The 278,202-nt window shown below is 47.9% G+C and overlaps 15 protein-coding genes, 3 long non-coding RNA genes and 3 pseudogenes across 43 annotated transcripts; 10 read left to right on the top strand and 11 right to left on the bottom strand.

The window, feature by feature from the left end:
- Positions 1–2,337: 2,337 nt before the first annotated feature.
- On the bottom strand, positions 2,338–25,373 carry XRCC1 (X-ray repair cross complementing 1). Its single transcript, XM_077849547.1, has 17 exons — positions 25,172–25,373; positions 24,714–24,806; positions 16,764–16,874; positions 8,865–9,023; positions 7,875–7,949; positions 7,674–7,779; positions 7,344–7,453; positions 7,160–7,271; positions 6,754–7,006; positions 6,108–6,224; positions 5,228–5,321; positions 4,963–5,095; positions 4,497–4,551; positions 4,261–4,400; positions 3,099–3,189; positions 2,639–2,714; positions 2,338–2,533 (listed from the first exon to the last, which is right to left on the bottom strand). Exons 1-17 carry the CDS (start codon positions 25,220–25,222, stop codon positions 2,420–2,422), a joined length of 1,890 nt encoding a protein of 629 aa, XP_077705673.1. The 5' UTR covers positions 25,223–25,373; the 3' UTR covers positions 2,338–2,419.
- Positions 25,374–26,452: 1,079 nt separating this feature from the next.
- On the top strand, positions 26,453–30,216 carry PINLYP (phospholipase A2 inhibitor and LY6/PLAUR domain containing). Its single transcript, XM_077849596.1, has 5 exons — positions 26,453–26,595; positions 27,585–27,701; positions 29,237–29,389; positions 29,633–29,776; positions 29,972–30,216. The coding sequence occupies exons 1-5, from the start codon at positions 26,526–26,528 to the stop codon at positions 30,124–30,126; spliced, it is 639 nt and encodes a 212-aa protein (XP_077705722.1). The 5' UTR covers positions 26,453–26,525; the 3' UTR covers positions 30,127–30,216.
- Positions 30,217–33,477: 3,261 nt separating this feature from the next.
- IRGQ (immunity related GTPase Q) lies at positions 33,478–41,779 on the bottom strand. Of its 2 annotated transcripts, none has more exons than XM_077849454.1 (3): positions 40,799–41,779; positions 39,798–40,329; positions 33,478–38,388 (listed from the first exon to the last, which is right to left on the bottom strand). In XM_077849454.1, the coding sequence occupies exons 2-3, from the start codon at positions 40,325–40,327 to the stop codon at positions 37,020–37,022; spliced, it is 1,899 nt and encodes a 632-aa protein (XP_077705580.1). In that variant the 5' UTR covers positions 40,328–40,329; positions 40,799–41,779; the 3' UTR covers positions 33,478–37,019. The 2 variants fall into 2 exon arrangements, with proteins under 2 accessions (XP_077705580.1, XP_077705590.1); XM_077849464.1 differs by lacking the exon at positions 40,799–41,779 and adding an exon at positions 40,649–40,792.
- Positions 41,057–44,427, top strand: ZNF576 (zinc finger protein 576). 4 transcript variants are annotated; one of them, XM_077849504.1, is made up of 4 exons: positions 41,057–41,767; positions 41,937–42,037; positions 43,339–43,592; positions 43,692–44,427. In XM_077849504.1, exons 3-4 carry the CDS (start codon positions 43,427–43,429, stop codon positions 44,117–44,119), a joined length of 594 nt encoding a protein of 197 aa, XP_077705630.1. In that variant the 5' UTR covers positions 41,057–41,767; positions 41,937–42,037; positions 43,339–43,426; the 3' UTR covers positions 44,120–44,427. The 4 variants fall into 4 exon arrangements, with proteins under 4 accessions (XP_077705630.1, XP_077705623.1, XP_077705614.1 ...); XM_077849497.1 differs by having other exon boundaries at positions 41,058–41,767; positions 42,621–43,592; XM_077849488.1 differs by having other exon boundaries at positions 41,058–41,767; positions 42,582–43,592.
- A 6,763-nt stretch (positions 44,428–51,190) lies between these two features.
- ZNF428 (zinc finger protein 428) lies at positions 51,191–59,635 on the bottom strand. 2 transcript variants are annotated; one of them, XM_077849523.1, is made up of 3 exons: positions 59,282–59,635; positions 56,571–56,775; positions 51,191–51,856 (listed from the first exon to the last, which is right to left on the bottom strand). In XM_077849523.1, exons 2-3 carry the CDS (start codon positions 56,644–56,646, stop codon positions 51,354–51,356), a joined length of 579 nt encoding a protein of 192 aa, XP_077705649.1. In that variant the 5' UTR covers positions 56,647–56,775; positions 59,282–59,635; the 3' UTR covers positions 51,191–51,353. The 2 variants fall into 2 exon arrangements, with proteins under 2 accessions (XP_077705649.1, XP_077705659.1); XM_077849533.1 differs by lacking the exon at positions 59,282–59,635 and adding an exon at positions 58,788–58,925.
- LOC144284677 (uncharacterized) lies at positions 58,343–71,435 on the top strand. The gene is made up of 5 exons (XR_013353119.1): positions 58,343–58,969; positions 61,100–63,706; positions 64,080–64,135; positions 64,425–64,686; positions 69,451–71,435. It is a non-coding gene; the product is annotated as an uncharacterized LOC144284677 (long non-coding RNA).
- Positions 61,781–76,394, bottom strand: CADM4 (cell adhesion molecule 4). Its single transcript, XM_077849475.1, has 9 exons — positions 76,293–76,394; positions 66,768–66,914; positions 66,294–66,446; positions 65,898–66,032; positions 65,195–65,359; positions 64,976–65,066; positions 64,447–64,619; positions 63,373–63,501; positions 61,781–62,821 (listed from the first exon to the last, which is right to left on the bottom strand). The coding sequence occupies exons 1-9, from the start codon at positions 76,354–76,356 to the stop codon at positions 62,712–62,714; spliced, it is 1,167 nt and encodes a 388-aa protein (XP_077705601.1). The 5' UTR covers positions 76,357–76,394; the 3' UTR covers positions 61,781–62,711.
- A 6,976-nt stretch (positions 76,395–83,370) lies between these two features.
- PLAUR (plasminogen activator, urokinase receptor) lies at positions 83,371–97,624 on the bottom strand. The gene is made up of 7 exons (XM_077849440.1): positions 97,466–97,624; positions 94,518–94,628; positions 93,228–93,371; positions 87,668–87,826; positions 86,959–87,093; positions 85,234–85,380; positions 83,371–83,925 (listed from the first exon to the last, which is right to left on the bottom strand). The coding sequence occupies exons 1-7, from the start codon at positions 97,521–97,523 to the stop codon at positions 83,672–83,674; spliced, it is 1,008 nt and encodes a 335-aa protein (XP_077705566.1). The 5' UTR covers positions 97,524–97,624; the 3' UTR covers positions 83,371–83,671.
- An 8,589-nt stretch (positions 97,625–106,213) lies between these two features.
- On the top strand, positions 106,214–120,082 carry LOC144284632 (uncharacterized). Its single transcript, XM_077849410.1, has 9 exons — positions 106,214–106,340; positions 107,547–107,648; positions 107,899–108,045; positions 111,316–111,459; positions 113,700–113,840; positions 115,672–115,803; positions 117,024–117,188; positions 117,459–117,605; positions 119,260–120,082. Exons 1-9 carry the CDS (start codon positions 106,286–106,288, stop codon positions 119,487–119,489), a joined length of 1,263 nt encoding a protein of 420 aa, XP_077705536.1. The 5' UTR covers positions 106,214–106,285; the 3' UTR covers positions 119,490–120,082.
- Positions 107,771–115,831, bottom strand: LOC144284637 (uncharacterized). Of its 2 annotated transcripts, none has more exons than XR_013353087.1 (4): positions 115,654–115,831; positions 111,512–111,923; positions 111,125–111,252; positions 107,771–108,494 (listed from the first exon to the last, which is right to left on the bottom strand). It is a non-coding gene; the product is annotated as an uncharacterized LOC144284637 (long non-coding RNA). The 2 variants fall into 2 exon arrangements; XR_013353086.1 differs by lacking the exon at positions 107,771–108,494 and adding an exon at positions 108,879–110,877 and having other exon boundaries at positions 115,654–115,830.
- A 6,547-nt stretch (positions 120,083–126,629) lies between the features above and the next one.
- Positions 126,630–158,308, bottom strand: SMG9 (SMG9 nonsense mediated mRNA decay factor). 10 transcript variants are annotated; one of them, XR_013352985.1, is made up of 16 exons: positions 158,011–158,308; positions 157,185–157,316; positions 155,256–155,411; positions 152,730–152,804; positions 152,374–152,638; positions 152,183–152,280; positions 150,527–150,639; positions 147,277–147,388; positions 145,317–145,412; positions 144,813–144,898; positions 142,156–142,262; positions 141,318–141,425; positions 141,016–141,144; positions 140,632–140,776; positions 135,569–136,925; positions 126,630–133,923 (listed from the first exon to the last, which is right to left on the bottom strand). XR_013352985.1 is itself a non-coding variant. In XM_077849219.1 (15 exons), exons 3-15 carry the CDS (start codon positions 155,403–155,405, stop codon positions 136,784–136,786), a joined length of 1,626 nt encoding a protein of 541 aa, XP_077705345.1. In that variant the 5' UTR covers positions 155,406–155,411; positions 157,185–157,316; positions 158,011–158,308; the 3' UTR covers positions 135,351–136,783. The 10 variants fall into 10 exon arrangements, 3 of the variants coding, with proteins under 3 accessions (XP_077705345.1, XP_077705371.1, XP_077705378.1); XR_013352992.1 differs by having other exon boundaries at positions 135,569–136,922; XR_013352986.1 differs by lacking the exon at positions 158,011–158,308 and adding an exon at positions 157,894–157,918.
- On the top strand, positions 130,844–132,381 carry LOC144284577 (interferon-inducible GTPase 5). Its single transcript, XM_077849275.1, has one exon. It carries the CDS (start codon positions 130,909–130,911, stop codon positions 132,301–132,303), a length of 1,395 nt encoding a protein of 464 aa, XP_077705401.1. The 5' UTR covers positions 130,844–130,908; the 3' UTR covers positions 132,304–132,381.
- LOC144284613 (interferon-inducible GTPase 5-like) lies at positions 132,796–137,648 on the top strand. 3 transcript variants are annotated; one of them, XM_077849353.1, is made up of 4 exons: positions 132,806–132,876; positions 134,222–134,502; positions 135,308–136,227; positions 136,859–137,648. In XM_077849353.1, exons 3-4 carry the CDS (start codon positions 135,625–135,627, stop codon positions 136,868–136,870), a joined length of 615 nt encoding a protein of 204 aa, XP_077705479.1. In that variant the 5' UTR covers positions 132,806–132,876; positions 134,222–134,502; positions 135,308–135,624; the 3' UTR covers positions 136,871–137,648. The 3 variants fall into 3 exon arrangements, with proteins under 3 accessions (XP_077705488.1, XP_077705479.1, XP_077705499.1); XM_077849362.1 differs by lacking the exon at positions 134,222–134,502 and having other exon boundaries at positions 132,796–132,876; XM_077849373.1 differs by lacking the exon at positions 134,222–134,502 and having other exon boundaries at positions 132,829–132,876; positions 135,583–136,227.
- Positions 158,057–169,113, top strand: LOC144284628 (uncharacterized). 2 transcript variants are annotated; one of them, XR_013353084.1, is made up of 4 exons: positions 158,057–158,493; positions 159,123–159,177; positions 160,339–160,480; positions 167,115–169,113. It is a non-coding gene; the product is annotated as an uncharacterized LOC144284628 (long non-coding RNA). The 2 variants fall into 2 exon arrangements; XR_013353083.1 differs by having other exon boundaries at positions 158,062–158,493; positions 167,991–169,113.
- KCNN4 (potassium calcium-activated channel subfamily N member 4) lies at positions 167,076–183,205 on the bottom strand. 6 transcript variants are annotated; one of them, XM_077849293.1, is made up of 10 exons: positions 182,966–183,045; positions 179,515–179,723; positions 176,317–176,412; positions 174,648–175,075; positions 172,290–172,425; positions 170,007–170,117; positions 169,726–169,844; positions 169,336–169,405; positions 168,039–168,206; positions 167,077–167,618 (listed from the first exon to the last, which is right to left on the bottom strand). In XM_077849293.1, exons 2-9 carry the CDS (start codon positions 179,671–179,673, stop codon positions 168,042–168,044), a joined length of 1,284 nt encoding a protein of 427 aa, XP_077705419.1. In that variant the 5' UTR covers positions 179,674–179,723; positions 182,966–183,045; the 3' UTR covers positions 167,077–167,618; positions 168,039–168,041. The 6 variants fall into 6 exon arrangements, 5 of the variants coding, with proteins under 5 accessions (XP_077705413.1, XP_077705429.1, XP_077705419.1 ...); XM_077849292.1 differs by lacking the exon at positions 182,966–183,045 and adding an exon at positions 181,999–182,950; XM_077849287.1 differs by lacking the exon at positions 179,515–179,723 and having other exon boundaries at positions 167,076–167,618; positions 182,966–183,205.
- A 9,016-nt stretch (positions 183,206–192,221) lies between these two features.
- On the bottom strand, positions 192,222–257,141 carry LYPD5 (LY6/PLAUR domain containing 5). 3 transcript variants are annotated; one of them, XM_077849343.1, is made up of 6 exons: positions 257,037–257,141; positions 252,406–253,756; positions 194,093–194,221; positions 193,597–193,773; positions 193,234–193,380; positions 192,222–193,036 (listed from the first exon to the last, which is right to left on the bottom strand). In XM_077849343.1, the coding sequence occupies exons 3-6, from the start codon at positions 194,154–194,156 to the stop codon at positions 192,777–192,779; spliced, it is 648 nt and encodes a 215-aa protein (XP_077705469.1). In that variant the 5' UTR covers positions 194,157–194,221; positions 252,406–253,756; positions 257,037–257,141; the 3' UTR covers positions 192,222–192,776. The 3 variants fall into 3 exon arrangements, with proteins under 3 accessions (XP_077705469.1, XP_077705450.1, XP_077705461.1); XM_077849324.1 differs by lacking the exons at positions 252,406–253,756; positions 257,037–257,141 and adding an exon at positions 204,939–204,977; XM_077849335.1 differs by lacking the exons at positions 252,406–253,756; positions 257,037–257,141 and adding an exon at positions 196,236–196,393.
- Positions 213,795–214,853, bottom strand: LOC144311442 (transcription factor BTF3-like). The gene is made up of 2 exons (XM_077893977.1): positions 214,410–214,853; positions 213,795–213,830 (listed from the first exon to the last, which is right to left on the bottom strand). The coding sequence occupies exons 1-2, from the start codon at positions 214,851–214,853 to the stop codon at positions 213,795–213,797; spliced, it is 480 nt and encodes a 159-aa protein (XP_077750103.1).
- LOC144311396 (vomeronasal type-1 receptor 1-like) lies at positions 229,291–230,249 on the top strand (annotated as a pseudogene).
- On the top strand, positions 233,412–250,206 carry LOC144311346 (centrosomal protein of 19 kDa pseudogene; annotated as a pseudogene).
- LOC144284623 (prothymosin alpha pseudogene) lies at positions 249,362–252,391 on the bottom strand (annotated as a pseudogene).
- Positions 252,937–273,676, top strand: ZNF283 (zinc finger protein 283). Its single transcript, XM_077849186.1, has 5 exons — positions 252,937–253,074; positions 253,677–253,804; positions 259,071–259,158; positions 261,014–261,140; positions 268,844–273,676. Exons 3-5 carry the CDS (start codon positions 259,150–259,152, stop codon positions 270,541–270,543), a joined length of 1,836 nt encoding a protein of 611 aa, XP_077705312.1. The 5' UTR covers positions 252,937–253,074; positions 253,677–253,804; positions 259,071–259,149; the 3' UTR covers positions 270,544–273,676.
- Positions 273,677–278,202: the final 4,526 nt, after the last annotated feature.

The following is a 278,202-nucleotide window of genomic DNA, read 5'->3' as shown; positions in this document are numbered from 1 at the left end:
AACCTCAGGCCAGTGCTGAGTCAGGGTGGATCCTGAGTCTCTGACACCCAACCTCCTGCTGTGCCTTGTCCGGGTCAAGCCAGCTCCTGCATGAAGGCCTTTGCACTTGCTTTTTCTTGGCCTGGAATGGCTTCCCCAGACTCTCCCTTACTTCTCCCAAGTCCTTGCAGAGGAGTCAGTCCTCTGAGATACGTTCCCTGCTGACCCCATCTGAACCATGCCACCCTATCCCATGCTCTGTAAACACTGCCCCTGCGTTACCTGCTCTCACGTGTTTATCAATGCTCAATGCTGCAGGACACACTCGATTTCCCCCCCTTGGGCAGAATGTCTGCCTCATGAGAGTAGGGTGTGTGTTTTCCACACTGCAGTTACACTGTCTCACACATGGTGGGCGCCATAGGCAGAATAACGGCCTCCCAAAGACGTCCACATGCTGATCCCTGGAACCCGTGTACATGCTACGTGGCAAAGAATTATGGTCAAAGGAATCAAAGTTACTAATCTGACTTTAAAACGGGGAGATTGGGCAGCCCAGGTGGCTCGGAGGCTTAGTACCACCTTCAGTCCAGGGCGTGATCCTGGAGACCCTGGATCGAGTCCCGCGTTGGGCTCCCTGCATGGAGCCTGCTTGTCCCTCTGACTGTGTCTCTGCCTCTCTCTCTCTCTCTCCTCTCTGTGTATTCTCATGAATAAATAAAATCTTTAAAAAAATAAATTTTTTTAAAAAACAGGGAGATTATCCTAGATTATCCAGGTGGGCTCAATGTAAACACAAGTATCTTTACAAGTGGAAGGAGAGGACAAGAGAGTCTGTCCGAGTGCTTTGGTATGAGAAAGACTCCACTGGCCACTGCTGGCTTTGAATACAGAAGTATATTCAGAGAATACAGAAGACAGGGGGATTCCTGGGTGGCTCAGCAGTTTGGCGCCTGCCTTCAGCCCAGGGCATAATCCTGGAGACCCAGGATCGAGTCCCATGTCCGGCTCCCTGCATAGAGCCTGCTTCTCCCTCTGCCTGTGTCCCTGCCTCTCTCCCTCTCTCTCTCATGAATAAATGAATAAAGTATTTAAAAAAAAAAAGAGGGGCAGCCCAGGTGGCTCAGCGGTTTAGCACCGCCTTCAGCCCAGGGCGTGATCCTGGAGACCCGGGATCGAGTCCCACATCAGGTTCCCTGCATGGAGTCTGCTTCTCCCTCTGCCTGTGTCTCTGCCTCTCTCTCCTCTCTGTGTATTTAAATAAACAATTAAAAAATCTTTAAAAAAAAAAAAAAAAGAATACAGAAGACAAGGGGAAAAGACAAGAAAGCAGATTTCCCCCAGAGCCTCCAAAGGAACACAGCCCTGCCTACACCCTGAATTTTAGCCCCGTAGACCCATTTTGGATGTGAGACATCCAGACCTGGAAAGTTGTAAGTTTCCGTGGGCTTAAGACACTAAGTTTATGGTCATTTGTTATTGAGGTCTGACTGTTCCAACCCCTTCCTGACCTTCCCAGCTCCAGGATAACATCCACGCTTCTCAACCTGGTGTTCACAGCCCTTCGGGACAGCCCTGTCCTTTTGCTTCTATAGTGAAGCAAATGTACTCTATCTGTGCTCTCTATTACAGCAGCCACAGAACACCTGCAGGGTAGCCAGTGTCATCAACAGAGTAAAATTTCCCCTTCATTTCATTGCAGTTCATTTATAGTTACCCAGGTCCACAGGCTACCATGTTAGCAAAGCTGCAAAGACTATGTCCATCCTTCCAGACAGATCTGCCCCTAAAGCCTCTTAAGCAACTGACCCCAGGGAGCCAGGCCTTTGCCCATGCCCCGGCCCCTGCCTAGAACTCCATCCTACCTTCCGTCCACTTCTCTAACACTTGCCCAGTTCCCAACTTAAATGTGGTGGAGGCTTGAGGGGGCTCAAATGCCCCTTCCCCCTGTTCTACCATGCTGGGGACAGTTCCACAACCACTTCTGAAAGCCCTGAAAAAAAGGGAGATATCCCTGGCCCCGGGGGAGCTGGGAAGCACACCTCACAAGCATCTAGGCCTCCAGCCCAGGACTCAGAAAGGGACAAACAAGACCTAGGAATGGGCTCAATGGGTTAGAATCCCAATTCCCGGCCACCTGCCACTACAGGGGTAAGTTGCCAGGGAGAAGTGACAAAGAGCTCCTTCCCTATCTAACCCCTGAAAGAGAGCCCCTCATTCTTTCTAGGACCCCAGGGCAGGGGTCTTAAGGCAGCCAAGACACCTGACCCTCAGAAGGGAAGCAAAAACCAAACTTATGACAACAATCTGGGGCCCTCTAGGAGGTTCAGGAGATTTCTGAGTAAGAGGGGCAGCTACTCCAAACCAGATCACCTTTATTGAGCTCATCTTGTGTGTGCGCGCGCGCTCAAGCATGTGCAAGTGCATGCAAGCACATACTCTAGGCCTGGGGCACCACCCCATAAAGCTGGTGGGGAAGTAACTTCTGCTTCTCGTTGCAACTGTAGATCCATCGGGGCCGGACAAACACCAAGGAGGGGTTGTCCATCAGGGCCTGCAGGGTGGGGAGGGGTGAATACAGGAACATGTGAGTGAGGTGATGGTGGAGGTGACACAAGGGCGGGCTGGGTGTCCCTTTCCCCACCCCTCTGGAGCTCACCTCCTCAAAACTGGGGTCCCACTCTTGTGCAGTGATCACAAACTGGACCCGGTCACTCATATAGTCCTCAAGTTCCCTGGCAGGAGGCAGAGAGTCAGTGTCTCTTCTCCTGACATCCGACTCCTCAACCATTCTCCAAGGCTGTCTTCCCTTCATCCTCACCTCCATTCCCTACGGGCTACCCTGTGGGCCCCCACTCTCCCCGAGCCAGCCTTGCCACAGCCACAATACCAAGGGCTCCCACTACTGCTAATCCTTTCAGAAGGTGAGCGGGAAGAGGGGGCCTCATTGTAGAGAAGAGGAAGAGAGGGAAAGTTATACATCCCGGGGGGCCCAGCAGAGCAAGCAGAGCCTGTGCCCATCCAGCAGGCTGTACCCCTTCTCCATCTTCCCAATCGCCTTCCTTCCCACAACTTAGCATAATCCCTCTCTGCCCTCGCCCCCACCCCTGGAGACTGACCCATTGAAGGCTGTGACATATCGCCTGAGCTTCCGCCGCTCGTCCCCAGGGAATTCTCCGTACAAGAAGAAGTGTTTGCCCTGGAAGAAGTCTGCAGGAAAGATGGTGGAGGTGCCAAGTGTGAGGCGCCTGGAGTTTCAAAGCACCAGCCAGGAGCCACAGAGCACTTGAAGGCAAGACCCGAAGGAGGCCAGTATAGTGGCTGGGAGGCCTGTTCATTCATGCCCTGGCAGAGACATTTGTCATAAACGGTGATTCTCAGCCAGGCCCATAGAACTTTTCTGGGAACTGGAGTTTTGTTTTGTTTTGCTTTGCTTTCATGGTGAGAGACAAAATGACTATTACTGCTATGTGTTTCTTCCATGAGGTACATCACAGATGGGCTGGTGGCACCTAGCTCATGTGGCCCAGTTCACAGCCTTAGAGCCTGTCACTTGCTCACCCTGGCTGTCACAGTCCTCTACCAGCCAGTGCCTTCCCCGGCTCTGACCTTCAGGACACCTCTGTTCTTTGTTCCATCTTAACATAGTTCTCCAAATCATCAATCTGCGGATGATACTTTTGGGGCTTTGGAGGATCAAAGTACTTTCCTGCCCATCAGACCCACAGGGAACCGTATAGAAATAGCCTCTTCCAGTTGCCACTGACCCTCACCTCTGTGCAGACCCTGGCTGCCTAGCTCCTCCCTCCATTCTCTGTTGGCCAAGGTTCTCACCCCTGCCTGTCCCATGCCCCCTGCACTCATGTTAGGAGGACAAATAGCAATGCCATCACCACTGAGGCCCCAAGAGACCCATGCCCATGTCACCTGTGTGCCTGGGTGACCTCCCATGCTGACAGACCTGAACCCGAGAGGCAGGTGAAGGAGGCACCATTGGCACTTGAGTAGAAAGCCAGAGGGGGTCATGCCCAGCCCTGCGCTGTGATGGAGGCGGTCACAGCAGGAAGTCAGGAGGGGGAACAGAGAGGGAAGTCATAAGAGGGTGTCTGCTTCCTAAGACAACAAAAAGGTAGCAGAGGCAGGGATTATGGGGGAAGGAGGTGGGGAGACAAATCACAAGTCATGGGAAGCAGCCTCAATCCAAGGGTTGGGTGGTGGGAGTCACAGCTGAGAACTGAGAAAGGCAGATCCCATGTAAGGAGGCAGGGAGGGATTTCCTACCTGGGAGCTCGGGAACTGGCAGGTCAGGAGACTCTGGGGGACCCTCGTTGTCTGTGTTCTCGTCTGTGGATCCTGCATACGGGTCCTCACCATTTTCCCCCTGGTCAGGGGGCTGTTTCTGTTCCCTCTGCTCAGCCACCCTGGGAGAGACAACAGGGCGTGGGGGAAGAGCATGCAGACCAGATCCCCCTCCACCCAAGTCTGGGACTACCTCGACACCCCCAGCCCCACCTTACCTTCTCAGCTCATCTTCAGTATCCCCAGAATCTTCTGCCCCATTGCCCTGTTCTTCTGCAAGTGGAAGCTTGGTCAATGAAGGGCACGTGTTTGGTAACCTTCCTTCTTGGTCTCTCGCCCAAGCACAGATGCAGGCATGCCAGGCCTCAACCTCAACTGCCCTCCAGATCCAGTTATCTGGGACTTCAGCCTCCCCTCCCCTAGGTCCACTGTCTGGGATCCAGCCCTACCTCCCTTAGATACAGGAGTCTGGGTTTCCAGCCATCTTCTCCCTCAGATGCAGGAGTCCAGGCCCCAGCCCCTTCTCCTCCCTTCGGATCTGAAGGATCTCATCCCTCTCTTCTCCAAGAACCCAGCAGTCCAGGTCCCCAGCCCCCTCTTCTCTCAGGCTTAAGACCTAAAACCCCTTCCCTCCCTCAGACCCAAGAGTCCAGGCCCCCAACCCCTCCTCCCTTAGGTTCTGACCTGACTGCTCCCCCTCACTGTCCGTATCTTCCTGGGGCCCTGGTGAGGCTGGTTTGGTCTCTTCTGGGGTTTTGGGTCTCTGGGGTGAGCTGGGTCCTGCTGCCTGAGGCAGCTTAGTTTTGGTCTGGGGGCGCTGAGAAGGGAAGGCAGCATGGGTATGAGTATGTGTTCTTGCTGAAGACAAGGATGGAGAGTCTGGGGTTCCACAACAGACCCATGTCTTCCTCCCACTGCACCTTCCCCACCATGGCAGGGGGCATAGGACCTTTTGGGGAAGCTTGGGGGCCTCATCCCCGCTGCTGCCGCTGTGAGAGCCCCCCTCATCCTCACTGCTGGAGCTTGGTCCTGCCATGAGGTACCTAGGAGGAGGAATCAGGCCTCAGACAAACGGCATATCGTGTCCTCCATAGGATATGGGGTGGGCGTGGGGGCCAGTGCTCAGGAAGCCACAGCAAATGGCATTTACTAATCATTCAGGATGCCCTGGCTTCCAGGTTTGGAAGGGCCCCACTGAACCCATCAGTCACCATAGCCACCCACAGCAGAGACATGGGCCTCACTGGCTTGCTTCCCCGCCCTCTTGGGAAAGAAATGCCCCATTTCAGAAAGGAAAAAAACAAAAACAACCCAGAAATAATTTTCCCCTTTGAGAATCAAAAGCAGTTTCTCATTAGGAGAATACCTATCAGTCAAGGGAAAATCCTCAAAAGCAAATATGTTTTTAAAGACCTTGACACTATATTCATGGCATGGGACCTTAAGTGGCTGACACTCCAGGAGAAGGGGTCCCTAGCTCTATCACAACAAGAACAGCTGATGCTTACATGGGATTTCCCACATGCTAGGCACATGCGCCTTTTGCAGCAATTTCTCCAGCCTGCCATGCTTCTCAGTCTCCCCAAGCAGACTTCACAGAGCCCTGAGACCCTGGGAAAGTCCTCCCTCCTCCTCAGCAGCCGTGCAGCCCCTGCCCTGCCTCTCAGAAGCCTGCTGACGCTGGAGGAGCCCGCCTGTGTTCCCCACTGGCAGGCCCTGGTCTAACCACTCTCCAGATCCCCGGCGCTGCCCAGTGTGGGGACAAGGGGCAGGGTCAGCAGGTGCACACACATATCCGTATGAAGTGCATGAATGTGGTGAGGCCTCACCTCCGGGAGGGCAGTCGTCGCCGCATTCGGTGACAGTCCAGCACCCACTCTTTCCGCACAATGCGGCCTCCAAGGCCTAGGACCTGGCTGTACTTGGGGGTGTTGGCAAAGGCACAGCTGGTGGGGCAGCAGAAGGGAGGGTGTGGTCAGTCAGGTGTGGTCTGCGGTGGTGGGTGGGGGAGGGGCGCAAGGGACAAGAGATGAGGATGGGGGAAGAGAGAAGAATGAGAGAGAGAGAGAAAGAGATGGATATGAGAGAAACAGAAAAAGATGTTAGGAGACCAAGGGAAAGATGTAGGAATCAGAATAAGAAGCAGATGATAGGACCAAATTGATAGAGACAGGGCAGCCACGGTGGCTCAGCGGTTTAGCGCCGACTTTGGCCCAGGGCGTGATCCTGGAGACCCGGGATAGAGTCCCACATCAGGCTCCCTGCATGGAGCCTGCTTCTCCCTCTGCCTGTGTCTCTGCCTCTCTCTCTCTCCCCCTCTCTGTGTTTCTCATGAATAAATAAAATCTTAAGAAAAAAAAAAAAAAAGAGACAGACGGTAGACAGGCAGACAGGGAGAGAGAGAGCAAGATGGAGGAGCCAGAGGGAGACAGAGAAGCACCAGGGGGCACAATGGGGAGGAGGGCACAAGCCTACATGAGATGGGTGCTGTCTGGAGTCCAGTCTGGCCGATACTTGGCCCCCAGCTCTAGGGCCTTGTCCCGGAGCTCTGAGCGGAAGGGGTTCTGGAAGCCACTCAGCACCACCACCACACCCTGAAGGATCTTCCCCAGCTCCTGCGGGCCAGCTCGTGGTCCCCTGGGCTCGGCGCCTTCTCGGGTCTTCCCTGGCACTGTGCCTCGTGCTGGGGCAGGGACTGGGGTGGCTGGGGTGCGGGTGGGAGCTGGCGCTGGGGAAGCCAAAGAGTGGATTCACTTAGTGCTAGTGGGACTAAACCCCAGCTCCTCCTCCCTCAGACCCAGGAGTCCAGGCCCCCAGCTGGGCCTCCTCCCCAGGACATAAGAGCACAGACCCCTACAAGAACAAGGAAGCCAGTGCTCACGTTTGGGTCTCTTGATGGCAGGTGGTGAGGGCTGGGCTGATGGTTTGCTGGGCGTCTTCCTTTCTTCTTGGTTCAAATCTAACTTTCTCTTCCTTTTGGGGGACTCTTGAGGCTGAGGGGTTAGGATGAGTTGAGGCCTCTCAACTCTCTCCTCCCTTTCCACCCAACCAGGTGACAATCTCACCTTGGAAGTGCTGCCTACTACCCTGGAGGCTGCAGAGGGTGAAGAGGTGGCACTAGAGGCCTGCAGTGTAGCAGCTGCATAGCTAGGTCCTGCTGGGTCAGTGGCTGCAGCTACAGAGGGAGAAAGCGGATCTGGGTGATCTAGGCCCTGAGACCCTTCGCTCCTACCCATGGGAGACAGTGTTGTTCCCAAAGCCCAGTAGTGAGTGATCCAGGGGTCCAGACCCCCAGCCGCCTCCTCCCTCCCACCCGGGAGTCCCTAGGCTCTTCCTTCCTCAGACCCACGTTGTGGTTCCAACCCTAGACTGACGACCCAAGCTTCCACACTCACCTGGGGAGGTCTTATTGATCCGGCTGAAGAAGAGGGCCCCAGGTCTCAGGGAGTTGGCACCCTCATCCTCCTCCTTCACACGGAACTGGCCAAGCTTGGTCACCTTCTAAGGTCTCACAAGGTCAGCACAGTGAGTGGCTGTTGGCAGGTGGGGGTGAAGTAGTAGGAAGAAGACTCTGGGGGTGGGTGGGTAGAGCTTACCTGGGGTGAGGCCTCTACCTCCTCTTTGTCTAGGGCGCTGTGAAACCGTATAAAACTCAGGCCATAGGGGGAATCCTGGGAAAGAGAGGTGGGGGTCATAAAGCCTGGCTAAGGACAGAGGCCTGGCTCCAAGCCCCTTTCACTTGGGAAGACCCCTTTCTGGCTCTTTCCCTCTAATGGACACACATGTCTAGGGAGGTGCCCGGAGAACACTGATGACAACAATAACATCTAGCCGCTAGCAAGCCCTAACTCTGGGCTGGACTCGGCTGTAAGCCCTTTATGTGCACTAGCTCTGTTAGCCTCATGGCAAATGGCCAAGGCTGCTGGGTGTCCAAAAGAATCCTCTCCTGCATGCCCGAATTCCTGACTACAGAATGGGAGGGAGCACTGTATGCCACTTCTGGAACAGAAATGCTCCAGACTCTTTTCCACTCTTTGGGCTGGACGCAGAGCCATGATCTTGAGGAGCCTGGGTCCCTGGATGACCAGCCAAATACTCCCCAAGACAGGTCTGCTGGTAAGAAGTCTACCTCCACTGTGTGGGAGTATCATGACATACTTGAGTCTTGTCATTACCACAGCTTAGCATTCCTACCTAGCAACCGTGTAAGGATCGGGAAACTGAGGCCAGAAAGGTTAAGGCACTTGCCCAAAGTCACACAGCTAAGAAGTGGGGGACCCAGCGTCTGATTCCAGATCCCATGGTGGTAACTGTTAGACTATTCCTCTGCCAGGTCAGCTGCCCCCTTCTCCCATTCCCCTCTGAGATCCTGCAGTTCACCTTTCCCAGACATCCTCTAGAAAATGAAGTGTCACCTACAGGAAGGATTGCAATCCTACTTCAGAGACCTCTGGAAGCCAGCCTCCTCATAAGCCCCCTGGGGACCAGCTGCCCCGTCCTCCCAGCCCTCTGGGACTCAACACTGGCCCCTCACCTCTCTCCATGCCAACTGAGGACTCTACACCCCCAGCTCCCGCCCCAGATACCTTGCTATAGGGCTGGCTGCAAACGATTTTGACACGGTCCCAGCGCTTCTCAGCTGCTGCCCGGACCAACTTATCTGGCCCGAAAATGCGAACACGGTTGGGGTTGGAGCCACTGCGGCTCTCAGAAGGGGACATAAAAGATGAAGTGACCAGCAGCACCTGGGAAAAGGAACACAGAAGAAGAAGCAGGGCTGGCTGATTGAAATGATACTTGCTAGGTGCCGGGAAAAAAGCAGGGGCCCTATTAGGGTCTAGGGAGTCACCGGATCCAGACTGCACCTCCACCTGCCCCAACGCCTTTTTCTTTCTTTCTTTCTTTTTTTTCTTTTAAAGATTTCATTTATTTATTCATGAGAGACACACACGCACACAGAGAGAGAGAGAGGCAGAGACACAGGCAGAGGGGGAAGCAGGCTCCATGCAGGGAGCTTGACGTGGGACTCGATCCTGGGTCTCCAGGATCACGCCCTGGGCTGAAGACGACACTAAACCGCTGAGCCACCCAGGCTGCCCTGCCCCAACACCTTTTTCTTCCCCTGCTTCTGCACCTCCAGTCAGCTTCTCCCTGACACAGGCCCCAGAAAGATCCTGCAACTTCCGGGTCTAAACAAACAGTCTCTGAATTCTTTCAAAGGGTCTTCTATATCTGGCCATAGAGCCAGCTACACAACCTAAAGAACTCTCCGAGCAGAGAATTGTCACGACGACTGGCATAATACTCAAATACCTTTTGCAAATGCACGGTTGAGCGCATGGAAAGTAGAGGAATTATCAGAGGCCAGAAAGGAGAGAGCAGAATCCAGAGGTCCAGGAGAGCTGCACCTGTTATAAGTGATTCTCTTGGGGCTCAGCGCTGAGACACTGGTTGGGGACATGTCAGCTTCTCCAGCTGCTCCTTTTCAGGCCCTGCCAGTAGGAGGAGCTACAGAGAGGCTGAGAGGCAAAAGGAAGGACTGTTGCCCCACCATCTCCTTGCAGCTCTGGGAGCATCACTCCTGGTGTGTTTGGGCTCCTGCAGAGCCCCACCCCAGGACAGCAGAGGAATCTGGTTTCAGTGTCTTAATATCTGCAGAGCTGGTTTCACCTGGCCCCTCTCAGGGATTCCAGCGCCAGCTTCTCCAGGTTTGAGCTTCAGCTCTGCAGAACCCCGCTTCCAAGCTTCTAAACAACATTTCAATAATTCCATGTCCTTTTGTTCCCCCAGCCCCTGGGGTGGCACCTGTTCCCTGCATTACTTCTTCACCACACCTTAGTCTTCTTGCCTCTTGGGTAATATTAGTTGCTAATTCTTTTTTTTTTTTAAGATTTTATTTATTTGAGAAAGAGTAAACAAAAGAGCAGGAGAGGGATGAGGGGGCAGCCCGGGTGGCTCAGTGGTTTAGCGCCGCCTTCAGCCCAGAGCTGGATCCTGGAGACCCAGGATCAAGTCCCACGTCGGGCTCCTTGCGTGGAGCCTGCTTCTCCCTCTGCCTGTGTCTCTGCCTCTTTCTCTCCCTCTCTGTGTGTCTGTCATGAACAAATAAATAAAATCTTAAAAAAAAAAAAAAAAGGGAGAGGGATGAGGGTCACAAGGAGAAGCAGACTCCCTGCTCAGCAGTGAGCCTGATGTGGGGCTCCATCCTGAGATTCTGAGATCATGACTTGTGCCGAAGGCAGATGCTTCACTGACCAAGCCACTGAGGTGCCCAGAGATATGATAAAACTTTAACTAAAAAGGCACTTACTCAGTTTCCATCGTTATAAATAGAATTTTAATCCAAATCTGTTTGCCAAGAAGAACAGAGAACTTTTTTTAATAGTCTCAAAGACTGCTGACTTTGTTAAAACAGCTAACAAGCAGGGTTTAGACTAGGTGACTCTAGTGCTTAGGGAGCCTCTGTAAATAAACCCAAATCTACACCAGAGTCAGAAAATGAAATGCAAACACAATGAATCATAAACAGCCAACTAAATTTCTCAAGTCTGAGAAAATGAAATTCAAGAACAACTTAACAGCAAAATAACTAGACTTCCCAAATGAGGCAACTGTTTAAACTCCAGCCAATTAAATCATGTCTTTGGCTTCCTTTGGCATCTTCTCTATAAAAAGCTCTGTCCTAGTCTGCCCACAGAGCACCCCTAATCATTTTCAGTGTGGGCCCCCAATATGAATTGTTTGTTCAAATTAACTCTTCAAAATTTCATGTGCTTCAATTTACGTTTTTGCACTTTATATAACCTTTAGAATGTTTGCCAAAGGAAAACTTCATCTGTGAAAATGTGTCTCACAGATCAGAAAAAGCAACTGATAAAGTTCCAAACACATTCACGAAAAAAAGCTCTCCATCAAGTAATCTAGAGAAGAATATCCTCAACCTGACAACACACATCTATAAACAAATCTCCAGCTGACACTGTATTTCATGGTGAAGACTCAATGCTTTGCCAGTAAGATCAGGAACAAGACAAGGATGTCTGCTCTCATCACCTCTGTTTGACACAACACTAGAGATACTAGTCAGTGTGATAAAACCAGAAAAAGAAAAAAAAAAGCATAAAGATTATAAAGAAAAAGAAAACTGTCTTTATTCACATACAATGTAACTGCCCAAGGGGGAATCCCTGGGTGGCTCAGCGGTTTGGCGCCTGCCTTTGGCCCAGGGCGCGATCCTGGAGTCCCGGGATTGAGTCCCGCGTTGGGCTCCCGGCATGGAGCCTGCATCTCTCTCTGCCTGTGTCTCTACCTCTCTCTCTCTATCATGAATAAATAAATAAAGTCTTAAAAAAATATATTCCAAAGGATCTACACAAATCCCATGGCATTTTCCTACAAGAATAACTAAATTTAGCAAGGTCACAAGATACAAGGCAATATACGATTATCACTTGTATTTTTTTTCATGCTATCAACAACTGGGAAATAAAATTTAAAAATTAAAACAAAACAAAACAAAACAAAAAAAAACATCATTCAAGGGCACCTGGGTGCCCGTGCAGTTAGTTAAGCATTTAACTCTTGGTTTTAGTTCAGCTCAAGATCTCAGGGTCCTGAGATCAAGCCCTGTGTCAGGCTCTGCTCGGTGTGGATCTACTTGAGATTCTCTCTCCCTCTTCCTCTGCCCTCCCCTTAAATAAATAAATCTTTAAAAAATATATATATCATTCAAATAGCATCAATAATTTAGGCAAGAATTGGGGCACCTGGGTGGCTCAGTAGTAGAGCATCTGCCTTTGGCTCAGGTCATGATCCTGAGGTCTTGGGATCAAGGCCTACAATGGGCTCCCCATGGGGAACCTGCTTCACCCTCTGCCTAGGTCTCTGCATCTCATGAATAAATAAATAAAATATTTTATTTAAAATTTAGGCAAGAATCAATAACAGATGTTAAAACAAGTTTGTGGATAGATGAGTTATTTATATAGTCTCTAAGTATTTCCCCACAATACTTATTCATTACACGGGGCAAAACAATAATTTTATATTGAACGAATCTGGCCTGCACTGCCTTTACAAAATGAACCAAGTTAACATCATCAGTCATAGAGTCAGTAGCATGTGTTCCATGATCCAATGTACTGAGAAAAATACAACATCGCTTGTGTGGTGTTCTGGCCAAAGGTGTATGGCCTAAATTTAATTATCAGGAAACATGAGACATTTTGTACAATAAGTGATATTTTACAGAGTCACTGACCTCTACTCTTCTAAAATGTCAATGGCATAAAATACCAAGAAAGTCACAAGAATTGTTCCCAGAAAAAGGAAACCAAGCAGACACAACAAATCAACACAATACATTGATTCTGAATTTTCTTTTGCTATTAAGAACATCATTGAAATAATGAAGAAAATCTGAATAATGTCTGAGATCAGATGACACAGTACTACATCAAGGTTAATTTCCTAATTTTGATTAATTGTACTGAGGTTAAGTAAGAGAGTATCTCTCTTTCTAGGAAATATCCACTGTATTTATCAGGAATAGATAACACAAAATCACATATGCAATTTACTTTCAGTTCAGTAAAAAAAAAAAAAAAGTACACCTGTGTTAACATTTGGGGGATGTAAAAACAAACATTTGGGGGATGTACATGAAGATTATAAGGGAATCCTCTGTACTACTTTTGCAACTTTTCCTAAGTCTGGAATAAATGAAGTTATTCATAAGCTGGTTTTAAAATTTACATGGAAATAAATGCTAAGAATCTAGAATAGATTCTCTTGAAGACCAAAGCTGGAAGTCCACCACAATCTGATTTCAATATTTACTATTTTTTTAAAGATATTATTTATTTATTCATGAGAAATACAGAGAGAGAGAGAGGGAGAGGCAGAGACATAGGCAGAGGGAGAAGCAGGCTCCATGGAGGAAGCCTGATGTGGGACTCGATTTCGGGACCTCAGGATCGTGCCCTGAGCCAAAGACGCTCAACCGCTGAGCCACCCAGGTATCCCAATATTTACTATTTTTTTTAATTTTTTATTTATTTATGATAGACACACAGTGAGAGAGAGAGAGGCAGAGACACAGGCAGAGGGAGAAGCAGGCTCCATGCACCGGGAGCCCGACGTGGGATTCGATCCCCGGTCTCCAGGATCGCGCCCTGGGCCAAAGGCAGGCGCCAAACTGCTGCGCCACCCAGGGATCCCAATATTTACTATTTTTAAAAAATATTTTATTTGTCAGAGACAGAAAGAGAGGGAGCATTCACAATCAGGGGGAGTGGCAAGCAGAGAGAGAAGCAGGCTCCCCACTGACCAAAGAGCCCAATGTGGGACTCAATCCTAGGACCCTGGGATCATGAGATGGAGCCACCCAGGCATCCCTCAATATTTCCTATTAAGACAATATGGTATTGGCACAAAGATAAACATACCTGTTGATGAAACAGAATAGAAAGCAAAGAAATAAACCTACACATATATGCTCAATTAATTTGCAATAAAAGAATCAAAACAATTCAGTTGGAAAAAAGAAAAAAAAATTTTTTTAAAGATTTTATTTTTAGGTAATCTCTACACCCAGTGTAAGGCCAAACTCATAACCCTGAGATCAAGAATTGCATGCTCCACCAACAGAGCCAGCCAGGCACCCCCGGGAAATCTTTTTTTAGAGAATTTTCAACAACAACAGCAACAACAAGAACAAAAAAAAAAAAAAAAAAATGACCTTTTCCTCTACTTCACTCAATATACAAAAATTCATTTGAGATGAATCAGATATAAATGTAAAATCTAAAATTATAAAGCTTCTAGAAGAAAACACAGAAGATGGAGGTAGGCAGAATCATGGTGCCCCAAAAAGGTCCATGTGCACCTGTGGACTTTGTAGATGTGATTAGGTATTTTGAGATGAGGATATAACACTGAGTTATCCAGGTGGGCCCAGTGTCATCACAAGGGTCTTTAATAGAAAGAGCGAGGCAGGAGAGAAGAGAAGCGAGGATGGAAGCAGATGTTAGAGTACTGTGATCACTGCCTTCGAAGATGGAAGGGGCCACAGGCCAAGAAATGCAGGCAGCCTCTAGAAGTTGCAGTAGGTAGGGAAATGGATCCTCCCCTTGGGCCTCTAGAAGGAACCTAGCCCTGCTAATACTAAGATTTTAGCCCACTGACACTGATTTTGGACTTCTGACCTCTAGAATTGTAATAAATCAATACAGGGATTATACTATTACTTTGAGACAGGCAAATATACCTCATAGGATGCAAAAGGCACTCAAAAAAAAAAAAAAGAAAAGAAAAGAATGAGAGAGAGGGTGGGGAGGAAGGGAAGGAGAAAGAAAGGAAGAAGCTTAAAACCATGACTGATTGGACTTCATCAATTCATCATGAGGCACTGTTAAGACAATGGAAAGGTAAGTACATTGACCGTGAAGAGCACTGAGTGATGTATGGAAGTGCTGAATCATTACATTGCACACCTGTAACTAGTATAACACTGTATGGTAATTATACTTTAATTTAAAAAAAATTTTTTTTAAAGATAGCCAAAAGGCAAGTCATAGACTAGGGGAAAAATCTGCAACACATGAATCTGGAAAAAAAAAAAACAAAAAAACCCATGATTAACATCCATGACAAAAAGACAAACAATCCAATAAAAAACAAGCAAAATACCTGAAGAGACACTTCATAAAAAAAGATAAAATGAATGGCTAATAAGTATGTGAAAGGTTACACAATGTCATTACTTGTCAGGAAACACAACTTAGTCATAATACCACCACATCTGAATGGCTGAAATTTAACAAATTAAAATGACTGGTAACATCAGGTATAGGTAAGGATACGAAGCAACTAGAACTCTCAGCTTCTGCTGACAGGAACGTAAAATGGCACCGCTTTGGAAAATTTCCAGTGTCTAATGAGATTAAAACGTACATCTACCCTACATGTACTCTTAGGTATTTACCCAAAAGAGATCTCTGTGCAGAGGTCTGTACAAAAATGTTCACAGTAGCTTTATTTGTAATTGTCAAAAAGTGGCAACAGCCTAGATGCCCATCTAGGAGATGAGATGGAGGATGGATAAACAAATTGTGGTCTCTGCCTAAGGTGAATGATACTTGGCTGATATCACACACACACACAAAAAAAAAAACCCACCCAGGACAGTGAATGAGAAAAGCCAGACACAAAAAAGAGTACCTACTGTAAAATTCTACTTATATGAAATTCTAAGATAGGCAAAGCTAGTCTGTAGTGACAGAGAGACTAGAGGCTGCCAGAGCCGGCAAGGGTCGGAGGATGGGGGTGCGAGGGACTTCCTGAGGATGCTGGTAATACTCCATGTCTTGACCTGGGGGGCGGTTACACAGGTGCCTACGGTAGTTAAAAGCCCTTGAGCTGTACATTAGTATCTGTGCATTTTATCGTATGCAAAATATACTTCAATTAAAAACAACTTCTCACAGCAAGGAAAAAAACTCATCTTGTAGAAAACTGGTTTACTATTTAAAATTGTAAACTTGTTTTTTCAAGTAGGTTTACTTCTACCCCAAAACATTTTGTGGATTAGCCAGCTGGCTAACTATGATCTCTCCCAGTTCTAATGAATTCAACTAGTAAGAAAAGGATTGTGCCAACTTTTAAAATATTTGTAACAGAGTGGGGCACCTAGGGCTTGGGTGGCTCAGTCAGTTAAGTGGCTGACTCTTGATTTTGGTTCAGGTCATAGTTTCAGGGTCCTGGGATCGAGCCCAAGTCAGGCTCCACACTTAGCAGGGAATCTGCTGAAGATACTCCCTTTCCCTCTGTTCCCTACCCTTCATGCTCACACTGTTTCTCTCTCCCTTTCTCAAATAAATAAATCTTCAAAAATAAAATAAAATAAAATAGGGGTGCCTGGGGGGCTCAATCAGTTAAGTGTCTACCTTCAGCTCAAGTCATGATCCCAGGGACCCGGGATCAAACCTGAGTCAGGCTCCCTGCTCAGTGGGAAGCCTGCTTCTCCCTCCCTCTCTGCCCTTCCCCCTGCTCTCTCTCTCTCTCAAATAAATAAAACCTTTACAAAAATAAATAAAATGTCTGTAATGGAGCAAAAGGCAATCCTTCTCTTATAAGCATCTGTCACATATGAAGTGACTAGCAGAGGCATCCCAAACAATGCAGAATCTCAATTTGCCAGGACATCTGTGAGAACCCCTGGGACCAGAGACAAGCAGTTTTGCTCTCAAGCAGTGATGGCCTCTTAGACCAAACAAGTGCATCTGGTTATTCATGCCCCTGCCCCTGGCCCCCATGCAAATGTGGGTCTCTGCCCTGGTATGCAGTTTATCACCTGTGTCTGTACCTCTAGAGGGCACAGGGTTGTGTGACTTGCCTCCACCCCAGCCGAGACCCCAGGGAGGAAGCAGTGATGGGGGCACCTGGGGTAGGGATCAGTATGGGGCCCATCACAAAGCCCTGCTTACCTCATAGTCTTGCTCCCCTGCCCCTCCGGCCGAGCTGCCCACCAGCACCTCCACGAAGGCCGAGCCGTCATTGCCGATGTCCACACTGTGGATCTGTTCTTCCTTCTCCAACTGTGGGAGGAGGAAAGCCCACTGTAAGTGCCTGCTCTGTCCCTGGCCTCACTGTGGGACCTCGGGAGAGTGATGACCCCCATCTGGGGTGCCATATCTCCTTGCAATGTCAACTCTGACAGTGGGAGCCAGGGTGAGGGGTGCCACTGTATCTCCTGCATGTAGCACAGGGCATGGCCCAGAATGGAGCTCAGAAATCTTCACCGAATGTATGCCTAAGCTCCCACACTAGCTTATGGAGCCCCAACTCCTTCAGACTCTGCCAGATTGGCACGGTACCTGCCACCATGGAGTGCACCCTGATAGTACCTGCCAGGGTTCTAACTTCATTCAAATAATCATGTGCACAAATGGCACATCTGTCGCCTCTACCCTCTAATCACACAGGACTCTGAGGAAGCTCCCTCAGGATAGGGGCCTGGTGTGGGTTTGCTCATCACTGATTTCTGGGTTTGAATCCCAGCTGCAAAATGCAGTAACTAAATGGCCTTATCAGCCAATCTCTTGGAGCCTCGGTATCCTTATCTGTAAAATGGGGATAATCACCAAGTCCAGGAATATACACATGAATACTATGGCCACACTGTACAGCATGTAGTAGGGCACTGTGCCCCTGTCAGCCAGGAGGCATTGTCAGTCAATGCTCCATAATTACTTTTTGAAGGAAGAAGAGAGCTATCTCTCTGGAGGAAGGCTCCCTGCAAAGGTCCTGCCATTCCCGTCTTGACAGTTGAAGGCACAGAAAGCCTTTAACTGGGGGCAGAAGGCAGTTAGGAACGCTTCTTCATTAAGAATGTTAGTTAACTAATGGCAGTTAGTCCGAGTCTCTTCTCTTTGGTTCCTAGAAGGATAAGTTATTACAACACTCAAAGGTACCTAGTCCACTACTCCCCAGATCATCTGAAGCTCCAGTCTGCCTATCACCCTCCAACGGCAAGAGGTCGCCCAGATTTTGCCTACACACCGCCACAAACAGGGACATCCTTACATGGGAGTTAGGAGCCTGGACTTGGGGTGAGGTTCAAGTCCAGCCTTGCCATTTCCAAGCTGTGCAAGCCTGGGTGGCATGCAACTTCTGAGCGATGGTTCCCTTTTGCGTGGAATGGGTGGGCTGTCTTAATAACCCTCCTCCTGAGAGGCGCTGAGATGACTCAGAATAAAATCACCACAATAACACTTGCAGCAAACATCTAAGTGCTCACGTTGCACCAGACATGTAACACTTGCATCTCCTCTCCTCACAACGGCTCTGCCATGCAGGGGCTATTATTATCTCCACTTAACACATGAGCAAACGGAGGCAGGAAGCGGTTATGTAACTCCCCCAAGGTCGCACAGCTGGTGAGTGGCAGAGTCGGGCCCAGAGCCCAGGCAGGTTGGCTGGAGTCCACGCGTGCTCCTCCACCACATCACACGTACACTAGAGAAATAGGCGGTGCTGAGGGAAGGGGCTTCCCACAGCTCAGGCAAGTTGGCCTCCTGGTGCTTCCCCTGCCTCCACGGCTGAGCCCTGGGGTGGTGTGCGGTGCTGCCCAGGTACACAAGAAATCCTAGCATGACTTCTCAGCCTCCTGCCACACTTGATGGCTCTCCTCCAGCCACTTCAGCCTTCCTTCTGTCCCAGGAACAGGCCAGCTCCTGCCCACCACAGCACCTTTGCACCTGCCATTCCCCTTGCCTAGACCACTCTTATTTTTCTTCAGTATCACCACTTAATGTTATGTAACTACACTTTTTTTTTTTTGTAACTACACTTTTAATTTGCATTTGCCTAGCATCTGTTTCCTCCACCAGACTTTTAAGCTCCATGAGGGCAGAGACAATATCTAAGTCATTTTCCACTGTGTCCCAAACACCAAGCATGGTGTCTGATCCTTCCTAGCTCTGCATACTTAGTCTGTGATGCCGGAGCAAAGAGTTTCATTTCACTCCTGCCTGTTTCCTAATCCATAAAATGGGCACAGTAACAGCTTCTAACTCACTGAGTCGTTGTGAAGATTCAAATAAGGGATACATATGAAGCCCCTTGGATAGTGCCTGCCCCAGAGCAAACACTCCATAAATGTCAGCTGATACTATTCCCACAGAAGGCCTTCAATGCATTCCTGATGAACAGATGGATGGACAGACAGATGGATGGGAAGTGCTTAGTAACCATTTGCTGAAGGAACAAATGTCTCCTAAGTTGTAACTCAAGCTCTGCCCTTCCTGATCAAGTGCCTTTGGTGAGCCACTTGCCTCAGTGTCCCCATATGTCACAAAGGAATCATCAAGGCAAACACTTTCAGATTCTCACTATGTGTCAGGGGCTTGGTATATCTGTTTCCTACTGCTGCTGTAACAGATTACCAGAAACTTCTGCCTCAAAACAATGCCTCTTATAGATAATGGAGGTCAAAAGCCTGAAATCTGGTCTCACAAGGCTTCAATCCAGGGGTTAGCGGGGCTGCATTCCTTCTGGAGGTCCTAGGGGACAATCTGTTTCCTTGCCTCATTTCCAGCTTCTAGAAGCCACATGCATTTCTCAGCCTGTGGCCCCTTCCTCTGCCTCCAAACCCAGTGAGGGTATCACTCTGGCCTCTGTTTCCATCTTCACATCTACTTCTCTGGTTCTCCTGCCCCCCCCCCCTTTCACTTATAAGGACCTTGAGATGACACTGGGCTCCCTCTTGTCCCCCAAATAACCCACAATCTCACCCCTTCGAGAGCCTTAACTTCATCACATCCATAAAGTCCCCTATGCCACTTTACAGTGACATATTCCCAGGTTCTAGGGGTCAGGATGTGGATATCTTTTAGAGGCCATTATTCTGTCTATCACAGTTGGCTAAGCTCTTCATGGGCCGGACATCACTGAATCCTCACCTCACAACCACCTTAGAAGGAAGAGTCTGTCAGTCTCCGGTGTTACAGATGGGGAAACAGGCTCAGACAGGTTAAAGAAATAGTTCATGACACATGCGGCTAATGCCTGGGAGAAAAACCCGACCCAGTTGCCCGCCTATAGCCCAGCACTCCTTTTCAACTCCCTTATTCCAACCCTTGAGGTAAAACTCAACAATCTCTACCTCTCCCACAAGCACAAGGCTCAGCATGTATCCTAAGTGAATGATCTTTTTTTTTTTTTTGCATATATTAACTACTTCTATTTCAAACATGCACATGTATTCCCTTATATTTCTTCTTTTTGATAAAGAATTTCCGACCAAAGTGTTCATACATGGAAATGGCCCAAACGTCCATCAATTTATGAATGGACCCACATTGTATGGCATCCCCACAGGATGGAACAGAAAGTGCCAACACACACAACACGTAGGAACATCGAAAGTATGCTCGGTGAGAGAAACCAGACACAAAGGCCACAGTATATGATCCTGTTTGTGTGAAAGGCCCAGAAGAGACCAATCTACAGGGACAAAAAGTGGATCAGTGGCTGCTAGGGAAGCTTGGGGAGCAGGAGAGAGGGGAATAGGGAGTGACTGTCGAATGGTGATGGGGTTTCTTTTAGGCAATGAAAATGTGCTTGATTAATGGCAGTGACTGCAGAACACCATCAATATGCCAAACCCCACTGGACTGTACACTTTAAGTGGCTGAAATGGTGAATTTCAAGTTCTGTGAGTTTTCTCTCAAAAAAAAAAAAAAAAAATTAGGGGGGGTCCCAACTGGCCTCAGTCAGTGAAGCGTCCAAGTCTTGAGCTTAGGTCTTGAGCTCAAGCTCAGGTCTTGAGCTCAGGGTCGTGAGTTCAAGCCCTCCAATGGGCTCCAGGCTGGACATAGAGCCTACTTTTAAAAAAAAAGAGTGAGTGTTCAGTTTCAGCAGACAGGAGGCAGGCTTGAGCACGAGATGCTGGTCATCTGTGGCCAGGTTCACGTGCACCTTTCTCAGGAAGACCTAACTCATGAAAGAAAAACAGATGGGGCTGGTAAGGCCCACAAAGTTCCTGAGAGACCTTCTGTGTTAAAAAAAAAAAAAAAAAATTTGTTCCACGTCCAGGAAATGCAGGGTTATGCACCATTCAAAGGAATAAGGTCAAACTCTACCCAGTGCCAGTAGATCTCCACCATCTAGCTTAATTTAAAGAAAACAAGCAGAATAGTGCATATGCTGTGTACTTGGTAAAAGAGGTGGACAAACATGGTTATGTGTGTTCAGTGACCCCGGAGGGCCACGTGAGAAACTGCTAACAGTAGCTGCCTATGGAAGCAAGTGGGAAAGGCAGGCATAAATCCTTTAGTGCCTTTTAAACTTTGCACCATATACATGCAATACTCATTCAAAGAACTAATAAAACTGCAATGGTGTTCTTTAGCCGGGGAGTACTCTACAGAAATGAGAACGAACCATCTCCAGCTACACCCACCAACATGGAGCAAAGTAGCCAGACACGGATGTCTATATCGGATGCTTCTGTCTAAGTAAAATTCAAAACCAGGCAAAACGAAATCTGTGCTACTGAAAATCAGAGCGGTGGTTACCTGGTGGGGGGGGCAGTGGCAGGAAGGAGTGCATGGGGTCTGGGGGGCCGCTGTACACCTGCTACACATCAAATAAGGGAAAGACAATTTAAAATGTCATGAGGGCAAACTGAGTGGTTACAGAACTGCTGAGAAACCACCACAAAACGTGCACCACCTTGCTGTTAAGCTTAAGCATTTCTTCTAAAGGGCACACGTCACTCGGCCACCAGAGCTACCTGGATCGTGTCCCAGACACACCCTCCAGCCCGGGAGTGGTTAGCCAAGGGGCTGGAACTCTTCCTGGCACAGCTGATGGGTTATCCATGGAGCCTCCATCAGCTACTGCCAGCAAAAAAAGGTGTGTGTGGCTGTCACGAGAGCAGAGGGATGAACCCTGTGTGGCAATCCAGATGTTGCATAATATACTTGGGAGGAAAACAATGAAGGGTAGGAGAACACCCCCCCAGATTAATCCACATGCACTGGGATCTGGAAATGTCTGCCTTTCTGCTCACTTGACAAGAATCAGAATTAGCATTTGGTGGATCTGGACCAGGAACTGGACCCTGCACACTAGCAATAGCCAAATGCAATCAGACTGCCCCCAGTGTCTCTCACATGGGAGAAATTAACAGCCACCATGAGGTCGCCTTGCCTCTGTGCTTGCTCCCTGCACTTTATTTGCCATAAGGAAAGCAGGATTTTGTGAGAAGCTAAGCCTACACCTGTTCCTCCTTTGCTTGGAGCCCTTCAGGGGCTCCCAGCTCATCCAGAGTAAAAGCGCAAGTCGTCAGAGTGGCTTTCAGGCCTTCAGTGTTTTGGGGGCCTTCCACGCCCCCGTTCCATTAGCTCATCTCCTACCTCTCCCCACCCTGGATAACTCCACTGGACCCAAACCAGCCTCCCTGCTGTTCCTCCAGCATGCAGGCGCCTCACAGTCTGTTTCCTCCCCAGATATTTACAAAGCTCCCTGTGCTCAACATCACCCGCTCAGGGAGGCCTTCCTGGATCAATATTAAAGGCAAATCCTTAGGGCGCCTGGGTGACTCAGTCAGTTGAGCATCTGCCTTTGGCTCAGGTCGTGATCCCGGGGTCCTGCGATCAAGCCTTGTGTCGGGCTCCCTGCTCAGTGGGGAGTCTGCTTCTCCCTCTCTCTGCCTTTCTCCTCCATTAGTGGTCTTAGTCTCTCTCTCTCTCAAATGAATGAATAAAATCTTTAAAAAAAAAAAAAAAAAAAAAAAAAAGCAAAACTTCTTGCTACTGCCTCCTCCCCCAGCCGCAGTATTCCCCTTTCCTCTTAATGGTTTAATTTTCCTCCACAGCACTCACCATCTATCTGGTGCTTTACTTACTGGTTTGTCAGTCTTTCCCTCCTAACATGAAAGCTCCACAGGACTGACGTATTTTTGTCTTGTGCTGTCCACAGGACCTGAAACAGCGCCTGGCCTAGAGAAGGTGCTTCCTAAATAATTACTCAGTGAATGAAGGAACCTAAGAATCCATTCACTCCAGACTCTGTCGGTCCTGCCCTTGTGCTGACAACTTCCACTTGTCTGTCTCCATCCAGGTCAGGTTCTGATTCCTAACTGCCACGTGGACCTCAGATGTCCCAAAGTCACAGCACACCTGGACACCCCAACTGAAGGTGTCAGCTTCTCAAGCTGCCCCTTCTCTGGGTTTCCCATTTCAGTGACAGCTGCAATATCTCCCTCAGTCTCCCCAGCCAAGAGAATCCTGTGCTCGCTCTGGCCCCTCTGGTTCCCTCAACCCCGTGTCATGTCTCTCCTGCCTCGGGTCTCTCTGCTCTCACTGCCACTGGGGTAGAGAATGGAATGTGATCCTCCTGGGGTCACCTGATCCCTAAGAGAGCCCAGCAGAATCATCACCTGGTAATAAACACATGAATCCCTCCCTTTACACAAACATCTACGTGTTGACAGAGCACTTCTGCAGACATTATGTCACCACATTTTCACAATAACCCTTGGCTTAGATCTCATTATTCCCAATGGACAGGTGAAAAAACAGGTTTAAAGAAATGAAAAAATGTGCCTGAGGTCACAGAATGAGTAAGACAGAGAGATGGGGACTTGAATTCAGGTCCCAAGACTAAATCATGAACAACCTGTACCTCCTTCAGTGTGTGTGTGTGTGTGTGTGTGTGTATTTTTTTTTGTACCACCCTCAGTTTAAAACACTGGCTCTTGGACAAGTGGCATAACCTCTCTGGGACTCCGTTTCCTCATCTCTAAAATGGAGGTACTATTAGACTTAGGTCATGGGTTTTTATAGATTCAATGAGTTGATCCACGTGAGGTGTTCCAAACTGTAACTGGCAGTTGTAACGTTAAATCAATGTCAGCTCTCGTTATTATTACTATGTTAGGGACTGAGGAGATGTTCAAATTTCTAAAATCAGAAAGTTTTATAGGTCTGTGTATTTTTCCTGGGGAGAGAATCCTCAGCTTCCAATTCTAAAAGGGCTCTGTGACTCCAAATTTTTTCAGAACCACTGGGCAAGAGAGAGATTGAGAATGTGTTCGACACAATCATGTGAGCCTTGCCCTGCAACATCCCTCCCCAAACACCCCTCCGTTCAGAAGTAAGGAATAGAACCAAGATCAAGAAAGCCAGTGTGTGAACACAAAGCAGTGTGACAAAGTGGTTCACAGCACCAATGTGGGTCTGAGTCCTGCAAGCCATTGACTGACGGTGACAGGGGCCCCTCTGTCACACCACACTTGTGAAGAGAGATCATGAAGATGAAACACCCAGGCCAGTACCCAGCACAGAGCAGATGCTTCAAACGCTTAGCTTAGCTCTCTCCTCCCACCCGTTTCTTATCCCTGACAGCAACAGCCCGTCGAATTCCATACCATATGGGGTCAAACCACCTTCTCCTCCCAGCCTCCCTCCACCTTCACAGTGCTGGGATAAGACTGGGTGAGAGCACTCAGAAGAACCCGGCAAGCATTCCTGAACGGACGGAGACTGGCCACTTCACCCCTGCACTCCACTCTGCTTCAGTCTTCCCATCTTTAAAATGGGATTGATTGGTTTCCATGATCTTCCAAGAGACCCCTTCCAGCCCTGTGCCCACTGACTTCAAAAGCAACCTACCCAGGGGCCATACGTTGATTCCTTTTTTTTTTTTTCATACATTGATTCCTAAAGTCATCCTGGCCTAGTCCTTGGGCCACCCTTGTCCTCTGCTAAGGGGCATAGCCATCACACGGCCCATTCTCCAGGGAAGAAAGCTGAAGCCCAGAAGGGAAAAGTGTCCTAACCCACTGGCAGCTGGCTCAAGAGCAATGTGACTGGACCCTGAGTCTCCAGACTCCCCTTAGGAAGCAGACGGGGGGAGGGCAGGATCACCTGGAGCACCACAGAGATGGTCTTCTCGCCTGCCTTGGCTGCTCGCCATTTTCTGTAAGTGTCCGCCTTGAGAAGGTTTTCGGCACAGTGGGTCTGGAGATAAGAGTGGAAAAGGGAAAGTAAGGGTACAGGGAAGCGAGCTCGGTCCTCGGCTCTCAGGTTATTCCTTTGAGTCCTCCGGAGCCGTCCGCGCTCCCCCAGATTTAAAATTCCCCGTTAGTCCCACCACACCCTGCCTCGAGTCCTCTGGAACACCCGGGATGCTCCCCAGTTCCTCCTTTCCTGTCCAGAAGCTCCCCTATCTCTCCCAGAATTCCCCGATAGCCTCCTGGAACCCCCCCCCCCACGACCCGCCATGGACTTCCGTGAAGTTCCCTTTCACACTCCCAAAGTTCCTGTAGCGCCCCCGCACGGATTCCCTTACGTCTTCCAGCCTCCCCCCCACGCCAGTTCCTCACCGAGTCCTGGCTACTGCAGGACACCACATGGCGGAGACGGATCTCCGGCATGTCAACGTCTCGGGCTTCGCCTGGCGCCAGAGATAAAAGAAGGTCCGAGCTTGGGGGGCGTCGAGGGGGGAGCGCTCCCCGCGCGGGCTGGAGTGCGCAAGCGCACAGGGCTCGGGCCTTTCAAACCGCGGCGCGCCGGCGCTCGCGTCGCCGCCGCGCAAGCCCAGTTCGCGCTTCTCCGGAGCGAGGCGCTTGGTATCCTAGCAACGGGCTTTCCCCTAGGCCCCGCCTCTCCTAGGCCCTCACCGCGCTCTAGCCCCGCCTCCCGGTGACGTTCACTCTCTGCTTTCTCGGCGCCTGGCAACAGGAGCGGGCTCCGGGATTGGCTCCTAAAAGAAATTCGCCCTTCTCATTGGACGACGCAGTCACCGCCCAAATTGAAGCCTTTAGAACACTAGAAGACCCAAACCTGAGTGATTTTTTTTTGCAGGGACCCTGGAGCGTACCGCTACGGGATCCTCTACACGGGATTTCTGAAGTTACGCTCCTCCCCGCTACTCCGCCACCACACACACACACGAACAAAATCTCCGTTCTCTTATGCCTGAGGCCAGGAGAGAGTGGATCAAAGATCTAAAGAAGGCACAAAGCATGCATCCAAACGAGATATACACACCCAAACTAGAATGCTTCCACCCATGCCTCAGTTTCCCAATATGTGACCTGTGGGCATATGTGTCCTACCATGCCTGCCCCTGCCTGTTGACAAGCATCCCTCTGTTCCGTCCCCGTGAGACCCAGAGGTGCAACCCCAGGCAGGGTCGGAGCTGGGGACAGCCCAAATACCGAACAGGGAATATGAGCCAAGCGCATGAAGACAGAAGAGACACAGGGTGCCTAGTACCCCGCAGAACGAGTCTGGACATGCTGGGCACTCCCAGGTGGGGCCCCACCCATGCTGGGCAACTACTGGAAAAAGAGAGAGGGGATCTCAGTCCTACCAGCCACCCTATACCTACAGGGAATCAAGTGACCCAACTCTGACCTTGGGCTTCAGGCCAGCAAAAAGGGGAGAGGAAGGTGGTGGGAATGTGAGAAAACAGGAAAGTGACCTTCTGGGTCTTGATGAAAGAAAGTGCTGAAAGTCAAGAGTCCTGGGGTCCCTGTGGAGCAGGTGCTGAGCATGAGATGCCCATGTCCCTTTTGGATTCTGGTTCCATATCCCCAATGTAGAGCCACAAAGACCTGCCCTGAGATCTTACTTCAGCTATTTCTCACCCCAGGGTGAAGGCGGATCCAGAGGATCCGCCCTTCCTCAGCTTCCTATAAGGGCTGGGGACCTGGGACTTCAGGTTCACTCACCATGAGGACTCCCATGAGACCGGAGACCTTCCTGCTGGCCTTCATGTTGCTCTGCACCCTCCTGGATCTGGGTAAGTGAGAAGGGGTCTGGACCATGAGGACCACGAGAGAGCACTCCACAAGGTCCTTGAGGGGGAAAGAGGTGGTGTCCTGGGAATTCCGATTCATGGTGAAGGCAGAGACTAAAGGAAGAGAAAGCCTGGGCCCCCCAGGAAGAAAAGCTCAAACGCTCATGTGATTGGATCCCTGAGAAAAGAGGGAGCTTGGTGGGCTCTAAATCCTCTCTCTCCCCAGGCAAGGTCTCAAAGTAAGACATGAATTCTAGGAAATTGGATGAGAGCATGACTATAAAGGGAAATTTTAAAAAGGAAGAAGAAAGAAAAAAAAAAAGTGAAGGGGGGTGGCATGGGGGAGAAGAGATCTCCTTTCTCCCTGGACTCTGTTCAGACCCCCCAGCTCCCCTTCCCTTAGATGCTGGAGTTCAGACAAGCTCCACCTTCCCCAGGACCTAGGTGTCCGGGAGCCCCCAGTTGCCTCCTCTCTTAGGACTGAGGAGTCCATGCCCTCTGCCCTCCTGGTCTTGACTCTCCCTTCTTGATCTGGGGTGAAGACCCCAGCCTCAGGTTCCCCTGCCTGAGCTCCTACCATCTCTAAGAGCTATGCCTGGACTCGTGTCCCAGAAACAGTTGGACCTGAAGCTTCACAGAAGCCCATGGAAACCTTCACCAGGATCCCTCCCTGTCCCCAAGCTTTCTCAGAGAACCCTAGCATCCCAAGTCCTCAGCCTTATAATTAGGTAAACAGGCTCCCTGGTGGAGTCGCTTCCCACCCCTGGAAGTAGCTTTGCTGGCTTCACCACCGCGTCCCAGCCAGAGCACTGGACAGTCCCTGGACAGCAGTCCGTGCTCCACCCATGGACAATTAGGGAGACACTTGTCCCTACTCCCTCAGGACTCCAAATCTGGCCTCCTTTGCCCTATCTCCCTCTGGAGTCTGAAGTCGCCCTCCTGGTCCACTGACCACACCCTTCATGACAACAGCCTGGCTCTCTACCCTGCAGGGTGCCCGCTGAGCTGCGAAGTGTGCAGGGGCTCCGGGCCCACGTGCAGCGGAAAAATGAAGGCTTGCGAGGCCGGCAAGGACGCATGCGTGGTCATCGTAGGGGAAGCCAGCACAAGTACGAGGAGGGCCTGGCATCCTAACCTGGGGAGGGGGTTGTGCCTTCAAGGGTAGAAGATCCCGAGGGAAGGAAGGATCCTCGTGGTGAGAGGTCAGGGAAGAGAGAAAAACTATCCTGACGGGGTGGGTGGAAGGAAGGGAATTCAGTGGGATGATAGAAACCATTGTTGCCAGGGATTTCTGAACAGGAGACTCTCCCAAATATTAGACGGGAGGGCTGGGGAGGGCAGACACAGACTTTCTTAGGCAGGAGGGGGCAGGGAAAGGACAGGGGGGAACAGAATGGGTGGGAGGGGTAGAATCTAATAGGCTGAAAGTAATGGGGGGTGGGGAGGAAGGGAGAGGCTGGTGTGGGTTGGGAAGACTGTGATCAGGTGACCCTTTGGGGGAAGAGGGAGGAATCTTCCAAAATAGGAGGAAGAGATAGCCCTAGGGGTGTGGTGCAGGCTGGAAGGAACCTTTTTTTTTTTTTTAATTCAATTAGCCAATTAGTACATCATTAGTTTCAGAGGTAGAGTTCAGTAATTCATCAGTTGCCCAAGGATGCCTGGGTGGCTTAGTGGTTTAGCTCCTGCCTTCCGCCCAGGGTGTGATCCTGGAGACCCCGGGTTGAGTCCCACATCGGGCTCCCTGCATGGAGCCTGCTTCTCCCTCTGCCTTTGTCTCTGCCTCTCTCTCTTTTTGTCTCTCTCCCTCTCTCTCATAAATAAATAAAAATCTTAAAAAAAATACCCAGTGCCCATCACATCACATGCCCTCTTTAATGCCCATCACCCAGTTACCCCATCCCCCCACTCACCTCTGTTCTGAAAGGCACCATTCCTGACTGGAGGTGGAGATGTGACACTGAGGTGGAGGGAGAGACATAAAAGGGACTATGCTAGACAGGAAAGATTAACCCCGAAGTATGGAGCAAACCGTCACAAAGACAAGTAGAGATGGAGATGGGGAGGCAGGTGGGTGATGGGAGAGCAGGGTGTGATTTCAGTGGAAGGGAGGGACCTGACCTGAGAAAAGATGGGGGTTGAGGGGGAGTAATGGACAGACCACAGGGGCAGGGCTTTTCATTCAGAGCTGAAAGAGACTATTCATTAGGCACCGGAGGAAGGTGGACAGGTGTGAATGTGGTGGCAGGAGCTGAGGGCCACCTGGAGTGTAGGAAGAAACCACGTCCCGACCAGAGAGGGTGTGTAAGGAGGGTGGGATAGAGGATTGCATGCTGCGCTACCCACTGAACAGGCATTGGCAGGTGGGCAAGAGGACCAGTAGGGTTTGAAAAGACTACCCCAGGCTTTTAGGAGAGAGATATGAATCCTGGGAATGGAGGAGAGGAGGGGGTGGGGAAGAGCACTGTTTGGGGAGTTAAGAGGGAAAACCCTTGGATTGGGTTGGAAGAGACCACCCTAGGGGATCATGGGGTGTGGGAAGTTCAGGGTTGGGAGAGACCCAACCCCTACCCAAGGCCTGGGTCCATCCTGGAGTGGGATCAGCAGGCACTGCCGGAGCCCTCCCTTCTTGTCCCCCATCCTTCAGAGGGCCGCCACTCACTGAACACCTACAAGGCCTGCATGAAGTTCAGCGACTGCTACACGGGATTCGTGTCCACCACGATGGGCCCCAAGGACTACATGGTGTCCAACACGCGCTGCTGCCAGAGTGATGGCTGCAACCATGGCTCGGTGCCCCGTGAGTGCCACCTCAGCCCTTCATCAGGAGTCGCTTCCAGCCTGCTGTATGTGCTCTGGCCCTCCTCTGACCTGCACTGAAACACTCGGCAACTTGCTTGCTTCGTGCGAGCCTCAGTTTCCTTACCTGAAAATGCAGTGTCCATTAGCAAACCATGTCCCCCACTCCCGCACCCTGGTTGTTGTGAGGTTCGGGAAGGGTTTCGTTGTCCCTTTGCGCCTTACTCTCCACCCTCACCTGCAGCTCCCCAGAACAATCGTACTGAGAACGGCCTTCAGTGTCCAGCCTGCATCGCACCCTTTCAAGAGACATGCCCTGGGACCCAGGCAGCCCGCTGTGTTGGCCAGGAAACCCACTGTGTCTACTTTGCTGGCAACGTGCAGGCTGGTGAGGGGAGCCTGGATCTCTAGAGCGGGGGACAGGAGCCTCAGAACTGGAGGGCCATTCTTCCGAGTTCTAGGGGAGACGGTGGCTCCTGGGAACTGGATACGACAAGAGGAATGGGGCAGGGTGGGGGCGGTAGGACAGGTGGTGAGGAAGGAGGGGTTGGGGGCTGATACCATTCTGAAACCCCTTTCCCAGGTCTCATCAGCCCCAAATTTGCCACTCGGGGCTGTGCTACCGAGAGTGCCTGCTACGCCAAGGCGGGGGCTCAGGTGCCTTCAGCCTCTTATCTCTACTTCCTCCGCCGAGCAGACTGCCTTCCAGCCCCCCAGGCCCCTGGCAGAGCGGAGTGAAGAACTGAAGAATATATGGCTTGAGGTCTCCATTTGTCCTCACCCTACACCTCCCCCTGTGCCTATACATTAAACAGGTTAACAAAGTAAGCCTGAGTTCCTGTGATACAATGCATTTCAGGAAGGCAAGGTGCAGAAAGCGGGGGTCTTAACCCTTGGGAACCCCCTCTTTGCAAGGAAGAGAGAGAAGACCTTACCATTTATTAAAGGATTACTCCCCACTGGGCTGCTATGCAGAGTGTGTTTTTTTTTTTTTAAGATTTTATTTATTTATTCATGAGAGACACAGTGAGAGAGGCAGAGACATATAGGGAGAGGCAAGCTCCTCACAGGGAGCCTGATCCCCAGATATGGGATCACACCCTGAGCTGAAGGCAGATGCTCAATCTCAGAGCCACCCAGGCATCCCTGTGCAGAGTGTTCTCCATGCTGTACCTCATTTCAGAATCTCAACAACTTGGGGATCCCTGGGTGGCTCAGCAGTTTAGCGCCGCCTTCAGCCCAGGGTGTGATCCTAGAGATCCGGGATCGAGTCCCACGTCGGACTCCCTGCATGGAGCCTGCTTCTCCCTCTGCCTGTGTCTCTGTCTCTCATGAATGAATGAATAAATAAAATCTTAAAAAAAAAAAAACCTCAGAATCTCAACAACTCTGTGAAGTTGATCTTATTAGCCCCATTTTACAGATGAACAAACTGAGGCACAGATTGTGGTTCCCCTTGCCTTGGGTCAAACCACTAGGGAAAGGCAGATCCTGGAGTCCACAATCACTTCTCCTGATTAACCTCTCCCTCTTTTTGTCTGTTTTCAATTCTGCAAAATTTGAATATTAATAGTTATAACCTCATTGGGTTATTGTGCCAAATGAAAGAAAATAAAAAAGGATTAGTGCAGTGCCTAGTACCTGTAAGACAATGTGGGTCTTAGGGATAATATGTCTGTAAATAGTAATCATTATAATGGCTGCTACTTAACAAGTGGCCATTACTTGGAAGGTGCTAAACATTGTCATCAAATATATTACGCTACAGTAACAAGCAAATCCCTAATCTCAGTGATTTAAAGCAACAAAGCTTTAAAAAATTTATTTATTTGAGAGAAAGAGAGTAAGCATGTGAGAGAAAGAGAGAACGAGAGAGAGAGAGAGAGGGCATAAGCGAGGTGAGGGGCAGAGGGAGCAGACTCTCTGCTGAGCAGGGAGCCCAAAATGGGGCTTGATCCCAGGACCCTGGAATCACAACCTGAGTCAAAGGCAGACACTTAACCGACTGAGCCACCCAGGTGCCCCTAAAGCAACAAAATTGTATTAGTTTTTTAAAAAAATTGTATTAGTTGACTAACGCTATAGTAATGCTGTGTAACAAACCATCCCCAGACCGAGCCCTAACAGGCATTCTTCTCTCTGAGGGTTTGGGGGTGGCTGGGGTAGTTCTCCTTCTGGCTCTGCATTAGCTGGTTTGGCTCCAGTTTGGGAGGAGGATACAAGTTCTGGGATCAGTGGCTCCCTGGCTAGTGTTCTGATGGCAGATCACAGGAGCACAAAGCCCAAGTGCATTAGGAGCCCCTCTGAGGTCAGGTGTGCTAACATTCCATTGAGTAAAGTAAACCCTGTGGTCAAAACCAACATTAACTGAGCAAGGAAGTGTATTCCCCTTCCAGTGGGAGGAGGAAGAGCAGTATTTGCTGAACCAGTCTCCATTCACGAATAGTTGATTCTTCCTTCACCCTACATGTCTAGCACTGTCTGCTCATCAGGATCCTAGGGTAGCCACCAACTCGAACATTGCTGTGTACGGGAAAGTGCAGGAAAGTCTCGTGTGGGTGATTAAATGCTGTGACCCAGAAGGGACCTGACATAACCCATGGGATGGAGCGAGTTGCATGGTCTGCCAAACCCCACGGAGGCTAAGAAGTGCAATCCTGGTCTGCAACATGGACGTATTTCTTAAACATCATGAATGGGTGCCACGGCCTCTTAGCACATACTTCTCATTTTCTCCTCGCAGCAGCTCCCCGTGATAGGCACTGTTATTCTCAGCCCTGTCTTCAGAAGAATCTGAGGCTCAGAGGAGGGATGTTACAGTGGAGTTCACGTGACTACAAAGTGGCAGGGCTTCAGTTTTTTTTTGTTTTGTTTGTTGTTTTTTTTAGTTTTTTTTAAAAGATTTTATTTATTTACTCATGAGAGACCCAAAGAGAGAGAGACAGACAGACAGAGAGACAGAGAGACAGAGACACAGGCAGAGGGAGAAGCAGGCTCCATGCAAGGAGCCTGACGTGGGACTCGATCTCGGGACTCCAGGATCACGCCCTGGGCCGAAGGCAGGCGCTAAACTGCTGAGCCACCCAGGGATCCCCAAAGGGCTTCAGATTTTAATCACTGGGTCATGACGAGGGGCAGAAAGGACCCCAGCACAGAGAGGGGGAGTAAGACTGTATCTGTTATCTTTGGCTGTTGCCTTTCTGCAGCTACCTCTTCTGTGACTACCTTTCTTCTGAAAGGTAGTCAGTTAGAACAATCACCTTTTATTTAACTCGTGATTTAGTCTGCTGTTTGGTCTGGGATCAGCCGACTGGCTCTTCTGTTGGGTTTGGCTTCTATCAGCCAGGCAGCTCGGTTTCCGACGGTTGGCTGGCTATAGCTTGGGGTGTTAAGACTGACTGGGCCACATGCCTCTACTCACCCAGCAGGTTGGCCTGGACTTCTTGGTGTGAACGTAGTGACAGGGGTGCAGTGAGAAGAAGCCCTAATATGTGAACTTTTTCCAAGCATCTACTTCTCTATTAAAGATTTATTTATGAGAGAGAGAGAGAGAGAGAGGCAGAGACACAGGCAGAGAGAGAAGCAGGCTCCTCACAGGGAGCTCAATGTGGGACTTGATTCCTGGACCTGGGATCACACCGAGCTGAAGGTAGATGCTCAACCGCTAAGCCACCCAGGCATCCCTCAAGCATCTACTTCTATCGTGTTTGCTGTTCCAGGCAAATCATGTGGCCAGGTCTAGAGTCAGAAGGGCCTCTCCAAGAACACAGCTACAGAGAGACATTAATGGGCCAGGCTGCTTCCAGAGCTGGGATGCTTTACTGTTGTAAGCTCTCTAAGGTCTAAATGTCTTGTTTCCACCTGCACCACCCTCCCCTCCCCCAACACACATACTCGCAGAGTCTCTGGATTCCAGCTCAAGGGGTTCTTTCCTTCACCACCCATCTTTCCTCTCCTAGGACCCAGGAGTCCCCACCCTTGGTCTCCTCCTCCTTCAGAGCCAGTACAATCTCCAGCCCTTTCCTTCCCCAGACCTAAGCAAAATCCCAAGCATCTTCCCCTTCAAACCCCAAAAGAAAAGACACATAGTGGTATTTCTACTCATTTTTATTGACCTCTTCAAAAAGCACCACAGGCCTACCACACCCTGGATTAGCCCTCCCTGGTTCCCCACCCCAATGGATACAAGTCTCTTCACCATTATCCAGAAATGTATGAAACTCAGCTAAGGTGATGAGATTGTCTCTTCTACTTCTGCTTCTGGTAATGGATGGCAATGCCAAGATGTAGCATACATTTCCTGGAATTCTTGCCTTCCAGGGTCTTCCAGCCTGGAAGTATGATGTTGAAACACCCCGAGGGCAGCAGCAATCCGTTCTCAAGGGAGTCTTAATCTTTCTGCTTGGATGCTACCAGAGACAGAAGCCTCACTAGCAACGTTTAGGACTCCCTTCAAAAGTCATAATTTAAAAACAACCCTTCCCCCAAATTAGTCATGACACCCAAGAGTGTCCATATACACATATAAACTCACATACACATATAAACACAACCAGCACTCCCCAAAAGAGACATAGGCAAACAAAATTGGGTCTTGCTTTCTCAGATATGATCTCTGGCATGATCCCCTTTGGCATAAGGGCAGAAGGAATTTGAGGGAGGGAAGCACAGGGCAGAGATGTTAGGCCAGACCAAATCAGAGATGGTGTGAAAGTGGCAGAAAAAGACAAGGGCACTCTGTGAGCAAAGGCATGGGCATGAGACAGAGGTGCCCAGACTAGAGTTGTCTGGGTACTGCCTAGGGCCAAGGGCAAAGGCAACAAGACTTATGTTCGAGCTCCTCATATGCGAGGCTTCTCTGGAGGGCTGCAGCATGCTGACATGTGCGTGTGTATGAGAGAGAGAGAGAGAGAGAGAGAGAGGCAGGGGGAAGAATGCATGTACATACACTATTCCTACAATTACCCTGTGAGGTAGATACCATTTGCTGAGTGACTTCCCCAAGGTTGCCCCAATGTCAGGAGGACTGTCTGACCCTAGAGCTATCTCTGTAGAATTTCCTGTGATGATGGGAGTATTCTAGGTCTGTGCTGTCTAGTACTGTGGCCACACATCACATGTGGCTACTGAGCACTTAAAACATGGTTTGGGTGACTGAGAAAATGGTGTTTATTCATTTTTACTTAAAAACTGATATGCACCTCAGTTATTGGGAAACTGTTCAATATAACCGGGACAACTTGGGTGTATGAATCTCTTTCTCTATTAATGAACTTTAGGAAAGCTAAACAGGAGTACTTCTGATGAGAATTTATCATCTGAATGAGACATGTGCTAAGTGCAAAATACACACCCGATTTCAAAGACAGCATGAAGGAATGGAAAATATCTCATTCTTTTCTATATTGATTACATGTTGAAATAATGTTTTGGGTGTACTGGGTTGAGTAAAACATAACTAGTTTTCACTGTTTTCTTTTACATTTTTACTGTGGCTGCTAGGACATTTCAAATTACAGATGTGGCTCACAACCCGTTTCTGTTGGACAGCACGGCTGTGTACCTCTCCCACTTTCCCATGGCTGGCATTCCAGATTGAGAGGTAGACAGTGTTGTACTGGATATTACAGAGATGGGCAAATACCTTTCCCCGAAGCCTCAAAGGCCTTTGAAGACCATGTCTGAAGCCATTCAGTATAAAGCCAAATGCTTTTTTCCACCCTCAGCCGTCTCAACTATGATGGGATAAATTGTGCCAATGGTAGGGGTTCGAGATGGACATGGGAATACCATCTGGCAAAGGACCTGTCTCTCAGATCGGTCACCCTTGTCTCCTGCTGTCAAAGAAAATAGGATCTTGCAAGTATATACGGTTCTCGTCCGGCCCTTTCATTTCTCAGATGGAACATAAGGCACTGGTCCAAGTCACCCAGAGTGACAGTGGCAAAGCCGTGCTTGCTTCCCAGATCCCCTGACCTCAGACAGGAGCTTTCTCTCCCATCAGATGCTTGTTTCTCCCCACCTTGCTCATTTTCCCTGTCTTGTGGCAAGAGGCCGACAATCTAAATTCCAGTCTGCCACTGACTAATGAATGAAAAGAAATAATTACTAAGCACCTACTGTGGGTCAAGCACTCTTCTAGGTGTTGGGGGTAGAGCAGAGAACAAAACAGGTAAAAGGACAATAGCTATTAAATAGGTAAATAAATAAATAAGGTAATTGCCTACAGTAAAAATTGCTGCAAGGGAAATAACTGGCTGAGAAGAGTAATGGGGGCGTGTGAGCTGATTCAGTTACACTGGACAGGGATGGCTTCTCTGAGGGGACGTTTGAGTGGAGATCTGCTTGATAAGAAGGAACCAGTTATGGGAAGATCCGGGGGTAGAGCATTCTAGGCAGAAAGAACAACAAATGCAAAGATCCTGGGGTAGGATCCAAGGTGGCCCACCCAGGCATCGGAAGATCAGGCCGGTTAGGGGATGAGGTTGGGGCCAGACCACATAGGACCCTGCTGTGTGTTGTTGGGCCTAGAGCCTGCCCTCCCTGGGCTTTGCCCTCCCCATCTCTCATAAAAGAGATGCTACTTAATGGCCTTTTGGGTCCCCCTTTCCTGCTTTTTGATACAAGAACTCTGTAACCTGTGGCATCTTTTCTACCTATAGTTGGCAGCCTAGAACATTCCAGGCACTGTGGTTTCTGCCTTTGCTTCACTTACGGCACACTCCCACCGTCTGGAACACTACCTCGCTGTTCTGTGGGTCTCTTGCTCTCCGCAGCCCTGTGTGTACACCAGAGGGCAGAGCCTCTTGGGGACACCTGAGGTAGCCAACACAGAAATATCTGTCAGTGCAGCATTATAGCTGCTTTTCCAAAAAAGGCAGGAGTATAAAATATCAAGGCCAGAAAGGGTTCGGCTTAATGATAGAAGAAATCAAGACCAAAAAGAGATAGAAACCACTAAGGGAAAGAGGGACAAAGGAACAGACACACCAAAGATCCCTTGAATCACTCAGCACTTATAAAAGGGGGGTGGGTAGTCATGTCCCTTTCCAAACTCGCACTGAGAGAGGTGATTGCCAGGGTCCAAATCCATAAGGAATTTGTGGGAGATACCTCTGAGGTATGGGTTCCTGTCCTTCACACCAGAAGGCCTCATTCCTGGTCTCTGGCTACCCCCAGGGCCCACCATGCCCAGACCTCTTGCCTACTTCCCTCGTTTTTCTGGGACCATCCTCCCCACAACAGCTGGGAAAAGAATCTGGCTCACCAGGCCCTCCCCCCCCCCGCCCCCCAGCAGCAAATAACAGACATCTCTCTATTCCTGATCAAAGGTTCTGCAGCTCTTTTGCACAGTCCCCTGTTCCCTCCTGTAGATGGAGACTTCCCACCACCCAGCAACTGGAATCTTAAAGTCCACCCCAATGAATTCAAAGCCCTCATTCCCTTCAAGCACCCAGCATTCTGAGTGGTGGCCCCCAGCTCCGCTACCTCAGAGGCCCAGACATCCCATGCATCTGGACCCCCCCAATCCCTATCCCTCTAACCAGGACGTGGAGTCCTCAGCCCCTGGGGGAGCCAAGCAGGAGGGGCACTGGGCACCCCGGCAGCCCCCCAGACCCGCGTCCCACCCCTCACTGCGCGGGCACATGGGGTGCCAGCACCGCCTCGGCATCGGCCTGCATCTCGCTGAGGGCCTGCAGCAGGACGCCGTGCGCCGCGCGGTAACCCAGGCCGCCGGTGGCCGCCGCGCCGCCCGCGGGCCAGAGGAAGGAAAGGGCCCCCAGCGCCGCGCCCCCCGCAGTGCCCTCGCCCGCCCACGCGCCCAGCCTGGCCTCCACCTCGGCGCGCGTCACCGGGCCCGGGAAGTGCGTCCGCTCCGCCAGCTCCCCCGGGGTCAGGCCGAGCGCGCGCTCGCGTCGAGCCAGCGCGGCGGGTTCGAGCCCCAGCGCCCGCCGCCACTCGGCCAGCTGACCCCGCAGAAGCGCCACGTCGCACGCCCAGCCTAGGCCGGGTACGGGCGCCGCCGCCGCCGCCAGGCTGGCCAGCAGAGCCGGCCGCCACGCCCCGGCCCGCAGCGCCGCCGCCTTCATGCGCGCCCCGTGGGGAGACGCGGGGGGCAGCGCCAGCAGCAGCGCCCCCGCCTGGGCCGGGGGCAGCGCGCGCCGCAGCCACTCGCAGAGCCCCGGGAGGCCGCCAGGCCGCAGCGGGAACACGGGTGGCGGCGCCTCCTCCAGCACCTCCCACGTCTCATCCTCGGGGCTCAGCGCGGCCGCACGCTCCGCGTCCCCACTGCCTGATTTCTTCCCGCCACCGCCAACAGGCGGCACACTCTCGCTGCCCGCTTTCTCCGAGCCTTCCCCGCTGCCTGCTTTCTCGGAATCTTCCTCGCTACCTTTCTGCAATCCCGGGCCACGTTTCTCCCTTCCCTCACTGCGTGCATTCTTCACCCCCTCTCCGCCTGTGTTCTCTAAGCTCTCGCAGCTGGGCTTCTCTTTCTCCGCCTCGTCCTCTTCCTCCAGGTACTCTGGATCTTCGCCCTCACCGTCTGTTCGCACGCCGACCAGCGGCGCATCTGGCAGCACGAAGGGCCGAACCTGAGCCCAGTCCTTCTCAGTGGGGGCCCCCGGGGTGACTAGGATGAGGGCGTCGTAGTGGGTCGGATGGGGGGTGGCGGCAGCAGTGCCCGCGGAGCCCAGAGGTACGTGCCAGAGCACCACATTGGGACGCTCTGGGGCCGGGTGGGGCGTGGGCCCCGCGGGCATGAAAACAGGCTCGGCATCTGGGTCACCGGGATCCAGCCCAAGGAGCACGTTCAGCACAAGGCTCACATCGGCGTTGCCGGCCACGGCCAGGTCCAGCCGCGCGCTGCCCAGTCGCTCCAGGCCAGCGCGAACCCACGACAGCGCCGCCTCCAGGCCACCGGTCTCAAAAGCCTCCCGCACGGCCTCCAGCTCTGCCGCACCCAGTACCTCGAAGCCATCCTGTGCCGGGGGCAGGAGCCTAAGGGGACAGGGAAAGGGAGGGTCAAGAGCAGAAGAGGGTTTAAACGCGGGAGAGCTGCATTATGGGGATGGGACCAGACTAGGATGATATGGGTGGAGTTTTTGAATAACCTCTGAAAGAAGACAGAGGAGCCAGACTCATCATAAAATATATAGGAATTAGGGCTTAAAGCAGGGGGAAGGGGACGCCTGGGTGGCTCAGTGGTTGAGCGTCTGCCTTCAGCTCAGGGCGTGATCCCAGGATGGAGTCCAACATCGGGCTCCCTGCATGGAGCCTGCTTCTCCCTCGGCTTGTGTCTCTGCCTCTCTGTGTATCTCTCATGAATAAATAAATAAAATCTTTTTAAAAAACAAAAAAATAAAATGGGGGGAGGGGGGCAGGTTGGTTGAGGTCAGGTTTCTGACAAAACCTAAAAAGGGAAACCTGCTAAATCTTCTCTGAGATTCAGTCTTTGGGGGAGGGGGCACTTTCCCAAGGGCCTTGCAGGGTTAAGAAAGGCCAAGCAAAACTCCTGGAAGATGGGGCTCCCGCAAAGACTGACTTGCAACTGTATTGTGGGCTAAAGGAAAGGCAAGCACCTTTGGACCGGAGCAAGGTCACCCAGGGCGCTCTTTGCAGAGACTAGGTTTACTGAGGCGAAGAAGGGCCAGTGAGGGGAAAAGCCTCGCTTATTAGTGCTTACCAAGGAGTGGCTAAGGAAAAAAGATGTGCACTGACCCAGTGGGCCTCATTTGGACTTCTATAAAACAGGTGGCCAGGGATGGGGGGGGGGGAGGATTTAGGAGGTAGCCAGCGAGTGGGCATAGAAATGAGATGGGATTGGGATTAAAGAAAGGTAGAGGGGGAGGAAATCCAGAAAGGGCAAGGCTCACTGAGGGTGTGGCTTTACAAGGACTAGTGTAGCTTGAGAACAAAGCTGAAGGTGGAGCAAAGCTGAAGGTGGAGAGGACGAGGAGGGCTCGAAAGTGTGAATCCCTGGGTAACATCTTGGCGGGGATCGCAGGCTTGTGTGCTGAGTAAGCCTTCCTCCAAACTTTTGCCATGGGGGAAGTATTTGGGCATTAGGTCCTCGCCTCTCCTAAAATGCTCAGTGAAGCAGGGCTTGGGACCTGAGAATGCTTGCGGGGGGCAGAACCTGGGAGGACGGGTCAGAACCTCGAGCTGACCTTTTGGTGGGGCGGAGCCCAGAAGACAAGAAAGGCTTCAGCATTGAGTGCTGGCTTGGAGTGGAGCCTCGCTGACCTCAAAACCTGCGCTGAGGGGCAGGACCAGGGCCAGAGAGCAGGGCCCCCAGCAGCTATCCTGTTAAGGCCTGCCCCAAACTCACTGGGGGTGGGGTCTCGCGATCTCAAAGAACATTTTCTGGGTGTGAAATGTAAAGCACTAGGCCTCAAGTCCTCGCTCACCTCTGCAGCACCTCCGCCTGGCTCCGCAGCGCCACCCGCAGGCGCTCCAATTCCTTGCAGCCGTCTCGGCGGCCGCAGTCCGCGGGCAGCACGAAGAGAGCAGCGGCCCCCAACCCCGCGCCGTTCAGCAGGGCCGCGGTCTGATCCCGGGCCTGGGCTTCATCTTGTGACTCCCCAGGGCGGAGATTCCGCACAGCCAGCAGCGGGGTCCCTCGGGCCAGTGCGGCCCGCGCTGCCTCTCCCAGCGCTGGGGCCAGGGGCTCCCCGTTCCCCTCGGGGCCGGGCAGCACCAATACCAGCACGTTGGCCTCCGCCGCCCAGGGCCCTGGCGCTGCGGGCGGACAGCTCAGCTCGCCCAGGAAGAGGCCAGGGCCCAATGCTCGCAGGCTGGGGATCCCGGAGTCCGGCCGGCCCTCGGGAATCTCTATGGTCTCCACATTCCCGTCGCACAGCGCTGCGATCAGCGCGGACTTGCCACAGCCCGGAGGCCCCAGGAACAAGGCGGTCACGTCACCCCGTGGCGGTGGCATACCTGGAAGGCAAGGGGGTGGTGCAGACCCGGGTCAGGGAGCACTCCACCTTTTTCTTTCCTGGTCTGCTCACTCTGTCCCCCCTCCATTCTTGCGTGTCATTCCCAGGGAAACATCCGGCACCCACGCCCTGTCTATTCCCCAAGGACCCGGGTGGCTTGTCCGCCCTCTTTCTGGATACATTTAAAAATATATATTTTATTGATTTTAGAGAGAGAGAGAGAGAGCACAGCCGGGGGGGAGGGGCGGAGGGAGAAGCCCACTCCTCGCTGAGCGGGAGCCTGATGCGGGGCTCCACCCCAGGACCCCGGGGATCATCACCTGAGAGAAGACAGACGCTCAACCGGCTGAGCCGCCCAGGCGCCCCACTCTCTCGGTTTCAAAATCTTAGACATCCGGACCTCCAGGCCCCTCCTCCCTCAGGGACATGGATGTTTTTATTCCCGCACTCCTCCCTTCCAAACCACTAACCGAGCAAAGCGCTGGCAGTCACCGGAGAGCGCGATCCGCGGCGGCGGGTCAGCCGCTGAGAAGCCCCGCCCTTGGGGTCGGGCGGACGGAGGCCGAAGAGGTTAGGGCGCCCCGATTTGGGGCGGGGGGCGGAGGGGGGGCCGTCCAGACCCGTTCCGAGGGCTCTAACCTGACGTCACTCTTTTAAGGAGGGGGTGTGTCTTGGAAGCGTGACCTCGGGGCTACAGCCCTTGGCGGCGGCTGCGCGGAGCAATCGAAGCGCGCCGGCTCCCCCCTGCTGCTGCCGCAGGGCCCCGAACAATGAGGGAGTCAGAGCGCCTGCGCGCCAGCAGCGCCCGGCCACATTTGCGCAAGAAGCGGAGGTCGGTCCGGCACGGGCGGCCGCAACGTCATCATAACGCATCCCGCTGCGGGGAAGGACCCCTCCCGTTTCTCTGAGGACCCGGCTGGCGCGACTGCGTCACTGCCGGATAGTAGCCGGGCTTTCGGCGTCGAGAGGCTCCTCCGGCGAAAGGGCGTGGGAGCCCCTGGGACCTTGAGCCTCGGGGGCCCTACCCCGCTTCCCTCCGGGTGGCGGCGCTGTGACGAGCGGCCGACTGGCGCCACGAGAGCTGCCCGCTGCTGTCCGGAGAAAAGCCGAGGCCTGGGGCTACCCGGCCTCGGGAGGAGGGAACCGAGGCTGAAGGCGCGCGTGGGAGGCGGGGGCCCGGGGTGGAACGAGGGTCACAGGATGTCAGAGAAAGATGCCTCCCGGGAGGAGGCGGGTTAGACCCGGGGCGCCACTACCTGCCTCAAGACACGTGGGAGAGCTGGTGTCAAGAGATCAAGGGTTCCATGCCCGCACTTCAGGGAGTTAGATGTGGGAGGCCAGAGGTCTCACGCAGGTCAGACGGCTCCACGGGGTATCACAGGCCTGGGGAGTCGGATCTTTTGAGAGGGTCGAAGCTTCCCTGAGGAGAGCTCCACCAGGTTAGAGTTCAAGAGGATGGCCTCTTACGGGGTGGGGTGGGGTGGGGGTGGGCGGGAAGCAAGGGGAGCCTGCCGGAGGTCATAGGATTGCGGGCCCCTTCATGCAATGGATACATGAGCGACTTCACTTGATTTACTGTCCTGTCATGCGCGCTGCTCTCTTGACCAGAGGGATCCCAGGCGTTATGGAGGACCCGCATCTCGAAGGGGCCACGGAGCAGCAGGATCCGTCCCAGGAGAGGAGTCCCCGCAGCCCAGGAGGCGACATCTGTGAGTGCTGCTGGCCAGACGGGTGGGGTGCTGGAGCCGATGCTAGCTAGCTAAAAGGATTTCAGTGTCCCAGGCATGTAACAAGCACTCGCCTGCTGCAAAGGGGCTGTAATAAATGGTTTATAAGCTGCCCTACCAGGAACTGCCATTCTCTACCCTTACCTTTATTGTGCTCAGATGTACCCATCCCGCTCTGGCCACGTAAGTTCGAATGGGCTGCAGTTTGGACGGACAGAGTGGCACCCAGAGAGGCTTGGGTGGGAGAAAATGTTGGACACTGAGAGAGGAGACCCGAGGTTCCAGTGCCAACTCTGCCCCAGACTTTGGGTGTGTGACTTGGGCTCGGGTTTCCCTGTCAAAAGAGGTTGCCACTACTCAGGTGACACGGCTGTAAAGGGGATTAGTGGCAGAGATGGGGAAGGTTTGATATCGGGGAGTCTGCTGTTAGCAGAGGTAGCCAGTTTGACATAGGATAGCAACAGCTTCTACTGAATGCTTACTAGGTGTTGGGCGCTTTCTAAGAGTTTAACCTTCATTATCTCAGTCCTCCTGACAGACCCAATGGAATTGGCATTGCTTTCAGATAAGGGAACTGAGGCAAAGAGGTTATCTGGGACAATGAGCTCCAGTGTCAAGGTCCTCCGGCCAAAGACCACCAGGAACACACCTGCATTTGAACAAGTTGGGTTTATCACTCATTGCACTGAGGAAGCACACACACCCTGAAGCACTGTGGGGCATCTCAGTGTTAGAAAGGACTTATCTTAGGTGATTTGGGAGAAGGTTCAAGGAAGGGTTTTGTTCCAATTAAATGCTGCCAGTAAGTAGGGGCAAAAGATAGGTTGGCTGTGTAAATAAATCTTATCCAGGAGGGGGGGTACAAAGGCTCAAGCTGTGATTGATAAAGCAGCAGCAGCCCCTCCTGTGAGCCAGGATAGGGGGATGTTTGGTCATTTTTGTGGCTTGGACAATGTTCATGTTTTGTCTGTGTTCAGACGTTACTCTGGCATGGTCTTGATGTGATTCATCTCAGTCACAGCGTGGCTTTGTCTGACAAGGTTCTGTGAAACTGCTTCTGTTCAACAGGAGAACACCAAGGCCTAGCTGTGAGTGCCAGGCCAGCCCCTGTCAAGCTGCTTTTCTCTTTCTCAATACGAGTAACCGCAAACCACTGTGTAGCACTGTTCTAAGCACTTTATATGAAGTAATAACCCATTTACTCCCTCCAACAACCCCATGAGGTAGTTGTAACTGTACTGATCAGTCAACCATACTGATATGGTTATGACCCCATTTTCCAGATGAGGAAACCGTTGTACTTGCCTAGGAAGTGGCAGATCTGGGATTCAGTGCCAAGTAGTCTGGCTCCAGAGGCTGTGCTCTAATCACATGGCTCTGCTGGGAGAGCACACTCCCTGGGTTCCATTCCTGACTCCACCATTTCATTTCCTAGCAAGTTGCCTAACCTTTCAGAGCCTCAGTCTGCTCATCCATAAAACGTCCTGTAATAGTTTGCCTGTGCCACTGTCCAGCCCTGACGTACAGCTGGCATATAGTAAGCACTGAATGTAAATTGTTGGCAAGACCCTGGGGCTTGGGAGAGGTCCTGGTGACTCTTGCTGGCTTCCCCCCGACCTCTCCCCACGTCCCTCAGGCCACCTGGGGGCCCCGCAGTGCACCCGCTGCCTCATCACCTTCGCCGATTCCAAGTTCCAGGAGCGTCACATGAAGCGGGAGCACCCAGCTGATTTCGTGGCCCAGAAGCTGCAGGGGGCCCTCTTCATCTGCTTCACCTGCGCCCGCTCCTTCCCCTCCTCCAAGGCCCTGCTCGCCCATCAGCGCAGCCACGGTCCAGCAGCCAGGCCCTCCACGCCAGTTGCACCCACCGCTGCCCACCCTACATTCCCCTGCCCTGACTGTGGCAAGACCTTTGGGCAGGCTGCTTCTCTGAGGCGGCACCGCCAGGCGCATGAGACCCGTGTCCCTCCAGGCCCCTTTGCCTGCACTGAGTGTGGTCAGGACTTTGCCCAGGAAGCTGGGCTGCATCAACACTACATCCGGCATGCCCGGGGGGAACTCTGAGTGAGGGTTACACCCTCCCTAGGGCAATGGGTGTGTGTGTGGGGGGGATGGGTTCTGTGGCTACTAGAACCCACCTCTGATAAGGGATGGGCGCCTTGGAAGGATGTGCTTCCCTCCCTGGACAGGCAAAGGACTCCTGATAAATAGGACCCAGAAGATGCTCATCTCCAGATTCAGTCTTTGGAGGACACAAAGGCCTTCAGGGATATAGCGAAATTAGTGAAATCTTTTAAGAGAAATGAACAAGCAAAAGGGAAAATTGTTATTTGTATCTCCCTTGTTTCCAATTAAATAGTTTGAAATCACAACTAGCTGCAGATTGTGTAATCACCTTTAATTCTTCCCAGATGGATGCCATGAGCTGTAGGAGCAAATTCCCCCTGGTTTTGTGCCTGAAGGGGGACAGGGAGGGTGAGGTGTGGCGGGGCTGTAATGTCCCTGGAAGGGTCTCAGATGTGGGGAAACTTGGGCCTTTGGGGTGCGGTAGCAAAGTTGGGGGCTGTCTGAGTCATGTGGGGGTTGCAATTCAAGTCCCTGTCTTCTCCCATTCCCTGTCACAGTCTTTCCCACTCACTGAGGGGCCTTGGTATTTGGATTTGGGCTCCTTCCCCAGTAATCTATTGCCCGCTTAATTTCATGTACCATTCTAGTCATGGAATATTTTCTAGATGTTTAGGTGAGATGACATGAATAAAATAGCAAATAGTATCTAAAAACAGAAAAGATCTGTATTAAAATGTCTAAATCAGAAACTCTGGCTTTTGAGCAGGAATTGCCAGAAAATATAAGAAGGGCATAGTGAGGGGGCTCAGTTGGTTAAATGTGGGACTCTTGATTCTGGTTCAGGTCATGACCTCAGGGTCATGAGATCCAGCCTGGTTTCGGGCTCTGCTGAGCAGGGAGCCTGCTTGATTCTCAATACCCACACCCCCGCCCCCTTTCATCCCCCACACGCATGTGCACACGCACGCTTTCGCAAAATAAATAAAAAGAAGGGCACTGGGAGGGGGGAGCTCAGGTCAGAGCTGGCCTGGCCCTGTGGGGAATCTGGTTTGAAATCAAACAGGGATACCTTCTGTTTCCTGTTGTATTTGGCCAACACTGGGAGAGTTCCCATTAAGATCCTATTTTCAGCTCTTGAAACCCCTAACCCTGGGCTGGGTCCCACCAGGCCAGTACTGAGTGTGGTCAGGACTCTGGATTACCTGCCCTGCCCCCCTTAGAGACCCCGGTTGATGCCCTGCATACAATAATTACAGACACTATCTGAACTGAGGGATGTTTTTAAAGCCCATAGCTGAGGTAAATTTGGTAGAGGATAGCTGTTTCCCAATTTTTACCTAGGTACATGGTAGCTACTAGCACTCCATTTCCCAGGGTTCCTTGCAGCTAGGTGTGGCACGGTGACGGAGTTCTGGCTAAATCCTGGGTAGAGTTCTCAAGCTTCAGAAAGGGACACGCCTTTTCCTCCACCTTCCTGCCTGGAGTGTGGACATGGTATCCAGCCATCTTGGACCATGAGAGCAATATATGGGATGCCAGAGCCGCAAGACAGCAGAAGCCTGGGTCCCTTGTTGACTACATGGAGCAGAGTCGTCATACCAGCCCTAGAATATCCACTTCCATACGATCATATAAGAGAGAAATAAACCTCAATCTTGTTTAAATCACCATTATTTTGGGTCTCTGTCACATGCAGCATAATTTACAGCCTGTCGGTAGCACAGAACGGCAGATTTGAGTAGTTAGTTGCAATGGAGACCGTATGGCCCATAAAGCCTAAAATAGTAAAGGGCCATCTGGTCCTCTATAGTAAGTTTGCTGACCTCTTGCCTGATGGACATACAACCTACTCTGAGCCCGGAAGCCGGGATTCCCACCCTGGGAAATACTACCTCTAGTAGGGGGCTGTGTGTGTGTCCTGTAGGATCTGGACAGGGCCAGCCAGCCTGGAGCTCTGCTGGGGTGACTTTTGGGGAAATTGGTGGTTTGGAGTCAGTCGGCCATTACTCTATCCTAAAATACCGACTTCACCAAAGCCAAACATTTCCTCTGCACCTGGTGATAGCTCAGAAGTCTCCAACCCAGATGTTTCACACCACCCCCACAGCGGTTCCCTCAAACCCAAACCTGAGGCACTAATCACACATGCTCCCCTGAGACAGACAGCAGCCTGCCTGTGTTCTTCCTCTTCTCTCCACTCTCCAGATGTCATAGATTCCCAAGACTTTAAATAGCATCCTGGTGACTTCCAAATCTTTATGTTCAGCTCAAACCCCAGACTTCTCCCCAGGAGAAGAAAGTCACTTGGATGATGAATAAAAGTCCCCAAAACATAAAAAGGGTCAGTGTGACTCCTACAGCCCCCACCTACACCACTACCATCAGATCGGTCAACTGTGTACTCAACTTCTAAATTCTGGAGTCTGACAGGCCCTCCCCACAGGGATCTCCTAAGTGTTCCCCCCACCCCCCACCCCAGACCTGCGACCACAGCTGCCCTCTCCGGTCCACTACAGACCACATCCAGTGTACGTTAAATCAGCACACACAACTCCTCATTTAAAATCCTCCAATGGCATCCTGTAGAAAACATCCAAAGACCTTACCCAGGCCCAGAAAACCCAACAATGATGGAGCCCCACCCCACTAAGCAATCTCAACTACCTCCCTACTTTATCTTCACTATACTCTAGTCACACATGCCAGGCTGGCTTCTACCTCAGGGCCTTTGCACTTGCTCTTCCCCCTGCCTCGAGTGCTCTTACCCAGAACTTGCTACTTAGGAATCAATACATGCTACATCCTCGGAGAGGTTCTCCTTGACCTGCTTGGCTAAAGTAGCACCACCAACCCTTACCCTGACTTTGTTTCTTCCTAGCACTCTTCAATACTTGAGATTATCCCGCTTTTGTCATTATCTCTGTCCTTGCTCTGGAATCCAAACTCTTGGGGGCAAGTGTTTTGTCTTCCTCACTTCCTCAGTACCTAAGATAGTGTTGATCTCAGAGGCTCAAAAAATGCTTGACTATGCCTACTGTCTACCTAGAGGCTCTCGACCTGCAGCCCTCCCTGTGATGCTGTGATGCTGGGCTTTCTGCAATTAGGTTTCCCAGACTCCCTCCAGAACTGGCTTCCTCAAGTTCTGCCTACGAGATGTATGAGCATAAAGAAGATAGGAAGAAGGGGAAGGCAGTCACCTTGCTTTGGGATCCTGCTGGAAGCCCTCCAGCAGCAGCTCAGACTCCAGTGCCTTTCCATATCAGCACCAGTACTGTGCTAAACCTCTTGAGGTTTAAACCTCTGCACATGGCCTGTCCTCCAAAATCCTGCTGGACCTGTACCCTAGTCCTAGAGGTGGGAGCTTTCTGTAGGCACAAATTGCTCAGTTGCCTCATTTTTCCACATTTGTGCTCTCAGACTTCTAACAGCTGCATAATGACTGCCCTGTGTTAAATCCTCTCTTGGAATTCCTAGCTTGGTGTTCATATCCTGTCTGGGCCCTGAGCAACTGAATGACCCCAGGCAGCAGATTAGGTCTCTTGATTCCCAGTCTGACATATCCTTAGGAATTTTTGCTGATAACTGGATGACTCTCTACATCCATGCTTAGAAAGCCCTGTCTTAGGGCAGAAAAGTGCTTAAGTGTGCTGCTCCAGGAAATAAAATCCATCCGTGGTATTTTAATGAGCTGTGATTTTCTGCTTTGACGATTCTGAGATTCATTGATGTTAAGCTATAGTGGTTATGAAAGTCTCAACTTGAAGAGTGGATAAATGTCAGGTTCTCAGATTCTGAGCTTCTAGGATGAAAAGTGTGGGTTTTGACAGATGCTTTGGTATAAGATTCTGTAACAGGCATCAAAACGAAAGTGTTCTTTATGGCCACGCAGGTACCATCATCAGTGAAGCAAGCAGGATATGAGGGTCCAGATGCCAGATAGAGAGGAATGAGCACAGGGGAGGAATGCCCCATTAGCGGGAGGTAACCCTTAGCCAGCTCTAGCAAGCTCCTGCCCCATGAGATTGTGGGTTCAGCACTCTAGACCTCATAGTCTTCAAGAGAAACCCTGAACCTTCATTTTGATGTGAAAGCTGCCTGTTGTTTTTTTTTTTTTTTTTTTTTTTTTTTTTTTTTTATGATAGTCACAGAGAGAGAGAGAGAGAGGCAGAGACACAGGCAGAGGGAGAAGCAGGCTCCATGCACCGGGAGCCCGACGTGGGATTCGATCCCGGGTCTCCAGGATCGCGCCCTGGGCCAAAGGCAGGCGCCAAACCGCTGCGCCACCCAGGGATCCCAAAGCTGCCTGTTTTTAAATGTTGATAACCAACATGATTTAAAAAACCTCAGTAACTCCGAGGAGACCAACACACTCCACACTGTAACTCTGTGTGGAGACCACCACACTCCTGCCAGTCAGACGGTGGCTATGGACAGCCAGGCTGCCATTTCTGGTATGTGGCTTAATGGTTAAGAATGTATGCCCTGCATCCACCCGTCTGTAGTCAAACCCAGGCTCCGCTTCTTAAAAGCTGTAGCTATTAAGTCAACCTCCCTATGCCCTGGCTGAATAGCCGTAAAATGGTTGTGATAATAGCCCCTATACCTCTGAGGGTTATGACAATGACTCAGACGTGGAGACACAACCCAAATTGGTAGAACAGCCTACCAGGCCTGGTCCTCTGCCCCTCCTTGACTTTACCTTCCTACCAGTCTTCCCCTGCCTTCCTTAGCAACAGCTTCATGCTCTAAGTGTTCTTCCATAAATACCTCAGGTTGGGCTTCACCTCAGGGCCTTTGCACTCATGGTCCCTGCAGACAGTGCAGGTGCCCTACTCCTCCCTACTCCTGGTCTTGGCTCTGAAGTCACCTTCTCACTGAAGCCTCCATGACCACCCTACTTGAAACCGCCTCACATACAGGTACAAGCCTCCCCACCCTGTTTTCCTCCACAGCCACTTACTACCTTCTAAAGTCTGTATGTTTTATACATTTCACTTAAAAAGTATCTGTCTTGGGGATCCCTGGGTGGCGCAGCGGTTTGGCGCCTGCCTTTGGCCCGGGGCGCGATCCTGGAGACCCGGGATCGAATCCCATGTCGGGCTCCCGGTGCATGGAGCCTGCTTCTCCCTCTGCCTGTGTCTCTGCCTCTCTCTCTCTCTGTGACTATCATAAATAAATTAAAAAAAAAATTAAAAAAAAAAAAAAAAAAAAGTATCTGTCTTGGGATGCCTGGGTGGCTCAGCGGTTGAGCGTCTGCCTTCAGCTCAAGTCCTGATCCCCAGTCTGGGGATCAAGTCCCACACTGGGCTCCCTGCGAGGAACCCGCTTCTCCCTCTGCCTATGTCTTAGCTTCTCTCTGTGTCTCTCATGAATAAATAAAATCTTAAAAAAAGAAAAAAAGTATCGGTCTTCCCCATTATAATAGGGGTTTCCACAAAGGCAGGGATTCTTATTCTTGTTCTTCATGCTCTCTGCTCTACTCCCAGCTCCCAGGATACTGCCAGTATCTCGCAGGTGCTCAACACATCACTGTTGAATGAATGAATAAATAAATAACAGCCCCTACCTCATAAGGATCCGATGCGGTTGTCCATATAAAGCACTTTAGCCCAGGGCCTGGTCCACCGTGAGCGCTGATTTAATGATGGCCATTACGGTAATTCAGGTTCTATTCTTGAAGATTCTTAGTTGCCAAGCTTCTATGAGTTAACACACGTAAAGTGCCTTAGAACAGGGCTTGGCACACAGTAAATGCTCAGTAAATGGTAGCTATCATTATAATTAGGCTTCTATTTTCAAAGGAGCTCTGGTGCCAAACTTCTATGAATTAGTACTTCCCAACTCAGAGCAAGAGCCAAGTTTCAACAAAGCTATAATGAGCCGGCCCTCTGCTCCTTTCTGCCCTCATCCCTCCAGCTCTGCCCTCTCTGACACTGGGCGGGCTCCTGCCTCCTCCTGCCTGGACTGCATTTCCCGCCCAAGCGCACAGTTCCTGCTCCCTGGGGGAGGGCTACACTGTTTAAAATGGCAACCCCCTTCCAGAACTGTTCTCCCTCCTTGGCTTTATTCTTCTCCACAGCACCTACCACCATCCAGCATACACTACATCTTGTTTACCATCTGTCCCTGTCAGTGGGCCTACCCACCCCCGAGTAAGCTCCATGAGGACAAGGGCTTTATTCACTGGTATATTCACAGTGTGCAGTATTCGTCAGGGACTCAGAAGATATTCCCTAAATGAATTAATGGATCACAGTCCCTACCTCACAGAGTTATTCTAAGGATCTGATGATCTCATGCAAATAAAATGCAGCACTCTGTAAGTGCTGGGGAAATGGCAGCTGTAATTATAATTAAGGTTCTATTTTTGTAAGTTCCTAGATACACAACTTCTATGAGTCAATATATATAAAGCTCTTGGACCGGCACTTGGCACCCAGGAAGCACAGCTCTGATTATAATTAAAGTCCTCTCTGCAAAGGTTCTCAGGCAGCAGAGAGAACATTAGCTGTCCCCTACCACTCCACGAATCATTCTCTGCTTTCTGGACATTGGCTACACCACCTTTCCCAGATTCCCTTGCCCTGAGCTGTGGCCATGTGATTAATTTCTCAGCAAAGGGAAGTAAATGGGAGCAGTATGTGCCACTTTGGGGCTGGAGATCACATGTACCTCTCCACGCTCACCGTCCTCTTCCACCATGGCAGGACCCAGGCCATGGCCACTCAGCCAGGACCATGTGGATGACAGTAGGCTAAGGGATGGCCTGCGTCCTCAAATCACTGTGTGGAGAAGGGTTGCCTACCAACCTGAAACATTATTACGTGAGTGTGAAACTTCGTTGTGTTGAGTTGAGCCCGCACATCATGGGGTCTCTGAGTAAATATATGGAAACCACACAAGCATTCAGTAAATGTTAAAAGTCTTGGTGACAGTGCTCTTACAGTTCCCCCAGGGAGGAGACCCAGGGGATGGGGGAAATAAGTCCCCAGGCCCATGCCTCACACACTCAAGTGTATACACACATGCACACATGCATACACACACACCAAACACGCTGGACCGACACACACAGAATTTGGCTTTTATTCTGGGCTTCACACATCTACTGCTAAGACGACACACATCGGCGGTACCCCCATCCCCCATGACCATTATGACTACCCCAGTTTCCTCAGCCCCCTCCTCCCACCCCACCCCTTCTGCCAAGCTCCCTGGGTGGGATCTCTGCCTAAACCTCACCCCGGGCATGCAGCATGAAGTGCCCATGCAGCTCCCCGAGGTTGTCGAAGGAATCCTCACACTCTGTACAGTGGTAAGTGCCCTCCTCCTCTTCCTCCTCCTCCTCCTCCTCCCTCCCAGCTGGTCGGCCCTCCCCAACCCGAGGTGGCTCCTCCTCTTCCTCCCCGAGGACCCTGCCTTCAGGGGCTGGAGCTTCCTGGGGGGCTGTAGCAGGGCAGCAGAGCCGGCAAGGTGGGGTGCCTGGTGGGGCCTCCCCAAGGGGTGAGCGGCCACAGAGCTGGCAGGGCTGGGCTGGGGGGCCTGGGGGTTGGGCTGCACGGGGGGCCCGACGAGATGGGCCCCCCCGGCCCCCCCCCAGGCGCTGCTTCACCTTGTAGCCAGGGTCATATTCAGGATCATCAGTAGCCTCCTCCTCCTCCTCCTCCTCATCTTCTTCCTCTTCGGAGTCTGGCTCTGAGAGAGTGTACTCAGAGTCAGAGGAATGCTCAGGGCCTGCAGAGGGATGAAGGGGAAAAGACAGAGGCATCTGAGGACAGAGAGCTCTGCCCTTCGCTAAGCCTTATTCAGACTTGCCAAGCATGGAGGGGGCAGCCTGGACACAACCCTGCTCTTCACCCACAGTGAACCCCAGTCGCATGGAGAACACCGCCTGGCACACAGTAGGTACTCAGTGTCTAAGCAAATGAATGTCTTGCAAGAACTGCCTCTCTCAGAGGTTTAATAAGGACAAAGTAGCAGTAACGAACACAGTAACAGTGTTTCTTGCTATTTTAAGAACTCTGTTCTTGAGGCTCCTGGCTGGCTCAGGAGGTTAAGTGTTGGGCTCCTGATTTTGGCTCAGGTCATGATCTCTGGGTGGTAGGATGGAACCCCAAGTTGGGGGGTGCTGTGCTCAATGGGGAGTCTGCTTGAGATTCTCTCTCCTTCCCCCTCTACCTCTGCTCCCTACCCCCATGCCTACATACATGTGCTCTAAAATTAAATTAAATTAAATTAAAAAAAAGAAAGAAACTTGTTCTTATATAGTAATCTATCTAAGCCTTATAACAACCCTTGGAAGGAAGTACTGTTATTAACGCTAAGTGACAAATGGGAAACCGAGGTACAGAGCAGTTAGGTGACTCACTTGCCTCTAGTCACACAGCTCTAACAGGGAAAGCTAAACAGGGACGATGGACTACACTGGTTCATTTTAGGGAGACAAACCCGTCTTCAAGCAACTTAAAACACATACATATATGTACTTTGATATGTGTGGTATACACATTTATACATAGTTAAGTGAGTTAAAATGTTCATTCGTAAAGATTTATTTCCTTTTAGAGAGAGAGAGAGAAAGCGTGTGATCTGACACCCTGAGATCCTGACCCGAGCAGAAACCAAAAGTTGGACGCTCAAGTGACAGCACTACACAGGCACCCCTAAAATATTTGTTAGTCCAGATATATTACCGTGATTTTGTAGGCATGTAGGACATGTCTAGGACAAGTTCAGATTTAAAAAAAGGAAAACAATTTGTAGTCAATGTACAGGAAAGGGTGCCATCAGCAGTCATAATAGGGGGTGCACATGAGAGTGCTGGTCAGGGAGGAGGGGGGCCCCACTGCAGTGGCAGCAGTGTGGGAAATACATCAGGCGCCTGTCAAAAGCATCCCCGAGCCTGTGTCCATCCTGCAATTTCCTCCTTCAATTTCCTCCAGCAGCCCAGAGGGGTCCTCTTACAATTGAGTGAATCACACTGGGCTCCTCCTGCCACCTCAACCCCTCCCTCCAGCATGTGCTGCCCCAGAGCCTTTGCTACCCTTTTTACAGATGGACCAGGTGTTGCTCCTTCCACCGCCAGGTCTCTGTTCCAGTGTCACCTTCTCAGTGATGCCCTCACCACTCTATCTGATTGGCAATCCTTGCCCAGCACTCCCTATGCCCCTAACTCTCCTCAACTTACTATATGCAACATTGACTTGGATGCTTACCGTCTGTCCCCCAGAGCAGGGACTTTGTCTGGTTCATGGATGCATCTCTAACATCTAGAACGCCTTCTTTGTGCCGGCATTCAATTTAGCAAACCTCTTCTGAGGCTTTCACACATACTGTTCCCTCTGCTGGGAATGTCTCACCCTGGTTTTCCCCATCATTCTTTAGGACCCAGTAGGAAGCTTCCCTCCTCCCTGAGGCTGTCCCAGATCTCATTCTAGCAGCCACTCACTGTCTTTTGCCCTCTGGCTGTCCTCACCCCAGCCCTGAGGGCTGAGCCGGTACACAGCCTCTCCCACCAGACAGGGTGGGGTGGGGGTGGGCAGGCGTGCTCTGACTCACTGCCGGGTCCCTGGCATCACCCAGCTCAGAATAGGTGGTAAATGTTGGCAGAATGTCCCTCCCCGCAGCTTTCTCTCTTTCCTTGCCCCTGCCTCCATCCTGCTGTCTCTCTGCCATTTAACACAGTTTCCGGAGTCCTTGGCATGGGCTGGTCCCTCTGCCTGAAAGGCTGTCTCCCACGCTGTCCACCTGGCGACCTCCTGCTCATCCTTCAGGACCCAGCACAGGCTCTGTCCTCTCTGGCGGTGGCTCCCTCCACCCCGGTTCCCACTGGTCCAGTGTCTCCCCTTGTGACTGTCCTAGATGGGGTCCCCAACGCTGCCCAGCCCAGGACATGTGGGTTCGGTGAACATGGGTACCCTGAGGACTTTCCCTCTGCTCTTCTCTCACCTGGTGACCTTTTCTTCTTCTTCTTCTTCTTCTTTTTAAGATATTATTTATTTACTCATGAGACACACACAGAGAGGCAGAGACACAGGCAGAGGGAGAAGCAGGCCTCCATGCAGGGAGCCTGACGTGGGACTCGATCCCGAGTCTCCAGGATCACACCCTGGGCCGAAGGTGGTGCTAAACTGCTCCAGCAGTTCTCCTTTTCTTCTCCATTTGTAAACTCCTGTTCCTCTTTTCAATCCCAGATCACACATCACCTTCTCTGTGAGGTCCTCCCTGACTCCTCAGGTGGTGTCTCTCTCTTATCTGGGAACCTCTGCCCCTGCCCCACCCCCCAGCCTGAACCCCAACACATCCTGACCACCTGGGAAGTGCCCTGGAGATGGGAGATTCCTAGAAGGCAGGGCCTGAGTCTGACCCATCTCCATGTCCTCAGCAATGCAGAGTCCCCAGTTGGCCTCAGAAACACTTGCTGAATGGCTGCCAAACACAGAGGAAACCCCTCTAGTCTTGGGCTGAGGCCCTACCCCTCTTTCTCCTCCCACCTGACTTCACACCACCTGCCCTCCAGGGCCTTCAATGCCCACTATGACTTCATGCGGTTGGCTTGGGAAAGGCAATCAGGTCGTTGTCCATGGCTACCAGGCCTTTCGTGTCCACTGTGATTTGAAGGGCCTGTGGTCCACAGGCCCTTTTGCACCTACCATGCCTTCTCCACCTACGAGATCCTCAAAGCCCGGCATGTCTCCAGAATCCACTGGACCCTCGATGTCCACAGGGCCTCCCAAGCCTCCTGCCTCCTTGAAGACCACCAAGTTGGCAGTGCCCAACAGCTCCTCGGTGCCTACCAAGCCGCCCACAGCCCCCAACTCGGTCACAAGCCCAAGCAGTTCCAAGTCTACCAAGTGGGCAAGTACAAGGACAGCCACTTCTAAGCAGCCCAGCAGCAAGTCCCGAGTCCACAGCAGGGTAAGAACACCCAGCAAGGCCAGCACTGACACCAGGGCCAGCAAAGTCAGCAAGGCCAGTGGTGTACGACGCCACCAGTGGAGGGGCACACACAGCCGGGGCAGGACTCCTGGCAGAAGGGGCAGCCGCAGCTCCAAGAGGTCACCCAGCAGGGCCAGTGCCATGACCAGGGTGAGAGCTCATGGTACACCCGGTGGGCCCAACCGGGCAAGAACTCCTACCTCCCAGAAAAAGCAGAATAGGGGCAAGAGTTACAGCAGGCCTAGAAACAACAACCGGGAAAGAAGTAAGAGCCAGCCCAGAAATACGAACAGAGAGAAGAGTGATAGCTCACCAGGGGCCTCAGGCTTGGGGAAGAGTTCCGGGCTGGCTATAACCCTAAGCAGGGCAAAGAGCTACAGCCCCAGTAGAACTTTCTTTGAGGAGAAAAGTCACAGCCAGTCTCTGTCATCATCGAGGAGGGTGAGAAGTTATAGTCAGATGGTCACCCCTACCATGGAATGGAGTAACAGCCCAATAGAAGTATCTAGCAAGGTCAAGAGTTACAACCAGGATAGTGTACCCAGCAGGACCCAGAGTCATAGCCAGTCTAGCACCCCCAGCAGGACCCGAAGTCACAGCCGGTCTAGAACGCCCAGAAGAGCAAGAAGTCGCAGTCTGAAGAGAACCCACAGCAGGGAGAGAAGTCACAGCTGGAAGAGGAATCATAGTAGGGCAAGAAGTCGTACCCGGAAAGGAACTCCTAGTCAGATGAGAAGACACAGCCGATCTAGAACCCACAGCAAGGGAAAAAATGATAACCAATCTAGAACCCCCAGACAGGAAAGAAGTCACAGCAAGGAGAGAGATCACAGACGATCTAGTACACCCAGCAAGGAGAGGGGTCATAGACCATCTAGAACCCCCAGCAAGGAGAGAGGTCACAGCCGATCTAGAACCCCTAGCAAGGAGAGAAGTTATAGCCTTTCTGAAACCTCCAGCGAAGAAAGAGATTACAGCCGATCTAGAACTTCCAGCAAGGAAAGCTATCACAGCCAATCTGGAACCCACAGAAAAGAGAGAGATCATAGTCCCTTCAGAAAAAAGAGAGCTCACAACCAATCCAGAACCTTCAGAAAAGAAACAGATCACAGCCGATCCAGAACCCCCCAAGAGGAGAGAGACCACAGGCGATCTCGAACCCCCAGCAAGGACAGAGACCACAGCCAATCTCGAACCCCCAGCAAGGACAGAGACCACAGCCAATCCCGAAACCCCAGCAAGGAGAAAGGCCACAGCCGATCTAGAACATACAGCAAGGAGAGACGCCACAGCCGATCTCGATCCCCTGATAAGGAGAACAATCCTAGCCAATCTACAATGCCCAGAAGTCTCAGCCAGAAGGATTCCACTAGCAGAGAACACAGTCCCAGTCAGAATGGAACACCTAGGGAGACAAGGGACCACTCCCCATCTAGATTGCTCAGTGGAGCCCCAATTCCAAGCCAGGATGATAATCAAGGTAATGCCACCATCTCTAAGGCTGCCTCACCTGGAGAGAGGTCCTCATCATCTTCTTCCAAGCTGGCATAGCCCCCAGTCTCAGTGGGCTCACGGGTCTCTGTCATGGCCAGGGGAGGGGACAGGAGACAGGAGCAGTGGAGCAGCTAGGCAGAGTCCCTCCCCGGCCAGCTCTTCACAGCCACACCTTGGTCACAAGTTCTCCAGTGCAGGACGTCGGCAAGTAGAGCGGGATGCTGAGCAGGGGAAGGAAAGGCCTGTGGTGACTCAATAAATTTTTACATTAGCATCTGCCTCCCCAGGCCCAGCTGTGTGCTCAGTGCTGGGGGAAAGGAAAAGACAGACCCTGCTTCTATAGATCTTAATTCCCCCATCTGGGCAACAAAGCTGTCAGTGGAGCGGGGAAGGTAATATTCCAAAAATTTAGCAGCAGGTACCAGTGTGGGTACCAGTCAGAACCGAAGGGAACATGGTCCTATGCCAGGAATTAAAACACTTTAGAAAAAAAAAAAAAAAAACACTTTAGTTGCCGGTTTGTGAGAAAGTCTAGAGCTGGGGGAGGGTCCAAAGTGGCAGATGGAAGGTAGGGAATTACTTGAGGTAGTGGTGACACACCAATCCGTCTAAAATTACTTCAATATTTAAACAAGTGTATGACAGCACTGGTTGGTGTCAGCCCTAGTTCTACACCTTGGCAAGATAGAGTCTAGGTCTGAACCCTAATCTGCCAGTCTAGCTGTGTAGCTTCAAGCAAAGGACTTAACTTCTCTAGCCTGTATCCTTCTCAGTACAAAAAGGCTTCCAGAGCTTAACTCAAGTAGTCCTTATAACTATGTTGAGAGATTATCATCTCCTTTGTACACGAGGAAATTGAGACACAGAGGTGATTAGCAAGTAGTTCAAGTCATACCAACTAGGATTTGATGTTATCCTACCTCTCATAAAACGATCCCCTGACTGAAAAAACTTTTTGAAGATTCATTAGGCTCATTCAGTATAAACTGCTGGTATGTGGCAGGTACTCCAGTAACAGTGGCTGCTAATACTTCCACCTGTAACCATTCCTATAAACCCCCAGCCATTACAGACTTCTCATCTCTCCCTGGGGACACCAGGACTTTTCATATCTGTGGGTCTTAGCAAATCCTGCTATTGCTGTCTAGAATGTCCTTCTTTCCCCTAGTCTGCCTGGTGAACTCCTATGCACTCTCCAAAGCCCACCTCAAAGCCCAAATACCATCTCTACCCCTTCCCAGAAGGGGTTCCTTTCTCTCCTATCCTTCTTCACCAATACATCCATGTGCTGCGCACACACACACACGCACACATACACACATACACACACACACACACACAGTTCTTTTGTCTCCCATTGCACTCACTGGCAGTAGAAAGCCAGGAAGAGTAAGTTAGTGAAAGGGCTGGCAGCCTCAGCTACACTTTTTTTTTTTTTTATTTTAGCTACACCTTTTTATACCAAGACCTGTGCTGGGTACTGGGTATACAATGGTGGAAAATACACAATCTCTTCAAAGCCTGGAAGTCAAGTTTAATGCTGGGGGCTAAAGATAGAGAAAAAGAGAAAAAAAAAAAAGTGAAGCCTGGAGGAGACTGGGGCATGGGAGGGCTGGTAGCAAGCAGGGGAGTTTTCTAAGGACACCTGGATCTGGGCTTTAAGGATGGGAGATTCATAATCTGCAGAGGAGAATTGTCATGATATCATACTACTTGTTGGGTCCCATCTAATTTGGGAATTCTACTTTATGCCAGGATAAATTTGCCAAATTCAGTAAATAAAAACAGACCATGCCTGGTTAAATTCGAATTTCAGATAAGCAGGAAATTACTTAATATACATAGGTCCCATGTAATATTTGGGATACACGTTTCTAAAAGGTTATTTATCTGAAATTCACATTTAACTGGACGTTCTATGTTACCTGGCAACCACACGCTACAATCAGGGTTTCCCAAGAGATTACCAGGAGACATTGCTTACCAGTCCAGCCTACCTTCCCCCCAAACCCACATTACACAAGGGCCTTCCAGAGTTTTCCAGATGTCAAGTGGAGACATTCTTTGGTGCGCTGGTCCCATTCCTACAACTACGGTGGCCATACTGGCTTCCAGAATTCTAAAGGGGCACAAATGAGGCTCCCTCACCATCACAAGGAAAAAAACCCGCCAAGGCCCTACTACATCCTGAACCTACAGCACCGAACTCCCAAGATGCCCTGCGTGAACATACTAGGCACGCGCTCCCACAAGGCTGGGGCAAGGGGGCAGAGCAAACCCTCACACAGGACGATAAGGACCAGTCCCCACAATGCCCTGCGGCAACTCTTCCCAGGATGCCTCGGGCCTATAGCGACCACCTTCCGAGGCGTTCGGCGTCGAAGCACGCCAGGCTTCCGCGATGCTCAGCGGAAGGTGTGTGACAAAAGGGACTCGTTCCCCACAAGGAGCTATAATCCTTCCCAGAATGCACTAGGCCCATAACGACCAGCAGACCGGCTCCCACAATGCCTTAGGGCGGAGCGTCCCGTTCCCCCAGGATGCCCCAGGACGGCACGGAGCCGCGCTGGGGGGAGAAAAGGGAGCCCGGGTCTCGCCCTCCGGCCGTCGCGGGCCAAGACGGCTGCCTGCTCGCCCCGGTGACGGGAGCCGTCATTCCCATCATGCAGCGGTGCCGTAGTGCCCGCTTCCCAGCATGCCCCGCGCACCCCTATCCCGGACACTCACCGGCGCTAGCGGCCCCCGCTCTGGCTCGGCGGCGGCGGCTGCACGCCTGGGCTCTGCGCCTGCGCTGCAAGTCGGGGAGGAGGGAGTGCAAAGCGGCGAGAGGAGCCTAGGGCGCTTGCGCGGCGAGATGGACCATTCCCATCGCTCGGTGGGAAGAGGGGCTCCGTGAGTCGGGCCATCGACGAGGCCCGCGCAGGGGGTTCCGGGCTTTGCCCCTCGCTGTCCGGGTTTACTTGGTACAGTCCGCAGCTAGACGGAACCAGAAACTGCAAGGCTTGCGCGTGCGTGAGCGAGCGGCAACGCGCCTTCTAGAAAACGGAATGAGCTGGGGGCTGGGGGCCGCCGGCTAGGCCGGGATCCTGGACCTGAGGCTTGCTTATTTGCATAATCTTAGTGAGGGACAATAGGAGCCCTACGGCGGTGAAGGGGCAATTTGCATATTCCCCGGAGAGGCCGTACTCCAGAACGCTGTGATTAGCATATGGGGTGGGGGGGCGGCTGGGGGCGCTCCTGAACAAAGCGCATGCGCTCACGGATTGCGGACTAGCGCGGAGTGGGTGGCCTTGTTTTAGTTGGCATCAGTTTGCATCCGGAGAGGGGGCACAAGGGCCAAGACACTTACCAAACCCTCACAAGCCCTCCTCTACCCCCAGCATAAATATTTACTGCTCTCTCCTGTGCCAAGCCCTGTGCAGGTGAGCACTGTGGTTTCCGCAGTATGGAGACAAACCTGGCCCCTCATGGCACCCCAATCAAAGGAAGGGGAGCCATACAAAGTCAGAACCACAACCCAGTGTTCAGACTTGGGATGAGTGGAGTATAGGAAACTGTGGGAGCCAGAGGAGGTGCGTACCCCAGCTTGGAAAGGCTTCCAAGAGGTGGTAATCTTTAAGCCAAGGATGAATAGAAGCCAACCAGGATAGGAGTTTTTCTGGCAGAGGGAACAGCAAGGGTAGAAGCCTCCAGGCAAAAAGTAGTGCATGGTTTGATTGAGAAAGCGATAGTATGTCTGAAACAGAATTGAGAGGGTTCCCCGGGGTGCCTGTGTTGAGTCCCACATTGGGCCCCCTGCATGGAGCCTGCTTCTCCCTCTATGTCTCTGCCTCTTTCTCTGTGTCTCATGAATAAATTTTTAAAAATATTTAAAAAGAGAGGGGAAGGGGCTCCTATAGGTGAGGAGCCAGACTACGCTGATGCTGACGATATAGAAAACTTTTGCAGGGTTCTGGGCTTCCTGGAAATTGACTCAGATTCCAGCACAGAACTCTCCAATGAGCTCTCATTACACTTAGAAAAAAACTCAAACTCTATCATGGCTGTGAAGCTATACACATGATCTCCCCCTTCTTGTCTCTGATTTCACTCATCTCTCTTTATCCACTCTAGTCTAGCTCCACTTCCCCTCAAACTCTGCAATCTCTTTACCACGTCAGGCCTTTGCCCTTGCTGTTCCCTTTGCCTGAAAATGCTTTTCCCGCTGATCTTTGAATAGCTGATCTTATGCTCATCATTCATATCTTGGCACAGGTGTCAATCAGCCAGGTTCTCCTTGATCTTTCAAAGATGGTACCTCCAGATTTGCTGTAGAGAAGTGAGTGTGGTTGTGGATAAAGCAGGACTGGCCACAAATTGATGGTTGTGGAAGCTGGGGTGAAGGGTGCATGGGACTTCATTGTCCTGTTCTGTTTACTTCTGTGTTCAAAGTTTTCCATGATAAGTTAATAATACTCCATATCCCCTTACTCTGCATTTTATCTTAAGGGCACCTATGGCAATCTGAAATTTTTTTTTTTTTTTTTTTTTGCTTCCTTGCTGCAGTCGTTTTCCTCATGGAAGCTCTGCGTGAGGGTAAGAATGGAGTCACCCTCCTTTTTCTTTGGGTCCTCAGTGCCTAGAACAGGATCAAGTTTCAGGTTAGTGCTAAGGCATCTAGAACACCTAATATTTGCCTGTTTTATTCACTATGGCATCTCCAGATCTTGGAGCAGCACCTGGCACAAAGAGGTCAATATACGTTTTAGTCTAAAATTAGAATCACTCACCTAAAATTTAGTTGACTGAATGAGGAGCAGGAAATGCCAGGCTAAGGTGGTTTGACTTGACCTAGAGGTGATGGGGAGCTAGGGAAAGGTTTTGAGCAGAGCAGGGGCAGGTGTTATAAGGGTGCGATGTGAGTTAATTGCAAGATCCTTTGGAGATTGATGTCAGGGATAGGGGTAAACCAGGGGAAGGATTCGGGCCATTGGCTGGGGACGGGGTAGCTCAGTGGGTACTGAAGAGACAAGACTCAGTGACTTTTGGCACCTGAAGTGGCCAGGAAAAAAAGCATATTTCTTAGAAGGGTGGAGGTGCCCTTGAAAAGGGAAGGGCCCTCTCCTGGCTTGTACCATCCACAAGCAGCCATCTTACTCCTCTCCCTCCTCCCTCCTTTGGTTCAGTTCCCCTCCCAACATGGTGCAGCTCTGGGCAGAGGGACAGACACACAGCCACCCCAGACACTTGTTCTCTCCTCAGTTTAATGGTGGTTAGTGGGATTGCCAAACCCCCTCCCCGTTCCCCTCCCTGTACAAAATGTGTTTGTTTAGTTTTGTTTTTTTTTACAAGAAAAAGGGGGCAAAAGCCAGGAAAGAGGGGAGGGGGGTGCAATCTGATATTTTCATACAGATTTTTAATTTTTTTTTAATATATTATATATAAAAACCATAGAGACCAACGCACCCCCCCAAACTCCTTTCCCTCTCCCTGGAGGGCCTGGAGGAGAGATGGGGAAGGCCCCCCAGGAGTGGGTGGACAGGGAGACAAATATGGATAGGACAGATATGAGGGGGGGGAGAGGTGGAGGGATGGGGAGCCCAGGAACCTGGGGATTGGAGAAAATAGTTGGGGCTGTCTCCCTCACCACCCCCATCAAAGTTATGACACAAAGACACAGAATCCCTGTTTCCATGCCCTCCCCCCACCCTTACCCCCACCGTGCAAACATGGCTTTGCAAAGAGGTGCCCAGAGCTCTGTGGAACTCCTACAATGGCTGGCATGGGGTCTAGGACCCCCAAAGAAATCTGTGTTCCCCTTCCCTGCCCACCCCACCCTTCCCAGAATCTGACCCCCTCCCCACAAGACCTGGTTCTGCAGCCTAGGGGCCCTGGCCTTCCCCCAGTTATCTTCCCCCAACCCAATCCCTACCGCCCTCCCTGGACTTGGGGGGTTTGGACCTTCAGCCCCTGCCCCCTGGGGGGCCCAGACCTCTGGGCCCTTGCTTCTGGCCCTTGCAGAGACCCGGGATCCGACACCCCCATCCCTGCCCAAATGTCTGAGGTGTTAGTGGTGGGGGGAGAAGCCCACCATCCCAGACTCTGGTAAATGTCTTTGCAGCTGGCAGTGGGGTAGACCCCAGCCCAGGACCAGGCCCAGGCCTGGGTGGAGGTGGGGTCAGATGAAGAATTCTTCTTTCCTCTTGTGTCCGTCGCTGCCATTAAGAAAGGCTTCTCTTGCTTCTCCCTGCTCATCCAGGCCACTGGCCTCGTGGGTCAGATAGGAGCCTGAGGGGTTACAGACCCCCAGGCAGAGGCGACATGTATGTGGATGCAGGAGTTGGACAGAGATATACGGGAAGAGGGAGACAGACAAGACATACCAGGGGAAGGAAGATGGAGAAACAGAACATACAGGGAGAGGGAATCAAGGCCAGGGCATAGCGAAACAGGGGCAGAGAAAGAGGTAAAAGCAGAATTAGGAAGACTCCACAAGTTCATTGAAAGACCACCCTTATCCGTTCTCTCAGTGGTGTCCCCTTGCTCTGCTCCCAACAAATCCAACAATTAGGAAGATAAATTGTTTTATTCAAACCTAGGGTGAATTAATTCACCTTCAACGATTCATCCCTTTTAGAGTCGCGGCCAAGGTCCGCCCGTTTGGAATCTTGGCCTCTGGTCCCCCCAGGTCTCGAATCCCGGATGTTAGTCTCCCTACCCCCAACCCCTAATCTCCTGGCTGCACGCCTGCCGTATTTCCAACCCAGGCTCTGGGCCCCGCCCCCGTCCGAACCCCCAAACCACACCCCTCGCTGGATTCAGACCCCACCCCCACTCACCCTTCTGCCGTACGGAGCACCAGACCATGCCCACCAGCACACATATGATCAGAAACACCAGTAGCGCCAGGATGCCGCCCACAATGGCGTAGGGCACCGACGTCTGAGCCTCTACCACCGCACCCGGGTCTGCAGAGGGACAGGGCGCAGGACCAGGTCATCAGAGGACGGTCCCAGCCCGGCCCCACCGCTGCTGATCTCATAAACCAATGCACACAACCAGCCGCGCCTGTACGCGTCACGGCCCTCAAATCACTGCCACTTCTGGCCCCTTGTCCTGGCTCCAGACTTTCCTGATGCTCCACTCCCACGAAGAATGCGTGCATGTTGGTTGGTACGCTGCCCGACCCAGGCCCTGAGTCATTTCGCCGATACTATCCCGCTTCTGCCCACCCACCCCCATCCCCAAAGAACAGATACAGCACATCCGTTTTCCCTCCACTCCTTTGACCCACAGAACCTCAGGTCCAAGTCCCTTCCCATCTTGTCTAAAATGCTCCGGGCATCTAAAATGCAGAGCACGCCTGAGTGGCTCAGCGGTTGAGCGTCTTTCCTTTGGCTCAGGTCGCGATCCGGGGGTCCTGATCTAGTCCCGCTTGGGGCTCCTCGCAGGGAGCCTGCCTCTCCCTCTGCGAGGGCCCAACAACTTCTAAAATTCCTGCCCTGCTGTCACAAAGGCTAAACACGTAACACTTATTTTGTGCTAGGGGCCACTCCCACCGCTCTGTATATTTAGCTCGAATGATCTTCACAGCCCTATGAGGTAGGTGCTATTTATTTCCACTTAACCGGCGAGGAAACTAACATGCAAAGTTACCCATATGGGACGCTGCAGAGCCCAGCCTGAACCCAGATGGTCAATCTGGCCGCAGAACTCCAGGAATTCTGTTGGCTGTTGACCCCAAGGAATCACCCTTTGCCCAGGCCCCTCAAACACCCCCGGCGGGCCTGGAACCGTCCAATCCAGCTCGCCCACTCCCAAGGCCCCGCCCCGCCCAGGACTCCCGGAGACCTCGACGAGGCCCCGCCCCCACCTTGAGCCCCGCCCCCAGGCCTGCCGCGGCCCGCCCTCACCGTAGACCACGAGTACATAGAGCGCCCTCGCGTGGCCGTGCTTGTTCGACGCCTCGCAAGTGTAGGTGCCGTTATCCGCTGATACCAAGCCTGGCAGCGTAAGCGTCTCCCCGACCGCCTCGGCCCGCTCTGGCAAAGACTCGTTCCCGCGGTTCCAGCGGATCTGGTTTGGCCTGGGCGTGAGTAAAGCATAGTGAAAGTTGGGGACACGAGTGCCAACATCCAGTTCTGACTTCCTCGGTAATCATCTTCCTAAGTAGCATCTTACTGGCCCCATCCTTCCAATAAAACCTACAGCCCCGGACCCAGCCTCCACCGCACACCAGTCTCAAGAATCCTAGCCTCCCGCCCCGCACAATCCCGGAGTCCAGACTCCTTCCTCTAGATCCACAAGTCCAAGCCCCCAGACTCCTCCTCCCTCGGGACGCACAAGTCAGGGGCCCAGGCCCCTCTGTTCACAGTGTCCCTCTTTCCCGAGACACAGGTGTCCGAGTCCCCAGTCGTCTTCTTGTCGGGACCAGGAGCTCACCTGGGGTTCCCCGTTACAGCACACGTTAGCACCAGCGTGTCTCCCTCCCTCACCACAGCTTGGGAGGCATGGATCCGGGCCGTGGGAGAGTCTGTGGGCGGCAGTGAGATGGGAGAGTGGTGGTGCGGCCCACACGCGGGGCTGGCCACCCTCCCGGGGGGCAAGCAGCTGGCCTTGGGACCCTCGGGTCCCCGGGGTCCCGGCCCGCCGGGCACTTACACTGCACGTCCAGCACGTACTGCGTCTGCTTGCTGTGTCCGGAGGGCAGCGCCTGGTTCTGCGCCTCGCAGATGACGATACCGCCGTCGTCCTTGCGGTCCACGCGAAACCGCACGGTGCTCGCCACGCTCCACACCTTACCATTCTCCTGGCCGCTGCTCACCCCTGCCAGGCCCGGCGGGGACGCCGTCACGCCAGGGTTCCAGCGGCTCCGCGCACCGAGGGGAGCGAGCGCACCCACCCCGCTCCCCGGGCCCAAACCAACGCAGGCCCCTCCCCCGGCTCCGCCCCTTGTCCGCCGGCCTCGCCGCGGGGCCTCCGAGCCGCGCTCCCGGCCGCAGGTGCCTCCTCCCAAAGCGCCTCCCTTCCTTTCTTTCCTTCCTTTCTTTTTTTTTTTTTTTAAAGATTTTATTTATTTATTCATGAGAGACACAGAGAAAGAGGCAGAGACACAGGCAGAGGGAGAAGCAGGCTCCCTGCCTGGCTCCCTCCCAGGACCCCGGGACCACGACCTGAGCCAAAGGCAGACGCTCAACCACTGCGCCACCCGGCGCCCCAGCTCCTCCCTTTTCCACTCCCACGCCCTCTCCTCTAGCAATTCATTCCAAATTGAGGGGCCAGTGTCCGCCTGCGCCCTCTTCCCCAGGCCGCGCCTCCTGTCATCCCACCCCTCCCTCCGCCCCCTCCTCCCCCCAGGTAGTACCTTTGAGCTCCTTGCGGTCGCGGTACCAGCGCAGGACCGCGGCAGGGCGGGACCGCGGAACTAGGCAGCTGAGCTCCACCTCGCCTCCCTCCACCGCCTGCTCCCGGACCTCCACCACGGGGTTCTCTGGGGCCACTGCGTAGGGGGAGAGAGGTAGGGGGGGCGCTCAGCGGAGACACTGAGGTGGACCCAACGTAACAGGGGGCACGAGGGTCCGGGGGTGGGCGCAGAGATCAAACACGGGCTGGGCGGTCTGGAAGGCCGGGCGTGTCTACTGGGGCCGGGTGTCCAGGGGGATAAAAACAACCAGGCTAAAACCAAACCTCAGGTCTCAGGAGAAGGGCTAGGCAGAGCAGAAAGGAGGAGGGGATGAGTGTGAGGAGAGGGAGGCGTTACCCAATACAGTGAGCGTGGCAATCTGGTGGTGGGTATCCTCCGTGTAGAGCTGGCAAAAGTAGCCTCCCTCGTCCTCCAGGCGGGCATCTGAGAGCCGGATCCGCACGCGGCGGGGGGAGAACTCCTCAAGCTGGAAACGCTCGTCCTTCAGGGCTAGACAGGACGTGCAGGAAGGGATGAAGCCGGGGAAATCCTGGCCCCAGGGGTCCGGGCCTTCCGCCTGGAGCTTAGAGACCTGCGCTCTGCATCTGTTCTCCAGCCAGCGGTACCTGTGCATCCAAGGGGCCCACCTAGGAACTCCCTTGGGGACCCAGAATGATTCAGGCCCTCCTGCCCACACACAGGGCCAGGGGTCCGGACCCCTAGCTCCCATGCTCGGTCAGGACGGGAGAGTCCACACTCTCCATCCGTCCTCCTTCAGGACCCACCCCTCCTCCTCCCCCAAGACGTGGGATTCCCTACCCCAGCACTCACCGCGGGTCCCGTTGAAGAAGAGGGTCTGCCGGGCGGGGTTCTGAATGACAACTATGGAACCATCATACTGGTGCAGACGGCAGGTTATCTCAGCCACCCCTCCCTCGGCCACGGTCACGTTCTCTGTCTGTACTTCCTGTCCAGCCCCTGGACCAGTAAACAGAAAGACTCGTTCGGGGCTGCAATTCAGTCTTTTCTCTCTCCATTCCTCTCCCATCCAAATTTCCAATCTCTCTTTCCCCTCTCATTCATTTCGTTGCATCCAACATTTCCTGAGGGCTGGACTCTGGGAGATGGAGAAAACCTGCTCCAGAGGAGCTGCAGTCAGGACCTAGTGGTATGTGCTCTAGTAGGGGCAGCACAGGGCACGCTGGGAGCCCAGAGGAAGGGGAGAGACTAAGGCCGCCTAGGGAGATAGATGGGTGATCAGAGAAGGCTATGGAAGAAAGCTCCCTTGGATCCAGATCTTGAGTGAGCAGTTCACCAGGCGTGGGAAACTGCTATGTGTTCACCAAATCCCATCGTTCACACCTGGGCACACCTTGTTTACCTGCCAAGACGGCCACAATATTCTTCCCATCCTTGTACGTTCCCTTTGTAAGTTGACTCTGGTCCTCCTCTCATTAAGGAGGCACTCCGACCCTGTGAATCTGGGCAGACCCTGTGACATGCCTTGGCCAACAGAATTTCCTAAAAGTGATATTGTATGAGTTCTGGAGCCCAGCCCTTGAGTTTCCATTCACACCCTCTTGCTGCCCTGAGACTATCAGGTGAAGATACCCAGACTAGCTTCCTTGAAGGTAAGGGACCACATGGAGAGAGAAGCCCAGCCAGTAGCCAGCACCAACTGCCAGTCACGTGAGTGAGGCCATCCTGGCCCATCTAGCCTCAGGCGACTGCAGCCACATGAGTGACTCCAGCTGAGACCAAGAGAAGACCTGCCCAACCAATCCAGTCCAAATCTCTGACTTCCAGAGTCATAAGCAGATAATGCAACTGTCGTTTAAAGCTAACACATTTTGGGGACACCTGGGTGGCTCAGCAGTTGAGCGTCTGCCTTTGGCTCAGGTCGTGATCTTGGGGTCCTGGGATAAAGTCCTGCATTGGGCTCTCCGCAGGGAGCCTGCTTCTCCTTCTGCCTGTGTCTCTGCCTCTCTCTGTGTCTCTCATGAATAAAAAATTAAAATCTTGAAAAAAAAACCTACCACATTTTGGAAGGTCTGTCACACCACTAAAGTTAACTGGTACAACACAGGATTGGGCTACATTTCCTAGGATCCCTCGTACTTTAGTTGGGGCCATGTGACTAATCTCTGCCCCATGGGATGTAGGTGGAACAGAGACCCACCCCTTCCAGCCTGGCTCACATCACTCACCATCCTTCTTGCTGGACGAACGGAGAGGACCCCCGAGGAGTCTAAAGGACAGGATCACAAGCTAGAAGGAGCCCGGGGCCCTGACTGACTGCCCCCTGCCGCCTGTGACCTACCTGCCCAGGACTGTAACATGAATGAGAAATTCACCTTTTTGTTAAGCCGTTGCGATTTTCAGGGCTCATGTTATTGCAGTTAACCTACCCTGATTAATCCATCAGAGGAGCAAGGTAGGGGATTAGTAAGGGTGTACTTTTAGCAGAGGCAGTAGCCTAGAGTAAAGCTCAAAGCTGGGGTTAATCAGCATCAGGATCACCAGCATCATTTATCACGGTCATCTTCAAAATAAAGTAACCACATAGTGGTAGCTCTAGCTAGTGTTTATTAGGGACTCGCTGTGCCAAGCTCTGTGCTGAGGGTATCAGCCATACAATTCCCACTTCATCACCGCAATACCTGAATTAAGTTAGGCACTGTTATGAATCCCTGGGTTTTTTTTTTTTAATTCCCATTTTAGAGATAAGAACATTGGTCCAGAGAGAGAAAATGACTCGCTCAAGGCAGTCGTCAGAGAGGCAGTGATAGGGCCAGGATCTGCATCCAGAGCTCCCTAGTTCCGCATTTTGCACCCATATTTTCCACCCTGGCTGTCTGGGTGGGGTTGTGGGATGTGCTTGGGATTTGTGACAGGCCACAAATGCCAAGCTAGGAGATGAGCTTTTATCCTGAAGGCTGGTGGAGGGAGGTTATAAAGCAGGAAAAGTGCCATGATCAGATCTGGTTATTTACCTTTCAATGTGAGATAACTAGAGCTTCGTGTCTCTTACATTCTGTCCCATTGATTTGAGTGTTTCCTGAGCAGTAGGTAGGTGTTTAGGGGCTGGGTGCCCAGAGATGAGTCAGATGAGGTCCCTGCCCTGGAAGGCCTTCCAGATTTATGGGGAGGTACACACAAATCACTGTAATAGCCCATCAGAAGCGTTATGTTCCCTGTAAGAGGACTAGGTAACCTGATTTGGATGCTGAGGGGTAGAAAAGATTAATTCTGGAGGATGGAGGCAGAGACAGCTAGCTTTCTACCCAGCATTCATAATTCCCTTTTTTCCCTTCCATAAAAGAACCTTGATTGTATTCATGGCTGCCCTATGTCCAGCAGAAAAAGATATTTCCCAGACTCCCTTGCAGCTAAGGGAGGTCACGTGACAAAGTTTTGTCCAGTTTGATATAAGGATAAGTACTTTCTCTGGTAATTCATGTGGTAATTTTGGGAGGACTTCCCGAAGAAAGTGGACAAATCCTTTTTCTTCCAGGTCACCTTTATGTTGCCTGGAACTAAGATGTGATGCCTGGAGTTCTGGCAACCATTTTGGCAAGAGGACAAAGGCAGTAGGGATGGTAGAACTAAGAGCTGGAAGATGCCTGAGTCTTATCAGGTGATGATGTGAAGCTGCCTCAAAACCCCTGGATGCCTACTTCTGGACTTCTCTTAGGTTTCAATATAATGCTTTGTAGGGGGGTTATATTTAATATTTAAGACACTATTAGGGGTTAATTTAGCACCTCCTGGAATATGAAGCTTAGCATGTCTAGTCCTGGCACCAAAGATTTTCCTTCCTGTGTTTTTTTTTCAATCTCAGTAAATATCACAACCATCCACCCAGTTGCTCAGGCCAAAAACCTTTCCCTCACTCTGACACCCATCCCATCAGCAAGGTCTACCCATTCACCTCTAAAGCAAATCCCAGATCATTTCATTTTTGTTTACCTCCTCTGCCACCACCCTAGTCCGATGACACCGTCTCTTACCTTAACCTTCTAGAGCTACTCATGGGGGCTCCCTGCTTCCATGCCTGCCTCCCCTCAGGCCATTCTGCACACAGCAGCCAGATGGGTTTTTCAAGAAGGTGAATCAGATCAAGTTGCTAAAAATGCTCTGAAGGCTGCCCATGATGCTTCAAATAAAATCTCAACTCCTTCCCTGGGTGCTATGTGGCCTGGCCCTGCCCTGACCGCAGTTCCAGCCACCACCACCCACCTTCCCACCCCACCCCCCTACTCTCTGCGCTCTAGGCTCACTGGCCTTGACATTCCTCAGACTCCCTGAGCCTGATCCCACCTCAGGGCCCTTGCACTACCCTCTGCCTTGCATGTTCTTCGCCCTTGATCTTCCCACGACTGCCTCCTGCTCTCTCCTTCCGGTCTCTGCTGACATCCACACCTCCTTGATGAGACCTCTACTCACACCCCATCTCTCCTCCTCCAGAACACCTTCTATGTCATCACCATGGGTTTTATTTTATTTTATTTTATTTTAATTCTTTTTTTTTAATTTTTTAAAATTTATTTATGATAGTCATACAGAGAGAGGCAGAGACATAGGCAGAGGGAGAAGCAGGCTCCATGCACCGGGAGCCTGACGTGGGATTCAATCCCAGGTCTCCAGGATCGCGCCCTGGGCCAAAGGCAGGCACCAAACCGCTGCGCCACCCAGGGATCCCGGTTTTATTTTCTTCTACAGGAATGTCACTGAAGTTATTTTGTTAATTTGCTTATTTATTGTGCTTTCCCCCCCATCAGTAAAATCTACACCCCACGAAGGCAGGGATGGCGCCCCTTGATTTGACCACAGTCGCCTTGGTGCCTAGAGGTGGCCTGAGACTTGGTCAGTGTCTGGGAGATGGACGAATGAAGGGTGTGTGTCAGGCAGCATTTCATTTCTGCCTCACAACAACTTTACAACATCGTTATTCTCCCTGTGAATACCTGGGTTGATCTCAGCTGGCCCACAGGCCATCTCTGTGACCTTGGGCAAGTGGCAAGACTTTTCTGAGCCTCAGATGCTCTGGTGTAAAATGGGGATGCCAGTGCCTGTCTTATAGGGATTAGACCAGTGCCTGGAGCTCAGGGAGCCTTTCCTGCAAAGCTGCTGTTATTATAACTCCAGAAACATGCCCATACACATGAAAACTGGCCTGCCTGCACACTCTGATGCTTAAAAAAAAAATCCATGGATCTTGGACCCCAGGGCTAACCCACTGCAAGCCCCCCATTTTACAGATGTGGAGAATGAGGCTCAGGGGTCCCAGGCAGGCCACTGGCAGAAACTCAACACCTCCCAGGAGCCATCAGGACCTCAGCATCTGCCCCCCCACCCCCCGCAATTATTCCTCTGCTCTCTGCTTGAGGGTGCACATGGGGTGAGGGTGGGGGGCTTTTGTCTTGTTCCCTCCCCCTCTCGAGGAGTCAGTAACCAACAGTGTCTGTGCCTAGAATATTAATGTTCCAGGAGCTTTTGTTTCGGGGTTGGGGGGTTGGGGGGTGGTGAAGGCGGGACTTTCTGGTCTAGAGAGGGCTAAGCTTTGGGGACTGGGGCACTGGCCCTTTAAACTGTGTTGACAGCCTAGAGTCGTCATGGGGATGGTGCCTGGAAAAACGGACTGGGGAGAGCTTAGGAAAAAGTGGCTGAGCAGGTGATGTGTAGAGACCCAGAATCCAGCCCTCTCCTCCCTTAGACCCAGGAATCCAGCTCCCAACTGCCTCTTCTCCCTGGGATCCAGGGGCCCAGGCTCCCAGCCCCCTCCTCCAATCAGAATCCAGAAGTCTGGGTTCTTAGCCTCCTCCTCCTTCAACCCCAGAAGTCCTGAGCCCCAGCCTTCTCCCCTTCAAACCCAGGAGTCTGGGCTTCCAGCCCCCTCCTCCGTCAGGACCCAGGAGCCAGGGGTCCAGAGTATACAGCTGGTGGATGTTTCCACGGAGACTAAAGGGGGTGGGGGGAGCACTTCCTGGGTCCTGAGTCAGCGAATACCCAAGGGAGTCTCAAGGTCATGGTTCCGGGAAGGTCACAGCCACCCCCTCTGTATCCGCTCCCCAGGGGGGCTCATGGTTTCATGCCTCCTTCCCCCACTTCCTCCCCTAGGGAGGTGGTACATCCCTGCGTCCTGAATGAACCCCCCCTCAGCCCCCCATCAATGGCGGAGTCCGAACATCCTAGCACAAAGCATCAATTCTTCCCCAGCTCAGCCTTGTGAAGGCGCCTGTATTCGCAGGACCTAGGCATCAGGGTCCCAGCCCCTCCTCCATCGGAAACCTGAAGTGGGACCCCCAGCCCCTTCCTCTCTCAGGACTCAGTAGTCTGTACCTCCATTCCTAGGAGTACAGGCCCTCAGCCCTCTTCTCCCCTCAGACCCAGGAGTCCAAGCCCCCAGCCCCCTCCTCCCCCTGACACATGTGTCTGCCTGGGACCCTTGGCTGTCTCCCTCAGACCCAGGAGTCTAAAACCCCAGCCCCCTCCTCCCTCAGACCCAGGGGTCCAGGCCCCCAGCTCCTCTTCCCTCAGACCCAGGGGTCCAGGCCCCCAGTTCCCTCCTCCCTCAGGCCCAGGAATCCAGGCCCCCAGGCTCTCCTCACTCAGACCCCGGGGTCCAGTCCCCAGCTCCCTACTCCCTCAGGCCCAGGAATCCAGGCCCCCAGGGTCTCCTCCCTCAGACCTAGGGGTCCAGGCCCCCAGCCCCTTCCTCCCTCAGACCCAGGAGTCCTGGCCCCCAGCCCCTCCCCTCCTGGAAACTTGACTCCGGTCCACAGACTCAACCCTTAGAACCACAGTCCTGTCTTTCTGCAGCCCCTGAACCCCCTCCTATCTAGGGACCAAGCATCAGGTGGGGGCGTAGGGGTGAGTCAGCAACCTCACGCACAAAGTACCCCCTGTGGCCCCCACGTTCCTGGGATGTTCGGAACTCCCTAGATTCCAGGCCTCAGGCCCAGCCGGGGGTGGGAGGTTCCCCCTGGGTGTGGGGTCACAGGGGAATTCCTGCTCCCGGAAGGGTGCGAGCCTGCACTGAGCCCTCACTGTCCTATCCTCCACCCCCAGTGCCCTCTATTCACCCCCTCCCAGGAGCACCCAGGCTCTGTCACTGCCCTCTTGCCTCACTGAGTGCCTGCAGAGGAGCCTTGGTGCCTGGTTCCCAGAGGACCTATGGGCCTGGTATGGGCCTGGGGTCTGCACTGGCAGAAACCAGTGGGTGCTTGGGTCTTGATGCCATAGGCCATTGGGTGCTGGCAAGTCTGACTGTCTCCAAGCACCCCCCTCAACTCCCCCACCCAGAGAGAGAAAGCTGCCTTTGTGTTTCCCAAGTCGGGGACAGGCCAGGCTCGCACGACATTAACCCACCCCAGGCCCAAGCCTTGCTGTGTCTAAGGTCTTGGAATCCATTGCAGAACCTGACCTCTGAACGAGTCCTCTGGGGACTCGATGGGTGGGTGGGGGTCAGTGACAGAAACCTCCCAAGACCTGTACCCCGGGGTGACTCATATTGGGGGAAGGTCCCCCTGCCCTCAGAGTGGCCTATTGGAACTTTAGCAGAGAAAAGTGAATCACTTGGGAGGAAAACATTTGGCACTAACAAGCCCCCTCCTTCTACAAAGCCCCCTAACTCTTCACAGTCTCTCTGTCTTGTCTTTGTATCTGGATATCTGTTTCCTCAGCCCCTTTCTGCTCGATCCAATCCCTGGTCTGTGGATCTCTGGTTCTGCCTGCATGCATCTGGGCAAGCAGGGTGTATTTCCCTCTTTCTCACTTCCTCTCGCCTGCCTACCCTGGGCCCTTCTTTCCTTTGGCATAAATCTCATCATCCTTCTCCAGTATTCTTGGCAGATGTGTAAGCCAGGAAAGAGAGAATTCGTTTTTGAAAGGGCACAAATGGACCCCATCTTCCATCTCCATTCCTGCTGGCTGGCCAAGGAGAGAGAGGAAGAGGGTGGACTTAAGAGGAAGATGATGTGGGGACCACAGGCAACCCCTAAAAGCTGGTGGCCAAGGTCATTCAGATATATCCAATGGGAAGGAAAGCAGACAGGGCCCTCTGACACCATGTACTCCAGCTCCCTAGCCCATGCTGTACAGAAGGGGAAAATGAAGATCAGGGAGTGACAAGAGCTGACACAAAATTACCCCAGAGTAGCCGGTGCCTCAGCTCCCAGTCCAGAGTGCTCCCCATGACACCCAGCTCTCTCCCAACTTATAAAGCTCTACACTGTTTAATTTAGAGAAAGTTTACAAAAGGGATTAGGGTGCTAGGAAGCAGTGACTTTACAACGAAAGGAGAAACCAGCCTATCAAGCCACCTCCCAGGAATGCTGGAGAAAAGAGTCTCCAGTCATCTCAGGCCACCTTTTCTGATTCTGAGAATCCATCCAATGATTCTAAGCTGTCAAGATTCTGGATGTCAGAGGTGTCGGGATTCAGGATCTTAAAGATGTCAAGAGGTTAGAATCCTAACGCTATCAAGGTTCTCCAATTTTAAAGGTGTCAAGATTCTAAAGACTTTGGGATTCTAGAATCCTGAAGATGTCAGTGTTTAAAGATACCCTCAGGTTCTTTATTTACTGGACTCGCAGGTTCTAGGATTCTATGAACCTGGTTTTGGGGCCTACAAAAGAAAGAAAAATAAAATTGGATAGCAATGTAGCTAAGGTACCAAAGCACTCATCTGGGAAATTGTGGCATATCTGCTACAAAGAATGGAAGAAATGATGAAAGTTCTGAGCAATGTCAGAAGACTGTAGGAAAAAGCAAGGTGCAGCGTGAGAGGTCAGCTTTGCCCCTAGCCTTGTCCTGATGAGAGGGAGACTCTGCCTCAAACCCTGCAGGGATGGGGTGGGGGGGTGAATTGTAACCGCACTCAACTTGCCAGAAACCCCTTGGGATATCTGAGCTAGAGTTACCTTTCAGGTCACTGAGTTCAACATCCTCACTTTACAGAAAGGGGAACTGAGGCCCAGAGAGAGGAGGGTGCTTGACATTCGCTGCTGGGGCAAATGGCAGGAGGTGGGATTTAAACCCAGGCTCCCAGCCCTGTGCCATCTGGCTACACGCCTCTCCCAAATCGTTCCATGGCTTCCTGCCCTTCCACTGCTGCCCTGCCACTTCCCAGTCATCCGCTCCTCCTAAGAGTGGCCTTCCTCACCGGGGAGGGGGTGACCGCTGGTAGGTTTGAGGCACATGCAGTGTGAGAGTGTGAGTGTGTGGGTGACGTTTCCTGACCTTGTCCCCAGCCTCAGGGTCACCCTATCTTGGAGGTCTCCGGCTTTTCATAGTGTGGGATGAGAACATGTGGATGGCTCCTTGGATGTCCTGGATGGGGGGCTTCTCTGCAAGTTACGGCCTGGCTGTGTGAATGAGTGGGGAGGGGCAGCATTTGCGAGGCATTTGCTGAATCCACGTGTGTGCCCACATGCCAAGGTTCCTCACACACTTCCCCGCACACATACACACACACACATACATACACACACATTTCCCTCCAAGGCCCTTCAGGGTGCCCTGTCTGACTCAATTCCTCTCCAGGGGCACAGAGGGATAAAGGGATGGAGGAATGAAGGATGGAGATGGAAGAGGTTGTAAGGGTAGAGAGGGGAGGCAGGGAGGCCGTGGACAGGGACACCCTGGGACAGAGAGAGGGGGGATGGAATGGGGGGCATGAGGGAGAGAGGTGACAGAGGGGGCTAGAGAAATAGGCAAGAAAAACAGGGGATAGAGACGAGGGGATGGGACAGATGGGGGACAGAGAAACAAGGGTGACAATGAGACAGGGACAGAGAGGGAGGGCAGAAATATAGAGGGACAGAGAAGGGGGAATAGAGAGGATGATGGGGGGACAGAGTGACCCAGTAAAAAGGGACCGAGACCAAGGGACCGAGGTGGGGGACAAAGGAAGGATGGAGAGGTGGGGGACAGGGAGGCAAGGGGGACAGGACTTCCAGACTGAGGGACAGAGGACAAGGGTAGGGAGACAAGGAGAGAGACTGAGAGACCCGGAGACAGGCGGACAGAGGGACGTAGGGACCGGACAGAAGGACAGCGGGACCGGCCCGGAGCAGGCGGGCTTGTGTGTGGGGGGGTGGTCTCGGTCCCTTTGTCCCCGCCAGGATCCGGGCCTGCGGGGTGGGGGGGCTGCGGCACAGCGGCCGGGGCCCGCGCCCCCTCCCCCGCTCGCGGCTCCCGGCTCCCGGCCCGCGCTGCGCTTTGTCCCGGGGAGGGGGCCCGGCCCGGCCCCGCGCGCATTGTTCGGCCTCTGCGGCCCCGCGGCAGCCGGGCTGTCACCGCAGCGCGCCCCCCGCCCCGGCCCGGCCGGCCGACCCCGGCCCCCGACCCTACCTGGCCCCGCCGCGGCCGCCCACAGCAGCAGCAGCGGCCACTGGAAGCGCCGGGCCCGGCCCATGGTGCCGCCGCCGCCACCGCCGCCGCCGCCGCCGCCGCCGCCGCTCGCTCCCGGCCCGGCACCTGCACCGCCCGCGCCGCCCGCCCCGCCCCCGAGCCCCGCCCCCTGCCCGCCCGGGGGCGGGGCGCCGGGGCCGGGGCGGGGCCGGGGCGGGGCCCGGGCCGGGACAGCAGAGGCGGGAGACCCGGGGGCCACGAGACCGGGGGCGGGGGCGGGGGCGGGGGAGGGGGGGCGTCCTGGTGGAGGGGCGACCCCCAAGAGCTGGGGGGATGCGGGGGGGGCGCGTGCAGGGGGCGCGGGAGAGCGGGAGGGTGCTGGGTGAGGGCAGAGGTTGCGGGTGTTGGGCGAAGAGGTGAGTGTGAGGGTGTTGGTGGAAGGGTGTGCGAAGGTGCAGGTGTCGTGGGGGGGTAGGGGTGGGCGGAAGGTAACTGTGAGGGTGTGTGTGTGCGCAGGGTAGTGTTGTGTGAGGGTGTGAGCATTGAGGGAGGAGGAGTGTTTTGTGGGCAAGGTGAGTGTGAGAGGTGTTCCGTGGACAGGTGAGTGGAGGTGCAGGTGTCACATGACAGGCTGTGAACTGAACCCTCTCGAGCTCCGGGAAGGCTGCAGCGGAGGGGTGTCTGGGCAGGTCCAGGATCTCCCAGGGAGGGGCGGGGCTGGGCGGGGCTGGGGTCCCACCCTTCCACACCCGGGAACCAGTGTTTCCACATTATGCATCAGTCTCCCGAAAGGGGCCCCTGCAAGTGAACCAACTGGAAGGAAGCCTGAGTCCGGAGACCTAGAGAGGGAGAGGCTCCTGCGGACGCCTCCCAGGCCCGAGCGACCAGCTTCCCCGCTCAGCTTCCCTGCTCTTCCAGCCCCAATCTCTTGGTGTCCGCCACTCTCGGTGTGCCCTTCCCACTTCTCTCCCATCATTGTTGCTGACTCACCCCTCCAGACGTGGTTCCTTCTCCCTCCCGGGGAGTGGGTCTCCCTGAGCCCACTTCCGTGGGGCCTTGTAGATAGACCTGGTCCAAGTTTATCACTCTTAGGACCCCGGAAGAGTGAGAAACCACAGAAGGAAGAAAATCTCAACCTCTCCCATGCCCTTTTGACAATCATGTAAACTGAGATATGCCAACTATGAAAATTCTTGCTCTTTATCTCTGTCACTACCAAAATATTTGACACCCAGGCCCACCAGGGGACTTCAGCTCTAGATACCCTTTCTGTCCTCAGTGTCCAGCTCCTAGTGTCCTATCTGTCTTTGAGACCCAAACTCCTAACAACCCCAAGTCCTCAGGACCTCTAGGATCCTCACCATCCTGGGGACCAAATCTCCCATCAACCTCTGTGTCCCCAGGACCACAGATCCAAGCAACTGCTTTCCTTTTCCATTCTTAGTTTACTTTTCTGTAAACTAGGGAAAGAGGCCTCACATTCTCTGTCTTAGGATAGGTGGAAGAGAGGGATCTGGGTTAGGGGGTAGGTAGCTAATAGTTGTCTTTCCCCCAAGAATCTGTAGGTCCCCTTGCCCATAGCTTTAACCAATGTCTCCTACTCCAGCTGAAGAGCACCCCAGGAGATACTGGTTGGACTCTCATCTGTATTCTTTGGGACCCACCATTTCTCCCTTCTGCGGACACCAGGAGAGTGGTGGTCCTGTCCCCATCCTATGCCAGGGTACTTTATCCACTAGAGTTTTCATGCAAGTGACAGCAAATCCAAGCGACATGGCTTAAGAGAAAGGGAATTTGGTCACATATTTAAAAAGTGTCAGCATGGACTGTCTCTCTGTCCTAAGGGTAAATGGCTGCCCTCCAAAATGGCTGGCGAGTATGCCTATGGACACACCTTTTCCTTCTCATCTGGAGAGGGGTAGAGAGAGAAAAAGGCAAGACACGTGGCTAGAGCCAGAATGAAAGAGACAGAGGGCAGAAGAGAAAAAGGGGAGGAGAAGATTTAAGAAACTCCTTCAGCAGGATGGGGAAATATCTTCCCCCAGAAGCTCCTAGAAAATCTTTCATTGGATTTCACTGGCCCAGATGATGCCACCTGCCATCACTGAACCAATATCAATGGCCAGGTGATGAGATTATGCTAATGAAATTAGACATGAACTACAGTCTCCCCCCCACCCTCAGTTCAGAGGTGAAATCAGCTTTTTTAAACAGAAATTACATTGGGGAACCCACTGCTATGCCTGCTGGGGCGGGGGGCTGGGATGGGCACACCATGAGTCGACCCTTCTTGAAGTTTTGAAGTATTGTGATAGTGCAGACATTGTTAGTTGTTCACTCAATGTCATCCTGTGAGATAATAGAAATATATATTTGGTCTATGCCCTGGTTCCTGACACGGAGCTCCTGAAATCCTTATAATTTCTTGGATAATCAGAATGTCTTGTTTTAATTTAGTGACTCTGGGTGGGCTTCCAGATGGCTCCTGGATGAGAGCTGGTCACTGGAAAAAACAAGCCATGAGTAGAAGCTTGGAATTTTCAGCCCTGCCCCCCATTCTCTTGAATGAAGGGAGAAGGATGGAAATGGAGTTAGAGAATGATCATGCCTATGGGATGAAGCCTCTGTAAAGTGGCAAATGTATGAGCTTTGGGGGGCTTCTAGGTTGGTGAGCACATGAAGTTGCTGGGGAAGTGGTGCACCTGGGGAAGCTCTGCACCCCTTCCTGTACACCCTGCCTTCTGCCTCACTTCCGTCTGGATGTTCACCTGTGTCCTTTGACATTTCTTTTATAATGAACTGGTAACTAAATAAACTACTTCCCTGAGTTCTGTGAGCCACTCTGGCAACTTAATCCAATCCAAAGAGGGGGTCCTGGGAACCTCTAATTTTTTAACTGGTAGATCAGAAGCACAGGTGAAAATCTGTGCTTGTGGGGCTGAGCCCTTAACATATGGGATCTGACACCATCTCCAGGTAGATCGTGTCAGAGATGAGTTAAATTGTAGGGCACCCAGCCCATGTCACAGAAAATTGCTTGGTGGCCAGAACTGTTGGGAGTGTGGCATGAGGGTAAAGGAGATGCATAGGAGACAGACACAGTAGGAAGGACTGGGTTTTTCCATCTATAGAAGGACGACTGGGTGGATTTTTTTCCCCTAATACACATTCCCTCTCTCATTTTTTTTTTTTTTTAGATTTGTTTATTTTAGAGAGAGCGCAACCAGGAGGGGCAGAGGGACAGGGAGAGAATCTGAAGCAGACTCCACACTGAGTGCTAGCCCAATGCAGGGCTCGATCTCACAACCCTGAGCCAAAACGAAGTCAGACGTTGGGACGCCTGGGTGGCTCAGTGGTTGAACATCTGCCTTTGACTCACGACACCATCTGGAGTTTCGGGATTGAGTCCACATCGGACTCCTGCATGGAGCCTGCTTCTCCTCCCTCTGCCTGTGTCTCTGCCTCTCTCTGTGTCTCTCATGAATAAATAAATAAGATCTTAAAAAAAAAGTAAGACGTTTACCCAACTGCACCACCAAGGCACCTCCCCCCACCACCCCACCTTTTTCCTTTTTAAGAGAATCTTGATTTTGTTCAGGTATCTACCTTTCTTTAGTAGCCAGATGATGTGAGGGAAGCCTCAGGAGTGGGGCCTGAATATATGTGCTCAATATTATGGTTCTATGCCCCCTTCCAGTGATTGTTGTAGGCATAGGTGTATGAAACACGTCAGGCAAATAAAATGTGAGAGCAAGTCAGCTTGGAATTGTTGGCTTAATCTTTCTTTGTTTTAAAAAAAGAGGCCCAAGAAGAGATGGCCTTTTGTTATTGCCTCTGAATGTGGGTGTGATGTCTGGAATTGCAGCGGCCATCTTGGGGCCATGAGGTGGACAAGCCTGAATGGATCTTTTAGTACTTAGCGGAAGACATTGAATTAGTCAACTCAGGAACTGCCCTGACTCATGATCTCTTATCATGTAGGATAATCAATTTCTCCTTTGTTTCAACCATTTTGAGTCGGGTGTCCTGTTACATACATCCTTGGCCTCTGTATTGCCTCTGATTCATATAGAATATGTGGAGGCAGCCCTGCTTGCAGATTAAAGCATCCAAGTGATGTTAACTTTTTTAGTTGGTCCCCCATCCTGTGGTAAGATCTCTCGCACAGAGGCTGCTTTCCCAGCTCCGGCTGAGTGGGCTGTATACCATGAAAACTGCAAGAGCAGTGGATGCTTGCTCACAACCTGAACAACTGTACCAGCTTCCTGACTTAGATGTGAACCTCCCTGGCTGTAGCAGAGAGGGTCAGAGGCAGAGGACTGACCCAAACTAGACCCCATCAGAGTCTGTCTGCTAGCTAAAATTTTAGAGCTGGGACACTAGGGGTTCTTAGTACTTGACATTTCAAGGGCATATTTGGCTACTCTGGGTGAAGCAGAAGGGGGTCTGTGGAGAGACAGAAAAAATGAAGTAGAAGCCCACAAGGGAAGCTACACATTTAGAGAGACAGAGACAGAGAGAGATTCTGAAAAAGGGAGACAACCTTGATTTCACACAGCTTTTCAATTCTGTTTCTTGTCCCTGGTGAGGCCCAGAGAACTAGCTCTTGCTTGGATTCTAAACTTCCAATAACGTTGTCGTTTTGCTTAAGTCAGCTTAAACGGATTTTATTTCTTGCAACCGAAATCCCTGAACAAAATCTTGGGAACCGTTAATGATGAGGTCCTGATCACAAGCTCTGGAGTAGAACATTGTGAGAAAAGTATCCTGAGCCTCGATATCTGCTGTGAGACATCGAGGGGCATGTATTTCAAACCTCTGATCCTTACCGGAGGGCATGCTGGGAGGTGTAATCCCAGTGCCCAATCTCTGCCACAGGGTCTCATGGGAGATGCAGTCCATTCTTGGTGGAAGGCATCATGGGAAATGTATTCCTAGCCTCCAGTCTCTGCTGGAGGGCATCGTGGTGGATGTATGTAATCCTAGCCTCCAACCCCTGTGGGAGGGAATCATAGAAAAGGTGAAACTACCCTCAATTTTAATTGTAGAGCTGCTCAGAAAATGTTATCTTGGCCTCATCTCTGCTGTAGGGCATCATGAGAAATACAGCCCTTGCCTGGTTTTTGTCGTAAGATACCATAGAAGATGTGCTCCTTCCTTCCCTGCCTTCCTCCCTCTCTCCCTCCTTCCCTCCCTCCCTCCCTTCCTTCTTTCTTTCTTAATTACCTGCCATGTTCCAGGCATTATTCATTTAGGTACTGCGAATACAGTAGTAGTAAGCAAATAAAGGTCTTGCCCTTTATGGAGATTATAGTGGGGAGAGTTAGCTAAATACCAAACGAATGGCTACTCCCGTTAACCATTGCTGCATAACAAAATGTCCCCAAACTCAGTGGTGTGAAACCGTAACCTTTTTTAGGACTCTGTGGGTCAGGGATTTGAGCAAGACACAGCAGGATCAGTGCATATCTGCTCTACAATGAACTGGGGCCCAAATGGGCTGGCTGGAACAGCTGGAGGTGAGTGGGATGGTTTACTTGGGGCCATGTATCTGAAACCTTAGTTCTGGCTGCTGGCCCGTGTTGTGGATTGAACTGTGTCCCCTCACCTTGCCCAATACATTGAAATTCTAACCCTTAAGACCTATGAATGTGACCTTATTGGAAATTAAGTCTTTGCAGGTGGGATTAAGATGAGGTCACATTGGATGGGGGCTGGGGCTTTCAATCCAACGATTGGTATCCTTATTAGGAGAGAGAGAGATTTGGAGCCACACAGCCACATTCACTGAGAAGAAGGCCATGTGATGAGAGAAGCAGAGATTGGAGTAGCATGACTGCAAGCCCAGGAACACCAAGAATTGTCAGCAGCCCCCAGAAGCTAGGACGAGGCCAGGAAAGATTCTTCCCTAGCGAATTTAGAAAGAGCATGGCACTGCCAACACCTTGATTTCAGACTTCTAGCATCCAGAACTCTGAGAGAATACATTTCTGTTGCCAGAAGCCACCTAGTTTGAAATTTTGTAGTTATTGCAGCAGTCCCAGGGAACAAAGACAGCTGGGCTTCCTGATTCTCCTGCACATTACACCTGCTGAGGTTGGGATGTCTGGGGTCTCTCCTTGGCCCACTGGTCTGGTGTCTCAGCTGAGATGGCTGGAACATCTGGGGCTCTCTCCACATATGGCATCCATGCATCAGTAGCGTGGGTGTCCCCAGAGCATGGCAGTCTCAGTGCAGGAGGAGTTTTACATGGCAGCTGGTTTCCCCAGAGCCGGTTTCCCAAAGCCTGGACCTAGAACATGGCACAGCATGATTTCCACCACATTCTAATGGTCAAAGCAGTCACAGAGCCACTCGTGTTCAAGAGGTGGAGATACTGGGCTCACCTCTTTAAGCCACCCCAATGACCATGGATGATATGTGATTTGAGGAGGTCCTAAAAAGAAACCCCTGTCCCTTACCTGCCCCGATATACCACGGAAGATGCCTTATCCTTTTCTTCATTAGCCATAGGGTCCTGGGAAATGTAATATTGTCTCTATGGGCTTATCTCAGCAAATCAGAGGAAACATGAAGTCCTCAATACTGTGCCCCAAGAGTGCCATTGAAATGATAGTTCCGGTTTTTTCTTAGTCTGATGGCATCCTAGGAAAAATAGCCTAGCCTTTATCTCTTGCCACCAGGGCACAAGGGAAAATGTAGTCCTGTCCTTCCTTCTTCCTTACTGCAGGGCTTCCAGGGAATTCTGGCCATCAGATTATCCCTCTCATTTATCTCCTGTCTCAGAGACCCCCCAGGAAATGCAGATGCCTCTCCTTAGAACAACAAAGTAGTCTTGACCTTTGGAGCTGGGGAGAAGAGACTGGAAAGTTAGTGCTTGGGTAAGTGAACTGGAGCCCAGAAATAGGAGGGCAATGTGGAGGTGGCTTAGGTGGAGGCGCACCTAGAACTGCTCCCAAGGCTGGGGGCCAAGTGCTTGGGTTCTACAATGTGACCCCTAATTCCAGGAACTGGATGAAAGGTGCCTCCCCATTCATCATTGCAAAGATTGATGCTAGGGAGGAGGGAAGATCGGGCCTTGTTCATTGGTATAAAAATCTTTATTTAAGTATAAAATATTAAATAAAACAAATATTAATTAATAATAACATCAACGGTGCAACACTGCTAACATAATAAACCTCTCTTGCTGGCCTGCGGTCTTTCTTCAGCTTTTCTTTCCTGGTTCTGCAACTCTGTGAGACAGGTGTCCTAATGGCTGGGAAAACAGACCCAGAGAGGGTGGCACACTGGCCTGAGGTCACACAGCAAGTCTGCAGGGCTGGGAGCTGAGGGCAGCTGACATCCCTGGATCCAGCCAGGGTAGGGGGAGTGGGGGATCAGGTCCAGAGGAGAGTGCCTCCCCATAGTCTGGCAGTTAGTAGCAAGGTGACGGTGAGGCTGAGGTGGGCAGGACCAGGCCGGGGGGCACTGCCTATGCGAGGCTGGTGATCCAGGATTGGGTGGTTACAGCTGTTCCCAGTACAGCATGAGACATTGAGATGGGTCATGCTGAAGGCTTCAGCCACGTGGAGACTCTGGCACCATGAGGGGGTCGCACAGCCTCGAACTGTGTAGCTCGGGTTGCCCAGCCCTGAGGAGAGAGAAGACTGCATGAGACTCCCAGCTCCTGGGGCTGGGCCTGCAGTGCTCACTGGGTGACATGCCACCTTGTGGTGGATGCCACCCGAAGAAAGCGGCAGTTTCAAGTGTGGTCCCTCAGACCCTTTCGGGGGAACCAAGAAGTCAAAACTACTCTCATAATAATGCTAAAGCATCATTTGACTTTTCCACTCTTGTAAGTGCACAGTGGGTTTTCCAGAAACCCTGGGACATGTGACTGAATGCAGAGCCCCATATGAGGATTCAGCTGTCTTCTATTGAGCCGGACATTAAAGAGATTTGCAAAATAGTAGAACAATGCTGGTCTTCTTGTTAAATGTTTCCATTTTGGAGACTTTTTTTTTTTTCTAGTAAAAAATATGTTCACATGGAATGAGGTTTTATTTTATATTTATATTTTATTATATTTATGTTTTCTATAACCCACTGGAAAACCCACATGGAGTGGGGTTTTATTTTATATTTTATATTTAAAATAAATTAATAGGGATGCCTGGGTGGGTCAGTAGGTTAAGCGTCCAACTCTTGGTTTTAGCTCAGGTCATGAGATCAAGCTCCGTGTCCGGCTCCACACTGGGTATGAAGCCTGCTTAAAATTCTCTCTTCCTCTCCTTCTGCCCTCTCTCCCTCCCCTACTCACAGGCTCTCTCTCTCTCTCTCAAAATAAAAAATAAAAAATTAATAATTAATAAATACATCTCTTAAGATACCTCAGTTTTAACTCCTGATGCAGTAAATATCTATAGATATAACTGACATAAGTAATAATTTTTGAAAGCACAAAAGAGTTTTGAGATGAAAAGGTGTGACAATCACTGGAGTGGGGAGACATGCCTGGGATGGCCCAGGATGGAAGCCCGGATGTCCATGAAGTCCCATTGCTTGTGGAAAGTCCCATGCCCAGAGAAGTCCACATTTCTGTTGCTGAAACACCTGCTTCTTCTTCTTCTTCTTTTTTTTTTTTTTAATTTTGTTTACTCGTGAGAGAGGCAGACACATAGGCAGAGGGAGAAGCAGGCTCCCTGTGGGGAGCCCGATGTGGGACTCATCCCAGGACTCTGGGATCACGACCTGAGCCAAAGGCAGATGCTCAACCACTGAGCCACCCAGGTGCCCCAAACACCCACTTCTTAATGAAGTCCTAATTCCTGATGACACTTTGCACCCCCGCGAAGGAAGGCCTCTCTTTCCCACAGGAAGACCCACCTCAGCAAAGTCAACCTCTAGCCGACAACCCCTGCCCACAAGTGTCCTCTCCCAGCCTCCTAGAAGGGCTCACCATTAGTGCCCGTGGCGTCCAGACATTGGTTCATGGGGCCTCGGCAGGCAATCAAGGAAGTCTCTTCGGAGGAACAACCATGGGTGCTGTTCCCCTCACAGCCAAAACACTGGAGGCCGTTCAGAGGCAGGTTTTGAAGCTCCAGGACTTGGAAGAAGACAAGCGACACAGAAACCAAGGAAATTAGTCTGGGGGTGTGGGCAGGGGAGGGGTGGAGGGGGGTCCTTCCTTGTATTACCCTCCCCTAGAACTGTCAACTCGCAGCTTGAGATGTCATGGAGCCACCTTGTGGTCAGGCCTTGGAATGGCACTGTCTTCTGGGGGGTTCTTTCTAGAACCTGTGAGAGAAATCCCACCTGCCGGCTCCTCCTCAGGCCCTATCTGACCAGGCGAGCAGCTGTGGAAGATGAAACAGTCCCTGCCCTACAGCACTGACCACTTAGAGCGACATTGTCCAATATGGTGGCCACTGGCCATGTGCGCTTGTTTACATTTACCATGAAATGAATTCATATTAACTAAAACTCAAAATTCAGTTCCCATTGCAAGTGCTCAATAGCCATACGAGTTGGTGGCTACCATATTGGACAGTACAGATGTAGAACATTTCTGTCACCGTGGAAAGTTCTGTTGGACGGTACTGGTTTATAGAGGCAGAATATCACGAAGGAGCGAGATTATAGTGGAGGGGAGGGACAGGGAGTGTTTCCCTGAGGACGAAATTTAAATCCAAGACCTAACAAATGAGAAGGAGCCAGCCAGGTAAACTCATGGGGGAGTCGTGTTCCTGGTGGAGGGTACCTCATGGGCAAAGGCCACGAGGCAGGATGGAGTTTGGCAGTTGCAGAAACTCAATGTAGATCATCAGGCAGACGGGTGCCGGATTACACAGAGCACAGGAGGGTCTTTGGATTTTATTTTGAGAGCAAGAAGTGGCTGCAGTGCTCGAGGATGGAGAGTGACATGCTCTGGCTGACGTTTTTTTAAAAGATTTTTATTTATTTACTTATGAGAGACAGACAGAGAGAGAGAGAGAGAGAGAGAGAGAATGGCAGAGACACAGGCAGAGGGAGAAGCAGGCTCCATGCAGGGAGCCCCACGTGGGACTCGATCCCCGGTCTCCAGGATCAGGCCCTGAGCTGAAGGTGGCGCTAAACTGCTCAGCCACCTGGGCTGCCCTCTGGTTGACATTTTTAAGAAATCACTCTTGCAGGGCACGCCTGGGTGGCTCAGCGGTTGAGTGTCTGCCTTTGGCTCAGGTCGAGATCCCGGGGTCCTGGGATTGAGACCTGCAACAGGCTCCTCGTCAGGAGCCTGCTTCTCCCTCTGCCTGTGTCTCTGCCTTTCTCTCTGAGTCTGAATAAATATATAAAATATTTTTTAAAAATCACTCTTGCTGCTCTGTTGAGCATTGGATTGTAGGAGGCAAGAGTGGAAGCAGAGGGACCAGCAAGAAGGTTATTGCAACAATCTAGGCAAGAGCTCCTGGTGGCATGGACCAGAGCACTGAGCAGTGGAAAAATTCAAGGAAGTATAAAGTTCTTGGCAAAAGTTTGGTGGCCTCATTGAATTCCCACACAAGCCTTCTTTGAGGAGGGGCTTTCAGAAGAGAGAGAGACCTAGAGAGGAAGGGGTGGCCTGTGAGTGAGTGAGAGAGTGGCAGTAGCCCAGGTACACCTCTGTCCCGACCCCAGACCTCACTCCATGTGGTCCCCCGTCCCTCACCTGGGCCCGCATTGCATTTGGTGGTGTTGCAGCACTGCAGGAAGTGGAAGGTGTGGTTGTTGTGGAAGCCGGTGGGGCCTGGGCAGCCCGGGAGGTTGCCACAGCCGCGGGTGTGGTGCTCATCCCTTGGACTGTCTGTCGGGGGCAGAGGAGAGAGGTCAGATTGTTCAGGGGCTGAGACTGGCTTTGTCCACCACTGCACCAGTCATCTGTCCATTTCCTGCCTCACTGTTCACTATAGGAGCCTCGTTTTATTTGGGGCAGCCATATATCGAGCCAAAGAACACATTTTCCAGCCTCCACAGGTATAATCATGTAGCTAAGTCCTGGCCAATATGATATAAATAGAAGACTTCATGAGACTTCCAGAAAGGAGAACCCTCACAAAAGGAGGGGTGCCTACTTCTTGTCCCTCTTCCTCTTTCCCCTTCCTGGAACTTGGACATGAGGCCTGGAGCTCTGGTGCATCTTGGATAATGAGGCAATCTTGAGAATGGAAGCCAATATACAAGCAACATGAAGGTATCTGGGTTCCTGGTGACAGTAGAACTGTCCTGTGGCTCAGGACTTTCTGTCATGGGACTTTTTTGTGTGTGAGAGAACTGACTTTCTACCTTGCTTAAATACTTGTTATTCTGGGGTCATTGTTAAGGGTGGCTTTGGGGTGGAACAAAGCAGGGAGGAGGAGCTGCTGGCAGGAAGAGCTCACCTTCCAGGCCCCTGTGGGTCACCACTTCCACACACTGTTCTGTAGGGCTGCGGCATTGCAGGCTCTGGTCCAAGCCCCTCTCACAGCTCAGATCTGAGGAGCCGCAGGAAACACATTCGAGGTAACGGCTTCGGGTTCGGGGAAAGGTGGAAACCCGACCTGTTTGGGGAGAGGCGGGATGGTAAGACTCCATGAGAGAGTTCAGAAAATCTAGCTCCCTTGAAGCTCACCTTAGCATCAATTCCTCCTAATCTCACCTTTCAGTCAATCATCAAAGCCTTGCCCATCCCACCTCCTGTATCTTTCTAGCATTCATCCCCTCCATCCCCAAGACCAGGTCAGAACGCCTTCAATACCAGCTTCCTCCCTGGCCTCCTGCTTTCCATCCTTGCCCCCGACCCCACCCACTGCATCCCCACATGGCCCTAGAAGGATGTTTCTAATACTCAAATCTGATCCTGCCTCTGCTCTGTTCAAAACCCCTCCATGGCTCCCCAGTGCCCTCGAATAAAATCCAAGCTACTCAGTGTGGCATTCAAGGCCAATCGACATCTGGGTCCGGGCTACCTCTCCTGCCCATCTCCCTCCACTAACCCTTCAGACTACTCCTCATGACTTCCCACATTCTCTGAATGTACATGCTGACTGGCATCCAGCCTTTGCCAGGAACACGCTTCCTTGGCCCCTTACTTTCCCTGTCTCCTCCTACTCATTCTTCAGGCATCATCTCAAATTTCACCTCCTCTGAGAAGCGCTCCCTGACCTCTGAGGCTGGATCAGATGCCCCTCTGGGCTCTCCAATCCCAGCCATGCCCACTTTGGGTCATCCCTGTCTGACTGGACTCTGAGCCCTGGGGGTAGGACCAGGGCTGTCCTGATCATTACTGTGTCCCAACACCACCCAGCACAGGGCCAGGGCCAGTGCCAGGGCCAGAAAAGACATTCAGTAAATATTTGTTAAATGAATGAATGAATAATTGCTTAAAACCCTGCTATTGTTCCCTGTGGTCGTCAATCTCCAAGAAGGCGACCACTGGTAGGCATGCTTCCTGGTAGGCATGCGCAAAGAATAGGGCTGACCTGTGTCATTAATGGGATATTGCGGAAATGACCACGTATGACTCCTGTGCTAGATCATAAAAGGCGTCAAACTTCTTCCTGGCTCTCTCTTGGATTACTTGGTCTGGAGGGAATCCAGCTGTCATGTGGTTAGGACACTTAAACACCCCATGGTGAAGTCTACGTGGCAAGGAACTGAGGCCTTTGTCCAAGCCACAGAGCAGACCATCCATGTGAGTAAAGCTCCCTCGGGAGCCTTCCAATGACTGTAGCTCAGCTGTCCTCTTGACTGCAGCCTCATGAAAGATCTAGAACCACCTACTTAAGCCAATTCCAGATTCTTGAGCTTTCAGAAACTTTGTGAAATAATACATGCTCATTTTTGTTTTAAGTTTTGGGACAATCTATAATGTGGTGATAGATAATTAATACACTATTTGATTATGTCAGGGATCCAAGCCTCACTTGATTGGTTTGTGATAACTCTACCTCTCACACCTGCTGGTCCAGGCCAAGTGGATGAATTATTTTTCCCTGGAAACACTATAGTCATTCCTCTGGCCAGGCCTTGGCTCACACCATTCCAAAGCCTGGCATGCCCTCCTTCCTGACCCCATATATCCAGCTGAGTTGGGGCCAAGTCTTACATAAGGGAGAGGGCAGTCTCAGCTACTGTCTCAACTGGCAGGCCAGCTGCTGGAATTAGGTGAATCATTCAACATCCAAAGCCAAATCTTCCCCAACCCTAAAGAAAATAAGTAAAATGCCAAAACCCATGTCTTCTCACATGAGTTTCCGTGAAAATGAAAACACAAATTGCCATCACTACCATCATACCACCCTTGGGTTGCTTTGTGAACTCTTCTTATGTCACTCTTCTAAATGTGGCTGATCCTCATTATTTTGTCTTAGGCCCTTTTCATTTCTCGTGATGCACACTTTCTCCCATGGGGATGTTATCCATTGACCTGGCTTCATTTCCACATGTCTGCTGGGAACTCACTACAGGCAGGACTTCTCTCTGAGCTCCACACCTGTACACTCATTTGCCTCTTGGTGGCCCTCTGGCCACCTCTCAAACACCTGGAGTCTCTACATGCCCCCAAGGAAGCTTTCCATTTTCTCCATCTTCTCCAAACTTGTCCTTGTCTCCTGAATTCCATATCTCTGAAGTGGTCCCATTCAGTCTCCCAAAGCAGAAACCTGGCAGGTTCCTTGATCCTCCACATCTAGGCATCAATCTGAAGACTTCTACTGACCTGTCTTCTAGTTCTTTAATCCTTTTGCCTCATTGCTTCTGGTCTTCATTAAGTACATCTATTGAGTTCTTAATATCAGTCCGTATTCTGTGTTTCCTGTTTGACTCTTTTAAAAAATGGGACCCACATTTCTGCTAAAACTTGTCCTTTCCTCTATTTTTTTGGACTATATTGATCATGGCTATTTTAAATTTTCCTGTTTAATAACTCCACTATCTGAATCATTATGAGTCTGTTTCTACTATTGGATTTTTCTCTAGGTTTCCAGTTTATTGGTCCTTTTAATTTTATTTGGGATGCTTTGTAAATTTTTATTAGATTCCAGGCATCCAAATGAAAACTTGTAAAGGCTCTAAATAATGTTATTTTCTTCCCAAGAAGGTCAGGTTTTCTTCTCGCTGAAGATCAGGTGTAGGCGTTTTTAGGGCTGGTCTCTTTTAGTTTTGCCCTTATGCCTAGGGTATGGTCTCAGAGGAAAGCTTGGGATGGTTACCAAGGCCTCTCTCTCCAACTTGGCAACTTTGGTTTCCCCAGCATCATATGCCTGCTGGAATCCTCGTTCAATTCTGTCGCTTCCCAGATACTATTTTCTGCTGAGTTTCTTGGAGTCTCACCCTCTGCATATATGGCTTGCCAGGAAATCTGCAGATTTGGGGACTCCCTTTTCTGTGGTTCCATTCGTTCCAGGATTCTACCTTTCATTTTCATTTTCCAGACACTCTGGCAACCCTAGACTCTAACCCCTGTCTTCTCAGTCTAGCAATGATCTCTTTTATTTGGGTTTTATTTCCCCTTCACAGTAGTGAATTGGGAAGTGCACTCAAGGATTAAGCCAGCTTTCCACAGAACTCAGTTTCCGTGCTTCTTTTATTTCAAAGATTGTAGCACTGCAAGTTCCTCTCTTCATCAGCTGCTCTCCACTGACCTCAAGTAATTGTTTATCATGTGTCTAGCTTTTCTTTCATTGGCAGATTAGTTTGATACATGTGACTCCATCATGACCAGAATTGCAAACCCACCCCCATGTCTAATCCACCAAGTCCTGCTCATCTACCTGCTAAATAGCTCTTGAAATCCACTCACTTCTCTCCATGTGCAGGGTTGACATTCTAATGCATTCACGCTCTTCTTCATCTGGACAGCCTTACCCACCTCCAAGTTGGACTGCCCTCATCTACTTTTCCTCCATCATTGCTTTCCTCTGAGGTCAGAATAATTTGTTCAAGAATACAAATCTGATCATGATACTCTCTGCTTAAAACTCTTTTATGGCCGAGGCACCTGGATGACTCAGTCGGTTGAGTGTTAGACTCTTGGTTTCCACTAAAGTCATGATCTCATTATTGTGGGATCAAGCCCCTTCACCCCTGCCCTGCACTCAATGGGGAGTCTGCTTCAGATTCTCTTTTTCCTTCTTCCTCTGCCCCTCCCCCTGATCATGCTCTCTCTCGCTCTCTCTCTCAAATAAATAAAAGAATCTTAAAATAAAAAAAAACCCCACAAAACCCTTGGAGCACCTGGGTGGTTCAATTGGTTAAGCGTCCAACCTCATGATTTCAGCTTAGGTCATGATATCATGGGTCATGATATTGAGCTCTGAGTTGGCCTCTTCATTTAGCCATCTGGATGTCTGCTTGAGATTCTCGCCTTCTGCCCCTCCCCGCCACTCTCATACTTACGGGCTCTCTTGCTCTCTCTTTCTAAAATAAATAAATAAATCTAAAAAGCAAACAACCAAAAAATCCTTTTATGACCTCCTACTGTTGCCTGTATGGTCTATATTCCACACCACAGCCTAGAAGGCCCTGTGTAATATGACCCTGCCAATTTCACCAGCTCCTCTTTCCTTGTTTTATCCCTTTCTCCAGCCACATCACTTTCATCTACCTCTGGGCTCTTGTGTCTGTTGATTTTCCTAAAAAACTCTTTCCATTGTCTTTTTAACAGTCTTACTCCTACTCATCCCTCAAGATGCAGCATAGTCATTGCTTCCTGTAGGAAAACTTCCTTGACCCAAGTACAGTTTCTCCCCTAGGGTCCCACAGCCCCTACTCTTCATCCATCTCAGCCCTGATCACTCTGGCCTCTGTCTCCTTTATCTCAGCCATGAAAATTCTGGACTGTACTTCCCAACTACAGCTCTGACCCCTCTAAGACCAGAGAGCTCATGGTTCTGATCCCTCTGCCTGTGCTTCCCATCCTGGTTCTGACTAATCTGAGAAGTCAATGTCTGGTGATGGGTCTGTCACTCCTATTCCCACCCTACTGGACTGTAAGCCCATGGTAAGGCCCAAAGCTAACTTGGTCACTTCTGTATCCCAGTTTCACATAAATACAGGATGCTGTTTAACCAACTATTCTGGTCACCACAAACAGGGTAAAATGGCCTTAGAAATGGTGGGGGGTAGCTGTGGGGCACCTGGATCGCTCAGTGGTGGAGTGTCTGCCTTTGGCTCAGGTCATGATCCCAGGGTCCTGGGATCAAGTTCTGCATCAGGCTCCCCGTGGGAAGTCTGCTTCTCCCTCTGCCTATGTCTCTACCTCTCTCTGTGTGTCTCTCATGAATAATTAAATAAAATCTTTAAAAAGAGAAAAGAAATGGGGGGCTGATATTGTTTTACCATTTACTACATTACCAAACTGACAGTTGCTTTCTCAAGCTTGCTGTTGGACCCCTGACCACTCCCAACTCTCTCTTTAGAACCCCATGCCTCCAAGATCCATCAGCTACAGCGAGGGCTGTGGGATTCTTCTGATTGGTCAATATCTTCTGCATTGACTGATATTGTTAAATATTTTTAATATTATCTATGATTAGGAGAATCACTTAGACTTGATTATCAGTACTTCCCTTACGCACATCTAACAAAAAGATGAAGCTGTGCCCTCTCTCTTGTCATTTCCTTGATAATAAACATCTGATTCAGTCTCTGCCAGAGAAAGTTTGAGGTCAGGATGGATGAACAAGAAATAGTGCAAACGTAGGTGCTCTGCTTACTGACGTCATTGTGACTGGTCTGGTCTTAACCAATTTCCTTCCTTACCAGGCTCAGAAAGAGGAATCCAAATGCACGACCAAGCAACATGCATCCATGCTTCCCACCCTCTCCTGTGGAAACTGGAGAATTTGAGCTTTTCTAAGTCTTTTTGTTAAACTGACATTTGAGAGTTGGGACTGGTGGGGAGATAGTCAGGAGGATGATGAGTACGGGGTTGGGGATGGTGAGGGCTGCCCAACTCACCAGAGGTGGGTTTGTTGCACAAGTTGGTCCCACATACGGCTTCCGTAAGAGTGATGATCTTCATGCCTGTCCGATAGCTCATGGTCCTGTTGCTCTTCTCTGGGTGGGTACAGCCTCTCTCCACCACCTCCAGCTCATCACCATCTGTGAGGAATGTGTCTTTGTTATCCCAAAGGCTCCCCCAAGCCCAACCAGCCTCTGACACTCCTGACCATAAGGTCACCCACTTCTGGGGCTGATCCTTGCCAGGCCTCTGCTCTTGGGTCCAACTGTCTCCCCTCCTCATCCTCCCATCACAGGGGGCCTACCATCTCTTAGTGGCCACACTATCACTGAGGCTGACTGGATCCATCTACCCCTCTCCCCCAGCTTAAATTTGAAAGATACAGTTAAAGTCTTCTGTTCATCTCCCTAAATCCCATTCCCCTTATGCCCTGTCCAGAAGCAAGCACTGGTGTAGGTAATTCCCACACTAGATATGCATAACAATGTATACTATTATTTATAATATACTATTAATTATTTATTGTATATTGTTATATACTATTTATATGAAAAGGTACCATACCCTGCAACATGTTTTTTTTTTTCTCTCAACCTGATGTTTTTGAGATGTATCCACTTTTTTTTTTTTAATTTTTTAATTTATTTATGATAGTCACAGAGAGAGAGAGAGAGAGAGGCAGAGACATAGTCAGAGGGAGAAGTAGGCTCCATGCACCGGGAGCCCGATGTGGGATTCGATCCCGGGTCTCCAGGATCGCGCCCTGGGCCAAAGGCAGGCGCCAAACCGCTGCGCCACCCAGGGATCCCGATGTATCCACTTTAATATCTACAGCTCAAGTTCCTTCATTTAAACTGCTGTGGAGCATTCCACTGTGTGATTATACCATAATGTTTCTCCTCTGCTGATGACTAATCCATACCACAAACATGATTGCTAAGAACATTTTTATACATGTGTCCCTGGGCATGTATGTCTGAGGTTCTTCGAGGTTTCTATACTCCTAGGAAATTAAACTGCTGTCTCTAGGGTATGCTAATCTTCATCTGCACTAGATATTGCCAAATTGCTCTGTGCAGTGGATGCACCAATTTGTCCCCATTAGCAGGGTCTGCAGCTCCACAACCTCATCCATCCCAGCACTGTCAGATTTTTAAATGCTTGTCAAACTGGTAGGTATGAAATTGGATCTCCTTGTCTTTTTTGTCTGCATTTCTCTGATTACTGGTGAAATAAGGTTTCTTGGTCACTTGAGTTCCCTGTTGCTCTGTAGAGGGGGAGCCCACCTTCCCATATGCGCATGATCGTGGTCCTGCAGAGGTCCTGGCCAGGGGTACACTCTTCCACCTGGCACTTCCCAGTACTCCCACACAGCATGCACTGCAGGCTCCAGGAGACTGGGTGGGGAAGAGGAAAGAGAGGAGAGATTGTTACAGTTCTGTGCCGCGATCTCCCCCTGCCCCCTTCATGCCCCAACACTAGGACCAAGTCTCCAGGCCTTGGGTGCTCAGGTTCGCGCTCCACATTCTTCCCGACCCCCAATTCCAACCCTGGGTTCAGGTCAGCAGTACTTCCGGTCTATCTCTAGCCCAACGTTTTATCTACACCCCCTACCATAAAGCTCTATCCCCTCTCATAATCCTTCCCTAAAGTTCTGTCCTGGCTCATTTTCCCTTGAATTCTGTATCAGCGCGCGGCCTACCCTGAATCCAGTCCCACCCTCTTTGTGGATTGGGACGTTATAGCCCAGCTCCAGTTTAGATCCTTTCCCCCACCCCACTGGCCTACGGTCTATTCTGCTTCGCAAAGTCTCCTAAGGGTGTTCTGCTCTCACTCAACTGCAACTGATCTTTACAGGCTATTCCAGTTCCCAGTGCCTCTCACTGACTGTCACCCCATTAATGCCCTTTCCACAGCCTCTCCCCATCGTTCTCTCCCCGCTCATCAGTCCAGGCCAAAGTTCTAACTCCGCCCATCAGCCCTGGGGAGCATCTTTTTTTTTGTTTGTTTGCTTTTTAAAGATTTTATTTATTTATTCATGAGAGACACAGAGAGCCAGAGACATAGGCAGAGGGAGAAGCAGGTTTCCTGGAGGGAGCCCCATACAGTACTCCATCCCAGGTTCCCGAGGATCACGACCTGAGCCAAAGGCCGGCGCTCAACCACTGACCACCCAGGTGCTGCACTAGAGAGGTTCTAGCCCCAACTGTAGCCTCCTCAAAGTTCTCTACCCCCCAGCTCCTCCCCCAGATTCTCCCCCGACCCATTAGCACTTCCTGAGGTTGTCTCCCAGCCTCCACAGCTCCTCCCCCGAGGGCCTCTCCCCGCCCCCACCCCCTCCCCCGAGGTTATCTCCCCGCCCACTAGCTCTTCCCGAGGTCCTCGCCCCGCCTCCAGCCCCGCCCCAGGTCCTCTCCCCGCCCACTAGCTCTTCCCGAGGTCCTCTCCCCGCCCCAGCCCCTCCCCCGAGGTCCTCTCCCCGCCCCAGCCCCGCCCCCGATGTCCTCGCCCCGCCCCCGGCCCCTCCCCAGGTCCTCTCCCCGCCCACTAGCTCTTCCCAAGGTTCTCTCCCCGCCCCCAGCCCCGCCCCCGAGGTCCTCTGCCCGCCCCCAGCCCCTTCCCAGGTCCTCTCCCCGCCCACTAGCTCTTCCCGAGGTTCCAGCCCCGCCCCCAGCCCCTCCCCTGAGGTCCTCTCCCCGCCCCCGGCCCCTCCCCAGGTCCTCTCCCCGCCCACTAGCTCTTCCCGAGGTTCTCTCCCCTCCCCCAGCCCCGCCCCCGAGGTCCTCTCCCCGCCCCCAGCCCCGCCCCAGGTCCTCTCCCCGCCCACTAGCTCTTCCCGAGGTTCTCTCCCCGCCCCCAGCCCCGCCCCCGAGGTCCTCTGCCCGCCCCCAGCCCCGCCCCAGGTCCTCTCCCCGCCCACTAGCTCTTCCCGAGGTTCCAGCCCCGCCCCCAGCCCCTCCCCCGAGGTCCTCGCCCCGCCCCCGGCCCCTCCCCAGGTCCCCTCCCCGCCCACTAGCTGCTCCCGAGGTTCTCTCCCCTCCCCCAGCCCCGCCCCCGAGGTCCTCTCCCCGCCCCCAGCCCCGCCCCAGGTCCTCTCCCCGCCCACTAGCTCTTCCCGAGGTTCTCTCCCCGCCCCCAGCCCCGCCCCCGAGGTCCTCTCCCCGCCCCCAGCCCCGCCCCAGGTCCTCTCCCCGCCCACTAGCTGCTCCCGAGGTTCCAGCCCTGCCCCCAGCCCCGCCCCCGAGGTCCTCTGCCCGCCCCCAGCCCCGCCCCAGGTCCTCTCCCCGCCCACTAGCTCTTCCCGAGGTTCCAGCCCTGCCCCCAGCCCCGCCCCCGAGGTCCTCTGCCCGCCCCCAGCCCCGCCCCAGGTCCTCTCCCCGCCCACTAGCTGCTCCCGAGGTTCCAGCCCCGCCCAGCAGCACCCCCCGTAGTTATTTCTCGGCCCCCTAGCGCCGCCCCGGCGCCTTTGCCCGCACGCCAGGCCTCCCCTGCTGCGATCCGTTTCCCACTCCACACTCGCAGTCTTCCAGAGTCATTACTCATTCTTGGCCGCGAAAGGTCCGGGGAGCTTTCCGGGTTATTCACTGTTGAGCCGCTCCGCAACCCCCGGCTCTCTCTCGCCCGGCCCTGACTCAGTTCCTTCTCAGTTTCTTCTCGCTTTTCAACCCTGTCCCGTACATTTTCCGAGAAAGGAGTTGGGAGGGTAGCTAGGGGAGAGCGAAAGGGAAGGGTCCTCCGGGACGAGCCCTGGATCCCCGGCCCCCGTCTCTGCGACTTCCGGCTCGGTCCTCGGGGTCTCTCAGGGGGCTGGGTCGGTGCGGCGACCGGGTGGTGCGGGGAGGGCTCCGGCAGAGCGGGGAGAGCCGTGGACGCCCCTGCGGGGCCAGGCTCGCACTCACTCAGGCTGGAGGTAGGTTACCCCTCTACAGGGTTGAAATAGCTTGGGCCGTCCAGTTTGAAAATGCACGGAAGGAGCATGGAATAAAGAGCGCGCTCACTCCACCGTGGCTGCTATTAACCGCCCTTGCTCCGCTCCTATTTTCTGAGCACCTACTGTTTGCCAGGTATACTGCTGTGTGCGGCTGCAGATGGCAGGAGGATTATTATGCGAGTGGGACGGCTGGGGACTGAGCCCTCTTCCAACTCATCAAACTCTGGGCACCCCCCCTCCCGCTCGTCCCCCCTCTACTGCGTCCCAGTTCCCAGCGCAGGCGTTTGGGCACCCAGGCCCTACCTGGAACGCAGGTCTGAAGCAACAGCCCCAGCAGCGGCAGCAGCAGCGGATGGCCCATGTCTGGAAGCAGCTCCTGTCTGTGGCTCCCTGCACCGCTCCGTCTGGCCCAGGGAAGGAGACAGTTTTGTGGCCCCGGGGCTCCTCCCAGAGATTTTACGAAAGAGCGAGTCAGCCCCAGATGCGTGGGTGCTTCCCCCTCCTCCCCCACTCACCCCTCCTCTTCAAACACTTCCTTTGCCAGGGCGCGGCCGGCCAGGAGTAGGGGGCTGGCTCTGCTGTGACTCATGTGGCCATGGTCACAGCTGTCTCCCGGCTGCCAAGGTGCAAATTCCGCTTCTCCTTCCTCCTGCTACGGGACCTCAGCACGGGATTGAAACTTGTCCTGGTGGAATCAGAGAGCGACACAAACCATAAGAGACTCAACTCTAGGAAACAAACAGGGTCGTTGGAGGGGAGGTGGGTGCAGGAATATTAGAGTACTGGGTGTTATATACAACTGATGGATCACTGAACTCTACCTCTGAAGCTAATAATACACTATATGTTCATTGAATCTAAATAAAATAAAATAAAATAAAATAAAATAAAATAAAATAAAATAATAAAATAAAATAAAATAAAATAAAAAACTTGTCCTGATGAGACATTTGTGGCTGATCATTAGTTATTGTTAGGATTTTTGTTAGTTTTGTCAGAAAGGATAATGGTGTTGTGGTTACATGGGGGAAATGTCTTTATCATTAGAGATGCACACTGTAATATTTGGGGGTGAAATAATGTCTCTAATTTGACTTAAAACACTTCAGTCAAGAAGTAGATATTGCTGGTATGAAAATGGTTTTGTGGGAAATTGTTTTCAGTCTTTACAGACATTCACTGAAATATCTGGAGGTGAATGTCACTGATGTCTGCAGTTACTTTAAAATGCTTCAGAAAAAAAGGAAGGCAAAATACATGTATCAGTTCTATCAGAGTAATTTACATGCCATTGTCTTTTCTTCTGTGTGTTTGTAAAGGTCCTCATTAAGTTTTTTAAAAAGTGAAATAAAGGATGCCTGGGTGGCTCAGTCAGTGGTTGAGCATCTGCCTTCAGCTCAGGTCATGATCCCAGGGTCCCGGGATCAAGTCCCACATCAGGCTCCCTGCAGGGAGCCTGCTTCTCCCTCTGCCTGTGTCTCTGCCTCTCTCTCTGTGTCTCTCATGAATAAATAAATATATATATTTTAAAGTGAAATAAAACATAGGGTCGCCTGGGTGGCTCAGTTGGTTAAGCAGCTGCCTTGATTTCCCCTCAGGTCATGGTCTCAGGGTGGTGAGATGGAGCTCTGCATCCTGTTCTGCATGAAGCATGGAGCCTGCTTAAGATTCTCTCTCCCTCTCCTCCCTCTGCCTCCTCACCCCTGGCTCCTACTCACATGCATTCTCTCTCATCTTCCTAAAAAAAAAAAAAAAAAAAAAAGTAAAATAAAATGTAAAAGATAATATCTTCCAGTCTCTTCATCTCTTCGTGCTTCTGACCAATTAGAGCAAATTAATGCAGGTGAAAATGCCTGAAACAGTTGCTGGCCTACTAGGAGGGCTCAACAAATTCCTTCAGCCTTTACCAAGAACCTACTTTGTACCAGGCACTGGTTCAAGGAGGAGCTGGGGACACAGCAGGAAACAAAGCAAAGTCCCTGCCCTTGACGATGAAGAGTAAACATGTGTTATTTAATCTCTGGTTCAGGCAGTGATAAGTAACTTCACAGAGAATGACAAACCAGGATGTCGGAAGTAGAAAGGTATAAGTGAGTGAAGGTTGGTTTTCGGTGAGGTGATGCTACAGGGGTTCCCTGATCAGGTGGCATTTGAGCAGAGGCTAAGTGTGGTGAGGGCAGAAGTTGGGCAGATGGTCCAAGTAGAGCTGCAGGGAGAGGCAACAGCCAGTGCAAAGGTCCTGAGGTGGCAGCGTACTGATGAGATCTAGGAACAGCAGAGCTGCCAGTGTGGCTGGAACAAAATAGGGAAGGGAGAGGGTAGTAGGCAAAGAGTGAGTAGTAGCTACCTCTACACTCTAATAAGGAGTGTAGTATTGTTATTCTTATCAATTAATTGAAGCTTTAAGGTAATAATTTTTTTAAAGATGTTATTTATTTATTCATGAGAGAGAGAGAGAGAGAGAGAGGCAGAGACACAGGCAGAGGGAGAAGCAGGCTCCATGCAGGGAGCCCGAGGTGGGACTTGATCCCGTGTCTCTAGGATTAGGCCCTGGGCTGAGGCAGTGCTAAACCGCTGAGCTACCCGGGCTGCCCTAAGGTAATAGTTTTAAGGTAAAGCAAGAACAATCCCAAAGAAATCCTCTCTTCTAACAGGCAGTAGAGCCTAGTGTTTGAGATGTGGAGGCTGCCACCAGACTGGGAGGGTTCAAATTCCAGCAGCTCACTACTGTGTGGGCTTGGGCAGGTTACTTAACCTCCCTGTGCATTCAGCCCCTTAACAAGTGCGTGTCTCCCAGGGCTGGTGTGCTAGGGACATAAAACAATGCACCCAGGGTGCTTGCCACCCTGCCTGGCATGTGGTACGTGCTCAGTAAAAAAACTCTAACTGCCATTGATTATGGTTGGGCCTGGCTCTCCAGAGCTTCTGGGGACGGGGGTGAGGGGTGGAGAGGTGGCAGTGGGGAGGGAGGTGGGGAGGTGTTATGAGTTTGAGGCAGGGGTTGTCATGCTGCCAGCTAAGGGACTGGACTGCTCCCTAGCTTGGTCACCCTGGGCCAACAGATGCCTTTCCTTGCCAGCCTCGATTGTTCCCTCATGTGGAAAGTGGGGCCCCTCTTGGGGTTGACGCAAAGACTGAGGGGGGAATAGAAAGTTGGGGTGTTGGGCCAGGCGGGCTTATGATCCAGCTTCCTGGCACGATGACCTCACTGCCCCCCCACTCTAGCTTTAAAAAGATTTTATTTACTTATTGGAGAGAGAAGGAGGAGGGGGAAGGGCCAAGGGAGAGAGAAGCAGACTCCCCAATGGGCAGGTAGCTCGATGTGGGGCTCGATGTGGAGCTCTATCCCAGGACCCCGGGATCATGACCTGAGCAGAAGCTTGATGGATAGCCACCCAGGCACCTCTCTCACTGCCCCTTCTATTCGCTCTATTCGCTTCTATTCAGCCACCCATCTCCATCTCAGACTGTGCTAGTCTCTCAAAATCTGTCTGTTGTTCCCCTCCTGTGTCTCTCCATCTCTGTCTTTTTCTGCTTTGTTCTTTGTCTTGGTCTCTGTCTCTGTTTATCTCTCTCAATCCTTGTCTCTCTCTCTCTCTCTCTCTCTCTCTCTGACTTTCTCGCTCTATGTCTTCCTGCCTGCGTCTCTGTGTCTTTTTCTGTCTCTGTCTCTATCTCTGCTTCTCTCTTTTCTGGGTCTCTGTTTTTAGAGTCTCTCCAGGGCTGTCTCTCTGTTTCTGTCTCTGTCTCTGTGTGACTCGTTCCCTCTGTCTCTCCCTTAAGTGACACACACCTGTGAGGTCCAGTGACGTGTCACGGGAGGGAGCAGGCGGGAGGCTAGGCCCGTGCACAATCCCAGAAAAGCGGCAGGAATGTCAACTCTTTCCTCCTCATGACTCACCTGGGCCTCGCCCAGCTCCTACCTGCCTGCTGGGTCCTGAGGGAGGCCCACAGGTTTCGGGGGCTTCCCCGGGGCTGAGGAGGGGAGAATCTCCCGCAGAGTCAGAGACAGAGAGAGATCTAGAGAGACAAAGGGCAAGAGACGTGAGATAGAGGGAGATGGTGAGAGAGGAGGATGGAGACCCCAGGGCAGTGAATGAGGGAGAGAGATCTCTCTCTCCACCTGAAAGAAGGACAGAGATGGTGAGACAGGGAGAGTTGGAGAGAATGACATCTGATTATTCTCAAAGAGAACACGTAGAGACACAGAGAAACTGCGTCCATCTGGGACCTCTTCAGCCTCTTTTTTCTTTTTTTAAGATTTTATTTATTTATTCATGAGAGACACAGAGAAAGGCAGAGACATAGGCAGAGGGAGAAGCGGGCTCCCTTCAGGGACCCTGATGTGGGACTCGATCCCAAGACCCCGGCATCATGACCTGAGCCGAAAGCAGATGCTCAACCACTGAGCCACCCAGGCACCTGAACTGAAGGCGTGAACACCGAACCCCAAAGAGCCCCAGATCACAAGCCCTGGACCCTGTTAAGTGGTACTGTCTGTAGAAAAATGAGTCTTTGCAGATGTGATTATGTCAAGGATCTCAAGATGGGGACATTATCCTGATGATCCACGTGGGCTCTCCATATAATCATAAGTGTCCTTACCGAGGGAGGCGGGTGGACATTTGACTATAGACCAAGGGAAGAGACCAGAGTCAGAGAGGAAAGACGCTTTGAAGGTGGAGGAAGGGACCAGGAACAGAGGGAGGCCAGAGCACCCCTCTAGCTCCTGGAAAAGGGCAAGGTGACCCTGCCCCCTAGAGTCTTCAGAAGAAGCACTACCTTGCTCACACCTTGATTTTGGTCCCTTAAAACCCATTTTTTGATTTCTGGCCTCCAGTGCTGTCAGAGAAAACGTGTCTATTATTTTAAGCTACTAAACTGATGCTAATTTGTTAGGGCGACCACAGGAATCAGATGCCAGAGGCTAAGTCACTTGCCTATGATGGCCTGCAGGCAGAGTCGGGATTTGGACCCAAACAGGCTGGCTCTCGGCCAACAAGCACATAACTATATCACCCTGAGTGTTCCCGCTCTGGGGAGAGAAGAACCGGGAGCTAGAAGCCCCCAGGCTCTTTCCATCCTGTCCTCCAACTGGTCCCCTTGGCCATGGCTCCCTCTGGCTTCATGAGGTTGAGCTGACCTGCAGAGAGGAGGGGATCTGGAGGAGAAAAAATTTGTGCAAAGAAGAAAGGTTTCCTCATCTCTAGCCACCAAAGTTGTACAACCAAGTTGCAGTAGCAGAAATAACTCATTACAATTCAAGAGATAATGATGCTAATAGGCAAAAAGCTCTGGTTAAGGGTGGAAGGTACCTTCCTCCACCTCCCCCATCTCCTCCCCACCTCGACAAAAAAGAAAGAAGAAAGAGACATGTTGAAATCCTAAGTCTTAGTACTGAGAATGTGACCTTACTTGGAAATAGGGCTGTTGCTGATGGTGTTAGGATGATGTCACAGTGGGGTAGGGCGGGCCCTATGAACATGTCTGGCATCTTCATAAGAAGATGGCCATGCTCCCAGCTCAGCGGGCAGTCTGCTTCTTCCTGTCCCTTAGTCTCTCCCTCTGCTTGTGCTCTGTCCCCATCTCTCTCTCTCTCTCCCTCTCTCAAATGAATAAATAAAATCTTAAAAAAAAAAAAAAAGAAGAAGAAGATGGCCATATGCAGACAGGGAGACAGGGAGAGGGCCATGGGATGGTGAGAGCAGAGACTGGAGTCAGGGAGCAACAAGCCAAGGAATGCCGGAGGTCACCAGCAAGCCACTAGAAGCCGGCAAGAGGCAGGAGGGACTCCCCCACGGGTTTCCGAGATGGCAGTTCTGCCCGCATCTTGGGTTTGGATTTCCAGCTCCAGATGTGAGACGACACGTTTCTGTTGTTCTAAGCCTCCGGGGTCTGTGGCACTCTGTTGCGGCAGCCACGGGAAACTAACACGGCTCCTATGAATCAACAGAAACGTTAGCACAGGAAAGAAGAGGAAGCATGAATGACTCTTATAAAAGTGGCACTACAGTGGTATTTACATCACTTAGCTTTGGCTGGGTTACAGCACCCCAAAATGGAGCGGCTTAAAACAACACACGTTGCGAGGGGTCGCAGGGCCCAGCTGGTGGAGGCTGGCTTGGCTGGGCCCGGCTGGTCTCGGATGGCCTCGCTTGGGGGTCCTCACTGGGCTGGCCGGGAGGGCCCGGCTGGTCTCGGATGGCCTTGCTTGGGGGTCCTCACTGGGCTGGTCGGAAGGCCCGGAGCCCCCCTCCGAGGGGCCGTCCCCACCCTGCAGGAGGCAAGCTCATTCACACAGGGGCCGAGGGCTCCCAGCAGCGAAGCAGAGACTTGAAATCTTGCAAACCCTCCTGACCCAAGACGCCAAACTCATGCAACATCGCTTCTGCCTCCTTCTATAGTCAAAGCGAGTTCCAAGACTGGTGCAGAGTTGAGGTGAGGGAAACGGACTCTGTCACCCGATGGCAGGAGCTACTACATAGAGGTAGGTCATGGCTGTTTGCATCGTCCCACGCCCCTTTCACCTACAGACTGGCAAAAATAAAACAGCTGGATGATACACAGAGCTGGTGAATCTGTACGGAAGCAGACACTCCCTTACACAGCTGGTGTGAGTGTAAGTTGGTACAGTCCCAGGAAGGGTGATTCTGCAATTGCTCTCAAAATGACAAATGTAGAAAAGCCTTTTGACATAGTAAAACCACTTACCACTCAGGGGAACTTGGCACATGTGTGAAATGATACTGGCACGAAGCTCTTTGTTGCAACATAGTTTGTAATACGCAACAAATGGGAAAATACAGAAATGCACAAAGGTACATATTTATGCATTCGGGGGAAAAATGAAACTGTGTAACTCGAGTTACTTTATTTTCAAGTGGAGAATTTTAGGGGCAGAACAATGCTTTACTGTACGCTGCGGTTTGTGCCTTGAAGCGGGGCGCGGAGGCCTCTATGCCTGTGTGTGTGTCCCATAACTCCTCCCATGTCCCCTCACTTCCGAGTTTCAAATTAAGGGCAAGAACATGTCCTTTGCCTGCCTCTCTACCCTTCATACACTTTATCTCGTGTTTGTGCGGCTCCCAGCCTGACTTATCGGCTGACCTTTGAGGAGATAGGCTTCGAGTCACAAAGCGCCAAGAGCTGCTGCTCCCTCCTCTCTGATTCCGCACTCCAGACTCCAGGACTGATCCCTCTTCTTCCCACTTCTCCTAGACCAAAGGGCTCCCGGTCCCCCCAGGGAAGGCGGTGGGCCTCCTCCCTAAACTTCTCCCTGCCGCAGCATCCCGGCAGGAAAAGCTACCCCAGGCCCCCACCTCCCATAGGTGCAAGCTCCTTGATGTACCTGCCGATTGAGGGCCACCCCGCCTACCCCCCGCCCCTAGAGTCTGGGAAGCCCAACAGCCCTGCGATTGACCTTGAACAGGTCCTTTCTCTTGTTTGGGATCTTTCCGCTGAGCCAAGGGGAGAAGCCAGCCCCAGCCTTGTGGGGCGCGCTGCTGAATGATGGTGACAATACCTACAGCAGCACCTACATCCTTGGGCGCTCTACATACACTGACTCGTGGAGTCCTCATGGCGGGCCTTTGGCACAGGCCCTCCTATTTTCTTTGTTTGACAAATGAGGACACTGAGGCTTTGGTGGGTGACATGACTTGCCCAAGGCCACCGAGCTTGAAGGGGAAGAACTGGAACTTGAACCCCAGCCATCTGGCTCCGAAGTGCTCATCCTCTTCTGGATGGGTGTGTGGTCTCCTTAGAGCCTGAGCATCACTGGCACAGATCCTCCCAACACTCACGTAGCCACCACGTGCCCAGCATTAGCGGTAGACCCTGGAATATGCCAGCATAGTGGACAGACGCACTGAGGACCAAGACATGGAAGGGATATCCCCAGAGTTATACCTCAAGGGAGAGGCAGGTGGGGAGTCAAAGCAGTGAAGAGGCGACTCTGACGGAGACTAAGCATTGGGGCTGGGAGCCCCTCGGGGGTGCTTGAGATCGACCTCACTCCCATTGAACAGATGTGCGAATCAAAGCTGCCCAGTCAGCGGCAGGGGCAGGAGAGAAATGCAGGCCTCCTCTGGCGAGGGCAGGTCATATTCTAGGTAAGGGTAGGGGACTGCTTTCCCTCTTTCTTTTAGGTGAAGCCCAGCAGTCAAGTCTGAGAGGTCTGGGTTCAAATCCTGATTTTGCCGATGTCCTTACTTCACAGCTCTGGACTAGGGCCTTCGTGACTCTGAGACTTAGTTTCCTTCTCTATAAAATGGGGGACTAAATGTGGGTGGGGACTCCTGGGTGGCTCAGAGGTCAACATCTGCCTTTGGCTCAGAGCATGATCCTCAGTCTGGGGGTCGAGTCCCGCATCAAGCTCCCCACGGGGAGCCTGCTTCTCCCTCTGTCTATGTCTCTGCCTCTGTGTGTGTGTGTGTGTGTGTGTGTGTGTGTGTCTTTCATGAATAAATAAATAAAATCTTTTTTAAAAATGGGGGAAATAAGGACTCATTTCAACTGTACCAGCTGTTAAAATATTGAAATACTTCCAGGTCTGGTCAGTAAAAAATCTGCTATCCCAAGACCCCAAGTGCCCCCCCGTGACATATCTGGGTCCTCCTGGGCACCCTAGTGTTCCAGCAACTAAATGTTTAATGCTGGGTCGATGGAGGCCACTGGGTCACTGCTCCAGCAGTTGTGCAGGGTTGTCCCTGCCACATATAGTGGCCTGTACTGATGAACAGAGAATATTTGGAACGCCGTATCCCTCCTGGGAAGAAGGGTAATGCCTTGTAAGACTATTGTAAGGATCCAGTGGGCTAACATCTCCCTGGAATGACCAGGAGCTTGTTAATAATAGCAATAATAATGCCAGCACACCTATCTGCCTTTCTTTGGCTTCATGAGTAACTCAGGCTTCTCCCATGTGCCTCTCAGAACTCAGTTTCCCCATCTCCGTGCTCCCTAAGCCCCTGTCCCCTGCCAAGTGTTCCAGTGACCAGGATGGCAGGTGGGGCCACCCTCTCCCTAGTCTGTTTGCTCTCCTTCTTCCAGGGCTGCTAGCCAAGGCCCTTGAATAAAAGGCCAGGTCACCTGTGTCCTGCTTCCTCCCCTCCGGCCTGGATCATGCTCCAGCTCCTCACTGCTCTGGCGCTCTTGGGAGCGCTGGCCACCCCAGCAGGTAGGCGCATCATGTGCGGTCCCCAAGAGCAAAAACCAAAAAGGAGGGTGAGAACAAGAGTGAGTGAGCGAGCGAGTGAGACAGTCCATGTTCACAGATGTGACTCCAGCTTCAGAGTCTGAGGCCCAGCCCCTTCTACCTCGACTTTTTGTCTAGCAGAGGCAGCCAAACTGCTGGAGAGCATAGTTCTGAGGCCAGGCCACCAGGGTTCAAATCTTGCCTCCACCACCTCTTTGCTGTGTGATCTTAAGCAAGCCACTGACCCTCTCTGTGCCTCAAAAGGGGAAAAAAAGCTGGTGGGGGCATTCATGGAATGAATATGTTCAAAGAGCTTTTTTTTTTTTAATTTTTATTTATTTATGATAGTCACAGAGAGAGAGAGAGAGAGAGGCAGAGACATAGGCAGAGGGAGAAGCAGGCTCCATGCACCGGGAGCCCGACGTGGGATTCGATCCCGGACCTCCAGGATCACACCCTGCGCCAAAGGCAGGCGCCAAACCGCTGCGCCACCCAGGGATCCCTCAAAGAGCTTTTTAAGAGCTTAAAACAGTCTCAGGCCATAAGTAGCCCTGTCCGAAGGGATCCACACTGAGAGCCAAGAGCAGTTACGATTCCTTACTTTGCCTGTCTCCCCTTTGCTTCTAATTCTGCCCTCATTGGCTCAGGTTGGGGATCGAGTGGCCTGGCCCTTAGCCAGGGTCTCACTGCATGATCTGGAGTGGGACTCTAAGCCCCATCTGCTTTCACTTGCCTCGTGTATTCATCCACGAGCAGCAGGTGTGAGACGAGGTTCGCTGTTTTCCGACCGTGCTCCCTCCAGCCTCACGGTTTCTCGGGAGAGCCCCAGGTGCCTCTCTGCAGGTCGACAAGAAGGCTTCCCAGACGGACGCGGGTCTCCCTAGCCTAGCCCAGGAAGGGGCATTTCACTTGCAAGGGAGATGTTTGGAGAAGGAGTTTCCTGGCGAGAACCAGGTCGATTAGCTGGAGATGGCCAGCAGCTCTAGCTTGGTGATGCTGCTCCCTGCCTCTGAACCTTTGCCGTTTTGCCCACCCAGAGCGCCGGCCACACAGCTCCGGGAAAACATCCCATGATCTCCCAACAGCCCTCCCACCCCAGCCTGTACTCCTATTCTGGAATCCTGTGTGTGTGCGCACCCGTGTTTTTCTCCTCAATTGCAGGGTCTGATCATTCCTCTCTCCCCACAGGGACCTCCAAGACGTGTCCAGCCTGCTCTTTGCTGGGAGATTGTACCGAGAGAACCTGTCCTCCCACCAAGGAAGCCTGCTTGTTTAGCCAGATGCAGCTGGGTGGGGGGACCAGAGGGGGCCTGGGTGGAGGACCCATAAAGTGGGTGGGGAAGGGTTTTGTGTGTCGGGGGTGAAGGCATGAAAAAACCACCCCAGGACTGGACTCATAACTCAGCATAGGGCCGCTGGGGTGGTGGGGGGTTAGGGGACAGGCTTCAATGCCAGCTGGGGGATTGCTACAGACAGGGCCACGGTTGGGGCTGGGGTGTGGGGGAGTCTCTGATCTCTCCTCCACAACCTCTGTCCCCAGAAAATGGGAATCTCATCAAGAACGGGTCATGTGTCGCCCCTGGGGAATGCCGAGAAGGTGTCTACTCCCTGACCTATGGCCCCGACTTGAGTCTCTGGGTCAGCATGGCCTGTTGTGAGGACAACTGCAGCAAGGCCACCCGACAAGGTTTGTTGGCAGGACTTGGGGGTCACAGCCCCAGGTAGGGTGTTGGGGGAACTTGACCTCAATTTCCAGCTCTGCCTGGCTGACCAGAGAAAGGAGAACCTCAGTATTCTCATCTGGAAAATGGGTGTGAACTAAATTTTGCAGGGGGTGCCTTCGAGCACAAGGCTGGCATGTAGCAGGCACTGCAGAAATAGTTGCACTCACTGAGTTATTGAGGGGCTGGAGAGGAGCCTCAAACTTTTATTTCTCCTTAGGAGAAGAGCTCCCTTGAGGGCTACTTGAGCAGAGCAGTGTGGGGCGCTTGGGTGGCTCAGTTGGTTAAGCATCTGCTTTCGGTTCAGGTCATGATCCTGGGGTCCTGGATGAAGCCCCACTTCGTGGTCTCTGCTCAGCAGGGAGCCTGCTTCTCCCTCTGCCTCTGCCTGCCACTCTCCCTGCTTGTGTTCTCTCTGTCAAATAAATAAATAAAATCTTAGAGAAAGAAAAAGAAACATAGGCATGGCGATAGGCCCAGTTTAGAGTGAGGCCAGCAAGTACCCCAGGGTGCAAAATTTAAGGAGGCATTCACTTTCAGGCGCTGACTCTGCGCTTGCATGACCTTGAGAGGGAGTGCCTCCTTGCTGGCTTTACTCCATCCAGACCTGGCTCGGAGCTGCGATAAAGATCACTTTTTGTTGCTTGTTTATTTTTCCAAAGAAGGAATTCGTATTTGGCAGGTAACAGCAATGGGGGGAGACCTGGGACAGCTCCACACTCAGGGATACTAGCCATCTTTTCCTTTTTTTTTTTTTTTTTTTTTAGATTTTTTATTTATTCATGAGAGACACAGGCAGAGGGAGAAGCAGGCTCCAAGCAGGGAGCCTGACGTGGGACTCGATCCCGGGACTTCAGGATCATGCCCTGGGCCGAAGGCAGGCACTAAACCACTGAGGCACCCAGGGATCCCCCAGCCATCCTTTTCAAACAACCAGGATTACCTTCCTTCTAAAAATTGTGCTGCTCCCCAAATAAAACAGCCAGTTCCAAGCTAAACGGTCCGCGTGCCATTCAGTAGATAAAATGCCAGTTATGATTCTAACTGCGTTAGACAAAATTCCTATGTGTAGAGAAAGATCAAAAAGACTATCTTGGAATACTCTTGAGTAAGGTCTTTTGGTGGACAATCTATAGCAGTGCTGCCCAGGAGAAATGCAATGTGAGCCATTGACGTAATGAGAGCTTTTCTAGTAGCCACGTTAAAAAGTGCAAAGAAACAGGTGCAATTAATTTTAGTAATGTATTTTATTTGAGGTAACATATCTAAAATATTCTTCTGACATATATGTAATCAATATAAAATTATTAATGAGATATTTTATTGTTTCAAACTAAGCCTCTGAAACCTAGGATGTGTTTTATACTCACAGCACCCCCAAGGCGATCTACCACATTTCTTTTTTTATTTTCGTCATTGATTTTTAAAGTTGATGTAGAGTCGACACACAATGTTACGCTAGTTTCAGGCGTCCGACAAAGTGATCGGACAACTGTATGTGTCACATATGTTATGTTCACCGCAAGTGTAGCTGTACAAAGCCATTACAACTTCATTGACTATATCCCTTATGCTGTACCTTTCATTCTTGTGACTTATTCATTCTATAACTAGAATCCTATACCTCCCACTCCCCTTCACTGATAGTTTTTTAAAGATTTTATTTATTTGAAAGAGAGAGAGAGAGAGAGAGTAAGTGAGGGAGACAGAGCAGGAGCGGGGAGGAGAGGGATAAGCAGGCTCCTTGGGGCTCCATTCCAGGATCCTGGGATCACAACCCAAGCCGAAGGCAGATGCTTAACCAACTGAGCCACCCAGGTACCCCCTCCCCTTCACAAATGTTGTCCCCCCAATCCACCTCCTCTTTGTTAACCATATGTACACGCCTCATCTTCTTTATCCATTCATCTATGGGTGGATGCTTGGGTTGTCTGCATATTTTGACTGTTGTAAATAATGCTACGATAAACATAGTGCATGTATCTTTTTGACCTAGTGTTTTTGCTTTCTTTGAGTAAATACCCAGTAGTGGAATTACTGGATCCATATGGTATTTCTATTTTTAATTTTTTTGAGGAACTTACATACTTACAACAGTGCAGGAGGGAAATCTGCCACATTTCAAGAGCTCAACAGCCACAGGTGCACAGTGGCCACGTATTAGCACAGTTCTGTGGTCATGTTTTCTTTAGTGGACTTTTTTTTAAAAAAAGATTTTATTTATTTAAGAGGAGAGAGAGAGAGGGAGGGAGGGAGACAGAGATGAGAGAGAGGACCTGGGAGGCGTGCAAGCAGGGACAGGGGCAGAGGGAGAGTGCTGAGTGCAGAGCCTGATGCAGGGCTTGATCCTGCCACCCTGAGGTCATGGCCTGAGGTGAAATCAAGAGTGGGACACTTTGAGCCACCCCAGTGGCCCTCTTCAGTCAACTTTTCTGTTTGCCAATATTGCAATTTAAACCCACATTAAAATGATTGGTGGTTTAGTTCTGACTCAGGAAAAATATGCTTAAGCAGTTTTCTCTTAAATGTTTCAGATCTCTAAGCAAGTTCTGGGATTGATCAGGTCGTGGAAAGCCCAAAAGCCACAGCCCTGCTCTTTGGCAGAACACCACAGTATCTTAAAACCTAAAATAACAGGGGGCACCTGGGTGGCTCAGTGGTTGAGCATCTGCCTTCAGCTCAGGTCATGATCCTGGAGTCCTGGGATCAAGCCTCACATCCAGATCCCTGCTCAGTTGGGAGTTTGCTTCTCTCTCTCCCTCTGCCTGCTGCTCCCCCTGCTTGTGCTCTCTCTCTCTCTGTCAAATAAATAAAAATGAAATCTTAAAAAAGAAAAAAAAAAAACCCTGAAATAACAGGATCACTTTTTAATCACTTTTGGAATTCAGTGTGTTCAAGAGAGGGCTTGGGTTTGGATGGTCAGTGGTGTCTCCAGAACAGGGCCTGGTACACAGTGGGTGCTCAAGAAATGTTTGTGGGATCAATAAAAGAATCCACAGGACCCAGCCTGAAGGTCTGTTTAGGACAAGTGTGGGGCAGCCTCACCTTCGGCTCTGGTTGCTGCTCCTCAGAATGTGTCTTCAGGGGTTGGAAGGAGGTGGCTGAGACCAGGCTGATCCCACTTCACAGGAAAATGCTCTGGGTTGTGGTGGGGGTTGGTCGGGGAAGGAGGGCTGCAGGGAGGGGTGGGTGTTTCTTAGCCTTCATCCCACCCTGACCACATCCACTCCCACCAGAGGCACCACCCAAAGCCCAGCTCAACGGAGTGAAATGTCACTACTGTTTTGGGGATAAGTCAGCCTTGTGTGACTCCCGTTCGGTCATGAACTGCACTGGTGATCAGACCGTGTGTCTCACCCTCAACGGGACATGGAATGGAGGTAAGAGTTTCTGGCCCTCAGGAGCAATTTGGGTGATGGGCCTCCCTCTCACCTGCGCAAACGAGTGCCGAGGTTCATTAGTAGGTGGTGCTCTGGTGCTCTTGCTATTTAGTGAATCACTCACAAAGGCAGTGGCTTAAAATAATGGCCATCATTTTATTAACTCTTTCTCTAGGTTGGGAATTGTGAAAGAGCTCAACTGGATGGTTCTGAGTCTTATGGGATTCCCAGGCAGAGGGTGGCCGGAGCTGGAAATGCAGGTCCCAGAGCAACTCACATGTGTAGACTCTGGGCCTCTCCGATGTGATTTTTCCCCATTGGTTAGACTGGGCTTCTTCACAGCATGGCTGCCTCAGGGCCCTTTATATGCTGGCTGAAGATCTCAGTAGTGAATAGTACAGCAAACAAGGCATCAATGGAGGCCACTTAGGTATCTCTCTCTCTCTTTGCAAGTAATCCTAGGGCTTTTTTAAAAAAGATTTTATTTATTTATGAGAGACCCAGAGAGAGACAGAGAGAGGCAGAGACACAGGCAGAGGGAGAAGCAGGCTCCATGCAGGGAGCCCGACATGAGACCCGATCCTGGGTCTCCAGGATCATGCTCTGGGCCGAAGGTGGCACTAAACCACTGAGCCACCTGCGCTGCTCTCCTAGGGCTTTTCTATGTGATTTCTCCACACTGGGTAGATTGGACTTCCCCCACATCATGGCTGTCACCATCCTTACATGGTGACTGAAGACTTTCAGAGAGAGTATTCCAGGAAACAAAGCGGCAGCTGCATGGTCTTTGATGATCTAGCCTTGGAAGTCACATGTCATTTTACCATATTTTATTGGTTGAAACAGTCACAAAAGTCCATCTGGTTTCAAGAAGACAAAGCATAGACTTTTGATGTTTCAAAGAATTTGTAGATGTATTTTAAAATCACCATGACGTGTTTGCAAATGGTTGAGCCTTTTAGAGTGAAAGTCTTAGAATAGAACTACACTGACCTGAGGATAGACTATTAGGCCAACAAAGTGACAGGAAGAAGTGATCTGGCTTGCTCCTGGCAGACTGGATCCTCTGAAGGGTCTTTTTGCTATAAGCAGTAGCATACAGGGGGGGTGTGAGGTCAGGGGGTGGGGGGCACAGGAGGTGGGAGTAGTCTGCTCTGGGAGGGAGGACTATTTTATCACAGCCATTGTGTAGAAATGCTGGAATATGGTGATAAAAAGAAGCAGATTGATGTTTAGTCATTATTATTAATTTTTTAAATTTATTTTTAAGGTTTTATTTATTCATTTGTGAAAGACACAGAGAGAGGCAGAGACATAGGCAGAGGGAGAAGTAGGTTTCCTGCTGGGAGCCTGATGCGGGGACTCAATTCCAGGACCCCAGGATCATGACCTGAGCTAAAGGCAAATATTCAACCACTGAGCCACTCAGGTGTCCCTATTGTTATTTTTTTAAAGTGAGCTCTACACCCAACGTGGGGCTTGAACTGAGGATCCCAAGATCAAGAGTCCTATGCTCTATGAACTGAGCTAGCCAGGCACCCCTAGTCCATCTTATTATTGTTTTTAAATGCTCTACAGAGAGCACACTCCCTTATAGACTGCTCCCATTACCATCCCCATTGGTATGCCACTGTTTACAGATGAACTGGATATTGTACAAAATATTTTCCATGCTTTTGGGCGCTTATAGGAAGTTAGGGAAATTTCCAGGGGCCCCCAAACAAAGTAAAAATGTGAGCAACATGGTTGAGGAGCTGACTCTGAGGGTCCCACATAAGCCAGGGACCTTAGAAGGGGACTGAAATGATCCCTGGTTGGTACTACCTCTTAGACCTCAGTATAAACAAAGGCAAATCCTCTCTAATGGGAAGCTCCCAAGAGGGCCCCAGATTAACATCAACCAGATATGAGCCCACAGTCAGAGCTCGTGAAATGCACAAGGGAACAAGTCACCATGAGTGAGAGCAGAAGCAAGAAATAAGAGATGTAGATTCAGGAGGAGTTCAGCTATTGTAATTATCAGCTGTAGAACATAGCTGTCTGTGACACATTTGAAGGGATAAAATTAGAATCGCAAAAATGAGCAGGCATCAAGAGGTTGTAAGGAAAGGCCGGGCAGATTTGAAAATGAATCCTATAGAACTATCAAGAGAGATGGGAACTTTGAGACAGAGAAAGTCATCAAGGTGGGAAGGTTCTGACTTTGAGTTTCCTCCTGCAACTTCCTCTTGTTTCTGCAGGAGGTCCCCAAATCTTGAAGGGCTGTGCTACCCCAAATGTCTGCCACCTGCAAGTGAACACCATCCTGGGACCAGAAGCATCTGGATTTCATCTCATCGGCAAGCCTGAATGCGACTACATGGTTACTACCCCCCAGCCAAGTGCGTTGAACTCTGACTTCCTGGGATTCTATCTTTTTCTGCCCTTCCCAGATCCCACATGCCCTTCCCAATCCTATGTGTTTCCAGGGTATCCCCTCCCCCTACCATATGCTCTCAGGGAGTGCAATTACCCACAGAAGAGCACACACATACACACACACACACCATGTAACACACTTAGAAGCAGAAAATCCTGCTGGCACACACCCACACATCCACAAACATCTACATCTATATCCCAGCACCCAAAACTTGCCGACAGAGGAGCACACATTTCTAAACACGAGCATCCTGTCATGTAAGTGAGACTAGAGATACAAACTCTGTTTAAACAAGAAATCTAATGGTCTTTTTTTCTTTCTTTCCTTCACTTCCTTGCTTGTGAAAGAAGACAGATTTGCCAACAGCCTTCTTTTGGCTTAACAAAGAACACAGACAGTAAGTTTTATCTTCCAGAAAAGAGAGTTGCTAATTGAGATAGTATTTACTGGGGCAGCAGCTTTTTAAGTGAGACAACTGAACAGAATCACAGATGTTTCAGAGGTTAGAAAGGCAATTTCCTTTTTTTTTAAGATTTTATTTATTTATTTATTCATGAGAGAGAGAGAGAGGCAGAGAGAGAGAGAGAGAGAGAGAGAGGCAGAGACACAGGCAGAGAGAGAAGCAGGCTCCATGCAGGGAGCCTGATGCGGGACTCGATCCCGGGTCTCCAGGATCACACCCTGGGCTGCAGGCGGTGCTAAACTGCTGAGCCACTCGGGCTGCCGGAGAGGCAATTTCCAAAGCCTCTTTTGTTAGAAACCACCCAGCAAAGACAGTTCTGAGATGCAAAGGACAATCTGTTTGCTCAATCTGCAGGCAAAGAAGGAGCATTCTCACCTTTGGCTTCCTCAGATTACCAGCCATTGGAGTTTTACTTTTAAAAACTAAACAGTGGATTAAATTTTTAAAAAAGATTTTATTTATTCATGAGAGACACAGAGAGAGACAGAGACATAGGCAGATGGAGAGAGGCAGGCTCCCTGCAGGGAGCCTGATGTGGAACTCAATCCCAGATCCCTGGGATCACGACCTGAGCCAAAGGCAGACGCTTGACCACTGAGCTACCCAGGTGCCCCAAACAGTGGATTAAATTAATGACCACAATGAAGAAAACAAAAAAGGGTGCACAAAGGACCTCAAAATTTACAATATGAAAGGAGAAAGGGCAAAACAGGGTAACTAACAACTGGAAGACAAGACGTGGAATTTTTGCATATATGGTCCCTATGGGCACGTAACACAACCGTGCAGGGACTTATCAGTTATCAGGTGCATGCGCATGGACGGATATAAGCACACAAACATACGAAAGTAAGAAATACAGATGTGCTGAAACACTTTACTAACATCCACAGACATTCATGTCTGTTCTCCAACATATATATGCAAGCACCCTCAACTTTGCTGGGAACACAGACAGACCCAGACCCAGAAACACGCTCAGACCCACAGAACCAGCCTTATATGTATCCACATAGACAGGTGCTCTGCTCACACAGAGATGCACCTAGACAGCTTCTCACAGGGGGGCCCATGGAGCCACACGCAAACATCCCCACCCTTCTGCAGACAGTTCCAGAGGACGCAGAGTTCAACATAGGCACTCACAACCACGTGTGCACACAGGGAAACAGGACTGCGTGCTTGTGTATGCAAACTGCATCATTGCAGAAGTGCGCATATGCAGCATATTTACACTGATGTACTCAGAAACGTGTACACACACACACACACACACACACACACAGACGCTGTTCCCCAGCCAATTTACCTTCCTCTCTCTCTCCAGGTTCCTCTGCAACCACAACTCTGACCAAGGATAAACTCACCACCTGTTTCACCTGCTCAGGCCTCAATGATTGTGACACGGTCCTCTGCGCAGCGGATAGGAACTACTGCCTTCAGACACTGGGCATCTTGGGTGAGTGTCCCTGGAGACTGGATTAGGTGGTGGAGGTGAAAAGGGGCCTGAAGCACACCACCCCTTGCCCCGCCCCCCACCACGTTTGCTGCCCTGCCCCCCATGTTTGCTGCCCAGCCCCTTTGTTTGCTGCCTGGCCTCCAGCACCAGCGGAGGCAGGCTTTTCCTGGTGTTGGAGGGCAGAGGCTGGTGGCAGTGGAGCGTGTACATTTAAAATCTGATGCCACCTTGCTACAGTTATTTATTACTGAATAAGTCAGCTCAAGACATAGTGGCTTAACCAGTCACAAGAGAGCAAATACTGCATGACTTCTTTTTTTTTTTTTTTTTGCATGACTTCTTTTATGTGAGATACCTAGAGTAGTCACCTTGGTGGTAGTTTTAGTTTTGCAAAATGAGAAGGTTCTAGAGATCTGTTGCATGACAATGTAAATATAGTTAACACCACAGAAGATATACTTAAAAATGCCTAAGAGGGTACATTTTATATTATATAGGGTGGTTTTGTTTTGGGGTTTTTTGGCCACCATTTAAAAATAAAACTGTGTGGCTTAAAACAATGATTTACTATTTCTCACTATTCTGTGGGTTGATGAAGCTCAGCTTAGGCAGATCTTCTCCTCTAAGAGGTGATGTTCCTCCATGTGGCTGCATTTATCTGAGAACCTGGCTGGGGCTGGAATGTTCGATACAGCCTCTTGCCTTCTGAGATCTCTGTCCATGTGGTCTGTCACCAGTCAGTAGCCTCGCTGAGCTTCCTTACAGTATGGTGCTGGCTTCCGAGAAGGAAGAGGTGGAGACCATGGGCTTCTTAAGAGAGAGAAGCCCAGCCCCAGCCCAGTGTCACTCTTGCCACAGTCTATTGATTAGAGCAAGTCACAAGGCCAGCTCAGATTTAAGGGATGAGGACATGGATTCTATCTCTTGATATGGGAGTGCTGAGGTAAGATACAGAAAAGCCTGGGGGGTGGGAGATAGAGTCACAGCCATCTTGATCTAGGACAACATTCTGGGCAAGGAGGCCTCTGTGGGTCTGCCCCATAAAGGGAAAAACTAGACTTTTCTGTACATGGGAAAAGGAAGTGAGCTGGAAACCAGCTCTTCTCTGCCTTCCAGCAACGTAAGTAAAGATGCCAACAATGACACCCAGAAGGGGCTTCTAGTCAGGGGGTGGTTCACGATCGCCTTTCCTCACAAACCTACCCTCCGCATCTCTCCAGCCTTAGAGGAAGGTAACTCTGTTGTCTGGAGACGTGGTTCCTGTGTGGCCTCCAAGGACTGTGGATTTGGCACCTCCATCTCTGCCTTCACCTACAGCAGTGACTTTAGTTTCTGGATCAATTCCACCTGTTGCCAAGGCAACTGCCAAGAACTCACTCCTCTCGGTATGCTGCCACCAGAAAGCAGTCGCGGGTGGCCAAGGAAGTGGTGGGGTGACTGTGGAGGAGACTTTGTCCGGATTTGAGGAAGGCAGGCAGGTAGAAACATCACTCAGGAGCATCCCTATTCCCCAGCCAGGCTGCCCAAAGGCAGCCTGACCCCAGCTAAGTGGGAAATTCCAGTAAGGTCATCTCACTGTTGGGGAGCTCGTGAGCACAGAGAGCCCTGGAGGTCCTGAGAGCCCTCCTGGCTGACTGTAACCCTTCCCTTTACAGCAATTCTGCCAACTTCACACACCCTGAACGAGTTCCTGTGTCCTGTATGTCCCAGCAGCCAGCCAGGGTCCTGCAATTCCTCCTTCTATATGCAGTGTCGCAGTGGGGAAACTGAGTGTGTCCAGCTGGACCTGGTGCTTGTAGAAGGTAATCTATGTGTCCGTGTGTGTGTGTGTGTGTGTGTGTGCACATGTGCACCCAAGAGTGAGCCTGAGCACGTTGGTTTTTGAATCAGGCATGCCTGAGTTGGGAGTCTCAAAGTCCGTAAGACTTCTGGATGAGTACTGTCCAAAAGGAATATAATGCAAGCCACACATAGAATTTCAAGTGTCTGAGTAGCCACATTAAAAAGTAACAGATGAAATTAATTTAGTATTTTATTTGACCCAATATATCCAACAGTTGTAATTTCAATGCATAATCAATATAAGAAATCACGAGATACCTTACATTCATTTTTTTTCCTACTAAGCCTTTGGAATGTGGTATGGATGCTTTTTAAGATTTTATTTATTTATTCATGAGAGACACAGAGAGAGAGGCAGAGACATAAGCAGAGGGAGAAGCAGGCTCCATGCAGGGAGCCTAATGTGGGACTCGATCCCAGGATCCTGGGATCACACCTTGACGAAGTCAGACACTCAACCACTGAGCTACCCAGGCGTCCCTCTGATGTGGATTTTATACTCACAGCACATTTCACTTCAGACCAGCCGCATCTCTAGTGCTCAATAGCCATGTGTGGCCAGTGGCTACTGTACTGAAAATTCTAGAACATATTAAATGCTGTGTATGGCATTTCAGTGAATCTGAGACCATCATGGCTCTATGAGGAAATGAACCAAGAAAATACAGACTGTGCTGTGAGGTTTCCTTTTTTTTTTTTTTTTTTTAATGGAGAAGTTCAAAGATAAATAAAAGAGTGAATAGTTTAATAAATCTCATGTGCCCTTCACCCAACCCCAATAATTATCCACTCATGGCCAACTGTGTTTCATCTCTACCCTCGCCCCACATTATTTTGAATGCAACCTCAGATATCACATCCTTTGAACTGTAAATATTTCCATACACTTATTTAAAAGATGAGAACTTGGGATGCCTGTGTGGCTCGGCAGTTGAGCATCTACCTTTGGCTCAGGGTGTGATCCTGGGGTCCAGGATCGGGTCCCGCATCAGGCTCCCCTCGAGGACCCTGTTTCTGTCTCTGCCTGTGTCTCTGCCTCTCTCTCTGTATCTTTCAAGAATAAATAAATAAAATCTTTTTAAAAATTAAAAGATGAGGACTTAAAAACAAGCTGCAATCGTGGTGGGGTGTTCTTTGTTGGTAAAATAAGACTAGATCACTTTCATATCCCCCGCCAAATTCTCAATAAACTGATTTCGTTTGTATACTTATATTCATATAAAATGCATCACACTGTACCATAGTCCTTCTGAAATGGCTCTGAGGAAGCCTAGGTAGGAAGAAGGTAAGGAACCTGTGCACTAAATCTGTTGGAAGGGTGTGGGAAATAGAACGGCCTCCGGGCATCACAGTTATTAATGTATTCAGTACTATTAATAATTGAATACAAGTAAAAAGAAAGCCTGCAACATACATGTAAGGTATAAAGAGTAGCAATGAAAGGCACAGCGGTGACCAGGCCCCAGCTGGAGGATCCCAGCTTTTCTGGTGAGTTTTCCCAAAGGACCTGGGTCAGAGGACCTCCCGGGTGGCACACAGTGACAGGTGTGCACGATGGCACCAGGGACACCTGCTGGCATGGCCTCACGTGCGTCCTCCCTCACGTCTCCACAGGTGGCCAGAACATGAGTGTGCGCGGCTGCGGCTCCCCGGACCTGTGCAGTGCCCAGGCTGCCACCGAGGGGCTTCTGGCGCTGCCTGGCCACCGGCTGGCCCGCAGGCCCCAGTGCAGCACCAGCCAGCGCGCCGTCATGAGCTCCAAGTGCCACTCGGGTGCGCCACCTGGCCTCCACCTTGCCCTGTCCATGCTGCTGGTGGCCCTGAGCACTGCGGCCCTCTGCTGAGCAGGCTGGCCTCCACTGCCCTCGCCCTGCAGCCACTCAACCCCGCTTGTGGCCCACGTTGAGAGATGGCACTTTGACTCCCCTTTTCTTCTGGCATTTCTAAGCCTAGAAGCTTCTGGTGAGAGAAGTCAGAAACCAGGGGTGAGCCTCCTCCCTCTGACTAAGAGCTTCCCCAGGGCTAGTCCCCTTTCTTAACACCAGGGTATGAAGCCTATGCCTCCTCCCTCAGACTAAGCTGTACTTCCTCAGGCCTCAGATTAGAGCTGCTTCTGTGGTCACACATTCTTATCAGGGGCCCCAAAGATGAAGCCTCCTTCCTCAGGCGAGGCTGTTCGCAACACCAGGCGCCTCCCTCAAACTAGGGCTGTGTCTGTTTTCCTGAACACTGGGAAGCAGCTCCTCCCCTCTTTAGGGTCTAGCAAAGTCTTGGGCAGCCAAGATGGGTTTGAGGACCAAATACACTCTTTTCCTAGGCTTTTAGAGCACCCCTTCCACCACTAGCACCACCACCACCAGCACACTGGCTCTCTTCTATCTGGGCTCAGTCTCCCCATTGTAACCAAACCCGAATGAATCTCATCCCACAACGCCAAGTGGTTTGGGTTTCCTTCTTCTCACATCGCAACCTCCAATAGGGCCCTGATGTGGTCTGCTCTCTTCTCCCGGGGATTCTGGGACCAGAGGGGACCTGCAGATGACAGCATCTGGGAGCCAGGGCAGGCAGAGAAACGAACGCTCAGTCTGGAGTGAGTGTCATTTTAGAGCAAGCATCGGACCCAAAGGATTGAGCAGAGAAGTAAAGATGGGGAGCTGGACAGGAGGCAGGATGCCAGGAACCATCTGCTTTCAGCTAAAAGTAATACAAAGTCCAACAAAAAGAGCAGAAAGTATTCACTGGGTACTGATTGGACAAAGATTTATTGGTTACATGCTAGGCATGGAGCACAGTTCTAGACACTGAGGACACACAGTAAAGAAAATTTTCTGCTTTGTTTCAGTGGGGGCCACAGATAATAAACACAGAGCAGAGAAGAGGAATGGGGAGGCCTGTAGGAGGGGTGCGCTTTTATATGTGAGGCGTCAGGAAGCTGACATCTGAGTGAAGACCAGGAGGGGAGTGAGGCAGAGGGCCATGCAGCTGTGTGGGGTGCAGAGGGCAGCATTCCAGGCAGAGGGAGCTGTAAAGGCAGAGGCCCTGAGGGAGGAGCAGTAGGAATAGCTAATACACATCTGAACAGGAAGAAAGGAGGGAGGGGTCCCCAGGGGTCCTTAATTCAGCAGTTCAACGGAGTCACTGAGAACCTACCTTGTTCTCTTGCCACCCTGCCATCCTCAGCATGTTGGTATTTGCATGATGGTGGCTGGAGCTCCAGCGTCATGCCCTCCTGCAACCACACCCAAAGCTGGCGGAGGTGGCCCCCCATCTTTGTCTTCCCAGAAACCCTATCCCCTGGCAGACTTTCCTCACGTCCCCTCCAGTTGGCCAAAATGGAGCCAGCCAATCCCTGTCAAGGTGATGGTAATCCTGATTGACTTCAGCTGATCAAGCTTTAGTCCCTGGGGTTGAGAGAGGCCCCAGCCTCTCATAAGGTACATGGCTGCCCCACATTCTGCACCCCCCCCCCAAAAAAATATATATATTTAAGATCTGAGGCTGGGAGTTTGAAAACTACATTTCCCTGGACTCCTTTCCCACCTGACTTCTGCAAAGAGGAAGCACTCCAGATCAGAGGGTAAAATGTGCCTCCTCCACCTCTGCTTCTGGCAGCATCCATGGGACCGGCTGTGGTGCTTCCAGTTTGGCCCCAGCCCCAGCCGCACCACCTGGGTGGCTCAGTCAGGCAAGAGGCCAACTCTTGATTTCAGCTCAGGTCATGATCTTGGGGTGGTGAGATTTTAATGTATATGGAATATATATTTAATATATATGGAACTTTAAATATATATGTTTAAGATCTATTTATTTATTTTAGAGGGAGAGAAAGCCCACAAGCAGGGGGAAGGGCAGAGGAGAGGCAGAGAATCCCCAGCAGACTCCCCGTTGAGTGTGGAGCCAGAACTCGGGGCTCGATCTCACCACCCCAAGACCACGACCTGAGCTGAAATCAAGAGTTGGCCTCTTGACTGACTGAGCCACCCAGGTGGTGCGGCTGGGGCTGGGGCCAAACAGGAAGCACCACAGCCGGTCCCATGGATGCTGCCAGAAGCAGAGGTGGAGGAGGCACATTTTACCCTCTGACCTGGAGTGCTTCCTCTTTGCAGAAGTCAGGTGGGAAAGGAGTCCAGGGAAATGTAGTTTTCAAACTCCCAGCCTCAGCATTTCAGGGCAGAGAGGGGTGGATACGGAACTGAGGGACGACAGGCAATGACATTGGGCAGGACCCCTCCTCTCTCTCATGCCGGGTTTTCTCATCTGCAAACTGGGAGCTGTAATTGTTCCTGAAAAATTGAACGTAGACATACAGTGCTTAGCAGGTGATAAGCATTCAGAGAGTGGCAATTGTTAGGATGCTTCTGGTCTTAGCTCGGGCTGCCATAGCACACACCACGGACTCGGTGACTTACACCACAGACATTTTCTCATAATTCTGGAGGTTGGAAGTGCAGTGCGGTTGGGTTCTGGTGAGGACCCTCCTCCTGGTTTCCAGATGGATCCTTTCTTTCTTTCTTTCTTTCTTTCTTTCTTTCTTTCTTTCTTTCTTTCTTTCTTTCTTTCTTTCTTTTTTAAGATTTTATTTATTTATTCATGAGACACACAGAGAGAGGCAGAGACAGAGGCAGAGGGAGGAGCAGACTCCCTGTGGGGAGACCGATGTGGTACTCGATCCCGGGACCCCAGGATCATGACCTGAGCTGAAAGCAGACGCTCAACCACTGAGCCACCCAGGTGACCCCTGGATGGATGCTTTCTTGCTGTGTCCTCATGTGGCAGAAACGGGGAGCTCCTTCTGGTCCCTCCTCCTTTGGTCTAAGGATGCTAATCCCATCATGAGGCCCCACACTCATGCCCTCTTCTAAATTATTTCTCGGAGGCTCCACTTCCAAATGCCATCACATGGAAGGGCCACGGCTTCAACATATGAATTTTGGGGAGACACAAACATTAGTTCATAACCCTGCTGAGAGGAAAAAGGGAAGGAAGTGGTACTTACTACTAGTGGTAAGCACCATGTTGGGGTTTCAGATTATTCATCTTACTTCATGCCCTGTGACGTAGGCCTTGTAGACTGTCATTTTGCAGATAAGGGACCTCTGAGTCCCCACCTCGGAGTCACCCATCAAGTAGCGGGACTCATCTGTGGCTCATGATTTCTGTAGACCGAAGAGTCACCGGGCCCAGTCCTTTTAGGGACTGTCCACAGACTCTATCAGCCTCACCCACAGGGGACATGCGTGTGAGTGGTTGTTGTAAGCCACCAATACGTTGCGCTATTTGTTCCCGTGGCATCACCTGGCCCATGCTGCCTAGCACAGAGATCACAGAGGAAAGGGAAGGCAGATGTGCGGGGCGGGGTGTGGGGGTAGAGCCACATATCTCAAACCGCTGCTCTAGACAGAGTCTGGTTCAGATCTCTGGACTCAGACCTGGGTTTGTAGTGTGGCTTCACAAGTGATCTGTTGTGTGGCCTTGGAAAAGCCTCGTAACATCTGTGAGAGCCCTGCATTCCCACTTGGAAGATGGAGGCAGTAAGAGTTTGACCTCCCATTACTGTAAGGTGTGTCAAGCATAAGGCTTGGCACGTCCTCAACTTTCAGCAGACGGAAGCAGTCACCTCCTAGGGTGTTACTCATCACGGCAGCTGTACTATTATTTGTCCATGTGTGTGAAAGAGACAACTGAGGCTCATGGGAGAAAGTGCTAGTAAGTAGCAGCCGTGGGATTAGCCTGATTCTAGAAGATAAACTTTTCCTCCTGTTAAACACGGAGGAAAAGCTGCAACACACACAAGAGCAGAGCAAACAGTATAATGATCCTTTAGCTCTCTATGCCCCTTCTACCGCTCCTGCCCCCACATCATAAATTCCCCATATTCTGCAACTTATATCCTTTCCCTTCCTCTTCCCCCGTCCTCCCTCCTCTCCTCCATATCTTCCTTCCTCTTTTCTTCCCCCTGTCTGTTTTCTCTTCCTTCTCCCCTCCACCCTCCCTCCCTTCCTTTCCCACTCCTACCCCCTCCTCCCTTCCTTCCGCTTTGGGCTGAGAAGTTTTAAAACAAATCCCAGACATCACATTTTACCCAGAAATACCTCACTGTGCATCAGAGCCTGCACACATGACCCTGCATTACGTGTCCTTCCTGGGAGGGAGGACAGTCTAAAATAAAGCAGCTGAGAGCTTCCCTGACCTGCCCCCATCCCTGTCCATTAGCAGAAGGCCCTGGAATGTCCTGGCCTTCAGGGGAGAGCTCCCCTCACCCCCAGGGCTGTGGTGTTCTTCTCAAGTCTTCATAGAAAAATCTTATCAGGGGCCCCTGGCTGGCTCAGTGGCTGAGCGTCTGCTTTTGGCTCAGGTCGTGATCCCAGGGTCCTGTGATCAAGTCCCACTTTGGCCTCCCTGCTCAGTGGGGAGTCTGCTTCTCCCTCTACCGCTCCGCCCCTGCTTGCAAGCTCTCTCTCTCATGCTCTCTCTCAAATAAATAAATAAAGTCTTTAAAAAAGAAAACTGCCTACTTTGATATGCAGATGGGAGTCACATCAGAGAGGGATGGTGGTTAAGAGTGTGGACTCTGGGGGTGCCTGGGTGACTCAGTCGGTTAAGCATACGACTTGATTTCTGCTCACATCATGATCTCCAAGTCATGAGATTGAGCCCCCAATGCTCAGCGTGGAGCCTGCTTGAGATTCCCTCTCCCTCTCCCTCTGCCCCTCCCCCTTGCTCGTATGCTCCCCTCCCTCCCTCTCTCTCTAAAATAAAAGAAGAGTGTGGTCTCTGGTACCAGTCTCTGTGGGATCAAATGCCAGCTTTGCCAGTTACTAGTTTTGTGACCTTGGGTGAGGACCATAAGTGCACAGAAATCAGAGTTCAATACAAGTAAAAATAGCCTTTATCTACTATCATTGGGGAAGGGGAGCGCCCTTGGGGCTACACAGCCCAGATGGGTGTGTGACTTCAGAAGCCCCTCTCTGCTCCCCAGGAAGCCCTCCTGTCTGGAGGATGTCTGCTGTAAGGTGGGGTGCAGAGGAGCCTGGGGTGGTGAGGAAGGAAGGAGATGTTTCTGTGAGATTGGAGGCCCAGGGGATGGGGTCAGGACGTGATCCACCTCAGCTGAGCTGGGAGCCCACAGAGGTGCTCAGGAAATGCTTGCAGGCAGCATCAGCCATCTGATGACTGTGACCCTGGAGTCTAGAGAGGGTGGGTCGGGGTGAGTGGGAGGAGGTTAGCCCTGGCAGAGTTCAATTTTGTTTTTTGAGAGTTCAATTTTATTGTACATTCCTGCTTTTCTGTAAGGGCACCAATGTGAGTACATTACTCAAGATTTTAAAATTTATTACAAATTACTTAGGACATACAAAAACAAAGAGTAAGCAGTGTCTCTCACCGCTCAGCTGACAGGAAACATCAAAACAGCTGTAATCCCCAGTGGCCCCTTCACTGACCAAATGCCTTTCCTCTCCTGAGATAAGTGCTACCCTGAACAACACCCTACTTGTACTTTTGCTACAAATGTACCTGCTTTGAATTTTTCCCCCTTTGCTTTTCCCTCCTCTCCCTCTTTTCTCCCTGTAGACTCTGCCCAGAGGCACCCCCCACCCCCCGCCCCAGGATTTCATACTAACAGCCTCCCGTAGGTCTTCCTGTTATTCCCTGAAGTCAAATAATTCCATTTAGACGTTTGATGCATAAATACATATAGGGACACACTTATGCGTGCATTGATATCAGTATCTGTGTAGATACGTACACATATACACATGCATGTTGGTATAAGGGTTTTTTAGTCTTTAATAGGACATTAGCCACAGCTCTCTGCATCTTGCTTTTCGACCTCAACAGCACCTCATGGAAATTCTCTAAGTCTTTTGATCCAGGGGAAGAGAGGCAAAAATAAAACAAGATGGAATCAGAGAGGGAGACAAAGCAGAAGAGACTCTCAACTCTAGGAAACAAACTGAGGGTCGCTGGAGGGGAGAGAATGCGAGGAGGGGGTAACGTGATGTGATGAGCACTGGGTGTTCTATAAGACTGACTAACCACCGACCTCTACCTCTGAAACTAATAATACAGTCTGTTAATTAATTGAATTTAAATAAAAAAAGACTGGGATCCCTGGGTGGCTCAGCAGTTTAACACCGCCTTCAGCCCAGGGCCTGATCCTGGAGTCCCCAGGATCGAGTCCCACGTCGGGCTCCCTGCATGGAGCCTGCTTCTCCCTCTGCCTGTGTCTCTGCCACTCTCTGTCTCTCATGAATAAATAAATAAAATCTTTAAAAATAACTAAATAAATAAGATTAAGAAATAGGAAGAAGAGGAGGTAGAGTGCTTGGAGCTTCGTGAGGGAAGCAGGGCCTGGCACACAGTAGGTGCCCCCAGGAAGTGTGTTTGGTGAATGAACTTTCTCCAAAGAGCCTTCGCTGACTCCACCCGAACCCCCGCTGGGTCAGGCACCCACTTGGCTCTCACACTTGTCTGGAGACTCCATCCCTACTTTACCCCTGTGGGTCGTCACGGTCAGAGGAGGATTCTGTGTCCCTCACCGGACTCTGAGACCTATGGGGTCAGGGCTGGAGCTGCCTGAGGTCACGGCTGGGCTCCAAACATCAACCAACGGGTCCTTGGCACACAGCACGCACATGCCGCAGGAAGGGCCCCCACCCCACTGTCTCTATTGCTGTTCCCAGCCTGGCAGACACACAGTGGACGCTCAGGAATCACCTTCACCGATTCTAAGGTGCACTCCCTCCGCCCGCCCCCACATTTTAGCAATTCTGAAATCGGGAAAGTCACAGCTGATGGCACCTTACAATCACTGTCAGCCAGGCAGCCATTGTGACGTAGCTGTCACTGCCTTGATGTGATAATGGAGCTGCTTTTAACAGCTTCATCAGTGCTCCTGGTGGCGCAGAGGACGAGGACGTGGAGTGTCGGAAAGCATCCTGTGCTCAGAGGAGGAAGTGATTCCACACAGTCAGACTCCGTGGTTAGGAACATCCTCGCCAATTTATTTCCCTTGTATTTTCCCAGTTAGATACACATGCAAGTGATAAATGATATAAAAGAAAAATCTGTATTTTCTAAGTTTACAAAGAGTAAGTGTAAAATAAAAATTTTAGGTGATAAGGGAATGTTGTATCATACGTGTACTGGCAGCAATTTTTGCCCTTGTTAGTGGGACAGAAAATGATGCATTTGACATCCAGTGGCACCATAGATCTGATTATACAGGGAATCTGTGGAAAGAATGAATGAATAAATGTGTTTATCTCATTTGTCTCTGTCTGCCTCCCTATTCCAGTCTCAGCTCCTGGGGTTTGTGTCTGTCTGGGGATGACAGGTGGGGAGAACAGAATTCTAGTCCCAGTTAAATGAGCTACTTCATCTGATGGAATTCACACCGTGCCTGGTACATTGTAAACATCCAGTAAGTGAGCACTCTGCCCTGTGTGTGGTTGTGTCAGCAGCCCCCAGCAGCCTTTGAGGTCTAGAAGGGCAGGGATGAGTGTGATTCACACCTCTGGACCATTACAGGGACTGGCCTAGGGTCAGGTCTAAGCAAATGTTTGGGGAATGACCAAATAACTGTATAAATTACTGGGTGAGTGAGAGCTCTCCGTCAACTCAGTCTTTGCACAGGGTGGTCCCATGGCCTGGGATACAACTCCCCAACACGCCACCAGGCTCACAGATCGCAGCTCAGGTGCCCTCTCTTCCAGGAAGCCCTCCCTGACCCCCCAGGCTGGGTCAGTTGCCCCTTGTGTTCCCACAGCCCTCTGGGGTCCCCTATTCCAGTCCTGGGTCATCACTGTCTGTGGATGGATGTGACTCCCACACAGGACTGGGAGCCCAGGAGGGACAGAGCTCAGGGCTGTCTTGGTCATTGCTGTGTTTCCAGCACCCAGCCCAGGATGGAGCCTGGAGAGGTGCGGAATGTGTGATGAATGACCAGGAAAGAGGAGGCCTGGCAGACAGGCCAGGGAGCAGCCTCTCCTGGGCTGGTAGCTCTCAGGAGCTGGCAGTGTGCCCTCCTGCGTCGGATGCATCTCTGCAGGTGCCCAGCGGCTGTCTCCTGTCTCGGCCCTCAGTCACCCCGGGGGGGCTGTGACCATGTCCCCTCCCTCTAACCTAGAGACCCTGAGGGCAGAGCCTGGGGCTGCCGCACTTCTGGAGCATCGGCTCATAGCTGGCTGGGCACTGGGGATCAGGAGAGGGGGGCTGAATGCATGAGGGCTGGGACTGGTGAGGGGGCCCCAGGGGCCATGACCCGCGTATGTTGCCTGCGTGTGATGGAGTCTCTCGTGGCTGGTCTGCGGGTCTGTGTGTGTCTGGCTGTGTGTGGGCTGCATATCTGCCTGACTTGGGCTTTTCTGTAAATAACCGGAGGGTCTGTGCCTCTACCTTCCCTCTTGGGCCAGGTGTGCACGTCTGTGACTTTAGGGGAGGAGTCCGGGTCTACGTGTTCAGTGTCTGGGAAGGTCTGCAAATGTTTTTAAATCTGTTGACCTTCAGTTCCATGCCTTGGTCCCACATCTCTCAGGCTCTGTACATTTTCATCCTCTCTGTGACCTGTGTCTCTGACCGGTCCCTTCCTGCTTCTGTCAGAGGTGGTTTCTTTTTCTTTTTTAAAGATTTTATTTATTTTTGAGAGACACAGAGATAGGCAGAGACACAGGCAGAGGGAGAAGCAGACTTCCTGTGGGGACTTGATCTCAGGACCCCAGGATCATGAGCCAAAGGCAGATGCTCAACCACTGAGCCACCCAGGCATCCTTCTGAGGTGGTTTCTTGTCCACCCTGTCTTCCGGCGGGACTCTTCCTCTGCTGTCTTCTTGGAGTATTTCTTTCCCCACCCCACCTCAGGCTCTCTTCTCATTCAGATTGCCTCCCAATTTGTCCCAGTGCTGGCACCTGCAGTGGTCGTAAGGCGGCAGAGGCGGGAGAGGGACAGAGGGGACCAAGCTGTCACCCTAGAGTGGGCAGGAGAGGACGTGAAAGCTCTGGGGAGGGAGAGGCCAGAACCTGGGAGCCTAGATACCAGATACTGAATTGGGGTGTGGTGCTGGCACTGGGCTGTGCTGCATGGGTGCCAGTCCTGGCCAAGGCATGGTGGCAGTGACTGTGGGGGTGGTTTCACACCTGGCCTCTCCCCAGCTGGTAGCGCTGGGAAGCCAAACTGGCACCCTCAGAGCACGCATGGGATACCTCGGGGTGGTAGGTGAGTAGATGGTGCCCTAAAGGGAACATGAATGAGTTGTTTGGGAAATAGTCCCCTAGAAGGAGGAGAATTAGAGGGTGGGTGGTGAGCAGCGTCAGGCCCTTGGATGCCAGCTGAGGAGCTGGGACTTTGTCCTGCAGGTGATGGAGACCACAGATAGGTTGTGAACTTCTTGGTGTTACAAAGATCTCTCTGAGTCCCTTGTGGGGGACGGAGGGACCAGTGTGACCAAGCAAGGGTGGGGGGGGGGCAGCAGCAGCTGGGGGATGGGGTCCCTGCCCTGCCATGGGACCCCGCCCCCTGACATCACTGTCACATTATTGCATTAGGGTTGGCTGACCAATAAGCTGCTGCTTGCTATTATAATGGGTCCTAGCAACGGGTCTGACCTTGGGCTAAGGGAGGAGACCCCACCAGCGGGGAAAGTGTGAGGGGAGAGGGAGAGCCTGCAGGGCAGGTAAGTCCCCTGAGGGCAGAGCTGTCTGGATGGGCTTGTGGGTGAAGGGAGGTAGGGACTTCCAGGGCCAATCCTAGCTCCCTCAGCCCTAATCCCACCCCAGGGCCCACTGACCTGTCTGGCCCTGGCTGCTGGGACCTGCTCTATCTAGCACCTGTTCTCCGATCCTTGGGCCATATCCTTACATGGCTTAGAGGGACAGGGTGTAGGGAGAGTGGGCATAGCATGGGAGAAATGCCTCCACCTAGGTTGGGGGAACAGACCTGGTGGGAATAATGTAATGAGGACACATTTCTGTGGGGGGTGAACGAGGACAGCCCAGACAAGGAGGGAGAAGACAAGCAGGGAGGCAAATATATGTAGCTAAAGAGAGGGCAGCTCTTCAGAGGGATGAGGGAGCCCGGGGACCTGAGTTTGAGTCCTGGCTGGGCCTCTGTGCAGGGATATCACTTGTGTAGTCTGAGTCTCAGTCCCTCCTGTCTGATGGGGACAGTGATCCCTAGCATGAGCGGAGTTTAGCAACTAGGGCAGATCTGGGTGTTTAATGAGGACTCCCAGTGTCTGGGCATCCCCTCATGCCAGGCTTCTTCCACCAGCTGAGCCCCAGAATACTGGCCTAGGGTATAGATAGGTGGGCTCACAATCATCACAGGTCTTGCTTGCCTGTGGCGCACTCAGAGACTGCAGGGGATTGCTTGAAGTCACACAGCTAGGAATATTAACAGGGATAAGATAACACAGACCACCTGCCGTGGGCCAGGCACTATTCCAAATGCTTTATCTGTATCAACTCACTTAGTTCTCAACAACTGGAGGTGGTTTGCTATTATCATAGCTACTGGCCTCATCTTACAGATGAGAGGAACAAGGCAGAGAATTTCAAGTCACTTGCCCCAGGTCACTCAGTGTGTATGTAGGGGAGCCGGATTTAACTCTAGGATTGGCTCCAGGGTGTGGGTCCTTTTCATCACCCCTTCCCGCTGCTCCCAACAGCAGCAGCAGGATACAGCGTACTCTGCCTGGGTCCTGGTGCGGGGCTTAAGCCCTTTGCTTTGCAGGGCTGGGTACAAAATTTGTGGAACCTGGTACAAAATGAAAACACAGGGCCCCTGGTTCAAATATCATTAAGAATTTCAGTCAGTGTCAGGAGAGCATTAAGCCAAGAGCTGAGCCTTTTGAGCCTGGGGCCCTGTCACAAGCTGCCATCAAACTGTTGCCCTGAGGACTCCTGAGCACCTCAGGAGGCAGGCCAGTCACCATGCGCTTTACGCAGAGGAACAGGCTCAGAGAGGTACTTCATTCTGCCCCCAGGTCACACAGCAAGTCAGTGGCAAGGATGGGATGGGAGCCTGGGCGTGTGGGACTCTAGAGCCCCCTTCCTTGTGTCAAGATGTACCCAGGTTGTTTTAAGAAGGACTGGGCTGTGAGGTGCCGGACAGACTTCCCTTATATCCTTGGTGTCTCTCTCTCTTCCTACCCTGTGCCAAGGCCCAGAAGAAGTGAACGGCTCCCTTGTGCCCCCGCAGACGCTGAGGACCACGCGTCCTGTGACTCTCCCCCAAACCCTGCGCCCTCTGAACCGTTGGTCACCATGGCTACTTCGAAGTTGCGAGCAGTGCCCGGGGAGGAGGAGACCACCATCCTCATGGCCAAGGAAGAGCTGGAGGCCCTGCGCAGCGCCTTTGAGTCGGGCGACATCCCCCAGGCGGCCTCCCGCCTCCGGGAGCTGCTGGCCTCCTCCCAGAGCATCCGCCTGGAGGTGGGCGTCACAGGCGAGTCGGGCGCTGGCAAGTCCTCCCTCATCAACGCCCTCCGGGGTGTGGGGGCCGAGGACCCCGGCGCGGCCCTCACCGGCGTCGTGGAGACCACAATGCAGCCCTCGCCCTACCCGCACCCACAGTTTCCAGACGTGACCCTGTGGGACCTGCCGGGGGCTGGCTCTCCGGGCTGCCCAGCTGACAAGTACCTGAAGCAGGTGGACTTCGGCCGCTATGACTTCTTCCTGCTGGTCTCTCCCCGCCGCTGCGGGGCTGTGGAGACCCGCCTGGCCTCGGAGATCCTGCGCCAGGGCAAGAAGTTCTACTTTGTGCGCACCAAGGTGGACGAGGACCTGGCAGCCACCCGTACCCAGCGGCCCTCGGGCTTCAGTGAGGCGGCCGTCCTGCAGGAGATCCGTGACCACTGCGCCGAGCGGCTGCGGGTGGCCGGCATGACCGACCCGCGCATCTTCCTCGTGTCCAACCTGTCGCCGGCCCGCTACGACTTTCCGCTGCTCATGTCCACCTGGGAGCACGACCTGCCTGCCCACCGGCGCCACGCTGGCCTGCTTTCGCTGCCCGATATCTCGCTGGAGGCCCTGCAGAAGAAGAAGGACATGCTCCAGGAGCAAGTGCTCAAGACAGCCCTGGTGTCAGGCGTCATCCAGGCCCTGCCCGTGCCAGGGCTGGCGGCCGCCTACGACGACGCTCTGCTCATCCGCTCGCTGCGTGGCTACCACCGCAGCTTCGGCCTGGATGACGACTCGCTGGCCAAGCTGGCTGAGCAGGTGGGCAAGCAGGCAGGTGACCTGCGCTCCGTCATCCGATCCCCGCTGGCCAACGAGGTCTCGCCGGAAACCGTCCTGCGGCTCTACTCACAGTCATCTGACGGTGCCATGCGGGTGGCCCGTGCCTTTGAGAAGGGGATCCCTGTGTTTGGCACGCTGGTGGCCGGGGGCATCAGCTTTGGCACCGTCTATACCATGCTCCAGGGCTGCCTCAATGAAATGGCCGAAGACGCCCAGCGGGTCCGCATCAAGGCCCTGGAGGAGGACGAGCCCCAGTCTGAGGTCAGCCTGGAGGCAGCCGGTGACAATGGTGTGGAAAAGCGGGGATCTGGGGAGGGAGGCTGTGAGGAAGCACCGCTCTCGGCTCGCCGGAAGCTTGGCCTCCTCCTCAAGTATATTCTCGACAGCTGGAAGAAGCGTGACTTGTCAGAAGAGAAGTGACCGTGCAGCCCCACCCCCTGCCTCACCCACAAACCGAGCCTTAGCAAAACCAACTAAACCAAGCCAGTGTATTGAAAATGTGTGCTGCATGCTGAGGGCACCAGAGCTTGCTGTCTTGGTGGGGTTTTGGGGGGGCGTGTGGTGGGGAGGTGTGGAGGGGCTGAAGACGGGACACACTGAACCCCGATGGGACTTGATCTGGGCGGGGAGAGCTTCGAGGTATGGATGGTGCACCAAGGGCCCCTTGGTGGGAATCTCTCTCCCTGGTCCCCTGGTAGTCAAGGGAGATTTGGGGGGCATTAGGATAGCCAGGCCCGGATCCAAGATAGGATCCCACTGTCAACCCGTGCGGGTAACTTGGTGCAGTTCAGGGCTGGGTATGCCGCCATCTGTCTGTTTCTGAGAAGCCCAGGGTCTCAAAGACTTCCTCTAGAAAGGGAGGGGCAGCCAATCAGTGCCCAGGACTGGCACAATGGTGCCTAGCAACCTGGTTAAACAGGGTGGGGGGCCAGCCCCCCTGCCACAGTGAGTGTTGGTCATCCCGGACCAGCCCCGCTGCTGCAGGGAGTGATGGTCAGTGTGGGTGGCAGAGGGGGGAGGCCCCATGGCCTTGGGCTGGTCTCTGTATGGAGAATGGGGTGGCAAGAGGGCTGGTGGGCTCTTTCTCTCTGCATCAAAGGAGAGAGGGTCAGGGGGTGAATCCTGCCACCTCGAACAAGTTGTTTTGGAGAGCTTGCAGGTGTGTGTGTGGGAAGGTGTGTGGTAATGAGATTTCTGGTGTGCCTGTGATTGGGAGGAGTGTTGGTAAGTGTCCTGGATTTTGATGCTGTGGGTCAGAGGTTGTAAGCAGTCTGCTGACTGGGGTTACCTGCTGTCTCTGCATGGCCTGTGGGTGCAGGAATGGTGGGGTTGTGCTAAAGGCATGGGGCTGAGAGATGGTGATGGCAGGGGGATTCCTGAAAGTTCCATGTGGCTGTAGGTATTGATGGGCGTGAACAACACGGGGTGAGGGGATCTGCATCTGCCCAGGCGTCCCTGCAAAACTGAATCCTGGGGTACTCCCTATTGCTCTGTCCTTGGCTCTTCGGTGGGAATGCACAAGTGAACCTGACATCCTCATACCCACCAAAGCCTGACCTCACATGCCAAGTCAAGGGTCACATACGTCTAAAAGTTGAAAAAAGTACCTGAGTAGGGGCTTTGGACAGGACAGGCTGCCCCTAGGGCTTCTGTGGGCTTGGATAAGGTCAGGGAAGGGTCAGATTTAGGTGCGGAGAAAGGCGAGTTCACAGGAAGGCTCTGGAGGCTGTGTACAAGGCTGGTGGTAAAGCAGGGACTCCAGTGCAGGGGAGGTGGCCTCACCCCTAGTTGCTCACACATACTGCCTACAGAGATTCCCAGATCTGGTGATGGTTCTAGCCTCATTTGAAGGCCTCAAATTACCTTGAACCTGTGAACCAGTTCCAGACTAAGAAGGGCCGCTTTCACCTGGCCATTTACAGGGGCTGCCAGTTCTCTTTGCTGAAGAGCTCTGTGCTTTGCAAAGGGATTCTTCTCTTCCTGGAAGGCCTTCCCATTGGATCTGCCGGGACTGCTTTTGGATCTTTTTGCACCAAAGAGCTGGTGGGGAATAAGGGTAGGGAAATCCCAGACCCCCAGATATGAGGACAGATGGTCCACTCCAAATCTTTTCTCAAAAAACAGCTCACATCCCTACCCCTGTGAACCCTCAGACATTGTCTTAAACACAGGACTCGTGGGCCCCGAGGGGCTGGGATGGGAAGGTCAGGCATGAATAGCAATACTCTCCCTACACTGCGCCTAAGGTTAAGATCCACTGATTGCCCTGTCCTGTCCTTTCTGCCTCCATCTGTCCCTTCCTCATCCCCCATCTTCACCCACTCGGCCCCTCTTCTAGGGCAGGCCTCACCCTCTCCAGCAGCTCCTGCCCCTGCTCCTTGCCTCATCTCCCAGGCTCTGGTGTTATTCCCCAAAGTCCACTCAGGGCTCAATGCCCACTGTGCACCTCTCCCTTCCCTGTTGAAAACCCTTCCATGGCAACCCACACAGAAAGATCAAGCTCAGTCTGATGCTCCAAGACCACTTCAAGCTGGCCTTTGAACCTTGTCAACAATAAGACCCTGAGTCTTCTGAAAACAGAGCTGGAGTAACTTGGGGAGTCATCTCTCCATTTCACAGGTGAGGAAGCAGAAGGGGGAACTAAAGGCTGCAGAGGGGACATGACCCACGCAATGTCACCCATGTCCCTGGTATGGCTGGGACTAGTTGGAGTCGTGCTGGTACCCTAGTCCATCACACCAAGGAGGACTCAGAGGCTCAGAGCAGGGCGGGGCTCATGGAAGTATGCACTGTGGGTCCTGAGCAGATGTGGGTCCCTGAAACCAGCAGTCGTGGGGGGCAGTGTCTTCACAGATGCACCAGGCCTATTCCATCGAGTCTCTTGCTGGTGTTGGAACTGTAGCACCCAGAGAGGTCCTGGCACACAGCGGGTGATCAATGGTACAAAGATGGTATGGGGAGGTTGTCTGGCAAAAGGATCAGAGGGAGCTGGCCCATGTCCTGGCTCTGGTGCAGACTAGAAGACATTTAGTGAGGCTTACTCCCTGAGCCTTGGTTTCCTATTCTGTACAATGGGGACTTAATGAAATTATGCATGAGGTTAGAACAGTGGCTGGCCCTGAGTAAACAAGTATAAACTGCCTTCAGCGATGATGATGGTTCTAGCTCTTAATTACTGCCCTACATTGTTGATCACAGTGCCTGGTGCATGGGAAATGCCACAAAAAGTTATTTAGGAATTTTAATTCTAGGGGCCCCTGGCTGGCTTGGTTCATGGAGCCTGCGACTCTTGATCTCAGAGTTGTGAGTTCCAGCCCTATGTTGGATGTAGAGAGTACTTAAAAAAACTAAAAATTTTTTAAAAATCTTAAAAAAATTTGAACTCTAGGATCACAAGACCCAATTTCTATTCCCAATATTCCAGGCACTAGCTGGAGGCCTTCGGCAAATGATTTTTCCTCCTAGCGCCAAACGCAGATAGTAAGGGAATCTCCTCTTCCGGCTGTTATGAGGATTTTATGAGCTACTCCAGGAGGAGAACCTGGCAGTGATGAATAAATGTGAACTGAACTAAAGTATTTAGCACCAGGCCTGGCATATGGTTGCACTCTCAGTACGATTGCTGGTGATGCCTCAAATACCTGAGACATGATGAGGGATGTAGAGAGAGGGAAAATACTCTTACCTGTCCTGTTGAAGGTCATCCATCCTGAAGACAGAAGCCTGTACCTCAGGTAGCCCATGGCGAGCAGAGTTTTCCAGTCAAACTTCACCTGGTCCAAGATACTGGAGCTATGGAGGGACACCAGTGCTCTGAAGGGAGCCTTTGAGGTGGGGGACCTGCCAACAGTAGCCACCAAGCTGCAGGCCACACTTCACTTGCCGGAGAACGCCAGGCTGGACACTGGCATTACTGGGGGCACAGGCTCAGGCAAGTCGACCTTTGTCAATGCCATCAGGGGGCTGGGAGACGAGGACCCCAGATCAGCTTACACGGGCGTGGTGGAAATGTCGGTGGACCCCACACCATATGCACACCCTAAGTACCCCAACGTTGTCATCTGGGACCTGCTGGGCATTGACACGCCCACCTTCCAAGCCAAAAAATACCTCCAGCAGGTGCTGCTGGACCGTTATGACTTCCTCCTCCTCATCACCTTGGAGAGCTTCACTGCCCACCATACCCAGCTAGCCTGTGAGATCCTGCAGCAGGGCAAGCGCTTCTACTTCATCCGCTCCAAGGTGGACGTGGACATGCGGCCTCATGCAGCCGGCGCCCCAGCACCTTTTCAGAGGAAAGAGCACTCAGCCAGACCCGGGAGGACTGTTGGCAACGGCTGGAAGGTGAGCTTAGGCTCTGGCGGTGGAAGCGGGTGGGAGCATTGGGGGTGGTGGATTCTGGAGGGATGGCCCGCCCCTTCCCCTTCCTCTTCCAGCTGAGGCCCACAGTGGGGAAGGGGTCGTCCAAGGTCACACTGCGTGACTGAACTCAGCCCCGCAGTGAAATAATGCTCACAGCTGCCATTCATTTCCTGAGACTTGGCACTGCTCGGTCACAGGTGACAGAGACCCATTACCTGCATAAGGAAATGGGACATGTGCTGGCTTGTGTATTTGCCAAGTTAGAGCAGTGCAAATGCCACATGCCTACGGGATGCTGGCAGCTGTGGCTGAGGGCAGCTAACATTTATTAAGGGATTACCAGAGGCACCATTTTCACACACTCGCTTCACTACCACAGTATCCCTAGGAGGTAGGTACAATGATCCCCTTATTTGATTTGGTAACTTGCCCAAGTCCACACAGGTGGTAGGTAGCAAGGCTGGGATCTGAACTCAGGCGCCCAGTTCCAGGGCCAACACTCTAGAGCAATGTCGTGCTGTGCCGTCCTGGCAAATGCTCATGCCTCAGCAGCTGTCAGAACACGGTGGCCTGCTTCGGTGCCAAAACCCAGTGGTGCTCTTGTCTCCTGCAGTGGGGGGCGTGAAGGCCCCGTCTTCCGGCTTTCCATGTTTGAGCTGGGCAAGTACGATTTCGACCTGCTGGAGGAGTTGATGGTGAAGGAACTCCATAAACAGCCATAAGCGGCATGCGTTTCTGCTGGGCATGCGTTTCTGCTGGCCATGCCCAACATCTCGAAGCCCATCCTAGAGCAGAAGGCAGCCTCGCTACAGCAGCACCTCTGGCTGGTGACCACTGTGGCCTGCGGTGTCAACCCAAGCCCTGTGCCGGTTGTGCAGGATGTGGTGTGTGACCTGTGCATGCTCATCAACTCCCTGGAAGGCTACTGCCACAGCTTCGGCTTAGACAAGGACTCCCTCATAATGCTGGCGGAGCAGACAGGCCAGCCCTGGCACAAGATCCTGGAGGCAGTACAGGGCCTGAAGACCAAAATCACTGAGGCGCTAGTGGTCGAACTACTGGGCCAGGCCTCCAGGGATGCCTCTGCATTCACATAGGAGCTCCTCAACGTGCCTGTCCTAGGCACCTTGGTCACCTGTGGCATCTCCTTTGCTACCATCTACCAGATGCTCCGCACGTCTCTGGATAAGGTGATCAAGGATGCCCAGAAAGTGCTGACTTAGGCCTTCCTCGACAAGCCCAACCACAAGATCCCAGATAAATCCAATCAACAATCCCAGCCCTGACCCTAGGCCAGCTGGAAGTGGTAGTGAAGGGCTGGGAGGCTATAGGTTCTATCTGTCCCCAGGCTGTGTGGTGTTGGGGGATGGAAAGAAATGCAAGCTCTAACTCTCCTGGACTGAGCCCCGTGTGCTGTCTCTGTGCTTTTGGGTCCTGGATCTATGCCCTTGCTGGCCACTGCCCCACCTTTCCTGCTCTGAACCCTCACATCAACCAGCAGTTCCCCAGGGATGGGGAGGGATGGGATGGGGCATGGGGCAGGTGAATTTCAACAAGGTAAGGAGAGGAACTCAGTTGTCTAGCTAGAGAAGGCACTCTATTTTTTAAAAGATTTATTTACTCATGAGAGAGAGGCAGAGACACAGGCAGAAGGAGAAGCAGGCTCCCTGAGGGGAGCCTAATATGGGACCTGATCCCAGGACTCTAGGATCACGACCCGAGCTGAAGGCAGACACTCAACCACTGAGCCACCCAGGTGCCCCTAGAAAGGGCACTTTAGAAGGTGTGCAGGGGGCAAAAGGTGCAGAAGCATTTCCCTAAGAAGGCACTGAATGTCACAGCTCTGAAGGGCCTTGAGGATCATTAGGGGAGGTTCTTGCCTGAGGTCTTCTCAGCCAGCAAATGGTAGGGCCAGAGCCTGCCCTGGGTCTCCTGCCTCCCAAACCTCACCCCTTTGCTTTTTTAGAGATCCGTGCAGATCCAACTCCTGGGCTGAGTGTTTTCTTCATCACACCCAGGATTCCCATGACAAGGATGCGAGAGGGCTGTAGCATATTCCCCAGGGCAGGAGGAAGGCAGGGAGACCAAGGGGGAACGAGGTGGTAGGCGGACAGACTCGGCTGGTGACAGGAACCAACTGCGTTAGCAAAGGGTGGAGTGGCAGGATTGGAAAGTCAGGACTAGCTGGGGATGATGGGTGGGGTGGCCAGATTCATTTGGAGACACACTTTGGGAAACATTAAGCTAAGATGTAGCGTATTTAAACTGAGATGAAGGTAGGTCCCATACTGAAGTGTATGGTGTATTTGAGAGTAGGTTCTGGATTTAAGGGTAGAGACTACTTTTAAGCAAGAACTGATGAGGTCTATGGGGGGAAGGAAGCCAACATATTTAACCAACAGTAGGCACTGTACGTAAGGGTAACATATGAATACCTGCATAAGGGCAGAAGCTGTTTCAATCAGGGGAAGGACTATATTGAACTAGGGTACGCTCTTTTTAACCATGTATTGAATTAGGCGTTGTATTTAGCTAGGCATTTCACCGAAGGCAGAAACTGTCTTCAGCTGAAAGCAGAGGACACGAGGGTAGTAACTGCATTTAGCCAAAGGAAGGGACTGTGTTTTCCTATCAGTAGCACAGAGATGGGAGGCTTAATGTCACCCCAGAAACAGAATACTCCCTTCTAGGGGCTTCCTCCTTAGCAGAGACTGTCTTCATCTGCTCCTGACAGCTCTATGACCTACAGTGGCTGTGTCCCAAATGTGCCCTGCTCCCTAGGATAACATGCTGGGGAGAGCAGAAGAAAAGCACCAGAACAGGCTTGCATGACTGTTTTTATTCAAACCACCAGATCTGCCCCAACAAAGAGCTCCCCAGACCCTGCCGCACCTTACAGGATCAGGCTTAGAGTCAGGGAGGAGGGACCTGTTGCTCCTGTCCCTGCAGAGGGAGGTCGAGATGGAACCTGGGATTCCTGGTGACCATCGAGACGACTCCCACTGCCTGTCCCTGTGGGGAACTGAGGATGGGCCACCCTACCCCAGGGGTGGGGGTGGGATTTCAAAGTTGCCCCCGGAACAATACTCCATTGAGGGTGAGGGGCCTGGCCCTGGACACCTCATGTCTCTGGGCGAGAACGTCGCGGTCCCTCATCCATCAGGCCTGCTGCCACGCTCCACCCCAGCACGGGAGTAGGACACATGATGCTCCCTAACCATTCATGGGGACCCAGAAGGGGGTTCTCTGCATGACGTTCCTTCCCTCGGCCTCAGGCCAGCAGGCGGCTGTACTCTGCCAGGGCAGAGGACTTTTTCACGCCATCCCAGATCCGGGCAGCATAGTGGAACCTGTGGGAGGAGGTCCACAGTCAGTTGCCTGGCTGTGGCCCACCAGCCTCATGCTGACCCTGGCCAGGAGGGAAAACAGGTCCTGTGTACGAGCCATATGACCTGAGACAAGAGCTTCCTCGGTCAAGAAGCAGGGAAGATGGCCATGCTGACGGGAGAGGCCTAGGTTCTCAGACCTCACCCAGGGTGAGCAAAGCTGAGGGTGCCTGGTCTGGGACAAAGGCCTCAAAGCCCCAACTCTGAGACCAAACTTCTTTCCACACTCGGTGTTGGCCTTTGTGGATTGGGGTTCTCCCTCTCTCTCCCTGCAGGGTCTTGTAATGACCCTTGCCTGCCTTGGCCTCTGCTGTAGACAGTGAAAGGAAGAGAGCTCCCAGCCCTTTCTGCCACAGCTGACTGCAGGCCCAGGGGAGCCACGCTAAAGGCTGCACCAGGTGAAGCTATTTCCCTCTCAAATTTGTGTCTTCTAGAAATTAGATGGTACAGACCTGGATCTGGCAGATGTGTTGTGGGCTCCGGACACAGAGAGTCATGTGATGTTGGGGCTGGGGAGGTTCAGGGCTCTGTGACAGCAGGGCGGAGAAAGCCAGTGGCCAGCGAAGGAGGGAAGGTGGAGGGGGACAGTGAAGCTGTGCCATCCAGAGAGAGCTGGAGAATGCAGCTGCCGTGGGGGCATTCCAGGGCCTCAAGGCTTACACTCAGGGCCTCAGAATAAACCCTCCTCGAGCTTGACTGGGCTCACTGGTCCTACTACTCACCATCAAATGACACCTAGCCACAGGTGTGTGATGGTGCTACATGACATTTCCTTTCTCTTAGTCTAGATTTCCCCACTAGTAAAACCGGTAACAGGACTTAAACCCCACTGGCTACTGGGGAGGACTCAAGATCACATGAAACAGCACAATGCCTGGCATGGAAGCAATTACCACCGTTTCAGAAAAGGAAATAGAGATGTGGCGAGACCACTGAGAACTTCCTCTTGTCTGCACCAGGGTGGGGCCCTCACACTGACCCCTCTGCCAAGAGCTCTTACCAGTTCTTCTCCGTGAGGATCGTGTGTGACAGCTGTGGCCGGGCCATTGACATCACTTGACTCCGGAGCTTGCTCACCAAGGACTGGAAACTGGGGTGGCCGCGGTACCCAGGGAGCAGGGAGAAGAGAGGGCTGGAACCGGGTCCTGGACAGTTAAGGTTGGGGGATAAGGAGGTCAGCCTGGCAGGGAGGGCCTTTCCCTTCTCCTAGCCATCTAGAATCCTGGGCTGAAATACCAGGAGTACCTCTACATTCAGACCCAGCCCAGCTCTTCCCGTACTTCCACAACTTGAAAACATGCTCCTAAGAAAGGGTCCAAGCACCTTAGGGACCAGTGTGGGTCTCTATCGTCCCAGACCAGACTCCCCTGAGGAAGAACCATACCTGCTCTTGGTGGGTTTTCACTCTCTGCCTCGCTGTCCATGAAGGGCACAAGGAACAAGTTGACCTCAGAGTCCAGGAAGTCCGGTGGGAGCCCGGGGAAGACATTACACTGTAACATGGACAGAGTACCTGGAGGAGAGAACCCATCAGCCTGCGGGTCCTATGCTGAGGGGCAGGGGAGGCACAGGTCTGATGATTGTCTAACTTGGGTCAGGAGGCCAGTGTAGACATCAGGGCCAGGGGACCAGATCAGGAATCGAGAGACTGTTGGCCAGTTTGGGGGGTGGTTCAGGGACCCTCACCCTTGTAACGCAAGTGGGAGTGAGCCATGAGCTGGTCAATCATCAGGTGCATCTGTCGCAGCTTTCGAGGACAGAAGTCCTCTCGGCGAGCTTTGTTCTGCAGGAAGACTGAGGGGTGGAGAGATGTGGTCCCGTGAGGCCGCTGGGATTTGGCTATGTGGACTTCCCTTCTCATGCCAAAGATCGGCCATCACCCCTGGGTTCAGAGCACTTGTAAATATTTACATGACATGTCACTTTGCTTTAGCACCAGGCCCTGCACGGGGTGATGCTGGGGACCTAGATAGGAGTCACAACTGGCTTCCACCCCCCCAGAGTCCCCAGTCTGGATGGAAAAGACAGAAGAGGATGATAGCCACAGGATCAGGAGTATGACAGGAAGGCCCCCAAGGGCCTGGGAGACAGGAAATAGAAGAGACCCCACCTAGGGTAGCATTAAGTGAACTAGACAGATCTTTGTTGAAAACAGGACATAGGTAGAGCATAGCTGAGCAAGGACAGAACTGGCAAAGGATTGGCATGTGTGCAGCTGAAAGAGGGAAAGAGCAGGGCACCTGGGGCCACTTGGGTTAAATCCACACTCACTCTGGAAATCTGTGGAGACACCAGGGCTAGAAAATTGGGCACATGTGGGTCCTGTCTGCAAAAAAGTGCTCATTCTGATCAAGGAGCCAGACCCAGACCCTTGTACATGCCCTTGGTGGCCATGTGGGAACCTCTGAGGAAGGAGCAGCTATTTGCTCTTTCTTCCTCCCAGCTCTCCACCTCCCCTGTGCCCCTGGTTTTCACCCCTCATTCTTCCCCTGCCCACCCCTCCAGCCCCCAGAAAGTCTCTCACCCAGGTGGGGGTAGTACTCCGTGCCTTCATCGGAGCCTGAGGAGCTGCTGGACTCATGGCTGGGGGACGGGGTGGAGGGCTTCACCATCTCTGCTGTCTGGAGGAACCTGGGGTTTGGGGCCAAGGGTTGGTGCTCTGGCACTGGCTCCCCCTACCTCACAGCCTAGGGTCAGGGCTCCTTTTGTGGGTCTGATGAAAGCGACAACCACACTCAGATAAATGCTGCATCTATATCTATTTCTCACATAATTTTAGGGAATTCAGAGACAACTCTCTCAGACACCAATCTGTGGACCCATGCCAACTGTACGTGCCTTTTAATGAGTTTATGCTATTAAAAAAAACACTTCATTGTTTAAAAGCATTTGTAAGATCACACTAAAACTGAGTGGAAAGTACAGGGATTTCCAGATGCCCTGCCCACCCCCCCACACATAGCGTCCCCTACCATCAACATTCCAACCAACCTATGACACATCGTTATCACCTAAAGTCTGTGGTTTACTTAAGGTTCCCTCTTGATGTTGTGTATTCTATGAGTTTTGGCAAAAGCATTATGTATCCACCACGGGGTTTTACAATGAATAGTTTCACTACCCTAAAAATCCTCTGTGCTCTATCCACTCACTCCTCTCTCCCCTCCTAATCCCTAATCTTTTTACTGTCTCCACAGTTTTGCCTTTTCCAGAATGTCATATAGTCGGAATGGTACAGTAGCCCTTTCAGACTGGCTTCTTTTAGTTAGTAATATGCACTTAAGAATATGTACTTCCTCCATGCCTTTTCATGGTTTGATATAATATTCCAGTGTCTAAATGTACCAGTTTATGTATTTACCTACTAAAAGATATCTTGATTGCTTCCTAGTTTTGTAAATTATGAATAATGCTGTTTTATTTGTTAGAGAGAAAGAAGACAGAGACAGAATGTGTATGTGAGCTTGCAGAAGGGGGTGGGGGGTCCACACTCAGCACAGAGCCTGATGCAGGGCTCGATCTTACAACCCAGAGATCACAACCTGAGCCGAAATCAAGAGTCAGAAGATGCTTTATAAACATCCATGTGCAGGTTTCTGTGTGGACCTAAATTTCAATTTATGCTATTTTATGCTATTTTAAAATAAGTTTTCCAAATATGTAAATAGAATAAATCTGCTATCTGAAATAGGGGATAATGGGACCCAATTAAGCATTATAGATATTCTCCTCATACAGACACAAACTGTATGTCATCCACAGTTTCAAGGAGTTCACCTGCTATGAAGCCCATGGCTAGGCTGTGCCATGTGCTGGCCCGCGTCCATGCCCCAATCAGAATGTAAACTCCACAGGGCAGTCTGTTTTTTTCACACTTGTGTTCCAGTACCCAGAACACTAAATGGCATTTGTAAATGTTCAATATATTTGTCATGTGAATGAATTCAAATACACAATAGTGGAGGTGGTGGTGCGGTGGCTGTCTCAGAAATAAGACCCTTAGATCTGGTCATGACAGCTGGCTCTCCCAGAAGCTCATTTTTACTGTTGGCCAGACCCACAGTTCACCACCACCCCCAGGATTCCTAAAATAAACATTAAGCTTCCATTTATCAATTGCTTACTAGGTATCAGGTACTGTACTGAATGCTTTGAATTCTTTAACTCATTTAATCTGCATAAAATGATCTATGAGGAGCTAAGGAAAAAGAAGACACTCACCTAATAAGAGCTAGGGTTCAAACCCAGGGCTGCCTCACTTTGGAGATACCTGCTTCCCTTGGCTCAGCTCTCCCCTCCCCATGAGCTCCTGTCCCTTCCTTTTGTCTGAGTTCTGTGCCCAAGGCGGCTGGCCTCCACATTGACCCCCTGAGGGCAAGAGGAACCCTTGTGCCTCATGTTCTGAGCCAGTTCTTTCCAGGGCGCATTTCTAGAACCTCCAGCTGCTTCGGGCAGGACTCCTTCCCTCTGCCTACCTGCCAGGGTACCAACAGAATGGTACACATGCCTGGAGGAGATGGATAAGATGGACAAGCCAGTTTCCGATTATGCTACTCACTCAACAAATGTGTATTATCTACCTTGTGCCAGGCACTCTGTGAGGCACTCAGGACTCTGTCCTCCTGGGGCTTACATTCTACTGGGGGAGACAGACGGTAGAGATCTGTGATGTCTTGTCAGGGAGTGATAAATGCAATGAAGGAAAACACAGCAGATAAGAGGCAGGGAAGAAAGGGGGGCGGTACATTGTAAGATAAGGAACAGCCTGAGGTGGTCCAAAAGACATGAGGGAGGGTGTTTGAGGTCTGCAGGAAGACCTCTCTTTCCAGCTGAGGGAGGGACAGAGTGCAGAGATCATAAGCTGCATGAGAAATAGCCATGAGGTCACCAGGCCTTTAATGGAAGGAGTGAGGGAAAGTGGTAGAAGAGAAGGTCAGTGAGGTGACTGGGACTGTCCCGTGTAGGGGATCTTGTATGTAGGAAGACTGAATTTTATTCTGAGTGATGCATAAAGTCAGTGGAGAGCTAGAAGTGTGTGTATACTGGGTGGTAGTGATCCACTCCAACTCACATTTTAAAGAGGTCCCTGTGGCTGCTATGTGGAACGTAGAGACGTGGGCAAGTGGCTGGGTCTCTGGTCCCCATCTCTTGCCTGGCTCCCCCTCCCCACTTGCTCCTCACCTGTATAAACTGAGGTCTGTGAACCAGTCCTGGACAACGATCACCACATGGCAGACCGTGAAGAGGAAAGCAGCAATCTGGAGTGACTGCAAATGGGCAGGAAGGGACAAGAGAGTTGAAGGTCCCTTTTGCCCAGACTGGGGTCCCTGTTCCCAGGACTTAGCTGAGGGGGCAGCAGGACAAGGGCCTCAGAGCCTCTAAGCACCTTCTGTGTGCCCAGACTATCCTAGCACTTCCTTTATGGCCATCCCTGAGTTAGGCAAAGTAGGAATGATTACCCCCACCTTACACAGGCAGATAATGAGGCTGGAGGGGGAGGGGGAAGAAAATGCCTTTTCCAAGGAACACAGCCAGACAGGACTCTCAATACTGTTCTTTCCTACAGTTCTTGGGGCACCCAAGGCTCTTCATGAAGCAGAAACTAGGTCAACTCACCAGCTCTCTGTCACAAATCTTGAGGGGAAGGGTAAGACCTCTCCCCAAGGACTGGTTTGGCCCCCTCACCTGCATCTCAACATAGGTGTGGGGCAGGTTGTACTCTGGAGGCAGCTTGCGGTCATTATTGATAAGGTGGTCCAAGATGGAGGGGCTCAGGATGGGCTGCAAGGAAGAGAAGGTGTCAGGAAAGGGACTGGTGGCCAGGACCCTAAAGGTCACAACCACCTAAGTTGCACACATTGAAGGCAAATACCTCACCTCTCTCGGGACTAAATAAGGTCAGAAACATGGGTGGTTTCTCATAAGTGAGTGCTAGTCAGTGAGAGGAAGTGAGAGAACAATGTTTCAAAGCAGGTACACTTCTGCCAGTTCTTTTACAAAATCACCACTCTCAAGTGCCTCATGCTCAAAGGGAACTCTTCTAGTGCTAATAAATGTAATATTGACTTGAAGGAGTCATGTCCCTTCAAGAGCCTTTTCTTCTCTTAGTTGTTTCAAATGCTTTCAAAACTTTGCTATGATAATTACTTTGGTCAAAAAACAATGAATAGTGTGAAAACTGGTGAAGATTTAAAAATTGCATCAGTGGGTGTAAAAAAAAAAAATCAGTGGTGAGTTCATCACCTTTTCTCAAAGGAACATTCCATTTAAAGACCATAAGAGTTAAATCGGCTTGGCAGTCTTATTGACTTCTTGGTGCAGTGAGTGGAATTCTTTAAGTAAGAGGCTTTTCCAACTGCTGGCCTTCTAAAACTCCCAGCACTCCATGCTCTATTCTGTCCTGTTTTAGCTCCCATTCTGCTCCATGTGGGTCTTGGAACCAGATCACAGCAATTTAGTTTGTTTTTAGGTCCCGGTGGCCCCTGCATAGGCCTGGCTCACAGATCTCACACCACATTTGTAGGTTTTCCACTCTCTGTGCTATCAATGCCTACGGTGACTAGAACTTTGTTCCATCAACATTCAGTGGGTACCAACTATGGGCCAGGCCCTGATCAACAGTGTTCCTCCTGGAAGAGCTCCAGGTAGATCAGGTGTGGGAGCAGTACACAAAAAGCAGACTGTGATAAATCAGTGCTGTGATGGAAGGTGCACATGGCACTGGTGGGTACTCTGAGGGGAAGACTTCTGGGAGAAGGCAATACCCCAGCGGAGTCTTCTGGGCATTAGCCAGGCAACAAGGCAAGGGGACAGTGTTCTTGTGGTCACGGTACTGCCAGCTAAGAGTACGAAGTATGTACTTCTTGTCAGGTACTGTCATTAGGACTTTACTTGTGAAGCCCTGAATGAAGCCTCACAAAACCCTGCAGGTAGGCAATAATATTTTTCCCACTAAAGAAAAATGAGAAATAGGCGGTTTCAGATAAAGGGAACAGGATGAGGACAGCCCAGAGGGAAGAGAGATCATGGTGAGGCCTTATGGTGTGTGTGGTGGAGCTAGAGCTACATCAGAAAGGGGAGACTAGAGTCTGAAGGAGGCAAGCCCTATAAGCCTTGAATGCCACACTAAGGAATAGGGACTCTGCCTGAGGGCAAGGGAGAACACGAGGAAAACTGCCAAATACAGGACGGGTCAGTTCTAATGATAGTGATGGGCCCAAACATTAAATACGTGCCAGGTCTTATGCTAAGCACTTGGTCTGGACTGTTGTACTGAATCCTTGCAATGATCCTGTGAAACTGAGTACAATTACTGTCCCCAATTATAGACAAACTGAGGTCTGGGAGGGTAAAAAAAATTTGCTTCAAGTCACCCAACTGTTAAGAATTAAAGGCAGAATCTGGACATACACAGACCGACTCCAGGGCCCACACATTTGACCACTCTGCTAGAAGATTCTTTAGGCTACTATGTACAGAATGGATGGGAGGGGAGGGTGGCAAAATTTGATAAGAGACTAAAGGCCAAGAAAAGACACAACTTGGCTAAAACCACATGGAATCCAAGCAGGATTCTGGCTTATAAATACCCAGGGGTGGAGCTGAGTGTGGCATGCAGTAGGGTGAGGCACGTGGAGGTTGGCACCTGTGTGTCCAGGAAAACAATCCGCTCTTGGGTAATAAAGAAGTCAATGCCACTGGTCTGGTTGCCCCCTCGTTCCTTCATTTCAGCACTCTGGGCTCGGAAAACATATGCCCTGTGGAGAGGAACAGGTGGAGTACGTTACGAGGTCTGGCTCTCAGCCTCCGACACCTCCGGAGTATGACCCTGTGAAAGGAGCATGTGGGACATGGTTCCTTCCTGCCCACAAAGCCTTCCATCTGTGGCCCCTGCTGTCTGGGGGCTTACATTTTATTCCATATAACTTTACCCCCACTCATAAGTAGGTTTGTTAACTCACTTAATGAAGTCAGCAACCTGAGGTATTTAAGAGTAGGGGTTTTGCTAGACTGCTGGGATTCAAATATCAGCTCTGCCTCTTCCTGGCTATGTGGATTTGGGCAAGTCCTTAATCTTTCTCTTCTGTTGCCTTATCTGTAAATGGGGATAACAACAGTCTCAAAACTTTTAGGGTTACTATGAGGCTACTATATGTAATGCCCTTAGGAACTTGCCTGATATGCAGTGATGTGTAACTGTCAGCTATTAATTACCAAGTGCACTTGTCACAGGCCAGGCGTTGGAGATACAGCACTGAGCTCTCCCCGCCCCCAGAGTGAGAGGCTGTTTGGTTGTAGAACTCAGTTCCTAGTTCTTTTCCTATGAGAAGAGTCTCTCTCAATTCTATCTGTGCTGGATGGGGAGACGAGAGCAAAGCAGGCAGAGCTGAGCCTTGCCTTAACCACTGAGCTCAACTTGGTCACATTCTGTGGCTTGGACAAAGAGATTATTTCCTCTTTCTAACTGCAAAATCAGGGTAAGAGTACCTACTTCTCAAAAGGTAACCCCCACCTCCCTGAAATGCTTAGCATGCTGTCTGACACAGAGCAAATATCCTCCTGCTTAACACTGTACAGAAGACCTCCTATGTACCAGATACCAGGATGTGGCAGTAAGGACAGTCTTGCTTCCATGGAGAGAAGGTCTACCTTCTGGTCTACCTTACAAATTAACAGCTATCAGTTAACTTCAAGTGGCAGGAAGAGGAGATGTGTAGCACTCTGAGTGGGGATAATTCAGATAGTAGAGCCAGGAAGGCATGCCATAAAAGAGGCAAATGACCACACTGAGGGAGAGAGAAGAGAGTTAATTAAGCAAATTTAATTAAGTTACAGAGGGAAGTGCAGGGGGGATGCAGGATGGGAGACTATCCCAGGCAGAAGGCAGGTGGTGTGTATGAGGCAACAAAGACCAGTGTGGTAAAAGCAGAGAACAAGGGACCCTGGGACCAAGAAGTAGGTACATAGGCCTTTGTGGGGCATGGCAAAGAGCTGGGGCTTTGGCCCATGAGCCTGGAGAAGCCCTGAAGACAATTAAGTAGAGAAGTGACAGGACTGGATGTGGGCTTTGAAAAGCTCCCCCTTGTGCTATGCAGTGAGGGCTGTAGGGTGGAAAGAGTGGATGACGACTTATAGGCCCAACACCCCGGGCCTCCCTTATCCTCTCTGACCTGATCACCTAGGACTTCCCGTCTTGCTCCCTCTGCTCCAGCTCAACAGCCTGCACGTCATTTTGCACATACACCAGGCAAGCTCTTGCTGCAGAGGCCAGCTTTTGCCATTCCCTGATTAGAACGCTCTCCCTCCGCCAAGTCTGCTTTTTCTCAGTGTCCCCCTTAGAGAGGCCTTCCCTGACTATTCGATTTAGAACTGTCATCTAGCGCCCATACCGCTTCCCTATAATCCCTTCCTGTGTGGTTATTATCTTCTAACATGTCGAGTAACTTATTTTGTTTGCTACTGCTCCTATTAAAATTAAGCCTCATGACGACAAACGTTCTTGCTAGTTTTGTTTGGCTGTATATCCCCAGCGCCCAGAACAGTGCCTGACACATCGTAAGCACTCAATAAATACTAGTTGAACTAAAGCAGGGAAACCAATAAGCAGGTTCTTGGCATCCTCCAGGGAAGATGTCAGAGGCTTAGACCAGGAGATAGGAATGAAGGGGAGAAGCAGATGAATTCTTAACCTAATCAAGAGACTTGATGGCTAGATTTGGCATCAAAGTCCACCATGCCACAGGATGACGCAGCTCAAAAAGACTAGGTAGGCCAGCAGGAGTCTCTCTAGCTCAGGAATCTGAACTTGGAGCTGAGGGGAAACTTTGCTATTTGGGGGATGCTGAGATGGAGAGTGCCATCTGAGAGAGCTGTTAACTGTTCCCAAGCACAGCCAAGGTGAACTTATGACTGAATAGAGAAAAGAAGAGATGGAGGTGACCTGGGAGGAAGGGAAACCCCCACAGCTCTGGCTCTAGTGGATGTATATTGTCACAATGGTGGTTCTTAACCTGTTCTGGGTCTCCATCAAGCCCCTCTAAGATCTGGTAGAAGCTATACATCCTTTCTCTAGAAGAAAAGCGTGACTGCAGGTATGTGTAAAATTCTGCATATACTGTTAGGAGGTTTGTGGATATGCCCTGGTGCCCATCCACAGAATGCAAGGTTGTAGCATGGTAGTATTTATTATTTTATAAAAAAGATAAACCCCTATATATTTTAAACAATCCCAAGTGGCTACTACCCTTTCTCATTCCTCACTCTGAATCTTCCTTAATCAGACTGTACATGTTCCATCCTCCCTAGCCCCTTTCTTTTTTCTCCTACTCTCAGTTCTGGTTCCTAGTTCTTAAGCTCCTTCTTCCTCCAAATCCTCTCCTGTGATTTCATACTTTACTCTTCACAATCCTCCCCATCCTTCCTCAAGAATGCAGGACAGAACAGCTTCTGTTCTGCTCTAGAACCCATGGCCTACATCCAGGTCTCTTTCCCTGTTCTAGTTACCAGGCCTTATCAACCAATATCCTGCAAGCATTTGCTCTGTGTCAGGTTCTTGTTAACTATTGCCTTCCTGATATTATCCTTCAAAAACCCACTTCACAGATGACAAAGTGAGATATTGACAAGTAAAATGACCTGCCCAAAGTCAACTAGCTAGTGAGTGGCAGGGCTCAGAGTGAAGTCAGCTTAAATCAAAGCTGGGCTCTGTACCATTCCTGGGGCAATGCAGGGAGTGAGGAAAAGGACTGGTTACCTTGGAGCTACACAAAGATTTAGTTCAGTCCCTAATCATCCTCATCTGACAAAGACACTGAGGCTAAGGGAGGTGAAAGTCCTTTGGTAACACCATTTATAATCGCCAGGCCCACCCTCCTCCTGGCTTCCACACCCCTTACCTCTGGTCCTCCTCAGGAGTGTTGGCCGACAACAATGACATGACCATGGACTTGCCTGTCCCCTGGAGGCCAAGGACACCGACCACCAACACATCAGTCTGATCCAACAGGTACTGGGGGAAGATGAAGGCGTGTGACTCTCGTAAATCTGTCAGTGGCTGGAGCAGGAGTGGGGGTGAGGTAGGGGAGGGGGCAGGGGTGGATACTTCTGTGGCTGGCCTGCCTGCCTTGTCAGATATGAAGAAAAACTTGGATGGCTTCAATACCCCAAGTTGAGCAAAGGGCCTGTGTATGAATGTGGTGGCACAAAGAATGATGTTGTGAGAATTCCAAGGTAGAGAAGAGCCTGGCAAGATCAAGAAGCTACTAGGAAATCAGTGCAGCTGGAACACGGTAGGAAAAAGGGAAACCTGACTTTGGTGAGGGGAAGGGCAAAGGCACAGAAATGAAGGGCAGGTGGAGGAAGACAGGACCATTGGAACAGACTCTTGGAGGGCTTTTGGCTTGGGGCAGGTTTGGAAAACAAATGAAAGCGTGAAAAAGGGAAAAGAGTGCAGGAAGGGGAGGTCAGTTCATCCTGGCTCTTGTCTGTGGTATTTAAGAGTCTTGGAAAATCCGGAGACCTTCACCTCTGGCCCACCAGTTCTGATGCCTTCCACCACCAGGGGGTGTGAGAGACACTCCTCAAGAAAAACAAAGAAGTCCTCAACTGGCTCCTTAGAGCCACCTGGAGCTTTTATTAAAAGGAAAAAAAAGCAGCAGCAGCAGCAGCAGCAGCAGCTATTCTTGGGCCTAACCCTAGACACATTAGAGCAGAATACCTAGGGCTAGCCCTGTCCTATAAGAGCAGACACCGACCACATGCGGCCATTTAAGCTTAATTAAACAAAGCTAAAAATTCAGTTCCTTAATTATACTAGTGGATAAGTGCCCAACAGCCATGTAGAAGGAGTGTGTCTATCATACTAGATAGTGCAAATATATTCTCAACACTGCAGAATTCTATTTCAAGTGAAGGGTAGGCCTGCTAAACACCAGCTTTTGTTTTGTTTTAAAGCTCCCCAGTCGGTATCAGTGAGACAGTAGACGTACAAAGGCAGCAGGCCAGGTAATAAAAGATGGGCTTAGCATGTTGTCTTAGTCCAAGCTGCTGGGAGAAGGAAAAGAGACACACGTAGGAGAATCTGGGCAGGGATGTGGTGTGACGGGGCTGGGCGGAGACTGGAGCTAGGTAGGACGGTCCAGGAACGTGAGGCCTGAGCTAGAGAGCAGGGGCCACCGGGGGAGTGCCATTTAAACCAGTTATCACTGGTACAGCATGGCTTCCAACCAATTAGGAAAGGAACAGGAGCAGGGTCCAGGAGGCTGCCCTGCTGTGGGACGGTACCGAGATCCCAGGGCATCTGGGAGGTAGTGGGAGTCCTTTCTTGCCAACCAGTATCAAACTATCTCAGTATTTTAACTACCAGCACAGCTGATCTAGTGGAAGCCACTGCAATTCAGTCCTGGGCAGGTGAGAACTTTGATTCCTTCTCTATCATCGCCTCAAAGCTGTCTAGTCTGGTACTATCTGGCAAGAGGCAAGAGTGGAGGTCGGGAGGTGGGGTGGAGGTGGCGAGATGTGGGACATGGAGACACAACCTCTCATCTCAGTACCTCAATGGCGCTGTCACACCAGTTCATCTGGTCGTCTACCAATTTGATGCTGTGCTTCATGCGTTCTGGGGGCAGTAGTTTGGCCTGGCCCACGACAGCTGGAGACAGGATAAAGAAGGATACAGGATGTGGTAAGGGTCTGTGTGAAGGCATTCCAGCTCCCAACCAGATCCTGCCCGGCCCCAACTCACGGTCCATGGCTGCTGGTGCAGCAGTGCCCATGCCTCGGTTCTGGATCTGATACACAGGCTGTGTGGGTCTCTGCCCCTCCTTTTCTCCCTTGGGTGGTGCTGGGGCTGCAGGGGGTGCAGGGGCAGTGCCCTCGGGGGTTGAGGCATTTGTCACAGTTGCAGGCCCTTTCCCCTCTTCCCGTGGTTTCATGAGGACGATAGGCTTCTCAAGAGGGGCTGGAGCAGGCGGGGCGGCAGGGGCTGTTGGAGGTGGTGGCTGCTTTGACTATGGGACAGAGAAGCTTCCAGTCAATGGGAGAGATCACTGACCTAAATGCTCCCGGCCTCCCCCCTTCAGAAGATTCTTCCCTGCTCACCCGCTCTGCTGGAGGTTTTGAGAGGATGATGGGGGTTTTCTGCATGACCGACGAGCTCGTCTCTTCACTGCCATCCTGTGGTGAGGGAGAGCAGTGACTCAGGAACAGCTCCCCTGGCTCTCCTGGACACTCCCGAAGGCCTTCATGTGCCAGGTACAATTCTAAATACCTTCATGTATTAACTTCTTCAGTTCCACCACCAACCCCGAGATATACATACTGTTATCTCCATTTTACAAATGAAGAGGCTGAGGTCCAGAGAGGTTGAAATGGCTTGCCCGAGGTTATGCAGTCAATAAGCAACAGAGCCAGGATTTGAGCCTTGGCAGCCTAGTTCCAGGACACATTTGGCTGCCTCTGCCAGATAACAAGACCAGGCAGGAGGAGCCAGGGCTCTGGAGCTAGATCTGGGTTCAAACTTGGCCCTGCCTTTTGTTGGCTGTGTGAACTTGAATAAGGAACCACCCTCACTTCGGCTAATTTCCTCACTTGGCCAACAAGGATAGAAGTGCTTCATGGGACTGCCGCAAGGCTGAAAGCAGATGAACTTGTAAACGGTCCACGGTCCATGAGGCAGAGGGGAGACAGGGGCTTGCTATCTCACAGATTCTACCCCGATTTTCCCTCAGCTCCACTCTTGTGCTTGCCAAGCCAGTGGTCTAATTCCCACACCTCACCCTCCTCAGGCTTCTTTTGACTCACCCCCAGGGTCAGCTTAATAAGAAAGGGGAGAGATTTGAGTTTGAGCCTTGTTCTTTCCTGGTTCCCTGAGGAACCTCATGAGAGCCATGAACCTTCACTGGGACTGTTTCTTCCCCATATACTGGAGAGACTGGCCTATGGTGAAGAACAAACAAGAGGGCATGAGAAGTACTCTGCAGGCAACAGTTGAGACAGAACTACAGGAGAGACTGTGGGCTTTCCAAAGGCCAGGGAGGAGGGAGGACAGCCGGGGCCGAGGCTGGGAGGGTAGACAGAAGATGGTGGACAGGAGATGGTATTCAGGAGGCACAATGTATAGCACCGGTGCCTGACAGGCGTGGGGTGGGGGTGTCCAGGATGATATCCGATGGGCCGTCATGGGTATTGGGAGGAAGTTGCTGAGGGCAGCAGGGGACATAGAGGGTGTGAGGAGGCCACTGACCAGTCAGGAGGCTGCCAGGGCTCAATGGCAAAATCAGAGACAGAGACAAGAGACTCTGGAGTTGCTCAACCAGGGACTTAAGCTGACAGTATAGGAAGATGGGAATGTTCCTCAGGCCTGAGTGTGGAAGGAAGAGAGACCCTCTGTTCTCACCTGTGCTACAACCCAAGGGAAGGAACAAGCAAGAGCTGAGCTCACTGTGAACAAATTATTCTTCATGTTTGCACTTTCATGGTTCAGAAACTGGTCCCAATTATTACCGGTCTTCCACCCCAACAAACCTCTCAGAGGTGGGCAGGGCCCTGGATGAAGAACCTGGGGGGGGGCAGGGACAGGTTCTGGCAGAAGTCCCCTAGGCACAGGACAGGAACAAGACAGGATCTGTGCCCTCGTCAAGACTCCGGACTCACCACCCAGGACACTACAGCACACAGAACAGGCTGGACTTGGGCTTAGCTGGATCTGGGTTTGAGTTCTGGCCCCAAAGCTTTCTGACTGTGACTTTGGGGCAGTCCCTTCTCTGAGATTCATTTTCTTTCATTAGTGGAAATCCTATCTATCCTAGGTTCTACTTCATGGGGTAGCTCAAAGGGTTCAGGAAGACCCAAATGATGTTAAAGCACTTTGCACAGTGCCAGCATACCACATGCTGCTCAACAGACAGTAACAGCTGCTGTCGTTATGGGGCCCGAGTGGCTCAGTTGGTTGGGCATCTGACTCTAGATCTCGGCTCAGGTCATGATCTCGGGGTCAGGGGTTCTAGCCCTGTGTCAGGCTCTGAGCTCAGTGCAGAATCTGCTTGTTTCTCTCCCTCCCCTGGCTTGCATGCTGTGCATGCACGTGTTCCCTAACAAATCAATCTTAAAGAAAAAGAAACAGCTGCTATCATATGACTCTTTAAAACATGAGCTTATGGCACCTTTCAGCTCAAACTCTCCAATGCCAATTTCATTCAGTGAAATCCCAAGTCCCTTCCCAGGCCTCTCAGGTCCAACGTGATCTGGCCTGAGTTACCTCTCTGACATTATCTTCTATCACCTTCCTTTCTTGTTCAGCCTCTGCAGCCACATTGGCTTCCTGGCTACTCCCTGAATATACCAGACATAGAGCTCAGTGCCTTCACATCTGCTTCATATCTGTCCAAGAACGCTCTTCACTCAGATTTTGTCGTGGTGTATTTCCTCACCTCTTCAGGGAGGCCTTCTCTGTCCACTTCATCTAAGACAGCTCCCTTTGTCACTCTCTGCCCTTATTCCATGAGGCCAGTTTTGTTCACAGACAGATGCCCAGCATTTAGATTAGTGCCTGGCACATGGCAGGTGCTTAAAAAACATTTGTGGAACAAGTGGATACAGGGATGCTGCCCTTGCCCACTCACTCACCCGTCTCTCTCTCTCCCATGGGGCAATGTAGTCCCTCTCCCGACCACCAGGGCCAGAAAGGTTCTGGGGGCCGCCAGGGCCAGGCTCCTTCCACCGCCGACGCCTCTCTATCCCATAGAGCCCAGGCTGACTATGGCCAGACTCAGACATGATTGCCTACAGAGAGAAAGAGGTTGATTTCAGGGTGAAGAGATGCTCTTAAATCTATCTGGCTTACCCTGGAGTAAGAAGGCACTTATTTTCCAGAGAGTTCTGTGGCTGTGGTAGTGATTGCCAGCTGGCTCAAGATCTATTCTACCTTCACTTCTTCCAAAAAAATTAAAACCCTCAGTTCTAAGCAGGGCACGTGGCTGCCCAGAACACACTTCTCAGCATAATTTGCAGGTAGATGGCCATGTGATTAAGTTCTTTCTGGCCAATGGTAGGACACCAGAAGTGTGTTTTGGCAGCTTTCAGAAACTTCCCTTCAGACACTAGAACATGCCTTTTGCCCTCCTCCTGGCTGGAAGGAATGTGGTGTGCAGGCTGGAGCTCAAGCAGCCACCCTGGACTGGAAGGAAGGAAAGAAGGCGTGGGAGAAAATGATTCAGGGGTCCCCTATTAACCTTATGTTGTCTACTTTTGGATGTATTGAGAAACAAATACATTTTTATCTTACTTGTAGCTAAAACTATTCCCAACTATTAATTACTTTGCCCCCAAAATAAGTATAACTCAGAGGGAGGGGGAGGGTCACATAAAAATGGGACATCTTCTTTCCCAAACTGCAGCAAACCATTTCCTTACAAATCAGTAACATGGTCCTCATTCCAACAACTATTGTTTTGATAACCGAACACTGGCATATGCGGGGCATTTAAGGGCCTATTTTCATCTGGTGTCTCACCCGGTGTCAGTCTGTTTACCTTCCATTTCTGATGGTCTGCCATCCCTCACACTCCAACGTCTCACCAGTGGTTAACCTAAGATGTTATAAAATGTACTGCTACCTATATAATCCACTCCCTATCATTTAACTATCTTTATTGGTCCCTCTAGGGAGTTTCCCCAGCTGTTTACACTTCTAGGGAAGTGTCAGAGTACTTAACAGTCTGTTTGCTATGAGGCCATTTACTATATAGCTCACAGGTCAAGTTAAACTGTAGTCTATGGACCAAATCAGGGCTGCCTTCTGTTTTTGTAAATAAAGTTTTATTGGAACACAACCACATCCATCAATTTACACATTGTCTACAGCTGCCTTCTTGATACAATGGCGGAGTAGTTGAGACAGGCAGTGTGGCCTGCAGAATCTCAAACGATTTGCCTCTTTTTACAGAAAGTCTGCTGACCCTTGGTTAGCTCTTAAGTGCCTGTGAAATTATCCTATGAATCCCCCCCTACCCCATCCAAACAAACAGTGACTAATAGGTCCCTGTGCGAGACCCTTTCTCCAGACTGCAGTTAGGTGTTTACAGGATGTGGGAGTAATTTTGCTAGCCAGGCAGGGGCCTGTCTAGCTCCTCACTGCTCCAAGTGACCTCTCCTCCAGCCACAAACCGAGCTGAAGACTGCCTTCAGAGACAGGAGGGTAAGGCCTGTTTACACATGCTTCTGGAAAATGATCCACTCAGCACTTCAATGACTGTTTATAGTCTCTGAGGGAGATTCCCCCAGAAATTGGGACTCCTCCATTTGCACTTAAGTGTGGGTTTATACATTATTCTGGAGATGGCCCCACCCCCTATTCCAATCCTCGTGTCTCTTTTCTCTCCTCCACCAGGACTCCATCCAGCCTAGGGCTCAAATGTCTGTTTACACACCAAGAGGACCCCCTTCCCACACAGAAAATGTCCCTCTGCAGGTTATTCTGGGCACTTCCACAGTATTTGCCTCTACTTGATAGCTCCATGGGGGAGGGGGAGCTCCTCAGAATCTGAGTCCACCTACATGCAATCTGGGGACCTCCAATGTTTCCAGGCTCCTTTGCCGATTCTCTCAAGACGTTCTGAAGCCAGTCTGTGTTTATTTACAGGACTCTGGTCGGCGACCTCCTCGACGTCAGGAATCTACCTAGGCATTCTGTGGGGGAAGTTTCCTCAGCCCTTGGCGCATCTCTTCCCGTGACCCTTGCAGGCGACGCTCCCAGAACCCAAGTGTCTATTTGCACACTAATTCCTAACTCCGTATTTATGCCCACCCCCCACCCCCAGAACCTAACGGTGGATTCACACGATTTTTCTAAGGACTGACACTTAAACACGTGTATTTACAAGTTTTGTCCATGGGGCGCCCCCCCTACAACTTAGGAGTCTATGGACTGTATTCAGAGGGCATCGCCCAAATTAGGCACCTGCTTAAGAGGCTTCCTGTGGGGAACCCTACAACTTAAGTTTCCTTTTTACACACTATATGGAAAACCTTCCGCGTGTATAGCGTCTGTTTGTAGACCCTCTGCGAGCGTGTTCCCCAAACTTAAAGTTTCCCTTTAAACGCTATCGCTGGGATCTTTGCAATACTTCACGGCCAGTTTACAGGCCCTACTGGGCCCTCCCAGAACCGAAGTCCCTATTTACACATTATTCACCGGCCCCAACCCCCCACGCCCGCCAACCCGGTAATTTAAGGTTCGCTCTTGGCTCCCTACTCAGTAACACACCCGCCGGGGGTCAGAGCCACCGTTTAACGGTCGAAAGGGGGGCGGGGCCCCCAACGCGCCCCCGCGCCCCGCCCCCTGCCGGCGCACGAGCCTCGCGCGGGCTCGCGGGCCCCTTACCTAAGGCGGCTGCTGATTGGCTCTTGGGGCGCAGCGCTACGCGCGCTTTCCGTGACGGGGATGGTCGGGGGAGGTTCCACCACGAGCCACGGGCCTGTAAATGGCGTCTGGGGGACAAAGGGCGTGGGAAGAATACCGAAAAAGCAGGAATTGGCCACTCTGGAACCGGCCTAGGCACCCCGGAAGCTGCACCCAAGAAACGCAGGGCTGAAAGAGGAAGAGGAGGTAGCGCGGGACTGAGCTGAGAGCTGGACCGCCGGGTGCTGGCCTTGCGCATGCGCCGAGGGCTGGGCGCGCGAGAACTGAGCGTCCGCGCCGGGCTGAGCATGCGTGGATGGCGGTGGTTGGCCTCAGCACGCTGGCGGACGACGGAGGGGAGGAGGGAGAACGCTGCGGCTCCGACTTAGTGCGCGTGCGCATCTGGGGCGGGGGCTGTGTGGCAGTCTAACGCAGAGGGAGAGAGGGCAGTTCCGGAGATGGCAGGTTCGAGTCCCGCCCCGTCAGTGGAGTTGGCTGGCTTCGGTGGGGCGGGGGCGGCTGGGAGGGATTTCAGGGTCCTGGGCGGAGTAAGTGCCGAGAACACAGGAATGAAACAGACCCGGCGTGGACGCTGAAAGACATCCCGTTCTGTGGAGGGAGACAGATCAAATCACTTAGGGAAAGGGTCCGGGTCCAGTTGGACCTTGAAGGGCGGCCAAGGGCACTCCAACAGGGAAAGGTCTAGATTGGCTTGGATCCAGTTTCCCAGGGTTGGGAGGTGAGGGCGCACAGAAGGGCAGTTCAGATCCTGAAGGGCTTCCAAGGGGGCAAATTCTATCCCGAAGGCATGGGAGACACGGACTGGGAGGACTAGGACACGTAGTAAGTCCCTCGGCGGCTGCAGGGGCAGAGAAACCTAGGACGAAGGGTCGAAAAGTCAAGCCCTGTGCGCGCCAGAGGGGAATAGCGGGCGGAGAGCGCGGCCCGCGGAGGGCGCATGCGCAGCGCCTGAGCCGAGGCCGGCGGTTACACCTTAGTTGCAGGAGAGTGATTCGTTCATATCTGCGAATGGGGGAATTGACCATTTTTCATTTGAAGTCTTATTTAGTGTTTTAAAATTTCTGTTTGAACAGGGAATACATGTACATTCTGACAAAATTCAAGCAGCCAGTGGGGTACACAATAAAAGTAAGTCTCCTACTCTGGTTCCTATATTGTTTCTTTTTTAAGATTTTATTTTTTATTTTTTTTAAAAGGTTTTATTCATTCATTCATTAGTGGCAGAGAGAGAGAGAGAGAGGCAGAGACACAGGCAGAGGGAGAAGCAGGCTCCATGCAGGGAGCCCGACGTGGGACTCGATCCCATGCCCTGGGCTGAAGGCAGGCGCTAAACCGCGGAGCCACCCAGGGATCCCAGCCATATTGTTTCTAAAGCACTGGCTCCCAGTTTCCTTCTGGAACTCCTGTTAAGCAAAGCATTGGCGGTTAAGAGCTTGATCCTGGGTTCACATAAATGGCAGCCGACCTTAGCCAAGTGCCCTCACCAACCGCCCCCCCCCCCCCGCCCCTGTTTTTAAAATGGAGATGGCAGCACCTTGTGATGTTACTGGCAGGGTTAAATGGGTGAAAGTGTCCAGAACAGTGTCTGGTGCATAGTAACACTATGTGTTGTCGTGTTTTGTGGCTTACGATGGTAGTGATAGCAATTGATTCTGAGCTCCCCTCTCCCCTCTAAGCCTCATCCCTGTTGCCATTTTCTCAGTACCTGTGCCAGGTGGAAGTGTTTCTCCAGGCTACCACAGGCTGGGCGAAATCACTAGTCACACAGACCTAAGTTGAGAGTCCATTTTACAGATGACCAAAGAATGGGTATTTCCCAGAGACATACATGACAGTCAGGCCGTCTGTATTATGTCAGTGTTCCTCTTTAGCATCTTCATCTCAGGTCATATCAGATTTTTTTTTTTAAGATTTTTAAATTTATTCATTTGAGATGGATATGAGAGACACACAAGCAGCGGGGGAGACAGAAGCAGGCTCCCTGCTGAGCAGGAAGTGGCCATGAGGCTGGACATGGGGCCAATTCCAGGACCCTGGAATCATGACCTAAGCCAAAGGCAGATGCTTAACTGACTGAGCCACCCAGGTGTCCTGATATCAGTTTTTCTTAATTAGATTAAATTTCCCAATCCCGGATTACCCTCCATGCCAGTTTCACAAATCTGAGCAACCCTCAGGTGGAAATGACTTAAAAGGGAAAAGAAAGGGCCTAACATTGACATTGGGCTCATTGTGTACCAGGCTGTGTTTTATATACAGCAATAAACCTTTCCCCTCCCCATTTAACAGATGCAGAAAGTGAGCCTGAAGGAGAAGTCCTTACTGAAGTCCCGTAGCCGGGAAGCAGCAGGGCCTGGATTCAAATGCAAGCCTGTCTCACCACAGAGCAAGCCCACATATTTTCCCCTGGCAGTGGGCAGCCTGCCTCGTGGTGAGTCAGTGGTGCAGACAAGCACCCAGAGACCTGCCTTTTCTTATATCGGTGAAATAGTTGTGTGGATGTACCATGCTTTAACCATGTCCTTATTGATAAACTTTTAGTCTGTTTCTGAACTTTAGCTCTCACAAACATTTGCTGCAGTTAATAGCCTTGTATATCTGATTGCATGTATATGGCAGTATTATCAGTGATATCTTGTTTGAAGTAGAATTGGTGGGTCCAGGGTACAAGCCAGGGAGTGTTGAGAGCCATTGCTAAATCCATTTCTTCATTCACGTCTCTATTAATTTTATTCATTCATATATTGAATGAATTATGGAAGTTTAGTCAGCTGCCAAGCATGGCCTGTAAGCTAGAGATCCTACAGTGAATAGGAAAGAGCACCTGCCCTCCACCAGCAGATATTCTAGTAGAGAAGTTGATGTCAGGTAAAAGATGCTTGGAAGGAAAAGTCAGGATAAGGAAATTTTGAGTAACAGAGGTCAGAGTGACAGGTGGTCAGACATTTGAACAGAGGCCTGAAAAAAGGTAAGGGAATGAGCCACATGAAGATGCTGAAAAACAGTCCGTGGAAAGACCTCTGGAAGAAGTGGGAGAGGGGATGGGTATTCAGAGATTGATTGTCAAGGTGACCAGAGTGACTAGAGCAGAGCAAAGGGAAGAGAAGAAGGATTGTTTAGGAATGGAGCTACGGAGAGGGGCCAGGTTCCATAGGGTCTTATAGGCCATGGTAAGGGCTTTGGAAGTCACTTCCCAAGTGTAGCAGAAAGCCATTGAAGGGCCATGAGCAAGGACCAGCATGTTGGAATGTATTTTTTATCAAAATATCTCTAGTGAACACCCCAAATTAATGACCGTGGTTGCTTGTGGGGATGAAGGTCATAGACCTATGGATCAGAGTTGTGAGGATGACTGTTTAAGACTTCTGCAGTTTTGAGCCATCTGACTGTTTATGCACAAAAAAGTTAAAGCGGTGCTAGTTGTAGCAAGGAGAAAGACCTGCAGCTGGGCAGGCGTGGACACGGGCGATGAGGAAGTCCATGTCCCTGCCTGGACAGGAGATGATGGTGACTCAGGAAGAGGGTTGTGTGAGAGGAAGCATGAATCAGGGATGACTTAAAAGTTATCCAAAAGGTTTGAGGTTTGACCAACTGAATAAAGAGTAATGCTTTTTGGCGAAAATGCATGAGAGTCCTCTTGATGGGAAATTGACAAGCTTTGAACTAACTCTGAGATACTCAACTGGACATCAAGTAAGGAGTGGCAGTTAGAGGAGAAGCCAGGGTTTGTAGATAATACAATTTTTATTGACTTTTCTTTATGAAATTTCATGAATTTTTTTTCATTATGAAATGTTAAAAGCATAAACAAAGGTATTATGCTATAAAGAATTCTCACAGGGCAGCCTGGGTGGCTCAGTGGTTTAGCGCCGCTTTCAGCCCAGGGTGTGGTCCTGGAGACCTGGGATCGAGTCCCACGTCGGGCTCCCTGCATGGAATGGAGCCTGCTTCTCCCTCTGCCTGTGTCTGTGCCTCTCTCTCTCTCTCTCTCTCTTTTTCTGTCTCTCATGAATAAATAAATCTTCCAAAAAAAATTCACATACCCATCACTCAGTATTGATAGTCAAATATATTTTAATTCTCTTGTTCTATTCTCCTAACACATAACCACACTTTTTACTTGGAGTTTCTTTACTTTTTTAATATATATATATTTTTAATTTTTATTTATTTATGATAGTCACACAGAGAGAGAGAGAGAGGCAGAGACACAGGCAGAGGGAGAAGCAGGCTCCAGGCACCGGGAGCCTGACGTGGGACTCGATCCCAGGTCCCCAGGATCGCGCCCTGGGCCAAAGGCAGGCGCCAAACTGCTGTGCCACCCGGGGATCCTTCTTTACTTTTTTAAATGCAAATCTCAGATGTCCTGTCATCTTATTAGCAACTGTACAAGTATGCTCCATTTGGAGCTGTTAGTGTATAGATGATAGGAACATGAGCAGAACATGAGCAGGGTGACCTGGAGCCAAGAGAACAAAAGGTTCCAAAGAGACAGTGATGAGCTGGGGACCAGAGGTCCAGGGCACTTGTTAGAGGTGGGTGTGGGGTCTACATGGCTGCTTTATCCCCCAGTCTGTTAGGGAAATGGCTGACTATCGTATCCGTAAGGAAAAGTATAAGTATTTGTCTTCAACTCTTTTGGCGAGTTGGAACTTAAACATGGTAAAAGCACATAAAGGACACAGACATGAAGGGTACGGGTCGGTGAATTTTTAAAATAAATCTATATGCTGCTGTAACCATTAACCAGATCAGGATTGAGGTCATTTCCAGAACGCCGGAAATTTGTTTGGTGCAGTTCTCCTGTCCGTTCCCCCACCCCACATTGATCTGATTCTGCTCATAGATGGGTTGTGGGCTGCTCTTGAACTTCAGATAAATGAAATCTCACAGCAGGTCTCCTGTGTGTCTGGTTTCTTTTGCTCTGTGAAAATCTTCCATGTTGTACGAAAGGGGATTGGTTCTGTAAGAACTGTTAAGGCTTTACAATAGTTAAAATCAGAATTTGAATTCCAGATATTTTGCAATTTGGTTAGTACATGGTGAACTTTAAACGTAATGCAGGATCTAAGGTGCTTAAAGGCCTAGTGGGGTGTGTTTAAGGTGGGAGAAGTTACATCATGTTCATATGCTGATGGGAGTGGTAGAGTCTCCATGGACATAGAGACTTTGGAACCGGGTCCTCAGAGTGGTAAGGGGGTTTGTGGTGCTGACAGATGACAGGTGGAGAGAGGAATTGGACTTGAATCCAAGAGGGGCCCATTCATCCCAGTAAGAGAAAGGAAAGCTGTACCATCTGACCTTCCCTCCAAATTGTGAAAACCACTCTTTTCTGTGTTTCTTGGGTGTCGGCAGCTATTCCACACAGTGTAAAAGTTCCAAATAGGTCTTTGGACTACAGACTGGTGTTGATGTAAAATGGTAGGGCCACCTTTATGAACCATAATGAAAAACTGGGTAAATGCGATATTTGCTCTAAGTGGATGGGACAGTGGTGGGCAGGTACAACAAGCAATGTTGGGTAAGAGGAGTCCCCCGCAGGAGCAGCTGTGATACTATGATTTATAATAATATATTTGAATATATTTGGTATTTGTCCCATTGCTGGCTCATAGCACCTAAAACCTTTGGAATTTTCTGTGGTGAGATCCCTAATCCCTAGCCGTGTCTTTTGTTATGTTAATGGGGCGGCTTTTGGAAAGTACCTAGGTAACCTAGAGCTGAGGGCTTATTGCCAGAGACCCAACCTTGTGATTAGAGGTTAGAATATCCGGTCTGACCCTTGGCCTTTGGGGAAGGGAAAGGGAGGTTGGAGGTTGAATCAATTGACAGTGGCCAGTGATTTAATTAACGATAACCAAGTAATGAAGCCTCGGTCAAAACCCAAAAGGATGAAAAAACCCCGAAAGGACAGGGTTTTGAGAACTTCCAGGTTGGTGGGCACGTGGAAATGTGGGGGAGAGTGTTGCCCCTGGAGAGGGCATGGTAGCTTCTACCCTTCCCCATTCCTTGCCTGTATGTTTCTTCCATCTGGTTGTTCCAGAGTTTTATCCTAGTTTATAATAATTACTGATTTATAGTATACCAGAAATCTAGTAAGTAAAATGTTTCTCTGAGTTCTCTGAGCTACTTTAGCAAATTAATCCAGTTTAAGGGGGCATTTGTTGGAACCTGCAATCTGTAGCTGGTTGGTCAGAAGCACAGGTGTCAACCTTGACCTTGCAACTGGCGTCTGAAGGTTAGGGGGCGGGCGGGGGAGGAGTGCTATCTTGTAGGATTGAGCTCTTAACCTGTGGAATCTGACTCTGTCTCCAGATAGTGCAGAATTGTAGGACACCCAGCTGGTGTCTGAGAATTGCTTGGTGTGGGGGGAAAAACCCTCATACTGGAATTGGGTGCAGAATCATTAGCAGCTGGGATAGGGTCAAGGGAGTCTGGAAGAGGAGTGGGGCCAGAGCCTGAAGAGGCCTCCCCGCTGCCAAGGTGAGATCTGTGGGTATATTAATACAATGGAATACTATTCTGCAGTGAAAAAGAGTGAGTGGCCTAGGTGGATCTTGTGGCTACTGTGCAGAGCCCAAGAAGCCAGTACACACTAGCATGTAGAGCAGGGTTCAGAGTTGGGCAGAAGAAGTCAGGATGGTGGATAATGGGGATGGAAGAGGGTAGGGAGGGACAGGAGAGCTTTTAAGGGGGCTGGAAACTTCTAGCTTGATCTGAGTGGTGGCTGCTCAGGTGAATAAATTCGTAAAAGTTCATTGAGACTGCATTTAAAATGTTTGTGCTTTATGTAAAATGGATCTTAATAAAAGAAAAAAAAAATGACTGAGCTAAGGAGCTAGACTTTGATGGAAGGGCAGGTTGGAGCCACAGAAGGGTTTTGAGCCAGGGGTAGACCCAGTCCTATCTGAGTGTTGGGAGAGTCCTCAGGGTCTGGGGAGGCAAGTGCATGGAAGAAGAATCCGCCTCAGCCTCAGCTCCTGACTGGCTCTTTAACCCTGGTAAGCCCCCACCCACCCCTCTCTGGGCCCTCTTTTCCCTATCCAGTCCTCTCATGAAAGTGGAGGCAAAACTAGTAGGGGAGGGAAGAAGCCCAGAGCACCCTGAGACTGAGCCCTCTGATTCATGCCTACAGCCCTAGCCCCTGGTGCAAGGCCTCTAGGAAGTGCTGACTTTGTGAGGAGAAGTGCGAAACTGCTGAAAGGGGGGCCTCAGGACCCATGCCCCACTTTGGGGAGTGGGTGCAGGTAGATGGGGACAGATCTGAGATACTTCAGAGCAGATCTCTCATGTGTTCTCTTAGTTTTTTAGTGAGGAGCCGCTTCTCACCATTTCCTACCTTGTATCAGCAGAAACCACTGTGGTAGAAGGTGAGAAGTTTGGGCCACACCAGGTATTCATTGTTTTCATTCAGTCACCTTCACTGAGATCCTGCATATGCTAGCCCTTGACATTGAAGACACAGTAGAGAACAAAAATGAAAATACGGTGCAAACATCTCAGCTTCTGAATGGGCCTGTGGGCTAAGTGCTGGGGCTCTGGAGCTAGGCTGCCTGGGGTCAGATCCCAGCTGCCCATCTCTACTGTGGCTATGGGCAGGTTTCTAAATCTCTCTCTGCCTTGGTTACCTCGTATGTAAAATGGGACCACAATGCCCACTTTACCTCCCTTTTAGAGATTTTGTGAGGTCATTTATATAAAGGATTTAGCATGGTGCTGGGCTCAAAAACGATTGTGATAGAGATTCCCCGGGGGCTGTGAGAATTTCAGAAAGGGCTTCCTAGGGAAGGGGACATCCAGGCTGCAGTGGGGTGTGACTAGGAGGAAGGAGTATGGTAGGGGGTCTGGCAGCATTGCACGAGGGCTTCCTGCAGTGGGAGAGTGCTGGAAATGTCTTCAGAGACCCCCTCCAGTTCCCATTTCCTTTCTTGCCAGAGGGGAGTTCCCATTTCCTTTCTTGCCAGAGGGGCTGGCGTCCAGAGGAAGGGCTGTCCATGGCAGTGGGTGGTGCAGCCCCAGTTTAGCTCTCAGGGCGAAGGAATGAGGCTGGCTGTGGATTTGGAGGGAAATCCAAAGATAGCTCAGCAGAAAAGGATGACTCGCAGTCCAGGCTTCCCCGCAAGTCTAAGGAAGCAAGGATGAATCAGCCTCTCAAAGTAGAATGAAGCCATGGTGGGAAGTGAAACTTCTGTTGGAGGTCCAAGGCCACTCTGCCTCTGACTCACCTCAGACAGGGCTTAGCTGCTGGGTATGAACTGGGGCCCTGCAGCCAGATTCTCACCTCTAGACCTGGCTCCTCTTGAAACCTCAGTTTTTGTTTCTTTACAATGGGGTGCAGCAGGGTGGGATGTGGTCATGGTGATTTACAAAAGGAGGCACACAGTAGGATGTCCAGAAGTGCTAGCCCCTTCCATTTTCCCCTCTGAGTCTTAGCAGATGATGGAACGAGTTATGTGGTATGGTTTGGGGTTCCTGTTAGTCTCCTGATGGGTGAGTAGTCATCTAGGTTCTGGTGAGATGAGTGGGAGGGGGGGAGGGCAGCAGAAGGAAGAGCAGCCATCCATTGTGTCTGAACATCAATAGGAATAATAAAAATGATTATCTCTCGTGTACTTGGTTCTTACTAAGTGACCAACTCTCTGTGTCACTCCCTGTTTCCATCTTCACAGCAGTTCTCTGGGAAGGTGGACCCATCTTAGAGGGGAGGTAAAATATTCAGAGAGGTGAAGTCACTTGCCCAAAGTCACACAGCCGATGGATAGCAGAGCTGGGCTTTGGACCCTGAACCAAATCCTGGATTTGACGCCTTTGCTCTTGGCCACAGATCTGTGGGAGTGTGGGCTGTTGAGGACATCATTGCCTACAGAGCTGGGAGGGCACTTGGAGGTGTCTTTTATAGATTGGGAAATGGATAGGACAAGAGCTTTCTGCTGGATGACCTGCCTATTGGGAGTATACATATGTTTGGAAAGAGACAGCAACTTCTGGCTTAGTTGAACATTTATTACAAAGAGCAGAGACTGGTGAACTGTGCCCCCCCACCCCACCCGCCTTCTCCCCACCAGATTCTCTGCAGCTCTGGAAACTGTGTTCTCCTTGCTCTCCCACCAGGGGGCGCTGCCTCCTGCCACCTCTCAGCTTCAGGCCTGGTTCCTTCCACTCCGCTATCCAGTGGTAACTGAAGAACCCCAGGATCCTGGACTCTGGGCCCCCAGTCCCCACCTTCTCTGGGACCCAGGAGTCTCAGCGCCCCAGGCACCTCCACTTCTAACTGAAAGCCAGAGGTCATCCGTAGCAGCACAATGAGGATGGTTTTGTCCAGGGGATGTGGGGTAGTAGTGACCATTTTCCCATTTGGGGCAGGGGTTGGGGCTGTGTGTGTGTGGCCACAGCCTTTCTCCTTGAGCCAGTGTCTCCTCCAGCCATCAGTGAGTGAGCCCACCCTAAGGTGGGGCCTCTTTGGTCCTTGCACCTGAGGTGCTTATTCATAGGGCTGGGTCAGGAGTAGCAGGGACAATGTCCTTGACCTCAATCCTAGGGAAAGTAGCTTGGTTCTTCCTCCATGGATCCTGAGGAGACAAACAGAGATGGATAGATAAGCAGGCCATAAGCCAGAGAGAGAGCAAGAGCAGGGACACTGAAGTAGAGATAGACACCAGTGGACAGAGGAGGAAGGAAGAAATGGGTGTACCTGCCACCAAGAGACTGGGCATTTGGACAGAGGGCACGAACACACCCAGGGACAGGCAGACCAACCATATGAAGAAAGAGGGAAAGGGTATTGACAGCAAAGGGGGGAAGGAATGTTTCCTTCCTTTACTGCCAGTCCAGCCCCAAACTTCAAGTCCTTTCCTCCAGATGGGCAGAGCAGAAGAGCAGTCAGTAGCACTGTCTCCAAGGCCATCCCCTACCCCTTTAACCACATGGGGTGTTATCCACAGGTACCCTTTCACCAGGATCATTGTCTGCCCGAGTCCCAGCCTCCTCACCAGCTACGTGGCCTCCTGGCTTGGTTCTGGAACCTGCCTTGAACCCAGGGCAGTGCTAAGCAGCTCGGTCAGGGTGTCCAGCTTCCCTGCCAGTGCATCCATCCGCTTCTCCAGGGCCTGATGTGAGCTGCTCAGTCCCAGCTGCAAGTCACACAGGATCATGTGCATCTGGGCAGAGAGGGGGTCAGAGATATCAGGCTGAGGTAGATTTCTTCCTTAACCCAGCTCTTGGCTCGGTGTTTTTCACACATGGTTTACATCTTCTTAAAAGCATAGGGAGTGAGGATTCCATTCCCGTTTTTACAGCTTTGGAAACAGGCCTGGAGCAGTTAAATACATGCCCAAGGCAACACCCAGAGTCAGACCCAGTACATAGAAGATAGGTGCTTACTGAGTATTTGTGGAATTGATGAATGACTTCAAAACCCACATAGCCCTTTCATTACCCTCTCAAACTAGGATTCACAGCTTTATCCTTGAGGGTGTGTGACCTTTCTATGAGAATTCTTGAATTCTCAGTTTGGGGCTGGATAATCTTAAGAAATTACGACCTGCCAGTTCTGGCAGATCCAGGCCACCACTCCTTGCTGAGACCTGCCATGAAGTTTAGGGACCTGCATCTGTGACTGTACTTGGCCATGGCATTGGTGCCAAGGGCCACTATTTGAATTGTCTCGGGCTAATGAGAAAAAGCAAAGCCACTTGATAATAAGCAAAAGGCGCTGTGAGCCAAACAAAGGGATGTGATGTCACCATCCCCAAGCACTGGCCGAATCAAGTGGTCCCAGCAGAAGAAGGGCAAGCTGAGTCAGCCTTGGCCAAGCCAGCTTGCCCAGTGCGGAAGCCCCCGTGGCCTGGGGCCCCTCTTTGCAATAGTAACAGAGCCTGGCTTTTACCAAAACCATGTGCCCCGTCTGTGTCAGTGTTGTTAATTTGCATTTTATTGGTTTTACCGTTTGTGTTTGAACTGGTTTGTATATTTGCTTTGGTTTTATTATTGTCTCAGAGTCATAGTTGGAAGGAATTTTATATCCGTCCACATGTAACTCAACAATAAAAATAATGTAAAACCAAACACTGGAGTTCTTTGTGCAATTTCTTTTCTTTTCTTTTCTTTTTTTTAAGTTTAAAAGGGATGGGTCTCCTCCGTGAGTTTAAGAAACTCTTACATCATTCATTCAACCACAAACCTCTATCAAGTGCATGTGTGTGCACCAGACACATGTTCCCTGTGTTGGAGCCAGCTGTCCCCAGCAGCTGTGCCAACCTCCAGACCCTTCCCACAGGCCCCCAGTACCTTGGAAATGTCCACCATGGAGTTCACTTGTTCTCGGAGCTTTCTGTGTTTCAGCCGTACCTGGCGGAACCTGTGGGAAGAAGATGGAGGTCAGAAGTGACCCCAGCTCGGGGGTGGGATAAGGGGAGGAGAGCCTCACACAGACGCAGTACAGTGAGGAAGCATTGCCAGTGCTGAAGCACCCATGAGCCCATCTCCTAGGTAGAGACCCAGGTATCCTGACCCCCAGACACTGAGACGTGCAAGACAAATCATCATAGACAGTTACTGTGAAGTCTAGGTGGACAGCTGTTCAGTAAGCCACAAACACACAGGTGTCTCGACCTGGGCACACATTCATCTTTGCACACCATGCAGAAAGGAGATGTGCACACAGAGAGAGGTCCTCACCTGTTAATGGCAGCCAGCAGCCTGCGCTGGTGCTTGCGGGCAGCTCCACGGTCCTTCCTGCGTGTGTGTTTGTAGAACATCCAGGCCTCTTGCAGCACTCGGGCAGCTGACTCCTTCATCTGGGGGTGGGCACAGTGTCAGCAGAGGCAGACACCTGGGGCTCTGGGAGGAGGGGACGGTGTCTGAGGGAGGAGAGGGAGGGCTGGAGCAGGAGGGGATGGGGTGGGAACTCCTGAATCTGAGGGAGGCATGTGCTGTGGGTGCTATATACCCATCCTCACCTCTTTGGCATACTGGATGTCCATCATGAAGTTGTGCACATGCTTCTCTGCCTTATTAAACTCCAGCTTCCGGGCCACCACGGCCACCAGCAGGGCTGTGCAGCAGACCCCCTGTGGGCACAGCAGACAGGAGGCCTCTGGGGCTCCCGTGCCACCAGACTCCCTCCTTGAACCCTCACAACAGCCACAGAAGGCAGGCATGACCACCGCTGGTTGACAGACAAGCAGGCCCAGAGAGGAGAAGCAGGGTCCCACAGCCCTGAGGGTTAGAGCTGAGATCAGAGGTCATGTGTCTGAGTCCCACTGTGTTTGTAGTGTTTATACCTCCAGATGCCCTCTTTCGTTAAAGTTATGATTGGAGAAGGGGAGAAGGACTGATTCTGGGTGAGAAGTAGGCCTTGGGCTCCTGCGGGAGCCCTTCCTCCCCACTACTCAGGCCCAGTTGGCCATCAGGTCACCAAAGGTGTCCCTCCCCCTCCTCCAGCCCCCTTGGCTTCTGCCCAGTTTTGTCCCCACCACTTCCCTTCTGGACCATCTTCAGCCTTTCCCTCTCCTGACCTGGATCCCAGGGAGATCTAACAATTATGACCTTGCCCCCTTACCCTAATATAGGCTCCCATTGCCCCCAAACTTCTTACCCTCTCTTTCAGAGCCTTCCAAGGTCTAGGCCTCACCTCCAGACAACTCAGTCTGGCTTCATTCTGCCTCAGCTGCCCAAGCATCTTGGTCTAAACACTCCTCCCTTCTCCCAAAGCCTCTGATCCATCAGCTGCTTGGTGGCACCTGCTGCTCTTCCTTGAGTTACAATTTATTTTCTTCTGAAGCCTTCCCCTTCCCCAAGCTTAGCTCATGAAAACTCTGAACAATTTGCTAGTTACAAACACTGGCTCCAGGATTCCTTGTGTTCCAAGCCCTGCTCTGAGCACGTTCCTTAATTTCTCAGTCTCACCTTCTTCCCTGTAAAATGGGCACACCCTCACAGTATTACTCTGTGGATTCCTTATGCTAACACCTGGAAAGTGTTCAGAGCAGAGGCTGGCACAGAGTGTGTACTTGATAAAGTTAGTTATGATTATTCCATTGTGCCGGGGAACCTCTTGGCCAGGAGCTGGGCTGTGAGCTCTAGCACAAATTGCCTGATCTCTCTAAGTCTGTTTCTCTTTGTGTCAAATGAGGGAGGAGGTCCTGGGCAGCCCTGAGGGTCCCTGATCCTTTGGTGTTTCCCTGGCCAAATCTCTGCCCTCTTTCCTGGTCCCAAAGACTCCTGTGGGGGAGGGGATTGAACTTCCCTGTCAACCCATCCAGCACCAGTGGAAATGCAGCATGTCCCAGAAAGGGTTGGGGGTTGGGGACCTGAATCCCTGAGGGTGGGAAGAGCCAGGTCTCATGGGGAAGTGAAGGCCAAGGCCTTGGGTGCTGGGTCCTGGATGGGGATAGGGGCTATGTAGGGGGAACTGGATGTCTAGGTCTATGAAGGGAAGGTGGTAGATGTCTGGATTCAGGAGGAGGCCGACTCTGGGGAGTCTCTGCCTCTTCCTTGAGGACATGAGCTAGGGTGGGGGCAGCTGGATGCTTGGGACCAGTTACAAATAACAGCCTTCCCACCTCCACCCCATGACCCATTTACCGAGCATTTCCTATGTGCTGGGCACTACCTGAAACCCTTTATGTGGTTTGATTAATTTCAGGAACCCCATGAGGACTATACTAGTTATCAATATCCCCATTTTATAGATGAGGAAACTGGGAGATTATAGGCTTGATCTCAGCTTGGCAGTGGCAGTGGCAGGAGCAGGATTTGAAGCCAGGCAGCGTGACACCCCAGGCATGCTTTTCTTTCTTTCTTTCTTTTTTTTTTTTTTTTTTTTTTTTCCAGGCATGCTTTTCATGAATCTGTAGCCTTAATGGAGACTGGAGACTAGGTTCCTGGGTCCGAGAGGAGCCTAGAGCTGAGAAACCAGGGGCCTGTGTCCTAGATGATTGAGAGGGTAGACAGGTGAGGAGCCTTCATAAGGCTCAGGGATGGATTCCTGGATTCTAGAAGGAAATGGAGCTGGGAAGTCATTCCTGAGGACAGTGGGGTCCAGGGTCTTAGGTTCCAAAGAGAGCAAGGACTTAGGGGATGGATTCCTGGATTTTGAAAGTAAATGGGGCTGTGGGCATCCAGACACCCACATCTCTCGGGGGTGTCCTTGAGTGCTTTGGTTGGCTGCATGATTTCCTTGGGCCCAGGGGATGAGCAGTTGGGGACAGGGGTAGGGTCTCTGAGAGGGCTGTACTCACCATTACTCCAGTGCAAAGGCAGACAATCTTGCCCCACATGGTGCCTGGCACCACATCTCCATAGCCAATGGTCAGGAATGTGATGGGGATCAGCCACAGTGTGTCTGAAAGGTGTCCAGTGGCATTAACTGCCTGCCTATGGGGAAGGATGGGTTAGTTCTGATACTCTACCCCAGGGGTTCCCATGATGTTTGATACTCTACAGTCCCCTGAAGCACTCAGAGAAAAAGTTAAGTTCTGGGCTTAAGGAGAGCCTGCCTGACTTCCTCTCTGCTGTGTGAGCTGGGCAAGTTATGCTCAGCCACTCTAGGCTGTGGGTTTTGAACCTAGATCCAGCCAATTGCAAAACCTGTTGGTTTTAGCTAGGCTACCAGGACTGCTGCTTTCAGATTGCATGGTTGAGGGGTTGAGGGGGTCAGAAACCCAGCCCAAGGTCCCCTTGTCACACCCTGGCAGGGATCTGCATCCGTCCAGAGGAAGGGGCACCTTTTTCTTTTCTTAAAGATTTTATTTTTTAAAAAGTAATCTCGGGGATCCCTGGGTGGCTCAGCGGTTTAGCACCTGCCTTCGGCCAAGGGCGTGATCCTGGAGTCCTGGGATCGAGTCCCACATTGGGCTCCCTGCATGGAGCCTGCTTCTCCCTCTGCCTGTGTTTCTGCCTCTCTCTCTCTCTCTCTCTCTCGTGAATAAAAAAAAAAAAAAAAAAAAAAAAAAAACCTCTAAAAAGTAATCTCTACATCCAACATGGGGCACAAACTCACAATCCCAAGATCAAACTCACAATCCCGAGATCAAGTCACACGTTCCACTGACTGAGCCAGCCAGGCGCCCCAGGGGCACTTTTCTCTAATGTTCATAAAGATGCTGTAGGGCCTATACAGGAGGCCCCTGTCAAGACTAAAAAGGCAAGATCCTGCCCTCCCTTCCCCTCACTTCATAAAAAGGGATATTTAGTTCCAGCCATGGAAAGGATTGAAAATCCTGATTTGTCTAAACTTGAGCCCATAGATCCCTTGCATCAGGGTCAGCAGGGAAAGCTTCATTCATGAGGCTCCAGACATATCAGACCCACTACACTAGTGTCTGGAGGTGGGGACTGAATTTGCACTGTTAAGCCCTACTCCCCTCATCCCAAAGTATATTCAAGTTTGAGGACTTCTGCTTTGCAATTTAGAAATTTGACCCACCCCCACCCTCCCATGTTTCAGATGAGAAACATGTGGGAGGAAAACTGAGATCTTGCAAGATGAATGAGTTTTAAATTGTGCAAGATTAGAATTGCCCGGGAGACCTCAAAGTTGGTACAATTTGATACCCATTTTACAATTAGGGTCAGAGAGGATCTAAAGACAGCTCTTATCATTCCCCGCTTCCCCTCTAGAATCCTTTGCCAGATAGATGTACTAAACCAGAGGTTCCCAAACTTGAGCAGGGGTCAGAATCACCTGTTAAAACAGATTGCTTGCCCCCACCTGCCAGAGTTTTGGATTTGGTAGGTGTGGGTAGGGCCTAAGAATTTGGATTTGCAGCAAGTTCCCAGGTGATGCCGCTGGTCCTGGAACCACACTTTAAGAACCACCGGCTAGGGGAATCCCTGGGTGGCTCAGCGGTTTAGCTCCTGCCTTCGGCCCAGGGCGTGATCCTGGAGTCCCGGGATTGAGTCCTACGTCAGGCTCCCTGCATGGAGCCTGCTTCCTCCCTCTGCCCGTGTCTCTGCCTCTCTCTTTCTCTCTCTCTCTCCCCCCTCTGTCTTTCATGAATAAATAAATAAAATATTTAAAAAAAAGAACCACCGGCTAAGATCCCCCCCTCACTTTATCTGCAAGAGAGAGCGCATGAGGGCCCGAAAGGATACAGGCCCAGCATCTAGTCTGTCCAGCAGGCAGCCTGGAATCCTGTATCAATTCAATTCCTTCAGGAATTCCCTTCCAGAGCAGCCCTAAATCACCACCGTCCCAGGATCATGGGCAGCACCTACAATGCATCTGTGCTGATTCAGAACAGGTGTCTCTGACCTCCAAGGAGGCAGCTGCAATCTTTGGGCAGCCCCCAGTACCTGGGTTTAGAGACTGACTAGGTGCTTGGAGACTTGAGGCAGGACAGGTGACGAAGCGGGAAAGGAAGGGCTTGCTAGGGTGTGTGTGTGTCTGGGGAGACTGAGGCTGCCGGGTGGGGGAAGGGCAGGAGCTGGCCCATTGGTTCTTCCCGCGCCCCCGTGGGTGAGTGTGGGCAGACAGCTTCCTCCTCCGCTTTGCCCCAGAGGGGCCCGAGCTGTACCACCGCGCGGGGCAGCCGTGGCCGTTAGCGGCTCCTCCAGATGCTCTGGGTACCCGCACCCCTCACCCCCGGCACCCTCACCTCTCGGCCACCGACAGCACCCAGGCGGTGGTGAGCCAGAGGCCAAGCGTGAGGCAGAGCAGCAGGCGACCCGGGTGCGTGTTCATGTACAGCTTGGCCACGAACCAGTGGCGGAAGCGGACCTGGTTGAGCGCGCCGATGCTGCGGTAGGACGCGTTGAGCAAGACGCCGCTGCGCAGGAGGACGGCGCGGGGCACCAGGTAGAGGCGCAGCAGCATGGCCAGCGACAGCAGCGCCTCCCCCTCATCCAGGAAGCCCGGCCAGGACTGCGTCGCCGTGGGCCGGGACCCCAAACCCTGTGCGCACGGCGGACCCCGCACCGGCGCTGGGTGCAGCCCGCACACCGCCAGCTCCAGCACGATCTGCGCCGCCTGCCGCCCGGTCAGCGCCACGCGCCAGTCCCGGAGCCCGTTGTCGGTCATGAACAACTGCGGGGAGGGGACAGACGGGGAGGGGGTCACATGAAGGTCAGGCGGCCGCCTGCCTGCCGGTGCCAGGAGATAAGGGGGGCGCGCCCCGCGGGGCCAGGGCGGGTGGGGTTGGAGAAGGTGGAGGAGGAGCAGCGGCAGGACCTGGGGAGGACGTCTCTTCACTTTCTTCTTCACCACCACCCACCCCCTCAGCTTCAGCCCACTTCCAGAACTTCCTGTGTACCCCACGTGGCTGTATAGACTGAAGATACAGGGGAACAAAACAGAAATCCCTGCTTCCCTGCAGCTGACATTCCACATGCCCAGAGCCCTCTCCTCCTCCTGTTTCTGGGGACAGGGGTAGTAACTAACTGTAAACCTCATTCCGTTAGCAATGACAACTAACATTTACAGGGCACTTTGAACGTGCCAGGAACTGCTCTATCTCCTTCACATGTATGACTCAGGGAATCGTCACAACACGGTGAAATCGAGAGCATTTTTACCCCCATTTTGCAGATGCAGAGACTGAGGCCCGGGTCCCCTGGGTGTAGCAGCACAGCTGAGCTACAAAACCAGGCCACTGACTTGTTCGAATGACTGTTATTAATGATAACGTGTACTTTTTACTCAGCAGGCCCCACAAGGGGGAATTACTACTCATGACGGGTAAACCCCATTTTATATACAAAGGTTTGGGGGGAGGGGGTAGAGAGGAAAGGGGTGAACGCAACAGGATTTGGGGATGTGAGGGATGGGATGAGGGGAGGAGGGTGGAGAGCTGAGTGTCTGGGTGAGACATGAAATAGAAGGGGGCAATGGGTGGAAAGACCCCACCCCCACCCCAGAGTCTAGGAGGTAATTGGCACAGAGGTGGGGAGCTCAGGAGTCGATAAGGACCCGCAGGTGCATAACCTAGACTTCAGGTTGCTTGGGACTGGAATAGATGGGGCTGCAGGGATGGAGGACAGAAATCTAGGGGGCTGGGCCTGGAGTGAGGCTGCCTGGGGGTGGGAGCTCTCAGCATCACAGGAGTGCAAGGGGAGACGGGGCTGCAGGTGGATCTCCAGGAGGCTCAGTCTGTCTATCTGTGGTTATTCTCAACTTGGTCGGTGAGGGTGTGGACAAATCTCAGGGTGGAGAAACCTCATTACTCAGACCAGGAGGAGGAGAAGGTGGAAAGTGTGAGCTGACAGGGTGTGGTGGGGGCTGGGGGGGGGGAGTAGCAGGAAGGGGCCCAGGGGTGAGGTCTGCCCTACCTGGACCTCTTTGGCGTGAAATGCCACGATAAGACAAAGGAGCAAGAAGGTGGAAATGCTGATCATGCATTTAACCAGGAACAGGTAGAGCGCCCACTGTTGGGAGGGATAGAAAAAGGGGTAAGATCCTAGGTCCCCAACCAGTCCCCTCTACCTTCCTCCCATAATGCCATCCCTTCTCAATTCCTAATTTCCTGGCCTCCTCCGCCCATCCCCCAGCCTGTCCCCCTGGCAGACCTGGTTCTACCTGATGTCTCAGTTTTGGGGAACTCTCAAAACCATCATCTTGTCCCCAAGGAGACCATCATCTGCCCTCATCCTTCCCAGCCTTCTTCCCTTGCCCATCCTTCCCTGGCTCAGATGCCAGTGTCTACGTTCCTCTTCGGCCATTCTCCTAGGACCCACGTGTGAGGGGAGACCTTGCAACTCTAAAGTCTCCTAGGTCTCTTTTTAATTCCCCCATCCCCTCAGTTCCTCAGTTAGGGGGTCGGGGAGTGGGGAGGTTTGGAAACAGACATCTGGCCTCTAGAAAGTTCCTCCCTTCCCTTACCACACGTGGTCATGCCCTAAAAAGCAACCTGCCCTAGAAGTTCTCCCAAGGAGCCTGGAAATTATCACCCATCCAGTATCCAAGCAGTGAATGACACCCTCCCACCCCCCAAACCCTCCCTACCTAGGGAACTGGGTCCCTGAGACCCCAGCCCCAGCTCTGAGGGAGGCCCGGGAGTCCTGGCCCCTGTGTCTCCTTCCCCCTGCCCTCTCTCCTGGCTCTAAGCCCAGGGCAGATCTGGCCGGAAGCACATGGCCTCCAGAAACCACGGAGAGATTTTTTTTCCCCTTTCTTTGTGTGGCAATACCTTGGAGAGATCTAGAATTCTGGAAGGAGGGATTTAGGGGGGACCGGGACTGCTGGAATCCCGTAGGAGGAGTGGGGAGGGGTCCCTGCCTGAGGAGTGTAGTCAGGGAGAGGGGGCCACCTGAGCTCCCGGGCGGAGCTTAGCACCTGTTTCTCCTCAGATGACTGCCAGCTCCCCTTGCTGGGCCAGGGCCCCACCTCTGTGCAGGGGAAGAGGGCCAGCTTCCTGCCCCAGGGGGCCTGCCCCCCCACCCCTCCCTGAACAATGGTACTGTTGTTCCCAGCCCTCCCCTACCCCTTCAGCCTTCTAAGGCTCCCCAGTTCCCTGACTCTTTTTTTTCCCTTGTCCCCAGTCCCACTCCACTAGACACACCCCCTGCCCACACTGCACCCACTTCTCTGATGGGGCCCTCTACTTTGCTAGTTCCTCTTCCCCCAAATCCCTGACTAAGTCTCTGAAATTTCTCTGCCTCTGGGTATGTTTCTGTTTCGATCTCTATTTTCGTTTGAGGGTCTCTGTTTCTGTCAGACTTTCCATCTCTCTGTGCCTACCTCAACTGGGGGAAGCTCTGTCTTTCTCTGTGGCTGTACTTCTGTCTCCTACTATATTGTTGTCTCTTGTCTCACACCACCATTATCTCTCTGTGTCTCGGTCTCTCCATCCAGCCTCTCTCTGCCCCTCCCCCTCCTGATATCTCCATCGTGTTCCCCTGCACTGGCCCAGTTGGGCACCTGCCTCTCCTCCAGCCCCTCCCCCCCAGCAGGTGTCTGGGTCCCTGAAAAATGAGCTCCTAAGAATAGCAATGGAGGTGGGGAGGAGGCATGGGTGTTGTCAAGGCACAAGTAGAAAGGGGGCTGAGGAGGACCCTTAGGGCCATGTATCTCAACCCTCACCCCCAGTTTACAGTTGGGGAAACTGAGGTTCCGAAAGCTGCAGCAGTTTCCCCAGAGTTCAACTGCTGGAGGCAGCAGCCCGGCAAATGGCAGAGGGAAGGAAGAACGGAGAGGTGAGGAGAGAGGGAGGGAAGGACGGGGTAGGAAAGACCCCCTCGTCCCTTCCCATCTGCCCAGAGCTCATGTCCTCACCTCCCCTGCAGGGCGGGGTGCTGAAGCGTGGGAGCGGCGGGTAGTCCCTGGCCATGCTTCCTGTTGGCATGGGCTTCGGTGGCCCCACCCCCTCTGTGCCCGCTGCCCTGGCCTCGGCTGCCCAGCCAGAGGAAGCTGGCCTGCCCTGAAACCTCCATGTGGCTCCTGGTCACTTCCAACTGCCCTCCTCCTCTGCCCCCAAATCCAAATGTGAGCCTCCCTCCTCCAAGAATGCCCCCAACCCAATCCTCAGGCCAGTAACCCCCAGCTAGCCCAATTCCACATCCTTTACTCCAGACAGTTCTCCAACCCCTCCTTTCCGATTAAGCAATTCCGTTCCGTCCTTAAGCCACTGATTCTGACCCCTGTCCTCTATCTGCCCCATCATGGTCCAGACCAGGGCTGGAATGTGCCGAGAGCCTGCTCAGACCTGTTCTGGCCCCACCTGTCCCTTTCCTCCTTGCTCACACTACCCTGGGTCAGGTGCCCCTTCCCCCAGAGACGCTCTAAGACTCGTTCTTCAGACCCAGGAGCCCGGGCTCCCGGCCCCCTCCTCTGGGACCTAGGAGGCCAGACCATTGTGAACCCACTTCTCCCAGACTAAATAGCATGCAGACCCTGGGGAGGTGGGGAATGAGGAACATGGGAGGGGTGGGGGTTGTTTCCATTTCCATTCCACCCCCACCCCAGCCAGTTTCTTCTGGTCCCTGCTCTTGGCCACCCAGGCCCTGGGTAAACCTGAGTTTAGATAAGGACCAAGGAGCCGCCGCCTACTTGGAAGAAATTAGCCTTTCTCCCCACCCTCCTGTCACTGAACCTGAGGCTCCCTCTCCCCTCATCTGTTCTTGGGAGACTGGATGGTCTGATAAGCCCAACCCCTGGCCTCCAGGGCTCCTGGACCTGCAGCTGCCCAATTGCAAACCTTCAAACCCTGTCCTTTCCTTTTGCATAGAGCCCTGAGCATTTTACCTCCTTTGGGCCCCAGGAGTCCAGACCCTCCACCCTCTCCTCCTTCAGACCAGGGAGTCTAGGCTCTCTGCCTCTTCCTCAGACCCAGGAGCACAGAGCCCTAGCTCTTCCTCCCTCAGATTTAGGTTTGCAGACCCCCAGGTCGTCCTCCCTCAGATTTAGGTTTTCAGACGCCCAGGTCCACCCCCCTTAGACTTAGGAGTCCAGACCCCGCAGCCCCCTCCTCCCTCAGACCCAGGAGTCTCAGCCCCCACCTTCCCATGGCCCAAGATAAGAGCTCCACTCACCGGGCACCCTCCGAACCATAGCATCTCCGCGTGTAGTACCATGAGTCCGATGCCAATTCCCGCCAGTGCTAATGCCCAGCCAGCCAGCCACTTCTCCTGCTCCAGCAGCCGCTTTCGCCGCTGTAGGGCCCCCAGGCCTGGCACCAGCTCCCCGCCCATGGCCCCTGCGGTCTTGGGGCTCAGCCAGCTTCCTGCCCAGGGTCCCCCACCTCGCAGCACACAAAGGGCAGCCACTGTGGCTTGCAGGTCCTCGGCCCGCTCTGCTCCTTGCTCTGGGGCTCTTGCTTTGAGGCACAGAAGAAGTCTGTGCCCTCTGGGGGTGGTGACGGCTGGGCAGGGCGGGGAGGGGCTGGCGTGGCCCTTGGGCAGAGGGGAGGCTCCCTAACCTCCCTTCTCAGTCTAAGGAGGGACCGGGGTGTGTCTTGGGGCAGAGCAAGGAAGAGGCGTGCATCCACGTGGATAAAGACACATACTGGCACACAATAGACTGTGTCACACACAACGGTGCACCGTGTAATACACTCCTAAACTCAGCCACACTCAGACACCGCAAGACACCGGTTGATACACCCTCACACACGGCACGGCCGGAGATGGAGCCTAACACACATGGGCACACAACACAACCTACAGTGAGTGACTCACAACTCCCGATGAGCTCGGAAACCCACAGCCACACCCAGACACCACACATATGGTGTGACACACGCCGGCACTCAGCAAGGAAGGCAGTGCTCCTGTGGTGCACATGACCACCCAAACATTGTCCACACACTGGCAAAAACACCGCAGTCAAAACTGGCACAGTGTTCTCTTACACAAACAGCCACTGCCAGACTCCACATTTGAGGCACATCTATAGCTACATTAGCACAACACATACTAATCATTAGACAGACACACAATATGTTGGTGATACCCGAATGCCACACTTCATATACCTGTGTAAACCATGCACTAATAGTGTCCTAAATATTATACACCCATGGAGTGACACCTGACATGTGCAGACCAAAGCTTTGTGTCCACACCATAACAGACCTCAAGCGCCCAGCACACAGAGAAATGCACACTGATACACATCGTGGCACATGGCAACTCAAATATATATGCTCATAGAATGATTCACAGCACATACAGACCCGCCACGACACACAATATACCCCAGCGCACAATGCCATTCAAATGTACAGTTAGGACAGTGGGAATGGATGCATGAAGAGACCCACACAGAAACCCAAACAGCGCATACCCAAAGTAAGATATTCTGATATATTTTGGCGCATCACAGAGGACACAACCCAGAATGGTACCCAGGGGAAGGAGGAGCAGGGCACAGACCACATGGATCCCGAATCCCAAATGCAACAGGCACCAAGTAAAACATGCAACGTCTCCTCTGACAAGCCACATCTGAATTATGCCCACATGCGGCCTGACGCGCGATATAGTCAACATGCATGGCCACACAAACACAACATAGGCAGAGCCATACACAAATACAGAATGACACAACCTTTTTTGGACACCACGTATCACATAAAACACAGAGGGACCCACTGGCACAGCCAACACCTACCCCTGCAATGACACCACACATAACGCCAGGGCATACCCTCCGGTGCAGTATAAGACACAGCCACACAAACACAACACGCTCTGAGGATGGCCACCCAGGTTGTGTTCTTAGCAGGGAAAGGAGAGGCCCGTGAAATGGACATACCCCTGGGCATGACACACAAGGTCATATCTCTGAATGATAGCTCGCCTTTACACAGATAACACACATAAAGAGACACAACACACAGTGACATACAGAAGAACAAATGCAATGCAGAGTGATGCACTGTGACTCCTAGAGTGACACAGTGTGGAATGTCCCTGCGTGCAGCAGCATGGAAGTACTACATGAGATCTGTGTGCTGCCCATCAGGACACAGATCCAAACCCTCCTCAGGCAACACATCGGGAGACGCTGGCCTGGGAACACAGAACACCTTGCACACACCGACCTCTGAGACACTGCTGGTGGCAGCAAGGTCACCACTCTAGCGACAACTCACAGACCTAACTCCACTCTCTCCCACTCCATATGTCATGCAGGAACATGGACCCGCCAGCCGCAGGGAAACGAGACACTCACGCACAGACACGTCTGGCAACACACCAACACAACCCACACAGACACACCCAGAGACACCAAACCGCACACACAGACACGCCCAGTGACAAAAACACAACCCCTGCCGGTGCCCCGCCCGCTCCATGGCACAAATGTGATTCCCACTGTGGGTGAGACACGGCGGGAGAGTGATGGAGACACACCCGGGCACACCCAGATACCACACGTGTGCCCGCTGGGAGAAAACGCTGCCCCGGGCAGTCTTGAGGCTACAGCCGGAGCACCCCTGCTACCTGCCACCCCTGTGGCCTGGCACGGGTCTCTGCACCTCTCCTCCCCCCTCTCCGGTTCTCGGGCCTTACCTCGGACTCCTCCCTTGTCTCTCCTGCTCTGGAAGCTTCTGGGTCTGTGTTAACTTTAGCTCTGGCTCTGCCTTTCCCTGTCTCTCCTGTTTCTCTACCTCTATCTCTTCCAGCTCTGTCTCTCAGTATCTCTGACTCTCTCCATCCTTGTGTCTGTTTCCATTCCTGTCTCTGGCTCTGTGTCTCTCAGACTCTTTGTGTCTCTGTGTCTCTCTTAGCATCATCTCTGTGTCTCCATCTTTGTGTCCCCCTGTTCCTTTAGTTCATTCTCTCCCTGTCACTGTCTCTGTCTCTGTCTCTGTCTCTATGCTCTCTCTCTCTCTCTCTCTCTCTCTCTCTCTCTCTCTCTCTCTCGGCGGAATGCTCTGTGTCCCTGCCTTTTGCTGACCTTAGGTTTCTGTCTTTGTCTGCGACTCAGTTCCTCTGCCTCCGGACTTCCTTTAGGCCTCTCTCTGTCTGGCTGTCTCTGGTTCTGCCTCTCTCTCTGGACCCCTCCATGCTTGTCTCTGCCTCAGTTGCTCTCTCCTGGGGGCAGCCTTGTCCTTTCTAGTTCTCCCACCAGCCTCACTCAGGGGCAAGAGGCCAGACAACAGAGGCTGCAGCGGCCTGAGTCGGAGGCCACGGAACGGAGACCTCCAGCCCTTGCACAGCCCTGCCTCAGTGCGGGGCCCTGGTGAAAACTGATGGGGTGGGGGTGGGAGGACAACCAGAGAGCCCCCGAGTGGTGCAGCTGGAGGGGGAGAGAGGCAGAGACAGGGAGAGAATGTGAGAAAAACAAAGAGGTGGAGAGAAGAGACGTGGAGGTGAAGGGAAAGCAGAAGCTGGGATCGAGACATGGAAGTCAGAGCAGACAGGAGTTTTGTCTCCAAAGAGACCACAATAACTAAGAGAGAAAAACGGAGCAAAGGCTGGCCACGGGAGAGGCCAGGGTGGGCAGCAATGGGGTCACAGTGGGAAAGGCACTTGCCTCCAAACGGAAGTTCTGGGATGTGGGGGTCAGTCGGTAGGACACACCGCTCCAGAGCCAGCTCCCTCCAGCCCAGGGAGGGGCTGAGCCAGGGGGTGGGGGTGACTCAGGGCCCCAGAGCTTCCTGTGACTCAGCCCTTGGTCCCAACCCTGAATCGGGAGTGGAGAGGGAGAGGGGTCTCTGTGAAAGAGAGGGAGGAGGAACACCAGGGGACCTCTCTGCATAGGTTGCTCCTCTCAGAGGAGGGGGTGGGTTGCCGCATGAGACTTTGAGGGGAGGAGGGGGGATGTGGACTGCTAGGTCTGAGGGTGGAGGGGGCTGGGAGCCTGGACCCCTGGGTCTGAGGGAGGAGGGGCTGGAAACCTGGACCCCTGGGTCTGAAGGAGGAGGGGTTGGGGGCCTGGACTCCTGGGTCTGAGGGAGGAGGAGCCTGGGGGGCTGGATCCCTGGGTTTGAGGGAGGAGGGGCCTGGAGGTCTGAGGGAGGGGGTACTGGGGGTGTGAGGGAGGATTGGCTGGAGGCTTGGACTCCTGGGTCTGAGGGAGGAGGGGCTGGGGGCCTGGAACCCCCGGGTCTGAGGGAGGGGCCTGGACGTCTGAGGGAGGGGGTACTGGGGGTGTGAGGGAGGATTGGCTGGAGGCCTGGACTCCTGGGTCTGAGGGAGGAGGAGCCTGGGGGCCTGGACTCCTGGGTCTGAGGGAGGAGGAGCCTGGGGGCCTGGACTCCTGGGTCTGAGGGAGGAGGGGCTGGGGGCCTGGAACCCCCGGGTCTGAGGGAGGAGGGGCCTGGAGGTCTGAGGGAAGGGGTACTGGGGGTGTGAGGGAGGATTGGCTGGAGGCCTGGACTCCTGGGTCTGAGGGGGGAGGGGCTGGGGGCAGGACTCCTGGGTCTGAGGGAGGAGGGACTGGGGGCCTGGACTCCTGGGTCTGAGGGAGGAGGGGCTGGGGGTCGAGGGAGGAGGGGGCTGGATCTCATGCTCCTGGTCCAGGAAGGCTAGAAGAACGGATTCCAAAGTCCCTGGGACTTTTCCTTGGCCTCATCCCAGCTGCCCCACCTTCATCCCAGCCCCATCTCCGGGCCTGGAAAGGTCCCAGGTGCCTTGGGGCCCAGCCGGAAGGGGCTAAGGACAAAGGGTTGTTTAACTGGGCAGGGTGGTGGAGGAGAGTGAAGAGGGTGTCTCAGGCGGAAAGGTCACTCGTCGCCCCGGGCTTGTGCAGGGAAAGGCGGGGCGAGCCAGGAGGAAGACATCCTTCACGAAAGTCAGAGGCTTGTGGAGGCAAATCCACCACGGCTGGGCTTTTTGATTTAAGCATTTGGAGGCTTCAGGGCTCGGGATACTGCCACCTCGTGGTGGCCTTGGGAGCCGCAGGCACCTGCTGGTCTAGTGTCCTGTGAGCATATATTGAGCACCTACTGAGTGCCACGTTCTGCTTCTTGTTGAGAGTGTAGTAAAAACTAAACAAAATCCCTGCCCTCAGAAAGCTTTCAGGCTAAAGGAAGTTTGGTGGTTCCCTCGATCTGCCTCTCATTCTAAGTCTTTGATTCTTTCTGTATCTTATCGGCTTTGTTTCTCCGTTTCTATCTCCAGGTGTTTTTTTTTTTTTTAAGATTTTATTTATTAATGAGAGAGAGAGAGAGAGAGGCAGAGACACAGGTAAAGGGAGAAGCAGGTTCCATGCTGGGAGCCTGACGTGGGACTCGATCCCGGGACTCCAGGATCAGGCCCTGGGCCAAAGGCAGCGCTAAACCACTGAGCCACCCGGGCCGCCAATATCTCCAGGTTTTTGTCTCCAAGTGCATACCTTTTTCTTTCTCTCTGTTTTTTTTTTACTTCGTCCATTATATATCTTTGTTCTCCACCAATTAAAAATGATGTACATTATGTTACATCATATATACATTAAATTATGTTTATAATTTAATATATATACTATTTAGTATAAAACTGAATAATTATATCTCACAGTCTGGGAGTCGTGGCCACTGACTATTTTTGTGTAGACTACAGCCTGAGTCAGGGATGGACCTGTGTTCACGTGTAGCTCTGTGATCCTTAGCTGTGTGTCCTGTAAAAAGGGGATGATACCTATGTCACAGGAATGCTTGAGAATTAGATGAATATCCACAGTCCTCAACACAAGACCAGATATGTGTTTGGTTGTTGTTTTGTTTTTAGAGGGTAGAGTGGCAGAGGGGGAGAGAGAGAATCATATGCAGGCTCCATGCCCAGTGCAGAGGGGACTTGACCTCACAACCCTGAGATCATGACCTCAGCTGGGTCATGATCAAGAGTTGAGTGCTTAACTGACTGAGCCACCCAGGCACCTGGGTGTACGTTAAGCACTTGGGGTAGATTGTCTCTAAAGCTTGCTGCCAATATTTCCTCCTGTCTGTGCTGGCATGTGACTTCAATCTGGCTGGCTTGTGACTTGCTTGTTGGAGAAATGATACTTGGCCTGCTTGAGGTCCAGTTGTTCAGAGAACTAGAAGCCTCTTCTTTGGTTCTCTTACAACTCTAAGACTACCACGCTGTGACGAAGCCCATGGAGAGGCCATGCAGAGGAGAATCAAGCCACCCTGGCCAAAAGCCCAGTCTAGCCCCAACTGAATAAAGCAGCATGAGTAACCTCTAGAGAGGCAAGCAGAAGTGCCCAGTCAACCCTCAGGATCACTAGAAATAATATACTTTTTATTTTGTTTTGGCTGCCTGTGTGGCTCAGGTGGTTAACATCTTTTTTAAAAGACACTAGATTTTGTAGTGATTTGTTACACAATAATAATAAATATCATACTATTTTGTTCTCTTTCATGTTTGAAGTTTTCCATAATAAAAAGATATATGTATACATATGAATATGTATATAGTTGACCCTTGAGGAATGGGGGCATTAGAGGTACGGTCCCCACACAAAGTTGAAAAATCCACACATAACTTTTGACTTCTCCCAAACTTAACTACTAATAGCCTACTGTTGACTGGAAGCCTTACTGACAGCATAAACAGTTGATCAACACATATTTTGTATGTTATACATATTATATACTGTATTCTTAGCTAGAGAAAAGAAAATGTTAAGAAAACCATCAGGAAGAGAAAATACATTTATAGTACTGTATTTATCAAAAAAATCTGTGTATGGGATCCCTGGGTGGCGCAGCGGTTTGGCGCCTGCCTTTGGCCCAGGGCGCGATCCTGGAGACCCGGGATCGAATCCCGCGTCAGGCTCCCGGTGCATGGAGCCTGCTTCTCCCTCTGCCTGTGTCTCTGCCTCTCTCTCTCTCTCTCTCTGTGACTATCATAAATAAATAAAAAAATTAAAAAAAATCTGTGTATAAGTGAATCTGTACTGGTCAAACCCACATTGTTCAAAGATCAATATATATATATATTATATCACATATATCAATATATATATTCCGCATATATAATGGAATAGATAATAGAAATTGTACTTTATAAATTGCAGATGGTATCATTTTGCTTCTCTTTTCGCCTCTGGGTTTTTCTGGACGCTTCCAATCTCTGTGTTTCATACCTTTCCTCTCTCTTTCTCTCTGCATGTCTAGTCCTATCTTACCAAAACTATTCCTGCCACTTTCCCCCTCCATCTGCTTTGTTCTATCACATTGGCCTTCCTGTTGATCCACAAACCTGCCAAGCTCTTTCCTGCCTCAGAGTCTTGGCGCTGGCTTGTCCCTCTGCCCGAGTGCTTTGCTCTCCGATCTCCTCATGAATCATCCTCTTACGTCATCCAGTCCTTTGCTCAGATATAGTCCTCTTTCTTGACCATCTCTTTAAAAATGATCCCCTCCTCTATAAAGAATAATGTATCCTATTTAATTGTTTTGTCTTCATGGCACTTGGGATTATCTAAATAATCCTATTTTCTTATTTGTTTAATTGCTTAGGACAGGGATTTTGTCATCCCCAGTGTTCAGAACAGTGCCTGGCAATAGGAGATCCCCAATGGATATTTGTGAAAGGAATGTTCTTATTCAATGGTACTGATTGGCTGTCCTTTGACTCTACCCTCTTCCTATTCCACACTGTCCTGGAGGTGGGGAGGATGCCATTTCTTCATTTCCCTGTCCTGTGTCCCTCCACCCCAATTCGTTAAGTTGCGGTCTGTGGCTCTGAGACCCAAAGCTACAGATCTGTCCTTGGTGCTGAATAGGGCTCCCACTTCCATTGAGCTGGAGAGGTCAGATGAATCTTGGGAAAGGAGTGATGCGTATATGATCCGTCCAGGCATTGGGACATCTGGATCACTGAGAAAAGGCATACATCTGAGTTCCTAAGGGAAGGAATGCCCAGGTCACTGTGCATTCAGTAGGTATTTGTCTTAACTATTTACATGCTTATCTATTCACATATACATACATTCATACATATAAACTTTTATTTTGGAAAACTTCAAACATACAGAAGTGAAAAGAAGAGTATAATAAACCACCATGTACCCACTTAACAACTACCAACTCATGGCTAATTGCATTTAACCTCCACCCACTTCCTCACTTCCTCTATTATTTTAATGCAAATCCCAGACATGATATCATTTAATTATATGTCGTATTTTGAATTTTGTTTCTTTTCATTAAGTTACAGCTTACACACTGTAAGGTTTGAAAATCTTAAGCGCGCAGATTGATGCAGCTCTCTCTGTGTATGGGCATGTGTGACCAGCACCTGATCAAGCCATAGGGCATCTCTCTTGTCACAACAGGGTTTCTTGTTCTTGCTCCCAACTGACACACCAGGGATGGTCACTATTCTGACTTCTATCACCAAAGATTAAAAGGCCACCATATGGGAGTCCAAAGACCTGGGCTCTGGCCTTAACTTTGCTGTTGGCATTATTTTTTTTTGTATGAAATGTACATACGTGCAGAAAGTACATAACATTCAGAGGTATATTTTGGACAAATAGTCATATTGTGAACCCCCGTGAAATCACCCTGGGCACCCAGAGAGAATATTGTTATATTGTTCCTCCCTAGAACCTTTCTTGGCATTCCTTTGTGACAACAGTCCTTTCCCAATTTCCAGAGGAAACCACTACCTCCACTTATGGGAAGTTTACTCCTCCTAACCCACAGCCCTCACACACTCAGTTTTCTTTTTCCCTCCTTCTCTCTCCAACCCTTCAACACTCAGTGGACTCTGGCCCTGAATGAGAGACCAGTCTCCTCTCTCTTTTCCCTGCCTCCAGTCTTAGTCCCCCTAGTCTGTCCCCTGCATGGTCACAGGGAGAGCTTCCCATCACTGGGCTTCCACCATGCTGTTCCCCTGCTCTAAGTCCTTCCATAGATCCCCATTGGCTGTAGGGACAAGTTCAGGGAACTTTGTCTTCACCTGACACTTTAAGCCCTTGGGGACCCTGCCACTCTCTTCATCCTCATCGTCCTTCCTCACACTGTATATACAAACCAAGCCTTTGTGAGAACTGTCCTTCCTACCTGGAATGCCTTTCCTCTGGCTGCTTTGCCAATTCCTATTAGTTATTTAGATATCTTTTCAGAGATTAGTTCCTGTCAATAGCCTTCCCTGGTCTTCCCCCTTTGGAGCTCCCTTAGCGCCCTCATACCTCATACTTTATGACTTGTGAGACTCAGGGTTTTTCACTGTCTCCTTCCAGACCAGGACAGCAAGGTTGGATCTGACTCATTACTGGGTCCCTGGCATCATCGAGGTCAGAATAGATGATAAATGTTTTCTGACTGTCCCTCCCTGCAGCTCTCTCTGTATCTTACTTGCGCCTGCCTTTGTTCTGCTGTCTTCTTGCAATTTAGCAAACATTTCCTGAGGCCTTGGCATGGGCTTGTCCCTCTGCCTAAATGTTGTTCCACACTCTGTCCACACGATAACCTTCTACTCATCCTTCAGGACCCAACACAGGTTTTGTCCTCTATGTAGCCATCCTGATGCTCCATTGCCTCAACCCTCAATCAGAGGTATCTTCTTTACCTATTAGCTTCTAATCCAACCACTCCCTATTTACCCACCCACCTCCGATCTATTGGAGGTCTATGGCCATCTGGATGCTAGCCTGTGTCCACCATAAGACCAAGAAGTCCTCCAGGGTAGGATTCACCAGGATCTCCCAGCACAGAAGAATGAATTATAAATATTTGTGGACTCTCTCCTGAGATTACTTCTATTTTTGTGTTCTCTCTCTTTGAATTGGCTAGTCCCTCTGCCTGGAATGCTATTCCCTTCGCTGTCCATATGGCATGCTTTAAGACCTGTCCCCAGGTTCTCCTCCCTCTGGCAGCAGCTTCAACATATTCCTCTCCAACTCTGTGTCCTTTTATACATGCATGTCCCTCCACCATAGGCTTGTGGCTGTCTGAGTGTAGATCTGCCTCCCTCACATCAGACTAGGAGCTCCTCCAGGCCTGGGAGTCACCTCCAGGGCCCCAGTGCCTAGTGCATGGCTGGGAACAGAGGATCACATTGAATGATGGATACCTATGTGTATAAATCTAGGTTTGGTAAATTAATTCTGTTCTCTTACCACCTTTCAGCTTCATCTCCAAGATCCACATCTGAAGCGGTAGATGGACAACTAGAGGATTAAGGGCTCTCCTTTCTTCTCCTACTTACATAAATTCCCTCCCCAGGACTGCACAATGTTTTCTTCTCCACTGGGTCTTCCACACAGTGTTGCTTCTGACCAGGGATCTCTTTATACAGTGAATGAAGTGTGGCAATGGACTCATGCCCATGCATTTCACTGGTCCTGTCTAATATATCTTCACCTAAAAGAATCTCACCTGATAAAACAATGGGATGGCTAAGTTATTGTTGCCTGATGGGAGTCAATACCTTGAAAGGATGGGGCTGTGTCTTATAGGGTACAGCATAAGCTTTGGAGTGATGACCATTTTACAGCCTGAGAACATGAGTCTGGGTATCCAGGGGTGGCAGGGGATCCTCTCACTGTTACTCCCACCACTCACTTGCAGAATTTTTGCTTCCTGTTCCCCATAACCTTGAGCTTTGATTGTTTGGAGTCTTATTTCCCAAGGAAAGAATGCTTCCACTAGAGGACACACCAGTGGTTCCACTGAACTGAAGGTGGACTACCCACTCTTGCCACAGGGATCTTTTTTAAAGATTTTATTTTATTTATTTAGGAGAGAGAGAGAGAATGAGCAGAGAGAGGGGCAGAAGGAGAAGGAGAAGCAGGCTCCCCTCTGAGCAGGGAGCCAGATGTGGGGCTTGATCCCAGGACCCTGAGAGCATGACCTGAGCCAAAAACAGATGCCTAACTGACTGAGCCACCCAGGCACCCCAGTCATAAGGATCTTTTTAAAATGTAAAGCATGTACACAAGGGGACATGCTATATGACTCCATTTATGTGATGTTCAATATTAGGCAAAATTGATGTATGATAAGATCCAGAGTAGTGGCTACCTCCAGGGTAGGAAGTGCCTGTAAAGGGGTATGTGGCAGGCTTTGTGGACAGGACCAGAAATATTCTGTATCTTGATCTAGTGGAGGTTCCTCAGGTGTATACATATGGAAAAATGGCACATTGTGCATTTTACTATATGTTATATATTATATGTAATTATATACACATATCATTATATGGATATATTACAATATATAACATTATGTACATACTACATAAGAAATAATAATATACTATACATATAAAATATGACATATTTCATATGAAACATGGTAGCTCCCTGCTATAAATTCTCCAATGAATTCTGTACCGGTGTGGGATCAACCAGAAAAACAGAACTAGCTGGAGATATATATTAAGCTAAGAGATTTATGGCAAGGCTTATGTGATTGTGTGGCCTGGCCAGGTGAGTTCAAAATCCATAGGGCAGGCTGTCAGAAGAGGCAGGCTGGAACTCTTGGGCATGGGCTGAAGATGCTGTCCATAGGCAGATTTCTTTTTCAGGCAGGCCTCAGCTCTGCTTTTAAGGCACTTTCAGCTGGCTGACCCAGGCCCACCTAGATGATTTTGGATAATCTCCCTGATTCACAGTCAACTGACCATGAACTACAATCACATCTACAAAATACCTTTGCATTTATGCTGAGATTAGTGTTTGAGTGACTAACTGAGACTGTATGTAGCCTAGCAAGTGGACCCATCAGATTGGCCATCTCAGCTTCAAACCATATTTGCAATAAAAATCCAAAGTCTGCTTCCACACTAGAAAGATCAGTTCTTTGAAGGTAGGGACTTTTGCCTGTTTCCGTTCACTGATGAATGCCTGGAAACTAGGACGGTGTCTGGCATATGTAGGTGCTCAGTAAATGTGATGAATGCATGGATATTGACTTTCAGCTTTACTTCTATGTCAGAATGTGTAGACATCTAGAAAACTTCTCCCCTTGACCTCACAGGAGGGTAGGAGCATCTCTGAGATGACTTGTCTTCATAAGGCTTCCCATTAAGGAAGTCAGAAGATGCAGGGATCAATCGTTGCTCTGCCACTTACTCTGAAAATCACTGCCTCTCACTGTGTCTTGGGCAACTTGTTTGCCTAATGGCAATGCAACTCCCTTTCTTGTATGCCTTTCTGACTCATTGGGAGGATTAAGTGGGGAACAGGATGTGAAAGGACATTGTAGAGCATGTGCATAAGAGGACATGCTGTGGGATTCCATGTGTGTGAAGTCCATGATTTTATGTACGTATCCGCCTGCCCTGTGTTCCTTCCTACCTCCAGACTTGTGTCCAGGCTGTCTCTTCCACCTAGAAAGTCCTTCCTCCTGTTGCTCTTTGTCAAGACCTCTTTATCCTAGGGGCACCTGAGTGGCTCAGTGGTTGAGTGTCTGCCTTTGAGTCTCACATAGGATTCCCTCCCTCTGCCTATGTCTCTGCCTATCTCTCTGTGTCTCTCATGAATAAATAAAATCTAAAAAAAAGGAGCTCTTTATCCTTTAGGAGTTTGCTTATGATTCACTTCTTCCAGGATATCTTCCCCAGTCTCCACAGGTTGGAGCCTCGCCTCCAGGTTCAGCCTTGCCTCGAGTGCTTTTCTGTCAAATTAATCAAGACTTGTGTGTTTGGAAGGTAGAATTGCCCAATAAATGATGGGGTTGAGAGGCACACTCCTGGCTCTTAATTCACCAGATACATGAGCTTGAGCAAGTGGCTTCACCTCTCATTTGCTCATGGGCATCATAATAGTCCACTCACGCTGGACAGGCTATTGTGTCCCAACCAGTCCCTGTTCATCTCATTAAATTCTGACCATAACCACCTCGAAGTAGGGCTTGTCATTATTGTAGGTTTTATTTTCACCTCTGCCTTATAGGCGAAGAAGCATGTGTAGAGAGATTGAGTTACTAGCCACAGGCTAGATGGTAGAGCTGGGATTCGAACCCATGCAGGCTGGCTCCAGAGTTTTGGTTCCTAGGTTCTAGGATATGCTGCCTCTTGAACTTCTCATGTTGATATGAATAAAGACATTATCAGAGTTCCCCGCTGGCTCCAGAAGCACAGCACAGGAAACCGGGTTGTGGGGTGCCAGGGCCTCACTGGTGCTCAGTAACAGCTATTGTCAGAATTGCTCTTCATGTGGGCAAAGATGTGGCTGTTTCTCCCCACCCTGGGATGACGGGGACCTTTCCTAATTTGTCCCAGGTCTGCTGATCAGGTATGGACAGGATGGGGGTGGGGAAGTGGGGGGTGGGTAGCAGAGAGAGACAGGAGTGCAACTCCTGTTTGACAACATTTCCCAGTGAGCCACATTACAGAGGCTGAAGTTGCGAGAAGCAGGGGCATGCCTACCCCCAGCATCCTGCTCATAAAGAGGCTGGAGGGGCTGTTTAAGGGAGAGGCACAAGGGGTCCTCCCAGAGTGCCAACCAGCAGGGGGACCATGAGGAGCAGGGCCATGATGTGGGGCGCCTGGGAAGGGGTGGTGGCTGAGGCAGAGGTGAAGGGCTGGGTCACCGAGTCCTTGTTGCAGAGGTGCCCCTCACAGCAGGAGCCCTGGAGGTCGATGTTTGTCCAGGGGCTGGAGGTGCCCTTGATGGTACAAGAGGGCCGGTGGCAGGTTCTGATGTACACAGGGACTGAGAAATTGCCTGGAGAGGAGAGGGCAGCGAGGAGAGGGTTAGAATGGAGAGGGGCAGCTGCACTTGAACCTCCACCTCAGAGCCACGCCTCCCCCTTCAGACCAGTGGCCATGTCTCCTTGTCAGGCCAGTCTAGTGAGGCTACCCTCAGGCCTGCCCTGACTTCACATCCTTTGCCCAGGCTCTGCCCTGCTCCCAGCCCCTCACCGACGGTCATTTGGCCATTGCCCTGAAAGCAGACGCTTTGGTCCTGGTGACAGCGGACTTGTCGGGACTTCTCTGGGGTGCAGTCCTCCGGGTGGATCCCCAAGCAGGCGTAGCATTCCGTGCCGCTGAGATTTGGAGGGTTGGGCGCTGGCATGAGAGCGTAGACGCACACTCAGGTAATGATTGCGAGGTACGGTCGTGTGGGTTGCGCACTGCATCGGGGCGCCCGCCTCGCCTCACAGACTGGAAAGCCTGAATCCCAGCCCGCGGGAGGAGGCGCCCAGTGGAGGCCACGCCCCTTCCCCCGCCGGGGTCGGGGCCCCTCCCAGCCCACCCCGTGCCCACCCCCGCCCTCCGGCTCACCCGGGCTCAGATTGGGGATGGAGTCGTGGGTCATGAGCTTGGCGTTGCACAAGTCAGTCGTGCAGCCGCGCACCACCGAGTAGTCGGGCGGCAGCGCGCGGTCGTCGAACAGCGTCTGGCCCGTAGGGGGGCCGGTCCAGCAGCCCTTCTGCACCAGGGTCACTGAGGCGCGGTACCCTGGGGGCGGAAGGGGACGGGGGCCTGGGGCGCTGCTTGGTCCCAGCCTTCCTCCTCCGGGTCTCTAACCTCCTCGTCCTCTATCTCACTCTTCTCTCGGGCACTCACCTCGCCTCTCCCTGCTGCCCTTCCCTCTCCTCCCTCTCTCCCTGCAAACTCCCTTCCCCTACGCCCCCTTCCCCTCCCCTGCCCCCCTCCTCCGGGCTCCCACAGTCTCCTTCTGCCCCACCGCGCCCCCTCTCTCACCCCAGTCTTTCTCTCTCCCCTCTTTCCTCCTCCCTCCGTCCACCTCCGCCCCTTGCCACTTCCTGTCCCTCACCAGTGTCCAGGGACAGGACAGCCTCAGAGCATCCGTGCCGACAGGAGACATTGTGGAATTTCATGCTGCTGAGGTCAAAGGGCCCGAAGTAGATGTGTTGAAAGCTGTAGCATTGCTGGGCCTGGGACGCTGAGGAGAGAAGCGGGGTGGATGGGGTGAGAGGAGCTTGCGGGGAGGAGTACGGACGTGAGCCTGGTCCAGGAACTCCCCCACCCCCATCCTCAGCCCCCTAGCAAACGACAGCCTCGGAGCCAGGGGCTCTGCTCTGAGGGGAGCCAGGCCTTGGTGCCTAGAGAGAACTAGGGTCTGCTGCGGTGCTTGGTCACCACGGCCTCTACCTTCTGGCAGAAAATGACCTCTGTGCATCTGCCAGTCCGGTTTCCCCCCCCAAGCTGTTCTGGATCTCCACCCTCTTCCAGGAAGCCCTCTAAGATTTAAATAAAGGAGGAAGTGATTCACTCCTGCTCTGCCAGCCTCTCTGCCAAATTCAACTCAGGATGTCCAGTAGCACTAAAAGGCTGTGGGTAGAAAACAGACTCCAGCATAGGCAATGGGCTGTGCAATCTTATACTGCAAATATATGCATATAGGCAGCCCCAGTGAGACAGACACACACAAAACACTTAAAACAGTGACATAAACACAAAGTAACTAAGTTGACATGGGCTTATGCAAATCTCACAAACACATAGAGTATCCTGAGCTTCAACAGCAGAGTTCTACAATCACACATAAAAGCAGTGCCACCCAGGCCCTCCAGTGGAAACTCTCCCAACCTAGACATATGCAAGATCATACTAGCAGACAGAAAAATGTGTGGAACAAAACAGAAACAAAAACAACATGCAGAGAGACCCAGGGACATAGGAAGTCATACCCAGAGAGAGACAAATATAGTCTTAAGAATCATAGACATGCAAATAATATGAGAGACCACAACTATGCAAAGTTAGAGATACAGAAAAGAGATCTACAAAAACATAAAAAAGATTTTATTTATTTATTTGAGAGAGAGAGAGAGAACGTGAGCACAGGAGCAGGAGGAGAAACAGAGGGAGAGGGAGATGCAGGCTCCCCATGGAGAACAGAGCCCAGTGCTTGATCCCAGGACCCGGGGATCATGACCTGAACCAAAGGGAGATGCTTAGCCAACTGAGCCACCTAGGCGCCCCCCAGAACATACGATTTTAAACCATAGACAGATAAAGACACAGAGAGACATGGGGCACAGACACACAGAGAGACAGACACACATCAAAATACCCGAACACATGAACACAGAGATAAATACAGGCCTGCCATTCACAGGGATGTACAAACACAAAGAGACATGGATATACAGAATTATACACACATCTCTTTTACAAAGAAAGTGAAACTCAGAGAAAAACAGACCCATAAAGCATTTGTTCAAACTCTTGTTCACATATGAAATCTGGTACGGAGAAACAGGCACATGCACACAGACCCAGCAGGCACACCCATGAAGACACGCACGTAACTCAAAGTGTCTTCCGTGGAAAAGCAGACAGATACACAATGGGCGGGGTGCAGGCTTAGCCTCCTCTCCGGCTCTGCTCCCAACTATGTCCTTGTCCTTATCCAAACTAGGGGAAGGGGTTGCCTGAGGATGAGGCCAAAGTTCTCAGCTAGTTCTGGAAAGAGCCCCCAGGGTTCCCCAGAAGTACCTCTGAAGGGGAAGTGGGCAAGGAGGATGAGAGGCCGCAGGGACGGGGAGAGAGATGGCAGAGAAGATAGATGACTGATGGGAGAACAGAGAAGACGCATGAGAAGGACACAGTCTCCAGGCTGCTCCTCCACCAAGACCCAGGATCCAGCCCCCAGCCCCTTCCTCCCTCAGACCCAGGAGTCCAGACCCCCAGCGCCTCCTCCCTCAGACCCAGGAGTCCAGGCCCCCAGCCCCCTCCTCCCTCAAACCCAGGAGTCCAGGCCCCCAGCCCCCTCCTCCCTCAGACCCAGGAGTCCAGGCCCCCAGCCCCCTCCTCCCTCAGACCCAGGAGTCCAGGCCCCCAGCCCCCTCCTCCCTCAGACCCAGGAGTCCAGGCCCCCAGCCCCCTCCTTCCTCAGACCCAGGAGTCCAGGCCCCCACTGTTCTTAACACCTATCTCAAAAGTCTGGGTACCTGTTAGGTGGAACACAGCCCCAAAGAGACAGAGCAGGATGGTTCTGGGGGCTCCCATTGTCAGCTGTGGAGCTGAGCTGAGACACCCAGGACAGTTCCTCCTGCTCTGATTTCTGTCTGGCTGGTTCTCCCTGCTGAGCCCCAGGCATCCCGGCTCTCCAGCCTGCCCGGGATTCCTCCACCCCCGCCCTTCCTGGTCTCCTCCTAGGTAATCATGATGGGGCCATGATGAGTCCTTGGTGCTGAGGAGGGAGAGGGATTGGGGTCTGGATTTCCCAGTCTGAGGGAAGAGGGAGCTAGAGTCCTATAACCTGTAATTTGGGGAATTTGTTATTTGCAGTATCTCTTTCAACCCTGTTCCCCACATTGTGTTCCAGTCTGAGGTTGGTACATATGGTCTCTTGATTTCTCTTCTCTTTCTATCCTGGAACACACATTATGCATAAACTCACACACACACACCCTCCAATGCTGGGCCCATATCTCCAGACCCAGACCAACACCATCACCTCCTCCTAGAAGCCTCTTATGACCCAGGTCTCCTCCACTCATCCACCCACTCTCAGCCTCAGGCATCTCCCTGTCTCCCAGCCATGGTCACCCTATCTGTCTCCCCTGTCAGGCTGAGAACTCCTCAGAGGCCTCGGGGATGTTTGCAATGTTGTATGAGTGAATGAACCAATGAATATACAAACAGAGAAGCAGAGAGAGACAGACAGATAGGGAGGCAGTGACACACAGGATGCAGAGACAGTCATACCCAGTGTGAACAGATGTAACTGTAGACACCCAGACAAACCCAGACCTGAAGAGAGACACCCTGATGAACAGGACATAATAAATATTTATTTATACATGTTTATTAGATTACTAAATTAATGAATAGGAAAATATTGGAGGAGATAGAGACACAGGCAGAAAACCAGAGGGACACACTGTTCCCCGAGGACACGGACAGACCCGTGGGCGGGGGGACATACAGACGGATGCCCCCGCAGGCAGCTGGAGCTGGGGTTGAGACCCCCAGTCAGCACCTCCTGACCTGTCTCACTTCTGCCTCTTGGTGGAGCTGCCTGCTGGGACCACACCCTTCACTGTGCCATACAGGGTGGGCACCAAGCATGTGCAGAGACCTAGATTCATAGACCCACAGACAATGGGACAGGGCTGACATAATGGCAGTGACCATTAATGGTCCCGGAGCTTCACTAAATTTTCCTTCCTGGCTACAGGTCCTTGACCTCCCTCTCCTTAGGGCATTTATTTTAGAAAACTTGGTGTTGTGAATTCTTTCTCTGTCTCTTTGAAATGTGGGTAAAGCTTCTTCCAGTCTCTTAGCAGCTTTACAACCTGGAAGGCCATTCTCAGGGACCTGGGAGCCCTCCCTTTGAAAAATCATCCTCGAGGGAGATAGCACCCTGTCTCCCAGGCTCTGTGGGAGGGTAGGAGCTGAAATTGAGTAGAAGATAGTTTGCAAACACAGATGGCCTGATCTCAGAGAAAAACACCTGGAAACTCAGAATTAATAGTGTGCTGGACAGATCCCATGGACCGCTCCCCCCCCCCCCCCCCCCCCACTGTTGAGTAGCACTGTTCCACTAGCCCATCCAGGGCTTAAAATCCTTACCATGTTTTGTTTTGGTGGAGTCAAGCTCAGTCTCTCTCCTCTATTGGGTATAGTTTGTTTGTTTTTTAAGTAGGTTCCACACCCAGCATAGAGCCCAACATGAGACTTGAACTCATGACCTGAGCCAAGATCAAGAGTCAGACACTTAACCAACTGAGCCACCCAGGTGCCTCTGCCATCCTCTTGATCCTCTTGAACGAAGTCTCCTGTGCCTGTTTAACTTTGTTTGGTGCAATTTTTCTGTGACATCAGACACCCAGGCATGGTAGACATTCACCAGATTCTGGACTCTCATAGGCATGGTCATCTTCTTGCCAAATCACGGCCCCTCCCATCAAGCATCACTTCCTCAAACCTGTTCTGCATCCAAATTAATCTTCCCACAGCTCCTGTTCCTGCCCTAGGCTCTCTGCTGGGTGCTAGCCACACAGGGGCAGGGTGGAGCTAAAGGCCCCTGGAGAGCAGAGACTGGCCAAGGAAGGAGGCTGGCTTTTCTGAAGCCCCTGTGGATGGTAGAGGCTTTGGAGGTGTTCACAGTAGTTCACAGTTTCAGAGATTGAGGCTTGAAGAATCATCAGACCAGCTAGTTTATTGTGTGAATGTGTGTGTGTGTGTATGTGTGTGTGTATGACAGCGTGTAAGTGACTGTGTGAGTGTGTGGCTGTGTGTATGTGATTTTGATTCTGGGTCTCTGTTAGGTACTTTTGGAGGCTGTGAGATATTAGGTGGGAAGCTCTCCATTGCAGAAGGTAATCAAGCCGAGACCTGGTCTAGGGATTTGGACAAGGCTCTTATACCCACATGGGGCTGGACAACATGAACTCTGAGCTCCCTGTGAACCCAGGGATTTTTTTTTTCAGTAATAAACTTTAGTAACCAAATAATTATTTAAAAGATTGGGTGGAAACTGAGGATGTTTGCTGGTAGACATTAAGGTGCTGTTTTTTAAAAAACTTTTTACCATTAGAGATTTTCAAACCTACACGAACCTGCAAAGAACAGCATGCTCACCACTAAGACTCAAAAATTGTTAACATATCACTTGTGTTATATTTTCTTTCTTTGGTGCTTATAGGGCATTGAATTGGATTCCTGCAGTATTTTACCTTAAATATTAATTTCACTTAAAACACCATTTAAGAGTAAATGATTTTCAAAGTGTGCCTTTGGCTTATGTTCTAAGTTACAAATCTTTATGAATGTCATGAGCAGTTTCTAAAAGGGGGTCATTTGCTACCTCAAATTGAATTCCTGATGCTATGATGCCACCAAATCAGTTTTCTCTTTGCATACTGAACAGTTTCAAATTTATTTTCAATAAATGTATTTTCATAACTACCGTACGATCTACCCACGGACTACCCTACGATCCAGCAACTGCACTACTAGGTATTTACTCAAAGAATACAAAAATACAGATTTGAAGGGGTACATGCATCCTGATATTTATAGCAACATTATCAACAATAGCCAAATCATAGGAAGAGCCCAAGTGTCCAACGACAGATCAATGGGTAAAGAAGAAGTGGTTTATATACACAATGGAATATTATTCAGCCATCAAAAAGAATGAAATCTTGCCGTTTGCAATGACATAGATGGAGCTAGGATATGTTATGCTGAATGAAGTAAGTCAGTCAGAGAAAGACAAATACCATATGATCCTACTCATGTGGAATTTAAGAAAGAAAACAGATGAACATAGGGAGGGGGGGAAAGAAAAAGAAGAGAGGCAAGCAAACCATAAGAGATTCTCAACAATAGAGAACAAACTGAGGGTTGGTGGAGGGGAGGTGAGTGGGGATGGGCTAGATGGGTGATGGGTATTAAAGAGGACACTTGTGATGAGCAATGGTGTTGTACATAAGTGATGAATCACTGAATTCAGAAACCAATATTGCACTGTATGTTAATGAACAAAATTTAAATAAAAATGTATTTTCAGGGGACACTTTGGTGGCTCAGTGGCTGAGCGACTGCCTTTGGCTCAGGGTGTGATCCTGGGGTCCTGAAATCGAGTCCCACATTAGGCTCCCCAGGAGGAGCCTGCTTCTCCCTCTGCCTATCTCTCTGTCTCTCGTGAATAAATAAAATCTTTAAAAAAATGTATTTTCGGTATATTTGACATTTACTAGAAGTTGAAAGGTAATTGTAGAGTGCTTGAATGATATTTAAAAATTCAGCAGTATACGGGTGTCTGCCTGGCTCAGTTGACAGAGCATGCAACTCTTGATCTCAGGGTTGTAAGCTCAAGCCCTATGTTGGGTGTAGAGATTACTTTAAAAATATAATCTTTAAAAAAATTAGTAGTATAGCAGAAATTTTTGCTGCATTATTCATTGACCAGTTGGATTTGTTCCTCCAAGGAGAGAGAAGGGAAGACGAATCAGGAGGTGGTAACTTAGAGTCTCTGCTCCAGCCCCAGCTGCCTACTAGATCATCTGTCTGGATGTCCTCAACTACCTGATGTTTGAGTGTCTGCAGGTTCTGTTTGAATGCCTTAAAGATGTTTTCAAGATCTCCTATTGTATTCCATAAGCTTCCACGAACCTTTCAATTTTCGTGCACATACAAATACTTGACCTCTCAAATGATTTTCCCTTCAGATTTGGTTTGTGCAGCAGTTTAGTAAATGTATCATTGTCTGTCTCCCCAAAGTGAACAAAATTCTCTAACGTGTTTACACATAGGAATAGGTACTGTCCTGAAATCTGCCTATCTAGCAATAATTTTTAACTGATTCGTTAACTACAAGCAGGCTTTGTAGCCAAAATAATGGAGAAATACCCTAGTGTTCTTACTTCATTCAAAATGATTCCATGAATGAAACATGCTATGATTGTAAGATTATTTAAATGCCATCCCCTAGATAATATGTAACACTACATGGGGCCAATCTTTTTTTTAAAAAGATGTATTTATTTATTTATTTATTTGAGAATCAAAGAGAGAGAGAGATAGGACGTGTGCATGTGAGCAGGGCCGGGGGTGGGGGTGCAGTGGGAAAGAATCTCAAGCAGACTTTCCGCTGAGCACAGAACCCAACACGGGGCTGAAAGTGGGGCTCAATCTCATGACTCTGAGATCATGACCTGAGCTGAAATCAAGAGTCAGAAGCCCAACTGACTGAGCCACCCAGGCACCCTTAAGACCAGTCTTTATTTCTGCATAAATATTTTCTCATAAGTTATCAGAATTGTGGAGTTTTGCTCTGGAGCCCTAGTCATTGCCTTGTCAAAAATGGAATTATGTACATTGTGTGCCAATATTTTCTTTTGTTATTTCACACAGATGCTGCCTGCAGCATTGATATATATATATTTTTTGTACCCGATCTTATTTTTTATAGTTCAGCAGTGTCAAGTATAGTATTCACACAGTTGTGCAACCCAGCTCGTGGACTTTTTCATTGTGCAGTCTGAAACTCTAGGCTCTGTTTTTGGGACTACCTTCATCCTGATATGAGTATGTCCCCATTCTTACCTAAATTGGGGGAAGGGGTTGCCTAAGGATTGCCAAATTAAATGTTGGATACAGTATTGTTAATTGTAAGTATCCACCACCCTCTCTACACATTATCTTTTTTTTAGCTTTTTTAAAAAAGAGGGATCCCTGGGTGGCGCAGCGGTTTGGCGCCGGCCTTTGGCCCAGGGCGCGATCCTGGAGACCCGGGATCGAATCCCACGTCGGGCTCCCGGTGCATGGAGCCTGCTTCTCCCTCTGCCTGTGTCTCTGCCTCTCTCTCTCTGTGTGACTATCATAAGTAAATAAAAAAAATAATAAATTAAAAAAAATTTAAAAGATTTATTTATTTATTTATGAGAGAGAGAGAGAGAGGCAGAGACACAGGCAGAGGGAGAAGCAGGCTCCATACAGGGAGCCCGACGTGGGATTCGATCCCGGGACTCCAGGATCGCGTCCTGCGCCAAAGGCAGGCGCCAAACCGCTGAGCCACCCAGGGATCCCCCCATCCTTTTTTTAAACAATAGGCTCCATGCCTAGTGTGGAGCCCAATGGGTGGGTTTCAGCTTACAAAAGATCAATACCTCAGCCAAAATCAACAGTTTTTTTTTGAGTACAAATGATTTTTGCACATTTTACTCTGTCAATATGCTGACAGTATACAAATCAAAAGTAATAAACAATTTGAAATTATCTCTTACATTTACTTAGCATATAGCAGGTATTGGATGAGATGCTGCAAGCATGTTATATTACTTCTTTTTTTAATTTATTTTTTATTGGTGTTCAATTTGCCAACATATAGAATAACACTCAGTGCTCATCCCATCAAGTGCCCCCTCAGTGCCTGTCACCCAATCACGCCCCCCCCCCCCCCCCCCGCCTCCCCTTACACCACCCCTAGTTCGTTTCCCAGAGTTAGGAGTCTCTCATGTTCTGTCTCCCTTTATGGTATTTCCCACTCATTTTCTCCCCTTTCCCCTTTATTCCCTTTCACTATTTTTTATATTCCCCAAATGAATGAGACCATATAATGTTTGTCCTTTTTTAAAGATTTTATTTATTTATTCATGAGACATGCACACACAGAGAGAGGCAACGACATAGGCAGAGGGAGAAACAGGCTCCATGCAGGGAGCCCGATATGGGACTCGATCCCGAGTCCCCAGGATCACACCCTGAGTCAAAGGCAGATGCTCAACCGCTGAGCCTTCCAGGCGTCCCAGAAATCAAGAGTTGGTGCTCAACTGACTGAGCCACCTAGGTGCCCTTACACATTCTCTTTTTCAAGTGTATTTTTTTCCATCTCCAGAGAAACAAAGATTAATTATAGGATACTTTGAGATGAAATAAAGTTACCCGAATCTGATAATTTATTCCCTAGTTGGAAGAATTTGTGTGAAATGATGTTTCTGTCTACCACGACGTCTTTCAAAAGTTAACATTTCTTGGGCAGCCCTGGTGGCTCAGCGGTTTAGCGCTGCCTTCAGTCCAGGGAGTGATCCTGGAGAATTGAGATGGAGTCCCAAGTCAGGCTCCTTTGCATGGAGCCTGCTTCTCCCTCTGCCTGTGTCTCTGCCTCTCACTCTCTCTGTGTCTCTCATGAATAAATAAATGAAATCTAAAAAAAAAAAAAAAAAAGTTAAAATTTCTTGGGGTGCCTGAGTGGCTCAGTCGGTTAAGCGTTAGGTCTTGATCTCAGGTTCCTGAGTTTGAGCCCATTGTTGGAGTCTATGTGGAATGTGGAGCCTGTTTTAAAAAAGAAGTTAAAATTTCATATTTAAAGTGAATAATTCTTGGGCAACCCTCTTGGGCCGCCTCCCTTTTGGGGGGCTTTGTACTATGACTCAATAAACTACTATCACTCAATAGACTTTGCTGCCCACTAGAAAAAAGTGAACAATTTTTAAGATTTTAAGTGCTTAATATTCAAATGCTGACATTTTGAGAACCTAAATTTAGGAGTCTGATATACGAATTAGATCATTGGATTGGCAAAAAGTGTATTAATGAAAGGATTCTTCACTTACCCTTTTCCACTCATTTCTTAAAATTTTTCCTTCACAGTTTACATAGAGTAGAGAGTAAATTCATGTCAATCATTAATGGTTTTGGATTCAGCTATATTCTGCTGAAATAACCACTGTGGAAATTTTTTTCTCCTGCTACCTTATTTTTTGAAAAAAATTATTCAATTATTTAATTAGTTCTATTAGCTATTAAAGCTAAGAGATTTCTATTTTCTTTTCTCTCTCTTTCTTTAAAGATTTTATTTATTCATGAGAAATACAGAGAGAGGCAGAGACATAGGCAGAGGGAGAAGCAGTCTCCACGCAGGAAGCCCGATGTGAGACTTGATCCCGGGACTGCAGGATCACGCTCTGAGCCAAAGGTAGACGTTCAACCATTGAACCACCCAGGCATCCCGAGCTTTCTATGTTCTAATCCTGAATATGTTTCCTTCTTGATAGATGTCAAAGAAGGTTAACATTTTACTCTAGAATCTTAACATCTTAAAATAATATGTAGATGACAAGTCATTAAAATTTAATAATAGTTAATTTCTATGCTGATGAAATTGTTAAAGCAATAATAAACAACTGCTATAATAATATAATCAACAGACTGTTGAGTAATACTCTTCAATTTCCACCCACGTACATTCTTTGTGGATTACTAAGGGTAATTGAGCATTAATTATTATATAGTGATTCATGCCAAGTGAAAGGATTTGTGGACTTAAATTTGGAACTCAATAATTCTATTCTGGTACAGTCAATAATTAGAAAATATGAACTGTAATATGAAATATTAAATGCATCCAAAGCACAGACACCAAGAAGGTTTTTTTTTTTCTCATTAAACTTTTGTTTTAATGAGTCTCAAAATTTTGTGGCAGATTTTTGATCCAGTTGTCTACATTGAAAAGTACTCTTAGGGATCCTTGGGTGGCTCAGTCAGTTGATTGACAGATTCTCGGTTTCAGCTCAGGTGGTGATCTCAGGGTCATGAGATTGAGTTCTGGGTTGGGCTCCGTTCTCAGCGGGGAAATTCTCCTTCTCCCTCTGCCCCTCCCACTCATGGTCTCTCTAAAATAAATAAATAAAATCTTTTTAAAAAAATAAAAATTCCTTTATAAACAATACTGATTTTTAAAAACTAATAACCTAAGAGGCACCTGGATGGCTTAAGTTGGTTAAACCTCTGACTCTTGATTTCCACTCAGATGGTGATCTCAGGTTTGTGGGATCCAGCCCTTCAATGGGCCCCACACTCAGCGAGTGTCTACTTCTTTCTTTCTTTCTCCCTCTCCCTCCACTCCTCTCCACTTTTTAAAATAAATAAAGAAATAAATCTTAAAAAAACTAATAATTTAAAACTGTCATACGCACACACAAAAACCAAATGGCCCACAAAAAATTCTCCTTTCCTTCTGAAGGTCTCAAGATGCAATGTTATCATTAACTAGTCTTTTACCATTAAACTTAAATGGTCACTTGACACAAATAGTTCTGAGATCATTCTTCCACCACTGATTAGGACGGGGGTGGCAAGAATTGGGGATAATATTCATTTAGACTTCTGAGCTTTCTGGGCAGACTTGATGACCTTACCAGCTCCAGCTGTCTTCCTGTCCACTGCTTTGATGACACCCACAGCAACCTTCTGTCTCATGTCATAAACAGCAAATCAGCCCAGAGGAGGATCATCATAGAAGCTCTTAACATGCATAGGCTTGTGAGGAACCATATGAACTATGACAGCATCACTAGATTTCAAGAACTTGGGACAATTTTCTAGCCTTTTTTTCCCCCAGAATAACGATCAATCTTCTTCAACTCAGCAAACTTGCAATCAATGTGACTGTGTGACAATCCAGCACAAGTGCATATCCAGCACAGTTCAGGATAATCACCTGCTGCTTCCATTGGTGGGTCATTTTTTTTTTTTTGGTGGGTCATTTTTGCTGTCACCAGCCACATTGCCACAACCAACATTTTTGACAGATATGTTGCTGGCATTTTAGCCCATGTTGTTCCCAGGAAGAGCCTCACTCAAAGCTTCATGGTGCATTTTAACACATTTGACCTCATTTGTAACATTGACTGGAGCAAAGGTGACCACCATGCTGGATTTAAGAACACCAGTCTCCACTCAGCCCATAGGGAACAGTACCAAAACACCAATTTTGTAGACATCCTGGAGGGGTAGACACAAGGACTTGTCAGTTGGACGAGTTGATGGCAGAATGCAATCCAGAGCTTCAAGCAGTGTGATTCCCCTAGCATTCCCATCTTTACAGGTGACTTTCCATCCTTCAAACCAAGGCGTGTTTGCACTTGGCTCTAGCATGTTGTCACCATTCCAACCAGAAATTGGCACATACGCTACTGTGTTGGGATTGCATCCAATTTTCTTAATATAGGTACTGACTTCCTTAACAATTTCCTCAGATCTATTCTGGCTGTTGGGTGGCTCAGTGGAATCCATTTTGTTAACACCAACAATTAGTTGTGTCACACCCAGCATGTAAGCCAGAAGGGCATGCTCATCGGTCTGTCTGTTGTTGGAGATACCTGCTTCAAATTCATCAACAACAGTAGCAACAATCAGGACAGCACCATCAGCCTGAGATGTATCTATAATCATGTGGTTTTTTTAAAGAGATTTATTTATTTATTTATGAGAGATACAGAGAGAGAGGCAGAGACACAGGCAGAGGGAGAAGCAGGCTCCACACAGGGAGCCCGATGCAGGACTCAATCCTGGGACTCCAGGACCACGCCCTGGGCCAAAGGCAGGCGCCAAACAGCTGGCCACCGAGGGATCCCCTGTAATCATGGTTTTGATAAAGTCTCTGTGTCCTGAGGAATCAATGATGACCACATATTACTTTGCTGGTCTCGAATTTCCACAGGGAGATATCAATGGTTCGAGTTCATGTTCAGCTTTCAGTTTATCCAAGATCCAGGTATACTTGAAGGAGCCCTTTCTCATCCCAGCATCTTCCTTTTCAAAATTTTCAATAGTTTTTCTTTTTTATCAATCCTACCACAATTGTAGATAAGATGACCAATAGCGATAGACTTTCCCAAATCTAAGTGTCCAGTGACAACGATGTTGACATAAGTCATTTCCTTTTCCATTTTGGTTTAGGTTTAGTGGTGTTTTTCATGACACCTGTGTTCTGGGGGCAAACCTATTGTGGAAGAAAGGTGATATTTTTTAAAAGATGTTCTGCACATCAGGTGAAAAGCAAATCCTAGTGCAAAAGCACAGGCTATTTTAGACAATATGAGATCAATGAGGTCTTCCCATTTTCTTTCTTTCTCTTTTGTATTTTTTAAAAAATGTTTTTATTAATTTTTAAATTATTTTTATTGAGGTTTAATTGATATGTATAATATTAATTGCAGTTGTAAATGTAATGACTCGGTATTTGTGTATATTGCTGATGATCACCACAATGATCACCATGATAAGTCCAGTTTATCTGTGTCCCTATAAAAGGTCCTTACATTTTCAAACTGATTTGGAAGAGGAATAGTAGCAATCAACCTTGTTGGATCAAGACACTTTGCTGCCATCTGCTGGTTTATAAATGCTGGCAAATTATTTATAATTTGCTTTGCAGTCAGCAAAAGAGTAAGATAATACACAAATATTTACAATTTTTTTCAAAGTAATAAAGATGTTTGTGATATGAATGGCACCTCCTTAGGTATAGTGCTCTTGTGCATTGTCCAACATGAACAACTGTACATGGTGACTGTGGAAAGCCACACACAGATGGGGCAGTTGTGGGAGGAGGATTGGTTCATAACAAAGTGGAAGACAGAAAGCTTCTAGGAAGTGATCCACAGCCAGGAGGAGCAGGACTTGGGAATTAAATAAAAGAAAATTTTATGGCCATCAAAGGGATGTTTGAGGTCAGGGGTAGGCAATCAAAGTGGAAGGAGTTGTTGGAAGGTGATCAGGTGTGAGAAAGGGACTAGGCTCTACCCTGCATTTACTGTGTGTTCTCAAGAGAAACCTTCTTCTTCCCTGAGTTCTTTTGCTCCCTTCAGATGTGAGGAAGGGCAGGAATTTCTGTACTCTGGGAGCCCTGCCCTCTTTGACCTTCCAGGTTCCTGAGAACTAACGAGACTGAGGTTTCCAGGAATGGGTCAGAATGAGGGGTGGGATCATAGTCTCTAATTGTAGGAGGTGATATGGTTGAACTTCAGGGAGGACTTGGCTATATTTTGGCCACACCAGTGTATACACCCACCCGCAACCTGCACTGGTGTGGGGAGGGACCAGAGGATCTCAGGTGAGTGCTAGGAAGAACACTCAGAAGAGTCTCCCTGGACCCCTGAGTTCCTCCATTTCTATCCACAACTATCTATCTATCTATCTATCTATCATCTATCTATCATCTATTTATGAGAGAGAGGAAGAGAGAGAGAGAGAGTACACAGTGGGGGAGTGAGAGGGAGAAGCAGACTCCCCGCTGAGCAGAGAGCCAATCGAAGGGCTCTATTCCAATACCCTAAGATCATGACCTGAGCCGAAGGCAGATGCCCAACCGAATGAGCCCCCCAGACGCCCCTATCCACAATCTTCTGAATGTGCCAATATCCCTCTGTATTCCAAACTTCTCTACCTTTTCCAAGGATCTCCTTCTCTGCCCTTCCACCTCTCACCCATCATAGATTACCTCACTCCCCCTCCTCCTCCTCCTCCTCAGGCACAACCTTCTTCCTCCTACTTCTCTTTCACTTCTAGAACTATTTCCCCAGCTTTGCTTTTCACTCCCACCCACCTCCTTTCATCTCTTTCTCTTTGCTTCCTTCCAGCTTCCAACTCTCTCCAAGCTGACCTTCCCTTGCCTCTCATTTCCTGGCCTTTCTTTCCTGAGTCCATTCTACTGCCCGTTGCCTGAGGTTGCCAGATAAAATATAGGATGTGAATTTAAATGTGTATTTCTGGTAAGCAGTGGATAATTTTTAGTAGAAGTAGGTCCCAAATATTTTATGGTGCATACTTACCTAATTATCTAAAATTCAAATTTTATTAGGTATCCTTTTTTTTTAAGATTTTATTTTTTTAAAGTAATCCCTACACCCAACGTGGGGCTCAAACTTACAACCCCAAGATTATAAATCACATGCTCTACTGACTGAGCCAGCCAAGTGGCCCAGTGTCCTGTATTTTTATGTGCTCTATCTGGCAAATCTACTCTTGTCTCTCCCTGACTTCTCTGGCCATGTTCACTGCATCCACGGTGGTCTCCCTGGAGACCTTGTAGCTCTCAGGCAGGCAGTCCATTGCTCCCCCACCGCCTCCAACTCCAACCAGCTTAGCTCCTCACCAGCCACTCTGGGCCTCCTCAAAACTTGTCAACAAAACCGAGACAGTGCAGGGGACCTACAGGACATTGCATAACTCTGTAGCCATTATTGGTTCTGTTTGGTTGCTACCAGGGCATATTCATTGTTATATGGTTGATTCCATCAATGTATTTGTTTATCCTTAGGTCTTTACAATGGTAACTAAATTAGTGTAGCTCTAGAATAAATCTTGAAATAAAGAGGTATAAGTCTTCCTCCTTTTTCTTAAAGATCGTCAGGGCTACTCTAAGCCTTTCTATATAAATTTTAGAATTATCTTCTCAATTTATATTTTAAAAAGCTGGCTGGCATTTTTATTAGAATTGTGTTGAATCTATAGATTCATTTAGGGGAGCACTGACAGGCCAACAATACAGAGTCTTCCTATCCATGAATATGATATATCTGTCCATTTATTTATGTCTTCAATTTTTCAAAGCCAGTATTTTATAGTATTTACTGTAGGCCTTGCCTATCTTCCATTAGTTTTAATTTTTTTTTTGGGGGGGGGAGCAGCGCCGCCAGCAGCCCTACCCCTCCTAATGTTTTTAAAATTCAATTATAATTGACATACACTATGATACTAGTTTCAGGTGTGCAAGATAGTGTTCAATGTTTTTATGCATTATGAAATGATCACCGCAATTGGTCTGTTACCCTCTGTCACCAAAGTTATTACAATATTATTGACTATATTTTCTGTGCTGTACATTACATTCCTCTGACTTATTTTATAACTGTAAGTTTGTACCTCTTAATCTCTTTCATCTACTTCAATCCCCTCTTTTCCCTGCCCCGTCCTTTGCCAACTACTAGCTTGCTCTCTGTATTTGAGTCTTTCTGTTTTGTTTGTTTGTTTTATTTTTAGATTCCACATTTAAGTGAAATAAGATAATATTTGTCTTTCTCTGTCTGACTTATTTGACATAGCATACTACCGTGTAGGTCCATTATGTAGTCACAAAGGCAAGATTTCATTTTTAAGGGTTGAGTAATATTCCATTGTATATATATATATATATATATAGAAGTTATATATATAAATTCTTTATCCACTTATCCATCCTAGTCACAAAGGCAAGATTTCATTTTTTTCGTTTTTAAGGGTTGAGTAATATTCCATAATATTTAGAAGTTATATATATAACTTCTTTATCCATTTATCCATCAATGGACACTTAGATGCTTCCATATCTTGGCTATTGTAAATAATGCAGCAATTAACTTAGGGGTACATGTATCTTTCCAACTTAGTGTTTTGTTTTCTTTGGATAAGTACCCAGAAGTGGAATTGCTAGATTGTGTGGTAATTCTTTTTTTTTTTTTTTTTTTTTTGTGATTGCGTGGTAATTAGATTTAAAAGAATTTTTTTTGAGGAAACTTCATACTGTTTTTCATAGTGGCTGCACAAATTTACATTAATTTACTATTATGACCCATTGTGCATGAAGGTTCCCTTTTTTCCACATCCTTGCCAACACTTGCTATTTCTTGTCTTTTTGATACTAGCCATTCTGACAGATGTGAGGTCATATCTTACCACGGTTTTCATTTGCATTCCCCTGATCATGAGTGAGATTGAGCATCTTTTGATATGTCCAGATACTTTCTCTGGAACGATGTCTATTCAGGCCCTCTGCCCAGGTCGTTTGTTTTAGACATTGAGTTGTATGAGTTCTTTATATATTTTGAGTATCAACTTCTTGGATATATCATTTGCAAGTATCTTTCCCATTTAATAGGTTGCTTTTTCTTTTCTTTTTTTTCTAAAGATTTATTTATTTATTCATGAGAGACACAGAGAGAGGCAGAGACACAGACAGAGGGAGAAGCAGGCTCTTCTTGGGGAGCCTGGTGCAGGACTGGACCCCAGAAACCGGGGATCACGCCCTGAGCAGAAGGCAGACACTCAACCACTGAGCCACCCAGGCGTCCCTCTTTTCTTTTTTCTTATCCATTACCTTCCAACCTTCCACCTCCACCTCCACCTCCTCCTGTTCCTTCATCTCAGTCTTCTGTCTTTTCCTCCTGTAATACGGGCTTTGTCTGTTGTTGCCTTTCAGCTCTCTGAAAGAAGTGAAGGAGCAGGCAGTGGGTTGGGCATCGGTTCTGGTGCTTGTGCTTGGGGAGGAGTGGATTTCGGATTTCTGGCATCCACCTGGCCTTCTCTCCCCCTCTTCATGATTTTGACTATTGGGAAGTGGGGGGTCTGGTCAGGTGTGTAAAATTTTTGTCTATCCTCATCTCTCTGGACCAGTAGGTTGCTTTTTCATTTTGTTGATGGTTTCCTTCACTGTGCAAAAGCTTTTTAGTTTGCTGTAGTCCCATTTGTTTATTTTTGCTTTTGTTGCCCTTATATGGGGAAACACCAAAAAAAATATTGCTTAGTGGCACCTGTGTGGCTCAGTGGTTGAGCATCTGCCTTTGGCTCAGGTCATGATCTTGGGGTCTTGGGATCAAGTCCTGCATTGGGCTCCCCACAGGGAGTCTGCTTCTCCTTCTGCCTATGTCTCTGCCTCTCTCTGTGTCTCTCATGAATAAATAAATTCAATATTTTAAAAAATATTGCTTAGACTGATGTCAAAGAGCTTACTGGGTGTGTTTTTTTTCTAGAAGTTTTATGGTTTCAGGTCTTACATTTAAGTCTTTAATCAGTTTTGAGTTTATTTTGGTATATGGTGTAAGAAGGTGGTTTAGTTTCATTCTTTTGGATGTAGTAGTCCAACGCCATTTGTTGAAGAGACCATTCCCCTACACCCCCTGCATTGTATGTCCTTGCCTCATTTGTCATAAATTAATTGATCATGTAAGTGTGGACTTATTTCTGGGCTCTATTCTGATCCATTGATCTCTGTTCCTGTTTTCGTGCCAGTACCAGAATGCTTTAATTACTATAACTTTGTAGTATAGCTTGAAATCAGGGAGTGGGATATCTCCATCTTTGTTTTTTCTCAAGATTTCTTTGGCTATTGAGGGTCTTTTGTGGTTCCATACAAATTTTAGGATTATTTGTTCTAGTTCTGTGAAAAATGCCATTGGTATTTTGATAGGAATTGCATTGAATCTATGGTTGCTTTGAATAGTATGGACATTTTAACAACACTAATTCTTCTAATCAATGAACATGGTATATCTTTTCATTTATTTATGTTGTTTTCAATTTCTTTCATCAATGTCTTATAGTTTTCAGAGTACAGGTCTTCTAACTCCTCGGTTAAATTTATTCCTAGGCATTTATTTTTTTTTTGATACAACTGTAAATGGGATTGTTTTCTTAATTTCTCTTTTTTTTATTATTTTTTTTTATTTTTTTTATTTTTTTTTAATTTCTCTTTTTGATAGTTCATTATTAGTATATAGAAATGCAGCATTTTTCTATATATGAATTTTGTATCTCACAACTTCACTAAATTCATTTATTAGTTCTAATAGGGTTTTCTTTTATAGCATCTTTTGGGTTTTATATATATAGTATCATGTCATCTGCAAATAGTGGCAGTTTTACTTCTTTCTTCTAATTTGGATGACTTTTATGTCTTTTTCTTGCCAAATTGCTGTGGCTAGGACAATTCCAATACTATGTTGAATAAAAGCGGTGAGAGTGGGCATCCTTGTCTTGTTTCTGATCTTAGAGGAAAAGCTTTCAGCTCTTCACTATTGAGTATAATGTTAGTTGTGAGTTTGTCGTATATGGTCTTTATTTTGTTGAGGTACATTCATTCTATATCCACTTTTTTAAATAGAATTTCTGTTATAATGGATGTTGAATTTTGTCACATGCTTTTTCTGTATCTATTGAAATGTTCATATGATTTTTATCTTTCATGTTGTTAACGTTGTGTATCAGATCAATTGATTTGTGGATGTTAAACTATTCTTGCATTCCTGGAATCAAACCTGCTTGGCCATGGTATATGATCCTTTTAATGTATTATTGAATTCAGGTTGCTGATATTTTGTTGAAAATTTTTGCACCTATGTTCATCAGAGATATTGGTCTTTTGGTTTTTTGTAGTGTCTTTGTTTTTGGTATCAGGGTAACATTCACTTAGCAAAATGAGTTTGGATGTGTTTCATCTTCTTCAATTTTGGGGAATAATTTGAGAAGGATAGATATTTTTTTAAAGATTTCATTTATGTATTCATGAGAGACAGATACAGAGAGAGAGAGACATGAATAAATGTCTCTCGTTTGTTTATTCATGAGAGACAGAGAGAGAGGGAAAAGCAGGCTCCATGCAGGGAGCCCCATGTGGTACTCAATATCAGGACTCCACGATCACACCCTAGGCTGAAGGCAGGCACTAAACCGCTGAACCACCCAGGTTTCTCCAAGATATGAGTATTTTAACAAGAAAAAATATTTTTTTAAAATTACAGCAGACATATAGAAGGCTATTAGACCCCAACAGCATGACCAAACCCTTCTTTGGCAGCATTTATGTAGTTCTGATACAGGTCTAAAATATGTTAATAAAGAATTACTAAATATTATCCTTTTTGCTTAACAAAGTTCTTTTTTTTTTTTTTAATTTTTATTTATTTACGATAGTCACAGAGAGAGAGAGAGAGGCAGAGACATAGGCAGAGGGAGAAGCAGGCTCCATGCACCGGGAGCCTGATGTGGGACTCGATCCTGGGTCTCCAGGATCACGCCCTGGGCCAAAGGCAGGCGCCAAACTGCTGCGCCACCCAGGGATCCCGCTTAACAAAGTTCTAAAAGAAAGTCAAGAAGTGAATATTTTGAATTAACATAATATAAGCAATGCTTCATAGGTTAGATTTGAAACAAAGGATTATATGGAATGGTAGAGAATCATGATATCATGAAAATAAAGGCTATTTTCCCAAGTTTTATTGTGAAAAAATTTAAAGGTGCAAAGCTTTTGAAATATTAGTTCAATGATTGTCTATATATCTACCATCTAGATAAAAATTATTAGCATTTGTCGTATTTGTTTATCTATGTTTCTACATCATTTAGCTTTTGATGCATAACAAACTGCAAATAAAACTTAGTGGCTTAAAACAACAAGCATTTTATGTTTTTTTTATTTTAATTTTTTTCCCTAGGCAAAGAACTTTATTAACCTTGTTTCAAACTTTATTCCCAGGCTTCTTCAGCTTAATTAGCTGCAAAGAATGAATTGTGTATAAGCAAAAACTGAAAAGAGCTGCAGTGTCCAAGGGGCTTGGGCTTAAAAATATTAGAGATCTAGATTTTAACAGATCCATGAACAAAATTTTAAAAAGCAGTCATAATATAAAATAGCAGCTCCCAGTAACTTCTTCAAGTTTTATCTTCTTCAGAAGTTGACTCAATTCAGTTTGCCTCATTCTTGGAAGCTTCATCAAAATTCTCCACAAGATATGGAAGTGGAAGGTATTACGCTGAGTGAAATAAGTCAATCAGAGAGGGACAAACATTATATGGTCTCATTCATTTGGGGAATATAACAAATAGTGAAAGGGAATAAAGGGGAAAGGAGAGAAAATGAGTGAAAATATCAGGTTGGATGACAGAACATGAGAGATTCCTAACTCTGGGAAGCGAACAAGGGGTAGTGGAAAGGGAGGTGGGCGGGGGGTTGGGGTGACTGGGTGATGGGCACTGAGGGGGGCACTTGACAGGATGAGCACTGGGTGATATGATATATGTTGGCAAATTGAACTCCAATTAAAAATTTAAAAAAAAGGAAAAAAATTCTCCACAAGATCTGGAACTTCATCATCATCCTCCTCTCCGGTAGCAAGTGGTGCTTCTCCATCCACAGATTGTTTGGGCAGAGCTTCAGCCAATCTTCTTAAACTAGTCAGACTGTCTGCACCAAGCTGGTTTAAGATACTGAATAGCATTTCTGTCAGCTGCTTTGTCTCAGCATGGCCTGTAATGGTGAAAGTGTTCACTGCCAGCGATGCCTGAACTTTAGGGTTGTTAAAGTGGATCACTGTTCCTTGGCTTGTGAACACATTCACTTCTTCAATACCAGAGATATTGTTTACCTCTAACTTCTTTAAGGAGAACTGAAGTTTTTTATCATCTGCTGTAGCTGTTCTATGAACCACCTTCTTTTGGCGAGCAGTTCCTTTTCCACCAATGCGCACTTGTGCTTGCAGTTTGGCGAGTTTCTCCTGGTTCGTGATAGTTTCTTTCATCTTGTTGGAGTGGAAATGGGACCATGCTGGGGAATAGGGTTGGTGCTCAGGGGGTCTCTGGCGGACCAGCTGAGATTAGGTGCACACACGCGGGGATGCAAGATGGCAGCTCCATTTTATGTTTTAGTATGCGTTGACTTGATCCATCTCTCCTACGATCTATCATGTGTCTATGGTCAGCTGGTGGATCCAATGGTGGCTGGATGATCTAAGATGACCTCAGTTACAAGACTAGTACTTGGCTGGCTGTCATCCAGGCCTAGTTCTCCTCTGAATGGTCTTTCAACCTTCAGCAGGCTAGACAGGACTTCTTTCATATGGGAGTGGCAAGGTTCCAAAGGGTAGCAAGAAAGGGCAACTTCCAATAAACAAGTGCTTTTCATGCCTCTGCTCAAGTTATGTTTGCTAACTTGTCCCATTGGCCAGAACGAGTCACAAGGCTAGCAGACAGTCTTTGTGGAAGGGCAGTAACAAAAGTGAATAATTTGTGGTTGTTTTTGCTATCTATCATCTATCTATCTATCATCTATCTATCTATCTATCTATCTATCTATCTATCTATCTATCATCATCTCTAATGAACCATTAAAAGCAAATGGTAGATATCATTTGCTTCACTCCTAAATAAAAATCCTGGAGTTGGTAAGGGGTCTTTTCTCAATGTGACTCTCCTCTTCCCTCTCTGTGGGCTATTTTTGAAAAGCTAAATGATTTCAATGCACACACATACCACTCTGCCCAGCATAGGACATCCTTGGCCTGTCATGTGCAGTCATGCAAATGCAACATCACCTTTCACACAGTGAGACACACTCTTGAGTCCATCACACACAATGTTCACACACAACCTCTACTACCATATTTGTGCCTCACCATAACAGAGACACACTCCAGTCTTGTCTCACACCTGTTGCTCCATCACGTGTGACTAGGGAGACACTCTGACCCTATTTTGCCCTTGTCCCCCTCAAGTCTGCCACACCATCACCTTCTTCAGCTGCTCGTGTTCACTTCCAGCACCTCCTTCCTCCTACTCCCACTGTGGGCCAAGGCCAGTATTCCTACAGCCCTCTGTGCCTGAGTCAATTTCTTCTCAATCTGAGTTGATTTCTGCTCACATGCGAACCCAAGAACCAAGAGAATGCTCTAGGGGACTTCAGAGACCCAAGGTGCGGTGGCTTATGGGAAATGTAGCTCAGTGCCAGAAAAGCAGGATACTAGAAAACCTAAGGGTCATTGAATGGCCTGGCTTGGGGAGTTCCTGGTAGTTGTAGTTGGTGTCCCAATGCACAGGTGTCGGCTTGTGCCAGCCTTGCACTGTGGAGTACTTCAGCGTCAGGTCACTGAGTACACATCCAGGACGAGTGTCAGTAAGGCAGTGGTGGCCGCTGAGGTGCCCCAGCCCTTGGAGTAGCACTGGGAACACCAGAGGCAGTGTGTGGGGGGGTGGGTTGGGGGGAGTGCCTAGGCGCTTGGGTGCCTGATATAATGGAGTGGTGGCAGATGGATGCACGGGTGTGCAGAAGCCAGTTCCTACTGGCAGATTCTCAGAGAATTTGAGACTTGTGTTAAACACAACCATTATTTTTTAATTATGTAAATGTAAATAAATATATTAAAAACTAAGGTAACAGAGTCAAACGAATCACTTTCTTATTAATTATCTGTGCTCTTGAGATTATGTCTATAGTGTCTGTATGACAGAAATACCATATGATTGTGTACTACTGCACATCCCTTTCTAGCTCCACTTTTAGTGATACCACTTTGGTAGCTAGAAATTGGCCATGATGGGACTGTTCACACTGTGGGAATTGACAATCATTACAAATTATTGTTTTTGTATGCTTGATTTATTGTTTTTGTTGATTGTTGGGGATGGGGGGAGTTCTCAAAGTCGGTCCTCTTGCTTCTAAATGTCCCACTGGCGCCCTCTTCTGGTAAAGTGTACTATTATGCTTACTTTGAAGGAGAAATACTGTAATCTTTTCATTTTGTTTTGTTTTAACATCTTCTTTCTTTTTTAAAATTCAAATTCAATTAGCCAACATATATTACATCATTAGTATCAGATGTAGTGTTCAATAGTTTATCAGTTGCATATAACACCCAGTGCTCATCACATCATGTTCCCTCCTTAAGGCCCACCACCCAATTACCCATCCACCCTACTCCCCTTCAGCAATCCTGTTTCCTATAGTTAAGAGTCTCTCATGGTTTTTCTCCCTCCCTGATGACTTCCCATTCAGGTTTCCCTCCCTTCTCCTATGATCCTTTGCACTGTTTCTTATATTGCATATAAGAGGGAAACCATATTATCTTTCTCTGATTGATTTTATTGCTCAGCATAATCCCTCCACTTCCATTCACATTGATGTCAACGGTAAGTGTTCATTCTTTCTGATGGCTGAGTAATATTCCATTATATCTATCTCTATCTCTATCTATCTATCTATCTGGATATTTATCTCACATCTTCTTTATCAATTCTTCTGTTGATAGACGTCTTGGCTCTTTCCACAGTTGGGCTATTGTGGACATTGCTTCTGTGAACATTGGGGTGTAGGTGCCTACTTGGATCACTACATTTGTATCTTTGGGGTAAATATTTAATAGTGCAATTTCTGGGTCATGGGGTAGCTCTATTTTTAACTTCTTGAGGAACCTCAATACTGTTTTCCAGAGTGGCTGTACCAGCTTGTACTCCCAACAACAGTGTACGAGAGTTCCTCTTTCTCTGCATCCTCACCAACATTGTTGTTTCCTGACATTAATTTTAGCCATTCTGATCGGTGTGAGATGGTATCTCTTGGGGTTTTGATTTGTATTTACCTGATGCCAAGTGATGTGGAACATTTTTTTTAAAGATTTTATTTATTTATTTATTTATTTATTTATTTATTTATTTATTTATTTATTCATGAGAGACACACACACACACAGAGGCAGAGACACAGACAGAGGGAGAAGCAGGTTCCACGCAGGGAGCCTGACGCGGGACTCAATCCAGGTCTCCAGGATCAGGCCCTGGGCCGAAGGCGGCGCTAAACCGCTGAGCCACCCGGGGTTGCCCGATGTGGAACATTTTTAAATGTGTCTGTTGGCCATTTGTATGTCTTCTTTGGAGGGATATCTATCCATGTCTTCTGCCCATTTCTTGACTGGATTCTTTGTTTTTTTGTTGAGTTTGATAAGTTCTTTGTAGATTTTATTTGTTTATTTATTTATTATTTATTTATTTATTTATTTACTTTTACTTATTTATTCATGAGAGACACACACAGAGAGAGAGGCAGAGACACAGTCAGAGGGAGAAGCAAGCTCCATGCAGGGAGCCCAATGTGGGACTCGATCCCGGGTCTCTAGGATCAGGCCCTGGGCTGAAGGCAGCGCTAAAACACTGAGCCACGTGGGCTGCCCAGTTCTTTGTAGATTTTGGATACTAGCCCTTTATCTGATATGTCATTTGCAAATATCTTCTCCCTGTAGGTTGCCTTTTAGTTTTGTTGTCTGTTTTTGCTGTGCAGAAGCCTTTTATCTTGATGAAGTCCCAATAGTTCATTTTTGCTTTTACTTCACTTTCCTTTGGAGACATGACGGGCAAGAAGTTGCTGTGGCTGAGGTAGAAGAGGTTGTTGCCTGTGTTCTCCCCTAGGATTTTGATAGATTCTTGTCTCACATTTAGTCTTTCATTCATTTTGAATTTATTTTTGTGTATGGTGTAAGAAAATGTCCAGTTTCATTCTTTTAAATGTGGATGTCCAATTTTCCCAGCACTATTTATTGAATAGACTGTCATTTTTCCATTGGATATTCTTTCCTGCTTGGTCAAAGATTAGTTGACCATAGAGTTGAGGTTCCCTTCTGGATTCTGTTCCTTTGATCTACATGTCTGTTTTTGTACCAGTACCATACTGTCTTGATGATTACAGCTTTGTAACAGAGCTTGACGTCTGGCATTGTGATGCCACCAGCTTTGGTTTTCTTCTTGGCTATTTAGAGTCTTTGCTAGTTCCATACAAATTTTAGGATTATTTGTTTCAGCTCTGTGAAAAATGTTGATGGCATTTTGATAGGGATTCCATTGAATGTGTAGATTGCTCTGGGTAGCATAGGTATTTTCACAATATTTATTCTTCCAATCCATGAGCTTGGAATGTTTTTCCATTTGTTTGTGTCTTCCTCAATTTCTTTCATAAGTGTTCTGTGGTTTTTAGAGTACAGATCCTTTACCTCTTTGATTAGATTTATTCCTAGGTATCGTATGGTTTTTGGTGCAATTGTAAATGAGGTTGATTCCTTAATTTCTGTTTCTTCTGTCTCATTGTTAATCTATAGATATGCAACTGATTTCTGTGCATTGATTTTATATCCTGCCATGTTGGTGAATCCCTGAATGAGTTCTAGCAATTTTGGGGTGGAGTCTTTTGAGTTTTCCACATATAGTATCATGTCATCGGCAAAGAGGGAGAGTTTGACTTCTTTGTCAATTTGAATGTCTTTTATTTCTTTTTGTTGTCTGATTGCTGAGGCTAGGATTTCTAGTACTGTTGTGAACAACAGTGGTGAGAGTGGGCATCCCTGTGGTGTTCCTGACCTTAGGGGAAAAGCTCTCAGTTTTTCTCCATTGAGAATGATATTCACTGTGGGCTTCTAATACATGGCTTTTATGATATTGAGGTATGTTCCCTCCATCCCTACACTGTGGAGAATTTTAATCAAGAAAGTCTTTGTATTTTGTCAAATGCTTTTTCTGCATCAGTTAAGAGCATCATATGGTTCTTGTCCTTTCTTTTATTAATGTAACATATAATATTGATTGATTTGCAAATGTTGGACCATTCTTGCAGCTCAGGAATAAATCCCACTTGGTTATGGTGAATAATCCCTTTAATGTACTGTTGGATTCTATTGGCTAGTATCTTGGTGAGAATTTTGGCATCCATGTTCATCAGGGTTATCAGTCTGTAATTCTCTTGTTTAATGAGGGCTTTGTCTGATTTGGGGATCAAGGTAATGCTGGTCTCACAGAACGAGTTTGGAAGTTTTCCTTCCATTTCTGTATTTTGAAACAGCTTCAGAAGATATGCTCAGTTTGGCAGCACATATACTGAAACAGAAGGATAGATATTAGTTCTTTAAGTGTTTGGTAGAACTCCCCTGGAAAACCATCTGGCCCTAGACTCTTGTTTGTTGGGAGATTTTTGATAACCGTTTCAATTTCCTTGCTGGTTTTTGGTCTGTTCAAGTTTTCTATTTCTTCCTGTTTCAGTTTTGGTAGTTTATAAGTTTACAGGAATGCGTCCAATTCTTCCAGATTGCTTAATTTGTTGGCATTTAGTTGCTCATAATGTGTTCTTAAAATTGTTTGTATTTCCTTGGTGTTGGTCGTGATCTCTCCTCTTTCATTCATGATTTTTTAAATTTGGTCCTTTTTCTTTTCTTTTTTTTTTTTTTAAGATCTATTTATTTATTCATTAGAGACACAGAAGAAAGAGAGGCAGAGACACAGGCAGAGGGAGAAGCAGGCTCCTCACAGGAAGCCTGATGTGGGATTCAATCCTGGATCCCGTGATCATGACCCAAGCCAAAGGCAGGCACCCAACCGCTGAGCCACCCAGGCGTCCCTCTCCTTTCTTTTTGATAAGTCTGGCTAGGGGTTTATCTATCTTATTAATTCTTTCAAAGATCCAGCTTCTAGTTACATTGATCTGTTCTACTGCTTTTCTGGTTTCTATTTCATGGATTTCTGCTCTAATCTTCATTACTTCTCTTCTCCTGCTTGGTTTAGGCTTCATTTGTTGTTCTTTCTCCAGCTCCTTTAGGTGTAATGTCACCTTGTGTATTTGAGATTTTCCTAATTTTTTTGAGAGAGATTTGTATTGTTATGTACTTCCCTCTTAGGACCACCTTTGCTGTGTCCCAAAGGTTTTGAACCATTGTGTTTTCATTTTTATTTGTTTCCATGAATTTTTTAAATTCTTTAATTTCATGGTTGACCCATTCATTATTTACTAGGATGCTCTTTAGCCTCCAAGTGTTTGAGTTCCTTCCAAATTTTCTCTTGTGATTCAGTTCAAGTTTCAAAGCATGTGGTCTGAAAATATACAGGTATTAATCCCAATCTTTTGGTATTGGTTGAGACCTGATTTGTGACCCAGTATGTAATCTATTCTGGAGAATGTCCCATGTGCCACAGACAGGTTTTTTGTTTTTGTTTTTGGCTTGAACGTTACATAATTCATGTGAATCACATGTCAATGGATCTGGCATGTGGTAAGCACTCATGTAATTTTCTTAGACCAGTAATGTCACCACACACCCTCACCAGACCCCTGGAGTTGCTGGATCAAAACTACAATACTGCTTGTCATAACTTATCATCAAGGAAATGCAAATCAAAACCACAATGAGCTATATCACCTCATACCTATCAAAATGGCTTAAATTAGCAACACAGGAAACTGGTGTTGGTGAGGATGTGGAGAAAGGGGAACCCTCTTGCACTGCTGGTGGGAATGCAAACTGGTGCAGCCACTGTGGAACACAGTATGGAGGTTCCTCAAAAAGTTAAAAATAGATCTACTTTATGATCAAGCAATCACACTACTGAGTTTTAACCCAAAGAATTCAATACCATTAATTCAAAGGGATACATGCACGCCAATGTTTATAGCAGCATTATTTACAATATCCAAGTATGGAAGCAGCCCAAGTGTCCCATCAGTTGCTGAATGAGATGTGGTATATATATGTATATATATATATAATGGGATATTATTCAGCCATAAAAAATAATGAAATCTTGCCATTTGCAATGACATGGATCAGGCTAGAGAGTATAAGACTAAGTGAAATAAGTCAGAGAAAGACAAATACCAAATGATTTCAGTCATGTGGAATTTAAGAAACAAAACAAGCCAAGGGAAAAACATAAGAGGGAGACAAACCAAGAAATAGTCTCTTAACTATAGAGTACAAACTGTTGGTTACCCGAGGGGAAGTGGGGATGGGTTAAATAAGTGATGGTGTTAACAAGTGCACTTGTGATGAGCACGGGGTGTTGTATGGAAGCGTTGAATTGCTATATTGTGCACCTGAAACTAATAAAACACTGTATGTTCACTGGGATTAAATAAAAAAACTTTAAAAATATACGGTGATTCTTTCATCAAAGAAGGAGATGGCTGTTGGGTGGGACACCACCAGTGACAGCCACACTAGGAAAATCTCCATCATATACAGGGAACAGAGAAAGACATCTCAGACATGGAGGAACTTAGCAATTATGCCAACCACCTAAACTATCTGAGGGAACTCTTAGGAGAGGGGATCCAGCCAAATGATATTTAAATCATAATTAAGCTTTCAGGGGAGGGGAGAGGAGGTGAACAATGGCCAGTGATACTCCTGCACTTCTGACCTTTCAATGCCTTTCAAAACCTCTAAGCACTCTCTGCTCTCGAGGCCTTTGCAATGCCATTCCTGTCCATCCAGACTTTCCAGGAATCCTTTTCTCCCTGTCTTTGTCTGGGGCACTCATTCTCATCTTTTAAACTGTAGCTTAATTACTAATTTCTCTTACTGGCCTTCTTTACATCCATATATAAGTCATGATCACCCACCAGTGGTTCTCAAAAAACACTCTTCTTTTTGTTCTTGTCATTCCTTATAACATGGATAACTTTACCTTTTTATATTCTAATTATTCTATGTATCCTCTGGTCAAATAAAATGTTCATTAGAATAAGAATTTTGACTCTTTGATTATCCATCTATAGCAGGCATCAAAAAACTATGGTCCCAGGCCAAATCTGGCCCATCACCTGTTTTGTACAGCTAATGAGCTTTAGAATAGTGGTTATTACATTTTTAAATTATTGAAAAAAGAAAGATGAACAATATTTATGGACAGTTGAAAGTGATAAGATTCAAATTTTATGTCCATAAATAAAGTTTTATTGGAATACTGCTACACCGGATTGTTGACATCTTGTCTATGGCTGCTGTCCCACTGCAATGGCAGAGTTGAATAGTTGTGACAGAGACCCTGCCTAAAATTCTTACTGTCTGGCCTTTTACTGGAGAAGTGTGCCAACCCCTGCTCTATACTAAGTAGTGAGAAAAATGCATGGCAGATAGTGGAATCTATTGGTCCAAATTCAGTGTATCACTTAGACATCAGGCATTTAACTCAAGAGCTGGACTTTTACAAGCCATCATTTTTTTTCAGCAGTGCGAAAATAAGAAGTCCCCATAGGGCTAATGGGCAAAAGGAATCCCTGGCTGATGAAAAGTCAAGTTTTCCTCTGATGGTGAGGCAATGAACCTAGACTAGCACAACTGGAGAGATGTGGTGCGTGAATTGTGGAGTCAGATGAGGAGACACTGGTAGATGAAAATATCAGCATGGGGGGATGCTCAGCAGTTAAGCATCTGCCTTTGGCTCAGGGTATGATCCTGGGGTCCTAGGATAGAGTCCTGCATTAGGCTCCCTGTGGGGAGCCTGCTTCTCCCTCTGCCTGTATCTCTGCCTCTCCCTCTGTGTCTCTCATGAATAAATAAAATCTTTTATAAAAAAAAGAAAATGTCAGCTTGGAGACATGGGAGTTTGTCATTAATCCTGTACCTCACAGGCTCTGCATTCAAGCAATGCAAGTCCTCTCTACCCCATCCTCAAGATACGTTTGTTTCCTTATATCACATGAAAGTTTCTCTACAAGGTACATTGGTCCCTCTGGATTTTTCTCACCCAAGTATTGCTCATGTTATTTATTTATCTTTTTACCTGTGCCAACAGTTCTTCAGGGATATTATTGGTTCCCCTTGCAGACACTGTCATTGCTACCAGTGACATTATAATTGCTGCACTGATGGGAAATGAGATCATGGTGTCCCTAACCTATAACTCGAGGTCAGGTGCTTTCTCACACTCTCAGGCACATACCTTGGCAGTGACAGGCTCACCATCCAGGTATCGGATATCTGCTTGGTGAGGTTTTTTTTCTTTTTTTCCCCTTTTAGAAAATGTCAGAAAAAGTGACTTTCAGTGTTAGAGCTTTACCTTGGACTCCTAATATGCTTCCTACCTGGGAAGGCTGGAGTGCTATATTAAATCTGAATACTATAGAGGAACGTATAGATGTTCAGGAGGGTACTAAAATGTCTTATGTTTGTACTGTATTTAGAGTTATCATCTTTCCCTTCCCTTCCTTTTTGTTCTTGGCTTCCTGAGACTTCCTGTCCATCCTTTCTTCCTATCAGACTTGCCAGAATGATTCTCCTTTCCCTTCCAATCTTTTAAATGCTTTCTTTAAAAATGGGGACCACAGAACCTTCATTGTAGGAGTGTTATGAGGAATAAATAAAATAACATACATGCCTGGCTTTAAGCACAGACATAGAAACTGTGGTCAGGGCAGCCCGGGTGGCTCAGCGGTTTAGCGCCGCCTTCAGCCCAGGGCCTGATCCTGGAGACCCGGATCGAGTCCCACGTCGGGCTCCCTGCATGGAGCCTGCTTCTCCCTCTGCCTGTGTCTCTGCCATTCTCAATCTCTCTGTTTTCTCATGAATTTTATTTAAAATCGTAAAAAAGAATCTTTAAAAGAAACTGTGGTCAATTCTTCAGAATATTCACAGAGAGCCATCGCTTTGGGTGGTATGAGGAAAATTCATAGGCCATATTCTTCTCAGATTCTTCTTAGACCCCAGGAAAGGAATGTTAGTTGTTATGTCTAAGTCTTTTAAGGAGAGAGATATTTGTAAATATATTTTCCAGAATCAATAATGGACATACAGCCACCCATTGACTACATTGTCAGTGCTGAGACAGAGTCATAAATAGGCCATGACATTAAGACAGGATATCCTGAGTTTGGGCTCTAATTCAGGATAATTCCCTCCCACATGCTCAGGTCTGACCTTACCCTGTCCTTGGTGTGACAGAGGAAATGAAACAAGAAAACATGCCATACAAGGGGCAGGGCACTGCAAAGGGCCCAGCAAAAAGCCCACTGAATAAAGAGCTATTTTCAACATTAGTTGTTGGTATCTGCAGGAACCATGTGAAGGTTGCCACCTTGCTTCTCCCCACCTGGCTAAAGGCCAATGCCTAAAGAAGGGAGAAATCCTTCCTTACCTTGGGGCTTCCTTTTCTGCCTATCTGACCTCCTGCTGTTTCCTCTCTAATGACCAACTCACTTCTCCTTTCTTGCCCTTATATATGGTGCTTTTTTTTTTTTTTTTTTTTGACAAAGGAAGCCTGGACCCTAAATACTTGGATGTCCGTGTTCCTATTCCATATTAGTTCTCATTATCTCATGCCTAGTCTTCTTTATCCACACTAGGTTTGTTTCCAATAACTTTGCTCATTCATCATAACACACTGGAATCTGGGGACATATCATAGAGTCTGCTTTGGTGTTCATGACTCTGCACCCCTCAAAGGCAGATTGAAGCAGGGGAACCCCTTGAACATGGCTGGTGTACCCATACCCTAGGTTCTGTGAGTGTTGGCTGCTAAAGCCTCATATCTGCATCCCTCTCAGAATTACCCTTAGATGTAATGCAACTCCCCTACAATGTTACCTGAATGTCCAGTGGCCAATGATGACTGAACTAGAGTCTGTAAGCCCAGCTGTTGCCTCAATGAGACACTAACTGTGCTGCAGAGTATACACCAGGGTCCCCTGTGTGACTGGGACAAGACCACACCCTTGCTTAGCCTCCTTCCCTCCTCTTTCCTGAGAGTTCTCTCTCACTAGAATACTTTGGAAGCTTCTCCATCTCAGGCTCTGCTCCAAGGAACTGGGCCTAAAACACCAATAGTTTTATTTTATAGTGGACATGAGGCTCAGCAGAAAAGGCGTAAGACCTCAAATCTGAGCTGTTAAGATCTGATGTTCCTGTCATCAAAGATACCTCTGAGATAGAGTGTGGGGTCCCTTCAACACCATGTACTCGGAGCTGGAAACGGGAGGTGGAGGCTTTCCCAGTGTGCCATTATTCCTGAACATTGGAAATTCATTTATTACTACTGAGAATAATACCAGATTTGCCTGCCTGCCTGCCTCCTTCTCTCACCCTCCCTTTCTTCCCTATTGGTTTTTCTTTTTCTTTTTTCTCTTCTTTTCCTTTCCCTTCTCTTCCCTTCCCTTCCTTATGCTTCTCCTGTTATGAGAATGGATTTTTAAGGTGATGTTGCTAATCTGTGATTCCCCTCTCCCTTAAAATAAATACTTCAGCTCCCTCCTCAGAATCATGTAGTGTACACACCCACAAAGAAAGGTGAGTGTCTCCTGACTTCTGAGATTCTGGGGTGAGAATTTGTAGACAAGATACTGCTTACTTCCTCCTCTTCTGAGAAGACTTCATGGTTAGATATAACATAGGAGCTGAGAGTAGGAGATTTGGAAATACCATGCTTGGATTCCAAGGCTCCTATATTACTGTGGAGTGATTTTAGATGATTTTTATTAAATTTTTCTTATTTGAAAATGGGCAAGGATAGTAACATCTCTATTTTTTAAAAAGAAGGTAATAACTTAAAGTATGTAAAGTGATATACTTAGAACAGTGCTTTTCTCCCTGGGTTCTATATATATGGCACAAATGGAAGAGCCAGTGATGCCTCTCCCAGCCCTCGACTCCCAGAGTTTATGCTTAGCATGAAAAAAATAATCTATTGTCCAAGCCAGGACCATTTAGCATAAAAGAGGATTTAATCAAATTCTGCAGGGCACATTTTTGCCTTTCTCATTCAATATTTCCGTGTTTTGTTCAGTGAGAATGCTGTCTCCCAACATCAACACATTTATTCCTTTGTTTGGTGCAGTGAAACATTTATTTTTTATTTTGTTTATTTAATTAATTTTTTAGTGCAGTAAAACCTTTTTTATGTATATTTTTCTATTGGAGTTCGATGTGCCAACATATGGTATAACACCCAGTGCTCATCCTGTCAAGCGCCCCTCTCAGTGCCTGTCACCCATTCAAACAATTTTTTAAAAGATTTTATTTATTTATTTGAGAGAGAGTGCGTGTGTGTGTGTGGGGGGGGGAGGGGGGGAGCAGCGGGAGAGGGACAAGCAGAAACACTATGGATCACCCTATTTGCTAACACTCTGTGACTGAACTCCAAGTTGGGCTGCCCAGTGGCTTGAGAGTCCAATATTCAACAGTTTTGAATGGAAAGTAATTTGAGCTAATTTGAGCTTTATTCAGGAATCCAGCCACCTGGGGAGAAGGTGGGCACTTGTCCCAAAGCCAACTCCAGTGTTTCTGCTGGCCCAGTGGTTTTTAAAGGAGTTTAGGGCAATTAATTAGTAAAGGGAGTGCAGTGGTCTGGAACTCTTTCTTTCTTTCTTTCTTTCTTTCTTTCTTTCTTTCTTTCTTCTTTCTTTCTTTCTTTCTTTCTTTCTTTCTTTCTTTCTTTCTTTTTCTTTCTTTCTTTCTTTCCTTTCTTTCTTTCTTCTCTTTCTTTCTTTCTTCTTTCTTTTTCTTTCTTTCTTTCTTCTTTCTCTTTCTTTCTTTCTTTCTTTCTTTCTTTCTATTTTTTTTAAGATTTTATTTTTGAGTAATCTCTACACCCAATGTGGGGTTCAAACTCACAACCCTGAGATTGAGAGTCACACGCTCCGCCAACTGAGCCAGCCAGGCACCCATGTGACATTTCTTGATTACGTGCAGACTCTGTAGTGCCAGCTACAAATATTACCTCAGTGCTCAGGGGTTGTATGAAGAAGTCCAGTTCCTGTTTTGTGATGTGCAGGTGTACTCTGTTCTTTCTGCAAAGGAGGGCAAGATCCACAGATATACAAAGGGAGGTCAGTAAAATCATTTGTGTGACCTAAACAAAGAAAAAATTTTTACTAAAAATAAACTGCTAGGCTAATCAGAAAGCTGCGGTGGCTTCAAAAAGACTTGACGGCCTCTGTGGCCCTGGAAGGTTTTGGTCCTTCTCTCCTCAAAGTCAGTGATATGTCTGCTATGGTCAGCAAATAAAGAGTGTGTTAACTTGAAGCTAGTTAACCCTTAAGACCAGCTGGAGTGCTGTTACTTCTTAGAAAACTTCCCTCGCCAAGGACTCTACTTTAAACTCTAAAGAAGGAGCAGAACTTGGTGAGGGAGATTTCTTCCATAAACTGCCATCCTGAGGTTTGATGGAAAAAGAGAGAAGGTGTAAGCATCTGGGGAGAGCTGGTAATCCTATATATGTTGTCATAATTATCCCAATTCAGCAAGGCTTTTAATCTTCCTGGACAACCTGGTCCAATGTCATGCCACCTGGGATATAGTTGTCTAGTGCTATGGCTATGGACCAATACATATCCTTTAACTACAATGTAGAGGAGCAGTAAGTACAGAATATCAAAGCCCTCCAAAATTATTTTCTTTCTTCTTCTTCAAACATTCCTCAAAGTTGTGCACATAATATCTTTTTAGGATATTTAAAGCCAACCTATATCTACTGTAATATTCTTTTACAATTATAAAATTGCTAGTTTTTCCCCTTTTGTCTTGACAATATTTACCAATGTTAGACTCATTTATATATCTATTATATTTTTTGTCAATTATAGAGCTATTTTTATTTCTATTTCATTAATTTGCTATATTGTCTTCAATGATATCTTCCTTCTCCTGTCTTCAATAAAATTTTGCTAAATTCATAGGTTAATTTAAAATTTTTTTCAGTTTAAAATTATTCCATAAAATCTGTTAAGTCAGGCAGACTGTGGTGTTATTTTAATCCTCTATATTTTATTAATTTTTGTGAACTGAGTGGCATTCTCAGATAGAAATCTGTTAAACTCCATCTTATGTCCTTATATTTCCTAAAGCTTTTTATGCATAAAGAGGCAGCTATCCATTCAAAATCCTACAGGGTCTAGCCATTAACATGAATAGAGATAGCTGGTTTCATGAAGGCTATTACAAATTATAGGGTGCCTGCCCCAGTCAATGGAGTTGACATTACCTAGCTTCAACAACCATTCAACATGGAAGAACACTGGACAGGAACATAGCATTTTCTTATTTTGAAAGACAAACAAAAGCTTCCAGATTGTTTAAAATTGACATGTAACCTAAAATATTTAAATTACAGAGTGGGAAAAGGAAGTGAAATATCGGGGCTATTTTCTGGCATTGTGTAGCCTATGTTTAGAAAAATTCATTCATAAATATGCATCCTAAATAAGTATATCCTAAATAAAATGCTAGAAAATCATATATAGGAGGAAGAGAACTAATTTACTCTTTCAGAGTAGTTTGAATCAATATTTGGATATCCAATAACATAAAATAGGATTTTGCAAATATGAATAAAGGTGAAATTTTTTAATATTGAATTTGCTGCACCTTAGTGATATACATATTCTTTCTCTCTAGATCATCTGGCTTTGAATAAAACAAACTCATTCTGAGCATTGACACTATGGCTTCTTGTGAGTTGGTAATGGGGATTCTCTTCCTTTTCCAGACTGCAGTTGGGCTCCTAGGGAATTTCTTACTCCTTTATTTTTATATATTGACTTTGTTCACTAAACATACTCAGAGACCTACAGGTCTAATTCTTAACCAGTTGGCCTTAGCCAACTTTCTAGTTCTTTCTTCTAGGGGAATCTTTGAGGCACTGGCAGCTTTTTGTTTGGACTATTTCCTGGGAGAAGCTCTGTGTAAGATTACCTTTTATACTCATAGGGTGGCCGGAGGGGTTTCTCTCTGCACCACCCACCTTTTGAGCGGCATCCAGGCTATCACTATAAGTCCTAATAATTCCAAATGGGCAGAACTCAAACTGAAAGCTTCTATATTTGTTCAAACCTCCTGTTGTTTCTGTTGGATTCTTCATCTCCTGGTAAATATTGTTGTGCCAGTGAAAGTGACTCACCCAGAGAATACTATAAACATCACACACAGAAAATTTGGACTGTGTTCTGTAGAAGGGTCTGATTCATCCATAGCCTCACTCTATGCATTCATCTCTACCTTCCTTGATATTTTGTGTTTGGGATCAATGGGTTGGGCCAGTGGCTCCATAGTGCTCTTCCTGCAAAGACATAAGTAGAGAGTCCAATACCTTCACCACACCAGTCTCCCTTCCAGAGCTTCCCAGAGACCACTGCCACTCACACTGTCCTGCTTCTGGTGAGCTTATTTGTCTCCTTTTATTTTCTATCCTCCGTCATATTACTGTATATGATTTACGTTGTCAAACCAAGCCAGCAACTGGCGAACATCAGTACATTCTTGGCTGCTTGTTTTCCAGCTTTCAGCCCCTATCTCCTCATCAGTCGTGACATTCAAATCTTAAGAACCTACTTTGTCAGCTGTAAAATAAAAATCTCCAGGAATGCTCATTGGTTGAGCATCTGCCTTCAGTTCAGGGCATGATCCCAGGGTCCTGGGATCGAGTCTCACATCAGCCTCCCCACAGGGAGCCTATTTCTCCCTCTGCCTGTGTCTCTGCCTCTTTCTATGTGTCTATCAAGAATAAATAAACAAAATGTTAAAAAAAAAAAACCACTCCAAATAGTCCCTTTACAAACAGCCACCACTCATTCAATAATTGTTTGAGTGCAAAATAGTCGACATCTGTAGGTCTAACTGTAGACTCACTTAAAAATTCATCCTGGTTATTTTTCAATGTGAGATTTCAGTCCTGTGATTTAATTTTCTAAATGCATTAACATTCTCATTGAATATTGCCTTCCAGTGCAACAAAATACATTTTATTTTCTGCAGAAACTGCATAATCCAAGAAAAAGGGGCTCACTTATGTTAACACTCGGTGTTACCATAATGAGATGCCAGAGCCTATATAATAATTCTAATGAAAGGCCCACTTGATACTCTTCATGCCCTACCAGGCATGATTTGAATGCACTTTTAAAGGTCTCATCCTTTGGGTTGCCTGTGTGGCTCAGTCAATTAAGCGTCTGACTCTTGACTTCAGCTTAGGTCATGATCTCAGGGTTGTGAGACTGATCCCTGTGTTAAGCCTGGCACTGGGCTCTGTGCCTGAGTGTGGAGCTTGCTTGGGATTTTCTTTTCATTGTTTAAATCTTATTTATTTATTTATTTATTTATTTATTTATTTATTTGACAGAGAGCTAAAGAGAGAGCACACACAAGCAGAGGGAGTGGGAGAGGGAGAAGCAGGCTCCCTGCTGAGTAGGGAGCCTGTTGCAGGGCTCGATCCCATGACCCTGGGATCATGACCTGAACTGAAAGCAGCCCCTTAACCAACTGAGCCACCTAGGCGCCCCTGCTTAGAATTTTCTCTCTTCCTCTCTCTCTGTCCCTCACCCCGCTCTCTCTCTAAAAAGGCCTCATCCTTTAATATGGATCAGCCAAAGACCAGCAGGCACTTGAACAAACATTCTATCTGGAAAGAAAAACACAAAGACAAACAGGTGGCGGGGGAGGGGTAGTAACATGGGGGACAAAAGCATATTAAGGAAATAGTTCTACAATTTGTGTAATATTGTTGATGAGATATAAAACTATTGCATGCATAAGGCAAGGGTAGAATGCTATTAAAATGAATGATAGAAGATTAAAAAGACCTTTTGGGAATTAGGACCATGACGGAAGAGATAAAGTACTCAGCAGAGTGGTTGGAAGGTAATATGTCGCCACCTCTAGGAAATTGGAAGAAGGGAAAAGAACTTAGAAACAAAAAAATAGCGAAACATTCCTGGAGGTGAATATCTGAATAATAGATAACCCTAGGAGAAAGAAATATAAACACAGAGAGGAGAATAAAATATCAAAGAAATTATACAAGATGGTTTGTTACATCTATTTACAGACTAAAAGGCCCATTTGTTTAATGGGAAACGAATTTAAATATGCCAATATCCAAATTTTAAAATATCAGAGAGAATAATACTCTTTAGCTCCATCCATGTCATTGCAAACGGCAACTTCTCTTTGTTTTATGGCTGAGGAATATTCCTTTATATATATTTCACTCATATGTGGAATATAAGAAACAAAACAAATGAACATGGTAGGGGGAAAGAAAGAAAGACAAAGCAAGAAACAGACTCTTAACTATAGAGAATTGATGGTTTGTTTGGAGGAGAGATGGGCAGGGAGATGGGTTAAATAGATGATGGATATTAAGGAAGGCACTTGTGATGGCCGCTGGGTGTTATATGTAAGTGATAAATCACTGAATTCTACACCTGAAACTAATATTATAATGTATGTCAACTAACTGGAATTTATTTATTTTTTAAAAGACTATTTATTCGTAGACACACACACACACACACACACACACACACACACAGAGGGAGAGACACAGGCAGAGGGAGAAGCAGACTCCATGCAGGGAGCCCGATATGGGACTTGATCCCGGGTCTCCAGGATCATGCCTTGGGCCAAAGGCAGGTGCCGAACCACTGAGCCATCCCGGCTGCCCACTAACTGAAATTTAAATAAAAACTTGGAAAGACAAAAAAATATTGGAGAGAAATAACAGATTCCTAAGGATTCTGCAAAGCAAGCAGCAGGTCATATCCAAAGGGAGAAAAATCAAAATGGCTCAGATTTCTAAAGAGCAACATTGAAAACTGGAAGGCAACGAGCAATGCTACCAAACTTCTGAAATAATGATTTCTAAACTAAAATTGGGTGTCTGTCACACTAAACTCTATTTAGAATAGAAAGATTTTCAGGAAGCCAAGTTCTCAAAAGGTTCTATTAATGGTTTTCCAGGAATTACTGAAGGCCAAAATATCTAAAGTAAGCGAAAAAGAAGACAATATGAACCCCTGGAAACTGGAGATTCAACCCACCAGAAACGCTAATGAGATCTGTTCAATGGTAGAGGAAGAAAACCTAGGTTGACAGTTATACAGCCAGCCTAGAGATTACGCAGTTGAACTGGTGGCAGAGGAATGTATTGGAGAAGAAAATTAGGGATGCCTGGGTGGCTCAGTGGTTGAGCATCTTCCTTTGGCTCAGGTGGTGATCCCAGGGTCCTGGGATTGAGTCCCGCATCAGGCTCCCCACAGGGAGTCTGCTTCTCCCTTTGCCTATGTCTCTGCCTCTCTCTGTATCTCTCATGAATAAATAAATAAAATCTTTTTTTAAAAAGCAGAAAGTTAAATTGATAGAATTCTTGACATGTTCTGTTGAAAATTTGGGAATGAATAAATAATTTGTACATGGAGAAGCCAAGCATATTAAAATACATTAATTCTAATTTGGGAAAATTAAAATTGGTATGAGAATAGCAATGTAACATGAAACCTCATATAACTCAGCAGTTAACAGTCATAATAGATAAACGCTGATCATTTATTTGACCAAAATACATGTATTTAAGCTAGTGTGGAGGGTTTATTTGCTATTCTGTCAAATGCATCTCTAAATGATACACTGGCAAATATAATTGAAATATATAGTCTATCCCTGACCCCCAGGTGCAGTCTTGTGAGCTGGATCTGGGAGTTCCCTGTCTCCACCTCCGCTTCCAGCAGAAAGTCATTATGTGACTAACACATTTTCATCAGATTTCCTCTGATTTACCCTGAAGTATATGTGAAAATGATGTGCTCTTCCAAGAAATGTGGAATTAGGTTCCAGCCTCCAGCTATTACCTTAATCTTTGAAAATGACATGAAGGGGAAGGTCACCAATGCACCCTGCCAGTCTGAAACTTTTCAAAGTTTTCAGATTGCAGCAGAGCTGCTGAACAATTAAGGAATAATCCACAACACAAAATTTACCTAGAACAGGTATCACTGAGACAGCTAGAGAAGTTATTCATTTTTTTTTATAAGGTTATTTGTTGGAGTAAAATTTGGCAAAAACAGCACAACAAATTCAACTGGAAACAATCATTGATCTGAAGGAAGACCTGAACAAACTAGATGACAAAGAACTTGCTGAAAGAAAGAGCATCATGGATGAACGTTTTGAGAAAAATCAGAAGAAGGATGATCCAAATTTGTTTATGACACTGAAGTTGAGTTCCCACAGGATGAACAACTGCAGTCTTATGGCTGGGACACAGAGTCACCTAAGTTCTTTTTTTTTTTTTATAAATTTTTATTTATTTATGATAGTCACACAGAGAGAGAGAGAGAGAGAGAGAGAGAGGCAGAGACACAGGCGGAGGGAGAAGCAGGCTCCATGCACCGGGAGCCCAACGTGGGATTCCATCCCGGGTCTCCAGGATCGCGCCCTGGGCCAAAGGCAGGTGCCAAACCGCTGTGCCACTCAGGGATCCCCGAGTCACCTAAGTTCTGATATAAAAAACTAAAAACATTAATTGGGCTAGGAGAAAAATCTATGTTTATACAAATAAACATATATAAACATGTATAAAATATATAAACATGGTTCTAGAAAAATGTAACTGTACGTGGTGGGTCATGTTTGGATCAACCATGTTACTTTTCAAAACCAGCATATGTGGAGTATCTACTATGTAGATGCATGAGGAATTCAGGGAAAATAGAATATTGGAATCTGCCTTTAAGGAACTTATAATATAACCGGAAGATAAGTCAAAAACTTGTGAATAGCTAATTAACAGTATTAGGCAGAAAAAAAGATTACAGCCAAATGCTTGATAAAAGTTAAAGAGGGTCAAAGGCTAGATTACCCTAGGGTAGACTAGTCAGGGAAGACTGTCCTTTAGTGGTGAGATGGGACTTTGCCTGGATCTAGAAATGGTAGTGTTTGGGTAGCAGTTTATATAGAATTCCAGATGACGGAACCTGGGATAAAAAAAGGGGGAAGAGAGTAGTGGTAAAGAGATAGGGATTAGAACATTGTGTATGAGGAACAGTAAGCAATTTATAGCTGGATAAGATTGGAGGGCATATATGGTTACCAGATTACCTTGTATGCATTATGTCTTTTTCCCCCCTTCACAATTTTCTTGGCTATCTTATTCTTTCAGGCAAGGTTCAGAATCAAATCATCAGACACTCCTTTCAAAAAAATCTGGAATTTTGAAAAATATTTACATCTTTTACAAATAAAAAATAAAATAAAATAAAAAATAAAAAAACCAAATACGTAGGGGATTATTAGCATCTTTTCAATATGGAATTTTCCCATCTAGTAATATTGTTACATATGATATCCATTTATTGAAGGTTTATATTCCAAAATGATCATAACAATGTTAATTAGCATTTGTTATGTACTATGGACCTGGCACATAAATCCTTGACATTTATTGTCTCATAATCCTCAAACTTATGACATAGGTAGTATTATCATTTTGGTTATATGAACAAAACAGAAACACTCTTAAGCATTTAATATGCATTACGTCTTTATATGTATTTAGCTCTGTTTGTTATGTATATTATTTTGGTCTGTTTGTTATGTATTTAACCCTGGAGTAGAAGAGTAGCCCTGTAGAATGCCCTGCAGCTGCAGGTGGATATCATTTGATGAACAACAGGGGAATTCTGCCCCTCCAGGATCAGGAAAATATATATACTAAAGACATTCTGAAACCCTGAAGTTCTTCCCATAAATAAATAGGTTTGTTTGCAAAATAGGAAATCTACCCATAATATATAACAACAGGCATTGCCAGGTTAGGCCTATTCATGAGTTTGGATCTACAAAGAGATCTTTTTTTTTTAATAACAAATTTATTTTTTATTGGTGTGCAATTTGCCAACATACAGAATAACACCCAGTGCTCATCCTGTCAAGTGCCCCCCTCAGTGCCCGTCACCCATTCACCCCCACCCCCCACCCTCCTCCCCTTCCACCACCCCTAGTTCATTTCCCAGAGTTAGGAGTCTTTATGTTCTGTCTCCCTTTCTGATATTTTTTTTAATTTATTTTTTATTGGTGTTCAATTTACTAACATACAGAATAACCCCCAGTGCCCGTCACCCATTCACTCCCACCCCCCGCCCTCCTCCCCTTCCACCACCCCTAGTTCATTTCCCAGAGTTAGGAGTCTTTACGTTCTGTCTCCCTTTCTGATATTTCCCACACATTTCTTCTCCCTTCCCTTCTATTCCCTTTCACTATTATTTATATTCCCCAAATGAATGAGAACATATAATGTTTGTCCTCCTTGGATGGACTTATTTCACTCAGCATAATACCCTCCAGTTCCATCCACATTGAAGCAAATGGTGGGTATTTGTCATTTCTAATGGCTGAGGAATATTCCATTGTATACATAAACCACATCTTCTTTATCCATTCATCTTACAAAGAGATCGTTGTTGAATCAAGTTATATGTGTACAAATACATCTTTCATCTTATTATACTCTTTAATTGGAAGAAATTCTGTTTTCTTCAAGAAAAATTAGTATTAATTAAATAAAGCTATAAACATTAAAAAAAGGAAATATACTAGGCAATATGAAGAATGGTAAAAGATGGGATCAGAGAAGTGGACAGGGCAGATCACGAAGGAGATTATTGCTATGCAGACCATCTTTAAGAGTTTTTAATTTGGCTCTCATTCTTTTTTTAAAATTGTTATTTATTTATGATAGGCACACAGTGAGAGAGAGAGAGAGAGAGAGAGAGAGAGAGGCAGAGACATAGGCAGAGGGAGAAGCAGGCTCCATGCACAGGGAGCCCAACGTGGGATTTGATCCCGGTCTCCAGGATTGCACCCTGGGCCAAAGGCAGGCACTAAACCGCTGCGCCACCCAGGGATCCCCTGGCTCTCATTCTGTGAAAGCATTTTTTGAATGATTACTTCATTCTGTTAACTGGTATACAGCTGACCTATGGTAACTGAGTTTTTACTTTGTAATGATTATCCGATCCTCACTTCCTTCAAACTCATCCAGCTCTGATTTCCCATCCTAGATGCCTATTCTTGTCATCTACAACACTTTCTGGAAGCAAATGCAAAGTTCACATACTGGAATCTGTATTTACTCTACCAATTTAAAGCATAAAGAAATTTAAGAAAATAGAGGCTTACAAAATCATTGAATGTACTAGAGGAAAGAGTTCTAGACAGAACTTTCAGGAATGACTCCAAGTAAAAGATGACCAAACTGGAGATACTATTTCTGTAATAGATTTCTGTCACAGACAGGAGGATGGGATGTCATGAGGGTACCAGTGGACAGTCATGTTCAAGACCGGACACTATAGCTAAATCTAGGCACCATAATCTTTTGTCACTGACACTCATTTGACTTTTAACATTTAGTAGCTAAAAATTGGAAATATAACCATCTGTAAATCAGATAATTATTTTCACAACTTTGACAGAGCAATCAGCAGGAAAATAACATGTCTACCTTCTATCTTCCAAACATCAGCAAAATTTTAAAAGAACTTTAATTTAGATTTAAAGAGGGATGCCTGGGTGGCTCAGCGGTTGGGCATCTGCCTTCAGCTCCCGGTGCCATCCCACTCTGGGGTGGAGTCTCCAATCGGCTCCCTCTGGGGAGCCTGCTTCTCCCTCTGTCTGTGTCTCTGCCTCTCTCTGCGTGTCTTTTGTGAATGGATGAATAAAATCTTATTAAAAATGTTTTTAAAAATCAGATTTAAAGGAAGTTTTTAAGAGAATTTTAAAAATCTATTTCACTTCTACAAGCTTAGCTAGAAAAGGAACTGGTAAATTTATCTTTTTTAAGCATCCTCCATTTCAGAAAGGAAAAAAAAAGAGAGAGTGGATTGATCCTGAAAGTCAATTTACTGTATCCATTAAAATAATCAAGAAAAGCCTATTCTAGGAACCAAAGTATGAATGTTACAAAGTCTGGTAATATAATTCACCATATAAATCCTGAAAGTAAAAATTCAGGTATATATCTCCATAGAGTATTAAAATTTTTAAAAAATATTTTATTTATTTATTCATGAGAGACAGAGAGAAAGAGAGAGAGGCAGAGACACAGGCAGAAAAAGAAGCAGGCTCCATGCAGGGAGCTCAGTATGGGACTCGATCCCAGGACTCCAGGATCATGCCCTGAGCACAAGGCAGATGCTCAACCGCTGAGCCACTCAGGTGTCCCATCTTTAAAAAAATCTCAGTATAGTTGACATAGTATTCTATTAATTTCATGTGTACAAATCAATTATGGTGATTCAACAATTCTATACAACCCAGGGCTCATCATGGTAAGTGTACTCTTAATCCTTTCACTTACTTCACCCATCTCCCCACTCATCTCCCCTCTGGTAACCATCAGTTTGTTTTCTGTTTTTTGGTTTGTCTTTTTGTTTTTTTTTTTGGTTTGTTTTCTTTTGTTTCTTAAATTCCACACATGAGTAAAATCATATGGTATTTGTCTTTCTCTGACTGGCTTATTTTACTTAGGCTTATACCCTTTAGATCCATCTGTCATTGCAAATGGCAAGATTTCATTCTTTTTTATGGCTGAGAAATATTCCATTTTATATATAGATGCAATCTCTTCTTTATTCACTCATCTGTTGATGAATGCTTGGGCTGCTTCTATAATTTGGCTATTGTAAATAATGCTCTAATAAATATAGTGGTGCATATATCTTTTTTTGTTTGTTTTTTGGTTTAGTCCATCAGTTTACCAATGACTTTATTTATTTTTAAAGTTTTATTTATTTATTTATTTATTTATTTATTTATTTATTTATTATTGGAGTTCAATTTGCCAACATATAGCATAACACCCAGTTCTCATCCCGCCAAGTGTCCCCCTCAGTGCCCATCACCCAGTCACCCCAACCCCCAGACCACCTCCCTTTCCACTACCCCTTCTTCGTTTCCCAGAGTTAGGTGTCTGTCATGTTTTGTCACCCTCACTGATATTTTCACTCATTTTCTCTCCTTTCCCCTTTATTCCCTTTCACCAATTTTTATAATCCCTAAATGAATGAGACCATATAATGTTTGTTCTTCTCTGATTGACTTACTTCACTGAACATAATACCCTCCAGTTCCATCCATGTCTAAACAAATGGTGGGTATTTGTGTTTCTAATGGCTGAGTAATATTCCATTGTATACATAGACCACATCTTCTTTATCCATTCATCTTTCAATGGACAACGAGGCTCCTTCCACAGTTTGGCTATTGTGGACATTGCTGCTATAAGCATTGGGGTGCAGGTGTTCTGCACCTCATCTTTGTGTCTTCACTGCATCTATATCTTTGGGGTAAATCCCCAGCAGTGCAATTGCTGGGTTGTAGGGCAGATCTATTTTTAACTCTTTGAGGAACCACACAGTTTTCCAGAGTGGCTGCACCAGTTCACATTCCCACCAACAGTGCAAGAGGGTTCCCCTTTCTCCAAATCCTCTCCAACATTTGTTGTTTCCTGCCTTGTTAATTTTCCCCATTCTCACTGGTGTGAGGTGGTATCTCATTGTGATTTTGATTAGTATTTCCCTGATAGCATGTGATGCGGAGCATTTTCTCATGTGCCTGTTGGCCATGTCTATGTCTTCCTCCGTGAAATTTCTGTTCATGTCTTTTTCCCATTTCATGATTGGATTGTTTGTTTCTTTTCTGTTGAGGTTAATACGTTCTTTATAGATCTTGGATACTAGCCCTTTATCTGATAGGTCATTTGCAGATATCTTCTCCCATTCTGTAGGTTGTCTTTTAGTTTTGTTGGCTGTTTCTTTTGCTGTGCAGAAGCTTTTTATCTTGATGAAGTCCCAATAATTCATTTTTGCTTTTGTTTCTCTTGCCTTCATGGATGTATCTTGCAAGAAGTTGCTGTTGCCAAGTTCAAAAAGGGTGTTGCCTGTGTTCTCCACTAGGATTTTGATGGAATCTTGTCTCACATTTAGATCTTTCACCCATTTTGAGTTTATCTTTGTGTATGGTGCAAGAGAATGGTCTAGTTTCATTCTTCTGCATGTGGATGTCCAATTTTCCCAGCACCATTTATTGAAGAGACTGTCTTTTTTTCCAATGGATAGTCTTTACTGCTTTGTCGAATATTAGTTGACCATAAAGTTGAGGGTCCACTTCTGGATTCTCTATTCTGTTCCATTGATTTATGTGTCTGTTTTTGTGCCAATACCACACTGTCTTGATGATCACAGCTTTGTAGTACAACCTAAAATCTGGCATTGTGATGCCCCCGGCTCTGGTTTTCCTTTTTAATATTCCCCTGACTATTTGGGGTCTTTTCTGATTCCACACAAATCTTAAGATGATTTGTTCCAACTCTCTGAAGAAAGTCCATGGTTTTTTGATTGCCTTAAATGTGTAAATTGCCCTGGGTAACATTGACATTTTCACAATATTAATTCTGCCAATCCATGAGCATGGAATATTTTTCCATCTCTTTGTGTCTTCCTCAAATTCTTTCAGAAGTGTTTTGTAGTTTTTAGGGTATAGATCCTTTACCTCTTTGGTTAGGTTTATTTTCCTAGGTATCTTATGCTTTTGGGTGCAATTCTAAATGGGATTGACTCCTTAATTTCTTTCTTTAGTCTCATTGTTAGTGTATAGAAATGCCACTGATTTCTGGGCATTGATTTTGTATCCTGCCACACTGCCAAATGGCTATATGAGTTCTAGCAATCTTGGGGTGGACTCTTTTGGGTTTTCTTTCTTTCTTTCTTTCTTTTTTATCTACGATAGTCACACACAAAGAGAGAGAGAGGAAGAGACACAGGCAGAGGGAGAAGCAGGCTCCATGCACCGGGAGCCCGATGTGGGATTTGATCCCGGGTCTCCAGGATCGCGCCCTGGGCCAAAGGCAGGCGCCAAACCGCTGCGCCACTCAGGGATCCCTCTTTTGGGTTTTCTATGTACAGTATCATGTCCTCTGCAAAGAGGGAGAGTTTGACTTCTTCTTTGCCAATTTGAATGCCTTTAATGTCTTTTTGTTGTCTGATTGCTGAGGCTAGGACTTCCAGTACTATGTTGAATAGCAGTGGTGAGTGTGGACATCCCTGTCTTGTTCCTGATCTTAGGGGAAAGGCTCCCAGTGCTTCCCCATTGAGAATGATATTTGCTGTGGGTTTTTAGTAGATGGCTTTTAATATGTTGAGGAATGTTCCCTCTATCCCTACACTCTGAAGAGTTTTGATCAGGAATGGATGCTGTATTTTGTCAAATGCTTTCTCTGCATCTATTAAGAGGCTCATATGGTTCTTGTTTTTTCTCTTGTTGGTATGATTTATCACATTGATTGCTTTACCAGTGTTGAACCAGCCTTGCATCCTGGGGATAAATCCCACTTGGTCATGGTGAATAATCTTCTTAATGTACTGTTGGATCCTATTGGCTAGTATCTTGTTGAGAATTTTTGCATCTGTGTTCATCAGGGATATTGGTCTATAATTCTCTTTTTTGGAGGGGTCTTTGTCTGGTTTTGGAATTAAGGTGATGCTGGCCTCATAAAACGAGTTTGGAAGTACTCCATCCCTTTCTATCTTTCGGAACAGCTTTAGTAGAATAGGTATTGTTTCTTCTTTAAACGTTTGATAGAATTCCCCTGGGAAGCCATCTGGGCCTGGACTTTTGTGTCTTGGGAGGTTTTTGATGACTGTTTCCATTTTTTTCCCTGGTTCTTGGCCTGTTCAGGTTTTCTATTTCTTCCAGTTCCAGTTTTGGTAGTTTGTGGTTTTCTAGAAATGCGTCCATTTCTTCTAGATTGTCTAATTTATTGGCATATAGCTGCTCATAATAAGTTTTTAAAATCATTTGTATTTCCTTGGTATTGGTGGTGATCTCTCCTTTTTCATTCATGATTTTATTTTATTTTTTTACTTACAAATTTATTTTTTATTGGTGTTCAATTTGCCAACATATAGAATAACACCCAGTGCTCATCCCGTCAAGTGCCTACCTCGGTGCCCATCACCCCCACCCCCCGCCCACCTCCCCTTCCACCACCCCTAGTTCATTTCCCAGAGTTAGGATTCTTTCATGTTCTGTCTCCCTTTCTGATATTTCCCACTCATTTTTTCTCCTTTCCCCTTTATTCCCTTTCACTATTTTTTATATTCTCATTCATCTATTAATTTGAGTCTTTTCTCTCTTCTTTTTAATAAGGCTGGCTAATGGTTTATCTATCTTATTAATTCTTTCAAAGAACCAACTCCTGGTTTTGTTGATCTGTTCCACAGTTCTTCTGGTCTCTATTTCATCGAGTTCTGCTTGAATTTTTATTAACTCTCTTCTTCTGCTGGGTGAACTTTTTTTTTTAAATTTTTATTTATTTATGATAGTCACAGAGAGAGAGAGAGAGAGAGAGGCAGAGACACAGGCAGAGGGAGAAGCAGGCTCCATGCACTGGGAGCCCGATGTGGGATTCGATTCCGGGTCTCCAGGATCGCGCCCTGGGCCAAAGGCAGGCGCTAAACCGCTGCGCCACCCAGGGTTCCCGCTGTGTGAACGTTTTATTTGCTGTTCCTTCTCTAGTTCCTTTAGGTGCAAGGTTAGCTTTTGTATTTGAGTTCTTTCCAGTTTTTTGATGGATGCTTGTATTGTGATGTATTTCCCCCCCAGGATTGCTTTTGGTGTATCCCAAAGATTTCGAAAGGTTGTACCTTCATTCTCATTAGTTTCCGTGAATCTTTTTAATTCTTTTCTAGTTTTCTGGTTGACCCTTTCATCTTGTAGCAGGATGGTCTTTAACCTCCACGTGTTTGAAATCCTTCCAAATTTCTTCTTGTTATTTAGTTCTAGTTTCAAAGCATTATGGTCTGAAAATATGCAGGGGACGATCCCAATCTTTTGGTATCGGTTAAGACCTCATTTGTGACCCAGTATGTGGTCTATTCTGGAGAAAGTTCCATGTGCACTTGAGAAGAACGTGTATTCAATTGCATTTGGATGTAAAGTTCTGTAAATATCTGTGAAATCCATCTGGTCCAGCGTATCATTTAAAACTCTTGTTTCTTTGGAGATGTTGTGCTTAGAATATCTATCAATTTCAGAAAGCGCTGTGTCGAAGTCTCCCAGTATTACTGTATTATTATCTAACTATGTCTTAACCTTGTTTATTAATTGATTGATATACTTGGCAGCTCCCACATTAGGGGCATAAATATTCATGATTGTTAGATCTTCTTGTTGGATAGATCCTTTAAGTATGATATAGTGTCCCTCTTCATCTCTTACTACAGCCTTTGGGATAAACTTTATCTGATATGAGGATGGGTACACCTGTTTTCTTTTGAGGATCATTTGAATGGTAAATGGTTCATCAACCTTTTATTTTCAGGTCGTAGGTGTCCTTAGGTCTAAAATGAGTCTTTTGTAGACAGCAAATAGATGGGTCTTGCTTTTTTATACAGTCTGAAACCCTGCGCCTTTTGATGTGATCATTTAGCCCATTCACGTTCAGAGTTACTATTGAAAGATATGAATTTAGTGTCATCATGATACCTATTCAGTCCCTGTTTTTGTGGATTGTTTCCTTGGACTTCCTCTTTCTTTTACAGAGTCCTCCTTAATGTATCTTGCAGAGCTGGTTTGGTAGTCATATATTCTTTCAGTTTCTGCCTGTCTTGGAAGCTCTTTATCTCTCCTTCTATTCTGAATGAGAGCCTTGCTGGATAAAGTATTCTTGACTGCAGGTTCTTCTCATTTATGTCCTAAATGAGAAGAATATGAATGGGTCATATATGAATATATGATATTCATATATTCATATATGAATATGACCCTGAATATATCCTTTCTGGACTGCCAGGTCTCTGTGGAGAGGTCTGCTGTTAACCTAATACTTCTCCCTATAAAGATTAGGGATTTCTTTTTTTTAATTTTTATTTATTTATGATAGTCACACACAGAGAGAGAGAGAGAGAGAGGCAGAGACATAGGCAGAGGGAGAAGCAGGCTCCATGCACTGGGAGCCCAACATGGGACTCGATCCCGGATCCCCAGGATCGCGCCCTGGGCCAAAGGAAGGCGCCAAACTGCTGCACCACCCAGGGATCCCCAGATTAGGGATTTCTTGTCTTTTGCTGCTTTAAGGATCTTCTCTTTATCTTTGGAATTTCCAAGTTTCACTATGAAATATCGGGATGTTGAATGGTTTTTATTGATTTTAGGGGGGATCTATCTCCTGGATCTGAATGCCTGTTTCCCTCCCCAAGTTAGGGAAGTTCTCAGCTATGATTTGTTCAAATACACTCTCTGGTCCTCTGTCCCTTTCAGCGCCCTATGGAACCTCAATTAAACGTAGATTTTTCCTTCTGGCTGTCATTTATTTCCCTTAACCTTTACTCATGATCTTTTTGTTTTTCTCATTTTTCCTCAGCTTCCTTCCTCGCCATCAACTTGTCTTCTATGTAACTCACTCGTTCTTCTACCTCATTAACCCTCATCGTTAGGACCTCCAGTTTGGATTGCATCTCATTTGATTGATTTTTAGTTTCAGCCTGATTAGATCTAAATTCTGCAGTCATGAAGTCTCTTGAATCCTTTATGCTTTTTCCCAGAGCCACCAGTAGCTTTATAATTGTGCTTCTGAATTGGCTTTCTGACATCAAATTGTAATCCAAATTATGTAATTCTGTGGCAGAGTACAGAATTTCTGATTCTTTCTTTTGTGGTGAGTTCTTCCTTCTAGTCATTTTGTTCAGTGCAGAGTGGATAAAAACAAGTTGTACTGGAAAAATGAAGGAAAAAGGGAAGAAATAAAGGAGGAGAACAAACAAAAACAAAAAAACAAGGAGGGGTATCCCCTGATTCTATATACTGTAAGTCCTTCGACTTCCCCTGGAGCTTTCCAGTGCTGCGTGGTCAAGAACTTGCTCTTCCCCTGTCCTTCCAGCTGGTCTTCTGGGGGAGGGGCCTGGTGTGCTGATTCTCAGGTGTGTGCACCTGGGGGAGCTGTCCCACCCCCTGCCAGGTGCATGGTTCAGTGGGAGCTGTTTATCCTGTGTGACCTCTGCTCCCTGGCAGCCCCGCTCCATCCCAGGCACAGGGTGACACCAGGAGGAAAAACAACAGTGGCCGCAGCCAGCTCTCCAGCCCTGGAGTCAGCTCCAGCAGTAACTACCGCAGTCTCCCAGTCTGCAGAGGCCTGGATGCTCAGGTGGGCAGGGGATGCTGATCTGCAGAGCTCGGGGCGCCCAGCGGCAGGAGCATCCTCGCTGTCCTATGTCCTCCCGGCCTCTGCCTGTCCCAGGGGAGTGCCGGATCTTGGGCTGTGTCCCCTGGCGCCTTGGGCTCCAGGGCCTGCGCTGCTGGAATTGCACTCCCGGGGAGCCCCAGCCCTTTACTGAGCTCTCCTGCAGCATGTGGCATGCTCTCCTCCGGGGTGCACTGCCTCTGTTAGTGACCCCGGGGACCTGGGGGCTCCACTGCCCCTCCTGGGATCCTACCCGAGTTCCCTGCAAGCACCTTTCCATTCAGGAAGATTGGTAAAGTTCCTGCTTCTCCGGGACTGGGGTTTCCTGTCCTGGATGCTCTTGCCACCTGGCCTTAGCCCAGCTCCTCGTGGGGACCCCTCCCCCTTGGATGCTTGTTTGTTTATTTATTTCCGTCTTTCTACCTTGATAGAAGCACGAACTCTTCTCACTGTAGCATTCCAGCTGTTCTCTCTTTAAATCTCAGGCCGAATTCATAGGTTTTCAGGATAATTTGAGAGTTATCTAGGTAAGTTGGTGGGGACACATGACTTGGGGACCCTGCTCCTCCATCATTTTGCCCTGCCCTTTGCATATATCTTTTTGAATTAGTGTTTTCATATTCTTTGGGTAAACACCCAGTAGTGGAATTACTGGATCATATGGCAATTCTATTTTTAATTTTTTGAGGAAACTCCTTACTGCTTTCCACAATGGTTGCATCAGTGTGCATTCTCACCAACAGTGTATAAGCGTCCCTTTTCCTCCACATCCTCATCAACATGTGTTGTTTCTTGTATTTTTTATTTTAGCCATCTGACAGGTGTGAAGTGATATCTCATTGTGGTTTTGATTTGCATGGCTCTGATGATGAGTGATGCTGAGCATCTTTTCATGTGTTTGTCGTCCATCTGTATTTCTTCTTTGGAGAAATGTCTGTTCATGTCTTCTGCCCATTTTTAATTGGTTATTTGTTTTTTTGATGTTGAGGTGTATAAATTCCTTATGTACTTTGAATACTAACCCTTTATTGGGTATGTCATTTGCAAACATCTTCTCCCATTCAGTAGATTGTCTCTTAGTTGTTTTTGATGATTTCTTCTGCTGTGCAGAAACTTTTAATTTTGATATAGTCTACTTTTGCTTTTGTGTCCCTTGCTTCAGGAGACATATCTAGAAAAATGTTGCTATGACTGATGTCAGATTATGCTCTCTTCTGGGATTTTAATGGTTTCAGATCTCACAATTATGTATTTAATCCCTTTTGAGGTTTTTTTTTTTGTGTGTGTGTGGGGGGGGGTGTAAAAAAGTGGTCTAGTTTCATTGTTTTGCATGTAGCTGTCTGGTTTTCCCAAGGCTGGTTTTTTTAAAAAAGATTTTATTTATTCATGAGAGACAGAGAGAGAAAGAGAGGCAGAGACACAGGGAGAGAGAGAAACAGGCTCCATACAGGGAGCTCAATGTGGAACTGAATCCCGGGATTCCAGGATCATGCCCTGGGCCAAAGGGAAGCCCTCAACCACTGAGCCACCCAGACATCCCCCAAGGCCATTTGTTGAAGAGACTTTTCCCTATTGCATATTCTCGCCTCCTTTGTCAGAGATTAATTGACCATATAATCATGGGTGTATTATGAGGCTCTCTGGTCTCTTCCTTTAATTTATGTGTCTCTTTTTGTGCCAGTACCACAGTGTTTTTTTTTATTTTTAAAATTTAAATTTAATTTGCCAATGTATAGTATAACACCCAGTGCTTATAGTGTTTTGATTACTACAGCTTTGTAGTATATCTTGATATCTGGGATTTTGATACTTCTTGTTTTGTTCTTTCTCAAGATTGCTTTGGCTAATCAAGATCTTTTGTGGTCCCATATAAATTTAAGGATTATTTGTTCTAGTTCTATGAAAAATGATGTTGGTATTTTGATGGGGAATGCATTAAATCTGTAGACTGCTTTGGGTAGTACGAACATTTTAACAATATTTATTCTTCCAATCCATAAGCATGGAAAATCTTTCCATTTGCTTGTGTCATCTTCATTTTCTTTCATCAATGTTTTACAGCTTTCAGAGTACAGGTCTTTCACCTCTTTTTTTTTTAATTTTTATTTATTTATGATAGTCACAGAGAGAGAGAGAGAGAGAGGCAGAGACACAGGCAGAGGGAGAAGCAGGCTCCATGCACCGGGAGCCCTGACGTGGGATTCGATCCCGGGTCTCCAGGATCGTGCCCTGGGCCAAAGGCAGGCGCTAAACCACTGGGCCACCCAGGGATCCCTCTTTCACTTCTTTGGTTAAGTTTATTCCTAGGTATTTTATTATTTTTGGTACAATTGAAAATGGGATTGTTTTCTTAATTTCTCTTCCCACTAGCAGTGTATTAGTATTATTTAAATTAGAATATAATAATAATAGATTTATTAGAATTATTATTATTAGGGTATAGAAATGCAACAGATTTCTATATATTGATTTTGTATTCTGTGATCTTACTGAATTCATTTATCAGTTCTAATGGAGTTTTTTTGGGCAGTCCATAGGTTTTCTTTAGATTTTTCTATTTATAGTATCATGACATCTGTAAATAGTGAAAGTTTTACTTCTTCCTTACTGATTTGGATGCCCTTTATTTCCTTCTTGTCTAATTGCTGTGGCTAGAACTTCCAGTACAATGCTGAATGAAAGTAGTGAGAGTGGACATCTTTGTCCTGTTCCTGATATTAAGGGAAAAGCTGGCAGTGTTTCGCCATTGAGTATGATGTTACCTGTGGGCTTTGCATATATGGCCTTTATTATGTTGAGGTATGTTACCTCTAAATCCACTTTGTTGAGGGTTTTATCACGAATGGATGCTGTTCTTTGTCAAATGCTTTTCCTGCACCTATTGAAATGATCACATGGATCCTTTCTCTTATTGATGTGTTGTATCATGTTGATTGATTTGTGAATACTGAACCACCCTTGCATCCCAGGAATAAATTCACATGATCGTGGTGAATGATTTTTTTTTAGTTGCTTGATTTGAGTTGCTAATATTTTGTTGAGGATTTTTGCGTCTATGTTCATTAGAGATATTGATCTGTAGTTTTTAATTTTTTTTTATTTTTATTTTTATTTTTTTTTAGTTTTTTTTTTTAGTTTTTTATTTTTATTTATTTTTTTGATCTGTACTTTTTTAAAAAAGATTTTATTTTTAAATAATTTCTAAAAAAAAAAATAATAATTTCTATACCGAAAATGGGTCTCAAACTTATATCCTTGACATCAAAGGTCACACGTTCTATTGACTGAGCCAGCCAGATGCCCCTATAGTTCTCTCTTTCTGTGTCTCTCTCTCTCTCTTTGTAGTATTTTTTCAAATCTAGTTTTGGTATCAGGTGAATGCTAGTCTCATAGAATTAATTTAGAAGTCTTCTCTCCTATTTTTTGAAATAGTTTGAGAAGAATAGTTATTAACTCTACCTAAATGTTTGGTAGAATTCAACTGCAAAGTCATCTGGTCCTGGACTTTTGTTTGTTGGAGTTTTTTGATTACTGATTCATTTCCATTGTTGGTAATCAGTCTGTTAAAATTTCCTATTTCTTCCTGATTCAGTTTTGGGAGATAAAATATTTCTAGGAATTTATCCATTTCTTCTAGGCTACACAATTTGTTGGCATATAATTTTTCATAATTTTCTCTTATAATTGTACCTGTGATGTCAGTTATTATTTCTCCTCTTTCGTTTCTAATTTTGTTTATTTGGATCCTTTCTCTCTCCCCTCACCCCTTTGATGAGTCTGGTTGAAGGTTTATCGATTTTGTTGATCTTTCCAAAGAACCACATATGTTCTACTGCTTTTTCAGTTTCTATTTTGGGTCATGACCTGAGCCGATTATAGATGCTCATCTGCTGAGCCACCCAGGTGTCCCAATTTACAAAGTAATTATCGATATATATGTACTTACTGCCATCTTGTTACTTGTTTTATGGTTGTTTTTGTAGTTCCCTGTTCCTTTCTTTGCTTGCTATCTTCCCTCATAGTTTTCTGGATTTCTTTAGTGATATACCTGGATTCCTTTCTATTTATTTTTTGCCTATTTATCACCAGTTTTTGATTTGTGGTTACCATTAGGTTTATATATAACACCTTATTTTATCTTATTTTTTAAATATTATTTATTTATTTATTCATAGAGACACAGAGAGAGATAGAGAGGCAGAGACACAGGCAGAGGGAGAAACAGGCTCCATGCAGAGAGCCCGATGTGGGACTCGATCCAGGGTCTCCAGGATCACGCCCTAGGCTGCAGGCGGCGCTAAACCGCTGCGCCACCCGGGCTGCCCTATATATAACATCTTATGCATAAAACAGTCTATATTAAGTTGATGGTTGCTTAAGTTTGAACCCACTCCTTACTTCATACCCTCCCCCATTTTAGGTATATGGTGTCGTACCTTATATCCTTTTATTTTGTGAATCCCTTCACTGATATAGATAAACTTAATTTTACTGCTTTTGTGCTTTCTACTTTTCTTACTCCTGCTTATTGTCTTTTCTTTCCACTCAAAAAGTCTCCTTTAGCATTTCTTGTAGGGCTGGTTTAGTTGTCATGAATTCCTTTAACATTTTACTTTTTCTTTCTGAACGATAGCCTTGCTGGATAGAATATTTTTGGTTGAAGGTTTATTTTCTTTCAGTACTTTGAATACGTTACACCACTCTCTTCTAGCCTGCAAAGTTTCTGCTGAAAACCAGCTGACCACCTTCTGGGGTTTCCCTTATATGTAACTATTTTCTTTTCTCTTGCTGCTTTAAAAATTCTCTATTACTACTTTAAAAAAAAGATTTTATTTATTATCATGAAAGGCACACAGAGAGAGTTAGAGACACAGGCAGAGAGAGAAGCAGGCTCCCTGCAGGGAGCCCAATGTGGGACTTGATCCCAGGACCCTGGGATCACGCCCTGAGCTGAAGGCAGATGCTCAACCACTGAACCACCCAGGCATCCCAGCTTTTTTTTTTTTTAAACAAGGTTTTATTTTCTCCTTTGAGATTATAATGAACAAGGTCATACCACAAGTCAGAAGTAGGGCACAGAATGCTCACAAGGCTGGTTTGGTTATCTGAGATCATTAAAGATGAATGACTCCTAACAACATATACAAAAAATAAGAAATATAAATATAAAATACAAATTTCCCTTTAAAAATACTTTTAAGAAAAAAAGCAGGGCCTTGGAAGCTTTGTTTCTTTTCTCCTCCTGTGTTGCAGATTCCTGCTATGGCTTTGGTGGGTGGTGGAGCAAAGGTGTCATCTGTAGCTGGCGCTGCCCATGTGGGGTATGGGCAGATGGAACTCCCCACTTGAAGGAGACTATGTTTAGATTCTGAGATGGGAAGTGCGAGGTAAATAGTTCATGGTAGCCTTTGTTGTTGTTAGATTTAAGTTTTCCTTTTTTGCTGTCCAGTCATCCTCATAGGTCTTCTGTTTCTTGGTGTCCACATTGCCATCCTCATCATCTTCAGCTGCCTGTGTGTTCAAAGCTGCCTAAGCCTCCCCATCTTCCTCTCCATTCTCTTCCTCACCATCACCTTCCTCTTCCTCCTCTTTTTCCCCTCCCATTTTACCTCTTCTTCATCTACCTTGTCGGCCTCCTGCTCTCCATTTTTCTCATGAGCTTTCCTATTAGCAGATGTGTCTCATCCATTCTCTGCCTCCTCCACAACTCCCTTCTCCTGTAAGTCCTTGGTGGTGATCTCAGAGCTGGTGTCCATGGGTCTCTAACATGACCTGGCACACCAGTGATCATCAGATGCAGTGGATTAAAAAGAAAGCAAGAGTTGGAGGACTCTGGTGGTAAGTCTATCATAGTCTGTGGTGGTGGAGGAAGTCCACGGTGGAGGTGGTTAGGGCTGAACACAGAAACAATGCCAAGATCGCTTTTCAGAGCAGCCAGTGGGGTTATGAAATAACCTTGAATCCCTTTGCAAACATCTCTTTCCATCTTTCCTCCTCTCTGAATTTACCACATTCCTGAATTTTATTGGTCGTATCCTTGTTTTCCATTATCTTCCACTTAAGCACAAAATATCACTTATTTTCCTTCTTTTTAAATTTTTGTGAAAGGAACACAGTCTATGTAAATTTCTATGGCTCGCTGCTCATCATATATTAGGCTCAGTAATTTTCACTCCTGTGTTCTATTCTAATGTTAAGGTACTTCACACCTAATTATCCATCCTACTTTTGATAGATATGTTTCATTTCCAGATTTGTTACTGCAATGATATTAGTGAAACTAATGTAACAGTGTTTGATAACATGGAAAACATTTCAAGGATTTTTAGCTGTGATGAAACCAGTTAGGAGGAAGCAAAAGAGAGACTTCTGGAGGAGAAACAACAAAAAGGTCAGAAAAAAAAACCATTTTTCCCCCCAGGAACATTTAGGAGTTTCCTCTGAAATTGTAATAGAAAAGGAATTTTATCTTCTTCCCTAATACTACATCCATTATCTCTTCATCTGTTTTTATCTACCAATTCAGATCTGGAGAAATAGTGTCAGAAATGTCAGAAGAAATACAAATATTTAAGTTCAAATTGGCCACAGAGGAATCAGGCACTGTTCAGGAAATGGTAGTCTGTTTTTTTTTTTTTTTTGTATACTCAGAATATAACAAAATATAAAAAAATTATCACTTTTTGAATAAGACAACTAGTGCTCTGATGGACTAATTATACAGTCTCAAACAGGTTCTCTGCTTGTATGACCTATGAACTAGGACCTCTAAATCCCTAATTCTGGGCTCTGCTCTAATCTACATGCTTCCACCAGTTAGAAATTATTTCCTTAGTCTAGGGTTTTCAAAATTCTCTAAGTTAAGTACTCTTGATATTACAGAAGATTGGAAACCTACAGCAGCCACTCCATGACTGGATGTTACTTGGATTTCTTCTTTCTTCTAAAATATTGATTTGCTTTCTTTCCCATAAAACAGCATTGACTCGTTATAAAATCACGAGGCAGATAAATTGCAAAAATTTTTCTGCATCTTAAATTTGATGCTCCAAGAAGATGTAATAACACTACTCTATTTTATAGATAATGAAACTATGTAAATAATGAAACTCCCTATCCGAACACAGTCACAATTATTCAGGCACATATAGTGCTTGGCAGCCAGATAATCAAACTAACACATACTAAGCCAGATAACACTGCACTGTTTTGTTTTTAGTCCAGGTGGCCGGTGATCCAGTTTTATAATCACCATAGTATGCACACAAAAGAAAAGTATATCAAAAAAATCTCACAAATATTAAGCCATCCTTGGTGACTAATATTGACACAGAATGTCACATATCTCATCTTCCAGTCCAAAGAGGCCTTTGCATACGATCACAGTATCAGTTCACGACCACGTATTGTTGCTTTTCAACAGTGGCATATCATCTCTAACACAAACCGCCTTACGCCTAAGGGAACAAAGATTCACAGTAGCACGAACTGTCCCATGGATATAAACAATTTAAGGTCCCAGTCACCGAATGGGACCCACGAACTCACCCGGAGGAAGACGCACCCATCTATTCAACTGGCAGACCCTGCCAGTCTCTCGTAAACTAGGGAAGCTCAGAGTTATTCCCGTGGACCTTACTTGAGATGTTCCCGTGCACCGAAGCCTAAATCCCCGGTCACACTCCTGTCACCTTTCCCATCTTCACCTTCTCTGGAGTCCAGAATGTGTTCCTCAGCCTTCCTCGAGAACCATTCATCAAAGACCACAACCATTTGTCAAAGATATAAAAGACAACTGAGCCGCGGCGCTCGCTGAGCCGGGACCAGCTCCCTGCAGCAGAGGCTAGAACTCCGGGTTGATTTTGGCAAAAGCGCCTTTGCTACACGTAGCGGAGTCGCACGCCTACTGAGGGTCCAGGATCCCAGCTGCTCGGGGTTTGCCCGCCGTGGACTACATTTCCCAGAAGTCTCCGGGCACAGGTCTTTCTTCCGGGCGGGGCGAGTTTGCCCGCGGAGAGCTCTTTGGAGGGCCAGGTTCCCAGCCTCCGAAGACTTTCCGGCTTTTATTTCCCATAAGTCTGTGGGGCCATTTCCGGCGTCCTGAAGGTGCTTGGGCTCTGCGCGGTGAGTTTCTCGCTTCGGAAGAAGTAATCAGCGCCGGGTTAGAACCCGCAGCGAGCGTAGGGGTGACCCCCCCCCCCCCCGGAGGCGCCCGAGGTGAGGAGGCCCGGGTCGCGGACAGGGCGTGTCGCGTTCGGAGCCTCCAGCCTGTGTGTGCGCGAGCGGCTGAGAAGGATGGTGCGTGACAGATGGCGTGGCAGGGCCGGCGTGTGCCTCCGTGATGGTGTGTGCGACTGGGAATGTGTGACGGGGTGACGGGGTGCTTTGGCTGTGTGCTGGTACCCTCTAGACTTTCTTCGGGCCTGCCAAAGTTTAATGACCGCAGGAGAAGGAGTCCTACACTAAGCGCTAGAGTGAGCGTTTGACACCAGAAGGCATAGGTCCCGTCTTGGGATGAGCAGTGCACATCTGGAAGTGTCCTCGTGACATGCTGCGAGGAAGACGTGATGGGGAGGTCCCAGAGGTAAGATTCCCACAAGGGCGCGTCCAGGAGCTCCTTGGGAGCCAGCTACGTGTTTCATAAGCACTGCAACCAGACCTCTGTCCCCAACAATTGCTGTCAACGCAAAGATAGATTCCAGCCTTCCTTTCAATTCCATTTGGTTTTGTGTGGTTGAAGGCAGACATGGCTCTAGACGGCGTTGTGGTTTTCTTTTTTTTTTTTTTTTTAATTTTTTTTAATTTTTAAATTTTTTTAGTTAGGTCTGTGCTCCAAGAAATGCTGGTGTCTCATGATTCTTCTTTCCCCCCTGCCGCTGCCGGGTTTCTAAGAAGGACCCTGAGGAGAAAGGAAGAATTGTTGTATTATTTTGAAATCAAAGTTAAGGTGAGTTTGTGTTTCTTCTTTATTCACACACTTATATTTGTTTTTAGATCATGAGAATATTTGCTTTCCCTGGCCTGCAGTGTCACTGGTAGTGTCCATCCTGGGTTTTCCTTGTGGTCAGTGACCCCCCACACACACACCCCCAGGCGCTGCTGCGTCCCTTTTCTTAGTGACACCTTATTGTCCTTATTCTCAATAGCTACCTGTTCAAAGGGCAAATCATTTAAATCCTTTGGTGCATTCCTCCTTTCTAAGTATGCTGATGGTGTAGAAATAACACCTCCTAGAGATTAGTGTTAGAGTTTTATTTTAGACTATGATTACTTGAGGAGATTGGTATTTAGATAAGGCTTTTAGGGATTGGGCTTTGAGCATAAGGGTTTGCAGTTTGCACCAACAAGGACAGAGAGTTTCAGATAATCTTTAGGTAGAAATCTGAAACGGACGCCTGGGTGGCTCAGTGGTTAAGCATCTACCTTTGGGATCAAGTCCCTCATCAGGCTCCCTGCAGGGAGCCTCCTGCTCCCTCTGCCTATGTCTTTGCCTCTCTCTGTGTGTCTCTCATGAATAAATAAATAAATAAAATCTTAAAAAATATATATAATCTGAAACATTGCTAAACATGAGTTATTTCAGGTCCAATTTTGTGAGTGTTATAGAAGTGGTACTGTGTTATGGTTAAGGGTAAGGCTCTGGATCAGAGCATCTATATTCAAATCATGGCTCTGTTACTAGTGGTGTGAGCTTAGGTGACTCAGGTTCTCTGTGTCACATCTACAAAATTAAGACAAAATAATGCCTACCTAATGGGGGTTATAGAGATTGTAAAATGAGTCAGAGTATTTAAAGCTCCTTAGAATAGAGTCTGCCCCATGATACAGGCTTAGTGAATATTAAGATTTGCTGTTATGTGGTGATTCTTGATTTTCACATCAGCTTTTTATGATTGAAATTTGAAGAGAAATACAAAGATGATTGTGATGGGTGCTTGCAGGTTTAAAAGTGACCAGATGCTCTAGTGGTCTAGTATAGGGAATCTTAACATGAGGTCTTGTTCCATTTATGAGCTGCCAGGTGATTGCAGACTCCTTGAAATTGAGGCATAATTTATGTAAATATTTGTAAATTTATTTATTTGTTTATTTTAGGATTTTATTTATTTATTCATGAGAGACATAAAGAGGGAGAGGCAGAGATACAGGCAGAGGGAGAAGCAGGCTCCATGCAAGGAGCCCGACGTGGGACTCGATCCTTGGTCTCCAGGATCACACCCTGGGCTGAAGGTGGTGCTAAACCACTGAGCCACCCTGGCTGTCCCTGTAAATTTATTTTTTTAAGTGGGCAAAATGTCTATAATTTCATGAGATTGTCAAGTGTACATGACCCAGAAAACATCTAACTCCATTGGTTTGGAATTAAGATTTAATAGCTGGAAAAAAAAAAAAAAAAGATTTGATAGCTGGGATGGAGCTTTTACAAAATTAGGGTCCAGTGATAGAGAAACAGTTAATTGCAGTATATCCTGTAATGGAATAATGTGTACCTAATAAAAATTGAGTTTATAATGAATCAAAAGAAGGAAAAATGAAAATAGTAAAATATTAAGTAATAGTTGTAGTTATGAACAAAAGTCTTCAAGAATATTATGGGTTATATAAAGAATCCCATTTAGTAGGAGAAGGTTTTGAAAGACATATTTCAAGGATTATATCCAAAAATTTTTTTTAATGGACTATTCAGTGAAGAAGTGGAGAGGTGTAGCTACACTTGTTGAGCATCCTTTCTGTACCAGATATTTTTCTGTTTATGTACATATATTTCCTTTCTCAGACTTTGAAGGTAACTTACATAATTGATGTCCATTACCGAGGAATCTTGATAGTGAAAGTGTCTCAGTGTAGTGTTGAGCCATTAGCTATAGGATGTTCAACAGCTGGTAGCTGTACTTTGTTTCTGACCCACTGATTTTCAGTGTTGGATCTGTTTTTTCAGTTTTCTTCATGATTGAAATATGCTCCTTCCCTATTATTCAATTCTTTACATTTGGAAATATCTTTATATTTCTTATTGAATTAATATTCAATTAATTGTGTGTGGCAGAAAGTTTAACAATCCAGAAAACATATAGAGAAGGAAGTTAAAATTACATTCTCTAGAGTTGGGATCCCTGGGTGGCGCAGCGGTTTGGCAGTGTGGCAGAAAGTTTAACAATCCAGAAAACATATAGAGAAGGAAGTTAAAATTACATTCTCTAGAGTTGGGATCCCTGGGTGGCGCAGCGGTTTGGCACCTGCCTTTGGCCCAGGGCGCGATCCTGGAGACCTGGGATCGAATCCCACGTCGGGCTCCTGGTGCATGGAGCCTGCTTCTCCCTCTGCCTATGTCTCTGCCTCTCTCTCTCTCTCTCTCTCTCTCTCTCTCTGTGACTATCATAAATAAAAATTAAAAAAAAAAATACATTCTCTAGAGTTAATCATTCTTAATATTTTGGTGTGTTTCTGTTTAAATTTTTTTCCCTGTGAGCCTATGTGTCTGGTTTTGTTTCTGCAGAATAAGATAACAGTAATTGGTGATACAATTGAGTTAAAGACTCTCTAGCTCTTATTTTGAAGGAGAAGTCCAATCCAGATGTGGGGTTTATTTTAATCTTGAATATATAGAAAGAAGAGAGAAGTGTCAGTGATTTCTTTTTTAAAAATCTGAAGTATTCACAACTTTTAAGAATATAGAAACACCATTTTAAGAATTATAAGAGCCACAAAGACATTCAGAATTAGATTATTTTAAAGGTTACTTCCATAGAAAATAGTGATAATTTCCAATGTGTATATTCTGTCTTGTGAAAATCTATTTACAAATAAAATTTCCAAGGACAGATACTAATATCAGAAGGTAGAATAAGAAGGTTATAGTTATCAATATTCAGATAAACCACCAATTTGCATAGAACAAGATCAAGCCTCTGGTTAATGTTCTGTTCTTGACACCTAATTGGGTTGTATTTTCTAAGCCATCTTTATGATGCTGAGTCCTATCTGCAGCTACTGGGAGGAGAGGATAACTCCTGTATATCTTTCTGAGAACCTCTTTAAAAAAATTTTTTTAAAGTAATCTCTACATCCAGTGTAGGGCTCAAACACTCACAATCCTGAAATCAAAAGTCACATGCCTCTCCAACTGAGCCAGCCTGGCACCTCTATTGTATACCAATATTTTATGTGGATTTTCTTACATAATCTTCAGTGCAGCCATCTGTCGTAGTTGATGTTCCTATTCTTCTTTTGTGGGCAGGGACATAGAAGTGATGAGAAATTGGTCACCATCATGCCTGGATTCACGTCCTGAAAGTCCAACACAAGAGCTTTATCTTAATTTCAGATACACTTCCCACATTGTGTATCCTTTACAAATCTGCCCACCTCACTAAGAAATTGATTATGTGTGTTTTTCTTCATCAATTAATATGGTCTGATACCATCAGACTAATGAGAACATAGCAGGTTACAATCGAGCAAACCATTTACTTACTGTTATGTAGTTGCTAATTCTTTGTTGTCATAAATGATTTTTGGTTGATTATTTTTTAAAGATTTATTTATTTATTTGAGAGAGAGAGAGAGAACACATGAGAAGGAGGGGCAGGGGGAGAGGGAGAGAGAACTCAAGCAGACTCTTGATATACTCTTGCTGAGTATAGAGCCTGAGACAAGGCTCGACCCCAGGACCATGAGATCACAACCTGAGCTGAAAGAAAGAGTCATATAATTTAACCAACTGCACCACTCAGGTGCACCCATGCATAAATATTTGCATGTATATGTTTATACTTCTCTAGCTGTTTTTTTTTTTTTTTTTTTTTTTTTTTTTATGATAGTCACAGAGAAAGGGAGAGAGGCAGAGACATAGGCAGAGGGAGAGACAGGCTCCATGCACCGGGAGCCTGATGTGGGATTCGATCCCGGGTCTCCAGGATCGCGCCCTGGGCCAAAGGCAGGCGCCAAACCGCTGCGCCACCCAGGGATCCCTTCTCTAGCTGTTTTAAGGATACATTTCCATCAGGGAATTTTGGGTAAAAATTTACCCCAAATTTAAGAGCCTGACATAGTACTTGGAAGGTAATAAAATAATTGAGAAACATGGTTGTTACCTTTAAGACAAGGAAGACCAAATAATATACATAGGAGTAACAAAGGCTAACAGCAACAGAGTCCAATAAGCAATCAGGCTGCCTGTCTTAGGAACTTGTTGGAAGGGAATTATGGCAGAACTATTGGGTCATGACCAGCTTTGTGGAGGCATATGGAATTTGTTCTGAGTTTTATACTGTACGATTTTTATCCTACTAATGCTAGTTGCTAGGTGAGACTAACAGGATCAGGTGATTCAGCAGTTATCAGGGGAGTATCCTGTCTAAAAAGACATATCAGATACAAAATAAGCCCATATGTTAGAAGGTGTAAAGAGAAGCAAGGTTGCAATCTCATCCATATATCCATGACATTTCTTGGGGGAATTTCAGCCATTTCTTTTTTCCTAGGCAGGACATAACTATTTAGAAATTATATAGTAGTATAATGAATGGCCATGATTACAAAAACTGTGCAGAGTACTTAAACAAAAAGAGTATTATGACCACAATAAAAAGAAAAACTTTATTGTCTATGGATGTATAACTTTCTAAGCCATTTTTTCCACTATTGATATCTGATTATTGGTCTTTTCTATATTGATAAACACATATAATTTATAAATATAATCATACTGTACATTCTGTAGCTATTTTTTTATTGATGATATATCTTGATTATTTTCCCCAACTTAGCATGGTTTTATAGCATTCCACTGCATGGATGTTCTGAGTGCATTAAGAGATCAGCTTTTTGGGCTTAGGCAATTGTACATCCTGTCCACTCCTATGTCTTGACTATCTTCAGCCCTGAGCCCATGAAGGATGTTCTGGCTTGGATCATGTGGCTGTTTCTTAGTCCTGAGAGATGGGAATGGTGGGAGGAAGATCCAGTCTGGGCAGGACTTAGTAGTCTAACCTCTGGCCCATATCAGCATTCCCCAGAAGCAGGCACTGCCAGAACCCTTCCTACTGAAGAACATTTGGGTTTTAGGTGAGAGTTTAGATACCACAAATGCTTGTGGGGGTGTGGAGTAGAAGCAGAAATGGAAGAGATGGAAGCTTATATTAGCTTAAGTCAGGATGGGATGGATCATTTAAGCACACCCGGTCTAAAGCTTTTTTTTTTTCCCTCCCCAGCTCTGGCTTTTCTGGATTCTCTGCTTCACCAATAGAGGAACCCCATGGATTATTAACTAGTTCTTGCAATTCTAGAACCATGACTGATGTAAGTTGGTATTTCTCTGTCCTTGAAATATTGTGGTTTTTAAACTTTCTTTTTTTTTTTTTTTTTTAAATTTTTATTTATTTATGATAGTCACAGAGAGAGAGAGAGAGAGAGGCAGAGACTCAGGCAGAGGGAGAAGCAGGCTCCATGCACTGGGAGCCCGACGTGGGATTCGATCCCGGGTCTCCAGGATCGCGCCCTGGGCCAAAGGCAGGCGCCAAACCGCTGCGCCACCCAGGGATCCCAATATTGTGGTTTTTAGGTCATATGAATCTTTAATTGTCCTAAAGCTTTCTACAGAACAGAACCCCAATCCTGACCCTACTTCTCAGTTCCTATTCCAATAAAGGATAATGCCAAATAGCCCAATCGGTGTCATCATATTTATGGTACACATTATCTAACATCTGTGTGCCAGTCTTCTATCAAAAGCAGTGAAGGGATAGAAGTCTTTTGAGGGAAATACTTTAGCTTCCGTCAAAGAATAACTCAAAGAAATACAGTTAACAATGAACACATTTTCACTTGTGTACAAGGAAAACCAATAGCAGATTGATGTCATCTATCAGCACAAACAGAATTTCTGTAAGGGAAGGAGAAAAGAGAGAATGGGAAGACTAGACATTTTGAAAACAACAGTTACTCCTTTTTCAGGTTAAGGTGCTGATTGCTAGGCATCTAAGAAGGAAGCCAGTCAGGATACAATGCCCTTAGACAGTCGGGTGGTCACCCAAGAGAACATTTTCAGTTGCTTCTCTGAAAGCAGAGAAAGAGCTCTCTTCTTTCCCTTCTTTGAAAGAGCTTTGGTATTTACCTAGTGATGAGGGTCTCATTTGACCACACAGGCAAACTTGGCACTTCACAGATCTGAGTTTCCCAGAGAGATGATGAAATTTGGGGTTTCTTGGTCTTGGCCTCAGTTTCAGTAAGGCTTTGCAAGGCTCTTTCCAGGGAAAGTGGTTCCCTAATTGATGAACACTGGCATCAGAGTCCATTTGGTTATTGACCAGGATGCGCAGATCTTGCGTGGCATCTGTGTCATATATGATGTGCCCTTTTGGTGTCCTCCAACTTGGGAATGAGGATGGTGTTGGGTGAGTGGTGGTTGATGGTAATCAAGAAGGTGATCCAGATTTCTAAATACTAGATGATGAGAGATTCCTAGAATTAAGATCTTTAGAAGTTTTGTTCAGCCTAAATGTATAAATATAGTAGAGATATTAATCTCACATCTATATGATGAACTGAACTGCAGCTAATAAAGACATCTTATGTATTCATCAATATAAGAAAAAAGGCTTATGATATAATCTAACAGTGATTTACTTGAGGCTTAACAATTATCCTTAATTTAATGGAAATTTTCTAAAATATTGATTTCATAGTACATTTAGAAAAAAGAGTTTTCTTATTTGTTTTCTGTATTCCTTAAAGGGAAAAACTAAAGAGCAGTTCATGTTAATAAAGAATTTGTGAAGCAGGCACATAGTGGGTTGTGTGTATGTATACATATTCACCTCACCCCTCTTCAACACACGCTATTTTTATTAAATGGAAGAGAAACCAGGATTATTTTATATATTATCAGACAGGTCTAGTTATTTCACAATATCCAAGAAGTTTTTCTGCTGTAACAGGATTTTTCTAGAATATGCAGATACTTTGCTTTGGTCATATTAATTTCTTTACTTTTCCCTACCTCTATATATCATAGGCTTCCAACCTGCTTGATTGTTATATTTTCCTCTTCTTGCAGTTTATCCTTCACAATCCTTTTTGTCCCCTCTTGGAAATATTTTCTTAAATTCTTAAATCTCTTCAATTTCACAAGTAATATATGGGTTTTTGGTTTTAGGGCTTGGTGACTTTCAGGGATGTGGCCATCGACTTCTCTCAGGAGGAGTGGGAGTGCCTGGACCCTGCTCAGAGGGACTTGTACGTGGATGTGATGTTGGAGAACTATAGTAACTTGGTCTCATTGGGTAAGGTCACCTGCCTGAAATACTGTAGAATCTTTTTCTCTGCACCATCGGCTTTTGCTATGGGAATTATAAGGCTGTCTTAAAGAAACCAAGTGAATATCTTCTCCCAAAGGGATGTTTTGATATTTGTTGGGTTAGAAATGGGTTCATTGAGTTCCTTCCTCTTCTCATACCTTCACACTTTCCTTTGGTTTTTCCTGCAGTGGCCTCTCTTCTTTGTTACCAAGGAGCTGGATTTGCATGATGGGGTATTAATTCATAACCATTGTCAAAGAAACCAGGAGTCATACTGTATTTAACTTTAGCATGTCTATAGATGATCTGTGTCCTTGCTACTCAAGGTGTGATTATTTTGTTTGAGGAACCATAGGAAGACCAGAGCAGAGTGAGCGAAGGAGAGGATACCAAGGAGTTAGTGAAGGAGATCAAGGCCCAGATGATAGGCAGTTTTGTTGGTTTGAGGAAGGAATGTGGATTGTGTTCTCAGTGATTAGAAGCTTTGGTTTATGTGGGGTTTTAGCTTTTTTTTTTTTTTTTTTAATATTTTATTTATTCCTGAGAGACACAGAGAGAGGAGCAAAGACATAGACAGAGGGAGAAAGTAGGCTCCTCACAGGGAGCCTGATGTGGGACTCAATCCCCAGACCCAGGATCATGCCCTGAGCCAAAGGCAGATGCTCAACTGCTGAGCCACTCAGGCGTCCCAGCTTTTTTTATTGGTATGTATTATATACCTAACATCAGCTTCTTCTGGGGCTTGTTAGGTCTTACCTAGACCTGCTGAACAGAATCTGAATTTATACAGGATCCCCAGGTGATTTTTTTTTTTTTTTTGGAGTTCAATTTGCCAACATATAGCATAACACCCAGTGCTCATCCCGCCAAGTGCCCCCATCAGTGCCCATCACCCAGTCATCCAAACCCCCCGACCACCTCCCCCTCCACCACCCCTTGTTCGTTTCCCAGAGTTAGGTGTCTCTCATATTTAGTCACCCTCATTGATATTTTCACTCATTTTCTCTCCTTTCCCTTTATTCCCTTTCATTAATTTCTATGTTCCCCAAATAAATGAGACCATATAATGCTTGTCCTTCTCCGATTGACCTATCTCACTCAGCATAATATCCTCCAGTTCCATCCACATCAAAGCAAATGGTGGGTACAGGTGATTTTATACACATTGAAGAAGCACTGCTCATTGTTATTTTTTTGACCCACATGCAAGGAGTATAGTTAGAAACAGGGTCCTGATGTACTCGGACTTTCAAAAGAGCCTTCTACTTTATAGAGAGGAGGATTGGCTAAGCAGATTTATTTCGTAATAAGTGAACACATTCCTTTCAACACAGTTGTGGTTGAAAGTTGCAATCTGTGAACTTTGCATTTTACGGTTAAATTCGACACTGAATTAAATCCTAAAAATATCTCATGAAACTTCTTTTCCTGTTAGCAAAATAACAGTAGTAACTATAATAATAATCATACTTTACACTGTGCTTACTATAAACCAGGCTCTGTTCTAAGCAGAACAAATACTTTAGCATTTTAACTTTCACAACATCCCCATGAGGCAGGTAATGTTTTTATTCCCTTTCTATAGATGAGAATACAGAAACACCTACAGTGTGGGTCACGCAGCTAGTGGGAGGAAGTAGCAGCAATTGAGTCTGTAAGGAAGTCTGGCTCATGAGTCTGTGTTCTGAACCACCTGCTTTCTGTTTGCTCCAGAGAGATGGAGCCTGAATGAATCTGAAACAAGATCATTTTCCTACTGATGTGATCTCATGTTTTTCATTTCTGTCATCCTTCTCTTCTGTGAAGTCTTTATCAATATGATTTTTAGTTTTTACTGCAAATTTAACATGTTTTGATCTCATCATTAAAAAAAGGTCTATACCATTTAGCATTTCTTTTCTTGTAAGCAGACACTCCCATTTCTCATTGGATGTGACATTATGGGAGCAAGGACAAGAGTCCTGGATGGTTGTGAGGGGAGGGCCAAGAAGTTGGAACCCAGGAAGTCAAAGGCAGGAAGGAACTATCATTGCAGGGAACCAACCTCATGGGTCACACAGGAGGAAGAGAATAGCTGGGATAGTGTTTGGAAAGCTCCCTACAAAGGACCAAGGCCTGTGGAGGAAAGAAATTGAGATCCCACTTTGGGCTACCAAACGAACTTCCATTTGATCTCATTTCTTACTCTTTGTTTTTCTTCTCATATTTCCCTCCCATTTCAGCAAGGAAGGCATTCTCTTTTTGTTTCTGGTGCAACCATTCTACTTATATGTTTGATCAGCTGCTTTCTAGCCCTTTTGCATTTCTGCATGTGTATGAATGAATGCATTCACTCGTAAGTTCTGCAAATATTTTGACTGCTTTCTCCTAGCTAGGCATTGAACTGGGCACTACCAATACAGTCATGAATAAGATTGATAACTTGCCCATTCTCAAATAGAGTTTTATGTAGTCAGGGAGAAACCAAATATAAGTAAATAAATAGGTAAATAATGTTATGTAATGAAACATGGTGGTCAGGGAGGTAAAGATCACAAGAGAATAGAAAATGATAGAAATTGACAGGGCTAATTTCGATAAGATAGTCAGGGAAAGCTTTCTTGAAAACATGAAGGAAGACTGGGATCAAATTATATGACTATCTGGGGGAGGAATATATCAGTCACAGTGAACAGTAAATGCAAAGGCTCTGTGTTTGCAAAGAAACTGTCGGAGGAATTTTAAGGCCAGGGCAAAGTTAGTAAAGGAGAGTAAAGAAATTAGGTTGGTGAGATAGGCGAGGGCCTGATAATACAGTTTTGTTGTTTTTGTTTTAGGGGTTTGATTATGTAGCCTTTCATTCTGAAACAGTCCATACATCCTTCCTTAATCTGCATTCCTGCTGGTTTTTGAAGACTATAGGCCAGTTATTTTGTAGAGTGTCCTTCAGTTTGTGTTTGTACTTTTCTTTATGATTAGATTTAGATTTATGCATCTGTGGCAGCAGGATCACAAAATGGATGCTGTGTTCTTACATTCTGTCAGGTAATACAAATGGTTTGTCATTACTGATAATACTTAGAGCACTTGATTAGGTTAGTGTCTGCTGGCTTCCTCCCTGTAAAATTAATAATTTTTCCTTTAATGTGTATTTTGTGAAGAAGACTTGGAGACTTTTAAATATGGTCATCTTCAAATTTTCAATGTATTCATATATTGGATCTTTAGTTGGTGGGTTGTAATCTGTTCTTTTTGTTATTCATTTTGAAGTTAAAAATATTTGAACTTGTCCCAGATTTGATCTGTGAGAACCCTCTAATGAGGCTTCTATGTCCTTTGGCATGTCTCTATCACTGATGGAGCATCTCCTTATTTTCTGACACAAAAACATGTTGTGGGGGCAGCCCAGGTGACTCAGCAGTTTAGCCCGCCTTCTGCCCAGGGCGTGATTCTGGAGACCCAGGATAGAGTCCCACGTTGGGCTCTCTGCATGGAGCCTGCTTCTCCCTCTGCCTGTGTCTCTGCATCTTTCTCTCTCTCTCTCTCTCTCTCTCTCTCTCTCTCTGTGTCTCTCACAAATGAATAAAATCTTAAAAAAAAAAAAAAAAAAACATGTTGTGTCAGGCTCATCTTCTGCTTCCCTGCTACAGTCGTAATGTCAACCATTTCTTCAAGGTGCTCTGGTTCCTTCTTGTGGAGAATGGTAGAAGCCAAAATCTGTGTATTAGAGTTACTCATTGCTTCTGGGAGATGGCTGGCCGCTCCCAAGTCTCTGAGTGGTCAGAGATAGGGAATATACTTATATACATATATTTGTACACACACATTTACATCTGTATTTTAAAAACCATGAGATGACACCCACCTCCCCTCCAGCAACCCTTTTATTTCCTTTAAGCATCTCTTATGGGTGCCTCCCTCTGTTTTTATTTTTCCTTCCCTTCCCCTATGTTTATTTTTTTGTATCTTAAATTCCACACATGAGTGAAATCATATGATATTTGTTCTTCTCTATTTCACTTAGCATAATACTCTCTAGTTCCATCCATGTCATTGCAAGCATGGCAAGATTTCATTCATTTTTTTTTTTTTAAGATTTTATTTATTTATTCATGAGAGACACACAGAGAGAGAGAGAGGCAGAGACATAGGCTGAGGGAAAAGCAGGCTCCCTGCAAGGAGCCCGATGCATGACTTGATCCCAGATCCCGGGATCACACCTTGGGCCACAGGCAACCACTCAACTGCTGAGCTACCCAGGCATCCCAAGATTTCATTCTTTTTGATGGCTGAGTAATGTTCCATTTCTTACACATACATACACACACACACACACACACACATTCTTTATTCATTCATATGTCAATGGATATCTAGGCTCTTTACATATTTTGGCTGTTGTGGACATTGCTGCTATAAACATTGGGGTCCATGTGCCCCTTCAAATCGCTATGTTTGTTTTCTTTGGATAAATACCTAGTAGTGCAATTGCTGGGTCATATGGTAGTGCTATTTTTAACTTTTTGGGGAACTTCCAAAATCTTTGTTGTTTTGGAAAATATAATTTTCACAAGTTTATTATTTGCATTAACAGGCAATGGTTTATTATTTTCAAGTGAATTAATATCTTTAATTTCTCAGTTTTATTTATTTTTTATTTTTTTAAAATTTATTTATGATAGTCACACAGAGAGAGAGAGAGAGAGAGAGAGGCAGAGACATAGGCAGAGGGAGAAGCAGGCTCCATGCACCGGGAGCCTGACATGGGATTCGATCCCGGGTCTCCAGGATTGTGCCCTGGGCCAAAGGCAGGCGCTAAACTGCTGCACCACCCAGGGATCCCAATTTCTCAGTTTTAATTTCTAATATGGTAAATATCAAAAAGTATAAATCACACAAACAAAAGCTCTTTGAGTCCTCAACAATTTTTTTAACATTTAAAAAGAAGTTAAACCTATATTCATTTACTAACATTGTTAAGCCTTACTTACCAAGTAATTGTAATACAAATTCTTGCATGGCAATTCAGATTGGTTGAACTAAATTCAACGTTACTGAACTATTTGTTGATGTTAAACTGTACAAAAGTGCATTTCTTTTAGTTTGTATTTGACCATCTTAGAGTAGTTGTAACATTGGGTTGGTCAGTTTAAATATCTTGGCTTCCTTTTGAGTGCATACATAATCCTTATACCCAAATGTTGATGTATATAAAACAATAAGATACTGTTAAGTTAAACAGCACTTACTGCGGTTTGTCTGGGACCAACTGGTCATGACTAAAATTACTCCCCACAAACACATCCACAGTACTTCCCTACTCTTTAGTAAATCAACTAAAATATTATAAAATCACATTAGACAAGTACACTTATACATGAACAAGCAAAGAATTCACCAATAATTTTTAAGAATATAAGGGATTCTGAGGCAAGTAATTTTGAAAACTACTGTCCCAGATGATGAGTCTTTCAATATATGGTCTTTGTGAGGCCTCAGATGGATGCCTCTTTCCACTTGGGCTGTGTTAGCACTCCAACCGCCTTGTGGAGAGGCACCATATGGATACATAAATTAATATTATGTTACAGATCCGAGGGGGGTAATCCCTGCATAGACTTCTGGGATTGTGTTGAATGCTCCTTTATTATTAAACCTTGAATTGCAAATTCCAGCTGCCTTAGCATCCCTAAACTCAGATCCCAGTGTCTTTTGACCAGTGAGACCATTATACTCTATTTAGAGAGCATTTTACTGTACCTTATTTTGAAGGATACAGCCAGCCATAAAGGGTCAATATGAAGGTTTTATAATCTTCTCTAAAAGCTTCTCAGCCCTGTGTCTAGTATCCTATTTTATAGCTTTTGGTTGTTTGCAATATGAGAGTTAAGTCTAATACCAGATTTTTTTTTATAACTGGGACTGGAAATCTCTCCCCTTCATTTTGAAGAATATTTTTTGCTTTATATAAAACTCTAGGTTGAAAGCTTTCTTCTTTCAGCCATTAAAGGTTCCATTCCAGGGGTGCCTGGGTGGCTCAGTTGGTTAAGCATCTGCCTTGGCTTGGGTCATGATCTCAGAGTCCTGGGATCGAACTTCACATCAGGCTCCCTGCTCAGTAGAAGCCTGCTTCTCCCTCTCTTGCTCCTGTTGCCTGTGTGCTCTCTGTGTCAAAAAAATAAATAAATCTTAAAAAAAAAAAGGATATTGTCTTGTAGCTTCTATTGTTACAGATGTGAAGTCAGTCATAATTCATAGTTGTTACTCTAACTGTAATGCTCCTGCTTGCATCTTTTTACAATTGTACTTTATCTTCAGTTTTCAACTGTTTGCTTCTGTTCTCAGTTGTTGCTTTTCTTTGTATTTATCCTGCTCAAAGTAGGTTGATTTCATTCATACATTTTATACATTTTGAGAACATTTCAACAATCTTTTCAAGTACTTACTTGGTTTTGTCCTCTTTCTGGAATGCTGTTCCCTGATGGATTGTTTGATATTGTTGCACAGATCTGACACTGTTCTCTTTTTGCCCCCTTCTTTTTTCTCTCTGTGCTTCAGTTTTATAGTTTTACAGTTTTAGAGTTTCCATTTCTTTGCTGAAATTTCCCATCTGTTCACTGTCCATCTTTTCTTCCAGAATCTATAAAATTTAATTGAATGGTCTTGCCTGCTGATTCTAATATTTGTGTCATCTATTCCTTGTCTCTTTTCTGGTTTTTTTTTTTGGGGGGGGGGATGTTATTATATGTTGTACTTTGCCCTTTCCTCAACTACCTCATAATTTTTTATTGTGTGCTACACATTTTGAAGAATACTAAAGAATGGATGGTTCCCTGCCCCTAGAAGTATATGCTCCTTTCTGAGTTATTTAGGGTGAGGAGCTGATAACTCAGATCCCACAGAGCATGGAGCTGAGCTGGACTGGTCATAGCTTTCATTAGTTTCACTTTATTTCTGGTTTCAAATTAGATTTAAAAATCTTTCTTTGCCATAAACTTCCCACGTGATCATTGACGCATCTCTCTCTTTGATTGTATCAGGATTTGAGCTAAGCAGAGATTGTGTTACAGTTTTAGTTAGTTTTGTTTCATATGTTTCATTTCCAGTAGAGCCTTGGAACTTAGTAACTGCTTGGTTTGCAGAATTTTGTCTGCTTTCTAGCCCAACACCAATTTCTCAGAAAAATTTCTGTGAAGGAGCATTATGTAGCTTAATGTTTTGTTTTTTAAGTATAGTTGACTTATAATAATAGTTTTAGGTGTGCCTGGTTTTGTTTTTGAGTTTGGGGATATTCTAGATTCTAGTTTATCATGCCAGCCTACACAGTCATTAAAAGTTTAGCTGAACTACACCTGGACACATAAGGGCTTGATTGAAGAAGGGCACATTTGGTTTAGGAGGTCATTCACATGGGAAGATGAGGAACTTGTTAAAATGATCTTTGTGGAATCTCCAGAAAACTATCAGATCAGAATATTAAGATCATAAAAGCTGAAAAGTCAAAGCTGAGGTTGTTGTTCAACAGGGTAGAGATGTGATATACTTAGCAGTGAGTTCACTAAGTCTCCCAGCCCACTTATGGGTATTATTTCCCATTTGTTTTGTATTTCTACTATTAAGGGTCCCCCCCACCCCCGCTCCCACCCCGCCACCCAGTAAAGGAAATAAAATATGTGGTTTTCTTGTTTTGTTTTGTTTTGTTTTTCCAGATTTGGAGTCAACATATGAGACCAAAAATACAAATTCAGAAAAAGACATTTTTGAAATAAATTTTTCCCAATGGGAGGTGAAGGAAAGAAGTAAAACTCTTGGCCTTGAGGCATCCATTTTCAAAAATAACTCTAAGTGCAAAAGCAGATTTGAGGGACTACAGGAACATCAAGAGGGATACTTTGGTCAAATGATAATTAGCTATGGAAAAATGCCCACTTACAGAAAAATTAAATCTTTTAGTGCACATCAAAGAATTCATAATAGAGAGAAACGTTATGTTTGTAAGGAATGTGGGAAGGCTTGTAGTCATGGCTCAAAACTTGTTCAACATGAGAGAACTCATACGGCTGAAAAACATTTTGAATGTAAAGAATGTGGGAAAGACTTTTTTAGTGCCTATCAACTCACTGTGCATCAGAGATTTCATACTGGTGAGAAACCCTATGAATGTAAGGAATGTGGGAAGACCTTTAGTTGGGGATCTAGTCTTGTTAAACATGAAAGAATCCATACTGGCGAGAAACCCTATGAATGTAAAGAATGTGGGAAGGCCTTCAGTCGTGGCTATCACCTCACTCAACATCAGAAAATTCATATTGGTGTGAAATCATACAAATGTAAGGAATGTGGGAAGGCCTTTTTTTGGGGTTCAAGCCTTGCTAAACATGAGATAATTCATACAGGTGAGAAGCCTTATAAATGTAAAGAATGTGGGAAGGCCTTCAGTCGTGGCTATCAACTCACTCAGCATCAGAAGATCCATACTGGTAAGAAGCCTTATGAATGTAAAGTATGTGGAAAGGCTTTTTGTTGGGGCTATCAACTTACTCGACATCAGATATTTCATACTGGCAAGAAACCTTATGAATGTAAGGAATGTGGAAAGACCTTTAATTGTGGCTCAAGTCTTGTTCAACATGAGAGAATCCATACTGGTGAGAAACCTTACGAATGTAAAGAATGTGGGAAGGCCTTCAGTCGTGGCTATCACCTCACTCAACATCAGAAAATCCATACTGGTGAGAAACCTTTTGAATGTAAAGAATGTGGGAAGGCCTTTAGTTGGGGTTCAAGCCTTGTTAAACATGAGAGAGTCCATAGTGGTGAGAAATCTTATGAATGTAAAGAATGTGGGAAGGCCTTTGGTAGTGGCTATCAACTTACTCGACATCAGATATTTCATACTGGAGAGAAACCCTATGAATGTAAGGAATGTGGGAAGACCTTTAATTGTGGCTCAAGTCTTGTTCAACATGAGAGAATCCATACTGGTGAGAAACCCTACGAATGTAAAGAATGTGGGAAGGCCTTCAGTCGTGGCTATCACCTCTCTCAACATCAGAAAATCCATACTGGTGAGAAACCTTTTAAATGTAAAGAATGTGGGAAGGCCTTTAGTTGGGGTTCAAGCCTTGTTAAACATGAGAGAATCCATACTGATGGGAAATCTTATGAACGTAAAGAATGTGGGAAGGCCTTTGGTAGTGGCTATCAACTTAGTGTTCATCAGAGATTTCACACTGGTAAAAACCCTTATTGTACGGAATTTGGGAAGACCTTTGTTAATGGCTCAGACCTTGTTCAACATAAGAGAACTCATAGTAATGATAAACCTTATGAATATAAAGGTTGCGAGGAAGCCTTTATATGGACAACTTACTCAAATGAGACAGTTGATACTGGTGATACTTTATGATTGAAGAGATATAAAAGAACATTTTTTTTACATGTACGGACAACTTGTCATGAGGTGAATCTTAATCTTGAGAAAGCTATGAATGTAGGGAATGTGCAAAAAGCCTTACCTGTGTGTGGACAATTTACTTGATATTAGAAAATTCATACTAGTGAGAAACACTTTGAATATAAGGAATATGAAAAAGCCTTTATAATTTTATATAATCTTATTGAATATTGGTTTATACTGACGTGAAACCATTTAAATATAAGTAATGTGTGAAGATCTTTATTCATGGCGCAGAAGTCTGGTAAACATTGGGGAATTTATACTTGCTAGAAACACTTTAAGGAATATAGGAAGAACCTAAACCCAATTCAGTTTTCGCTGTGCACATTAGAGAACTCATACTGCTGTGAAACTGAATGTAAGGAATGTGGGAAGGCTCACAGATGTGATAAATATCTTAGGGTACATCATAGAATGCATCCAAATGAGTAGCCCTTTAAACTGGGATATAGGGCGCCTGGGTGGCTCACTGTTTGAGTGTCTTCCTTTGGCTCAGGTCGTGATCCCAGGGTCCTGGGATTGAGTCCTGCATCAGGCTCCCTGCAGGGAGCCTGCTTCTTCCTCTGCCTATGTCTCTGCCTCTCTCTCTGCCTCTGATGAATGAATACATAAAATCTTTAAAAAAAACCCTGAGATGTAGGAAGGCCTTTATATAAATACTACTAAAACTATTGTTTAGGGACTAGTGCCAGTCCACAAAATTGTTAACAGTCCATCATGAGATGGATGTGAAAAATAAGAGTATATGTTGGAAACTTACAGCAATTTCATATTGCCATAACATTATTACTGTATTTTGTAAAAGTACCAATTCACTCATGAATGATTTGAAGTTAAAAAGTTTACCCTTTCCCAGAAATAATTTGAGAGACAACAATCACGATTTTAAAAACATGGGACAAGTCACAATATAATTTATTTAGAATAAGAAATACTTCATTTGTTACTTTTCTGATTAGAATAGCAGAATATTCACACTATAGGAAGATTTGACTAACACGAGTTACAACTTTGTTATGTCTGTAAAAGTATAATTTATAACAAATGTGTTCATTTTTGGAGGTATAGAAGCCTTCCAACACTATTCAATTTTTGTTAAACTTAAGCAAATTTATTCTAGAGAATAACCTTATCAAGGTATCAAATACAGGGAATCTCTCTTATATGGCACAAACCGTACTTACCATCCTCACCATTTCCACCTCTTTACTACTCATGGGATGTTGGGGAAAATGCTTATCTCCTCTGGGCATCTTCTTTAAAATGTTGGTGATGGTAACTGTTGCAGAGATTGCATGGATTTAGTATGCATCAGATCCTTGGAAGAGTATCTCAAATGTAGCCTATAGTCAATACATGTTTGCTGCTGTTCTTATTATTCTCAGCCTTAGTATTACTACTAGTAAATTCTTATGAAGAGAATGCTCTTTGGTGTAATGAATTGGGAAAAGCTTCCATAACCACTCATCCATTTCTCATTGGTGTAATGAATTTAGGAAAGCTTCTATAACCATTCATCCATTTGAATTTAGGTAGTTCATTATGGGTAAAATATAGAAAACAAAAAAACTTGAGAGGATTTTTTTGAGAGGATTTTAATTCAAAGTTTATACTTTAAGCTGCATAAAAAAAAATGAAGGCTGAAAAGAAATGTGGATTTAGTAAGTGGTAAGATGTTGGGAATACACCTATTGAAAAACTAGGTAAAGGTGTGAAGCAATTTGCCTGTAATGAATTCAAGCAGAGAAGTAGCTAGTGATTAAAATTCTCTGCTCACATTTTGAGATAAATTACAAATTGAAAAGAAACAAAAAGTTGTCCAGTTGGAATTCTTTCCCCAAATTTTATTATGACAAATTTCAGACTCAGAAATTTAAAGAACAGTGTAATAAACATTCATATACTCTATTAACATTTGGTCATACTTGCTTTCTCTCTGAAACTGTATGTATGATGTGTATGTACACCCACATACTTTCATCTTATGATGTAGAAGTGATACTTCATTCTTGAATATATTAGCATGCATCTTTTAAGAATTAGAACAGCCTTAAGTACCATGATCTCACAAGAAAATTATCTGTAATTCTGTAATATTCTTTCACATTCACTTCCTATGTCCCAGTACTCCCAAGGTATCCTATGCTATTTATTTTCTAGCCAGCATTTTTCTATATTCATGCATTGCATTGGTTATCATGTCTCTAGATTTTAATCTTGAAAAGACTTAACTCTTAAGGAAAGCTGTTTTATAGAATGCCATGCATTCTAGATTTGTTTCTTCTCTCAAGGTGAGATTTAATTTGTATGTCTATCCTTTGTATCTATCATAAAGGCAAGTTAGAGTCAGAAGCTTAAACATTTTTGGCCAGAATACACTATAGTTGGTGATACACATTTCATATTGCAACACACCAAGAACACATAATACCCAGTTTTCTTGCTATTGCTAAATTTGGTCATTTGATTAAGACAGTGACTGCTAGAGCTCTCCATTAGCTAGTTAAGGTTGATGAACCTTTCAACTATTTTTGAGAATGTAGTCATATCATATGTATAAGTTCTGAATTAAAGAGAAAACTGAAATGATTATAGATTGTTCAAAAAAAGAATGATAATTAAATTGTGTATCAGAGGTTGTAGAATGTGCCTGAAGCTCTATTGAGTGGAAAATACCTTTTAATGTGTTTGGAGGAAACCAAGATACATCTGGTCAGATGGAGGACCAGAACTATGCCTTGTTCCCCCAGTATCCTACATGGTCCCTGTCATACCAAAGTAAGAAGCTAGAAAAATGACAAACCCTAAATCAATACACAGAAGCAACTTATACAACTAAAATTGTCCCAGAACTTCTGAAATTATGTCTTGAAAGTTACCAGTACTGAATAGTGCTTGAGAAACAGTGGGATTTTCTGGTTAAAGAAGCTTATGAAGCAGAACCTACAAAATCCCCTCTCAAGGAAAATCAAAAGCACCTTGTCAACTTATCAGAAAAATAAAGAATGTTCTAGCGAATAAAATTGTTTAACTTTGTGGTACCAGTGTATCTCAAACTTTATCACGGAAATACTGATTTCCATTACCTATTTCCATCTTAGGGATATGAAACTGCATTGGGAAATGCTGCCATAACTAGGAGACCATAAAGTTGGACATTTCAATCACTAAGTCTGCTTGTTAGTTATGATGGAATGGCACTTAGCATCATGCTCTCAAATGATTACCTTCTAATGTTTTGTTTTATTCATGAGTAAATCTTTGTTGTATCTAAGTTGAAAGGGCTCCTGAGTTATAAAATGTCATTTTATGATCTCTTCCTGCAATTGTATAGTATTTAATTTGTTAATATGATAATTTATGTTGACAGGTTGTTGGATTTTTTCTTCCATTTCTGGATATATACCCAGGTTAATTATTGGTATATGTATGTATTCTGATGCACTGCTAGATTTCATTTGCTACTATTTAGAATTTTTACATCTCATGAATGAAATTATATAAAAGTTTTATTTTTGAGGTATTTTTGTGTTTTTGTATTGAACCTTTAAAACTATATGTCTATATTGGCCTGTTTTGAATTGGAGATCTTTCGTCACTTTTCTAGTTGCATCTGTTGATTTTCTTGTCTTTAAAATTCTACTTTGGATACAACTAATTCAGAGTGCCTAGCATAATTATTTTAAGGAGCCTTTGCAGCCCAGCCCTGTAGTACCAGCCAAGATACACATAAAAGGGAATATTCTGACATAGCCCCTCATTGAAAATCCTTCATTATGTGTTCTTGGGAATACTATGTTGGGAAATCAGAGCTCCTTATGAGACTGCTATGACCATACTCGTGCAGGTCTTTCTCCAAATACTGGAAGTGGAGTTGCTTGGATTTGGTCATGGGTGGTATACCTGTGTTCAACTTTAGTAAGTTTAATTTTTCTAATGGGATCCCTGGGTGGCGCAGCGGTTTAGCGCCTGCCTTTGGCCCAGGGCACGATCCTGGAGACCCGGGATCGAATCCCACGTCGGGCTCCTGGTGCATGGAGCCTGCTTCTCCCTCTGCCTGTGTCTCTGCCTCTCTCTCTCTCTCTCTGTGTGACTATCATAAATAAATAAAAATTTTAAAAAAAAGTTTAATTTTTCTAAATAGGTTTCCAAAAATACCTGGCACTCCCACCAACAGTGTATGAATGTTCTGCTTTTCTATATCCTTGACAATATTTAGCATCATCAGCTTTAAAAAAATATTTGCCACTCTGGTAGGTACCTTGTTTTACATTTCCATTTTTCTGATTATTTATTAGCTATTTAGATATTTTTGCAATATCTATTTCTTCCTCCTGATACTGGATGTATTGGGTATCTCTGGTTTCACAAAGCATCTGTAAAACTTGTAAGCATTTAACACCTACACAGTGACTCTGTGTGTGTGTGTGTGTGTGTGTGTGTGTGTATTCATCTCCCACCAGACATGAGCTGGTTGATGGCTGTGATGAAATCAGTTTTATCTCTGCATCTGTAGCTCCCAGTAGGAACCATGACCCTTAGTTATTTGATGTAGTTAGGATATACTCAGCAAAAACTGAAATAGCAAACTAGCCAAAGCAATAAGGAAGTATATTGAGTCATATAACGGGAGAAAGGAGGTTCCAGAGATTTTTGATTCATCAGAAAAATTAAATATTTAGAGACTCAAATTCTCTTCTGTTTTTTTTTTTTTTTTTTTTTTTTGGTATGTATTCCTCAGTGTTGGCTGGGGTACGAAGATGGCTGACAGATTTCAAGACATCATATACAGGTGTGACAATATTCAGGGAAAGAGTAGGCGAGATCATTTTCTGCGACTCTTGGGAGCAAGGAACATGTCCCATTAGTTAACAGTATGTCTGCTCTTAACTCTAATTGTTAACTTGGGTCATAGGTAATTTCTGAAATAATAACTGATATACTTTAAATTAATCAGAGACTCCTGAAGGTATTATTTAAATAAATGTAGCGGGTGCATAAATTTTATTTCCTTTTTATGTGTGAATGAAGACAGAACCAGTGATCCTTTAAGAAAACAAAAACTTTTACAACAAAAACTTTTACACATATACATTTCACAAAACAGATGACAATTTAAATTAAATGTATATATTAAGACCATTATGCTTAATTACAGACTAATCAGAGGTTAGTGTTTACTTCAAAAAGAAAAAAATTCTGAAGTATTAAATTCAGTATTATTAGTAAGAACATTTACTAGGAATTTTTTATTATCTTTTTTTTTTTTTTTTTTTTTTTGTAGCTATGATAGGGAAAATATTAAGAGTTTGGCCTTGTAAAATTTTTTGTTCTCCCAGAATCAGAGAAACCTATTCTTTTAATTCCTGGAATTCTGTTAGCTTCAAGGATGAGAAGGCCAAAATTAACAATGTGGAAATGAAACAAAGGCATGATTAGAACTGGGGGGAATGTATTTACTAAGCTCATTTTTATAGCACACAAGCATAGTGCAAAACTCAAATGAATGTTAATATCTCCCCTTTTCTCAAGCTATTCAATGACTCCTTAGGGACAGCTATGTTTTTCATCATCTTCTGTGTTCTTAGGCAGATAGTCTATGTGAATTAGCAGAATTTATTGTCTCAGAGTTGAGATTCAAAACTTGAAAATATTCCATCAATGCCTCATAATTCAGTGACATCCATATACAATTATTATGGGTTTTACCAATAAAAATTTTGATTCAGTTTACTTTTATGCTATTCCAGAGTGTTTACTATGGAGAAGAGGGTCTGCATTATCATTGGCCATAGTATTTTAATATGATCCATCCTAAACTGGTTGCCTTCTATGCCTGGTGCTCAAGAGATGTGGTCTCCTCTATCACCACCTCTATGGGGATTATTTTTTTCCGTTTCTCTCCTATATTGAATTTTTAATTTTCTGTTCATTTAGTTGGTGGAAAACTTCTAATTGTTTTCTTAGAAGGGGTGATTTTGAAATAATTCATGTGGTTGAAAAAATTACCCTTCTGTTTCTAGTGTCTCCTTATCTGGACCATATTGTGTTAAATTTATGCCTAAGTATAAGTGATTGATTTTTTTTTTAATTTTTAAAGATGTTATTTGCTTTAGAGAGACAGCAAGAGCAGGGAGGAGGGGCAGAGGGAGAAGAAGAAGGAGAGAAAGAGTCTTAAGCAGACTCCATGCTCAGTATGGAGCCTGAAGCCCAATGCTGGGCTTCATCTTAAGACCCTGAGATCATGACTGCACCAAAACCAAGAGTCAGATGCTTAACTGACTGCACCACCCAGGCACCCCAAAGTGATTGCTTTTAAAAGATCAGCCCTTGAGGTAAATGCTTAGGGAGGAAGACGGAGAGAAAAAATCTTAAGCAGGCTTCATTCCTGTCATGGAGCCTGACATGGGTCTGATCTCACACCTGAGATCATGACCTGAACCAAAATCAAAGAGTAAGATGCTTAACTGACTGAGCCACCTAGGTGCCCCCATAATTAACCAATTTAAAACTAGCAATAAAACCCTGCATGTGTGGTAATAATGTTGCCATTATAACAATGAGGAAAAATAGAGCTTATGAACATTAAGCAACTTGCCCAAGGCACACCAATTTCCAAGTGGGATGATATGGATTTGAACTGTATTTATTGTTCTTCAGGGCCTTTATGGCTGAATCAGTCTTTATTATAGAAATATTAAAGAAGGAATGATCTTAAGGATGAAGAAACTTGAATTTCATATTTTTATCAACTAGTTAGAATTAGCCAGTGTCTAATATCAATGTGCCTTTAAAGATACTGTGTTAAGGGGCAGCCTGGGTGACTCAGTGGGTTAGCGCTGCCTTTGGGCCAGGGCCTGATTCTGGAGACCTGGTATCAAGTCCCACGTCGGGCTCCCTGCATGGGGCCTGCTTCTCCCTCTGCCTGAATCTCTGCCTCTCTCTCTCTCTCTCTGTCTCTCATGAATAAATAAAATCTTTTAAAAATAAAAATACTGTATTAAAAATATAAACATTTATCTACACATTTATATTTTATGGCACCTCTGTATCTTTACAAAGTTGGGGAGACCTGTTTTTGTATGTAACACATTTCTTGTTTCTTGAGATCTTGTATCAGTCATTATACCTCTACATATATATTATTAACACCTGTCCTGATTTCCAGTTGTTGGAATAGAATATTCTATTTGCATATTCATAAATGTTGATTATTCTCAAACCTTGCTAATATAAATAATCGTATGGAAAGTATAGTTTTTCACTTTAGTTTAACCATTACTATGAAGTACGTTCTTTTAAGTTGGTTGCATTTGGGACACTTGGGTGGCTCAGTAGTTGAGCATCTGCCCTTGGCTCAGGGTGTGATACTGGGGTCTTGGGATTGAGTCCTGCATCAGGTTCCTCACAGGGAGTCTGCTTCTTCCTATGCCTATATCTCTGCCTCTCTCTGTGTGTCTCATGAATAAATAAATAAAATCTTTTAAAAAAATTGCTTGCATTCAAGACATGCTTATTTTTAAAAAGAGCATAAAATACCCTTTAAGAAAGCTGTATATGAATTATCTTACACCAAATTATTTTGGAATTAGTGCATAAAATTTTGGT

The sequence above is a fragment of the Canis aureus genome, chromosome 1, assembly GCF_053574225.1.
Source record: "Canis aureus isolate CA01 chromosome 1, VMU_Caureus_v.1.0, whole genome shotgun sequence".
Lineage (NCBI taxonomy): Eukaryota > Metazoa > Chordata > Mammalia > Carnivora > Canidae > Canis > Canis aureus.
The sequence above is the reverse complement of the archived record's forward strand: the minus strand, read 5'-3'. Positions and strand labels throughout refer to the sequence as shown.

Coding starts and splice junctions, on each gene's coding strand:
- PINLYP (XM_077849596.1), top strand. CDS start 26,526: ATGAGGACTCCCATGAGACCGGAGACCTTCCTGCTGGCCTTCATGTTG. Junction 26,596..27,584: donor CTGCACCCTCCTGGATCTGG/GTAAGTGAGAAG, acceptor TCTACCCTGCAG/GGTGCCCGCTGAGCTGCGAA. Junction 27,702..29,236: donor CGTAGGGGAAGCCAGCACAA/GTACGAGGAGGG, acceptor CCCATCCTTCAG/AGGGCCGCCACTCACTGAAC.
- ZNF576 (XM_077849504.1), top strand. CDS start 43,427: ATGGCTCTGCTGGGAGAGCACACTCCCTGGGTTCCATTCCTGACTCCA. Junction 43,593..43,691: donor TGACGTACAGCTGGCATATA/GTAAGCACTGAA, acceptor CACGTCCCTCAG/GCCACCTGGGGGCCCCGCAG.
- LOC144284577 (XM_077849275.1), top strand. CDS start 130,909: ATGGCTACTTCGAAGTTGCGAGCAGTGCCCGGGGAGGAGGAGACCACC.
- IRGQ (XM_077849454.1), bottom strand. CDS start 40,327: ATGCCACCGCCACGGGGTGACGTGACCGCCTTGTTCCTGGGGCCTCCG. Junction 38,389..39,797: donor CAGGCGGAGGTGCTGCAGAG/GTGAGCGAGGAC, acceptor CTGTCCCCTTAG/GCTCCTGCCCCCGGCACAGG.
- XRCC1 (XM_077849547.1), bottom strand. CDS start 25,222: ATGCCGGAGATCCGTCTCCGCCATGTGGTGTCCTGCAGTAGCCAGGAC. Junction 24,807..25,171: donor CCTGCAGTAGCCAGGACTCG/GTGAGGAACTGG, acceptor TCTTATCTCCAG/ACCCACTGTGCCGAAAACCT. Junction 3,190..4,260: donor GCCAGTTCCCGAGCTCCCAG/GTAGGAAATCCC, acceptor TCTTTCCTGCAG/ACTTCTTCCAGGGCAAACAC.
- ZNF428 (XM_077849523.1), bottom strand. CDS start 56,646: ATGACAGAGACCCGTGAGCCCACTGAGACTGGGGGCTATGCCAGCTTG. Junction 51,857..56,570: donor TGATGAGGACCTCTCTCCAG/GTGAGGCAGCCT, acceptor ATCCCTCTGCAG/GCCCTGAGCATTCCTCTGAC.
- LOC144311442 (XM_077893977.1), bottom strand. CDS start 214,853: ATGAAAGAAACTATCACGAACCAGGAGAAACTCGCCAAACTGCAAGCA. Junction 213,831..214,409: donor ATGATGAAGTTCCAGATCTT/GTGGAGAATTTT, acceptor CATTCTTTGCAG/CTAATTAAGCTGAAGAAGCC.
- CADM4 (XM_077849475.1), bottom strand. CDS start 76,356: ATGGGCCGGGCCCGGCGCTTCCAGTGGCCGCTGCTGCTGCTGTGGGCG. Junction 66,915..76,292: donor GGCGGCCGCGGCGGGGCCAG/GTAGGGTCGGGG, acceptor TTACTGGTCCAG/GGGCTGGACAGGAAGTACAG. Junction 65,360..65,897: donor CGACCGCAAGGAGCTCAAAG/GTACTACCTGGG, acceptor CGGGCCTGGCAG/GGGTGAGCAGCGGCCAGGAG.
- ZNF283 (XM_077849186.1), top strand. Junction 261,141..268,843: donor TAGTAACTTGGTCTCATTGG/GTAAGGTCACCT, acceptor TTGTTTTTCCAG/ATTTGGAGTCAACATATGAG.
- SMG9 (XM_077849219.1), bottom strand. CDS start 155,405: ATGTCTGAGTCTGGCCATAGTCAGCCTGGGCTCTATGGGATAGAGAGG. Junction 150,640..152,182: donor GGTGTGACAGCGCCATTGAG/GTACTGAGATGA, acceptor ATCTTCCCCCAG/TACCTGTTGGATCAGACTGA. Junction 147,389..150,526: donor ACTCCTGAGGAGGACCAGAG/GTAAGGGGTGTG, acceptor TCCTCTCCACAG/GGCATATGTTTTCCGAGCCC.
- LYPD5 (XM_077849335.1), bottom strand. CDS start 196,293: ATGGGAGCCCCCAGAACCATCCTGCTCTGTCTCTTTGGGGCTGTGTTC. Junction 193,381..193,596: donor CATCCCCAATCTGAGCCCGG/GTGAGCCGGAGG, acceptor CTCTCATGCCAG/CGCCCAACCCTCCAAATCTC. Junction 193,037..193,233: donor CAATGGCCAAATGACCGTCG/GTGAGGGGCTGG, acceptor TCTCCTCTCCAG/GCAATTTCTCAGTCCCTGTG.
- LOC144284613 (XM_077849362.1), top strand. CDS start 135,625: ATGGCGAGCAGAGTTTTCCAGTCAAACTTCACCTGGTCCAAGATACTG.
- LOC144284632 (XM_077849410.1), top strand. CDS start 106,286: ATGCTCCAGCTCCTCACTGCTCTGGCGCTCTTGGGAGCGCTGGCCACC. Junction 107,649..107,898: donor GTTTAGCCAGATGCAGCTGG/GTGGGGGGACCA, acceptor CTCTGTCCCCAG/AAAATGGGAATCTCATCAAG. Junction 115,804..117,023: donor TCAGACACTGGGCATCTTGG/GTGAGTGTCCCT, acceptor GCATCTCTCCAG/CCTTAGAGGAAGGTAACTCT.
- PLAUR (XM_077849440.1), bottom strand. CDS start 97,523: ATGGGCCATCCGCTGCTGCTGCCGCTGCTGGGGCTGTTGCTTCAGACC. Junction 93,372..94,517: donor GATCATGCGCATATGGGAAG/GTGGGCTCCCCC, acceptor CATTCCTCACAG/ATGGTGATGAGCTGGAGGTG. Junction 87,827..93,227: donor GTGCAACAAACCCACCTCTG/GTGAGTTGGGCA, acceptor CTCCCCAAACAG/GTCGGGTTTCCACCTTTCCC.
- KCNN4 (XM_077849287.1), bottom strand. CDS start 183,190: ATGCAGAGAGGTCCCCTGGTGTTCCTCCTCCCTCTCTTTCACAGAGAC. Junction 175,076..176,316: donor TTCACGCCAAAGAGGTCCAG/GTAGGGCAGACC, acceptor CCCTCCCCGCAG/TTGTTCATGACCGACAACGG. Junction 169,406..169,725: donor CTGCTGGCTGCCATTAACAG/GTGAGGACCTCT, acceptor TTCTTCCCACAG/GTTCCGCCAGGTACGGCTGA.